A 282793-nucleotide genomic window follows, 5' to 3' on the forward strand; every position below is an offset into this window, starting at 1 on the left:
GACTGTGTCATGTACCTATGAGTGTGCTGAGAAAAATTCCTTTCTTTCATAATTTTGGTAGTAAATTTGCTTTGCATAACTGTGAGGTCTACCCTCTTGCTAGGCAAACAAGATTATCTTTCCCACATAGCACTAGTCATTCTACATGTATCTTTCAATTAATTCATATGGATGTTTGTGGGCCTTATAAAGTGGAAACTTCTGATAGCATGAGATATTTCTTAACCATTGTGGATGACTATTCCAGATGGACTTGGACTTTCTTAATGAGGCTTAAGTCTGATGTTATTAACTTGTTAACATGTTTTGTTGCTGAAGTTAAAACTCAGTTTGGGACACAGATCCAAAGAGTAAGGTCTGACAATGGATCTGAATTTTTCAATACCAACTATAATGTTTTTTTTCAACTTAATAGTGTTATCCATGAGAGTTCTTGTCCATACACACCTCAATAGAATGGTGTGGTGGAAAGAAGGCATAGACATATTCTGGAGACTGCTAGAGCTATCAAATTTCAATCTAGTTTTCCTGATAAGTTTTGCGGATTATGCATTCAAGCTACTACTTATATCTTGAACAGGATTCCTTCCACTATTCTAGATAATGTTTCTCTTTTTAAGAAGTTATATGGTCGACCTCCATCTATTGCTCACCTCAGAGTAATAGGATGCCTATGTTTTGCCACTAACCTCACTACTCATGACAAGTTCAAGCCTAGAGCGGTAAGGGATGTCTTAGTAGGATATGGGGTCACTCAGAAAGGATATAGGTTGTATGATTTGGAAAATAAGCACTTCTTTATCAGTAGGGATGTGATGTTCATGGAGAAACCTTTCCTTATCAAAATGATGTCTCTTTACTACAAAGACAACCTACATGTCCAGATCTTTTTGCTTTTGATGATTTACTTCCACCTACTGGGCATTATCCTTCAGCTCCGGATGTGTCTGACTCAGCTCACACTACTGCATTACCTACATTACCTCATGTTCTTGAATCAACTCACACTATTGCAGTCCATGTTCACACTGAAGCACCTACTATCATAAGGAGATCAACCAGAGAGTCTAGACCTCCTATTTGGCATTGAGACTTTGTCACTACAGCTAGATCAAGTAGTTGCCATTATTCTATTGCCTCGGTATTAGACTACCAACACTTGTCCCCAAAGTACCAAAGTTTTGTGTCTAAATTCTCCACTGAAACTGAACCTACTACTTACACAGAAGCTGCCAAGGATACTAGATGGGTGGATGCCATGATGACTGAGATTAAAGCCCTAAAAGACAATAAGACTTGGTGTCTAGTGGACTTACCAAGAGGGAAGAAAGCTATAGGTTGTAGATAGCTTTACAAGATTAAGTACAATGCAAATGGCTCAGTTGAAAGATTCAAAGCTAGATTGGTAGCCAAGGGTTAGAATCAAAACGAAGGTTTTGATTATCAAGAGACATTTTCCCCTGTAGTTAAAATGGCCACTGTTAGGACTGTGATTTCCATTGCAGTTGTTAATCATTGGACAATTCATTAGATGGATGTCTACAATGCCCTTTTGCAGGGGGACCTATATGAGGAAGTATATATGACTCTACCTGATGGTTTTGGTAGAAGAGCTGGAAATACTCAGGTCTGTAAGCTATTGAAGTCTATTTATGGGCTGAAACAAGCTTCAAGGCAGTGGAATATTAAGCTTACAACTACATTTATTGAGTCAGGTTTCCAACAAAGTACTAGAGACTACTCCTTACTTACCAAGAGGAAGGGTGACAAGTTAGTCATAGTCCCGATTTATGTGGATGATTTATTGATAACAGGAAATGATTCCATTATGATCTTTGACACTAAGGCAGCATTACAACATGTTTTTAAGATCAAAGATCTGGGAGAGCTCAGATATTTCCTTAGATTGGAATTTGCTAGGAGTGAGGCCGGGATTCTTATTCATCAAAAAAAGTATGCCTGTCTCTACACTAATGGAACTAAACTTAAAGCTTACCACCACTGGATTTGATACCCACATACCACCTTCTCATACTGATCCACCCCTGGAGGACATTACTAGCTATCAAAAGTTAATTGGTAGACTACTATATTTGACAACTACAAGACCTCACATTTCATTTGTTGTTCAGTGTTTAAGTCAGTTCATGAATCTACCTAAGAAATCTCATATGGATGCCACATTTAGGTTGGTTAGATACCTTAAGTCAGCACCATGTTTAGGTATATTGATGCCATCCACCGGTGGAAATGATCTAAAAGTGTATTGTGATGTTGATTGGGGGGCATGTGTCAACAGCAGAAGATCAATTACTGGTTACTTGATTCAATATGGTGGTGTATCTATTTCCTGGAGATCAAAAGAGAAGATTACTATATCTAGGAGTTCAGCTGAGGCTGAATATTGAGCTATGGCTTCGACTGTGGCAAAAGTGGTCTGGCTTGTTGGATTATTTCAGGAACTTGGAATTCAAATTTCACTTCCTGTGCATCTTTACTCAGACAGTACTTCAGCCATTCAGATTGCTGCTAATCTCGTCTTTCACGAAAGGACCAAGCACATTAACATAAATTGTCACTTTATTAGGGAGAAGATACAAGACGGATTACTTGTTACTGATTATTTGCCTTCATCAGACCAGCCTGCTGATGTCCTTACTAAAGCACTTGGGAAAATTCCTCATTCTCATCTTTTATCCAAGCAAGGAATGAAGAACATCTTCATACCCCCTAGCTTGAAATGGGGTGTAAAGGAGTTAAACAAATGTGTAAATGTGAACTGATGAATTAGAGTTACAATTGTATAATTGTATATTATGCAGTGTAGTTAGTTATATGATAAAGTCCAATTAGTTAGTTAGTAGGGGCAAATCAGTAAATTGGTTAGAGAGTTAGTTGGTATGTTGAGTCGGTTAGCATTGTATATATAGCAATGCATATCACACATTTTGTACTCAATTGAATTCATTCTGAAGTAAATGTTCTCCATGATAAGATTCAGTTACATTGTTAGTTCTTACATATTCTCTCATCTTTCCTCTCTAGATCTGGAAACTTAACAGAAAGCCATAACGACAAAGCCACAGGAGTGCGACCAGAAAATCAAACCCTTACATGCGGCAACAATTGTCAACAAAAAATAAAGGAAATAACCCAAATTTGAAGATCCAATCATCAAGTGAAATACTTTTTGACTGTTTAAAGGTGGGAAGATGTAGGAATTTCAAAATTTTATTTTAAGGAATAAATATAAATTTTATTGTTTTACTTTTTATTAAATAATTTTAGTTAATAAAGATAATTATGACATGTCATTGATATAGGTCATATGAATTTGACATGTCATCAATTTAAAGGAGAGTGAACTACACACATGATGAGAGGGGTTTGGATTGAGTTTAAGGATTCAGTTGATAAAGAGTTAAGTAAAAAAATTCATAATACAAATGTGTACAAGTACGAGGGTCTATTAACCATTTATAATTAGTACAAGGATCTAAGACAAAGCACTTTTATAATTAGTAGTGCTACTTTAGGAGTCTTTTTTGCTAAAGTGTCTTTTAAATATCTTAATTAACAACGAATGTACTGCAACCCCATGTTCCTTTATAGGATTAGAAATAAATCAACTAAGAGTACCAACGACATGTACAGTATTCTCAAACATCCCATTGCAGAAGTAAAGTGATACTCCTTCTGTCCCAATATACTTATTTTTCTTTATAGTCAGTTCCAAAAAGAATAACATATATCTATATTAAGTAACAATTTAACTTTAAAATATTTATTTTGCCCTTAATGAAATGATTTATAGTCACACAAATTTCTATCATTAATTTTAAACCACAAGTATTTTTTTAAAAGTCGTCCTTTTTTTAAAAAATTTCGTGCCGAGTCAAACTACTTCAAATAAAATGATACGAAGGGAGTATTAAGTATCCTTCTCCTTTTTGGAATCTAATTATTAATTCTCAATCTGAAGTGCTTAGCAAGAAGATTACTAACCAGCTTGCTTTTCTCATGTGAACCTCTTGAGTACCTTCTTAATACAAGGCCTTGGGATAAAAAGAAGAACTTCCTTTACTTTAATTTATGTTGGTGAATTTTCGTGCCCAAAATTTTCTTTGTTGACCTCAATTTCTAGAGACTATAAAGCTAGATTTATGCAAACGATAAATAATTCATGTCCCTAATTATTTGTCCACTTTTAAATTGACACATTTATTAAGAATTAATAATTGACATAGTGAGTTTATCATTTTACCCCTATTAATTAAGATGTGGATGAATTAAAAACTTAAGATTTTCAAGAAGTTCTATCTTTTTCAATTAATTAATTGAGGATATAACAGGTAAATTTTTTTTTATTCTCTCTTGATTTGTCAAAATGGACAAGTAATTAGGGATAACTAATAAAAAATATGGACAAGTAATTAAAAACAGAGGAAGTATATATCATCCACATAAATCAAGAAAATAATAAAATCACCACTGAAAAAAGATAATAAAAAAGTGTTATTCCAGTTTGACTTGTGTATAATTTTTTTTCCTTATTTTATTCTTGAAACCATTGTGGATGAATCTCGTCTAAAGAAGTTTTTCGGTTGCCTTATTTTGGTACGATGGATTTAAACTTCAAATATCATTTTCTTTTTTTTGCAATTTACAAACATAATTATTTTCCCATAATTAATTACAAAATCCTCAATTTGATCTATATGAATCCCCTCATTCAAATCTCAATTTTCTTATTTAATTAAGTATAACTTTTTTTTCATTTTCTTATTAATTATATAATTTATAGTTTCATCAAAATTATGATATATATTTTTAAATGACTTTAACTTGAAAAAATTGTTCAGAGATTAAAATAACAAATTTATATCATATCGGCCGACGACTTACACTCTATAGCCTTAGGGGCAAAACATATCTTAGGGGCTTTACAAAAGCTAACGTATGCCCGATGGATAATAATTGAAACTATTTCACTAATTAACTTATGATTACTTTTAAACTTTTATTTTAGAGGCAAACTATAGCTCACGGGTTTTCAGAAAATAACTTATGTCTCACGGCCAATAGTTTACATATGGCTTCATTAAGTCCTGGTTATGGAGTACTATATAACCTACGTTTTATGAGTAAAAATTAGAACTTATCTATTATAGATAACATATTTAAATTTGGGAAAAAGGACAAATATACCTCCGAAGTATCATAAATGGTATGCGTATACCCTTCGTTATACTTTTAGGATACCAGTGTCTTTACCGTCCAAAATTTTGGAACATATATACCCTTTACACTAACGGTGATTGTTGCGTCCAATAGCACACGGAAGTGTACGTGGTCGCTCAAGTATTAAAGTGTGGCTCTTATTAAGAGTCAGGTATCGTACCCACAGGGACTCAAGATTAAAACAATTTGATTTTTCCAATACTCTCAATTAGGAACAAGTGTTATAAGATTAAAGAAGTGATTGGTTTTATAATAAAAAATTTAATAAGAACTTAACTAAAGCGATTCAATTTCAAAAGGGTTTGAACAATGATTGGGTAAAGTCCATGGCTGCAACTCACTTTAGGATTCATGCATACTATCTAGTTAAATGGATATCAATTAACTATCGAATCAATGATCACATGGTTAAATATATGACTTTGGTCTCCCGACCTCTAATCGCCTACGATCAATGGCAGCCTAACTACATCGTTGAGCGGTGATAGGCTGGACCAATTACCGAGCATTATAATTTTTTCTTGTCTAATAACCAAGCACGGTCTCTAGGTATATCTCTATCCTAGAAATAAATTAACTATAATTCTTAAGAGAAAATCACGCTCCTCATGCCCCACGTTCTATCCTCTTATCCCTCTCCCGAGTTCAATTTAGACAAGATGTTTATTTCAGTGGTGATCAAGCATGAAATACAAAAAACAAGAACATAAGAATGATTCATATGATAATTAAATTTCAATCTATAAAACTTCAATAGAATACAATCATTCAGTAGCCACAAATTGTTCGGAGAGTAAAATAACAAATTTATATCTTATGGGCCGACAACTTACACTCTATAGCCTTAAGAGGGAAAATATAGTTTACGGGCTTTACAAAAACTAACTTACGCTTGATGGATAATAATTGAAACTATTTCACTAATTAATTTATGGTTACTTTATAACTTTTATCTTAGAGACAAAATATAGCTCACAGGTTTTAAGAAAATAACTTCTGCCTCATGGGCAATATATAGCTTACATATCGCTTCATTAAGTCTAAGTTATGGAGTACTATATAACTTACGTTTTATGAAGTTAGAACTTATCTATTATGAATAACATATCTAAATTTTAACTTTTGGCTATAAACAGAACTTTTAGTCAATTGTGTTGGTTCACCATGTTGAAATGTTTTGAACGTCTGCCTGCCTTAAGAGAATAAGCAGGACCAAAAATCAAGACCATTCTATTGAAACTAAATCATTTTTATAAGATTCTTCTTTTGAATATAAAATATCAAAGATCAATCCATTTTAGGGTCATTTTGAACTTGACCAACCCACCTCACAAATCATAATCAACTAGTATGGTAAACTCTGGCCCACTAGACACCCTTAATATAGGGATAGGAAAAATTACCTAAATACACGACTTATTTTACTATATTCTTTAAAATTTTCTACCATTTGAAAAAATTCTACTCTCCCCAATTCTCGGATACATCACTTTACACGATGTATCGATCGGATACATCACTTTATGCTATGTATCGAGATGCATGCGATGTATCGGGACATTAAGTGATGTATTGGGACATTTTACTATATTCTCTAAAATTTTCTACCATTTGAAAAAATTCTACTCTCCCCAATTCTCGGATACATCACATTACGCGATGTATCGGTCGGATACATCACTTTATGCTATGTATCGAGATGTATGTGATGTATTGGGACATTGAGTGATGTATCGGGACATTGAGTGATGTATTGGGACATTTTACTATATTCTCTAAAATTTTCTACCATTTGAAAAAATTCTACCCTCCCCAATTCTCGGATACATCACTTTACGCGATGTATTGGTCGGATACATCACTTTATGCTATGTATCGAGATGTATGCGATGTATTGGGACATTGAGTGATGTATCAGGACGTTGAGTGATGTATCCATAACCAAACACAATGTATCTAAAACTGGAACGCGATGTATCGAGATATTTTGGAAAGTATTCGAATTCCACCAAATTTAAGAGATTTTTGTAATTTCAAAAGGAGTAGTGATATGATGTACTTAGCTATTAACCCTATGGAATTTGTGTAAAATTTTCAAAGGGATACTTACTAGAAAATTGGCACAACATGACAATCTATATAGACTAAATAGGCAACAAATAGCCCTCTTTTATTGTTTTTTTTTGGGTAATTTTTTTAAAAATTTATTTTGTCACTTGATGACCACATTTTGTTCCTTAAAAAGTGAAACTTTTCAACTGATTTTTTCAACGTATTTTTTCAACTCCCCAACATTCTTCCCTTTTTTCGCCCTCTTTCAAGTTTTAATATTTTTATCTTCTTTCCTTAAATATCTTTATTAGAGATCAATTACAACAATAACTCTTCACATTAAGTAACTCCTCATCAAATCACCCTCAAAATAAATTTATATTGATTATTTGTGATTTTTTTTTTTAAGGTTACTACGTTTCTTATCTTGTCATTGAATACAAGGACTCTTACAAATTTATACTTTCTAGTACATTGTATTTCAAAGAGAAAAACATGTATAAAGTGACAAAAATTTCATTCTAAAAAGAGAAAATATGTATAGAGTGGTGGAGATTGCAACGACAATATCAAATCTTTTGAGGAAATGATGAACTGAAAAACGATGTTGAGTTTAAAAATCGACATTTATGAGTATGAATAATAATTTTGATTTGAAATATTTTCACCTACAACATCGATTTCAACACATGTAAACTTACTTTAGTATTCAAGTCAAAGAAATATTTGAATCTTATTTAATGTTAAACATGAATTCGTATACATTGAGACAAAATTCTATAAAATTTAATGTATACATCTTTAAATTGAATGCATACATTGTAAGTGTTATGTAGATGTAGATGACAGTATGCATACTAATCTGATTATATGTATCAATATATTTTAGCAGGAGGTAATATATCTATACACATTAATAGCTGCCAAATATACTTATGTCACACACACGCACACGTACACGTGCGTGCGCACGCACACACGTACACGTGCATGCGCACGCACGCACACAATGTGATTGAGGGCCTAAAGCGATATTTCAATTCGAGTCCTAAAATATAAACAAACTTCGTATACGTATTTATTCAAAAATTATTTTTATTACACTACTTAGATGAAAACTATTAGTATTTAACATTGTTTTTTCAGTTATTAGTTTTAGGTAAGATTTTATCAACTCAACATTGAGAAACATCCTTTCAGTGAGACAATATATGATTTGTTAACACAATTCTATAAGTAATAAGTTGACAAATTTTTAAAAAAGATAAGAATTAGAACCATAGAATCCGATTTAAAAAATTGATGACTTGGTATACCCCACTTTAATATGTTTGTTATAATGCTTGAAATTAAAATTTAAAAGAAGTAAAAAAATTGAATTTACTTTGTTCAACACTTTTTACTATTGATTCATATTTTCAAGGAAAAATTATAGAAATCCACTTTTTAGTTTACTTATTACCATTATCTCCTATAAGTTTTACAAATCTCCAAAATCCCTCATTATCGCGCATCAGATTAGTGTATCTCGCGCATCAGATTAATGTATCAACGCTTATATTATTGTATCTCGCGCATCAGATTAGTGTATCATGTATAAAATGTACATCAGATTAGTGTATCATGTATAAAATGTAATGTATCTTACTTAACGATTAATGTATCTCGCGCATCAGATTAATGTATCAACGCTTATATTATTGTATCCGTTTGAGGGATTTCTGTAATTATAAACTTTTAAGGGATAGATTGTAATTTTGCCTTAAAAGTATGTGATTTCTGTAATTTGCCCTTTTTTTAAAGTACAAAATGCGTTAAAGTGGATAAAATAAAATATTAAATTTTTTTATACTTTTTATCATAATAATCATTTTTTTCGTATAAAAAATATAATACTCAATTTATTCTTGATAAAAATTTGGGGGCATAAGCTCTGATTATGTATAAACCAAACAGATGTATATTATAGTCTACATTTAATATAAATATGGATTGAGTTTCTTATCATAACTTCTAACAAACAATTGAAAAAAATAATTTATAGATGGTAGATTCGTAAATCGTAATAATATGATTTAAAAGAATAATAGTCATAATTAAATATTTTTGCTAATTTTACGGAGCGAGATGATTCTAAATAAAAAAAATTCTTGTTCTAAGAAGAAATAATTGAAAGTTAGAAAAGAGAGATGATACTAAATTTTTTATATTTTAAAGAAAAATAATTTAAAAAAGAGAGATAAGTGTGAATAGGAATTTCATTCCCTATTTTTATGCAGAAAAACACATATATGATATAACTACTAAATGCCAATTTTTTAAGAACTTCTATTTACTAATAATATTTCCTTAACTAAAATATCAATTAAATTTAAGAGTTTTATATATATATATATATATATATATATATATGTCAATTTCTCCTTTTGCTATTCTTAGTACTTCATCACCTTGTTTATCGGTGTAGATTATATATATTTCACGAAAATGATATATCTTTAAATTACGTGAAATTAAACAAAAAATTACCAATTAATAATTGATCTAAATATACTTTTATCATTAATAATTTATCTAAAAATGCCCTTATAATTAATACTTCCTCTATTTATTTTTATTTGTCACGATTTTTGACACACCTGTTAAGAAAATAAATAATGATATAGGTATTTTACCAAAATGTCTCCTATTAAATAAGGTCTTGAAAAATAAGTATTTAATGTTGAGAATAAAATATGAAAAATAAATTATTATATTTTTTTAATAAATCAAAAGTAATAAGTAAAAATGAAAAAATATTTTTTTTTAAGAATAAGTGACATTAAAATCGAGAAATATCCTTGTCCATAAAATCAGATTTCACAATCAAAATTATGATGGGCTAAATAAAGGTACCCTCCGCCCAACACTGACTTTATCCGCTTTTTCTTGTTTTGATAGGAGAACCTACGAAGCAGCGGTACAACTTTTCCCCCATTTGTGAACAGATTAATGACCAAAATACCCTTTTATTGAATTTCTGTAAAACAAACCAAATAGTTCCAAAGAGTTGCGTCTTCCTAGAGTTGTAACACTCTTTTGAATATTCTTGAAAAATATAAATTCTTCTCACACTCAGCCCTTTTCTTGAAAACCCCACAAACCCATTTGGAAGAAAATAAGAATTGACAGTTTTTTTTTCTTTTCTGAAGAAAAAATGTATGAATTTGGGGATGAACTGATAATTGAAAGCTTTAAAATTCCATGGTTGATGTGGATTCAGTTTGTGGTGATGATTCTTCTTGTGTTGCTTCTTTTCTTTGGGTTTAGTGTTTTGGATCTTTCAAACAACTCTACTTCTCAAGGTTCTGTTGGTTCTTCTTCGCATGTCAACTTGCCCTCTAATTCTATTAGAATCCTTCAGGTTTGAAAAAGTTCATTTTTTTTCTCTAATTTTTGTGATTTCTCTTTTTGTTTGTGATTAAAGTGGAAATGAGAACTTTTGTTTGATTTGTTTCTTAGTTGATTTTGGGGTAAACATTGGATTTTTTAATTTATTTTTGCATAGAAGTCTGAAATTCTATGTTCTAATCGCCAGATGAAACCGCCTACTTAGTACATAGTATTTTTACCCTTTTAATTAACTGTTCTTTGATGCCCAATTTCAATTGCAGAGATGAAAAATATACTATTGTTAATTGTGCATTGGAAAATGCTTGTTATTTTGAGTGTGGGCCAATTGACAAGGAAAAAGGTCAAATGAGATAATAATTATTATAATAATAGAAATGATACATTCTTATAATAGTATAATAAATACTTTTGAATAATTGTGAGAAGTAACAGCTTGTTTTTTCTTGAGTCAATCCAGACGTGTACATCTTCAAATTCTTTTTTCCTTAATTATTTGATAATGGAAAAAAAATATTCATGCTCCATTAATCTTTCAGAAAAAAAATGAATTATTTTTGAGTGGTGGCTGGTGGGGTTGGTTGTTGTCAAAGAAAAGAACAAGTCTTTGTCAAGTTAGGAGAAGTGGATTGCTTATGCCGCCGGCCAAAGCATTGAATTCTCAACTTTCACTTTTCACTTTGCAAAGGTTGATAGTAGTATTAATATTTTCTACCAAAACCAAAGGTTGTAGATGTAAGCAATTTAACTGAAAGCAAAATTAAATAGAATAGTGTTGAAAACATGAGGTCTCAGCTATCCCAGAGATGAAAACACTAAGGGGTCGTTTGGTAGAAAAATAAATAATGTTGGGGATTCGTAACGCAAGGATTAATAGTGCTGGGATTAATAATGTAGGGTATATTTTTTATCAAGTGTTTGGTTCATTGCTTCTAACCTCATATTATACCCTTGCATTATTATGAGATTTTCTATTTTATGTAATCAGTCAAGGTAGATAATTTTCGGACAATATTATTTTTTATGGCCTTCTAACTAGCTAGGAGAACAACAATTTTGTTGTCATGTTTGCTATTTCTTCACTTGAATTATTTGAGGGTAAACAATTGTTATCTTAATAAATTAATCACTTAAAAATCGTTAATTTTCAATTTAGAATAGATAGACCATCTACTTTAAAACCGAAAATACGGTAAACAATAGTAAAATAGAATAAATCATGTCCATTTACACATAAAATTGTAAGTTGTAGTTTTAATATGTATGCAATTTATAAATTGTTCAAAATACAAATAATTAGAAATCACATATAAATCAACAAATAATATATTCAATTAAGATCACAAACGTCATGTGGTGATATATTTGCCTTTTCGATTAGTAAATGTTAAACATCTCACATTTTAAATATTGCATGGATATGTATTGCATTTATTTATTGACAAACAACTCTCTCTAAATAATAAAATTTGTAAGCTAATTTATTTAAATAAATTTACTAGTACAAATATAAAACATAAAATCAAGAAAATAAATAAAATGATTTGAGGGATATTTTTGTCTTTACATAGATAATTTCATGGTATTAAATCCAATGTATTACTAATACCACCAAATGGAAGGTATTAGTAATACTTCCTATAATACCATGTAGGGTGTATAACTGATCCATGGATTAGATATACTTAGGCCCAAAAATTCTACCAAACATAGTACTAAATAATACCATACATAATACATAGACTATTTCTCCTAATACCTCCCACCAAACGACCCCTAAGTGATTTTTTTCAGCTATCCTAGCCTTGATGGACAAAGTTACTTGGTATTTATTGTTGGTGGGAGGTACCATGTATTTCGTGGAATTAGTCAATGTGCGCGGAAGCTGGGCCTGAACACCATCAAAAAAGATGAAATGAAGTAGATAGTTGTAGTTTTGTTGGAAGTCATTTCATTTCCCTTGAGTATGGCATAAAATACTTTCTAAGTTTGAACCTTCATTCTTTATTTAGATAGATTGGGCAATTGTTTTCCACTTTTACCTATAATAAACTTACTTTTGCTGACTATTTTGATTTTGTGATACAATTTGTGTTCGAAGTTTAAATTAAACTGCAACAGAGGCAACTAGCATAAGTCTTAAAATTACCATTTTGCCAAATATTCTTTGTGCTTAATGTAGTTAGAAGAATGATAATGGAAAGTCTTTGGTTTAATTAAGATCGACCCATTATATCATTGAATATTACCTCGTTGTGATTCTTATTATTGAAATGTTACATTGGTGTGATTCTTCATTTTGGTGTATCCAACCAGCTAAATGACTGGTCTTAATTCATGCCAGCTTCCGAGGTTGTTTAAAAAATGAGAGCGCATAGATTGATTGAGAAAGAGAGTAACAAGATGGATATACTATTAAGACATATGTTCTTATCACCTAGACTGAATTTTGCTTGCATTAGCTGGCTACCAAATGTACAGACATATTCTATGAGGTGCTTGTTAGCATGTCCATTTTTGTTTTTTTTATATTTGATGAAATATTTTATTTGCTAAGCACCCTTTGTACTATATTTTTTTTTTCTTCGTTCTGAGACCTTTTCTTTCATAAAACTTCTTTGTTTTGACTTTTGAGATATTGTCTGTAACACGGCCAAAAATAACTGTGTATGGAAAGGGCACTTTCTTGTTTTTTACAATAGGTTGTTAGGACCAACAAAGATTTATCCTATATTAGACATATTAAAGAGAATGGTACAAGAAATAAACAAAAAAATGTTAAAGATATTTTACTAAGCAGTTGTATTCTATTCACCCTTTTTCTTTACTTGATAAGTTTCACTCCATATTTGTTTTCTATGAGCTAGTTAATACATTTACTTAATAAATGTGTTCATTTGTTTGTGATTTGAGCTACTTGCAATTTAAGTACCAAAATTATGGTTTCTGTTTTCTGTGAATAAATTGTCCTCTGATTGACTGTTGTTCAACTAGAAACAGAAAGATTCATGGTCAATTTATTTCTCAGTAGTTATTGCTGTTTTTTCCAAGATTATATATTTCTATGCTTTGCTTACAATGAGAGCCAATATGGTTTTGGGTGGGTAGGAGGATCTGGAGGTTGAGGATTAGGGTAAAATGTTAGTATGTAGTCAAGCGCTATTTAGTTTTTCCTTATCAGTATTATTATGTTATTATTACTCTCCTACTATCGTATTCTTCAATTTTATTATTGCATGTTTCCTTTGCTTCAGTTATCGTATTATTTGTTGTTGCTAGTGTTCTTTACTCCATTATTTTCAACATGGCTTTGCCACTATTGTATATCCTTTTCATGCCCAATTTTTATTCTTTTCTTGACTCGAGGGTCTTTCGGAAACAACCTCTCTTAAGGTTTGTGTTCATATCACCCTCTCCTGAACTCACTTATGGGATTATACTGGTATGTTGTTGTTGTTGCTTACAATGAGAGGCAAAGCAGATGGTATTTTGGCTGAAAAATCTTAGTTTTTAGCTGGAATAATGCTGTAACTAACTAATTGTATTTACTCTAGTTACTTAAATGTATCTGCAACTTAGTGTTTCACAGTACATATAATCTGTGGAAGTTGTTAACTTGATGTAACATGCAATTGCGATTATTTCCTTTTGTTAAATTCGAAGAGCTTTTTTTCTGAACATTTAGTATTTTCAGCATCGGAACCTAAACCAACATACTAAAGGGGAAAATGAAGCTAGCACTAGCCGTGAAATCAGGGCAGCAGATGAATCTCAAGTAAGAGAAGGATCTGCAGAAAAGGACGCAACCATTTTTAAGTTTTGTGTACGTACAGAGCACCCTTGCAATTACTTTGGACTAGCCAAACAAGCATTTCTCAAGTGCTTGGGCTTTGATTCCGATCACGACAATTGTAACACCAGAAGACATGCTAAAGAAGAGTAATGTATGCTCTTCTTCACAACTTCTCTCCCTCTCCCCCTACCCCACTACACCTCATCTTTTCATAGTAAAGATGAAAAACTAAGAATTCTCGGTGGTTCGTAGAATAGTCGAGGTGTGCATGCTTGCCCAGACACCACCACTCTAAGAAAAAATGATAATGCTTTTCCAAGTGCTTCATATTACTTGTTTTCCAACTTTTGTACCTACTTTGTTGTTAAAATGTAATATGTGGTTTTGCAGGGGAAGATGCTATATTAATTTTAGGTTCTTGAGATGCACAAAGGTTCAGGTCTTGGAAAGAGTAGATGCTGCTAGCAACAACAACAGGTAACTCTACCCACCAAGGCTAGGGCTGACGGAAATAATTACCGAGTGCAATTTAATTCTAACCCTCAAATATTGTTTCTTAGCATGTAGTAGCTCTTTCATTTGAACAAAGATTAACCTTTCATTGATTTGTCTTCTATTGCAATTGTATATCTACCGTGGATGTATATAGATATCAGCTTTCTATTGAGCACTATACCTTGCTAATTGACATTATATGAGCTTGTAATATCTACTTTTATAGTCACATGTTTCATGTATAACCAGGAGGCTTCAATTTTTAAGATATTTGGCATTGTTAACCTCATTACGTTTTTAAAGTTATGGGTTCATATATATATATATATATATATATATGTATATTATGGTAATTTTATGAATTTTACAAATAAATTTATGCTCCACATCGAAAATAGTGGGTTCAGATGAGCCTGGTAGGCTGGTACCCTGAGATTTGATTTGCCTGTGTATAAATTGGCTAATGTACCATACTTGTAAGAATATTTTTTTTCCTTTTTGATATATCTTTAATATTAACTTTCCACATTGCATGTTTAAGATTACAAAATTAACCGTGGGGCTAGGGGTAAATACAATTGAGTAGCACATAAATTGTGAACAAGATTGCATATATTTAGGGTTTTGTTTTATATTTAAGCTAAATATAAAAGGAAGTTTTATGTTTGATCTAAATAAAGAGGAAGTTTTGTTTTTAAATTAAATAAGGTGAAAGTTTTATTTTTGAGCTAAATAAGATGGAAGTTTTAGTTTTAAGTTAGGGATAAGACACAAGTACCCCTAGACTATGACCGAAGTTTCAAAGACACTTTATCTAAACTAAAGTCCTATTACCTCTGAACTCATTTTTTTGTAATTTTATACACTTTTAGGCTTACGTGGCACACTCCGTGACTTCACGCAGTTGAGACACGTGAGAGATATTTGGATGTCATGTAAGCCAAAAAGGTGTACAAAATTACAAAAAAATGGGTTAAGGGATAATAGGATCTTAGTTTAGTTAAAATGTCTCTAAGATTTTGGTCATAGTCTACGGGGGTACTTGTACCTTATCCCTTTAAGTTAAATAAGATGAAAGTTTACTTTTAAAAACACACGACACAATCATGGAAATGCACATAAAAAAATATTTAAGCTAAATAAGATGAAAATTTTATTTTTAAGAATGATCAACTAAAGCTTGCAAAGAATATGTCAAAAAAAAAAAGAACTAAATAAGGTGGATGGTATTTTTGTAAACAAACAATTTATTCTTAAAAATTATGCAATGAATGTAAGTAGGGGTGTATAAAACCGAACCAAATCGTAAATCAAGTCAAACCGGAAAAAAAAACCCGACTAGTGATTTGGTTTGACTTGGTTTGGTATTGGAAAAGAAAACCCGACTATATTTGGGTTGATTTGGTTAACTTAAAAAAACCAACCCGAGACCAAACCAACCCGACATTATATATGTAATTTTAAAATTTTATTTTATACATAAAATTATTTACTTTGATATATATATATATGTTGACACCTAATTTTGACCCTCGCCGATGATAATTAGTTTTTGAGCTTCTTTTTTTTCAAACGATTTAGAATAGTTAGCTTTATAAAATTCAAAGTTTGTTTTAAATGATTTTAGTGGATTTTTATGATTTTTAAATAGTAACTATATTTCATATAGTTATATATGTAATTAGTATATTTTATAAATATTTGAAAATCATATCAAAAGATTTCCACATTGCTAGGGTATGTATTTTATTTATTTAGTTTTAGTTTGAATTATAGTTTTAATTTTGAATTAGTTAGTTTGTATTTAAAATAATTATCTTATAATTAAGTTAATTATTTTATTTCGCTAAGGCTAAGAAGCTCATTAGTTGATATCAATTCGTCTTATTTGTTGTTAGCCAAATTTGCCAATTTAATTCACTATGGCTAAAATTTCAACTTAAATTGGTTACAATTGTAATTTGATAGTTATCTTGTAATTGCAAATATAGTCATTAGGCTACCTTGGACTTTATTTTTAGACCAAGAAATTGGGCCATTTATTTGCCACATTCCAGCAGCCCATTTTCAATTTTCCTTTCTCTCCAATTAAGGAAAAATCACCCCATATACACATTTAAGAGTCAATATTACAGGTTTTAAATCTACTTTTAAATTTTTTTTGCTTATAACAGTTTAATTACGGGTTATAACATATCACTAATTATTTATAAATTAATTAAATTTTACTTTATTAAATAAGTAATTTTTTTATTATTTTATATTATTATTAAATTATTTAAATAAAGAATACCCCATAATTATCTCTTACACAATTATAGGGATTTACATTGATTACTGTTCCTTTTTTACAGTTACAAGTCACACCTCCACACCCCACCTAAATCCCTCACCCCACAACAATTTCACGTTTTAAAAAAAAATTAAAAAATTCATCTTTCATCTCTTTCATCCATACTCCATTGAAGCCGGTTTTTCAACATCTAAAAACGGATTAGGAGAAATATATTCTCCATACAATCAAAATAAAAGGGCATATCTCTACTTGTGAGACATAGACTTTCAATGGGATTTAAAGGATTTTTGGTGTTTTTGTTGTGTTTACAGGAAGACTTGTTTTGGAGTTGAGTGCTTTGAGGCTTTTCATGTGAAAAGGTTCTGTTTTTCTGATTTGGCTGTAGAATTTCTGGGGTTTTCTTGGGACTGACGATTTTACCATAAATTTAATTATGTGAAGGTGAAGGTGAAAGGGTTTAGGGTTTATCTATTTTTGCCCCAAAATTGTTAAAGATATGAAGTTGGAAAAGGATGTTAAAAGGGAGAGGGTGATGGATTTTATCAGTTTTACAAATCTAATTTTTTATTTTTATTTTTTGAAAACAAAGAACATTTTTCATGAGGAGTTAATAGTTGACAGAAAGGAATTATATGTCGTTTGTGATCACAGGTGTAACTGATTTGGCTTAGACCAAAAAGGTATGATCTTGATCTTTCAATTTGTATTATATAACATATATCTATGCATGTGATGTATGATGTTTGTACAAATTCTTGTTTTTGTATGATTTACATGATTTTGTTTGTACATTTTTCAAAAGGAAAAGATTTACATGATTTGTTTCTTGTATTAGTCCTCCAAAAGTTAATTGGGTTTTTATTACATGAGATATGGTTAAATCAATTTAGTAGATTTTTTTGTTAAAATTGTTATATTATGCATATTATTGGTATGAAAGCTGATTTAATAAACGATTTATGAATATGGTATGAATTTTGTTTAATGTTGGCATGAATTGGTGTAAAATTTGGTATAAAAATGGTATTGATGTATTACTTATATTTGGTGTGAAACTAGTTTAAATCTGGTATAAATTGGTACACAGTTTAGAGGAAATCTATTTTTTTTTTCAAATTATTCTCATTATGTCTACTAATCTGACATGAAACATGAATTATATTGGTATGAAAGCTGACTTAATATACGATTTATGAATATGGTATGAAATGTGTTTTAACATTGGTATGAAATTGATTTATTGCTGGTATGAAAGCTGACTTAAGTTGTGTATTATTTTTATCAAAAAATGGTATGATATCAGTGGTCCAATTATGTGAATTGATTGTAGTTTGTTAAATCACCCATTTTTTTTTTGTATAAATTATGACTAATGTTGGTAGGAAATTGGTATTTTCTTATAATACCTAATTTTTTTTATAATAAGAAGGTTTCTTTTTCAATTTCTCCAACTAGGTTGATGGCAATGCGGAAAAACAAAGAACGATGATGGTGCGCGATCACTGAGAGTGAAATAACTGGGATTGTTGCTAGCAAATTTGATGGATCCCGCATAGCAAAAGAACATGCTCCAAATACCAGCAATTATCCTACACCAAGACTACGGAGATCAAATTTGAGATAGTTGATTGCAGCTTAAACTCTTTTGTATTTCATGTTTTTTTTAACTTTTGAACGATATATATTTGTTTTTGATACAGTTTTAAGTATTGAATGATATAGAATATGCATTGTTTTCTTCAAGTCAGTTTTCAACTACATATGAATTACAGATTGACTCTCATAATTTCAGGATACTAGTTATATACAAACTGCATATCAATTGGATATAAATTTCTGGATATCAGTTATATACAAACTACATAGCAATTGGATACATACACAGTTTAGTTTTGATATTTAATTGGAGATCAAAATGAACACCATATAATTGGTATCCAAACTGTATATAGTTGACATCCATCAGATTTTTGAATTAATTTTAACAAATTATAGTGAATTAAGGAAACTGAATATTCTTAATTAGTTTGAGATTCCTTAATTCATGCTAATTAATAATTATCTTAAATTAATTCAAATTTAATTGACACCCCTATTTCCGTTTTATTTTTATTTTTTCCTTATTAATTACATATTATTAATTAATAATAAAAAACCATAAATAGATTAATCATTTATTAAATAAATGGAAATTGATTTTTAAAATCAGATTTTTGAATTAATTTTAACAAATTAGAGTGAATTAAGGAAACTGAATATTCTTAATTAGTTTGGATCCCTTATTTCATGCTAATCATTCATTATCTACAATAAATTCAAATTAAATTACAGCCCATAATTTCAATTTTTTACTTTATTATTTCTAATTCCATTTTTTTTTAAATTTTTGTTTATCTTTTTATTTATTTTTTAAGTTTTTTCCAATTAATAAAGATATTTCTTTTTTTTTAACTTGTTATAACCTGAAATTTTTAATGCTATAGCTTGAAAGTCTAAATCTACAGTTATAGCTTGAGAATAGTACTATAATATATGTCATATATGAAATTTACACTCCAATTAATCCTAGCCCATTCCTAAACCAAACCCAATCCCCGACCCGGCCCAAATCCTTTTTAATCAGCAAAAGAAGACCCAGAAACGTCTTCAACAGCAGCTCAAAACAGCAGCAATACATCGTCTCTTCACGGCGTCAATTCTAGTGATTCCAATCCAACTGCTGCGTCATCTTCCTCCCGTCCCTTTCCAATATATACCTACAGCAGCTAGCACGCGCCCTGCCCCCCTTTCCCCTTTCGGAATGAGTCAAAACCTCAAGGAAAAGGTGCTTGTCCAAATCGGTGAAAGAATTCAAATTTTGAATTCGGGATTGACCCCAAATTTCTACCCGAATTCCCCCCAAAACCTACCCTAATTTTCCCCTATATAACGTCTTTTATGTTCATCTGCATATGGGGGATTTTCTGATTTTTTTTCTTTGAAGAGAAAATTCTTTCGAAAGAGGACAGAGTGAGAACAGAAGAGTTGATACAGGGAGTTGGTTTTCTTTGCAAAAGTTATATGCTTTAAGAATTTTTGAACTTTTATTTTTTGTCGGAAGAAAAGAAAATTCTCTCGTTCGAAGTTGGTTCGAATTTCTGGGTTGTTTGAGTCAAGGTTGAATTTAAGGTTGTGTGGAAGGAGCTGTTGATCCCCCGCTCGTTGTTCTCAGTTCAGCTGCTCGAAAAAGGTAATATCCGCTCCTTTGTTTACTTTCCGTTTCGATTTCGAGTATTACCTTTCATTTGAAGCACTGATCCATTTTGTTTTCTCTAAAAGTTGGTGATCCCATGTCTCTCTTACCGAAATAATTTAGTTGTTCGTCCATTTTAGACTTGGAATGTGTTGATTGTGTTATTTCGTCCTCCTCACTGCTTTATGGGGCTCTTGTTCATCATCTTCTTGTTACCTCTATCTGCTATCGTAGGTCTCCAACATGATTAGCCGAATCTCGTATTTTGCCCCCGCCCTTCTTTAGTCATTTAAGTGGAGTTTCCGTGAGTAGTTTGAGTGATGTCTACATCTCTTTTACTTCCATTCATGACGTTATGTGCACATCTCATCTATTGCAATGCATCGACTTACCTAAAGTTTACCTTTACTTTCCAAAAATAACCTTCTTGGTTCTTGTCTAATATGAAAGCCTGCCATGAGCTCATTTGACACTTAGCCTTAATATTGGTTATCTCTCGTCTATGAGCTTAAATGTGATGGCCTTTGCCAACTTTAATCAACACGTCATGAAATTCCTTGTTGAATTTTTAGATTTGGTAGATATTATTTAGTAAATTGTGCTTTTACTTATTTTAGCATTTCTTGTTATTCCTTTTTATATCTAAGTTTCGATAGATTGAGAGTGTACGTGCTTTTCACTCAACTTCAGTAGGTGCTTACAGTTGCTAAGAATGAAATATGGTTTCTTTATTTGCTTTGGGTGATCACTGATTCCTTTCCCTCCCTTTTACGTGCTTGAGTCAATGCAATACTGATGGAGGTCTAATAAGTTTTCTTTGTTTAGGATATTGGATGCATTTTTGTTATGCTTATATTTTTATTTTGTAGTCTGCTTGGACCAGCAGTATGTGGTGTCTAAAATAATGAAAAATGTGATTTTCTAATTGATTTAGATTAATCCTTGGTGTGGAGTTGTCATTCCTTTAAAATACCTTTTCCTTAAATCATTAACTTGTCGGGTTTAATTTTTTATCGGCTTGTTAGCATCCAATTTTTCTGGAAATTATGTTTTTTTTTAGGGGAAGCTTGACCCATTAATTTTCAATCTGAAAGCATGATTATGGGTCATATGCAATTAAGTCACTGTTGGGAATGTTATTGGAATTATGTCATCTGTGTGTTTGTCTTCCTTATGAATTAATTATTGGGACCATGTGTGTGCTGAGGTTTATGTATTTCCCTTTCTAACTCTTTCATCTATTGTTGCATGTGAAATCCCCCGAATCCTCATGAACCACATCTCCTCTATCTTGCATTTCGGATGGGCCATAAAGGCCCAATGCTCTTGCCCATCGAGTCAGCCAGCAAAAGCTGAAATACAGGTTCCCGAAGGTTTAAAAGGGAGCTGGAAATTGAACTTTCAGGTCCCAAAAAAACCAAAAGAAGGCAGTATACATGACCTATACAGCTGTATACACAAGTATACACGGAAAAAAAAACAGCGATATACAGGTCCAAAAATTGAAATAGGTGTTCTGGAAGTTGAATTAGGTTGTATACATTCGGTATACAACCTTATATACAAGAAAAATGGGCTGGATTCATACGATATACACTGATATACAACCAGTGTATACAAAAACGGGATTGAGCCTAAGCCCCAAATTTCAGCGAATTTGGCCCAAAAGGAGGCCCAAATTCAATTTCTCCCTACTCTTTAATTATTTAATTATGATTATTTATTGTTTATTGCGTGTTGACTCTAACTTTTAAATTGTTAACTAACCTAATTAAATTCCCCAAACGATAAGTTAATTTCTTTACATTGGCTTACCTTTAATACATTCTTATATTTGTTTTTGTTTTATCTTACTAATCAAATATATTGGCCATGTTTCATTTTTATTAAATCTTTTGTTTTTAAAAGGACATGTTTTGAATGCCTCTTCCTTTAATCATTTTGCTTATTTAAATGGTTTTAAGTTAACACTTTTCTCAAATGAACTAAAATAAAATAAAATTGTGTGTGTTCTCTTTTTATCAATTGATTTAAAATGGTCTCATGCTTTAATTGGTTCAAATTATTATCTTAAAAAATGAATTGAATAAATTTTAATTAATCTAGTTTTATTGAAACTCTAATTACTCGTATCACAAGTCCAATGTGTCATTTTGAATTCTTTTCTCTAAAAAAGAAAAAGGTGTCGTTTATCTAATTATTTTCTCAAAATTAATTAAATATTGTAATTTATTTAAATATTCTTATGTTAAATTTTTCAAAATTAGTCAAAGTCATTTTAGTCAAATCGCCGGTCAACCGCAAGTTAGCGGGCATTCCGAGGGCCTAACACCTTCTCGGAATGTATATTGAACTTCGAACCCATTTTCAATTGATTTTATCTGTTTAAATCTTTTGAAAATCGTAAGTATTTTTTCTTGATTTTTTTTACTAAAAATTAAGTGGCGACTCTGTCCTTTCAGAAATTTGATTTTGTTTAAATCATAGGTTTAATCGATTTTTCGAAAACTCAGTCATTTTCCTTTTACACATATATTTTTAAATAAAACAATATATATAAAGTTGGATAACAAAGGTCTGACGTAGCACCTCTCTTTAGCTAGGATTACCATTTATCTTTTTTTGTCAATTTTTTGAAATTTTTTTTATTCTTTTGATCTCTAATATCTGCCAAAAGAAGAAAAAGAAATATTTAAAATATCTTATTTATCTCTCCTCATTATTACTACAATTTATTATGTTTATCTCTCTTCACCATTACTATAATTAATTACTTATCCTTAAATTCCTCTTTTTACCTTATGTTTTTATATTTTTCTACAAATCCTGATTTATTTATCCTTTTTTTTATTATTATAATTTAATATTATACTTTTTATTTCTACAATTTTCTAAAAATAAAATATCTTATTTATCTCTCTTTTACTTATTACCATAAACGTTTTATTTACTATAATAATTACTTTTCCTTAAATTCCTTTTTTTACCTTTTTTTAAAATATAATTTTCTAAAAAATCTAATTTATTTATCCTTTTATTATCATATTTTAATATTATACTTTTTATGTCTACAACTTTCTAAAAATAAAATATCTTATTTATCTCTCTTTTACTTATTACCATAAACGTTTTTTTTCCCATTAATTTTTGTCTCAATCAATTTCATTTAATTTGTTGCCATAAAAATTAGCAGAAAATTAAAATATTTTTTTATTTCATCCCTAATACTATTAATTAATTAATTTACCTAAGACCCTTCCTCTTCCTTCTCTCATATCTCTTCCGTTTTATTAAAAAAAATACCTTTTAAATTGAAATAAATTTCAATCACATTTATTTCCTATTAATTGAGTTTTACTAATTAATCATTATAATTTCAAATCGGTTACAAACCCTTTTACCTTCCATTCTTCTTTATATTTTCATAAAATTCCCATAAGTTTGTAGCTTCTCATTTTTACCACTCATTTACAAGCTTATTCTTTTTAATTTTACACTTTTTCTTTGGAGTTGCAGAAGCTTAGATTTTCTTGTGACAAGAATGGAGGAAAATGATGTGCTAATTTTTTCGAGGAAGCCATGATTTAAAGGTGTATTTGTAACTTCTTTTATTTTGTTATCATATTGATTATGCTCTCTTATTTTTTCTTTTTCTTGATTTATTGTGATTTTAACCTTTTAAAGACTTCAGGTATTCTATTAGAATATTTCAATATGAATCAAGAATCAAGAATTTAGAATACTTGAAAAAAATCATGAGATATTCAATTTTATTTTTCAAAATGAAGCGTATATGGTGATGGACCTTCACTATTCGAAAAATAAGAATAGCATGATGTATTTCTAATTTAGATTCATATAATTGCTATTCTTTCTAATGTCATGTTCTAATGACATAATGTAAGTTCTGTAATGACAATTATGTTAAGTAGGTGCAATTAGTCTAGGGCCTAGGTGACCTCTTGGAGGATATTGTTGCTCACAATGGAAAGAGAAGTGTGTTGTTTGTAGAGAAATAATGATATAGCATACCGTCGTCATATATGTGAGTATGATTCAACATGTGCAATATTTTTTTATGTTTTCATAATGGAAATCACAAGGTTCTTATTTTTCTTTTTGTACAGGTGATCATGGCTATTGCGATTGTGGAGAAAAAGGATCTTTGAGCAAAGTCCAACACTAAATTATATTATTATTTAAGTCTTTGTAAGATTTTATTTTAATTTTTGAAATTTTAGTTCTTATTCTTTTGGAGTTGTTCCCTAATTTAATTAGATGAATAAGTTTATTATTTCTATCTCTAAAGCTATATATAATAATTAAAGTTAGGCATAGACAATGAGATGTGCACTTTTCTATAGCCAATAAATCTATTTATCTTTTTTCTTCATTATTTGTTTTTTTTCTTTTCATATTTTAATTTATTGTTGCAATTTTTTTTAAAAAGGCAATGTAAAAGTAAGAAGGCAATGAAGAGGTGTAAAGGAAAAGAACATAAGGAAAATAAACATTCACATTTGTTCAATTTGTTAATCAATAGTCACAATTCACAATATTAAATACTTCATTTTATCTTTCCTATAATTGATTCTCAATTTTAAGAACTTAAATTAATTTGATATTACTTCTAATTTAATAAATTAGTCTACTATGTTGTTATGAGTTTATCAATTTTTTTGGCAAACCTTTTCATATTACATTAATGAAATGACACACCCTTTCATATTGTGTTTTAATGGAGGATAAATAAATTTCTACATACTCCATCATTCATCGTATTTTTTTTATTCAAATACTACAACAAAGTGAACTTGCATTATGTTCAAGTGCAATCATGGCTATCATTACTACTCATAGCAACGCAAACTTAGAAGGGTCGGACATGTGCTTAATTTGTTTGGGTTAATATAGTTAGAGGGTCGGACATGGGTTAAGGCAGTTAGAGGATCGGACATGGATTAAAATTGGATAAAGAAAAACAGGTAATTTTACTTGATTTGAAGTTTTTCATACAATTGAAGGATACGAATAATAAATTTGTAGATGGCAGAGTTATGGATGGTTGCATAGTATAACATAGGATAAAGTTAACTATTAAACAAAAGTTGATAAGTATTTTTTACCCTTCTCCCTACAATTAAACCAAAAGATAATGATAAGATTGGACAATATAATATAGTAGAATATATAATTAATCGGAAAGAAAATTGATTCTAACACATATATCTTAACGCGCGCGCGAAGCGCGGCTACGTTCCCTAGTTTTAAAATATTTCTTATACTATTTCATAGTTTTTATCTTTTAATCTATTATTTCAAGTTTAAAACTTAGAATTCGGAATGGTCTAATAAAGATTATAGTTCATAGATGTTGATAATTATAATAAACTTAAATCAAAATCAAATTAATACTAATGTAAAAAGAAAATCAATTCAACACTAAGAATGACAATAAATGAATATTTGTTCTGTAGTTTTACATTGGTTTAGACAATTAAAATACATAATCTAATTTTAAGTTTCCTTAAATATTTAGTAATGTAACTACTACTTATTAAACTTATTTTAGCATGATTTAGTACTTTTAAATTATGATTATTTTCATTATAACTTTGCAATATTTATTTTATATGATGATTTCATTATTATTTTTTCTTGAATATTTTAGTGTCATCAGTACTCATCTCATACTTTGTGTTATTTTCTTAAGAAACACCTTAGATAATTGTATTTTGGTTGGACTAAAGAAATATTTGGAGCACAAGTTAATTAGTATATGTTTGTATGCAAACTTTACTGAAAAAATCCAAAAATCTGAAAAAATCCGAGGTTTATTAGTTTGGTTTGATTTATAAATTTAAAAACTCGACACAATTGTTTGGTTTGGTATTTGAAAAACCCGAACCAACCCGAGGTTGAAAGACCCAAAACAAATTGAATTTTATTAGTTTGGTTTGGTTTATAAATTAAATTATTTTACACAAATGGTTTGGTTTGATATTTGAAAAACTCGAACCAATCCGGTCATGTACACCCTTAAATGTAAGTTTGGATATGACAAATCAAACAAACAATAAAAACTAATTCCAACATAACTAATCTCAGCATAAGTTGTATTCAAACAAAACAACCCCTTATAGTTAGTATTTGGTTGGTGGTGATATCTCTTAATAACAAAATTGTCACTCCCTTTGTTTATTTTTATTTGTCTATTATTTCAAAAATATATTTATTCTTACTTGTAATTTTTTTTTTTATATATATTTTGCCCTTTTAACATTGATTACTTACTAGGTTATGACGAGAGGTATCACTCATTAACACTTGTTGAGTTTCAAAGTTGTCGAAGTAGTGCTGAAATTTTAAATTATAAACAACTCTATCCGGCTTGGATTTTCTTCCTGGAGTAGCATATCTCCAAATGTATAATTCGAATTAGTATAATCTACATATATAGCCATGTTTCTCCGAGTGTATAAAATATTTTTTCGCGATATGAAGAGCCAATGGTTCTATCTTGATAAAAGCATAGATTATAATCTTCCATCATAAGTCATGCTTTGTTATTGTTCAATGATAAGAAATTTATATCTAGTTCATGAGTTGGGTGTTCATAGACCCCATAAAAGTCGAAAGAGATAGTTGCATTATTTACTAGAGAAAATTTTACATGTATATATAAATTATCACCCGATTTCTATGTCCTATTAGATATAAATGTAAGGTAACTATTGTTCCACTGTAATATATAATATTTTTCGATATAATAAGCTTATCCCCTATATTGGGTCAAGTTTGTGCCGTCTTAAAATATATTTTCCGATATAATAAGTCTATATTGACTTTAGTTTGTGCACTCTTGAAGTATAACTCTGAGACAGTTTCTTGTCCACCACAGTTGTAATATTTTGTTTTTATTTTTAATCTTGTTATTTTGAAATTTATATAGTAAATGATATTTTAAAAAGTTATATTCTAAATGTTATTTCTAATTCAGTATTATTTTACAAGAACTTGACTTTTTTTTGTTAATAAGTCATCGCCTCGGACTGTGGTTCTCTTGGTGTGGTAGGTTAGGCTTGACCTCCTACTATGTCGATTAATCCAAAAAGTTATAATTGTTGGGGGACATGTGAAAGTAAGGAGGGGTGAATTTAAAAATCCTTCAGTCGACTCACCTGCAAGTTAGTAACACAGATATACGGAAATAACAAATGTAGTAAGTAAATAACACAGAGAAATTTATACTGGTTCGAAACACCGATGTGGTGCCTACTTCCAGTCCCCTTGGGTTTCAAGGGTTTCCTTAAGAGCTTGAATGGAACTTGGATGGTACAAAGTATTTCAACTGTAAATCCTGCATGATGTGCAAATCAGAACTTCTACTTTGACACAGCCTCAACTCGTATAACCTATCCTCAGTTTCTTCTCTCTTTTCTTTTTCAGTTGTATGCTCACAAGAATACAATGATTTTATGAAAGACAATAGAAGAAGACAATACAACTTCAAGTGAAGTGCGTACTTCACACCTAGGTCTGAGGGAGGTATATATAGGTACAAACTAGTGCTCTTTGTAAGGAAAACCCAAGGGCGTTCATTCCCAATCAGGGATTTTGAGGGATCCCTTAATAGAGGCTATTTGCTGATCCATGTCCATATTATATATGTGCAAGGTAAATCACTTTTCTTCCTTCTTAGCTTGATTTTATTCTTTGCTGGATAGTTGATCTCGAATCTTTGGCATGATTTTGAATTTCTTTCTTCTTTTGGTAGCTTGAGTTTATTCTTGGCTTGACTACTGATCTTTTGATCTCATCACATCAATCTTGGCTTGATTGTTGATCTATTGATCTCATCCTGCTGCTTGATTTTGGGCCATCTAGTATGGATCTTGAATCCCTTCGGCAAATTTTCTTCCTTGAATACTGGAGAAGATTTTCGCCTTCCTTTCTTTATGTAATTGACTCGTCTCTTTTTGAATTCATTTTCCTGCAACAAGTCGTATGTCGGTTAGGTGTTTCATTATTAAATTTTTTTGATCATGTAGAATTAACACTCTCTTCCTTTTTGATAATGACAACTAATTCACAATTTGATAAGCTTAAAGAAGTAATGAGACTTCCCTGACGTATTGATCGTTGTGAGTGACTCCCCCTGACTTTAAGATTTATAGCTTCTCATGACTTGATCGCTTCCTGTTAGTACCATTCTCCCCCTTTGGCATAATCAAAAAGAGCAAAAGAGAACACACAAAAAAACAGAACAGGCAGTAGTACAAAAGAGATAAGCAGAGTAGGAAGGCAGAGAGCCTTCAATATACAGTCCAAACAAAACATAGGGACAAACCCTTTTTAAAGAACTGTTCAGGAGTCACAAAATAAGGGAGCAGAAATCTAATGATTGTTACCCCAGAAGTACTTTAGGGTGTTAATGACCTTCCCACTGAAGGAATTGTACGAGCGTTCCAAATTCTTGGAGTGACTAGAGTAGGAGTTCTGAACAGAGATGGAAAGATCGTTGTTGAAAGAGTTGACTACGCTCTTGAGGAGTCGACTTGCTTGATTAGCATGTTGACGGAGAAGATCCCTTCCTATTTTATCCTTGTCATTGCAATTCGTAGCTTACCTATATCTGTGCTAGTATCCTTCTGAAGTCAGAATACCTTCTCAATAGCATCATGTAGAGTTTCCAGTTCGCGTTCCACAACAAGGATTCGAGTTTTGAGTTTATCAGAGTCCGAAAGCAGAAGAGCAGCTGACTCTATAGAGATTTTAGTTAGCTTACCTGTATCAACCCTTGCTTTTATAGAGTCCTTTTTAACCCATTTGTTTCCAACCTCCACATACCCCATGTTGGAAAAAGTACAAGAATCATAAGTAGCATTGATCTCAATAGGTTTGAACATAGAGAGATCTATTAGTCGGACCACCAGGATTCTCAAGATGAGCAATCTGTAAGGTAAACTGGCTGATGGATTTGACTCCTCAGCACTTTCCAGGATGTACTCCTTAAACCACGATGCCCAGTTAATACGATATTTCTTGAGCAAACAGTAAAGTACAAACACATCCCAATTTGAGATACTGCTCAGAAATCCTTTCCTCGGTAAGAAAGTAGTAGCAACAATATGTGCTAAAATACGATGGTAAAAAAAGAGAAATAGGGGGCCAAAATCAGACAAGTCAGCACTAGGTTCAGCCACGACTCCTTTAGCACCTTCCAGAGACACCTCAAAATCATCAGGCCAAGTGTCATTCATGTACGGAATCACACCGAAAAATTTAGTACCAACAACATCATCAAATTCATTAACAATAATACGACTACCCATGACAAGGGTTTCCAACTCGCCATTGTCGTTAGACACATTGAGATTTGCATAAAATAAACGAGCAGCTTCTTCAAATAACTCAGGACCTTAGAGGCTAAATAACAGAGACAATTTTTGAGCTTTAAGAAATGAGCTTACCGGACAGTGAGAATCTCTTAACTAACTGAGGTTGATCACCCTGCCAGGAACAATTGGACGAGCCTTAAAATCATCATACTTGTTCTTTTGTTCCACACCTCAGAAGTGATGTACGTCCTCGGGAGAGAGAGTCCCAGAGATACTAGGTCGAGATTTTTACTGACTCTTCTTCTTCGTTGCAGGAGCCTTACGCTTGGCAGCCGAAGAAGGAGAACCTAAAGAGTCATCCGACGAATCGAATGATAAAGAGAAAGCATCTCGAGAACTCGGGAAAAAAGGATTGGAGCTTTCGAGAGAAGCCATTGAACGATTTTTAGGCATGTTTAAAATGAGGAGAGAGGGGAAGGAAAATGAACAATATAAGTAGAGAAGAGAAAAGAAGGGTTTTTGGAGAAGAGGAGAAGATAGAAGGAAAATAGTTGAAAAGATGGAAAGAAGAGTCTTACGGGGAAGCGGAAAGGGCGGAGAGTACTAATTAACACTAGAAACAAGAAAAGAAAATAATTAGCACATGAAACAAGAAAATAAAGCAGCACAAAAACAAAACAAAACAGACAGATTATAGAGCAAATACGATAATACCCAGACAATTACGAAGGAAACATAATCTTTCTTCAAGTAGGGGTTTTGTAAAAATATCGGCTAACTGATTTTCAGAATCAATAAATTCTAATGAAAAATCACCATTTTCAACATGATCTCGAATAAAATGATGCTTAATGTCAATATGCTTAGCCCTGGAATGATGCACAATATATTTAGAAAGGCTAATAGCACTGGTATTATAGCAAAAATAGGAACAACTTCATAAGATAAATCATAATCAAGTAATTGATGCATTATCCATAATAACTGGGTACCACAGCTTCCCACAGCTAGATATTATGATTGCGTTGTAGACAGGGCGATTGAAGTTTGTTCTTTGGTATGCCAGGAAATTAAGGATTGACCCAAAATTTGGCATGTTCCACTTGTACTTTTTCGATTACTTTTATCACCTGGAAAATTAGAATCTGAATAGCCAATTAAATCAAAATGAGATGAGTGAGGGTACCATATCCCTAATTCAGTATTTCCAATCAGATAGTGAATGATTCGCTTTACTACAGTGAGATATGATTATTTTGGAGCAGCTTGAAATCGTGCACATTTGCATACACTGAACATGATGTCTGGTCGGCTGGCAGTGAGATAAAGTAGTGATCTAACCATTCTTCGATACATTTTTTCATCCACATCTTTGCCTGGTGCGTCTGTTTTGATACACGTGAAAGGACTCATAGGAGTTCCAAAGGTTTTTCCCTTTTCAAGTCCAAATTTTTTAATAAGCTCTTTGGTGTACTTGGTTTGACTGATAAATGTTTCATTAATTGACTGCTTGATTTGTAATCTAAGGAAGAATGTGAGTTCTCCCATTAGGCTCATTTCAAATTCACCTTTCATAAGATTTGCAAAATTCTCACACAAAGAAGGGTAGAGATTCCAAAATAATATCATCCACATAAATTTGAACTATAAGAATATATAAACCAAATTCTTGAATGAAAAGAGTTGTGTCTATTTTCACCCTTTGAAAATTATTTTGAAGTAAAAAGGTACTCAATCTCTCATACCAGGCTGTTGGAGCCTGTTTGAATCCATAAAACACTTCGGAAAGTTTATATATAAAATCGGGGCAAGAAGGATTTTCAAACCCGGGGGGGGGGGGGGGGGGGGGGGGCTGTTTGACAAATACTTCTTCTTTTATGAAGCCGTTTAAAAAAATATTTTTTACATCCATTTGAAAAAGTTTAAAGCGATTAAATGATGCATATGCAAGTAAAGTGCGAATGGATTCTAACCTTGCTATAGGAGCGAAAGTTTCATCGAAATCAATACCTTCATGTTGGGAGTAACCTTGAGCAACTAATCTTGCTTTGTTACGAATGACTTTTCCATTTTCATCCAACCTATTATGAAACACCCATTTGATTTCTATTACCGAGCAATTCTTTGGTCTTTCGATAAAGTCCATACTTGATTTCTTTCAAATTGATCAAGTTCTTCTTTCATTGCCTATGTCCATGACTCATCTTCCATAGCATCATTTATTTGTTTGGGTTCCATTTGAGATACTAGAGCCATAAAAGCTTATTTTTTTAGGGAAGACCTTGTCTGGATTTTGTCATCAGATTTATCGAGGATAAAATTTTCAGGGTAGCTGGAATTATGTCTCCATTCTCTAGAAATGTTGGCTTTGTCGGCTTGGGTAGTCGACTCCACCTCTGCAATAGTTGACTCGTCAGTGTTAGGTTCAAGAGTAACTTTTGAGATTTCATTAGTTGGTTTGAGAGAAGTAATTTAATCGTCACCAACTTCAATTTTCTGTACTCTTGAATTAGTGTCATCAAATACTACATGAACAAACTCTTCGACACTTAAAGTTCTTTTGTTAAAAACTCGAAAAGCTCTGCTAAGGGGTGCTTACCCAAAGAAAATACCTTCATCACTTCTTGGATTGAACTTAAAAAGATTGTTCTTACCATTATTATGGATGAAGCATTTACAGCCAAAAGGGTGAAAGTGGCTAATGTTTGGTTTCTTTTCTCTCCAGAGTTCATATGGAGTCTTCTTTAGTATGGGCCTGATAAGACACCTGTTAAGATTATGACAAACAGTACTTACAGCTTCTACCCAAAAATGATCAGGAAGATTTCAATCTAGCAGCATAGTTCTGGCAGTATCCTGTAATGACCAATTTTTCCTTTCTATCACTCTGTTTTGTTGAGGTGATCTGGGTGAAGAGAAGTTTTGAGTGAACCTATTTTGAGCACAAAAATCTTCAAAGGCTTTATTTTTCAAATTCACCACCATGATCACTGTGAATAACTGTGATGAAATAACCTGCTTCTCTTTGAACTTTTCTACAAAACACTTCAAAATTAATAAAGGCCTCATTTCTGTGAGAGAGAGATTACCCATGTAAACCTTGAGAAATCATCAACAATTACGAAAGCATATCTTTTACCTCCAATGCTAGCAATTCGAGTTGGACCAAAAAGGTCCATATGAAAAAGCTGAAGGGGTTTAGACGTACTTACGATATCTTTTCCCTTAAAGGATGAACGAATTTGCTTACCCAATTGACATGCATCACAGATGTAATTTTTCTCGAAATTTAATTTTGGTAAACTAATGACTATTTCAAGTTTAGATAGTTTTTCAAGAGCATGCATGCTTGTGTATCCAAGTTTTTGATGCTATAGCCAAGGATCACTTGTAACTGTAGTAAGATAAGTAAGAGAAGGGAAATCAACATTATTTAAAACATATATATTGTTTACTCGATCTCTGATGAGAGTGAGCTTTTTCTCAGGATGTTTGATGATGCAGCTTGATGTGTTAAAGGTGCCTTGAAATCCGGCATCACATAGTTGAATAATGTTTAGAAGGTTGTGTTTTAGTTCTTCAACCAAATACACTTCAACTACATCACATGAAGAACTGAGAGTAATGGTTCCTACTCATGTTACTTCTCCTTTAGCATTATCCCCCAATCTTACAATGCCTCCATCAATCCTTTTTATAGTTTTGAAGTTTTATTTCTTTCTGCACATGTGTCTGGAGGATCCACTGTCAAATACCCATATTCTCTTTTTGTAGGTTTTCTTAGACTGCTCCTACAAACCAAAAAGATTAGTTTCTTTTAGGTACCCAAGTATTTTTGGGTCCTTGATGAATAGTAACTTTTGGTCTCCAAATCCACTTTCCAGAAGAATATTTTCTATAGTTAAAAGATTTGTGACCGAGATCACCACAAGTATAGCAAGTAATTCTAACAAAGTTTTTAGGAGAGTGAAAGTTAGGTGTAGATCTATTTGATCTGCTGGAACTATGACAAGGAGATCTTCTCATGTTGAAAGTAGTTATGTTAGATCTAACAGAACTATGACCGGGAGATTTCCTGATACTGTTCAACTGCATTTTTACTTCCTCCAATTCTTCTGTTAGTAAGTCGACTTCAATCTGACTTGTTTCTAGAAGAATCTGTCAGTCGCTCTTTTCTTGAGCAATCTTATTGTACTCGTCAATAACTTTCTATAATTCATCAGCAATCATGTCCAAAGAATTTTGTAAGACATTATAATTAGGACAGTTGAAAGGTCTTACCTCACTAGTTTTGCCAAGTACCATGAAGCATATGTTGACAGTTTCATCATGATCATCGTCGGTTGTTTCTCCTTGATCCTAGGCTCCGAGACTTTTTGGATCTTTATTTCGTTGATTGTTTCTCTTTCTCCATTCTGGGCAATTTTGTTTGATATGATCTAGTTTTCCACAGTAGTAGCAACGATTATCATTTATTTTGAATTTATTTATTTTGAATTCATGTTGGGTCTCTATTTTTTTTGTCTAAGCATTTGCTGAGGGTCATTCCTTCGTCTTGATAATCATCAACTTCTTCTCTGACTTCAGATGTCTCGACTGTAAAAGCCACAATTTACTGGTGAGACCTGCTCTGATACGAATTGCAAGTAAAGAGAGGGTGAATTTAAAAATTCTTCAGTCGACTTTCTGGATTGGTCAGTCGACTCACCTGCAAGTTAGTAACACAAATATACGAAGATAACAAATACAGTAAGTAAATAACACAGAGAGATTTATACTGGTTCGGAACACCGATATAGATATCTACTTCCAGACTCCCTTAGGTTTCAAGGGTTTCCTTAAGAACTTGAATGGAACTTAGATGGTACAAAGTATTTCAACCGTAAATCATGTATGATGTGCAAATCAGAACTTCTACTTTGACACAACCTCAACTCGTATAACCTACACTCAGTTTCTTCTCTCTTTTCCTTTTCAGTTGTATGCTCACAAGAGTACAATGATTTTATGAAAGACAATAGAAGAAGACAGTACAACTTCACCTGAAGTGTGTACTTCACACCTAGGTCTGAGGGAGGTATATATAGGTATATATAGGTACAGACTAGTGCTCTTTTTAAGGAAAACCCAAGGGTGTTTATTCCCAATCGGGGATGTTGAGGGATCCCTTGATTGAGGCAATTTGCTGATCCATGTCCATATTAGATATATGCATGTTAAATCATTTTTCTTCCTTCTTGGCTTGATTCTATTCTTGGTTGGATAGTTGATCTCGAATCTTTGGCTTGATTTGAGTTTCTTTCTTCTTTTGGTAGCTTGAGTTTATTCTTGGGTTGATTGTTGCTCTCTTGATCTCATCACATCAATCTTGGCTTGATTTTTGATCTATTGATCTCATCCTATCAATCAAGATATGCTTGATTGAACTGCTGCTTGATTTGGGGCCATCTGGTATGGATCTTGAATTCCTTAGGCAGATTTTCTTCCTTGAATACTGGAAAGGATTTTCACCTTCATTTCTTTGTGTGATTGACTCATCTCTTTTTGAATTCCTTTTCCTGCAATAAGTCGTAAGTCGGTTTGGTGTTTCATTATTAAAAAATGTTGATCCTATAGAGTTAACAACATGGACCATACCACTAACCAACAGATTACATTATAAAATGTTCACACAATAGAGGGGGAAAGAGTAGCCTATCCAATCTTCTTCTCTATCAAAAAAATATATATACTTAGCTTACAAAAAAGTTACATTTTTCATATATTTTCCTCATGAAAGGTACTTGCCACCTATCTAGTTGAATTAAACCTTTAACCTCTTGCTGAAAACATTGCCAAGAGGAGAAATGTGTTTCATTTCCACTAGTAGACGCCATCTTGGCAAAGTAGTCAGCCACCATATTAGCTTCTCGATAACAATGAATGAAGTTGACATTGGCTGCTAACATTTCTGCTAGTATCATAAATGATATTTTTTTAGCTTTAGATTAGTAGTGCTCATTTGAGAAGATGGATTTTTGAGCCTTAGTTTGGTTCAAGAATCCATCTTCTCAACTCCAATTCATGGGGAAAGCTTCAGTCAAGGTATGGGGGTCTTGATTCATGGAAAACTTTCTTCCATGAATCCCTAAAACTCTCTATTTCAAATTACTAGATTCTTCCAAATCTAGGGTTTTTCAATCTAGTCATAGTTTCTTCCTAAAAAATGATTTCAAAATTGACTATTATTATGATTGAATTGCTGTTTATTGGTAAGTTTATGATAAAATTCCCCATGAACCCATGAATTTTTCCATGACCCCAATTTCATGAATTGTGATGGGTGTATTGATGCAAGATGAATACTATGAATTGTGTCTATTGTATTTTAGTTATTGAATCTTGTTTTATTCATGCCTAATGTAGTATTCTAGGTGTGATTGTGAGACATAGTTCATGACCCTTGAAGGGTGAATTATGAAGGTTTGTACATGTTGATGAAAGTTGTGTATGAACTTATGATTCACTTAGAAAGTGAAGATCCTATGACTATTGTGTAAATTGTGGTATTGTTGATAGATCATTCTCCCCTTTACCCTTACACATTACTATGTATGAATTGTCTAGGATGATGACAACGTTGTTTTGTTGATTGAAAGGCAATTCTCATGAAACACTATGAACATAATGTGAAAGGTTTACTCACATGTTAATGATGGTTCTAAGGTTGAAAGTCAATTCTCACCTAATTGAATCTATGAGATATTTTATGAGTTGTATAGAATGAAGGGCAAGATATTCCTTCACACATGTAAATGCAATTCAAGACTAATTATGTATAATTTGGGAAATAATGCTTAGCACCAAGTGGATAAGGAAAATGAGGTAGAGGCCCTCCCGTCAATACAATAGGCTGGGTCATCTAAATTATTCTCATGAGATGGAAGCTCCTCCGCCAATACAATAGGTTGGGTTTATAGAAGCAATCTCTCTATTCCATAACTATGTGCCCACATAGGTCTTTACCTAGTGGATCCACCTAAAATTTAATACTTTTAGATCTACCTTAGGCAAGTAGGACACCTTCTTTCGGTGTGGGGTTACACGACACCGGATTCCATGTAGCTCACATAGTCTATGTCGGTTAAGGCTATTTTCCCTACATGACAAGATAATGAATATAACATGAACTATACTTATGACTTCTTGATGAGTTTTGCTTAGTAGGAGTGGGGGTATGGGACTTCACTTTTACATTGCACAAGTAGACTTTGAAAGGGGTTATGGGATGGTTTCTTATGCTATGATAAGATATGAATGTATGCATGTATGTTGAATGGATTGTTGCTATGGATGACTTTCCTTATGTTCAAGCTAATGTACATTACTTTTGATTATGATGAGGTCTAAGGATGATGTGTATGACTAAGGTGGCCTCAAAGGAGTACTTAGTATGGTTGGTATTATGAGATGCCAACCATACATTGCACAAGTATACCTTGGGGTTGCTAAGGTAATGGTTCTACTATGTTGTGAGGACTTATGTGATGAATATGCTATGACTTGTGTTTTACATTAAAATGCATAAGTGATTCTCAAACTTGACAAATGCATGTTTTTCAAATAAATTGTCATTTTTATCATACTTCAAGGATTTTTATGCATGCTTCCATACTTGGTACATTTTGTGCTAACCCCTATTTCTTCTACATTTTTGATAAGTGTAGGTTCCGGCTAGGTGAAGTGTACTTCCTTTCTTGACAAAGGCTTGGATTGCTTATCTCCAAGACTTGTGGTGAGTCCTCATGGTTCGAGGACAAGATGTCATTCGCTTCTATTTACTTTCTTATATTCTACTTTCGAGACTTTTCGATTGTAAAGGGTTGTGATCCTATTGACATTCTATTGTAGTAGATGGATTATGAGACAATGTCTAGATTCTTTTCGATTTTATGAAAAATACTTCGATTGTAAAATTTTAAATTATGCGTCATTTCTACTCTCATATGTTTATGTATGCTAAGGGATTGTATGAGACCCCTTCGGGGTCAAGTACGCCGTGTTGCATCTAGGGGTGCCCCTGAATCGTGACAAACTATGTTTTTTAACATGTTAGTGATTATCAAAGAAAGTCTCCTTTTTATCAAGTTCTCACGTGACTATTTGTCTAGTGGAGTAATGATTTTGATCCAATATCCTCTTTTTTTCTTTGGGAGAGGCGAACTTTTTCAAGAAATATTTTGAGTTTTTTTATTCTTGACCAGATTTTACTCTATATATGGGACAATTTTCTCAACTTTTTTTCGTGCATAAATTTGATGTAGTTTCTTGTCAATCGTGTTTGTAATGTGAAATATTTTAATATAAATAATTGTCTTTTTCTTGATACGTTAAAAATAGTAAATAAAAGTGAAAATTTATTTTTAAAATCATAGAAAATTAAAAGTAACATAGAAATATTAATAGAGTATATATAGAAAGTTTAACATACACAATTTTTCATTCTTATGTAGTATTTGTCACATTAGATCGAATTTGATAAATTTACTTACAAAATAATGATTTGATATGAAATATGTTGTGGGTTATACATATTTAATATTTATGTTAAAATACTTCATATTATATCGATTTTCCTTATTTCTATTTATAAATATATTTTCATATGAAATATTTTATGACTTGTATGATAGTAAATATTTAGCAACATTCTCTAAAGAGTTGTCTATAGTTTTATGTTGATATACAACTATATTTTGACAATAAATATGTTATTCGATTTACCTTGTAAAATCTCTAACTAATAAAACACCATTCTGCATTACTTTCTTCTGAAAGCTCTGAGTATAACTGAGTTTGATATTTTGTTATCTTTGTTTGGGTTGTTATTCATGTTGTTGGTACTTAATTTTTGGCCCTTAATAATTCAATTAATTTTTGAGTTTCTTCAATATTAAATAATTTAAAATAATTATTTATAAACATTAAAATCTTTTTTAAATCATGTTTAAGATAATTTTGTCATTTTTTCAATAATAAATATATATCCGTATTTACAATCGTATATAGATTTATATAATTTTTACTTTTAATAAATACTATAATATATATACCCACAGTGGTGTAGCCACATGGTGGTTAGGGTGTCCAATTGGACACCCTTCGTCGAAAAAAATATTGTATATACAAGTAAAATGATACACGAAATGATTAAATAACATATTTTGGACACGCTTAACATAACAAGTTGTTATGGCCCAATGATTTCATCTCCTTAGAATGAAGAAGTGTTATTTCTGAAAACCCTTTATGAAATTTTTGGTTCCGCCACTGTATACCCGTACAATGCACGGTCAATACTCAATCATCATTAAAAACTGATCACAACAAATTTTATATATTAAAGTATCAAATATGTAAGATTATTATCGAGTTTTCAAACTCTTCTATTCATTTTATCCAGGTCTTTAAATATATTTAAAAATTTATCAAAGTTATAGCTAAGTATTTCCACTTATATTTGAGAAAACAGATATACTGCGGTAATATACATTTTATTAATTTAAGGTTTTTAAACCAATGTTACTAATTGGATTTAACTTCTATATTGTTCGGTAAATTTAATAGATTTTTTCTCGATATTAATTTATTTCTTGAATAATTTTATATATATATATATATATATAAAATTCATAATAATTAATAGTTTAAATATTTGAAAACATATAAAAAGTTTTTGTTAACTTTCAAAATTTCATCTATACACATAAATTGAGAGAAATATAGATTGATATATAGATAGATAGATATTTTAAGTTGCTAATTATTGTGATTATAGTACTTTTTATGTAATTTTCATATAATATATATTACTCGCTTTGTCCTTATTTATGTGATACAAATGAAATTTCAAAAATCAATCAACTTTTTATAAGTTATTTTTGACATTGAACTTGTTAAGTATTGTGACTTATAGTATATTTAAGTAAAACATATATCATATGAAAATTATATAAAACATACTATAAATTATAATAATTAATAACTTAAAATATTTAAAAACATACAAAAAATGGATTGACTTCAAATTTCATATATATCACATAAATTGAAATAGAAAGGGTAATATATATGGAAAAATTGTATGAAAAAGTAAACTATTAATTGAAATTAAATGTTATAGCCATAGTTTATTTTAATTGTAATTCGCAGTAAACATCCCTTTTTTTTGCGATCTGATTCGGTATACAATTAGCCATTTTTGGTATACAATTAGTCATTTTATACATTTCGGTATAAATTAAATCCGTTTGTGTTTGTATAAAGCGAAAGAAAAGTGTATATACAAATACAAATACATATATTTTCGTCTATACACTTATAATTATACAAATATAGATCTTATTCTACAAATTACAATGTATAAATGAATTTATACTAAACTGAACAATTTGTATAAAATTGGATGTTTGTAGCGAATTATACAAATCAAAAGCTCCATAGCAAATTTAAAATTTGATATGAAGCGCAATTATACAAACTATAATTATAACATACAAATATAATTTTTATGTTTACTATATGTGAAAGTTATCTAATATATATTGGGTCCATGCTGGCTCGGATCCGCATCCGGTAGTAATAGAAGAGTATGTCCTGTTTAAATTATCCAGTTGTTTCTTGGCATATCTCATATGATTTTTTTATATAGTCTGTTTTCAATTTTAATGGTCAATAGTCATTTAACTGAAATACCACCTAAACCACGGTCAAGGTCATTAATTGTACATAAATATTCTTTCCTTAATGGTGATATATATTAAAATATTTAAAAATATTTTTAAAAACTATAATTAAAGACCAATTTGTTTAAATTTTGAAATTCAAAAAAATATATTTTACATAAATTAAAACGAGAGAGCACTAAATATTCATTAAAAAAAGTGAATATTAATTAATCAATTAAGAGAGAAGTATTAAAAACATCTTTAAATTTGGCACGAATTATTAGTTTCATCTTTGAACTATTGACAGTCTTAAAAACACTCATTTACTTAACTAACTGAACTTAAATACATCTCGATGTATCCGCGATCTTCCACATGACATAGCAAGTGGTCTCAAACTCTTGTAGAATAATAGGAGCATGATATATACTCTTAATAAAAAATCAAAAGAAAGGTAAAAAATACCTCTGAATTTGATGAGAATTTAAAGGTATATTTCACTCATATTACAAGATCAGGAATGTATTTAAATTAAGTTAGTCAAGTAAATAGTTATTTTTAAAGTTGACAATAATTTAAAAATAAATCTAATAATTTACATCAAATATAGGAGTGTTTTCCACACTTCTCTTATTCATTAAAATAAAGCGGCTCATGAAATTTAGTGTAAATTGGAGTATGTCATGAGTCAGAGACACGTGTCATAAATCTAACAAATATTTCCAATTTTTGTAGCATTACATATATTAAAACATTAAAATATAAGCACCCACCCACCCCAACCAACAAAATAAAACATCACCCAACACCATATAAAGACATTGTGTAGAAAGAAGAAGAAGATAGACTAGCTATCATCACCCCAAAAAAAAAAATGGGAGAAAATCCTTGCAATATCTTTGAGAAATTGATCAAATCCACACTAAACTTTTTTGGATATGGTAATAACCATATCTCCAACTTTGTTGTCTCCTCATACTCTCACCAACAACAACAAGAGGAAGATATAACATCCATGGTATTTAATCTTGATCAGGCGAATTCAAGATTTAAACTTCGTATATTTAAGATTAAACATAAATATTTTCGTACTAAAATATTGAATTTAGTTGAACGTGTCCCTCATATAATATTAAATTATTGATGCAGGAAAATATAGAGTACATGACAACAAGGTCTATAAGTGTGAGAAACTCAAGTAGAGGAAGAAGCCCTCCAAGGCCACCAGTGCAATCTGGAGGAGGTGCTCAAACAAATTCTTCTTCTTACTAATTATTTAGTTTTTTTTTTTTTTTTAAGTCTTCTGAATATATATATATATACTCTTTGTTATTTTAGCAAACAATAATAGATCTGAGACATTTCTGTTAAATATTTCTAGTCTAGAAGGGATGTTCTTATCTATCCTCTAATTTTATTTGGAGTTAAATATTAACTTGATTACATTTTAATGGATTTTCTATCACCTCCCTTTCTCCTCTTGTTTTTCAATTTTTTTGTATGATAAAAGAAGGCAGCAAAAGCTAGGGTTCCTTCTAGGTCAAGATGAAGGTCTAGCTCGTCGCATCGGAATTATTATTATTTAGTGTAGATTAAATTTTTGTGTGATTTACGAATTATTATATAAAATCAAAAATCAAAACGAATTTTTCTTGTCATAAAAAAAAATCAAAATAACAATGTGTGTGTTTTGGGACATTGTAAAAAAAAAAAAAAAGGTGTGTTAGTGTCACAAGGATGGTGACAGTTGAGTAATTAAAAAGAAAAATATGTCATTTAAGACTTTGTCCAAGTGTGTATGATTCTATTTTTTTATAATATTGTGATGATTTATAACAGGTTATATATAGGTCAGCCACTAGACGGCAGAAGATTTCCTTAACACTTTGTTCATTACGTATTGTTTTATACGATGTTTATAATGTATAGTATGGTATTGTATTGTATCTTATTATATTATTTTAATGAGTATAGTCAGAGGCGTATTCAGGATTTTGAGATGATGAGTGCGCTGTTATAAAAATGTTGATCTATAATATAAATTGATCGGTTCGATATTTAGATTTTTACTACTGAAAACCATTAAATTTTTAAAATTATAGGTCTAAAATTAATTCTTATATATATATACCAATTATCACTTAGAGAAGTGTTATCTAATTTTAGAAAGAAAAATAAAACAAGATAAATATAAATTTCAAATTTCTAACCTCGCGGAGAGAGGTGAACCCAGTCATAATCGCATTATGTGATACTTCAAGTGTGGGTTCACACATCTATATTTCAATATTTTTTCAAAAATATAATACTACAATATATGATCTCGGGAGGGGACCATGGGTTCACGTGAACCCGGTGACCCCCCCTTAGATACGCCTCTGAGTATAGTGTTTAAATAGATTGTATTGTTCTCTGTCATTATATTATGTCGCATATTCCTAATTTGAATGATAAACATATAAGAAAAGTAAGCTTATGAAAAGGGTAGGTAAAAAGATGAAATAGATTTATTAAATAAAATATAAAATGAGAAAGAAAAATTAAAGTAATGAAAGCAATTACATTAATTCAGTCGTTACATAAAATGAATTTTTTTGTTATTATTTAACAATGAATTTAAATGATACGATGCAACAAAATTTAAGTAGCAATCAAAACAAATATTGCATTTGAATTTACATATATACAATTGTAACAACCATCCAAACATGATGCAAAAAGGATCAGTATGGAACATATAATGTTATATATAAAATTTAGTTTAATAAACTTACATCCAGGATCCGTGGCGCAATGGTAGCGCGTCTGACTCCAGATCAGAAGGTTGCGTGTTCGATTCACGTCGGGTTCAAAACTCCCGAAATACTGGATCCATCCTTTTTTTTTAATAAAAGTAAATTCATTTGTAAAAGCTCTCCTACATCAACTTAATAACCATTTATTAATAGTTTACTTTGTATGTGAAAAAATAATAATTTTTATTTTTGTACATAAGATCTGAAAATAAAATGCTATCCTTCGGGTGCGCACGCGGGAGAGATAAGCTACTTCGTGCGACGAGCTCGAGCGAAAAAATATGTTGATAGGTTCAAATATGAGACTCATTTGAGAGATCTACCGCTCAATCAACTCGACCACTCATGCGAGTTGAATATCTATGTTTATAGATTTTGTCACTTCAAATAGTCCTTTGTTATACGTCAAAATCATAGCGACATTATCTTCTTTATCCTGGTTTTTACATATGTTATTCCAACAACAATAATAGCATACCTAGTGGAATCTCATAATTAGGTTTGGTGAGGGTAGAGTGAGTATACACAAACCTTACCACTACCTTGTAAAGGTAAAGAAACTATTTTCTAAAACCTTAAGATAAAGTGCAACAAATCTAAGTACGAAGAAGAAAATAACAATGGAGAAAATACAACTACTAAAGGAAGCAGTGGAAAGGCTATAAAAAAGGAACAAGAACAACCACAAATACTAACAAGTTTTAACCCTCAAAAAGCAAGACAACACTTCACTACCTACTAACCTTCTTCCCTAATATGTGTTTTACACACCTTCCTATATAAGGTCATGTCTATGATAATTTGAAGTTGCCACGTGTATATCCTATCTAATCACCTCTCTCCAATACTTCTTCAGCCTACCTCTACTTCTCCTTGTACCTACTATATCCAACCTCTTCACATTTCTTATTCCGAAAAGCATAAATTTTTGTCTAAAAAGAAAACACACCACTCAAAAATTTCCATGTTGAAGTAAAAGTCTAGGTGGGAGGGGGAAGAATTTCCATGGTTACGTTTTGTTCTGCAGATTATCCACAAGGTTTCACATTCCAGTTTGATTGTTCAACTTATTCTGATACCTTTGCTGCTAAAACAGGTATTACAAAGAAGCATAGGTAGATTAAAATTACTAACAAAACTATGTCTCTTTTAACTTCTCTACGCTTGGTAGCTCTCCCTACTTTTGCTCTCATAAAATGCACATCATTTCACAGCTTGAGAAAACAAGCACAAGCCAAAGTTAAGCGACGCGTAAAAACAAAAGAAGATTGAGCAGAAGAACAAGTCTTTCTTCAAATTGACACCTCATATATTCACAAAATAATGCCCTTGCCCCCACTACAAAAACTTTTTAGCCAGAGAGATGCTGCCTTCCCATCCCATCTACTCTGGTAATTTAAACAAAGCTTATGCCTTCTATTCTAGTTGTAATCCCTAATAATAACTTAACTGAAAGTATTCGCCTTTTATAACGATCTTTCTTGCATCTCTATGGGACTTGTCGAGAACTAAATTCATAGCTCAGAGCCCTCAGCTGACAACCGAGTACTAGCCTATGTCTAACCACTGTTTTCATTCACCAATCACCAGGAAAAAAGAGAAAGGCGACCCCCAGTCCAACTTTACTCTTCCAAGTTTGAGAAATGTCCTTGATCTGCATTTGCATCAGTCTTGAGAACTTCTAAAACGGTTGCATTGCAAAAGAAGCATCTCTCACAGTTCAGAAGGTGTCTTGAAATGCAGCCAAAGCAAGAAACGTGCGAACAAGGGACAAATTGAGCATTTGCTTGACTCGTATAACAGATGCAGCAGATGCTGTCATCATAATCTGTTTCACCCCCATATGCTATTCTCTCAACTTCCACTACCTCTGACTGACAGATAAGCAGACCTGAAAATATCTCCAGTTGCCTGATTTTTTCCAGATAATCATCTCCCCTGAATAAACTAGCCTGAAATTCATGAAAAGATAGTTAGAATACAGATGAAGCAACCAAAGAGCAATTAACTATTGGAACCCTTTCCAAAAACATCAGCACATATAGGCAGACGTCAAAAACAGCAACTGAACCCAAACCAGTCAACCAGCGTTCAGCTTTCTAATTGCCAAGTCTAAAAAATCACAGTACCCATAACAATTTTCTTGGCTGTATACCAATTTTCCATGCCATTCTAAAATAGGAAGTAGCCTAGGGGTACAACCAAATCAATTAAGTGAAGTAAAAACTAACCCAATTGTACTCCAAAAGATACTGAAGCCCAGAGACTACAGTATCAGGGCAGTCCATGCTGGCAAAAATCCCAACCATGTCATTATCTCCAGTATCCGACTCCCTGCTAGCATCCAGCAAATTAAGAATGATTCCAGCAAGGGGTGCCAAAATCATGCCTCTGTTTAGTTTCTCTGGGGGCTGACCTGGACGCCTTACGAAACTGCAAGAATGACAACTGAAGACCCCAAATAAGGAGGAACCAAGACTCACACAAACACACATACACAAAGGGACTCAAAACGTCCTAGTTACAAGGAAATATCAAGCTATGGTGAAAAGAAAAGCAAGAACCAACTATATTCTGATAATGCATGGAACGAGTGTGTTGCACACACATAGATAAAAAGGGCTAGATGAATGCAAGCTCGGAATTTTTCGGTGAATGCAAGTCTGTCGATTAAAAGTTTATTTACTTTTCAGAAATATCAGGTTTCGGTCTTCTTTCTCCTAATATCGATCTCCTTACGTGGCAGATAGGGCTTTGATTCAACACTAAAGAAATAACAGTGTGGGGAGTGATAAACCACAACAAAAAAATTTAACCATCAAAACATAGAGGTTTCACTGTTAACGGAATAAAAGCATCAGTATCATCACCTAAGATAGTGGATGCCAGTTTACAGTTGAACGTGAGGCATGTTCAAAATAAAATAGGACCTCATAAAGGATCAGCTCAACTCGACTGGAGAACAGATCTTTTATCAATTGGAATAAGATTGGTCTTTGGTTGTGTTGGACACAGAAGAAATAAGCAGATTTGACTTGACACTCTCTCACTCTAAAAGTACACAATAAACCAAAAAAAAAAAAATGGAAACGCAAAAAGCTGTTCCACATAAATATCACTTACAGGTCAAACAGTTCCTGATCAGCTGCAGAAATTAAGTGGTTTAGTATAAAGACGATCACTTCAGTCAGCCTTCGCAAATTTGTGTCTACCCCAGAGATAAACGCTTGAGGTATCTCATGGGTACAAAATTCTAAAATTCTTGCAAGATTGCATGATAGGTCAAATATGACGCTGCATTTCCTTTGTTGAAACTCCAACACCTAGAAAGACACTTAAGCATTTCAATACACATCAGAAAAGAAAACAACAACAAAAGATTCCTTCAATCCCATAAACTACTATTTCACCTTTGCAAGACAGTATGCAAAGTCACCTTCAGTTAAGATATTCAACACCCACACCCCACAAAACCAAGATACTACAAATAACTAGTACAACATAGGTAGAAACTCCAAGCTGGATGTAAAGAAAATTAAGTTTATTTTTTTATTTTCACGAGGATATGCTTTGTTTTTTAGAGATCAATATTCTACTCGAGGACTTGACAAAAGAAAACATTAACAGAATATCATCACAGGCAATTCACTAGAATGTATACATAAAAAAAGTATTTCTGGAGGTAAACAAAATATGCAGGGTGTAAAACATTTTATTTTGCCACTCTATTCTGTAATATAGAGCACAATCTCTCAAACATATTATCAGCAAATCCGTAACAGAAGTTATTACCATTGGGAAATTAGAAACGACGTACAACAAAATGATATTGTAAGTCAGAGACATAAATGTCCTGTGTGGTCAGTTGAAAAGAGAATAATGGGGAAAGGGGGAAGTAAATGTAGAAGGCAAACATAATTCCCTTTGTTTGGTTAAAAGAGTATGCATATTAACTTTTCTAAACTCCCTGAAATTGGACAATAAAAAAAGAACCTCTTTTAGGTGTACATAGAACTTAGCAGTATCACAAAACAACCATTAGATAAAAGATTAATCAATTAGCTGTAACCTTTTTTGGCTTCCTTCTCCCTCATTGATCCAAACATAGAAGGATAATAGACGTTTATGGGAACAATACCTTGTAACTTTCCTGCATCTCGCGAACTGAAACTGAAAATTCTGTCATTGCCCAACTCAGAGTGTTGAACAAATGATTCAGAAAGGTAGAAAATAGTTCTTCATCATGCAAGCAAACCTCTCGCAATAATTTCTTCACATTAACAAGGACAAAAGAATTAGATCTACAAGTTACTCTCAATGGCTAAGCAGGACAGAATAATAACTGTGTAGACAAAGATGAACTATCATCAAATCACCTGATATATAACTGATGAAGAGGAAGATGATTCTCCACGTTTTGATGAACCAAAGCCTGAACCTTTGCACAAACGGAGAAGTATATTTGTTACAGGAATCCACGATCTATTATCAAAAGCAGACAGTAGTGCTTTAGGCATTCTCTGCATTGCGGCTTCATTACATTCTAATTCAGACAAGAACTCCTTGTACTGCACCAAGATATAAATAGACTGCAGAAGAAGATCTCGCAACTCCACACTTGATATCCTTGGATCATTGAAGTGGGTGACAACAAAAGTAACCTGAACAAGGAAATTTACCAGTAAATACACATAACAGAATGAAGCCCAATGATCTAATACATCACAGAAACAAGTATGAGAAGGAATCTAGCACTGTGGATCATTCCAGAACCAATCTTGCTGTATTAAGAAAATCTTCTTGTGCTAATTTTTTTCTTGCAAGTATTTCTCTTATATTACATTAGCTTTAGAGGGTGTTGATGAATTCTATTTCAGCATATCCAAAAAGTCAACCACGACATATACAACAGGCATTATAGGCTTGGTCCTGAAAGTATCATAGAAAGAAAGGCACGTGATTTGAGAGAGAGTTACGACATACGAAGGATGTGAGTCCTTGCTTGAGAAATATTGTAGCAGGCACAAAAGGAGGGTCACTTTTACGAAGTACGTGGAAGCAGTCCACCTGTCATTGAACAACAGAAAGGAAGATTACTTTCATTGTTTCAAAAAATGTGGCAACTAACAAACCAACCAATTAAATGACATGAAAATAGCCGGAAAGAAAAAAACATTTGCCAATTGTCAGCACTCGTAAGGACAAAGCATTTTACATATTTTTATGCCCAAACATACATAGAGACAACAGTTTCAACCATTTTGTCCAAGATCAGTTGAGGGGATATGAAGTAAAACTCAATGTGCATGAAAATGAACGGAAGCAGGGAAAAATGCAATGTACATAATATAAGACGAGTCAGGTTTGCTTGATATATTCAGGCCCATTCCCCTAAAAGCTATCCAAACACAGCATACTAGTAGTGCAAGGTGCAGAGATGGAAAGGCAAATTGAAGCAAGGCATGGAAAGAGAAGAGTAGGCAAGCGAAAGTTTTGGGTCACTTGACTATTAATAACTGCAGAGATCCAAATTCCACATAGGATATCACACCATCTATCGAGGGAAGTCATAGATTCTTCTTGGCTTCACTATCTACGCCTAAAGAAAGTTAAGTGGCACTAGCAAAGAGGTAGAAAAGATTCATGCTCAAAAGTAAACAGAAGAGTAGAGCCTTAATACAAATGATAAGTCACTCTTTGATTTACAAGAAAATACAAACTAGGCTAGAGTTATAAATAGTATCCAGAGCCAGAAAGTTTATTACCAAAGTTTCCAAATAGTACTCAGGAATATAAAGGAAGACTGAGTCCTCTTTGCTAACAATTAAAAGCAACTGAACAATCCACATGCACGCTGCATACATCCCCCTCTGCTTCCACCGAGAAAACAGAGAAATACGATACCTGTTAGACGATAGAGAGAAAAGAACTAAGCTAGGCATCCTTGAAAGCATACAGCAGCTACTCATTAATATGGAAGACATAGTAATGTATAATAGCCATAACATAATTTGGAAATAAAACAAAGATGTACAATGATTGTATTACCAAGCACAATGTCTGACACAATCCATTACTTCTTCTCTATATACACCACGAACCTCCTTTAGGCGCTTTACATGATCCCTGCAAACGTTTTCTCTGATCTGCTTATCAGTTTCTTCCAGAAGAGAGATTGACTGTGATTGCCGATTCATATACAATGATGCCTACAATTGATCAGTGATACTGTTAAGTGATGCGAATCCATGAAACTTGATAAGGAAGATACTTAACACTTCTCTAGCAATGAGTTCAGGTGCTGCAAGACTGGGAAGAGAAGAAAGAAAAGATAATCTGGCAGGACAGTAAGATGCTCCCCAAAAGTGAAATACAATATCAGGAGCCATGTCCCACATGAGAGAAGCAGATAGAACTAGTCTCAGACGTAGTATATATCAATGAACTATGCATCGATCCCATATTTGTGGGAATCTATCATATGAATCCTCTGTGTCCACTCCACTAGGTCCATTTTATTCTTTATCAGACAAAACATCTTAGTTAGATTATTTTTACACTGACCACCAACCTTCCCCACTCCTACCCCCGCTATTTGCTTGGGCCGTCATCCTTGCCACTATTTTCAAAACCTACTATACCATAAAATAAATCAATCACGAAGAGAGAAAACATGAAATTCGACTTCTAGACTCCTCCCCCTGGAGGTACAATTACCAAATCACATACAACACCTTAACCAATGGGACAATAAAGAAAGATGAGACTGTGGTGATTGGGAACAGAGGAAGGCATACTTCAAATTTGAGAACTGGTGGCTTAATGTAGAAGGTTTCAAAGATCTAGTCCAGAACTGGTGGAATGGTTTTGTTGTGGACGGATGCCCAAATTTCAAATTCAGTATGAAGCTAAAGATGCTAAAACAGAAACTTAAAGATTGGAGCAGTGTAACTTTCGGGGAACTTAACAACAAGAAGAACAGCTTGTTAAGTGAGCTAGCTGAGATGGATCTGATCCAGAATGATAGGGTGCTGACAGAGGATGAGATGATGATTAGAGCAACAGTTCTAGTCGAGTTAGAAGAATTAGCGAAGAATGAAGAATCCAGGTGGAGACAGAAGTCCAGAGTGTTGTGGCTGAAACAAGGTGATAATAATACCAAGTTCTTTCAAAGAGTAGCAACAGCTCATAGGAGGTGCAACACCATCGACAGGCTGATTATCAATGGGGAGGAGAATAAAGATCCAAAAGAAATCAAAGATCATATAACAGAGTTCTACAAGCAGCTATACACTGAATCAGAAAGTTGGAGGCCATCATTTGTGATGACAAATTGCCCAAGAATAAGCCAGGATGAGCAGGAATGGATGCAGAGACCATTTTCAGAAGAGGAAGTGGTACACATTCTCAAATTGTGCGATGGAGACAAAGCCCCTGGTCCAGATGGTTTTACTATGCTTTTTTTCAAGGAGTGTTGGGGGATCATAAAGAGCGATGCGATGCAAACAATCCACAATTTCCATCAGAATGAAGTGTTTGAAAGATCCTTGAATGCCACTTTTGTGGTATTAATCCCCAAGAAGCTCGGAGCTGCGGAACTCAAGGATTTTAGGCCAATAAGTTTGATTGGTGGAATGTACAAAATCATCGCTAAGCTGATCACCGAGAGAATGAAAACAGTGATGGGGAGACTGATTGATGAGCACCAAATGGCTTTTTTGAAGGACAGACAAATAATGGATGCCTCTTTGTTGGCAAATGAGTTGGTGGACTCCAGGGAAAAACAAAAGATACCAGGTATCCTATGCAAATTGGATATAGAGAAGGCATATGATCATGTCAACTGGAACTACCTCTGGAAAGTTCTGAGTGAAATGGGGTTTGGGAGGAAATGGGTGAATTGGATCAAGTTTTGCGTGTCAACAGTGAAGTTCTCAATCATTATAAATGGGAGTCCTGAAGGTTTTTTTCAATCACAAAGGGGATTGAGACAAGGAGATCCCATGTCTCCTTTCTTATTTCTCCTAGCAATGGAGGGACTCAACTACATGGTCAGAAAGGCTAATGAAATGGGGTGGATAAGAGGTTTTGGTGCACACAAAAACAGAGCCAATAATATGGAGGTCACACACCTCCTCTATGCGGACGACTCTTTAGTGTTTTGCGGTGCAGAAGTGTCACAAATTAGACATTTGAGGGCAATACTAACCATTTTTGAAGGCATATCAGGACTACATGTAAACTGGCAGAAGAGTTGTTTGTTCCCGGTTAATCAAGTAAATGACATGCAAGGCCTTGCCGACAACCTGGGCTGCCAAGTAGCTTCTCTCCCCACCAAATACCTGGGGATGCCCTTGGGCGCCAAGAACAAAAAATTGGAAGTATGGAGTGAAGTTTTGGAGAGAAGTGAAAGGAAGCTGACAAGGTGGAAGAGTCAATATATATCCCTGGGAGGTAGATTGACTCTCATAAAATCAGTTCTGGATGCACTTCCGACTTATATGCTAAGTTTTTTCCCACTACCAAAAAGTATTGGAAAGAAACTCAACAAGCTGAGAAGGGTCTTCCTCTGGCAAGGAAATAAAGAGAAGCAAGGATACAACCTGGTTAAATGGGAAGAGGTGACAATGAGCAAAGCACAAGGAGGTCTAGGCATTAAGAAATTGAGTACTCAGAACACTAGCCTGCTGCAAAAATGGTTGTGGAGATTCTGTTGTGAAGATATGGCATTATGGAGGAGGTTTATTGCAGAGAAATATGACCTACAAAGCAACTGGATAACTGAAGAGGTGAATGGCACTTTTGGGTGCTCTGTATGGAAAACCATCAGGAGGATGTGGCCTGATTTCAGTGCAAAGGTGACCTTCAGAGTGGGGAATGGTTTGAAGACCAGTTTCTGGAACGAGACCTGGTTAGGTGACGTAAATCTGAGGATACTTTTTCCCGATCTGTACATTATCAGTCTACAGCAGAATGACACTATAGCGCAAATGTGGACCCCTCAAGGTTGGGACCTTATGTTCAGAAGGGCTCTAAATGATTGGGAGGTTGGAAGAGTAGCAGACCTACTGCATGCTTTAAACTTGTTTCCAGGCACTGTCACAGAGCCGGACAAACCAGTTTGGAGACTGCATAGCAGAGGGGTTTTTACAGTTAAATCATGCTATTGGGAGAGGAATACCAATCATCTCCTGACAACAGTTTGGCCTTGGAAATTAATTTGGAAAATTAAGGTTCCTTTAAAAGTTGCATGTTTCACTTGGTTGGTAATTAGAAGAGCTTGTCTCACCCATGAAGTGCTACAAAGAAGAGGTATACAGATCTGCTCAAAGTGCTACATGTGCGGACAGAAGGCTGAAGTAAATGGTCATTTGTTTCTGCATTGCAAGATAGCTACAGATCTGTGGAACATGTTCGTTTGTATACTCAGGGTTAACTGGACAATGCCCAGAACCACTTTTGAGGTCCTAACACACTGGCAAGGAATCGGAAAGAGAGGATCAAAAGAAGACTGGTGGAAAAATATCCTGCTTGCATATGGTGGACACTATGGAAGGAAAGGAATGGGAGATGTTTTGAAGGAAAGGTTAGCAGCCCAGAGGAGATCAAGATGAAATGCCTTAGTCTTTTGTATTTTTGGTGTAAGCAAAATTTAGTGGGGGAAGTAGATAGCCTTGTGGAGTTTAAAAGCCAATTGTAAAGTTAGTTTTGTCTTTTTGGATTTGAGTATGATGGCACCCCCTGGGGGTTTGTAAATCCCACCTCATCGATTTTGATGAGGTCTTTTGTGTGAATACAAAGTTACCTATTTCAAAAAAATAAAGAAAGATGAGACTGTTAAAATTGCCCAGGACATTAATCTCAAACTAACAGGACACTGAACATTCCATCAGTACTAATATATATAGGACATAATTTTGCAAGGCCAAATGCCGAGAAAGTGGTTGCATTTGAAACTTTAGCTCCAGTTAAAAAAAGGTGCAATGTCCATTAAAGGGACACTACCTTAGCATATGGTTCTGCAAAGCAGCTTTAATAAAACACCACCATATAAATCCCTTCATTTGATGTTGTGTTCAATGGGGAACATCCGAAAAATCAGACAAATGGTGTCTTTACCTCATTTGCACCACTTTAGACATTTCAAATAATAAGGCAGCCTAATTACTATCTTTTAGTAAGGGGAAAATCTAGTCACCTGCTTGAAATTGGGTGCAAGACCTAAATGGTACAGCAAAAGCATGGTGTCCAGTAGCTCCTCTTCTTTTAGTGTTGCTGAAGAAACATTGTTCTCTCTGGGAACATATCTCATTTGCTGTATAGGAAGGAAGCCAAACTCTGATTCCGACTGGTCACTCGTGCTTGGTTTATCTGCAATATCATCATTCAAACTACTGGTGCTGCATTCTGCAGCAACATGAGCAGACCTTTCACGAATAGAGCTGCAATGTCCCCGTGAACCTTTTCCCATGTGTCTGATAGAATCTTTGGATATTCTTGTAAAATCGGCATCATAAGTAGAACAACAACACGGCTTCTGCTTACTTAGATGTGTAACCCTATCTTCTACATTGTCCATACACCCTTCTTCCCACCGAATCACTTCCTCATGCTGCTCAATACTAATAGGATGGGATTTTGCTAGGTGATTATATGAACCACCAAGTCTGGGAATATCAACTCGATGAGGATCATTCTTGAGAAACAAGCCTACAGGAAAAGCTTGCTGGCCTCCTCTGTGTAGGAAACCAACATCAGATGTTCCAGAGTCCTTCATCCAATCACAAATGTCCCCGAACCCCTCAGAGAGGAAATGGAGTACGATACCAAACAAAGAAACAAGTACAGAATTGCTTGAAACACCAGGCGGTGGAGAATCTCGATCTGCACCCCTGTTTTTAAGTAGAATGTTTTGTAAGAATGTCTTGAATACAGAGCCAGGTAGCTGAGGTGGTGATGTGGGTGGCATGAACTGCATTACCAAGCGGCAGAGGTCCCTCTGCTTCTCTTCAACCTGCAGAAGGAATGTGTTAATCTGCTTGTGGATGGAGAAACATATAAGGAAATTGCAAACCCTTTAAACTTGTTAGTAGAAGGGATGGGTATGTGTGATAGATCAAAAACATCACATGTAATGATTCTTAAGTGAAACATGAACAGAGAAAACTGATAGATGCACTCATTACTGGAACCAAGGCAGTTGCAAAGACCAGATAAACTGGAAAGCTGGGCAAAGAGAAGATCTATATGATGCAGTAAAATCCATCATATCACCGTCTAAATGTAAGATTTAACAAGAGCAGCCAAGCTACTATAGAATTTTGAATAAGACAAGACACTAGGTACTGCAGTAATGTATACGTACACATCTACTATGCATCTTATTCCAACTTTCTACTATTTTACTAAAAAGACCAAGCAAAAAAGAATCGCCAGAACTTCAAAAGGTTAGAGTTGTTGTTCGTTTTTATGTGCATTATAGTATTTTTACTTGATGTCCAAAGCCAGCATTACGGATGAAGATTCATGTTACAATTTCCTGGGCAAGTCGACCAAAACGTTCTCTTTATTCTAACAGATGCAGCTCAGTGTAAAACTTGATCAAGTAGGAGAGCAATTCAAGTCAAAGGTCCGGGCCATATGACTGCGAGTATTGCGTTAAGTTTCAAATAGCTAAGATTGCTGGATGTTCCTATTAAACTTGATCGAGTGAGAATGTATCAGTTAAATGGAAAAGACATACTTTTCGCTGATAGGTGGTCTTAGTTTTTAATATGCTACATACAAAATCTACGATGCTATTTCTCCTCTGAAAGCAGTTCAAAGTTAATGTTGAAATTGAAGACATCAAGTGCTCATTACATCACTGACTACCATATTAAGAGATTTGAGCTTTCATTTCATCGACAATACTCCAGTCACTTATACTTTAAGGACATATAACAATTGATTCACGTCTAACTTGTTCCAGGACTTTCAAGGAACACCATCAAATGCACTTAATCTTATTCAAGTATAAGGTAGCAATATTAGACTAAGAACTAACATGAGCATGGACCAATGTTGAAGGGACAAACAAGGACATAAAATACCAATATAAGTTCCGTTCCACCCACAAATAGAATACCTTGTTAATTATTTCTGACAAAGCACCTGTGGTCAGTAACAGGCTAGCCTCATTTGACACATCCTCACACGAACCAGACCACCATATAGAAGGCATCAGACCTTGAAGATCCTGCTTGTTAGGACTCTTCCGCGACAAAAACCCTTCAAATAAGAGGTCAAAATCTGAAGATCTCCACCACAGTGTCATCACTTCTTCCCGCCTTAAGATGTGGCATGCCAAGGCCAGATATATATATGAACCTGAGTAAGGACAGTTTTCTGCAAGGCTCAACGGCGCTGTTTTGCAAAAGGTCGAGAGCGAACTTATGATATGTTCAAACAAAATTCGTGACTCTGGGAACTCTAGAAGAGAATCAAGTATGCTGTCCAAACTCATATAGTCATGTGGAGGATGCATCCTAAAGACCTCCATTATCAGTGATAGAAGTGGACCACAAGATATATACTTTGTGCTTCCGTCTTCAGCAGCAAGTGTAGAGAATAATTCCTCACATATCCCATGAGAGACAGGGTGTGAAAGTTTTTCAAATGATACAAACCTTTTCAATCTTCGCAATTTCTCAACAGAACTGAACTCTGCCCTTCCCACACGCTGCATTTCAATTAGCCTTCTAAAACAATTAAGCAAATCAGTAGCAATTGAACTTCTGGTTGGTGGAGGCTGAATGGGAAGGAAACCTTTTACTGGGTACCTGAAAGGAATTTCCCCAAAGTTTAACTCACAACGTTCACCTTGAGAAAGAGAAATTGCTGGATAATATCCCAATCCAGGTACCATCTTACGAATACCAATAAATGCTACACCAAGTGAAACTCCATTTCGATAAAATGATATCTCATCACCATCCAAATCAATACAACATCCAATCACATCACCAACAACCCATGGCTGACCATAATCCTGAGCTTCCTTATTCCATTTACGGACCCTTTTTCCATCGTATGCATACGAATCATCAGCATCACCCACACCCTTGTGATCAGTGAATGGGCAGGAAAGAGTCGCCCAGCCTAGCTGTTGTATACCAGAAGTTTCAAGAGTTACTTCATACATCCATTTCCCTTTCCAGACACAAGCATTGGCCCTTGCACTGCTGAATAGAGAATGACTCTCCATGATCAAAGGCTGTTTGACTATTCGAATATCACCACAGATGCTTGATTCCTCTAATTGAATAACCTGATGTTTACAACCATCACCACCAGCAGTCAAAACCCCTTCTCGTTTTCTGTCAGTACCAGTCTTCTGATTTGCGTGGTACTTCAGAAATTCGTTCTTTATAACTGAGCGAACCACTTCAGCATCTATTGAACAAGAGAGTGGCTTAATACACTTGTATGGAAGATCAAAGATGTGCTCAAGGGTTCTTTCCACAGATTGATCGCCAAAACCATCACAATATGAAACAAGATGAGTTTTCTGAGAACTCTCCTTCCTATCTTCACCATTCAATACCACAGCCAACCCAGAAGAAAGGCCACCTATCCCGATACGTAGGCCGTCTTCTGCCATTAGCAACAATAGCACTCCAAGAACAATCAATCTTCACTCACCCAAATCTCAAAACAGCATCCAACATCTCCCGTCAAAACCAAGAAGCAAAGACATCAATCATTCAACTGCCTACACAACAGAAAAGAACACTAATTCATCACTATTTCCTTAGTTAACAATGAACTTGCAGCTCCTTTATCCTACAAAATCAAAACAAACAAACTCAGAAAATCAACAAAAACTAAAACAAAACGAATAGATTTTTTCTCCACCATAAGATTAGCAAAAATGAAGTGAAGTATCAAAAACTCAAATTAAAGTGAAAACTCAAACTCAAATACAAATTTCAGCTTTGACCTGCACTTAATCCCAACTAAAACCTGTAATGATCGTTCAACTAGACTAAACACCCAATTTCCAGAATTTAATTCTCATTCCACCACTTAAACTCGCAGAAATCAAAACTAAATCACCTAAAATTCAAATTCATTTCACAATAAAACACAACTAAATAAAATAAAATAAAAAAGCTACCTACAAACAACTGAAAGTTCAAAATTCAACGCAGATAAATAGAGTTTAAAACAAATACTTAAGAGGTAAAGAAGAAGAAAACATACCTGTAGAACAAGATACAAAAAGCTTTAAGGTGAGGTTTATTCGAAGAAAAATTAGAAGCGGCGGCTAAGGAATAGTGAGGTACGCCATTGATGAAGGAAGAGAGAGAAAGTAGAAGAGTTAATTTACTAAGGAAATGAAGAGTTTGGATTTGATTTTTTTTTCTTTTTTTCCAATTTTTTTCATTTGGGGATTTTGTGTGTAAAATTTGCCAGAAAGTTTGGAAGTAAAGAAGAAAATAAGAAACAGAGTCGAACCATACGCCAATTATACACCTGGCGGCTAAGAGCTTGTTGCCCGACTCGTCATTTCGTAAAGGCTAGTGTTGGTTATTGATTTTTTTTCTCTAGTGTATTAAACTTTTTGATCCGATTAATTTTTTAATGGTGTGTTTTCCGAAAGGCTAGGTGTTGGTTGTTGGTTTTTTTTATCTAATTATTATAAATATTAACAATTAATAACTTACAAATGCATACATTAAGAGAGATACGATTATTAAAAAAAACATTCTAATGATCTAATAGCATATAATTAGTATAACTAATTTGTGAACAATAGAATAAAATAATAAAATTTAAAACATGCCTCAAATAGAAGAATTACGCAAAAGAAGATAAATTTGATAGATGAAGAAAGTTGATCTTTGAAGTATTGAAAGAGGAATAAAAAATTGTTGGGGAAATTTTAAATAATTGAAAGGTTGTATAAATAGGATATTACATATTAGCGTGCAATAGAAATATATTAAAAGGCATGCAACAATCAATAATTTGAAAACATAATTGTGGGAATGACTGATAAGTTGCGTGACGTTGTCGGTGATTTGTAAATAGAGTGAGTATTTGTGACTTGTCGTGTAGTGAGTAGCTTGTCACACACGAATTTTCACTAAACATTTGTTTTCAAATAAAACTTTTATGAAAATCTATAGAAAAAATATATTTTAAAAAACTAATACTATAATATAGTATGATAACAATTAGTAACTAATTTGTGAAGAGTAAAGTAAACTATTCAAATTTAAAATTTAAATCATACCTCAAATAGAAGAATCACACAAAAGAAGATGAATTTGATAGATGAAGAAAGTTGATCTTTTTGAAGTACTGAAAGAGGAATAAAAATTTGTTAGAGTAATTTTAAACAATTGAGAGGTTGTATAAATAGGGTACGATATATAATTAGCGTGCAGTAGAAACTATATTGAAAGACGTGCAATAGTCCATAACTTGGAAATCGTAATTGTGGCAGTGACTGATAAGTCGTGTGACAGTATCAGTAATTTGTAAATAGAGTGATTGTTAATGACTTGTCGTGTAGCGAGTAGCTTGTCACACGTGAATTTTCACAAGACACTTGTTTTCAAATAGAACTTTCACGAAAAACTATTAAAAAGAAAAATACAATTATTTAAATAAAAAAAACTAATAATATAAATAGTATAATAACAATTAGTAACTAATTTGTGAATAGTAAAGTAAAATAAGTAAATTTTAAATTTAAACCATACCTTAAATAGAAAAATCACACAAAAGAAGATGAATTTGATAGATGAAGAAAGTTGATCTTTGAAGTACTAAAAAATTGTTGGGGTAATTTTATACAATAAAGAGGTTGTATAATTAGGGTATGATATATTAGCGTGCAATAGAAAATATATTGAAAAGCGTGCAACAGTCAATAACTTGAAAATTGTAACTGTGATAGTGATTGATAAGTCACGTGACAGTGTCGGTGATTTGTAAATAGCGTGATTGTTAGCTTGTCACACGTGAATTTACATCAGACACTTGTTTTTAAATAAAACTTTTACGAAAATCTATGAAAAAAAAGGTACAATTATTTTATTTTTAAAAAAAACTAATAATATAATATAGTATAATATTAATTAGTAACTAATTTGAGAATAGTAAAGTAATATAATTAAATTTAAAATTTAAATCATACCTCAAATGGAAGAATCACAGAGAAATGAATTTGATAGATGAAGAAAGTTGATATTTAATCTGAAAGAGGAACAAAAATTTGTTGGGGTAATTTTAAACAACTAAGAGATTATATAAACAGGGTATGATATATTAGCGTGCAGTAGAAAAGGAATTGAAAGACGTGCAGTTAATAACTTAGAAATCGTAATTATGGCAATGAATGATAAGTTACGTGACATTGTCAGTGATTTGTAAGTAGTGTGATTGTTAGTGACTTGTCGTTTAGAGAGTAGCTTGCCACACGTGAATTTTAACGAGACACTTGTTTTCAAATAAAACTTTCACGAAAATCTATGAAAAAATACAATTGTTTTTTTTAAAAAAAAAAACTAATAAAATGATATAGTATAATAACAATTCGTAACTAATATAGTAAAGTAAAATAATTAAATTTAAAATCTTAATCATGCCTCAAATAGAAGAATCACACAAAAGAAGATGAATTTGATAGATGAAGAAAGTTGATCTTTGAAGTACCGAAAGAGGAACAAAAATTTGTTAGGATAATTTTAAACGATTGAGAGGTTGTATAAATAGGGTAATGATATATTAGCGTGCAGTAGAAAATGTATTGAAAGGAGTGCAACAATCAATAACTTGAAAATTGTAATTATGGTAGTAACTGATAAGTTGCGTGACGGTGTCGGTAATTTGTAAATTGTGTGATTATTAGTGACTTATCATGTAGTGAATAGCTTGTCACACGTGCCACTTGTTTTCAAATAAAACTTTCACAAAACTCTATGAAAAAAGAAAAATGCAATTACTTTTAAAAAAACATTTTAATATTAGTATATAGTATAATAATAATTAGTAACTATTTTGTGAATAGTAAAGTAAAATAATTAAATTTAAAAGTTAAACCATACCTCAAATAGAAGAATCACATAAAAGAAGATGAATTTGATAAATGAAGAAAGTTGATCTTTGAAGTACTGAAGGAGGAATAAAAAATTGTTATGGTAGTTTTAAACACTTGAGAGGTTGTATAAATAAGGTATGTTATATTGGCGTGCAGTAGAAAATGTGTTGAAAAATGTGCAACAGTCAATAACTTGGAAATAATAATTATGGTGGTGACTGATAAGTCGCGTGACCGTGTCAGTGATTTATAAATAGCGTGATTGTTAGTGACTTGTCGTGTAGTCAGTAGCTTGTCACACGTGAATTTTCACCAGACGTCTTCAAATATAATTTTCACAAAAATCTATTAAAAATTAACCTACATTTACTTCAAAAAAACATTCTAATAATTTTATAGAGTGTAATAACAATTAGTAACTAATATGTGAATAATAAAGTAAAATAATTAAATTTAAAATTTATACCATACCTCAAATAGAAGAATTACGCAAAAACAAAAAATGAATTTCAGAGTTGAAGAAAGTTAATTTTTGAAGTATTGAAAGAAGAATGAAAATTTGTTGGAGGTAATTTAAACAATCGAAAGGTTGTGTAAGTAGGATTTCGATAAATTATTGTGCGATAAAAAATGTATTGAAAGACATACAACAATCAATAACTTGGAAATTGTGATTGTGGCAATGATTGATAAGAGGTGTGACGATGTCAGTGATTTGTGAATTGTGTGATTATTAGTGACTTGTCGTGTAGTGAGCAGCTTGTTACATGTGAATTTTCCCATTGTTTTCAAATAAAACTTTCACAAAAATCTATGAAATACAATTATTTTTTAAAAAAAACATTCTAATAATATAATATAATAACAATTAGCAACTAATTTGTGAACAATAAATTAAAATAATAAAATTTAAAATATACCAAAAATAGAAGAATCACGCAATTTTTTTTATGAATTTAGAAAAATGGAGAAAGTTGATTTTTGACGTATTGAAAGAAGAATAAAATTTGTTTGGGGTAATTTTAAACAACTAAGAAGTTGTATAAATAGGGTACGATATATTAACGTGCGGTAGAAAATGTATTAAAAATTGTACAACAGTCTATAACCTGAAAATTGTGATTGTAGCAGTGACCGATAAGTCGTGTGACAGTGTCAGTAATTTGTAAAATGTGTGATTGTTAGTGACTTCTAGTGCAGTGAGCACTTGTCACGCGTGAATTTTCACTAGACGCTTGTTTTCCGGTAAATCTTTCACGAAAATCTATTTTTTAAAAAGTACAATTATTTTTAAAAACATTTTAATAATATGATATAGTATAATAACAATTATTAACTAATTTATGGACAGTAGAATAAAATATTAAAATATAAATTTTAAACATACCTCAAATAGAAGGTTCATGCAAAAAAGATGAATTTGATAGATGAAGAAAGTTGATTTTTGAAGTATTGAAAATAGGAACAATTTTTTGTTGGAGTAATTTTAAACTTTTTGAGAGGTTGTATAAATTGAATTACGACATATTGGTGTGGGGTAGAAAATGTATTGAAAGGTGTGTAATTGTCAATAACTTGAAATTCGTGATTGTAGCAGCAAACAACTGATAAGTCACGTGACGATGTCAGTGACTTGTAAATTATGTAATTGTAGTGACTTGTCGCGCAATGAACAACTTATCATATGTAAATTTTCACCAAATACTTGTTTTTCAATAAAATTTTCACGAACATCTATGGAAATTTGTTAGCTTTTCTAGAAAATCCTAAATTCTTTTTTTAAAAAATATCTAGTACTAAAAGGTTTTCATGTGAACCTTAAAATTTGTTACCTTTTCATAAGTTTTTGATTCTTTTTCTATTTCAAAATTACTCAAAAGGGAAAAATCACGTGATATTCTTGAGTCTTTAGTCTTTACCTATTCGGAAGACCTCTCATGTGGTTTTGAATTTAAAGGCAAGTATTTTAAATAACAGCCAAATATAAACATAAAAATAGACCATGTCTCAATGACATGCTTCAAATAAATAAATAAAATTAAGGTAAGTCTCTCAAGGTCCAGCGACTTACTAAAACAAATTAAATGGATAAATGATTGTTCGACTATCGATTAATAAATTTGCAATTCCTTCTTTATTTATTTTTCTAAAATATAATCTCTTTTATAGGGCAATATATTGAATCTTATTCTCTACGCGACACTCTAGCGTATGTTTTAATCAAAATTAATTTTCTGCAAGACCATACCACTAAGAAAATATAGATAATTACTTATTTAAAAATTTATGAATTTAAGATCGTAAAAATGAATGATTGTGGGGAAAACAATTGAAGAGTTTTTCAGAAATCTCTTGTGTGATATATTTCAATGCAAATGAATAAAATAAGACTGACAATTGATCGCATAATTTTTCATTGTAATTTTCAAACATTCTTCATTTAGCTTTTTATAAGAAAATAAATTTTCATAATCCATTGCTTATCTAATGACAAATAATTTAAGAATTGATTGTTTTTTAAGCATTATGATTTATGTGTATATCAATTTACTTTAAAAAGTAAGTTATAAGTTATTGCGCATCTAATGACAAATAAAAAGATAGCAATTCTTTAACCAAACAAAAAAGTCAATTATTGAAAAAAGTCAATTTACTAATCACTAAAATCAAATATGTGCAAAACATGTGCACAAATATAAGTATGAACTTATATGAAAGTTTTGTTAATAGTGTGGGACACGTGCAAAACACATGCACAAATTTATATTAATATTCGATTTATGCTAAATAAATTCATGCAAATACTCTATATTTAAATATAGTCCATTAGAATTATATTTACCAAATTGTCATTATTGTCGAATTAACAAAAATCTCTTTAAGTCGATTATCTTGCCTCTTCAACATGACAGAAAAATAATAATTATAAACAAGACAACTTCATTTACATGACCACCAAGACTATCCAGAGAAGATCAACATAAAATTGATTAGCAATTAACTAAATATTATGATATATTCACATATCAAACATCCACAAATTATTTGATACAAGTCTATTCCATTTAGAAGTACCATTATATATCTACTCTATATATGTATAAATCAACATACTATTACTATTAAAGTTAAGTTGTTATTTTCGATCTCTAATAGCAGTCTTGTTATAATAACTTGCATATAAAATAAGGTACAATATGCCTAAACGGAGGCCTACATCAATTAAAATTTGCAATAAATTATTATAAATACGTAATTGATCCAGATCAAAGAAAAGGTCTTAATAGATTTTTCTATTGATTGAAGTTAAAATTAAGACGCAAAAGAGAGATAATACACTTACTTCTATGTAGAAATCCCTACTAAGGATGACAAAGGTAAACCATGAACCACAAAATAGAGCTACAAAGAATGAGAGCCAAAACGGTATCTACTCCATACTCTTTGTTCTGATTACTTTATTCTATAGGTATATGTAGCGACTCTCTTAATTGTTCTATGAACTTTATTTATTTATTTATTTTAGTTTAACCCTTTTTTATAGCTTTTATGTGTGTTTTATGACTTGCGGAAATAAGTGATATACTTTTTAAATTAAAATAAGAGTTATTTTGTCCTTTAAAAGTAATCTAACTGTATGACTAAAAATCTTTCAGAACTCTCAAATAAAAAAATGAATGTGAAAATTACTTATTAATAAGATGATTATAATTTTTACAATTTTTGTGAAATATTAATAAGGGATAGGTACGTTATGGTTAAGGGTGCGTGAGAAAAACAATTATGTTTTTGTGTTATTTAGTATTTTGGTCTTCTATTAAAAAATGCAAACATATTCAATAGACAATAAAATGATAACTTTTCCATCTGTTTTAATTATTTGTCTTCTGTTAATTTGACACATAATTTTAAAAAGAAAAAAAAATTGTGGCATAAACTTAAGATATATCAAATGTATCAAAAATGTTCTTTATTCTTGTAGTCTTAAACTCTTAATTATATTACGTGAAAAATTGAAATTAACTAAATATTATGATATATTCACACATCAAACATCCACAAATTATTTTGATATAAGTCTATTCCATTTAGAAGTACCATTATATATCTACTCTATATATGTATAAATGAACATACTATTACTATTAAAGTTAAGTTGTTATTTTCGATCTCTATGTCACGCCCCAAGCCTACATCCTGAGAGGGACTGACACTCGAGAACCATTGTTGGTCTCAAGCGAACCCTTGGCCTGGCTTACTTAACTCAGCGGAAGACTCTAAGCATGATTACAATGATCAAAAGAACTTTCTCAAATAGCTTAATAATATATATCTTAGAATGTTAAAAGAATTAAACATTCAACTTGGCCAAAATGGCAACCCAAGTCTTAACATAAGATAAAATGAGAAGACTAAAGAACTAATAATTGACTGTCTATGAAGCCTCTAAACAACTGAGATGGATGTTGGGACAATCCCCACAACATCCTAATGAACTAAACTAGAAAGCAAATAAAGGAGTCCTCCGAATGCAAGGAGGCTCACCACAGACTCTGAGTGCTCAAACTGGATCAACGAGGCGCTGGATGTTGATCCTGGTTACTTGCGTCTGCATCATAAGACGATGCAGGCCAACTGACATCAGTACATTGAATATACGAGTATGCGAGTTGGAATGCTAAACAATACAAAGGCTTGAAAAGATTCTGAAAGAAACACTTACCTTGGCTCTTCTCAACTCATGAATAACTTAACTCAAAATAAAGCAATGAACACATGCAATATTTGAAAAGTGTTATAAACAGTAAAAGCAACTTAGTTCGTTAAAGGAATGCAGTGACAAACTCAATTTTACACATATAATAAAATAATATAGTTTCTGTGGGAGATTGTCTAACCGACAACCACCACTATGAGTCTAAGTGGTGATACAACGTCTTTTGACACGCTGCCAGAACGGTCCTATACTTTGCCTTCATATAGAACCTACTTAACTTAGTGGATCCACTAGCTTAACTTCTGTGATCATCTAAAAAGTATGACCCATTAATACCCATGATGGCTACATGGTTTATGGAGACTTGAGTTATTATGAACTCGCATCCCCATATCAGTGCTCAATACTACTCCCAAAAATATACTTAGCTCATATGTTTTAAAAACAAACTTCTTTCTTTGGTTTAAGATAATTACTCAAAACTTAGCTTAAAAGCTCTCTTGGAATCGATGTTCCCTTTTCTTGCTCAAATGTGAAAACATTTATAACTCTTCTTTGGGAATACTTAGTTCCCTAATAGCTTTTTGAGAAATGAATTCAACTCTTTACTCCTTGCTTAACTTGAAAACTTGAGTCTTAAAATGAATTTAAAACATTGTTAAAGACTCTTGAAAACTTTAGGAAACTTTGTTTTGACTTGCTTCTTAACTTCTAGACTTGACTCTTAACTTCTTAGACTTTGATCTTAACTTTCTATGAATTGGATTATGGATTCAAGGTTCATGATCTCGTGTATTGGATGATTTCATGATGTTTAGATGTATCTTAGAGTGTTGGAATCAACTAGAAAACATAGATACATTGCTAAGGAACAAGAACGAAAAGGTGGGGAGCGAATGGGGAGAACTGGCGTCCCTGGCGCTCTGAGAGGTGCGGGGCGCCAGCCCTCAACATTCAGGGACTGGTCTGAGGAGCGCTGGCTGGGGCGGCGCCCCAAGGGTGAACATTCAGGGACCCTTTTGGGGCGCACTGGCTGGCGTGAAGCCCCACCCCTATATCCAGGTGTTTGACGAGTTTTCTTCTCCGTTTTTCACCTCTGAACCCTCTAAACTCTAATGGTTCTTTCCCCAAACACTTAGAATCATTGATACCCTCAATATATGATAGATTCAAACCGAAATTATACCCCGGAAACACAAATCAAATCAACACTAGGCATTCAACAATCAACCAAAAAGAATTCAACAATGTTCTTCAAGAACTTCACTTTCTTAACATTCACACTACTCCAATTTTGCTGAATTGAAGCAAGTTTGGCGTGTGGGTGAACTAACCCAACACTATGTGATCTCACATACCTTGTAGGGATCACCCCCGACGAATTCCACTCGCAAAGCTTGAACGTTCTTAGCGATTTCTTGATTTCTCTCTTCTTTTCTCTTCTTTCTTCTCCTCTCCAAGCCCTAGCATAAAAATCTAATTTTCTAAACTGAATAAAGTCTTGTTATACCCCAAATAAATTCCTAAAAACAAAATAGGCAAATTAGGTAAGGAAAAGACTAGTTTACCCTTCCAAAACCCGGATTAGACTTAATCTAACAGCTCAACTTCCAAAGGGCATAACTTATTCATACAAACTCGGAATCGCGCAAACTCAGCGGCGTTCGAAAGATCATCCCAATATCTTTCCAACCATATCTGGAACTACACCTAACTCATCCTGAGCTAGGAGTTATGGTCATTTGAAGTTGACCAAAAACTCACTTTAACTTGCTTAAAATTTTCCAGATTTCCTTACACTTTCCAAAAATGACTATTTCCAGATTTTAAACTTCTTTCTAGTTCTTTCTAGTTGCGAGATGTTACACTGTAATACCCATCTTGTTATAATAACTTGCATATAAAATAAGGTACAATATGCCTAAACGGAGGCCTACCTCAATTAAAATTTGCAATAAATTATTAGATATACTTAATTGATCCACTTCATCTGATAAAAAAAAAGGTCTTAATAGATTTTTCTATCGATTGAAGTCAAATTAAGACGCAAAAGAGATATAATACACTTATACTTTTCTATGTAGAAATCCCTACTAAGGATGACAAAGGTAAACCATGAACCACAAAATATAGCTATAAAGAATGAGAGCCAAAACGGTATCTACTCCATACTCTTTGTTCTGATGACTTTATTCTATAGGTATATGTAGCGACTTTCTTAATTGTTCTATGAATTTTATTCATTTTTTTAGTTTAATACTTTCTATAGCTTTTATATGTGATTTATGACTTGCGGATATGAGTGATACAATTTTTAAATTAAAATAAAAGTTATTTTGTCCTTTAAAAGTAATCTAATTGTATGACTAAAAATCTTTCAAAACTCTCAAATAAAAAAATGAATGTGAAAATTACTTATTAATAAGATGATTATAATTTTTACAGTTTTTGTGAAAAATTAATAAGGGGTAGGTACGTTATGGTTAAGGGTGCGTGAGAAAAACTATTCTGTTTTTGTGTTATTTAGTATTTTGGTCTTCTATTAAAAAATGCAAACATATTCAATAGACAATAAAATGATAACTTCTCCATCTGTTTTAATTATTTGTCTTATGTTAATTTGACACATAATTTAAAATAAAAATAAAAATTTGTGGCATAAACTTAAGATATATCAAAAGTATCAAAAATGTTATTTATTCTTGTAGTCTTAAACTCTTAATCATATTATGTACTACCAAAAAACAAATATCATATTATGTGGAAAATTAAAATTAAAGAATTGTCAGAAACGAAAAAGGCATTTGTTTTGAAACGAATATAAAAAAAAAAAAAAAAACAAACAAATTAAACTAAGGGAGTATTAAATTATAATTAACACATGCAAACATATTTAATAGAGAATAAATAAGTTGTGAAAATTTTAAATGCCCTACTTTGAGAAATGAAATCTTGGAAACAAATAATACAGAGAAATAAAAGGTATTTTACTAACAAAAGTTCAGTAATAAAAAGTGAAAAATTTGTACTGAATCTCCAATTGAATGCATTCTTCTACTAATACTTCACTTAAACAACATTAAAACATATTAAGGGCATGTTTGGAAGGACACCCTGATAATTGGATTTGGTGTAATTGCGTGTAATTACATTGTATGTCTTATTTGGTTGGACAGGTAATTACTTGGTCAGCAGGTAATTGGTGTAATTGGCAGGGGTAATAACACACTCCAATTCACAGCCAAAAACTGTTAATTGCTGGAAATTACATGGTGTAATTACCAGCTGAAAACTTTTTATTTTTTATTTATTTCTATATTTTATTTTTTTGTTTTGATTTTTTTACTTCTATTATTTTAAGTTCTTTTTTTATTTTTATTATTCTAAAAATTTCTAAAAGTTTATTTTTTATTTTTTATTATTATATTTTATTTTCTTCTCGTTCTCAACCTTACTTCATGTGATTCTATGCAATTTTTTCGTATTATCTATTTTTTTTATGCCATGCTTATTTTCTCATTAGCATAATTTTATTAGTATTCTAATTTTAAATTAAAATAGAATTTATTGTTAAGTAGTTCAAAAAAAAATCAGATTTATGTGTGCTACGTTGAAATTTGTGATAAGAGTATTATGTTAAATTTTGGGAAAATGCATAAGTACCCCCCAGCCTATGCCCGAAATCTTTGAGACACACCTAACCTTTACTAAGGTTCTATTACCCCCCTGAACTTATTTTATATATAATTTTCTACCCCTTTTCGGCCTACGTGGCACTATCCTTGAAAAAATAGTCAACACGCACTGGGCCCACAAGATAGTGCCACGTAGGCCGAAAAGGGGTAGAAAATTATATATAAAATAAGTTTGGGGGGTAATAGGACCTTAGTAAAGGTTAGGTGTGTCTCTGGGGTTTTGGACATAGGCTGGGGGGGTACTTATGCATTTTCCCTTAAATTTTTTGTTTTGAATTTATAACTTATGTTATATTTTCAGTTTCATTTGTTTTAGTAATATTGAATTCACATTGCAAGTCATTTTTTAATTAGACCTGATAAATTATCTTTTTGTCAAACATTTTAATAATTTATGACATTTTATTTATATATTAATCTTTTTATCAAACATGCATTTCACGATGTTAGTAGAAAATTCATACTTTTAGTTTTTATGATCAATTCAATTGAAATATATTAATTTGAAAAAATATAAATCAATTATTTTTTCATAATATTAGTTAAGAACATATTTTTATTAATTAATATATTTTCAAAAAATAATATATATCTTAAATATTTAATTTAATATCATTTATATAGTTTCTTATTTGTTTAGTATAAATTTTAAATAATTAATTTTTATTTTAAAATTTAATATAATATTGTGATTGCTATTGTGCATCCAAACAGAACATGTGTAATTACACTGTGACATCTAAACAAGACATGTGTAATTACAGTGTAATTACACTATGGCAACCAAACAGGTCAATGTAATTACTAGACTGTGTAATTACTAGGTTGGTAATAGCTACCCTAGTAATTACACCAATTTCAATTACCAGGTGGCTTTCCCAACAGACCCTAAATGCAGTTTAAAAAAATCTAATTGTATTGTATTTCATAAAATAATATCTTACAAGAATATTGTAACAAATAACCAAAATCTTATCCAATCAAATTAATTGCCACCACTACAAATAAAACAATAAAAAACTATACAATCCTAGTGAAAATCAGTTTATAAATACCCCTTTCATTCACTAATATCTATATCACGATCACAATATTCAACAACGTAAATTAACGTAAATCATTTCAAGAGTCCGGAGCCTAAAGGGCAAAAAAATTGTCAAAAATTCCAAAAGGGCAAAAATCGCTGCGTCAGCAGCGATTTTCCTCTGACAAAATGACGAAATCGCTGCTCTAGCAACGATTTCGTCTAAAAAAATTTTTTATCTTTTTTAATTAAAAATCGCTGCCACAGCAGCGATTTTGTAAAGAAAAAAAATAAATTATTTTTTATTAAAGATCGCTGCCACAGCAGCGATTTTGTAAAAAAAATTATTTTTTTAATTAAAAATCGCTGCGATTTTGTAATTTTTTTTAATTAAAAATCGCTGCTTTTTCTTTAAAAAAACTTAAACGGCACATCAAAAAAAAAAAAATTAACCAAAAGGGCTTCTGACAAAACAAAAATAAAAATCGCTGCATATTTTCTCAAAATAAAAAAACTTTTTTTCTTCAGCAACGAATTTTGAATTTAATATTCTTTTATTATTATTTATGATATATAATTTAATTTTCCTCATGCTTCAACAATTTTATTGAGTATATTGTTGTCTTGTTTATCATTTTTATATTATTAATAAGTAATAATAGGCATGAAAATAATAGCACTCGGCATGAAAAACGCTGCCCCTGCAGCGATGTGTAAGGAAAAAAAATTCTGATTTAAAATCGCTGCCACAACAAAAAAAGAAAAATTTTTTTTTACAATGGCAGTGATTTTTAATAATAATAATAAAAAAAAATTAATAAAATCGCAGCGATTTTTAATAAAAAATAATTTATTTATTTTTTTACAAAATCGCTGCTGTGACAGCGATTTTTAATAAAAAAAAAGAAAAAATTTTTTTAGATGAAATCGCTGCTAGGGCAGCGATTTTGTCAGAGGAAAATCGCTGCTGACGCAGTGATTTTGCCCTTTTGGTTAGAAGAAAAAGTGATGTACCCTTTTGGAATTTTTAACAAATTTTTTTGCCCTTTAGGCTCCGGACTCATCATTTCAACGTATGTTTTATTTTATTCAAATATAAATTAACGTGCATCACGAAGAACGATAGCCAAAACAGCATAAAACCACACTCCTCATTGTTATTATAACCAGTCTCTACAAGCAACACTATTAACTAGATCATGGAACAAAGCACAAGTACATTTTTTAATCAGACTTTAAAAAAGTATTTTTGATATTTTTTTCCTCTCTTGCCTAGTGCATAATATATAATAATTATAATGTAAATTAAAGCGATTATCAGTCTGATTTCATTGATGGTAAAAATGAGTATGTTATTACTCGTTACAATAGGCAAGCCATACTTGCAAGCTATATTCACAATATTTCACATATATAATACCAATTTGATTTTTAATAAAACTTCAAGAAAGAAGAAAAAGAATTGTTTCTTCCGGACAATAATCACGTACCACTCAGAAGAAAGATAACTTAGAGTCCGTTTGACATTGTTGTTGGGAGGTTTAAAGTATTTTTTTTTTTGTTTTTTGAGAAAAATGCACTTTTTTTTGAAAAATCAAGTGTTTGACAAATCTTTAAAAACAGTAGAGAAAGACTCGGCATTCAGTTGAGCCACCCGGTGATGTGGTACGTAGTGGGTTTAGTATGCCCGCCCAAACAAACGGCTCTGAAACAAACAAAAAGGTGTGTGCCGCACTCACGAAGGACTATCAGTGATATACTGGAGGAAGGTGGGGATGATGTCAAGTCCACATGGCGAGCAGCTAGTTCTTATTGCATTCATCAAGATAGTCTTGCTCGCTCCTTTCCTTATAGTCAAGTGGTTTTCCGCTCTTGATTGCCTCGCTGACCTTTTCTAAAAGCACCTTGGGTCGTAGGCTGGTTGTAAAGTAAAGAATGGTGGTGCGCACTGCTTTTAAATGGAAGCAGAAATAATTTTTTTTACGGTTGGAAAGAATCTAAAAATTTCAAATTAATTTGTATAGAAAATTAATTTTTCAAAAGCACTTTTATGAAAAGGTATTTTAAAAACAAAATACTTCTAAAAATAAGCAGTTTTTAATACCAATATATCAAACGAGCTCTAAATATTGTCATTACATATGAGTTCCCTGAAAATTCTTCCATAATTTTTTTTCAACCACTCTTCTAATTGTGATCCTATTAACTTTATGAAAAATAAACTATGTGTTGAATGATGGAAACCATTTCAAGCTGATTGTATGAAGGGTAATTTAGTCTTTAGTCAAGAAAGATATTTTGTGTAAAGTTTGTTACAAAGTGGTTAGAAACGGTTAAGAGATCAAGTCATCAGTTAGTTAGCAGAGTAACTATAAAATAGTTATTGTAATGTATGATTGATTTTTATCAGAAATACAAATTAGATTTCCAGATTATTCTCTCTTCTTTCTTCTAGAATTCTCCATATCTGATTGTACCTCTGAGCTTGGTAAGGTCATCCATGGCTGCTAACATGGTATCAAAGCCTTCACAGTCGATCTGAAGTGCTAGAAAAGCAGTCTATATAGGTAGATCTCTAAGCTCTCTCAAGGTACAACAAAGAAGAAATGGCAATTGACAATCAAATCAACACTGGCACAACAGATGCACCACTAGTGATTCACGGAGCTCCTCTGCTAGACCACAATCATCCATTCTTCTTGCAACCAACAGATACTCCAGGTAGTTCTCTCATCTCGATTCAACTCACATGATCTGATAACTATGCCTTATGGAGTAGATCTATGAGAATTGATCTTATAGGCAAGAGTAAGTTGGGATTTGTTGATGGTCGTTTCCCTAAATCTCAGTTTGCACCAATGCTTCATGATCAAATGTCGTAGTATTATCATGGATCATGAATGCAGTCAGACTAGAGCTTCTGAGCAGTGTAGTTTATGCTTCAAATGCCAGTAAAGTTTGGGAGGACCTGAAGGAGAGGTTCAACAAAGTGAATGGAGCTAGAGTCATGTTCCTGCATAGGGAGATTCATACTCTCACTCAAGTAACTATATCAGTAGCTGATTATTTCTCGAAATTACGCGACCTCTGGGATGAATTTGATGTTATAATGTCGTGTCCAGGTTGTGCTTGTCCTGAATCTCAAAGCAATCTTCAACACTTTGAATATCATAGACTATTGCAATTCCTAATGGGGCTAAATGAATCTTATTCTCAATCTAGATGTCAGATTATGATGATGAGCCCAACTCCTAGTGTCAATAGAGCTTGCTCAATGCTAGTTGATCAGGAAAGTCAAAGAACTTTGGTGAGTCTAACCCAGGGAATCCATATCAATGATACTAGTGACAGTGTTGCTATGAGGAGTCACACTAGAGCGCACACACTCAAGTAGTAGTACTGCAATGCTCAGTAACACTAGACCATATCATTCTGATGTTAATGGGAGCTCCAAGGGGAAGAAACCTCAGGTCCTTTGTGAAGTTTGTGGTATAAAGACCATACTAAGGAGTCCTGCTATAGAATTGTTGGGTATCCACCTGACTGGAAGGGTAAAAAGAAGGGTGTGCCATCCCAGTTCAATCCCAGCTATGCAGGTAACACTAACTCCTATGCACATCTTGCTAATGTGATACCTACAGGCACAGGAAAAAGGTCCTTTGGCTACTGGCCTCAACAGATAGGACATCAAACCCCTATACAACACTATGCATCACATGGCTCCTCACCTGCATTCCAGATGCAAGCTCAGCATCCAATACAAGCTCAGCACCAAAGAGTAGTCCATCAGATACAGCAGTGTGGCCTGTATCAGATTCTAGGAGATTCTCAAAATCAAGCCAGACCTTACTTCACTCCTGATCAATATCAACAAGTGGTTAACATGCTTGATCAGGGAACCCCTGATGGATCATCCTCTAGTAAGACTACAACAGGTACTGTGATCTCCTTAGTATCTAGGTACATGAATCAAAATTAGATAATAGATACTGGTGCTTCTAATCACTTCACTTCCAATAAGAGTATTTTGAAAATAGTCAAGTAGTTCCACAGCAGGCCAACAATCAAGTACAATTACCTACAGGTGATGTAGTTTCAATCACTCACACTGGGACATCAAGTATATTTAAAGATCAGGAAATCAATAATGTGTTGTATCTTCTTGACTTTAGATATAACCTTCTCTCAGTATCTCGACTAACCAAGGAACTTCAGTGTTTAGCAGTGTTCTTTCTTGACTTTTGTCTCTTTCAGGACCTCTCCACTGGACAGGTGAAGGGGATTGATAGGGAACAATATGGTCTCTATGTGTTACAAGGAGGATCCTGTCCCACCACCATCTCACACACTGCTCTAAACACTGCTAGTCAAGTCCCTGATTGTTCCCACTTGTGGCATATGAGATTGGGCCATGCTCAATTGGAAGTGCTCAATAAACTTGTCACTCTCCCTCATCTTTCTAAACCTACTAAATCTCATTATTGTATTGTATGTCCCTTAGCTAAACAGAGTAAACTTTCTTTTCCAAGTAGTGTTACTAGTTCCCAATCTGTTTTTCAATTGGTACACTGTGATGTATGGGGACCATATAGAGTCTCTACTTATGATGCTAAGAGATACTTTGTTACTCTAGTTGATGATTACTCTAGATTTACCTGGTTGTTTCTGATAAATTCTAAGTCAGATACTATTGTCATTCTAAAAGATTTTATCAATAAAGTGCAAAATGTGTTCTCTTCTACTATTAAAACTTTTCGAACTGACAATGGTTGTGAATTTATTAACCATCCCTTTCAAAGTATGTTGTCTGAGTTTGGCATTCAACATCAAACATCTTGTGTGTACACTTCTCAGCAAAATGGAGTTGTTGAAAGAAGACATAGGATTATCCTTGAGATGGCAAGGTCTATTAGATTTCAATCAGCAATGCCTTTGAAATTTTGGGGAGACTGTGTCAGTACTTCTGTGTACTTACTGAACAGACTTTCATCCAAGGTGATTGAGTATAAAACTCCTTATGAAATGTTATATATGCATCCTCCAAATGTGAATCGTCTGAAGATATTTGGGTGTTTGGGCTATGCTAGCACTCTTAGGGCACTTGACAAGTTTGCCTTTAGAGCTATACCTGTTGTTTTCATAGGATACTCACGGTCACAAAAATGGTATAAACTATATGATATTGCCACCCACTCTTTCTTTGTCAGCAGAAGTGTGGTGTTCAAGGAAGATGTTCTTCCCTTCAAACACATGTAAGGTGCAGTTTCTCATGTGTTTCCAGTCCTAGACCTTTTCTCTCCCGCAAGTCACCTAAGTGGTTCCAACTCTCAGCAAGGATCTCTCATCTCCAATCCTCCTACAAAGGTTGTGGCTGATAATACACCTCCTGTTCTAGTTCCTGGTGCACAATCACCAGTGATCCCTATTATCAGAAAATCCACAAGAACTCACAAACCTCCAGGTTGGCTGCAGGACTATGTTTCTGCCCCAAAGGCCTCTTCCTGCCTATATCCTATGTCTTCCTATGTTTCATATTCCATTGTAAGTCCAGGTCATATGCAAGCCTTATCCTACTATACTTGTCAACATAAACCTCAGTCATTTAGAGAGGCTTCTCTTGACCCTAGATGGATTGAAGCTATGCAGTTGGAGATTGCTGCTCTTGAAGACAACAACACCTGGACAATTGTGGACTTACCTCCCCATAAGTCTCCCATTGGATGCAAGTGGATCTATAAGATCAAGTACAAAGCCTCCGGGGAAGTAGAAAGATTTAAGGCTAGGCTGGTTGCTAAGGGGTTCAGCCAAAAAGAGGGCATAGATTACACAGAAACATTTTCCCCTGTGGCCAAGATGGTCACTGTCCGGACTGTGATTGCTCTGGCTGCCTTCAAATAGTGGTATCTCTATCAGATGGATGTCCATAATGCTTTCTTAAATGGTGATCTCCTAGAAGAAGTCTATATAAAGCTTCCTGATGGGTTTGCTAGACAGGGGGGCTCTTCCAAAGTCTGCAAACTTCAGAAATCTCTTTATGGCCTCAAGCAGGCTCCAATACAGTGGAACAGAAAATTGACTGAAGCACTGGAAGCATTGGGATTCAAACAGAGCCACTTTGATTACTCACTCTTCACTAAGAAAAATGGAGTTGATATAACAGTAGTGCTTGTGTATGTTGATGATCTCATAGTCACAGGTGATACAAACAGACAAGGACTGAATTACAAAGTAAGTTCAAAATGAAAGATCTTGGTGAATTAAAGTTCTTTCTGGGCATAGAGGTTGCTAGATCAAAGGAAGGGATAGTTTTGTCACAAAGGAAATATGCTCTGGAGCTGATTGAAGAAGCTGGACTCAGTGGATCTAAACTAGTTGGAACTCTTCTAGAAATAAATGTGAAGCTTACTTCTGAAGAATATGATCAGTACATCAGGAGGAAAGACAGACTTATTACTCAAGGATCCTGATCCCTATCAAAGATTAGTAGGAAGATTATTATATCTAACTATGACAAGACCTGACCTAGCATTCACAGTTCAAGTACTAAGCCAATTTATGCACAGTCCAAAAAACTCACACATGGAGGCAGCCTTGAGAGTTATGAGGTACATTAAAGGAGCACCTGGACTTGGACTGTATATGCCAGCAGAATCTACAAACAATCTAACCACCTATTGTGACTCAGACTGTGGTGCATGTCTATAGACCAGGAGGTCAGTTACAGGTTACCTAGTGAAGTTTGGGGAAGCTCTAATATCCTGGAAGTCAACGAAACAAGACACAGTCTCCAGAAACTGAATTAAGAAGCATGGCTTCAGCTACTGCAGAGATCATCTGGCTGACTGGTCTACTAAAGGAACTAGATGTTGAAGTACAAGTGCTTACTCAGCTAATGTGTGATAGCAAAGCAGCAATACAAATTGTTGTAAATCCAATATTTCATGATAGAACTAAACACATAGATGTAGACTGCCACTTTGTAAGGGAAAGAATTTTGCAGGGAATGATCAGAACAAATCATGTGCCTACCAAAGAGCAACTAGCTGATATTCTGACCAAAAGTCTGGGAAGAGCACAACATGAGTATTTACTCAGTTTACTTGGTGTGAAAGACCTGTTTAGTCCATCAGCTTGAGAAGGGGTGTTGAATGATGGAAATCATTTCAAGCTAATTGAATTAAGGGTAATTTAGTCTTTAGTCAAGAAAGATATTTTGTGTAAAGTTTGTTACAAAGTGGTTAGAAACGGTTAAGAGATCAAGTCATCAGTTAGTTAGCAGAGTAACTATAAATAGTATATTGTAATGTATGATTGATTTTTATCAGAAATACAAATTAGATTTCCAGATTATTCTATCTTCTTCCTTCTAGAATTCTCCATATCTGATTGTACCTATGAGCTTGGTAAGGTCATCCATGGCTGCTAACACCATGTATGTGTGATGATCTAATAACACATGTTACTTCTTTGTCATTATTTTTTAAACACAATAATGCGAATTTTTAATTATATATTATTCTATGTCTCAAAATAAGTGTAATTTTAGTAAAAAAATACAGTTATTAAAAAAATTAAAAAATACAATATATATTTTACTGAATTATTTTTATTTAATAAATATCTCTTGAAATTTGAATACTATTAAGTAGATGGAGTATACATATAAGGGAATTGTTGAAAAAACGTGGCAATTTTTCTTATTTAAGATAGCACTTATTTTGAAACAATTTATTTTTTCGCCAAGACAACATTTATTTTGGGACGAAGAGAATATTTAATTTGACGTATTGACTAATTAAAGTTGGGTAATTAAGCTTAGGGGAACCATTCATGCTAGTTGACTTGTGAACTTAAGATTGTGAGGGGGCAATAGTTGTAAAATGGTAAACGGATTTGAAAGCAACACATATTATTGATGATTTATGACAAAATGCTAATTGATTAATCACCAATAATTCAATTTTAAAATAGAAACACGTAAAAAATATTGTGATCTTTTGAGTGTGAAAATAACACTTGTTAAAAGAAAAGGGATGTGAAGAATTAATATTATTTTATTTGATTAATCTGTGTTTGCATCTTTAATTATAATTAAATCCTTATGTTTGGTCGTTACCTTTTTAAGCATGTGAAGGAACTCAACTTTCCAAGAAAACAAAAAACAAAAAAGGTATGTGAAAAACAATATTAATTAAATTTGATGATTAACCCTTCAACAATATTAATTAAATTCATATTGTTAAATAACTATAAGACTCTTTCGTATCATTAAATTATTTATTACATGTAGTCTAAAGTAGGATAGTTGAAGAAACTATCAATAATTTTATAAGATTCTAACGAAGTCCGAATTTTTATAAAGAAATGTCAAAATATAAAGAAGTAAATTCATTAAGATGTTAAAGAATATATCTTTATATATAATGCATATTTTTTCTAACTGCACAATATAATTTTCCGATAAAAAAGTTATTGTTGGTTGACTCCCTCAAGTACATGTAGCTCCGCCCTGCTATTGCATATATAATATTTTGCCTCACCACAAATTAAATATGGAATGTGAATAATTCAATTAACTTGTATGGGGGAAAACATATACATGATCAATTTGACTTAATAATAAAAGGAAGCAGTACAAGTTGCAAAGTAGTAGGAATTTCATGAGTCACATACATAGTGTTCATTAAACATATATACATTGTTATGTTAATTAAGATTATGGAGTACTATGTCCAAAAGCGACTACTGTGATATTTTTAAGTCATTAAAATTCTGATTTGCTAATTGATAATCTAATTATTGAATAGCGTTGGAGGGTGTGACAAAGGGAGAGTAGCTAGTAGAGACAAATCAAACATTTATAATTAATTAATGGAAAAAAAGACAAATATATCCCGAACCATCGTAAATGGTATGCATATACCCTCCGTCATGCTTTTGGGACATTGGTCTCCTTCAACTTAAAATTACATTTTTTTTTGTTGAAAAATTAATTTATTTTGTCCCTACCCTCAAACCACTCCAACCACCACCACCCCCGCCCTCAAAAAAAAATATTAAAAGTTGTTTTTTAAAGATATTTCTAATTTCAATTTTTTATTTTTTTTACCACCCTCCCCCCCCTTCCATCAGCCCCCAACCAGCCCCCCACATCCTTCAAAAAATAATAATTTAAGTTTGTTTTTTAAAAAATATTTTCTACTTCAAATTTTTATTTTTTCAACGCGATCCTCGACCTCCCACCCCTCTTGCCAACCCCCCACCCCCCTCCCCTAAAAAAAATTGAGTTTGTTTTTTAAAAATATTTTCAACTTCAAAATTTCATTTTTTTTCACCCCTACCCTTGATCCCCACCCACCCCCAACCAGCCCCCACACCTCAAAAAAAAAAATTAAGTTTGTTTTTAAAAAATATTTTCAACTTCAAAATTTCATTTTTTTCACCCCACCTCCCAAAAAACAATTTATGTTTGTTTTTAAAAAATATTTTTAACTTTAAAATTTCATTTTTTTATCCCTACCCTCTGTTAGGATATCTACTAATCCTAGATAAGGATGGACATATTTTAAATATTTGTATATAGTTATTGTAGATAGAGTTAAGTACTCTTTTAATTCTATTAGGACTCTAAGTCATTCTCATATCTTAGTATTTAAATATTGGATGTATCATTGATAAAATTATCAATTCAATCAAAACTCTTTCATGGTATCAGAGCAGGCAGAGGTCCTGAGATCGAATCTCACCGCCACCCAAATTTAAAAAAAAAATTCCACGTGCTTGGCCCATGAAAAAAAAATCAGGCCCGCAACGTGAGGTGGTGAGTTGAGAATATAATTAGATAATAAAAATGTGCTTTCTCTAACATCTTAAGCTTTTAGATGAGATGGTCACACACTATGTTAAATTAGGTCTTAGGCCTAGCTCACACCCCAAAAACTAGCTCAAAGGGAGGAGAATTGTCCAAGCCTTATAAGAAGTCCACTTATCTCATTAACCACCGATGTGAGACTTTTGTCATTCTTTAACACTCCACCTCACCCCCAGTGCTTAGCATCTGGTGCGTGGGCAATTTTTGTTTTTGGGGGCCCCAACATCGGGTGAGACGGGCCCTGCTCTGATACAATGTAAAGATATGGCACCTTGGCCTAACTCAACTCCAAAAGCTAGCTCATGAGGGGAGGTTTGTCCAAGTCTATATAAGGAGACCAAATTTCCATCCCTTTATCGACATAGGACATCTTAACACTCCCCCACACGCCCAGACCTCAACTGGAGCATGAACACTTCTAAATGAGGGCCCATCATCTTTGACCATGGCCAACTCATCAATTAGTAGTTCATTTTCTACCAATTTTCCACATACAAATTTGATTAAGTTAGATAGAAATAATTATGTATTGTGGAAGTCACAAATTTTACCTGCGATAAGAGGTCATGACCTGGAAGGGTACGTTGATGGATCACATAAGTGCCCTGGAAAATCCATCCCCGACAATTCAACCAACGAAAATTCACATGAATCGATTGTGAATCATGTGTACTTAGCATGGAGAAAACAGGTACAATTACTCCTTAGTTGGCTTATTTCGACTCTCACTGAGAGTGTTTTGGCACAAATTGTGGGGTGTGCCTCATCCATGGAAGTCTGACAAACATTAGAAAATATGTTTGCATCTCAATCGAAGGCGCGACTTATGCAACTTCGTCTTCAGTTGCAGACCACAAAGAAAGGCTCATTGTCCATGACAGATTACCTTCAAAAAATGAAGTCTATTGCAGATAACCTTGCTGCAGCAGCACAACCAGTCAAAGATGACGATCTCATTCTCTACATTATTAGTGGCCTAGGCCCGGATTACTATGCTTTGGTTGTTTCAGTTACCTCTAGGGCAGAAGCTATCTCCATCGCTGATCTCTATGGACTGTTCTAAAGTCATGAAACTAGGCTTGAGAGTTTGAATCTTATAGAACAAGGTCTTGGTCAAGTTAATTTGACAGTAAGAAATTCTAATACTAGTCAAAAGAATGAGAACGGTTTCCACAAGAACAATATATCAAATAATAACAATGGCAGATTTGGACGAGATCGAGGTCGTGGTCGTGATGGTCGATATAATATGGGTCATGGTCAATCTCATAATCCCACGGGATCTTCTCAATGTCAAGTGTGTAACAAATATGGACACACTGGATTAACATGTTATCATCGTTTTAATCATGCTTATCAAACAAATTCTAATACTCAAATGGTAGCCTTTATAGCCCAACCAAATACGGTCTCTGACCCAGCATGGTATCCTAATTCTGGGGCTACAAATTATCTCACCAATGATCTCAATAATGTCACTATCTGTGGAGACTACAGTGGTAATGAGCAAATTGTGGTTGGTAATGGATCAGGTATGCCTATCTCTCATATTGGTGATTCTAAGTTGCTTTCTTCGTCTCGCTCACTACATTTGAAGAATATTTTATTTGTGCTTGAAATTACTAAAAGCTTATTAAGTGTAGCACAATTCACTGTTGACAACAATGTGTTTTCTGAATTTCATCCTTATTTTTGTCTTGTGAAGGATCTGGCAATGGGAAAGTCCTATTGGAAGGGAGACTTGAAGATGGCCTCTATAGGCTTCTCTCCATTGACAAATCTGATTTACGCTCATTCAATAAACCTCAAGTTTTTCTAGTGACGAAGCCATCTCTCGATGTATGGCATAGTCGGTTAGGTCACCCTTTAATAAAAATTGTTCAAAGTGTTGGTAAAGCTCTCAATCTAGCAGTTCCTATGAATAAAATTTTAGGTGTTTGCGCTTCCTGCCAACAAGGCAAAAGTCATAAACAACCTTTTCCTATTTCAACTTCATTGTCGCTCCATCATTTAGACCTGATTCACTCTGATGTGTGGGGTCCTGCTCCTTTGTTAGCAAGCAATAAATTTCGTTATTATGTTGTGTTTATTGATGATTGCACCAAATATATTTGGTTTTATCCTAAGCCATCTAAAAGTGAGGTATATACTGTGTATTTACGTTTTAAATCACAAGTTGAAAACTACTTTGAACATAAAATAAAGGTAGTCCAGTCTGATTGGGGAGGAGAATATCAAAAATGCTCTAAATATTTTGAACAAGTTGGCATACTTCATCAGGTGTCTTGTCCTCACACTCATGAACAAAATGGCTCACCGAAAGAAAACATAGTCACATAGTTGAAACGGGCTTAGCTTTTCTAGCCCATGCCTCTCTTCCTCTTCAATTTTGGGACTATGCATTCTCTGTTGTAGCCTATTTCATAAATCGTATGCCAACTCCTATCTTAAATAATATCTCACCTTTTGAGAAATTACATGGAAAGCTCCCAGATCATTTTTTGAAAGTATTTGGTTGTGCTTGCTATCCTTATTTACGACCTTATACTTCTCACAAGCTTGTTTTTCGATCTTCTCAATGTATTTTTTTAGGATATAGTTCAAATCATAAAGGTTATAAATGTCTTCATGTTCCAAGTGGTTGTTTCTATATTACTCATCATGTTGTCTTTGAAGAGTCTCTTTTTCCATACGTCACTTCAAATCATGTCATCACTGCAGGTCCTTCACCTTCTGTGTCCTCACCAATGTTAACAGTAATTGCTTCATGCAATACTTCTACATCCAGCAACACATTTTCCCTGCCAACTCCCCTTACACAACCTTGTACTCATCTTCCTCCAAATTCCTTAACTAATATAAACCTTCCAGTTGAGTTACCTTCTCCACTCTTGCACAATCAACCCTCTCAACAGATTCCTAAGTCCAACACTTCCACTAGAACTAAGTCCACTACCACAAATAATGCTCATCATCACATGATTACAAGAAACAAAGGTAAAGTGACTAAACCTCAAGCCAACCTCTCCACCAAATATCCACTTCCAGATTCATCTTTTCCCATCGAGCCGACTTGTTTTACCCAGGAAAATATGGATCCAAAATTGAGGGAAGCTATGCAAGAGAAATACAATGCTCTCATTCAAAAAGGAACTTAGACCCTCATACCCGCATCTAATATAAAGAACATTGTTGGTAGCAAATGGATTTTTAAACTCAAACTTCATCCAGATGGGTCCATTGAACGTTATAAGGCTCGTCTAGTAGCAAAGGGGTATAATCAAGAAACTGGCATCGACTATCATGATACATTTAGTCCTGTTGTGAAACCTACCAAAATTAGAGTTATTTTGACTTTAGCCTTGTCAAATGGATGGTCTCTTCGCCAACTTGACGTTAAGAATGCATTTTTACATGGCGAGTTACAAAAAGAGGTATATATGTCTCAACCTACTAGATTTATTGATCCGCAATTTCGTTATCATGTGTGTCGTTTACATAAGGCGTTGTATGGTCTCAAACAAGCCCCTAGGGCTTGGTTTGAGAAGCTCAGTTCAACATTACTTTGCTTTGGCTTCAGTAGCTCTAAGTTGGATAGTTCTCTGTTTATTCATTCATGTGGTTCCAACATTACTATTGTGTTGGTTTACGTAGATGACCTTATAGTCACAGGAAGTTCTACTGATTTCATAAATGCTCTCATTCATAAGTTGTCCTTTGACTTTGTTGTAAAAGATCTAGGAGACTTGCATTATTTTTTAGGTGTGAAGGTTACTGCTTCTCCTACTGGTCTGGTATTATCTCAAACCAAATATGTTAGAGACCTTTTACAGAGAGCTCATATGGATGGTGCATGACCGATTTCAACTCCAATGGTCAGTGGGTTGCAATTATCCAAGCATGGAAGCACTCCCTTTGAAGATCCAGCGCTATATTGAAGCCTAGTTGGAGCTCTTTAGTATATCAACATTACTAGGTCAGATGTATCCTATTATGTCAACAAATTATGTCAATTTATGCATTCTCCTACTGTTGCTCATTTTCAAGCGCTGAAGCGAGTGCTGCGTTATTTAAAAGGGACTATACATCTTGGTTTACAACTTCGACAATCTCCGACATTAGTTGTCAATTACTCCTCTGATGTGGACTGGGCAGGGAGTCCTGATGATCGGCGATCCACTCATGGTTATTGTATTTTCCTAGGGTCTAATCTGGTATCGTGGTGTTCCAAGAAGCAAAGAGTTGTTTCACAATCTAGTACTGAATCTGAATACCGAGGCTTAGTTGTTGCTACGGTTGAGATTACATGGTTACAACATCTTTTACAAGAATTACATGTTCTTTTGCCTAAACCTCTTAAGCTCTGGTGTGACAGCTTATCTGCTACTTATCTTACTGCTAATCCAATCTTTCATGCTCGTACGAAGCATATTGAGTTGGTTTTCCATTTTGTTAAAGAGAAAGTTTCCTTTAAAGATCTGGACGTCTGTTACATAAGCTCAAGAGATCAAGTAGCTGATACCTTAACTAAAAGTCTACCAGCCCGACGGTTTTTGTTCCTTCGAGACAATCTCACTGTTACAACATCATAGTTTCGCTTGCGGGGGGATGTTAGGATATCTACTAATCCTAGATAAGGATGGACAAATTTTAAATATTTGTATATAGTTATTGTAGATAGAGTTAAGTACTCTTTTAATTCTATTAGGACTCTAAGTCCTTCTCCTATCTTAGTATTTAAATATTGGATGTATCATTGATAAAATTATCAATTCAATCAAAACTCTTTCACCCTCGACCCCCCAACCCCCCTACCAACCCCCACCCCCAAAAAAAATTTATGTTTGTTTTTAAAAATTATTTTCAACTTCAAAACTTCAATTTTTTTCACCCTACCCTCGACCCCCACCAACCCCCCTCCCCAACGCACCTACCCACCCTACCAGCCCCCACACTCCCCCAAAAAAAAATATATGTTTGTTTTAAAAAAATATTTTCAACTTCAAATTTTTATTTTTTTCACCTCTACCCTTAACCTCCCCCCCCCCTCCACCTCCAACCCCCCACTCCCAAAAAAAAAAATTAAGTTTGTTTTTAAAAAATATTTTCAATTTCAAAAATTATTTTCTACTTTAGTAAAAATGAAAGATATTTCTCAAAAATATTTTTCATTCATAAATCAAACACTAAAATTCTTTTCCAGAAAATATTTTCTACTCACCAACCAAACTTGAGAAAATAAATCAAAAATCTACTTATTTTCCAGGAAAACATTTTCCTTCATACCAAACACACCCTTAGTCAAATTAATACTTATTATATTAAAGAGTACTTGCACATTTTTTCTTTTTTTTTTTTTGGTTTTAGCTTGGCAAGTGTTTAACAAATACTTCATGACTTGCATAAATTATTACAAATTTTAAAAAAAGGGTTAAGCACAACCTTAACTTAATACATATAAAGTTATATGCCATAAATAAATTTGGTATTTTGATTAAATACTGAGATTTCAAAAACAAATATCGAACTGAATATCAAAATTGTTCACTATTATACTATTTCTAAATTTTTCTTAATTAATCTACTGTAGTCTATCCAATTCTGACTCAAGTAATCAAGTTGAAGCAGAAGGATAAGGAATGGGCAGTGGCAGTACAAAATAGTTGTACTAGAGTGGAAGTGTGTGACTTAATGCTCTATCCTAAAGCCTTTTTTTATTCTTCATTGAAAGTGGGCAGCTTGGATGGTCAATTCCCAAGGCTCTAACATTAGGTTCTCCTTCTACACTTTTCTTTTGTCTTTCTTATTATTACTTTTTGTTTCCCGCCCGATCTCTGGAGCTCACATTAGAGTTTTGATTAAATTCGAATCATGTACCGAGCTTATTCAGGGGTGACGCTCCCAACAGGATTTTCTCCATACCTAGAACTCAAACTCGAGACCTCTGATTAAGGATAAAACAGTCACATCACTGCACCACTTACTATGTTAGTTTTGTCTTTCTTATTAGTTATACTATTTATATCTTCAACATTCCTACCTATATATTCACCCTCCACTCCCCCACCCCCACATCAACATAGGGCGTATTTGTTTTTGGTTATATTTTTTGTATCGAATGCATTTGTATATATTCGCTACTGATTATACATTTGCATCAAGTGTAGATGTTTCTTGTTATTCGTTATGTATCAATATTGTACTCAAATGTGTCCGTAACTTATTATGAATTTATGTCAATATATTAAGTGTTCTAGCTAGTTCCTTTATTATATGCTTATATTATGTATTTGGATGTACTTTTATCGTTTTATATAGTTTCATAATAAAAATATACTTATATTAATAATTATATTTTAAGAGATGTACAAAATTAAAATGAACAAGTAAAAATAAATATAGAAAATGTCTATTTTTAATTCAACATGTGATGCATCGTGCACTTTAAGGATTGTTGAAAAGCAGTAACTTATAGATTATGTATCTGAATTCGATAATTTTGACTCGAATTTCATGTGTATAAAAACCCGTTAAAAGAAGTATAGAATACTAAGTAATAGATTTGAAATCTAATAAATCAAATGTATTGTGATAAATTATTTCCAAAATCAAACTTGTAATGTCTAAAGAATATTGAATCCACTCATAAACTTGTTGATTAGTTAGAAATCTGTTTTACAAAAATAAAAAAAGGTACAATCAAGATTATCAAGGTTAAAAGCTTGAAGTAGAAGATGTGCATGAAGCTAAATTACATAGTATTAACTATTATGGATGAACCCTAATTTAATGGTAGAAGGCTAGAAGCTAATCAACCACATTATGCTTGGTGCACCCTTCACTATCTAATGATCGAAATCTTTTTATTTTATAATCGTAGATTCACGTCAATTTGTGTACACCTGGATTAAAATTTCACAAAATATTTGTCATCCTCCACCAACAAGAAGTATACTTGTAACTCTGTCTACCAAACATAGAACAAATGGAAAGAGATCACGTCGAAATCCCTTTGCTTATACCTAAATCACTTAGAATACATCTTTATCCTCTCTTGGATACATCCCTATCCCCTCTCGGATACATCTCTATCCCCTTTCGAATACATCCCTTCCATTAAGTAATGTATCATTCACAATCCGTGAGCTATGTATCCACATGTTTTCTGATATATCCGAGATCCTATAAATTTAAGGGATTTTTGTAATTTGAAAAAGAATAGAAATATGATGTAATTAACTTTTAACACTATGAGATTTATGTAAGTTTTACTTTTTTATAAAAAATAAAATTGAAGCCCATAATTTCCTTCTGATTATTGACGATGATGGGCCAACTTGCTCTCAAGCCCATGTTTTATAATAAGAACTAAGAAGGATCTTTTGAAATAGGACTGGCCCATTCTCAGTCTAAACACCCAATGATCTTGGTGGGGATCAGGGACGTTGAGTCGATGGGGAGGAAATAAATATAATGAACTTGCATTGTTACGTATGAAACTTATTTTTTCTACTTTTGTTAGAGAAATCACTTTTCTCATTTTTAAAGAACTTATGCTGTTTCAAAAAATATTTTGATCAATCAAACATTTTTTTGAAAATATTTTCCTCCTTATCAAATACTCACCCTATGTATTACAATATCTTAAAAGATCTTATAGGATAATTATTCCGATTTATCTACACTCCATAAATGGAAATAAAGGGAGTAACATATATTATGTGAAAAATATTTTTAAACTATTATAAATCGAAATAATTAATTTAAATATCTAAAAATCATATAAAAATCTGGTTACTTTCGAAACTTCATGTGTACCACATACATTGAACAAAGAGAGTAACATATTATGTAAAAAAAATATTTGGCCAACTCTCAAAATTTATTTGTACGAAATAAATTGGAACAAATAGAGCAATAACTTAAAGCATATACAAATTTGATTGACTCCATATTTTATTTGTGTTTCATAAATTAAAACAAAATAAATAATATATATTGAACTCGTACTGGTACGAATGATACTTGATCACACCCCAAAGAAAGAAAAAAATACGTAGAAAAAATTGAGAGTGGCCGGCAACCATATGCCACTTTCAAATACCAAGACAACGTTGAGAAATGGTAGCCCACCTAGCACTAAACAAGAAATATTAAATTAATATCACAATAAAAAGTAATTTTTGTCATTTGACATTATAAAATATTGATTACACACCATATGAGTATAAAAAAAAAACATTTTATAGTATGTCAGCCAACGTATCAAAGAGAAAATAAAGAAAGTAAATTATATATGGTCAACTAAACTAACACTGGTATCGGATTTGACCTCTTGAACTATTAATAAGAAATTTTGTGGAACTTTATTACCAAAAATCGAATATTCTTAAGTGATGTATTAATTTAATGATAAAAATTACATAAATTTTATCATTAAAATGAAAATCCTTTAAAATTAATAGAATCACGGATACATCAGAAACCTACGAATATATAGTTCACGGATTGCAAATAATACATTATTTAATGGGAATGATATATATATCTAAGCGGGGATAGAGATACATTCGAGAGGAATGGATGTATTTAAGAGGGGGATACAAATGTATCCGAGATGGGAGGAATGTATCTGAGAGAGGATAGGGATGTATCCGAGAGGAGATTTTAGTAATTTTTTTAACTAATATTTTTTTAGAGATTATATTAAAATAAGAGGTATATTTAATTAATTTGTAATAAAGGGAAAATGATTCAGCATTAGCATTTCCATTTACTACTAGAGCAATACAAGACTGCAAGAGTGTATAATTAAAAAACTTAAAATATAAAGACAAGCATTATAATTTGAAGTTTTAATTAATTAATCTAATTCTTTTTACCACTTTTGGTATGCACTAAATTAAAGTATGCGACAATGTCGATTGTCCAATTTTTTGTGACAAATTTTGAGATGATTTATTTTAAGTGTGATTTATTAATAAAATAGTTGAAATAAAATAATTAGACGCATGATGCAATAATTCATGTAAATACTAAATCATTGTTTTATTTTCCATTCTTCTTTCTTCACTTTGTCTTGAGCTGGAAAATTATAAAGTCTCGTAGCCCATCGCAGGGGCGGAGCTATATGGTGGTGTCAGCAGGATATTTACGGGATATTTTTCGTCGAAAAATTACACTATATATAAATTTAATTTTATTTTATATTGATATATATAATATTTTAAACATAAGGGTATACTCAAAACTTACATGGCGTCCTGTTTGAATCCATTATAATATGATAATAGTATATGATTAGTAAGAAATTCCGCGCAATAATCTATATATCCATCTTCAATCCTAACATGTGTTAGAAAAATTAATCAAAACGTCATAAGCTCTTCGTTTTCCAGTTTGTAAAATCAAAACAAAAATTTTCAAAATTTATTTTTAAGAATATTGGTTTTGATGAAACAAATTCCAACTTTATCAAGGTCAAAATATAGGTCATTCTCTAAAAGTCGTACTTGTTTTTAAGTGATCAGATGCTTTTGTTTGGATCCTTTCCCTTTATCCTGTTCCACCTTGTTAATTTTCTACCCCTTTTTTTCTACTTCATTAGTTTATTTAATTTGTAATGTTTATTTTTCATCCATAAATAAATCATATAAGTCGAATCTAATTTTGATGAGATTGTTTTCGGTAGATCATCGGTTTAAGTAATGTATATAAAAATCAAATATGAAAAAGAAATACAATAGTAAAGAAGTCATGCTAAAGTAAAGAAGAAAGAGAACAATAACAACAAAAATGCTATGGTAATCGAAGAAAAAAAAAAGCAATAAATAATAATGAAATCGAATAATAAGATAGTAGAGGTAATAAAAAAAATACTCATAAAGGACACTAGACAACGCTCGACTATCTATTAATCTTCTACCCTAATCCTCAACCTCCATCTCTGCTAGGGTCATGTTCCTGGATATGATGCAGAAGTATCATGTCCTATCTAATCACATGCCCCAAATACTTTTTTGGTTTACCTCTACCTCCCATCATACTCACCATAGTCAACCTCATCACTGGAGCATCGGCTATGCATCTCATGTCCGAACTATTTCAGTCTCACCTTCCTCATTTTATTCACCACATTATTATTTTTCGCACATTATCCTAAATAGGCGAACATATATGTTACTAATATTATCTCTCCTAGTATGTCTATATATCTATCTCAATATTCTTATTTTCACTACTTTCATGATCTTTTTTTTTAACGTGTAAATTCTTAATTAATCAACACTCCACCTATACAACATAGCTAACCTAGCCACTACTTTATAAATAATAATAGTAGGAGTTCTTATATTTTGCGCAACATTATTTAAACATTTAGCTGGATTGATTAAAGAGACAACTAATAGGGGATAGTATAATGAATGTACTTCACTATTTTTAGCAAATTGACATTTGGCACATTTTTGTAACAAGAGTTAAGCTGAGCTGGTAATAATAATTAATTAAATTTACACTAAATTAGTATATGACCGTTTCGAAACTGAACGTGCAAGTTTTTAATTGTTGAACTACAAGAGTTAGCTCATCAAATCCCTAGCCAAGTGTGGTAAAGAGTATTATAATAATAGGGATCACGAAAAAATTTGATAAAGTAACAAGTATTTTTTTTATTTTTAATCAAAAGTTGTATGTCAAACCTGAGGAATACGATTGTATTTAACATAAAAAGTTTTTCATTGAAAGTGACATTTTTGAATATGAGTTTTAATTAATCGAGCTCAAAGTGATTATATGATATTGAATGAAAAACATAATAGTAGTTGACTAGAAGTACGCGGAGCATTAGAAGTAGCTAGAAGCAAGCCAGCTTAATTATTTGATGACTCATCATGCAACTCCCTCCTAGAGAAACATAATTTTTAAAATGCTAATTGGAAATTTATTTATTTAAAATCGTCGAATTATAAGTGATCATATAGAAAAAGGAACCATGAGTGTTTGGTACGAGGGAAATACTTTTCGAAAATAATTCTCTTAGAAAATTATTTTTTATTGAAAATTCGAAAAATACCTGTCACGTTTTCTCTAGTTGCCATTCATAATGATTTTTTCTTTTACTTTTTTAAAGCTTTTGAGTTGGTGATAGCTAATTCGTGTTTTTTCGAAAAAAGAGGACCATTGATTACTTTTCATAGCGTGGTGGCTAAACTCGAATAGATTACTTACTTTTTAGAAAGGGTGATAGAGGTCGTTGTAAGGACTGTAAGATTATTCCGAACGAGAATCTTACTATCCACCATAAGTTTTTGATGATGAACTTGAAGATTAAGCAACAGGGGAGGAAGAAGGCTTTATATGAGCGATCGAGGATTAAATAGGGTGGCTTGAACCCTGTCCTCTCTCGGGAGATGAGAGAGAAGTTGATGGCAATGGGGACCTAGAGAAGTAGTAGGAATGCAAATAATGCAACATGTGCGATAAGATAACTAGTTGCATTAGGAAAGTAGCTAGATAACGAGTTGTGGTGGTGGTCGTGGAAGGTGAGGCAGTGTCCATGAAAGAGTGGACTGCCCTAGTCCTCTTCCTTGGCTCTAACCCTCAAACTTAGCCCTCGCTTAGTCTACTAGTTTTCGGACGTCATGGTTGTTTCGTGACGTTTGACCTCTAAAATCACCAAACTAGCTTCAATAGCCATTTTTCATCATTTAAACAAGTTTTCAACTATAAACTAACATGCGAGTCTCTAGTTCAACCTACTAGTTTTAGTCGAGCCTTAGCTAGGTCTTACTAGTTCGTACGGGGCATTACAATATCCCCTCCTTGGGAACATTCGTCCCCGAATGACACTTAAACATCTAAAGGAATCAAAACTCAAACTAGCAGCCCAACAAGCATGTAATCATCAAAGTGATGTACAACTCTAAAAAAAGTACACCACACACAACGAGCATCATTCAAAGGAGGAACTTAAACTCCAATTTTAACATAGTCAATGCAAATATAAAGAAATAGGAACTATATCTATCAATCTATATGCATGACATTATCATGTTTAGTTATGTTCAAGGAGGAACTACCTTCTCCTATTCATAACACACCAACATCAACATTTCTCATGTTCAAAAGAAGAACTACCTTCTCCTAGTCATTACATGGTCCATACATCATTAAGCACATATGCAAGTTTCCATGTTCAATAGCACTCTTACAAGGAGGAACTTTTCAACTCCTTACTAAGACATGCTCATATCTTATTTTCATGAAGTACAATAAATCACTTATAACCAATGCACTACAACATAAGGGAAACAACTCATACAACTCATCTTTATTCAAAAACACAAGTTTTTATGGAAATGCACAAACCTCATTAATTCACATTAACATGGGATGAACTACCTCCTCCACTCTTTAGGCAAGTTTCCACCACTACTTAAGGATCTAACATGCAATTTCATAAGGACACATTCCAGCATGTTCATTAATTCACATCATGAAGTCAAGTATGCCATATTACACACAACGCACAACAATATGTAAGCATCTTAGACATATTTCATTTCATTGGAGGAATTTCCTTCTCCAACTCACATCATGCTTATCATATCATCTTAGGCCAACTATGCCATTACTTCTCAAAAGCATATTTAAACCATTCACCTCATGAATCACATAGGTTTCTTACTCTAATTGCCTATCAACATAAGGAACATGAGACATGAAAACTCATTTTACCTTAAAATATGACTTCACAAGAACATATTTATCATAAGGAAATCATGAGAACACCTAAGTCACACATGACTCCTAAAACATAACATAAGCCCATCAAGGAACTCTTGGTCTCAAGCTAGAATAGGAATGGAAGAAAGAGATGAGGATGTTGGGATTTCAACAAGTCATGCTTTCCAAGCACACCATCCCCTCCTTAGGAGGAAGCCCTCACTACCACCCTCATGAAAACTTCTTTCAAGCACTCCTAAAGACATAACCAAACTCACATTTTGCCATCTTTGCAAAAGTCTATGGTCCTCAACACCTAGCCATACCACCCTTATATGACATAATCAAACACCAAATCCATAATAGGAAGAAATTGTACCCAAATGTCATCCTACTCAACAAGGTGATAACTAATACACACTCAAGAGCCCCATATTCTTCTAACCATCCGGGCCCTATCATCAATAAAAACACACCGAGTATGCAACCCATTCATACTAAGAGGCACATCAAGGCTTAACATGTCAAGTTTCACTAAGTCAACAAGAGTATTCCTAGGGGAACAAGGTAAGGGATATCCTTCACAAACCCTTTTTTTTCTAACTTTAAACCATTAACTGGGGTAAAATTCGAAAAAGGTTCTATTAACTCATTCGGAGAACTCTAAGTCTCATAGCCTCATAAGGCATCATTCTAGTTAAGGTAATACCGGAATACAACATAGCACTTACTCTCACATGAAATTACCACATACCGGTACCTTCATCTCAAAAATTCTTCCAAGTCAACCCTAGTAGCATCCTTTTCTAAGGCCTTCACTAGGATATCACTCAAGGTCTCATATGAATCTACCACTCCGGGTCTAGATTGCTCAAATCCACTAAACCACATAAGGTGAGAATTCAAGCAAACCTATCTCATAAACATCAAGGACACTCAATGACCTTACCATCTAAGCACATTATCCCTCCTTGGGGTAAGCCTAAACTATCTCATTACACAACATGATTCTTAAACTAATGAGGATCTCACTCCTACCCTCTTTTAAATGAGCTTAATCACTCAACATCTCTAGGTACCACTAAAGAATCACTATTCGTCAAAATTCAACACATCATAAAACTTATAAGGACTAAGTTGGGTTCTACTAATCAACCACATATGGTCATAACTAAACCCATGAATACTAAGGGTAACCCAAAACTTCACCATATCCTATTTATAATGTCATAAAAGACAAGTAGTTCCGGATAAGTCCTACAAGGTTCATCACCTTAGGTACCTCATCTATAGTCTCTAGAGGATCTCCCTCCCTTAGGTCCATAGAAATTCCGGATTCTAATAAAGCATAAAACACATATTGGGACCCTTAAGATCCTCTACCACTTACTCTAGACCATTTTAATCCTTTATCATCACTTTTGGTGGAATCTACCAACCAACCTTGCCTAGGTATTATCTAAGCACCCTACTTAAATGACCATACTTAAGATCAATCTTAAAGGACAACTAACTCTTTTGAAGTTGGTCAACACCTACACTCTTCTCTCTTACTTCAACTAGGTAGTACATGCAACCCTCAAGGTCTACTTTAAAGCACAACATAATCAAAACATGACCTCACAATTACCTTGCTAGGTAGGAACACTATCTCCCCTCCTTAGGAGTAAGCCTACACAAGTTCTTCTAACCAACATGAAGGCAACTATGAAGCATTATTCACACAAAAGGCAACATCACAATCTTTTACCTCAAATCTCACAAGTCACATAGCCATAATTAGTATCACAACCAACCTTTCTCCCTCACTCCTTGTAACAAAAGCCCTTCAAGTGGTCACAACCTAAAGACCATCGGATAAGGGATAAGAGAGAGAGAGCTTATAGATCTATGGCACGACTTAGAGAATGAAGAAGTGAGGTTTCCTAACGTCCTATAGCCTCTCGCTCATAAATGTGTCGCGACTCACACCGATGAACAAGACTCTACTAGACACGGTTTGAGACATCCTAAGACCATTCCATAACCTTATGCTCTAATACCAAGTTTATCACGACCCGAGAGCACCCCCTAGTCGTAACACGGCGTACTCGACCTCTCGGAGGTCTTATATAAGCCCTTAGCATATCATGAACATTAAAGCATATGAAAATAGCGGAAAATTTAAAACTTTTCTTTACAATCGAAGTCTTCATAAAATAAGAGAGAGTCTATGACACTATGTCTCAAATCATCTATAACATTTAGAATAACAACTTAGGGACACGGCCCTTACACAAGTCTAAAGACATAAAACATAAAGACATAATGACATAAGTGTACGAGGTAGGTTCATCTTTGGAACTATGAGGACTCCCCAAGTCTTCATTCCCAAGCTCCTTAGAAACCTAACTTCCATGCATAAGACATCACATCACCAAACCCTACACTTTGTAAAAAGGTATAAGAAATATGGGTTAGTACAACACACGTACTAAGTATGGAAGCCATGCATAAAAACCATTAAAAACATGCTCAAAAGGGGCATTTAGTTGAAACCATGTTTTATGCATATTTTGAACATCATCTTGAAATAATTGGAGAATCACAAGTCACAAGCAACTCACATATAGTTCATCAAAGCACAAAGGATAATATCATCACTATAAGCATAGTCTCTAAACATAGTCTTAATACATTTTCCTCATTACAAGACATATTAGTCATGCATGTTAAATCATTAAGACCATTACATCATAATAGCATAACAAAATAAGTAACCCTAGGTTTCATTTGTGCCCTGTGTAGATAAAGCCCCATAACCCTATCTACACTAAGTATTACCTTTGGTTCACCATGCTTATATTTAACATACATTAGTCTTATGCATAACTAATACATATAATCATGAGGCATTCATAATCACTTAATTCATGTCAAGAATGTAGGTCACAACATATACCCAAATAGGACATGCAACAACTCATAAATCATCAACATGTAGTGAAACTATACCATGATTACTCTCGAAGGTTACTCATCATCTATGAGTGGCATCCCATACTACCCCTCACTCAAAGTAGGTCCTCTTAAGAAGTCATTAGTCATAGTTCATGCATCATACTCGTAGTTTATACATCTTAGTCATATTTCATATACTTCATATCATAAGTAAACCACCCTCATAACCCCTTCACAAGTTCACTTGTGCAATGTATATATGAAGTCTCATACCCCCACATATACTAAGCAAACCAATCAAGAAGTCATAAGTGTAGTTCACATGCATAGTTCATATTAAGTGAAGTCATTCTTAACATTCTTATATGCCATACGAATATAAGTTGTCATATATATAGGACTCACACAAGAACTCCTCTTAAGACCCACTTGTGCAATGTATAGGTAAAGTCCCATACCCTTACCTATACTAAGTAGTATCTCTCAAGAAACCCTAGTTAGAGCCCATGTCCTCATTCATAAGTCATTTTCATATCTTAGTTCATTCTTACAACATTGGGAGATTTTGCCATAACCGACATAGACCATGTGAGCTACATGGAATCCGGCGTCTTCCTACCACACCGAAAAGAAAGTGTTCAACTTGCCAAAGTAGAACATACATACATTATAGCATCTAGGTGGATCCACCAGATGACAATCCTATGTTGGCACATAGTTAAGGGATAAAGAGATTGCTTCTAGAAACCCTCTTTATACTTATTAGTATTATAGTTTCCATCTCATGAGACCTCTTTAGTGGAAACCTCCTGCCTTTGTGAAGGAATCCTATCTCATATACATATCATCTCGGTGCTAACCACAAACTCCCCTTTTTAAAGTAACATTTAATCTTTACTTAAGTCATATTTATGGAAGAATGCACTAGGCACTCAAACCAACATATATCATAATAGCTCATAGATTCTTTAGGTGAGAATGTCCTTTCAACCTTAGAATCAACATATGTCATATTATGAGAAAACCTTTCATATTATATGCATAGTATGTTCATGAGAAAAGCCTTTCATGCAACACATAATACTATCATAATATCAACCTATCATGTGTAGTCATAGCATAACGTACTTAGTCATATCATCATGGTCATGTACATTTCATGCATAATAGTATGTAAAGGTGCATATGAGAATTAGCCTTTCAATTTACACCATAGACACATTATATTCATGTTTATGCATGGAGTGTGTGTACATAATTGTCCTCACAATGGCACACCAACAACAACATTAACATCATAGACACCTCATTTCTCAAGGGGGTCATAACATGTACATAATATCCCAACTCATGCACAATTCACCTATATTGCATTTAAGGATCTTAGACCATGTAAATCACATATCTAACATTCATACAATGGACATGGATACATTCATCATTCAAGTAGGTCATTCATGGCATGTATAGAATCATATATTCATATAGGGGAAATATATGGGTGGGGTTCTTCCACAATAACACCTAATACAATTCAACATGCATAGCACCACAATGATCATAACATATCATTTGTATCAATAACATAGCATACTTTAGTCATGTCTAGGGTTGTAGGGAAGAGGGGCTTTGTCTCAACACTACAATTCATACTAGCAAGCACCTCCACCATAAGTGGATCAATCCATTCATACAAGGAATACATTGTAAGTTAACACCTCCACCATAAGTGGATCAACAATTCAATAGAAGATTACTTATCAAATATTGAAAACTTACATCCATAGCCATCAAGGCTTTCATCAAGATTCAACCCTATTTTCTTGACATTCATACATCAAATAGAATACCATCATAATACAATAATGAATTACATAATAACATACTAGATTCTCATCCTTCATTCATCATTCAAAGTATACTAGGGTTAGAATTTGAGAAAGAAGGAGAAACATGGGTCTTATGGGGGATTCTTCAAAAATCACCAACACTACATGAATTCATCCATAATTGTTCATATAACATCAATAAAAATCAGTTTATAACAACAATTCAACATTTAGAAAGAAGACCCACGTTTTTGGATTGAAATCTACAATTTGGGGGACTTTGAAAACCGTCTTTGGAAGGACCTCTTGGGGAAAGAGATCCCAAGAGTGAAGAGAAACCATACCTTAGTTAAACCCTATGAATTTTGTGTGAAATCTCCCATCTACCAGCCCTTGCTAAGCTCCTTCCAAGTTCTTCAATGGAGTCTTGAGTTGAGAGAGTTTTGAGAGAGGAAGGGTTTTGAATTTAAGAGAATGACTTTAAAAATAGACTTAAAACCTTATATATTTATCATATAAACCATTTAAAATCAACCCCACATAATAAACAATTAAAACGAAATTACTTAAAAACCCCTCACTTGGGCAGGCCCGCCAGGGACCAAGGAAGACCTTACGGACCGTGAAGGGGGACCACGGCCCGTGAAGGTGCCCGTGGTCCCTAGGCAGTAGTTCCCCTAAGGCTTGCCAACCTCCAAACAGCCAAGGAAACTTCAAGGCCATCTCTACGGACCGTCATCATCACCACGTCCCGTCAAACGGGTCGTGAAGAATTTCCAGCCTGACAGTGCTTCACTATATCGAGAATAAATTTTTACTCCAAGATTAGAATTGGGCAAACTCGGTGGAGTTGGAAAGGAGACTCAGAGACCTTTAATTTTATAGGTTATGGCACACATAATTCGTTTTGAGCTAAGATATATGACCATTTGAAGTTGACCCTATACTCTAAGTCTAATGGAAAGCCCTTCACATGAGGCTTCACGATCTGTGGTGCCCCTCATGGTCATGATACAGTATCTAGGAAACCTTCCATTTAACCATCAAAAATCTAAGGCACCACCACGAGCCTTCCCACGAGACGTAGTCATCACCACGAGCCGTGAAGTGGCTCGTGTGGAGGGGCTGTTTGTGGGCAGCCTTTGTTTAGCCATTGCCTAGCCTACCACGAGCCACACCACGAGCCGTGGTCCTTACCACGAGTCACGGTGGTGGTCGTGAAAGGTGAGGCAGTGTCCATGAAAGAGTGAACTGCCCTAGTCCTCTTCCTTGGCTCTAACCCTCAAACTTAGCCCTCGCTTAGTCTACTAGATTCCAGACGTCATGGTCGTTTCTTGACGTTTGACCTCTAAAATCACCAAACTAGCTTCAATAGCCATTTTTCATCATTTAAACAAGTTTTCAACTATAAACTAACATGCGAGTCTCTAGTTCAACCTATTGATTTAGTCAAGCCTTAGCTAGGTCTTACTAGTTCGTACGGGGCATTACATTAAGCGTGCTGTTAGTAGAATGAACAGAGGAAGAACGACCAGACCAAATAAAATATCAAGGAGTTTTGAAAGAGCATATACATGATAGGTATAGAGCGATTAACAAAGGATTCGTGTGGTTTTGGGTGATCCAACTACAAAAGAACCAAGAATGGAGGGCTCTCCCTACCCTTCTGCCTAACTCTTTGTTCTTTAGAACATTATTTTAAGAATTTATGAGCCATTGTCCTTCTCCAACCCTGATTGCCCAATTTGATAGTTTACAATAAATGTGATTCATTTATTAAACATTGTTCTATGGTCGGTTTGTGACCCCCTAGATATCGAAGGCCTCTTTGGGTGATCTCGTAATTCCTACAGGGTGAAGATAATGGATTGGTCCATGAATTTTCATTCATTTTCTTTTGCCGCATTTCGCTCAAAGGGTTGATGAAATATAGGGTATCAAATTGTTCACAGATCTTCCAAACGTAGAGCGCGCGTTGTTTGATGTCATTTTTAAGATCGATGACCAAAATGTTTAAAGAATGAAGGTGGAGTATGATGTTTGTGTAATCAAGACATAACTTCCAATGCAAGTGTCTACGATCGTACAATAGTAAAGTAACTTAACCAAAGGTTGGGATCAAGTCCCAATGGAGTGGGCTTGAGAATTAATAGAAAAATAAAATTAAGTTCTAATTAGTCATAGCTAAAAACATTATCGAATATAAACATGTTAAATCTAAGGGGTGACGCAAGCGTCAATTATCAATGGGGGTTTGTGACAAGTAAGCAAAAGCAGCAAAAATGCAAAAAGTACTAATCAAGGAAAGAGAATTCTTGGGATGTGATAGAAATACGGGTTAGAGTAGACTATTGGGTACATGCTTTTGATAGTAAATCCGCTGAGTATTTGTGACTAGGATAGACTATAGTGGGGGTAAATTTTCTCTCGAGCAACTTACCCTGAATCAAATGGGTTCCTCTCGGACACCCACTTGCCGCATTTGAAGAACAACCTCCGTCTTAGCCCACTCACTCTCTCGAGCTGAGTGTGTGGGAGAAGGACTAGGGTTCACTCTCTTGAGCGAAACCTCATGTCGACCCACTCCCACCCGCCATCAATTTAGTAGTCTTAGTTTTATGACCTCTCTCTTGAGCAAGCCGAAAACACAAAGGTGAAATCGTATTTGCATCTACAATTTCATTAAGTTCCACCACAACTACTAAACGAAATCACATTTACACAACAAATAAACCAATAACAAGCAAGACCCAACAGATAATCTAACCATTATTCACAAAATCACACCCCAAGAATTGGGGTTTTAGCTACACATGTAAAAGAGACAGAAATTTATACCAATATGAGTTTGCATTCAAATGGGTATGAAGATTTAAGTCTCAAAACAAGCAAAGAGTGAACAATCTACAAGACCCAAGTCCAAATTCTTGGAGTTGAAACCCTTTGAATCTTCAAGTTCTTCAAAACCCTCTCCAAACTTAGAACTCAAAATTCTATGTTAAAAATTATATATTTAAAATCCGATATTAAGCTACAACTCTCAACGAGTATTTATAGTTTTCAAAAATCTATACTGCAGCGGATCATTCGGCGTCGTTAATCGAGATTGCCGATCAACTTAGTGATCCGTCCTTTGGTAGGTTTCATCGTCGTCTTGCTCTATCCTTCAACATCGTCATGTTTTGGATAATTGAGCGACATAGTACTGCTTCGTGGAACTGTTCGGCGATACGCTGACTGCTCTTTTTCACTACCGATTTGATCCTTTCTTTCAGGGCTCAGCACACTAGAACAAAAGGCGAGGATAAGACCTTTTGGCGACTCACCGAATGGATTCGGCGATTCTCAGATCTTCATTTCTTTGTTCTTTCAGCTACCTTTGTTCCTTTTTTGCTAAGTAGTGTCCATGATTTCCCTCAAAACTCCAAATACCTGAAACTTAAGAGTTTTCATCAGATATTGAGATAAAATATGCATTTGAGGACACTAATTCTATCAAAATATAGCCCTAAATGAGTCCAATTTGTTGACTCATCAGAGTACAGTAGTATATTGTTGTACGAGAACACAAATGATATTCAAAACTGTAATAATAATAGGGGCCGATATCAAGTTACATTATTCTATGACAGTTTGAGAGAGAATGATGAGGGTGAAAAGGGGTGTGTCTATTTTAAAGAATCAATTTCACAATGGAGCGATTGACTACAGAAGTCATCCATCTTGTGAGCAGATCAGTGAATAAGTATAAGGAAACAGATATGGACTTAAATATAAAGAAAGAAAGATGAACTTACATATGATGTTAATTGACCTTTTAAAAACCTATGATAATGTCTCGAGGAAAGTCCTCTGGAGATGCCGGGAGGCTAGAGGTGTACCGTTGACCTACATTAGGGAACATGTATGATGGAACGTAGACTCAGTTAGAACGATGAGAGGAGAAATATTGAAGCACTTCCTAGTTGATATGAGATTGCATTAGGGATCAATTCTTAGCATGTTCCTATTTATCTTGGTGATGAATGAATTGATGCAATATATTCAAGATGAGATGTCATGGTGTATATATTTGTAGATGATATAGTACTGATCGAAGAGACACTCAATAGAGTTATGTTAGATTGGAGGTATGGAGACAAACTCTAGATTAATCTAATGGGTTCATATTGAGCAAGACTTAAATAAATATTTGGAGTGAAAATTTAGTGATATTGCAATGCATGAGGCAAGTGTGCAAATGAGGTTTGATGCACAGACAATCCTAAGAGAGATAGTTTTAAGTAGCTTGGGTTTGTCATCGATGAAAGAGGGGACATCAATGGGGATGTCACACATCATATTGACATGGCTTGGATGAAGCGGAAACTTGCATTTGGAGTCTTGTGTAATAAAAAAATACCACATGAACTTAAAGGTAACTTTTATAAAGTGGTAGTGGACATACTAAAAGTGATAATATTAGGAACAAGGATATCATGGATAAAATGAGGAAAGCAAGATTATGATGATTTGAAATACGGAAGAGGAGTTAGTATTACAAACACTACAAAAAAAATACCTTTTAGCGGCAATAAATATACACATTAACAAAAAGTGTTAAAGTCTTTACTGGCATTAGTTAATTGTCATAGGATTCAATGTCGCTAAAGGCTTTAGGGACATATACAAAGAGTGTCAATTGCCGCTAAAAGTATATATTTAGTGGCAATTAAGCTATTGTCGTTAATTAATTGCCGCTAAAAATCATTTTTGAGGTAATGAAACTTTAATACTAACATGTATTGCTATGTTCAGTTTTGAGTTTACTCACAATTCAAGAGGCTCAACTCGTTATAACCTTTTAACATGTTTATGTCATCTTTTAGTTTTCATAATTCAAGAGGCTCATATCAATTGATGATTTTGCAATCCCATTCAACTATTTGAAGCTCAAGAAATGAAGTTAATTTTCGAGTCAGAACAAAAAAGGGTCAAATATAATTTAAATCTATCAACAAAACAAGCTTTCTTCAACAAACTTTATATCTTAAAGCCAAAAATGCCTCAAGATAAGGAACAACTATTAATGTGGAGCATGATCCAGAAATCCTTGTCATACAATATCTTTCAAAACTCTTTTTTAAACATGATCTTATAAGATGAAATAAAGTAAAGAAAATAAGCATCTTTTTTGTTTCTGCACCTTTTAACTTCTTCATATAAACTTATATATGAAGATTTATTTTTTGTGTCAAATCATAGCCTTAAGTGATTGATTTAATACATGGAATCCATGGGGGACACCAACAAATACAAGTGAGGAAAAGAAAAGAATTTATGCACTTCCTTCTCTCTTTTGTTTTCTACTTTTCTTTCTTTAGCATTGCAAATGTACATTGTCACGCGCTCAAAGGTGTGACCTAGTAATTAAATAAACTACGTACAAATCTTGTAGATTAGGGTTTAGTTCCTAACTAAGGCAAAACAAAAAATGAAGAAGGTGATTTCTTCCCATTTAGACCGAAGTCGTGGTAGATAGAATCACCTAATTATTACGTTGATAATATAACAAGTATCTGATGAAATATAATTAATCAAGGTGAAAGAAATATGATCCGAACACCACTATAAAAAAAGAAGAAGATACCTTTGCTATCTTATTGTGCATTTTAATGTAAACACCATCCAAGAATTTGAACCCTATGATGTTTACAAATCTTGAAAAGATATTAATTTGCATGTGAAGTGAAGGATTGATGAAATCTTTTATCGAACATAAACGTCTCCTCCAATGTCAAATAATAAGAAAGAATATGAGAAACTTATAATTGGATACCTTTTGTTTGGGAACTTGTTGAGCTAGAAATGGAGATACATACAATTAATGTATTTTTATATATCAAATATCTTTATTGCCATATGCATTTTACAATTTTGAGGAATATTTTACGGCATAATACATAAATATGTCATTTAATTTTGATTCAGCTTGTATTTATGCCTTCTAATTTTGGATTTGTATAAGTATGCACTTAAACTTGTATAAAATTGAACAAATAAACACATTCATCCTACGTGGCATTGTACATATATTATGCCAAGTAGGATGCGTGTGTCTACTTGTTTAATTTTATACAAATTTAAGTGTCTACTTGTTTAATTTTATACAAATTTAAGTGTCTACTTCTGCATACTAAAAGTTGAAGAGCATAGATGTCAACTGAAACTAAGTTAAAGGCATAACTATGTATTATACCAATGAATTATTGTACATTATGAATGCTGATATTTATTTGGATTTGATTTATATACGCCGTCTAAGTTTTATTTTTATTTTTTACATTATCAATATATTTGAACATGTTTTGATACAAAAAAAAACTTGCCTTATTTTCAGGTTATTTATAAACGTTTTTATGTTATGTTATCCATGTATATAGAAGTTAAACTTTATTTATAAAATAGGTATCGAAACATGAATAACTCATAATATAGAAAAAAAATCATCATCATAAATAATATTATATGAATTGGAGAATTATAATTTTTAAGAATTAAAATACTCAAATTTTCACAATAATTAAAAGATGAAAAAGAGGAGATGAACTCTATTTTATAATCAAGAATTTCTAGAAAGATATGATTCCAAGAACAATACAAGAACTCTTGGTCCTACCCTCTTTGGAAAGCAAAAATATACCAAAAGCTAAGATAAGTTGAGGTACTTTTGCCAATTATCCGACCCCGACGATCCAATAATAATTTTAAATAACTTTTACGTTAGAAATTAAACCTACAAATTTGCGAATTCAAAAGCACTTTTTATAGAAAAATAAATTTGTCTTTATTGGTAAATAATAATAATAATAATAATAATAATAATAATATAATAATGTTTACACATAAGTTGTATGTATAAGTCAAAACTCAATTAGAAATTAGTACTAATTACTGTCAATATTTGGTTAAACAAAAGGAGCTAATTTTTTTGGTAATTTTGTCAACTCAAACAAAAGGTCTCCACCAAGCCGCCCACTCACACTCACCTTATAGTGGAGTTTGTGGCAAAGTTTTCCATGTCCAAAACAAGAAGAAAAAGCTCATAAAAAAAATTTATTATTTTTTTAAATAAAAAAGGTATATATTATTATATGATGGAGATCCTCTCTGTTATCTTTTTTTTGTCCGTTTTCTCTTCTTCATTAACATCCGGAGATAATTACGACAACAACATATTCAATATAATTACATAAATATAACTTGATGTAACCTTCTTCAATACTTTTGTGTGATAAAGAAATTGTTTCTAATAAATTTTCGACTTAAAAGAGAAGTTATCAAAGTAGAAATTAAATGCAAGAAACTATGATAACCATATAATTAAATATAATGCAAATAATGTACCAACGTAACCAACGTAACACATATCGAAGAATAAGAAACAATCCAACTATGAAATCCTACTACTACTAAAGAGAAGAGGGGATGTGATAAGTCCCTCTGCCTTTTTCATCTAAAATGCGATAACACTCGATTGCATGTTAACCTTCTATCTTTTATTACTTCTATTTAAAATCACGTCTTTATAACATTGACCTTTATTACTTCTATTTAAAATTACGTCTTTATAACATTGACCTACGTACCTTTCTAAATTTTCGCTCAAATATTTATTTCATCATATTTTTTCCCTTAAGATAGACGATGAGTCAAATGTATTCAAATTTGATATTTATACAAACCTTTTTTTAATCTTAATATTTATACTAACCAACGAATACAATACATGTATTTTTCATTTACCTATAATTAAGTAATATTTATTTTTCACTTTAATTTTTAATTGTTAAGCTTAAATTGCTTGATATATAGAGTGTATATATAAATGCAATACCCAACACCTATTGACATGGCTAATTTGAATTTGCGTTGAGTAAACCTAGCAAAAGATAAATTTCAGCATCATGAGCCATGGTTGAATGGTTGAGATCATCTCACCCTTAATTAGAGGTCGCATGTTCTAATCCTAAATACGAAAAAGATCTTATTGGGAGTGTCGCCCTCATAAATGGACCCTGCAATGCATCGATCGAATCTGAATAAGCTGGATTTCAATATGATATCGAATACAAAATAAACATATATTAAAAAAAAATCCACAACATCCTTTTGAAAATCAACTCATAATTTAATATATATCATTTTTACGTCCCAATCAAACCGTCTGTCCACTCTTTTTTCTATTGTTTATTTTTCCTTCTATTGTTAAGCTTAAAAGCCCCCCTTCTCTCCCTTTCAATATTCCAAAACCAACATACACTAAAATCCCAAAACAAAACAAAAAACTCCCAACACATCTCCTCTTTTAATTTCTTTCGACTTCATCATCATTATCATTATCATCATGACCGGAAAAAAAACCCTAAATAGCCCGGTTGAAAGCCCGTTATCGGGCAACACATCCGATAACTTCTCTAAAGAACTAGACAAGTTCCTCCCTATAGCTAATGTTAGTAGAATCATGAAAAAATCTCTCCCAGCCAACGCGAAAATCTCCAAAGAAGCCAAAGAAACCGTTCAAGAATGTGTGTCTGAGTTCATTAGCTTCATCACGGGCGAAGCATCGGATAAATGTCAAAGAGAGAAGAGGAAGACCATCAATGGAGATGACCTTTTATGGGCTATGACAACATTAGGGTTTGAAAATTATGTTGGACCCTTAAAAGGTTATCTAAATAAGTATAGAGAAAGTGAAGGGGAAAAAAATATCATGGCTAGAAATGATGAAACTTCACATGAACCAATTATAACTAGTACAAATAATATTATTGGTACTAGTTATAATGATAATAATAATAATAATGTTACAAAATTCTCATTAGCAAGGCCTGAATTTATTCAGAGCTATAATAATGGGAATTTTTCACAAAATTATGGTGAGAATTTGACATCTAAAGCTAATCTTCATGGGGTTGAATGGTAGTTTATTTTTATTTATTTTTGAAAAAAATATTATGTACTTTGTTTTCTCAACATATTGCATACACCTTATTTTTAGGTTATGTTTGTTTTTCTTTTCTTTTTTTGTTTTTAAATTAACATATTTTATTGCTTTTATAAATTAGTATATGTGTTAAGTATTGTAGTTGGATTTATAGGTTTGCTGATTATGTATCTTTCTGATGTAATGAATGAGCTGATTCATCAATGTCATGTTATTATTATTATTATCTAGTCAAATTGTTGTTGGGTTTAATTATTTGATTAATTAAGAATCAAATGCTGAGTTGTATTTTGAGAAAATGCTTTTAAAGTATTGAAAGTTGTTTACGGATTAATTAATATTAAGTTGGCCGTGCTGTCTACATAGTATGAGCTTGAATATAGAGTAATTACCTATTAATTGACTTAATGATGTGGTACAGTGAAAGGAGTTGTTCCTTTCTTAATTAGAAGTTTTGGATTTGAACTCAGGATATAAAAAAAATGTTTGGTAGCACTCCACTAAATGGGGTCCTAGGCGGCGCGAATTCAAAATAGTTGGACTCCACTACGAATAGCGAACACCGATGAAAAAAAAAAGTGATATGATAAATTTCAGTCCTTCGAGGAAACTTCATATGGAATTATTCTTATATATTACTCCCTTCGTCCATTTTTAGTTGTTTTGTCATGTTACGTTTTTCGAAAGTCAATTTGACTAATTTTGAAAGTTAAATTAGAATACATTAATTCGATATTTAAAACAAAAAAATTAGATATTCAAAAACTACCCAAAAAGTACAATAACTTGCTATTTTTTGAATATTAATATAATGAAAAAATACATCGTAAAATGTTAATCAAAATTTTTATTATTTGATTTTAAAAGAAATGCCATGATAGCTAAAAGTAGACGAAGGGAATAGAACATAGGAGTAATAAGTAACTATTTCAATTATATGTGCAAAAAAGGAAAAAAGTTATTTGACAATTCTAGTAATTGGCATTTTATAGGCCCAAGAAAAGAAGCTGACCATTCAGTGTTATTCATGTTGGTCTGGCCCAGAGAGTGAGATGACTCCTCAATTATAACTATATTGCTCCACCAACAATTATTAAAACTTATTGTGATACATCATTTTCGTAATATCAATTTTTTTATTATTATTGATGAGAAAATTTAAAGTTATTATCTATCAAATTTACACACAGCACAAAGTAAATCTCGTTTTATTGTAGTAGTCCACAAATTATACAGAAGAAATAAATAATACTAAGCAATTATTGTACGACGAGCTTAATAAAAAAACAAATATTAGAATTGTTAATTATAATTAGATGGTGAAGATTTGAGCACTCATTTGTTTTCTACTTTTCTTTGTTCCTTTTCTATATAAAGGACTTTTACAATGATTAGTGTGAAGAAAATGATCACTATGTACCCATTTATAAAATTTGCCCCTTCAATATTACAAGGCAAGAGTTTTGGAAATATATACAACTTAAATAATTATATATCCAGAAGGTATATAATAGCAAAAATAGTTAATTACATTGTTGTATATTATTTTATTGTATATTATTAAGGTATACAACATCTGAATTGTATATCATGAAGGTATATATAAGGTACAAGGTACATATTTAATGGATATTTATAAAGTACATAAGAACCCTATTGTATTATGTAACAAAAGTATTTACACAAATCAACACGACCACGGTTAGCTTATAGAAGGTATACTAAGGATATTTTTCGATGCCTAATTGATTACATGTTTTATTATAAAGTCATTCAAATATTCCAAAAGGGGAATCATCTGTTGTTCCTTCTTTAATTAGAAGTCTCGAATTTGAGTTTTGAATATACAAAAATTCTTGATAGGGAGCGTTTTTCCTCAAATGGGGCATTCCCTAAGCAGCACGAATTCGAAATAGTCAAGCTCCCATATGGATATTGAACATCAGATAGAAAACCAAACAAAAAAACTCCAAAAGGAGAGTCATACCATCTCTAGTATTAGTAGTCCTTTTGTGATCATTAAAAGTTTTGTATGACTAGAATCAACATATTTTGAAAAGTGTTTATAAAAAAAAAATAGAAAAAAAAAGAGAAAAACAGTTTATATTTGACTATTTAATTTGAAAAGTACTTTTGAGCAATAATTAGTATTTGATCAAGCTTATAAAAATTATTTCTAGTGTTATTTTTTTTAAAAATTGTTCGGAAAAAACCACTATTTATTTTAGCTTTTGAAAAACTAACAAGCCTTGCTATTCTTCAAGATCACTTACTTTCTCCTAAAAACTTAATCAAATAGCTCTCTTGTTAAAGATAAACACTTAAACAAATACATTTTTGACTTTTAATATTTTAGGCAAACTAATTGTTAATATTTTGAGCAAAAAATAAAAGCCTTGAACGGAGTCGAAAAACTTGTCTTAAAAAGTAGTTTTATATCTTTTTTCCTTATCTCTTCTCGAATTTGTCATGGACATTAATATTCTTTTTTGATGATATTTAATAATAGTTCAGAATTTGTAAACTAATAGAGTTGGGTCATTTCAATCGTACAATTATCTAGTTTTTTATTTGCTATTGGCACTATTAGTGCCTATGTAATTTTAGGAATGAAATTATAATTTTAAATTATTTTTTAAAACAAATTATTGGGTGTTCGATAAATTACCAACATGCTACTAATGGTAGAATTTGACTGATAGTGGGAGAATGAATTATAGGTAACAAAAAAGAGTTGAAATGTAAAAACTCAAGTTTTAATTATTAAGTCTAGGTGATAAACTTGTAATCAACTTTTAAAAATAATTGACTTTTTTTAATAGACCCTCAAGTTTTTATTTTAACACTTCACCCAAGTTTTAACTAAAACCTAATTTCTAAAAGAGGAAAGCCCCCAAATCAGTCTTTTTTTTGTCCTCTTAACGTCCCGCTCTCATATTTTCACATTTTTTTGTTCTAATCTTCGTCTCTAGCGTTTCTTTGTTGGTGTTGCAACTTATTGTAGATTTCTTATTTGAAGAATTTGAGAAGGGAAAATCTCAAATTTTAAATTAACATGTGATTTGAAAAGGTCTAAGCTTTAGAAATTACTTAACATGTAATTTTCAATCATTTTAATAAGTTAATAGTATTGTTTTGTGTGTATATTCATTTAAAAAATTTGATTTTTGTATTATTGTTCTTGCCACTTATGTATAATAATTTTCAGCAAGTGATATGACTATTCCTGTAATTTACAACATTTGCTGAATAATTTGTTGAAATAGATATTGTTGTTGAATATTTGTAGCAACTTCTATATCTATTTCAGCAGCTACTGAATAACTTACAACAATTATGATATTTTGATATAATTTTTTTATGTTCAATTAGTTCTAAGTTATAATATTTCCAGGTATCTTCAACAGCATTAATGGGAGATAGAATAGTAGTAGCAGTTGATTGTAATTGTGAATGGGTTGAGTCCAACAATTGTTATATTTGGCGTTGGAAGAGTAAAACTGGCCACGATAATTGCGATGATTGTTACTATTTGTGAACACATTTGATCTTATCTGTTTTGGTACTAATTGTTGTTATTCTGATTTGAGCACATAGTTGATTTTATTGTTATTCTTATTATTACTTTATTACTTGTTGTAGAGAATTTCAGCAATTAATTGCTATGAAAATTACAATAATTTTCGTACTTGTTGTAGAAATTTTAGCAATTGTTGTAAAAAAATATAACAACTCGTTTAATTGTTGTAGAGAATTTCAGCAGTTGTTGTAAAAAATACAACAATTCATTTACTTGTTGTAGGGAATTGTAGCAATTGCTATGAAAAGTACAATAATTTGCTTATTTGTTGTAGCAAATTCAAATAAAATTACTAGTTATTCTAGATTTTCTTTTAAAATTTGCCAAAACCATCCTATTTATCATTGAATATGATTAATATAACCAATTAACAATCAATTTATCAATTTAGGTTGATTACATGTGAATTACTTAATTGATCATTTGATATCTCAAATTACTATTTTTTTGTGTAAGATTACTATCAAATCTACCTTTTATTTGTAAGTTGGACGAAGATCACTCTATTTACCATTATATATAAGTGTTATAACCAATAAACAATCATTTACTCATTATAAATTGATTACATGTGAAGTTGTAATGGAATTGATCGTCTGGTATTTCAAATAACTATCTCACTATACAAGATCACTAGCTAATGTAAATTTTATTTTTAAATTAAATCAACACTACTCTATTTATCATTAAATATGAAATGAGTGTTACAACCAATAAACAATCAATTAATCAATTAACTTGCTTACTTGTTAAAGAAATTTCAACAACTGCTATAAAAAGTACAACAATTTTCTTACATGCTATAGACAATTTCAGCAATTGCTATAAAAAAAAAATACAACAATTCGTTCAATTGTTGTAGAGAATTGTAGCAATTGCTATGAAAAATACAACAATTTGCTTATTTATTGTAGCAAATTCAAATAAAATTGATATCCATTCTAGATTTTCTTTTTAAATTAGCTAAAATCATCCTATTTATCATTGAATATGATTAATATAACTAATTAACAATCAATTTATCAATTTAGGTTGATTACATATGAAATTACTTAATTGATCATTTGATATCTCAAATTACTATCTTTTTTGTGTAAGATTACTATCAAATCTACCTTTTATTTGTAAGTTGGACAAAGATCACTCTATTTATCATTACATATGAGAGTTATAACCAATAAACGATCATTTACTCATTATAAATTGATTACATGTGCAATTGTAATGAAATTGATCGTCTGGTATCTCAAATAACTATCTCATTATACAAGATCACTATCTAATGTAAATTTTATTTTTAAATTAAATCAACACTACTCTATTTATCATTAAATATGAATATGAGTGTTACAACCAATAAACAATCAATTAATCAATTAACTTGTTTACTTGTTAAAGAAATTTCAGCAAGTGCTATAAAAAGTACAACAATCTTCTTACATGCTATAGACAATTTCAGCAATTGCTATAAAAAAAAAATACAACAATTCGTTTAATTGTTGTAGAGAATTATAGCAATTTCTATGAAAAATACAACAATTTGCTTATTCGTTGTAGCTAATTCAAATAAAATTGCTATCCGTTCTAGATTTTCTTTTTAAATTAGTCAAAACCATCATATTTATTATTAGTCAAAATCAAATTGCTATCTGTTCTAGAGAATTTCAGCAATTGTTGTAGAAAATACAGCAACTTGTTTAATTGCTGTAGAAAATTTTAGCAATTGCTGTAAAAAAATACAACAATTTTCTGGGAATTCCTCATCTTCAACTAGTTCACTAACAACATCATATTTTTTTCTCGATAATCTCAACATCACAATTAATTCAACTACTATTCATGACCATGAATATCAATTAAAAGAAAGCAAAAATAGATCAAATCAATTCTTTTTCGATAAAAGAAAGCAAAAGTATCAATTCGTCAAATTCAAAATACCATATTCACTAATGTACAACAAAAGTGAATTAAAAGTGTAGCGAAATAGTGGTAAAAGTGCATATTCACAAGCCGCCCTTCTTCATCATTCTTTCAACTCCTTTTTGAATTCGAATCAACCCCTTTATCCGCATTATCAACCCCTTCATCTGCAATATTAAAAAAAATGAATTTCACATGTAAAAATGAAATATATATAACATAAAACAAATCTTAGAAAGATGATAAGAATATATTTTTACCTTTACTATCTCCGAACACTAATTCTCCTCCTTCTTCTTCTTCTTCTTCTTCTTCTTCTTCTTCTTCTTCTTCTTCTATAAAACTTTTCAAACTTGTGTTTCTAGTTCTTCTTCTTCTCTTTGTCTTTGTGTTCTGATTCGCCTTTTATACTTTTTAGTAGGAATTGCTTGTTTTTTCCTTGGAGTCATGGATGCACAATCTACATATAAAAACAATAAAATCAAAATGTAATAATAATAAAAATAATTCATTATCCATTTAGATAATTTTGAAAGTTAGTTTCAAAACCACATAAAGAAATAGGGTAAACAATTATAAATGTATCATCAAAATTTGGCTGGATGCATGTTATTTGAAGTATATATGCAAATCATCTATATGCCATCTTGTTTGGGATTGAGGTGTAGTAATTATTGTTGTTGTCTACAAAGCATACTATAAAATAAGGTAAAAGCAACATCAGGAAGTGACTAAAAATCATACTACACTTTTCCTCTTAAATCATGAACAAAACCATAGGCGTGAAAAAAATGAATATGTTACTATAATACATTCTGTGAAACACACACACCAAAAGTTAACGAACATCATAATATTGGAAGATAACAATTAATAGCAATGTTCAACTACCAAGGATCAAACTAACTTAAGACTAAGAAAAATAAATGATCTCTAAGAACAACATTTTCCATAAGATGAGCAACAATGAAAGGTCCAAGAAAGACACCTCTAATGTCTCAAACATTTACCTCAAAAATAACCAAATTCTTGTAGGAAGAACCTAAAACAGGGCAAAACATTAAAATGCAGACATTAAAGAGCGATAAATCACTACATAGAAGAAGATAAGAACAACCCCACATAGATAACAAAAAAAAAAACAGAAGCAGGATCAATGAAAGCACACAAATCTTGTGTAAAAGACCCACCTTTTTTTTCCCAAGAAAATCCGACCAAGCAAAATCGTTAAACCCACAAACTTTCATATGCTAAAAACAAAGAAGGCCTAACAAAACCCAATGGATTTTCAACCTTTACAATCTCAAAACCCTAACAATGAAAGAAAAGAAAAGAGTGTTACCTTGAGGTAGATGGCGGCTATGACGAAGAAGACCAAGACGAAGGTATTGAAAGTCGCCAACAATCTGTTCACAACAATGTCTCCCCCGATACCACTACAAGTTGTTCGCAAGGAAGAAAAAGAAAGACAATTGGGAATGGGTTTATTTGAATATTTTTAAAAGTTTAGAAATTTTAAATATTATATTTTAACCCCCAATTATCTTAATCACTAATTAAAAAAAAATTGACTTTGATCAGTTTTTTTTTGTCACCTTCTCCTCGTTAATACTCATTTTTTAAAAATTTGACTTAATTAACCCCACACTCTAATGATAAACCAAACCTCTTCGTTTTATTCCAAAGTCAAGATTCCATGGATCACCCGCCTCTATCTCAACCCGTCGATCCGCTGCCGGAGACCACCGGCGACGCCATGGCTTCAGAAATTCTACCGGAATCTTCAAATTCCGGCGTTATGAAGAAGAAGAAGAAGACGAAGAAAAAAAAGAAGAATAAAGCATGCGTCACGGACCCTTTTGACCCTCATTCTTCCGCTGCCTCTTATTCATCATCATCTTGTTCTGCGACGTCGTTTCCACCTTCTACTCAAAGGGGCATTAGGGTTTCTACCGGTCGTCGGAACCCTAGAGTCATCATTAGCTCCGGTAAACAGAAAAGCGACAATGTTGAAGCCCTTGCACTTCCTCTCGGCATGTCTATTGCTGCTGTTCTTGCTCAGGTTTAATTTTTTTAAAGTTTGCGTATGGAAATGTTTTCTTGAGTATTGCAAATGGTAATTCTTTTATTGTGATATATTTCTCCTGTGGGAAGGGTGGACGAAGGGGTGGGGTGGGGAAGATAAAATTCTGAGCCTTTTGAGGATGCAAGATTAGTCCTTTAGGTCATTGTTGAGCTTGGGTATTGGATATTAGCTGGTTGTATTTGTTAATGGGGTTCTTTTGTTTACTAATACCGTAATTTGGAATTGTGGCTGGAAATTATTTGATACCGTCTCTTTTACATTGTTTGGTTAAGCGGAAATGCTTCGGTCTTTTTGGGAAAATTGTGCTATTTGTGTTGAAAGAAGTGATTTTGATATTAATTCTTATTAGAAAGAAGTGATCTTGATATTGTTATTGGTATTAAGCTGGAAAAGAGGCTGTATGGTTATTGGTTTTTCTTGTTGGCCTCTCTTTTTGGTGATGATGATTTGGAATCCCGGGTGGAAATGTTTGAATTTTCAAAAGTTATTAGAAGTAGTGCTGAGAGTGAGAGGAGGTGTGTATGGTGCTACTAAGTTGCAGTGGCGTATTGTTGAGTGTTTGGTTTGGGATAAAGACAGTAGTATACTAGCAACCATAAAATTGTTCTGGCCTAAAATGTGATTTAATGTTGTCTTATCGAAAAAGAAAGTTCATTGTTTTTGAATTGAAGGGAATCACAAAGGTGTTGTACTATTGAGTAGCTCTGAGTTTCTCACTGGTATTAGTTTCCTGAAATGGTAATTCTTTTTTCACAGATGTTTCATGAAAAGTTTCTTTCAATCCATATAGTCCAAGAAATGCACAAAGGAATACACATCCAAATCTTCTTATGAAATTTGTCGGTGTAATATGTCTTACAACATCATAACAAACTTATAATGTTGTGAGGTGCTGCCCAATAAACTCCAAAAATTGTCAACAACATAGTCCAGAGCTGCCTAGTAAAACTCCATTGTAGGAAAAGATGATCAGCAGATTCAATGGAATTTTCACCTAAATAACACCTGTTGCAAAGCTTATACCCTCTTTTTTGCAAATTCTTGCGGGTTGGACAAGCCCCATGAGTTACCAACTGAAACAAGCCACTTTAAGAGGGGACAATGTCTTCCAAATCATCATCCATGTCCAGGAAGCAACATTTTCAGCAGAACTTTCCTGAAGCAATCTGTAGAAGGAGTTCACAGAGTATTCTCCATTTTTGCTTGCCTTCGAAAACATATCAGCATCTTTGTGCATGTCTAACACTACTAATTGCATTCTACACAGAAAAAACCCCAACATCTTCCAACACAGAATCGTTGAAATCCCTCCTGAACTGGAAATTCCATCCTGCTATACTAAAACAGTCAGCCAGCAGTATACCAAAAAGTCTCACCAGCCTGTATAAGACTGGAACTTGATACGTAAGCAGCCCTTCTCCAACCCAATTGTCTTTTCATAACCTTTTTTTTTGTAGTAGTAAAATATCAAAAGAAGATATAGACTAGGGTTCACAACACTTTTTTGAATCAAAATTCCCTTGTTATTGAACTTCTGGTATTTTCTTGGTTAATAAAAAGGCAACAAAACTATTAATAATTGGGTAAAATGATTAGTTTCCAAGATACTTGAATATTGCTTAGGACAACATAGTTTCTATTCAATTGGGAGCTTAATACTTCATTCTTATGATAGCGAGTCTTGTTCTTTTTATCTAGTAGTATGTTGTTTTTTTCAGTTCTAACTTCTAAGATGGTATCATTGAGGTCTACCAAAGCTATGATGAGAAGAACTGAAAAGTCGCTTATCGAGTGTATGTGCATTCTGCAAGATGTCTTTAACATCTGAATCAATTTAGATCTTTAAAAAAGTAGCTTCCCAAACAGAGTGAACTTCAGTTTATTACTAAGGTGGATGTTGGTAGTTCTACTCTACTGACTTGCATGTCGTATTTATTTGGGTAAGATAAGTATATTAAGTTTCATCTTTTATGAAGTGGCTCTTGATTTCTGCTTCATTCTATGTTTTCCCTTGTGTATGATAGTTCCATAATCTTTTACTGTAGATATAGTGATTATGACAAAACTAAGATCGATATAGTCATTATGACCAAAAAAACTAAGTAAAGATTTAAATTATAAGTTTCATACTTGTTTCATATTTGGTAACACTGCTTTGCAGTATCTGTCCTAGCACTGAAGAAAAGAAGAGCTTGATCCGCTCGAAGAGTTTCCCACCCGGACTGTGACTTCTTTCTGATTCCCCAATCCCAGCTTGGACTTCCCCGTGTAAGGAGTTTTATCCCAGATTGGATTCATTCTGTTTTAGCCCGAGACTTCTAAACTATAGGCGTAAAGCAGGTCATGAACCCACAGTTTTGTCACAGCTTTGGAATTGAAATAGTGTCGCTAGGTTGATTATTACTCGTTTTGCTCAAAAGTATCAGTTTTATCTGATTCTTGGATGGGAATGCTCTCATGATGCACGATGAAGGTAACATCTCTGATGGTCGCATCTTTTTTTTTTTTTTGCTCTGCACTTTTCTGTATCGTGAGCAATGCCATACCCATTGTGCATGCCTAGCTTTTATCTTTTATCCTGTTCCTATAATATCCATTTATTTATTTGGCACCTTTCTCCAAAAATATTATCCATTTGTTTCTTTTAAAATTACCTCAAAGAATTTCTTTCCCGTTGTGCCACCATTCCTTCTGCAGTTCTGTTACCATGTGGCTCCATCTGACTTGCCCCATTGTAATGATGTGACATCTGTGCGTAGGATGTCTAATCAATTGTGTTAGGTCTAGGAACTGTTTAATAATTCAGTGGAATGATGTTTGAATTTTATGGGTAATTCATGTTCAGCGTCATTTTAAATCCATTCACTCATCTTTAGAAACATCTCTCTTTCGTCAGTGGTTGTTTATATTACTATTTCTCTTGATTTGTCAACAATGTTTCGGCTCCTTCCGATTTGCTTGTGATCATGACATCATCGACTGTCTTGCTAAGCTTCATGGTATGTGCTTTACAGAAATAATAATAATAATAATAATAACAATAATAATGATTATAATGGCAAACAACAGAACTCAGAACAGAGGCGCCGCACAGTGGGAGAGAGAGAGAGAGAGTTGCCGGAGTAGCAAAACCAGAGTGACGAACGACAAAAAATGGCAGACAAGACAGTGATTATTAGAACTAGGAAGTTCATGACCAATAGGCTACTTGCAAGGAAATAATTCATTATTGATGTCCCAATGTTTCCAACACTGAGTTGAAAGAAAAATTGGCAAGGATGTATGAAGTGAAAGATTTAAATGCCATCTATGTGTTTAAGTTCAGAACCCACTTTGGAGGAGGCTAATCTTTTGGCTTTGATTTGATCTATGACTCTTGAGAATGCAAAGAAGTATGAGACGAAGTACAGGCTGATCAGGAATGGATTGGACACTAAGGTGGAGAAGTCCAGGAAGCAAATGAAGGAGAGGAAGAACAGAGCCAAGAAAGTTCATGGTGTTAAGAAGACAAAGGCAGGAGATGCCAAGAAGAAATGATTTATTAGTAATTGTAGACAAAGCGGGAGATGCATTTTGCCTAGACAATGCAGTATCATTTATGTTTTATAGGAACTTTTTGTAACACTTCTCAATTTTGCTCGGGTTACTCCAATATATTTTGCATGTTCAAGTACTATTAGATCGTCATCAAAATTGAGTGGAAGGCTAGAATATTATTCTCTCTTCAAAAATAAAATGACAACACCACGAGTATGTGATGCTCTCCTTTTTTTTTTTTTTTTGATGAAGCAAGAAAACTTCCATCCAAGGCATCAAGAAGATGCTCTTTGTTGATAGCTATGTTGCTCTGACTCTTCAAATGTCAACGGGTGCTTGTCGGATTCTCTAAAAGTAGTGTATTTTTGGAGAATCTGGCACGGTGTTGCATCGGAAGTGAAGAGTTCGTGCAACTTAGGTTGATAGCACATATTGGCATTTAACTTGGCAGAGATATAAGCTGTCTTTTACTACTAAATCCCTATAAACCTTGCTTATTCTGATCATTGCTTGATTCAAACATGAGGGGTGGTTCACATTCTAAAGATGAGTGTTGGCTTACCCCTGGGGTTCAATTCAAGTGGCAAAGGTTTAGGGACTTGTGAGTTGTGACTTAGGTCACATGTTTGAGCCCTCTGCCATGCGAACTAAGCCTGGTAATTAAATGGAGATGGATAGACTATAGAGGGGGACCCATTATCTCCAACTTTCGAAGGTTGCGGTTGGTCATAAGAGATGGCCCCAATCGGATTTCTCGGTCTAAAAGAAGGATGAGTTTTGTCTTGTTTGATACTGCATCTTTTCTTTTGCTACAAAGTTGTCACCCACCTTATCACGGGAACTTAATATGTTGATAGTCGCTCATGAGTTGTTACCATGATTTTTATGTATTTAATTAAGGATATACGAAGTGTAGGCTGTTAATATAGCTTATGTTGCTTTGTTTAGGTTTTGGAAAGAAAAGATGCAGCCGGAGAAAAGATATCTGTGGATCACCTCTCAGAGGTACGAGATACTTTTTTTGAACATGAATTTTCTTTTTGAACAGGAGAGGTATGAGATTCTTTATTGGACAAACAATTTCCCGTGAAGTGATTAAGGACTTAATACTTCATCTAATAAAAGTGATCAAGGACTTAATAATGATCTGCACTTTGCAGAACCATATTGCTATATATGAAAATAGACTTTTAAGGGTGTTTAATCCCCTCTATCCAAGCATACATCCTTACATGATTGAATTTTAGATTACAACTATAACCTGCCTTCATGGACATGTTCGAAACATTTTGTAATTTCTTGCGGAATCAGATGTGCAGATCTCATGGTTTTATTGTCATTTTTCACACAGATTTGTACTTTGGCTGTTCGAGAGTCTTTAGCCAATGTAAGCATAATCCATCTTCTTTCTGTTAAGTTGTGGTTTGTCACTAATACAGTCAGTTTATTAAATAGTGACAATGTTAAAGCAGTGGACTTTCTACTCTACTTTTGTCTTGTTCTGGAAACAGGTATTCGGTGACCAGTTTGAGCCTTTCGTGAGGAACTTTGAGAAATCGTTTCATAGTACCTTGATGACTCTCAGATTAATCAGTGAATCCTCAATGAACAGTGGAGTACAGCAACATAATTGTGCAGCAAGGACTTCTGTCTCTGAAAGATCTGTGCCTTTTTTTCCTAACAGAGCAGAAAATGTTACATGTGATCCTGACTTCGGTGAGTTTCAATTGGAGTCATTTCAGCAGAATAGCTCAGATAATGAACTGAGCAATCAAGAAGAGAGAAGTGACGGCACATGTCGTGAATCAATAGGTCGGCAGCTTACCCTCTATGATAGGCAAGTAAGGCAGCAGTTGGCTTCTGCTTCTTCAAGCATGATTTCATCCAATTCAGAGATTAGCCAATCTGTGCATAGGACTTTGGAAAGATCTCTCACAGAACAAGCTAGGTCGAATGACCTCAAGACATTTGAGATTGGTCTTACAATGAGGAAGTTGCAACTTAAAGAAAGGCAGCTGGCTCTCAGTTCTGATGCGAACCTTTTGGAGAGGGTCAAACTATCATTTGGTTTCTCTAAGACGTCCTTCAAAACTGAAAAGTTCAAAAATCAAGTAGAAGACTCAAAACATGCTGAGCTACTTAAAACATGTATAGACTGCCTTGTTGCTGGTTTATTTATCATGCTGGCGTGTCTTGGATATGGAACTTATGTTTTCTCTCACAAAAGAATTACCGAAGCTACAGCATCTTGCACACCTTCCATGGTAAGGAATGTCCAATTCTTAATTTTGTTGATTTTGTTTAAATCTTTTTTCAAGAGCTCTAGTATAGTTTGACTCAAGGCAGTTGCCTCATCTCCCTTTGCATCTGGTTTCTTTGGAGTCAATAGTGGCAGAAAATCAGCAACAAGAAAGAATATCAACTCTTTTCCCCTTGCTACATAAACTCTGTTTACTCTTATGGCTTGGCTGGAACAAACGCTCCATGCATTATTTTCGTTTATGTAACAAGCTCATTTGAGTTCCTCGTTTATAGTGGTATGCAAGTCCAAGTAAAAGTGGAAGTGTTGGGTACATTCATGCAGAAAATTCTTGAATGAAGAAGCCCAATTTCAAGTTGGTGGAAGGGTGGAAAAGAGGGATGATGGTTATAGTAATGCTAACTCTATAAATATTAATAAGAGATTTATTTGGTGGATTTATTGCACAATAATTATATATGGCAGCTATATGATTTGCCAAGGGGCATACATTGCTGAACGAAAAATGGTTGCTTTTGATCCAAATGCTGGGTAATGATTTGTATTCTCTTTCTTTCACTTTGTTTTTGTTTTAGCAAATTCACCTATTAAGCGATGCAACAAAAGAGAAGGAACTGTATCAGAAGACTTGTCGTCCAAAGAAGTTAATGTTAGTTGTTGTAGATGCTGCTTTCCGTGTTCTTTCTTAAAGCATGGACCCCAGGGATGATAGTTTAGTTAGTTGGCCATCTCTGTTTGTTCATATGTTTCCCCAGTGTACAGCATTTATTAGCCATGGTAATGAAATGGACATATTTTATGTTCCAGGAACACAAGTCCTGGTGGATGCCCCAATCAATGTCATCCATCAATTCAGGACTGCAACTCTTACGGTGTCAGGTTCAAGTTCTCAGTCGCATGCTATTTGGTGCTTTGCTGATATTGGCTATAGCCTATTTACTTCTCCAGCGCTCTGCAACTTCAAATCAGACTATGCCAGTTACTTTCATTCTGTTGCTGTTGGGAGTTGGCTGCGGTTTAGCAGGGAAGTTTTGTATTGACACCTTGGGGGGCAGCGGATATCGTTGGTTAATTTATTGGGAGACTTTGTGCTTGCTACATTTCTTTTCGAATGTCTGTATCTCGACTTTGTTCCTGATCCTTAATGGGCCTGTCACAGTGTCAGAAAAGAGCATGAGGGATAGAACCTTTCCATACTGGGTGAGGAGATCTGTGTTTTATACAACAGTACTTCTTATTCTCCCCTTGCTATGTGGTCTGATGCCTTTTGCTGGCCCCGGTGAATGGAAAGATCACTTCTCTTCACTTGTCCTGGATGCTTTTATTACTCCAGTTGAAGTCTGAGGAGTAGAGTGCAAGCTTATAGCATTATCGGATGGAACACTGTTTTGATCAAGACCTGTCAAGGAATTTTGACTAGTAGAAGACAAGTCTGAAGTATCGGGCATAAGGATGATTATGTTTCTGTTTACATGTAAATTATGATGTATCATTAGGGGCTAGATGAAGATTTCCGGGTTACGGATGAAACACTGTTTTGATCTGTGCCTGTAGCGCTGTATCATTAATTAGTACTCCAGGATTAGCCTAAATTATGTGTATCATTAGAGCAAAATGAGGCTTTGTGTTTCCTTTCTTTTTGGTTAATATAATTGAGGGAAGGCAGGTTTCGAGTCTTGTAACATCATCATATGAAAATTGCAGGAGGATACGAGTATCTTGTATTGAGCTAGGAGTACTTTTTATTCAATTGATTTGAGTTATAAGCTGTAGATTGTGTTGATCAACTGATACCAGTTCTCTATGATTTATTTATCTGCTTCTTCAGGATTTGTTTTATATTTATAATATGTACTGTTCTGATTTAAGAAAATTTAACCTGAATGGTAGAAAATACCTCATTGCACTGATCTTCTAGTCTTACCTACATCATATAGCTTCGTTCATGTGCACCTATGACCCGCTCAATCCTCATATTTACTAGTATTACTTCTATTTCCATTTTAGTTGGGAAAGAAAAATACAGTTTGTATGTTGGAGATATCTATTAATAGGCTTTTTATCACAGTGATAATTTATTTATTTTTTCCTTTCCAGTTCACCTGTGGTTCAACTATTTCATTGTTATTCCTATTTCACAGCCTTGATATAAACTTGTTATCTTGATCACTAATGTATTGATCCCATATAAAGATGTAAATATTAATCCCAAAACGAAGCAAGCAGTTATATGCTTGCAGAATTCATCCCTGCTCATTATTTAAAATTACATCAGAAGAAAAACAACTCCATGAATGGGGATACAAGATTATACTCTTCTTCCATATGAAGCAAAAATATTCATAGTTCATCTGATCAAGTCGAACTAAGAACAAACTGCTAATTGCAGCTCATGATGTCTGTAGGGGTAAACATGATAATTAACGATAGAAAAGGATTACATTTGCATCCAAGATAAAACGAGAATTTCACAGGTAATGAAGACAAGAATCCATTGCCAAAATTTTGACTGAACACTCTAGCTATAGGATTGAAGAAAAAATACATTTCACCTCTATGGATCTTTCTACATCCTCAAATAGTCCTATAACTAATGGTTGCGGCAAAACACATGCTAAGCTGAACAATATGGTTTCATCATTCAGCTCTGAAGTAGGCTACCAGAAGTACATGGTTTCAGATCACAGTTATTTTCCCATTCTGAATATGCACTCTGATGCATCATCATTCAGAAAACTTTGTGAGCCTTTCCATAGTATCTGTTTATGAATGGGGACTGCAAAGAAAAAGGAAAAGGTGAGAACCATGAATTTTAATAGTAGTATATATTAAGTCTTGACATATCAACTAAACATGAGATCTCAAGCATAGACCTAACTTTATAAGATACATAAGAATACAAACAGAATACTCACCTTGACCTGAGATACATCAGGAGCATCAGGTGAGGTCACAGGATAATATTTGTAAAACTTCATACTCTGAAATGCAGCCTTCGCTTCTTCACTCATCTCCTGTATAGCTTTTTTCCTGGCTTCTCTCGCCTAAACCATAGAAAATTTACAGTCATGGGCATAGGCAAATCAAGTATAACATGAAAAAAGATAAAAGGACTGCAAACCATCAGCTTTGCCATGCAGAAGGAAAATAGGATTGCAACAAATTTCTCAAAATATACCTCTCGGTTGCTCCTCTTTCCTTCTTTAACCTTCTCCTTTACAAATTCCTAAAATTACAAAGATGAATATACACGAGTTTTATAAATGTTTTAATAAGGTAAATAGTTTATTGATGAAAATGAGACTTGTCATTTGATATCACAATGAAACATTACCACAAATTCATCTTTTTTATCTGCCGGTAACTCCTCTGACTCGATTAATTTGTCTGCCATTTCCTACAAATTTCATCACTCAAGTTAATAGATGGTAGAATGATTTGAAAATACAGAAGCATATACAAGATTGGCATCGACTTCAAACTGGCAAAAAACTTGCATGACTTGAACAAGAGGAAATGCCAATCCACCTCTTTGCTTCATACTGGAAAATTTACCTTTCTAGTAAAATGAAAATTGTATCTCACTAAATCAATTCAACTTGGTATAAACTAAAACTGATTTGTAGACAGTGTTGCCTCTCTCCTCCTTAAATGGAACTCACACCAACAACTTTTAAAATAATTTTACAATTCATTTATTTCAAACTTGATGCAGTGTAGTCCTTTACTTTAAACTAATTGTTCTTCTTTTTCACACGTCAAAGTTTATAATATTCAACACTCCTAAACTTGTCACATATTTGCTCTGCAATCTCAAACACCTTTGGTAAGAAAAAAAGGCAACCCAAAGGATGGCTCTCAAGCTGCTAAAAGAATACTCCCTCCGTCCCTATTTAGTTGTCCACTTTAGAAATGGCACACAGATTAAGGCAACAATGATTAGCATAGTGAAGTTACAATTTTACCCTTATAGTACAATTTACAATTCCAAAATAAATTCACTCAAGATAACTAATCAATGCTGGGAAGTTCATAAGTTTATTTACTTTATTTATGACAACTTTATTTAAATAAGGGTATAATAGGAAAAAATTTGTTGTCCTTTCTTGACTTGTCAAAATGGACAACTAAATAGGGACAACTAAAAGAGGAAATATGGACAACTAAATAGGGACGGAGGGAGTAATAAATAATCCTTTCTCAAATTTGTCTTAAAACAAGAAATTATCACAAATAGCAACCGAGTATGGTTGAGTGGTCCAGGAAAGGGAAACAATATTCTAATATGGGTTGCGATGAGAATTTTCTCCTATTTTTATTCAAGATTACAACGAAAAGAGACAAAGTTGTGTTTTGGTTGAAAAGAATCTTTGTGATAGTTCAACAAAACGGGAGTTTATTTCAAGAAATTGCTGGATGGTGCTTTCTGTGTCTAGTCACCTAAACCATAGAATGGAGCAACAGAGATAACATATTTAATGGAGAAAATGTTCCAGTCTCATGTTAAGATTTGTGTCTATCGTTGGAGCTTATCAGCTACTTAATATATTAAATGGAAACGGGTTAAAAATGCCCTTAACGTATCATAAATGGTTCAAAGATGCCTCCTTCCACCTATAAGACAAAATGGCATCAACCTTTTTTTTAGGTCTAAAAATGCCTTTTATAGAGAAGTTATAAAAAACTGGTGATCGATTTTCTTTAACTGCTTCAACATATGACGACACACATAGGAACCAGTTTACAGGGTATCCCAACAGCCTATTAATTTTCATTTGGTAAGACGGCGGCACCCAAAAGTACAGAGATGGCAGGGAAGAAAAGGAGAAGGGTTAAGTATACCTCTGGCTCATCAAATTCCCAATCAAACTCGCAAAACACCTGAAACCAAAAGAAGTCAAAACTTTCATAAAATTGTGAAGATCATGCACATATACCTGTATTTCTTTTCATACAACCACTTAAGGATCTAGTATACACAAAATTGCTCATGCTAGACCCATTTAACATCTATTTCATACCAAGAAATCATCCCCAAGCAATCCTTCCTATGGCAATACCATAGTGGAGTAGCCACTGTATTATTCTACTAGTATTTGAAAGCTTACAGGCGGTTCTGATGGGAACAAGATCTGCACAATGGTGCTCTGTTCAAATTCATCTTCTGCAAATGGCTGATAGAAATCTGCCAAGAAAATAACTGTCATGGAGATTTCTACTAGAAATGAAACCCATCAAAGACACCTATAACAATCAAAAGATGTACACCGAAGATGACAGGCTATCCTCAAAGTTTATAAGTGCAAAACAACAAAAGAAACAGCAGAGAGAAATGTATGAGACTGAAACATCAAAGCTAAATTCAACTAACTTACAAAAAATATGAGATATCACATTCTTAAACTTAGTTAAAACCCATATATAAAGTCTAACATGATTGATCTTCAATTAAATATTTTTTGACAATTATAAGAAACATATTCTTAATAATTAATAATTGTGTTAGATAACTGATCAATTATACATATAAATGCATATATAACTGAAAAAACTATCAGCAAATCAGACAGAAAAATGTTAATAACCAAATATTTAGTTTCCTATCTGTTTAGGAAAGAGAGAAAATTACATTCAGTGCTAGCATACAGATGATTTAACTTTAAAATTTCAATTTTTCCAAATTTCAGATAGTAACTTCTCAAAACAGCTAGAAATCTATCTTAATCCATTCCAAAGAGGACACCAAACAAGTACAAGCACAGCAGTGTTCCAAACTTTTATTCTGAAAGAAAGATATACCCCATCAGTTAGCATGATACAAGAACAGAATCAACTAACTTAAGAAACTAAAGTAGCATAAAAGGAAAACTAAACCCAAGTTTATGATGGACACGAGGGAATAAATTAAGGGTTAAATCTCCACAGTTATTGGAGTTTTCTTACTTACAAGGTAAGCAATACTCAAACTTCTTAACTCGCTCCAACTTCAAGTGTTTTAAACCAGCCCTGAAATAAGCATATCGAAAGATATTAATAACAGAAGGTGTTCATCTCCCTGGCTCCTCCTATCGCCTCTTTAATACACAAACATCAAGTTATGACATTGGAAAATTCTCCTCAGATACCACACAAAGAAAAATCAGTGCCTTAACAAAACGATTTTTCTGTATGGTATCTGACACACCAAATAAAACCAGCTAACTCATAAAAACAGAATGCAGGAGGTAAGGAAGCAAACCTTCTCTGAGTGCACCTCAGAATAAAAATTTGGGATTTGAGTCTTTCAACTTGAGATTCCCTGTTGGAATGATCAGACCAAAATATAAACCACTGACATAAGATATACAAGAGGCAAAACAAGGAAAAGAAGGCCCATCGTAGGGGCAAGAATACTATTGTTCTAAAGGAATGCATTCACTGTTAGAAGCCAAGATAGACATGCATATAATAAGACCTACAAGAGACAATGAGAATGAAAAAGTCAAACCAGGGATGAGGGAGCAGCAACAATACCGTTTTTCCAAAGGAATGTACGGAACCCAGTCCATTTTCATCTGTTTCATTGGCAGTATCTCTTCAGCTTCCCTTTGTACAGAGTTTATTCCAATCTTATCAGAAGGTGGAAAAGGAGATACAACCTGTTAAAAAGGAAGAAAAAAATTAACAAAGAAAGAGGAGATTATATAATGTATTTTTAATGAACAAGTAATTGGCCTGTATATGAGGTAAAAGAAAGTCAAGTTCTGAAATTACTGTACTTCTCCAAAAAGCATAAAAACTAAAACCATAATGACACCTTAATACATTAGAAACCACTATAAGTTTACTTAAGTCATTGGCATGTTCTCTACTCCTTACTGTCCCCCCCCCCCAACCAACCCTCTCTCGCGGGGGGGGGGGGGTCCATTTTGTTACTCTTTCATATGGATCAGTCTGAGAAATTTCCTTAATCTCGGGTATACAACACTGTTCACATTTGCAAACCTCTTAAGGACACTAACAGCAATCAAATGGACTCAAAAGTAAGCTCTACATTCAGATGGTGGGACACATTAAAGCTCTGCCAACAAACTAGAGGTCAAAAAGACAAACTGAAAAAATGCAGCCTTTTTTATGAGCAGTGAAGAGTGAATAAATAGAAGTGAAAGGAATAAGGTTAACAGTTGTAAATACTTCTATATAGGATCTTAGAGACAGAGACTTACAGCAACCACAACAGGTATACACGTGACTTTTGATTGTCCCTGGAAAAAAACCAATTGTGCTGCAAAAACAAGAGAACAGTTCTACATGAAGCAAATCATTTGAAGGATATAATGGGATATTGGTCATACAAAAAACAGATTAAGTTGAAAAAATATGATCACCTATTCAAAGAAAAAAATTGTTCCAAGGTACATGAAACAGAAAGAATTATGAATGCTATCAAATATCTCAACACAAAATTGACAGGAAAAAGGTCATCGGATCAAATGAAGGGGTCAATGACATACAAGAAATTGTTCAGCAAGATTAGAGCAAATAGAAAATTGAACAGTAAAAAAGTTCAGAACATAATTATTCAAAAGAAATCGACATGAAAAAGAAAGGAATGAATCAGCTTAAGGGGGGTCAATGATCCCCAGGTGAAATTGCATAGCAAGAATAGAATAAAGAGAAATTTGAACATGAGAAGTGGTGAAATGTGACTATTCACTACAACATTGATGGAAAAAGAAGAGAATAGATCAACTCAAGGGGTCAATGATCTCGATATAAAATTGTATGGAAAGATCAAACACTAAATTGAAATCTGAACCACAGTGTAGAAGCAATGCAGTTTCAAAGATCAGCCACAAGTCAAGCTACTTGGAGCATAGAGCATGAATATGTCTGTACAATAAGACAACAAGCTCCGGCTACCACTTACGTTCTGTACAACCAAAAAGGTAGACTTTCTGTCCATGCAATTCTCCACCTTCTTCAAATGCATCCTATGAGACGTCCAACAAGACCTGTGAGTTATCTTGTCTTTTTGTTTTCAGAATACTTTATTTACTAAAACAGAATGCAAATAATCAACTCACTTCAAGATTTGAGAAATTCCATTTGTATTGATAAACCATGTCAATCTGATCCCACTGCCACCAAGAAAAAGAATACATTCAAATTTCAGAAATTATATGCAATGAAATAACAAGCATAAACCAGAATGCTATGCCAATGAATAAACAGAAAGCCACCATATCAAAAAATAAATAAACAGAAAGTGAACAAATTCTAACCTCTGTGCCAACAGGAAAAACCTCTTGCCACAGATCTTCCTGCAAAACATACCAATTGAAAGAGTGAGGGAGAAGAGCAAAAGGATTATTGTCTAAAAGAGCAAGTAGGAAATTGCAAATTTCTACAATAAAAGTTCAATCAGGTAAAACTACAACTATGATGATAAACACAATGTAGTGTCTTTTGATGTTTCTGGGCTCATCCTCCATGACTAGACTCCAAGATATAGCAGCTTGAATAATTTCTCGACTTTTAAATTATTTCATAGGACTGGAGAAATGAAAACAGTACAAACTAAAATGTTGGATGTCATTTTTATAAATTTAGGAAACTAAAAAATAGATGTGCCACCCAATGGTTTGTCTTAAGTTTAAAGAAATCAAACATATAAAGTACAAATCACATCCCTATGCCAACCCCTACACCAAGTAACTTTCAAATATATCAAGACAAAAAGCACAAAAAAGCTCTAAGGTCCATTGGGGCTATAAGTGCAAAGCACAAATAAAGCATGGACTTTAATGAAAAAAGGTCCAAATGGAGAAAAAAAACAAATATGCATGTGTAATTCAAGACTAACAATTATAAGCATGAATAACAAATACATGAAAGTATCAATTGTTTTAAGTTGCATTTTTAGGATTAAGCTTATTGGCAAGGAAATATATGCCGTAGAGCTTTGATGACATAATTGAAGCGCTCATGAAGCAAGACGAAGCACTCAGTTTGTTTTATGCCTCGCTTCAGGGCTTAAGCATGCCATTGACAACATTGATCAAAATATGAGATAGAACACTCAAAAACAATCCAAACATTGACTTCAACTCAATGCTAACAACTGCATATGAAAATCCAAAGCAATGGTCATAAGCTAGCTAATCACATCATCCACCATTGCCAGGAACCAGCAAAACCCCAAAACAAAGAAATAGCTCTAATAACTGAAGCATATACTTTTTGAGAAAATAACAAAAACACATACTTGAGCAAAAACCCCAAGTTAGCATTAACAATCATCAAAATATCAAATCATAATACTCAAGCTTAAACAAAACCACTTAGTAGTTGAAAGAATCAAACTTACCCTACATTATTAAAGGGCACATCAAGATTTCACAAACAACAACATACCCGGCGAAATCCCACAAGTGAGGTCTGAGGAACATCAAAATTTCACAAAATACCCCAAAATTACTTAAGCCCAAAACCTAGCTAGCAATAACAACTATCAGAGTAGCAAACCATAAACAGAGTAATTAACACTTCAAAGAACCCAACGTAACCTGCATTATCGAATAACAAAGCAAACCAAAAACAGAGCAAATCAAATACTTGAGCAGAACCCCACATCAATAACAATCAATCAAGTACAAATCAAATCAACCACCCTAATCTCAAACTAGAATAGGGTTCAGCTATATAAATCCCCACTTAGCATTTTCAAGATTCGATTTAGTACTTACTCGAACATTATCAATAATGAAAACAACCAAAAGCTAAAAACAAAACCAATGAAAAAAGGCAGCAGCTTGCATTACCAAATTACGCCTATCAGGGAAGTACTCAGTCTCGGTCTCAGGCTTAACAATCTTAGCTCGTTTAGCTTGTCGCTTAACAACAACTTTGCCATTGTTCTTGGCTAGTTCTTCGGTGGTTGGCGTTTCCTCCTCCACTTTCGCCTTGCCTTTTCCTACTACTTCCTTAGCCTTTCGCTTTGTTCCTTTCCTCATTGTTACTAGTAAAAAATACGAAAAGATGGGAATGGGTGTTAAGGGTTTGTTGCGGTGAGGAATTTGAATGGAGGTGGAAGAGCGGCGATGGCGGAAAATAGAAGAACCCAGACAATTTTTGAGGTAATAAGGCCGCAATTTTGAGGGGGGCTGGGGTAAGGAAAGAGCGTAAATCGGACGCGAGTATAGTAAGGAGGGAGATTGGAAATTTTGGCTTTGTTTTTCCCCCCTTTACAATGTTCAATAATTAATTCTCAAGGAAAATAATTCAATAAAAATATTTCTTTAAGGGATTGTTTTGTAGAGTGTATTAGCATATTTGTACTTTGTTTGGCACTCTTTTATAAGTTGTGTATTATTAATATCATGAATCTTTAGGTATTAGTATTGCAATGGTTTATTGTGTGCATTAGCATGGTTAAAGGTCTAATTCTCCCTCAAAACCTTTTTTTACATCTTTTCCGTCATAATTGTGGATGGTATCTTTATAAATTAATTTTTAATGCAATGCATGTTATTTTTAATGCACCAAACCTGACAATGCATAAAAATAACATATGTATAATTAATGTAAGCATAATTAACACAAACATTACTAGTGCAAGCATTACTAATAATGCGTATCCAGAATTTCGAGATGATGGGTGCACTATTGTGAAAAAGTGGATATAATTGGTTTGACATTTAGGTTCTTATCACTAAAAACAGTTAAAATTTTAAAATTATAGGTCCCAAAATTGAAATGCTTAATTAATTAAAACACCAAAAGTGCTATCAATAATCTCTTAGAGAGGTGTTATCTAATTTTAGAAGAAGAAAAAAACAAGATAGATATAAAATTCAAATTTCTAACTTCACTAACACTCTGTTTGAATCATTGTTACCCGTTGTGTTGTATTGTATTGTTACCAGCATACATTGTTTGTTTTGATTGTTACTTAAAATGTATTGTGTTGTATAATTAAATTTTGTTGTTCAGTTCAATGAAAACCCTTATTTTATAGAACAATCGATTTGGTGTGCTCTCATTGTTACTTAATTTATTTTTCCAATTATTACCTTATTTAATATTTCATAATACTATTTTACACTTTACCCTATATTATTTAATCTCAGTCAAATCTCCTACCCAGTAATTACTGCAGTGTTTTGTTCCTTCTAGGTTTTGGTGTTTGTCCTTTTTTTATTATTTATTTAAGCATATACTTCTTCCTTTTTTTTCTTTTTCTTTTTTTTGTCTCTTTCAACATATTGCTTTATATGTTATTGTTTTTTACAGATTTCTACGTTATACAAATACAAAAGTAAAAATTAAAATTTATAGTTAACGATTTAGAGTTAACAATTAGTGAATTAATAAATATATTAATTAGCTAGTTCATACAGAGCAGTATCTTCTTACCTTTTCATCATTTTTCAAAGTTTTTTAATACATGCGGTACGTAATAATTTTTAGAATTGAATATATAAAATTTTGATTTATCAATTTTTAATTAAATTAATCTAGATACAAACTTGATAATTATAGTTGATGATATAATTTTATGTTATTTTCATATGACATAAAAAAGTATGCATGATAGTATTGTTATTTTATTAGTAATTATTGATAAATTCAATATTTAAAATAATTAAGTACATTTTAGTAAATTTATGAATTACAATACATTATGATATAGTCAAACCAAACAATAAAAATGTTACAACAACAAATAATATAGTCTAGCCAAACATTGTATCTACCATACAATACAACACAATACAGTACAATACAATGCAATACATTATGAAACAATGGGTAACAATGATCTAAACAGAGTGTAAGAGGTGACCCAATCATCAACATTTTATATTATACTTCGTGTGTAGGTTCACACATCTATATTTAATGAATTTTTTTAAAAGTATAACACTACTATATATGATTTTGGGAGGGGAGCCTGGGTTCATGTGAACCCGATGACCCACATACGTCTATTCTAATAAACTATATTTAACATTACTTTTACACTCTATCATTCGATTCCAGAGTTTGTGTCACGACCCAATTTCTCAAGTCATGATGGCACCTACTATAACCCACCAGTACGTAAGTCAACCCGTAACCCGGAACAACAAGTAATGGGTCTGAGGGTAGAAACTAAACAAGAGTAGGCAAATAACAATATAAACAGGCGGAAGCAAACCAAAAACATATATACAAATAAAGATCTCTCCCAGAACCTGGAAGTCACTAGTACAGAGCTACTAACAAAATGAGTACAAGTCCCAAAAGTGGACAACAGAGACTGGACTGTCTCGAAAGGTAAAAGACAAGTCTATATACAGATGGAGACTGAAATAGTACAAAACGTCGTGTGCTCACTCCTGTCTCCGGATCAGACTGCTCCAAGCTCGATCAACGCTGGCTACTAGTGCCCGGATCTGCATAACGAAATAGATGCAGAGCGTAGCATGAGTACCAAAACAACAGGTACCCAGTAGGCATCATAGGCCGACTGAACTTGAAAAGTAAAGGCAATATGAAAAGAAGGAATAACACAAACCGAAGTCAAGAACTAAAATCTAACTAACAAGGAAATGCACACGAGTGTACAAAGAACTAACTAAAGTAATTTATAAGCTAACTACACCTAACTGGGCCCCCATGAGCCCAGAAGGTACACTCGTGCGCAAGTTAAATAAAAACCCGAACGGACCCCCATTAGCCCGACAAGTACACAGAATAACTATAACTAAAGGGAATTGCATAAAAGAACCCAAGAACGAAGAACACAAATCAGAACCTCAACCCTAATTAGTAAAATCTAATAGTACGGAGGCCGGACCTCGAACCGAATGCTCACCAGAAGTACCCAAGTAACAAATCACAAGTATCAAGTATAAGAGGCTGGAACTCTAACCGGATGCTCTATATAGGTATCTGAGCAATAGAGGCCAAACCTTAAACCGGATGCTCTATATAGGTATCTGAGCAATAGAGGCCAGACCTTAAACCGGATGCTCTATATAAGTATCTGGGCAATAGAGGTCGGACCTTAAACCGAATGCTCTATATAAGTATCTGGGCAATAGAGGTCGGAACTCTAACCGGATGCTCTATAAAAGTATATGGGCAATAGAGGCCGGAACTCTAACCGGATGCTCTATAAAGGTGCCAATGTAGCTGCTGAAAGAGTCCTAATCGATCCACACTCATAAATATCTGTGGAACGCCGTCCATACTTAGCCAATCAATGTAAGTCCTTGGAACCAAATCGAAAATCAAATTCAAATCGCGAAGTAGAATTAGTGTCGCCGACGTAACTCGTGAAGCCGTAACATCGGGGAAAATAAGGATAACTAAAGTCGGAGCAAGCGTATCGCCTAGCTAAGGCCCAATCTATCAGACTCAAGTCAGCTACACCAGTCTACAGGGATCTAAGTCGGCCAAGCGACGTCGGGGCAAAACTAAGGCCTATCAGATCCGAATCATGTATTTCTAAGGCAAACCCTAGTCAAACCTAAACTAAGGCCCAAATGCTTCAAATAAACAATAATTAAGCATGCAAGCACTCCACATAGCGAGTAGGGTCCGTTAATAATACAAAGCATGCTCACAGTTACCCGATAATTCCCGAAATAGGCCGAAAACATGATTTCTTAATACCTATGCAAGATTCAATGACTACCCAACCCAAATCCCAACTAATCAACATGCATTCACATTCTCAAGCTCAATCTAAGAGAGGAAAACCGTAGCCTACCTGTAGGCCAATCACACGCGCTTCAAAATCACTTCTCCGGAGCTTTCCCTTTCCAAACGTCCTCGAAACGCTGCCCCGCTATCAAAAATAGAATAACAATGTTATTACAGTCGTTTAGACACCAAAATCACAACAAACGGAGACGGGTCAATTTTGGAGTCAAAACGGGAATCGTGGGACCCGCGCAGGAAATTCCGAAATTAACCCCAAAAGTGGGTCCTAACCAGTTCCCCCAGCTCATGTCCCAAAATGGGACACAATTCGGGGCTCAGGAACAACACAATATCAACATGCAACTAAAACCCAATTTTTCTCAAAAATTAGAAATGGGACAGCAGTGAATTTACCAAAACGAGCGGTCTACAGTAAAATCTGACAACACCACAATGTTCTCCTCGAAAAACCACTCAAGATAGCCTCAAAAATCACCAAAATCGGATCTAAAATGGCTAAGAAAACAAGTCTCAAAAATTTCCAAAATTAAGCTCACAAAAAAGGTGAGGCAGCAGGTGTTTTACGAAAATTACCTCAAACGGAGACTCCAATCACTATCCGAGCTCACCAACGCGTTGTCCTCAAAAAATCTCACAACTTTGCCTTTTGAATCGCCCAAATCGGTTGAGAGATGAGAGAGTTATGAGGGTTTGAAGTTTGGGAAAGTTGGCTGATTTTCTGCAATTTCCCAAAAACTAAAAACTCCGACGGGGTGCTCCGAACTCGTTCGGAACCCCGTGCACGCAAACGAGATATGCAACCATACCAAATTCGATATTCCAGACTCAACGGTGCAGTCAAAATTTCCATCAGAGGTCATTTCGATAAAAAGTGGGTCCCACTTCCAAAAGCCATTTTAAGTCAAAACCCACAAAAGGGATCGGATAGATATCGAAAACCTCCAGACACAAAAGAAGGGTCAATCTAGACCAAACTCGACATTCCGGAGCTAACCACGCTGACGGAATTCTCATCCGAGCGCGTTTACTCAAAATGTTGACCAAAGTCAAACTTAGGCTTAAAATTAAAGTTAAAACGCCTAATCGCACCGACTCACACTGAAAACTTCGGGAGTCATGTCGACCATGCTATTAGCCTAAAATGACCCTTCCGGAGTTGATGGAATCGTCAGAATTGGATTCCGATGTCATCTTCTTGAACTTTTGATCGAAAATGATCGTTCAAGGTTCATAAGTTCCAAAACACAAAAACTCGCACCAAGACCAAACGAACGACCAGGTGACCGAACTGTCAGTCCCAGCAAGTCATAAATGACTTGGGGTCACTATAGGAACGCTCTAAACGACACACTGAAGACAAGACACAGAAATGACCAAGAGGGTCATTACAGTTTGATGCCTGGATAATAGAGAAAAAATCCAAATGTATTGGATTAAAATGTAAAAATTGACCTTTACACTATATTATATGGGATGGATGTAACTCCTTTGATTTTTAGCCCCTCAAAGTATTCAATCACCTTCTCTTTAACGAATTGAGGTTCATTATGATAAATTATTTTCTTTGACATTCTGAAGCGACGTATGATGTAGTCCTAAATGATATTTGATGACTTATTTTTTTCTTATTTTCTGTAAGTTGAAATGCTTATCCTCATAAACATAATACCAAAAAATTTAAGCCTACACGAACTTCTCACGCAATGATTAAACGTAAGGATATTGTTGATGCTGTTGAAGCTAATAAACAACATAAGGAAAAAAAGGACAAATTTCTTGAACAATATACGATTGCACTGGTAGATGTAATGGAATTTTAGAGAAGGATCTGGTGTTACGATTCAAAATCAGACGTGATGACACTCGTCTTATCTCACCAAGAAAAACCAGTCTTAAACCCAAATAAACAAGATAAATGCAGAAATAAAGTAGAAATGAAATGTCAATTTAACAATAATGCGGATAACTTATACTTCGTTTGGATGGTTGTTACATATTATTTTATAATGTATCGTATTGTATTTGAAACGACCCCAAAAATGCCCGAAAATGTGCTTCAGAAACACCTATAATTGTAATTTCCGTATATCTCAAAATCCGTGCATGATTTCGGAAAATCGACTTCATATTCTTATTCAGGGGGTAAAATTGAGTGGGAAATGGGTCTAACCTGAATTTTAGAGCAACCGTATCAAAATTCGAAAATCGCAAAAAATGCGATTTTCAGGGTCAACTTTAAAGGGGCATATCTCTTAGCACACAAGGAACTGGAAGGGCCGCTACCTATTAAATTAAAGCCCTTCGAGTTAGCTTTCCAATGCAATTGGTTTCACCTCATTCCGAGTTAGGATGAAGGAGTTATAATCATTTTCGTAAAACCTGTCGGAGCAGAATTTCAATTTCCAGTAGCTAAAGTTACTGTAGTGGCTGGACGTTTTTCTTTTATAAAAAGAGGATTGTCCCATACTTAGTTATATTTCTTTCTAGTTTCAAAACACTCTCTAAACCTTCTCCAAAATTCCACCAAGATCTTCAACCAAATTCAAACATCTCAAGTTTTAATTCCGGATTCAAGACTCAATCTCAAGCATCAATTCTCCATTCCAATCCTCATCAAGGATTCTCCAAAGTTGAGGTATGTGGGTTGATTGTGGAAACCTTTCTTTCCACAAGTCCAACCATTTATCCTCTATTTTTACTTCAAGTTTATGGATCCTTATGATCATTTATGAACTCTTGAATTATGGAATTACTACTACACATCCTATTATGGTCTATTTTTGCATATTATCATGAAATGGAATTATTATGTGATGTTTATGGTTTTCATGCTTCCATGATCAAATTATGAAGGTTGATATATATACATGTATGTTGTTGGTGGGCTGATTTATATGAATGTTGGAATTGGTTGGACTTAGTACTCTTGAAAGACATGATTTTATCTACATGAACAATAGCCCACCATGTGTTTGATAAAATGTCATTTATAGAATTCTTAGGAAATGGAAGGTCCAATGTACATCCTATGAGTCGGATGATTATATAATTATTGAAATGATGATGAAAGGGATACATGTATATGATTTTCTCTATAAAAGTGTTGTGAGTCGACCAAGCCTAGTACGGGGGGTAGTAGGCCCGTATAACCGTATCAAGGGGTTGGTACCTTGGTTGCCTAGTACGGGGGGTAGTAGGCTCGTATAACCATATCGAGGGGTTTGTACCTTGGTCCCTAGCTCGGGGGGTGGTAGGCCCGGGTAACCACATTGAGGGGTTTGTACCTCTTTCGCCTCTCCAAGGGGGTGGTAGGCCTTGGAAATACTATATTGATAGTCACTCACCACACATGTACTACGTCCCACTAAATATGATTCTTATGTAAGCGTCATTATATGTATCATTTCTTTAATATGCTATCTATCGGGTATGATTATGCATTTTTCCTATGATGTCCATCTATTGTAGCATTGCATTGCATCCCATATACTTAGTACATTCAAACGTACTAACGCATACTCTATGCCTACATGATGTCACCATGTAGGGACCGGAGCACCGCTTGACCCTCCTCCTCCGCGTGGCTAATACGATTTCCTATCAAGGTTATTGGTGAGTCCTCCATTCCGGGGACGTTGCTCATGATCTTTTGCTATGTATAAGACTTTTCTTTTTAGTTATGTTTTGACTATGAGGGTGAGCCCGGTAGTTTGTCTTGGCCCCCGCTAAGTACTCATGTTTAGAGGTGGTGTTGGACAAGTTGTGTATTATGCTTGAGTTTGACTCATCTATGATATTTATGTATCATTTCTTCTTTTTTTCTCTTGCTCCCTTAGTCCCGATTTCCCCCTTGATTATGCTTATCGCTTATGGTCATTTTAATTGCTTCCGCGACCAAGGATGTGTAATGATATGCTATAAGGCTTGTTTGGGGTTTCTTCGGGTTCCCCATTCGCCGGTCACGTCTAGGCCCTAGGCTTGGGTCGTGACAGTATTGTACTGTGTTGTATTGTGTCGTACTTGGAGCTGTCAAAATAGACTTTTCCCGTTCGACCGTCCCAACCAAACCCTTGAATTAAGTGGGGTTGGACTTAATTTTTTCAGTCCATTTAAGAAAGAGGCTTTTTAGCCTAGCCTCATTTGGCCCACTAGCCTCATAGGCCCAATCCGCAAGCATTAGAGGCTAGCCTGTGGGCTGTGAATTTTTAAAATATTTATTATATATATAGATTTTTTCCAATAAATATTTTAACAAATATAAAATCAAGAAAGTATTCATTCTTCTTTAAACCCCATAATCATTACTAATGCATTCTCATCATTTAACTAACTATACGTAAAAAGCATTTAAAACCCTTCATCAATTTCTATTACTCCCAATCAAACAAAGGCATACAAGGTTTAATAATGCTTAACAGTTGGTTAAGAAGTCATTTTGCCTCAATTAATCAAATAATCACTCTGGAACTTGAGATTTCCCTCATTGTTGGGACTTAAAACCATCACAAGCTAATCACAATAAGAATTTGAAACCAATAATAATCATATCAATTATTTTAGAAAACGGGGTAAAATTGACCCAAAAATCTAATTGTGAAAACAAAGGGTATATTTGAAAATTTGTACAATAATGCGTTATTCAAAGAATTTGGAAATTAACGATGAAAACCATTTCGAAAATGAAGTTGAATCGAACCCACAATCACTATTTCTAATTAAAACTCAAGTTCTTGAAAATCTTCTTAAATTTGAATCCAAAATAGCAATTTAGATGTCAAAATCCTGCAATAATTAATGAACCCAATCGAAGTTTCTTGAAAAAGTCTTTCAAAATCACATTTATTGAGCTTTTAGGGTTCAAAAATTGAAGAAGATGGAAAGAAACTCGATTTTGAAAAATAAGACAAGGCCAGGGGTCCTTGGTGAATGTGGACTCTCGCCAATTAACTCTCTGTGAACGCGGAGATCTGACATCCCGACCCTCTGCGCATGCACGGATCATCAAACACCAGCTATCAGCAAAATCAACAAATATCAAAATCTTTGAATGTACTAACCAAATGTATTACCCAACTAAATTTGACATTTTGGACTCAATGGAACCGTCGAAACACAAATTCAGAATCTCCTCAATCTAAAACCCATGAAAGTTGCAATAAACTAACTTAAGACTAAAAAATATCAAAGTGCCCTCAGAATCTCCGAAAAAATCAACCAAGACCTCAACTAGGCCTAAAGTCATCCCTGATCCAAGTGAAACCGTCAAGCATCCAACTGAGCGTCCGAACTTTGGATGTTGACCAAAGTCAACCCAAAGACTAAAATCACTTAAACTTTCAACTTATGACCTTAAATCCACGAAATATGTTCGAATCAGAAAACAACAACACTCATACCAAATTTTACATTCTGAAGCTGATGGGACTGACGGAATCTCATTGAGACTCAAAACGCAGATTGTTACCAAAAAACACTATTTAGACTTTAACTCATGCAAAAACTCAAAACTTTCAAAAATCACCACTTTTATTCAAATTTCAAAACCAATCTCACAAACTAATCCGAAAAGACTCTAGGCAACTATCGGAAGGGATAAAATGATAATTTTAAATTTCAAAAATAACCTTCAAAGTCATTACACGTGATTCCTCAATCTATAAAATCATTGTCATGAAGATAAAAAAATCCTTAGAACAGTTTGAACCATATCTATCGTGTGTTAAGATAAAAAAATTTATTGCAAAATTTCTTGATATAGTAAAACTTAGATACTTTGGGGCATAAAAAATACTTAAAAAACACGTTGTTGATCACTTAGTAGTTGATGTCCCAGACATGACTGATTTAATTGACAAAATAAATTTCAAGGATGATCACATTTATTTTTGAACTACTTTTTAGCCATGCATATGAATGATGTTGTTGAGTTTTACACAAATCTTAAGGTCTTTAATAGTGCAATTATTGTAAGTACATCTATGAAAGGGTATCTATTGTATTTGACAGTGTTAGGTTAGCATAAATCATGTATGAGAATTATTATCTCACTAAGAATTTACACAGGAACGAGTTAAAAAAAAAAGAGACGAGATGTGTGCCGAAGGATGAAATGAAGTCATTTCACAAACTTCTATTTGAGTTTGTGAATAAGTGCATCCTGCCTCGCTCTAAGAGGTGCCATAAAGTTATTTATCGTGATCTGGGAATGTCTTGGACTTAGATTAGTACATAACCTTCCAACTCTCATGATCAAACACACGATGAGGGTTATAGATCCTAAACATGATCCTTGTGGCTTGACTATCTTTAGCCACCTAGCTCCTCATTAAAAAAAGTAGTCTATGTATATCTTCGTTTTCTAAGAAATGGTGCATATATCCTTTTTCCGTTAACATATCTATATTTACATTATTTTTAATTTCATAAAGTACCAAGTGATTTTAAAAGACTACCTTGCCCATTTTTTTTGGCCCATTATGAAACCTCCAAACTATAAACGAGCCATACATAGGTTGGACGGAACAATAATAGAACTTGGTTTCTTACATTACTACACATATATTACTTCATAACAACAATGTATTCCATACTCAGATGGATTATTAGTCTTTCTTCGACTACTAAATCCATAAACAAGCAATACACAGGTTGAACTGATCAATAATAAAACTTGTTTTCTTACATTACCCAACACAAATAAAAAGCGCCCAACCCCTCTTCTACTCAATCATAAAATAAGGTATGATCGGATATAAAATAAAAGAAGAAATGAGTTTTTTTTTTAGTTGGGTAGGGTGTGAATAAAGTCAATCCTCTAGAGGGATAAAAAGAACATGTGAGATAATTTTCAAAAAACAAGTGATATTTTTGAAATTAAAGAAATAAGTTTAAATTTTGTTTAAATATAATTTACTAACAAAAAAATAAGATTATATATTATATATGTACCACTATTAAATGATAAGCACATATACATTATATATATCCAACATTATTTTTAACAAAGATATATGCCTCTAAATAAAGCTGAAGGTATCAATATGGGTTGTGGTACACTAGTATGAGTTGTGGTGTTCTTTGGCTACTAAATCCATAAACAAGTAATACACAGGTTGAACGGATCAATAATAAAACTTGTTTTCTTAAATTACCCAACACAAATAAAAAACACCCAACCCCTCTTCTACTCAATCATAAAATAAGTTATGATCGGATATAAAATAAAAGAAGATATGAGTTTTTTTTAGTTGGATAGGGTGTGAATAAAGTCAATCCTCTAGAGGGGTAAAAAGAACATGTGAGATAATTTTCAAAAAACATGTGATATTTTTGAAATTAAAGAAATAAGTTTAAGTTTTGTTTAAATATAATTTACTAACAAAAAAATAAAATTATATATTATATATGTACCACCTATTAAATGATAAGCACATATACATTATACATATATATATATATATATATTATATATATGTACCACCTATTAAATGATAAGCACATATACATTATATATATATATATATATATCCAACATTATTTTTAACAAAGATATATGCCTCTAAATAAAGCTGAAGGCATCAATATGGGTTGTGGCACACTAGTATGAGTTGTGCTGTACTGGTGGGAGCGCTTCATCCTTAATCAAAGGTCTCGAGCTCCGAACACCGAACAACGAATGGAAAACAAAAAAAATGCTGATCATTTTTCCTAAAATAAACGACAAAAGAGACCAACATTATCAAGGGTGTTCAAGAGTTTTTTTTTTCTTTCTAATAAGTGAGTTGAATATTATTTGTTTAACCTAGAAATTCTACGATGAACGATCCCAACATTTGTCGATATCAAAAACAAACAATCGTGTTTTTTTATTTTTGATGCATTGATTTTATATGATAAAAATATAGGATTATTGTATATAAAGTGAAATATTGATTAAACAAATGCGCCTAGCTTTACGAAACATAAATCATACTCTAGCAGAGATTTTTTTTTTCTTAAAAAAAGAAGAAGATAAAACGCATGTATCGATTTTAACTTTGGGTTTAAAGTTGTTAACATATATAAACACAAATTTTAATGTAAAATGTTGGATTTTTTTGTTTTCACCCTTTGAAAGTGCATTATATCCTAGATAAAATTAGAAATACATGATATCTAAATATATAAATTTCAAAATAATTAAAATAATTTATTCATATATGTTACTCTATATTATTAAAATTGTAATATTAATAATTAAGAAACTTGAGGAACATTTAAGAATTTCAGGTAAATTAAAATTAATAAATGTATGATGCAAGAATAATGGTGTTTTAAGGTTGTGTTCTGCTCTCCAAATAAAATAAAATAAAAAGTTGTGCACTCTGTGGGTTCGAAGCCGCGAAGTCTGGGCAAAAAAGAGTAAGCTCAACCACTGCACCAAAGGAAGATTTTACATCAAGGATGTTCAACATCAATTATTTATCCCTTAAACTCAAAATCTGGCCTTTGTGTATGATGCAATTTTCCGGTGAAGGGTGTTCGGCTGACCACCCTTGGTAGACTGTAGCTCCTCCTCTGGTTGTGGTGCATTGGTGAAAGGGCTTTATCGAGCATGATTCAAATTTAGTTAGAGCTCTAATGTGGATATCAAACACCGTTTGTAAAACCAAAAAGAAAGGACAAAAGATACTGTGATCATTCCATCCGTAAGGCTAATACTTAACGAGACCCAATTAACCAATCAAATTTCTCTCCACACCTATCTCTCTTGTGACGTGGCATCTCTTCTACCATATAATATAATTTCTTTCTACTTCTTATATTCATAGGATATAAATAACATAAATATATATATAATAATTCCTATTTTTCTCCGCCATTAACTTCCCCTTCTCCTTCACAAGCTCCATAAATTCTCTCTTAGCTATGGCAACTCAGTTCTAGAATCTTCTATAACTCAGTCTCTATATCTGCTACTACGACGAAAATGGCGAGTATTTCAGCTACACTTTCTACTGCAACTTTACCGGAACTCAAATTTCTATCTCCAATTTCGACTTCCAGAAGTTTCCATTTCCGTATACCTCAGCGGAGTAGAATTAAGACGGCGGCGGGGAAGAGAGAAGAGAAAGTGGTGTTGGAGGAGAGAGATGCAGAATTGTTGAGGAAAGTGAATGGGAGTGTGAATGGGAATGGGAGTGTGAAGAGGAGTGTTGATTTGAATGGTGCGTTGTTGGTGGATAAGTATAGTAATGGAAGTGTAGGTGTGATTGAGAGTGAAAATGAGAGTTTGATGAAGTATGTGAATGGGAATGGGAATGGTGTAGCGGGGAAGAGTGCTGAGAAGGTTGTGGAGGTGAAGGCGGAAGAAGTGGTTGAGAAGAGGAATAAGAAGAGTATTGATGAGATTGGACAAGAGGAGGCTTGGTTTAAGAAGAATAAGGAAGTTAAGGTATATGTGTTAACTTTGTATTTGTTGTTGTTTTAGCTTTTCGTTTTCGTTTTTTACATATTTAAATGTGTTGTTTTAGTTGTGTTTATGTGAATGATGTTGATAGCTGCAAATGAATTTGCTACTCGAGTACGAACCACAACATTTTGAGGTTAAGGCATCTTACATTTGGAAAAAAGAAGAAGACATTTTGAGGTTGATTGATACTGATTGGTTGCGAATGATCAAGTGTGGAGGGGTGTTTGTGCCCATATATATATATATATATATATATCACTAAATGGGATTATTCTATAAAGTTTCTACTTTTAGAATCTACTGTTTATTTTAAGTGCATTGTTATATTAATTCCAAATTGATTTTTGGGTGACTAGACTTGATATTTACTCTAACAAGGATGAGTAGTATGTTTAGTGAATATTTTTTGTTCGAAAGGAGTCAATGAAAGTTAGCTAAATCTAGTATTCCATAAACTCTAGTGGACCCTCATTCCTTTCTTTTACAGTATGAGGTTCAGTTAAATTGGTGTCATATTTGATGATTACAGCAGCAACTGCAGATCAATCTCAAATTTGTTCCTTTTCTTGATGAAGTTCAAGCCTGATGAACTTTATGTTCTCTCTTTGTCTAATTTTCTTAAGATGAGAATTATCAACACATGACCTAAGATGTTTATTACTGGCCTTTATGATGAAAAAAATGAAGTTCTCTTATTAGAGGTGCAAGACGAAGACCATCCTGGCCGAATGAGTTTGTGAGTTGACAATTTATTGGATTAGTTATATTAAAACTAAGACTAACCAGGTCACTATATCAACCTCACATCTACTCAATTGCTGTAGTGGGAAATGTAACAAAACTCGATGCATGAGGGGGGGTTCATAATTGGACCAGAAGGGGTTTGGAGACTCCGGTTTACGCAATGACTGTCAGAACCGTTTGTTGCAGTTGGCAAAGAAACTAAATGATAAAGAAGGATTTCAAATGCTTATATAAAATATTGCAGTTTTGCCTCTGTGCTTTAAGGGTTCTCGTGATCTCTGGTTCATTTCTGGATGGAAGCCAGATTATGACGTTACTGAATGGTTTTTGCAGGTCTCTGTAACACCTGGAGGCCGTTGGAACAGATTCAAAACATATTCAACAATTCAAAGGACTTTAGAGATATGGGGATCTGTCTTCACTTTCTTATTCAAGGCTTGGTTGAATAATCAAAAGTTCTCCTATCAAGGTTGGTCAATGACATAACCCAATTTTTTAATAAGAATTGAGAAGAAAATTACCGTAATGTGTCGTTCCTAGCAAAATGCTGGTCTTCTCTTTTTTTAACATGTCACAATGGCTCAAAACAGGGTGATAAATCCCCATGATTTTGTTATATTGACCCCCCCAAAAGGTCTGCTTTTTGGCACCTGTTTCAATTAGAAACATTAAGGAATGAGGCCTAATTCTACTTTAAAAAAATAAAAGCCTATTCAAAATTCACTTAAACTGATCTACATGAATAGCTTTTTAGCTATTCACTTTTTTAGTTTCTTCTCTGAATTTTCCCTGCATTGAAGATATTGGGATCCACAAACTGATTTTAAAAAAATATTTTACTCTTCTAAAAGGATAAGCTATTTATGCCGTTCTCGTTGGTTGTTGCTAGTCCAACGGACATTTCAGGACACCAACTTCCTATCAAGTCCGAACTATTCTTTTTCATTTAGTGATATTTCTTCTTTATATTGATGACACTGAACTATGCAATAGTCAAAATGATTACCATGAATCCTAAAGAATCTATTTTCCATCATTTCCCCCCTTTATACTTTGTTTTGACCTATTTTCCCCAGATTTTACAACAATAACCTATCTATAAATGTTGATAACAAATCAGCGACCAATACACCGGCAACTCCCATCATATGAAACGGGTATTGAGGAGGCTAGGTTAGCCAAAAGATTGTTAATTCTTGTTGCACTTCAGAAAATCATCATTTGCCACCCCAATCTGTTATGCTCAGTGATAATACAAAAAAAATACTCCTTACTGTAACTAATATGAGGAGCTGCTTCATGCAGGTGGAATGACAGAAGCAAAAAAAACTGAGCGGAGAAAGGTCCTTGCTAAGTGGTTAAAAGAAACTATTTTGAGATTGGGTCCAACTTTTATCAAGATTGGCCAGCAATTCTCAACAAGAGTGGATATTCTTGCTCAGGAGTACGTTGATCAGTTGTCTGAGCTTCAGGTTGGTGATGTCCTGATTAAGTTACTGTATGTTTGATCTTCTATTACACGCATTTCATCAAAATTTGGTACCTTTTCAGCATCCTTTAAATTTGAAGATTGAGGCATAGTTGTCGTTGTTATTTAAGCTTGAAGACATCTTTTGTTCAGTTTAAGTAGCTAGGGATCTTGGCTCATCATCTGAAATTGGTATCAAAGTGAACACTCCGGTCATATATATAGCTTACTATTAAATTTTGCCAATCCAACTATTGTTTATCTTTCTGTTGTTTAGTATTTTCTTGAGACGATGTGTAATTTCTCAAGCTGGCACTATTCATATCTGTTTTTCCTCTGAGATTTCCGATATCTCGAGTAACAGACACTAGCGATGCGTAGAGCTTGAAAGATTATTTTAGCAACAAAGATTATCTGTGTACAAGAAACCTGACTCACATATACATGACATTAGCTTACAGAATGCAATGAAGAGGACGACTGAGCATGTTGTTGGAGTAGATGATTCTTACACAATCGATGACTATGTAATACTTGAGATGATATCAACATATAAGTAAATGAATTATGCAGTTGAGATCCATAGTCCCAGAGATGGGATATACTAACTTTGAAACATTTTATATTCTGAAAGCATACTAAAGTAACTTCTAAAGTTAGCCTATATAATTGGCAACACATGCTATGCAGTAAATTGATTTTCACCTAGGATGAAGCATGCCTGGCTGCTTTTGTATTCTTTTGCGGTGTACTTTCCCTTCATACCTTCTCGTGATTTCCGTTATGGGTTTTCTGTCATTTCCTGGTGCTATGCAGTATGATTTTTTTTTTCTTCTTTTTCTTAGAAATTATTAATTTTACAGGGCATTGTTTATTTACAAGACTAATTTTTCTCTGCTTAGGACCAAGTTCCTCCTTTCCCATCCGAAACTGCTGTATCAATAGTTGAAGAAGAACTTGGCAGCTCATTGGATAATATATTTGAAAGATTTGACCGTGAACCAATAGCTGCTGCAAGTCTTGGTAATATTCACTTAATTCTGATTGTCACATAGGTCCATCCTTCATTCAGCAAATAAATTCTGCAGCTACCAGTTATTGTTCTATGTACTCAACAAGCTTTACCAGAATGAAATATAAGAACACTGATATATTATAATGCAGGTCAGGTGCATCGTGCAAGACTGAATGGGCAGGAAGTAGTTGTCAAAGTACAAAGGCCCGGTCTTAAGGATCTTTTTGATATCGATCTTAAAAACCTGAGGGTCAGTTTTAGATAAAGTATCTTTTACATGTAACTCTTGAGTTCTTTTGTGTTATTGTTTGGATATGATATAAAGTAAAATCAGATCTTCATTGACTGCATAGAGAAAGCCCCTCTTTGCTGTTTTTTCTTCTTAGATCTTCCGATCTAACTTCCAGACGTTTGCCTGAATAATTCTCACTTCAAGTAATTTATCCGTATGCTTGGGTGCTATGACCTAGTTTTCATGATGAATGACACTCCTACAGGATATTGTGCACTAATCATTCGTACGAGAAGTGAATTTATAGCACTGATATGATCATTTCTACTTCTAATTTTCAAAAGATAGGTTGTTTATTATCATATATATCTTTTTCATGTGACATATTTCTTGCAGGTGATAGCTGAATATCTGCAGAAAATAGATCCTAAATCTGATGGTGCGAAAAGAGATTGGGTTGCAATCTATGATGAATGTGCAAATGTCTTGTATCAGGTATTTTGTTAGTAAATCATTTATTTTAATATTGCCAATTTAGCATCATCATTTCATCAAAAAAAATTTAAAAGGACTTCAGGATTCTTTCCTCAATCTGACTTATTTTTGTTTTCTTTTTGCATTAAGTTTATTGTTAATGTACTTTTCCCTGTTTGAGGTGGACTTGGTGTCTAATTGACTTGCCCAGTTTGCTTGTACAAGTTTCATTCCAAAGACATATATCTAGTGGTGAGGTCTGAACCATATAGGTTTTCATGGAAGAAATTTTTCTGGTTGACAGACAATCGTAGAAACATGAGCTTGTGATATAGCTACACCTAATTCCAGACCGGTTAATGCAAGAACTAAAAATAAAGGACAAGGATTCAGAGTTTTAATTAGTTATGAATCAGCATCTTCAGTGTTCAAGGAATTCAAATATATTGGTCTTTAACAAGAACGGTATTGAACTGTTAAGAAAATGTAATGGAATCTCATGTGAGAAGGAGAAGAGATTCATTCAAAAGTTCTCATCGTATTATGGTTTGATATGAAATAAAAATACACTATCTTATCTTGTTAGTAGGTTCTCTTTGCACTTATTTATAATACTTTAAAATACAATTACCAGTTTTAGAAAAAATAAAATAATAGAATACTTCCATTTACTATTTACTCAAGAGTTCAGGACTTGGAGCCTGTTTGGATTGACTTATTTTAAGTGCTTTTAAGCCAAAATAGCTTCCAAGCACTTTTGTAGTGTTTGGATAAAATAAAAAAGGTGTTTCTAAACACTTGTTTATAAGCCAAAAAACCCAAAAATAAGCCAAAAATCATAAGTTTGAATTTCTAACTTACGGCTTTTGACTAATGAGCCAAAAGCTATATACCCATCCAAACATGCTCTTCAACAATGACAACTGGTCACCTGGGGACTGTGTTTTTGATGGCTTTGTATTAACTAGCAATCATGAATTGAAAGTAGTTTATAAGTTACTCTAGTGCTTGCCTGACCTGCATTCTGGTCCTATTATTTTATTTTGTATCTAATTCAATAGTCAAATGCTGCTGAATCTTTTTAGGATCAGTGTGTTGCTACCCTCCTTGATTTGCATCTTTCAAGCTGTAAGTTTGTCTAATTAGAGATGTTATTTTATGAGTTTTGCAGGAGATTGATTACACTAAGGAAGCTGCCAATGCGGAACTGTTTGCAAGTAACTTCAAAAACTTGGATTATGTGAAAGTCCCATCGATATACTGGGAATATACCACACCACAGGTTCAACATAATCAGTGATAATGATGGCTTAACTGATTAACATTGAATTCTCTCCACAATTCATTTTACTTGAATGATATTTTTCACTCCTTTCAGGTTTTGACAATGGAGTATGTCCCAGGCATTAAAATAAATAGGATAGAAGCCTTAGATCAATTGGGAGTTGATAGGAAAAGGTGAGCTGAAAGTTATGCCATTCAATTTGTTGAACTATGAAATTTACCTAGATCCTTCATTTTCATTCATGTACTGGTGTTGTAATCATGTCCGAGAGACATGTTGCTTCACAGGAATCCTTAATAAGTACTCAGACGGCCTGCTAAAATTGGATGTGTTCTGTCAATTCATTCTCATGTCTGATAGTAACTCAGGTACTGAGTAATAATAACAGGACCGGAAATGATATGCCTTTGGACTTCTCTTAATTGTTTATCAGATTAGGGAGGTATGCGGTTGAATCCTATCTGGAGCAAATTCTGTCTCATGGTTTCTTCCATGCTGATCCAGTAAGATTTCTCACCGACATTCACAGTTCTTCTGTTCTACTTTGATTCACAGTGCACTTTGTAACCAAATGGCAACATATAATAGATCTGTCAGTTTGAGGTTTAACATATTTAATAAACGAGTATAAGAACTTTCCACTTCCTTTGTTTCCCTTTTTTGCATCCTCATAGTTTACCCGGCTGCATCACCATGTTTGCTTTCCTTCTAACCATTCAACTCCCAAGCAATATAAGCTGCAACAGAATCTTGCGTTGATTGTTCAAGGAAAATTATTTTGTTATAGATTGGTAATCGTACCTCATTCACTTGGATAGGACCAAGTAATTACTTCAGAGATACATTTGGAGAGCTTCACCTTCCATACTAACCAATTCTAAGCTGTTGATATCTTTTACTCTTTTCAAAGTTAAAACATTGTTTCCATCTTACTACTTAGCTTTAGCCTTATCTCATATCTGTGAAGTGTGAAAGTGATGGTTTCCAAAGAAAGTTGGTGTTGATTTAATATCTTGCAGCATCCTGGAAATATAGCTGTGGATGATGTTAATGGTGGAAGGTTGATCTTTTATGATTTTGGAATGATGGGAAGGTAAGTTAAACATTTCCATCTAAGTAATATAAATGACTCTGAAGTTCTCCAACCTAAATCAGTTCTCACTTACTCTATCGCATTGCAGCATAAGTCCTAATATCAGAGAAGGCTTGCTGGAAACATTCTATGGAGTTTATGAGAAAGATCCAGATAAGGTGATCAAACTTGAAGTTCCCAGGCTTGTTTATTTCCTTTTTTTTTATGGGTTCTGTCACTGTTCTACTTAACCACATAAATGCTGGGCTAAATTTCTCGTTGAATGCAGGTCCTGCAAGCAAGTATTCAAATGGGTATTCTGGTGCCTACTGGCGACATGACTGCTGTCAGACGAACTGCACAGTTTTTCCTTAATAGGTACTCGCCCACATCATATCTTTCATTTTTTATGTTGTTTAAAGTGAAACTGAATGTTATAGACTTGAGACTGGCAAAATTAAGCCCATTGTCGACATTACTAAATTACTAATCACCTAAGATTGTGGGCTGATGTAGATTTTGTGGTTTGGTATATTTTTCTGTGCTCTCATATACATAAATGAAGCAAAAAATTTGTTCGCAAACTGTTTGCATTAGAATCTGGGAGAGGTGTCTGTTTCGACAAGGGTTTTTTACCTTTTTTCCTCTATTTGCCTTTATCTCTTTTTCTCAACCAGGTATTAGCTCAGATTATGCCTGTTGTACATCAACTTGTCAGCCCCTAAATATTTGTGTTCTACATATGATCTTTCCATGTTCAAGTAAAAATTTGGTCCATCTTGTATAACATTTCCAACTGGTAGGTTTCTAATGATGGGTGTCTTTTTATTATTGACAAGTAATCAGATTTGATCAACAGAAAGTTGGGTGAAGCCTGTATACAAGAGGTAAACATCGAGCAGCTATAGAGCAAGCATTTCTTCCTACAAAGTCCAACCGGTATTTATACAAATAGAAACCCCTCATATGCTCCAACAAAGTGCAAAAAGAAGCCAGATTGAATGAAAAGGCCTTCCCAATCTTTCAAAAGCCGTTTGGTTTTTTTCGCCCCATATAGTCCACATCGTGGCTTGTGGTGGTATATTCTATATTCATCTTCTCAAATCCCTTCGACCTCTCAATTTGTTTCATCTTGAGAAGCTCCTTAACAGTTGTGGGCATTGCGTACCTACTTTTGAACAACCTGTCTGAAGCGATTCACCTATCTCATATCATTTTGCAGCGGATGAGCAGGTGGCTAACATCCACTCCTGCTCCTTTAAACAAGATACACCAGCTAATATGAATCTCTCTTTTCCGCATCTTTATTGACGTCTTCGGAGTTGGCTATTTACACGATTTACAACATTGGACAAAATTTGTCATGTAGTAAATGCGTTTCCTTTGTTTTCCCATTGCTTCTATTATCTATTCTGTTTCCTTTCAATCAGTTTAAGTGCATCAAATTTCAGGTCCTTTACTGCAAAAAAGAGAAGAGTCAATTCGACTCTCATTTTGTGGTTACCTGTGACCAGAACCTAAGCTGCATTGACTCTGAGCTATTTTAAAAAGACCTTTGATTCACAAGGTGCTTTGTATTGTGCATCGTCATTTGCATTGTTAATGGACAAGAACTCATCCGATAAGTGTTTAAATTGATTGAAGCTTGACAGTTGAAAGTTTGCAGCTTTGAAGAGCGCCTTGCAGCACAAAGAAAGGAGAGAGAAATGGCACAAGCAGAACTTGGGTTCAAAAAGCCATTGACCAAAGAGGAACAAAAAGAGAAAAAGAAGCAACGTTTGGCCGCAATTGGTAATTCACTTGTCTTATCTTCTTTTTCTGGTCTAGGTAATACACTTCTTTGTGATAGCTTGTTCTATTCCTTTGCCCTCTTTATTTCGGCTAATCCTGGGGGGCTGTTCAGGGGAATGGAGAAAAGCAACATGTTTTTATTGCTTGGTCCCCACTCCTCCCCCTCCCCCCCTTTTGCATAAGAGGTAAAAAGCAAAAAAAGAAGGGACTAGTTAATTGTTCACTTTACTTGTAGTCTCAAACTCAGATTTTCTTCTCACTAACAGGTGAAGATCTACTAGCCATTGCAGCAGATCAGCCATTCCGATTTCCTGCAACATTCACTTTTGTGGTTAGAGCATTTTCAGGTACTTGAGTGCCATCTTATGTAATTGCTTACAATTGTGCTACTTGCTTTGGCGTTCAACTTCTTATAGTGGAAACTATTATTATTGTTATCAGTTTTGGATGGCATTGGGAAGGGTCTTGATCCACGATTTGATATCACTGAGATAGCCAAACCGTGAGTGCACCACGATATATGATTTCTTTTCTTTTTGTAATTTCCTCCCCTTTTTTCGACATAAACTTTTATGCTGCTCTATAGCTGTGCCATCTTTTTTGACATAATTTTTATGCTGCTCTATAGCTATGCCCTAGAGTTGCTTAGGTTTCGTGAAGCTGGTGTTGAAGTTGTGGTAAAGGTAAACCTAGTAAAAGTTTGAAAGTATACGCAGGTTTTGTTTTTCATATGTGCTTAAGTTTTAACAATTAATCTTTCTGACTTGCAGGACTTCAGGAAGAGATGGGATAGACAGTCTCAGGCATTCTACAACTTGTTCAGGCAGGCTGATAGAGTTGAGAAACTTGCTGCAATTATCCAGCGACTGGTAGATAACATGCCATATCATAGCTTTAAATTAAAATTTGATCTCAGATCCATAATTTTTCAGTCTTATGCTTATTCATTTCTATCTATTCTGATTTGCTCACAGGAGCAAGGCGACCTTAAGCTTCGGGTTAGAGCTTTAGAATCTGAAAGGGCTTTCCAACGTGTTGCTGCTGTTCAGAAGACAATTGGAAGTGTAAGTTGTCATACATTCTGGTAATGTATACATATCACTTTCATGTGAAATTTGGTGTACTTTTTTAATCAAGAAAGGTACAACATGTTTGTTGTGTCATTCTTCTATATCAATAAAAAGTTATGCTGTGAGATGGAGCTATCACTGCGTTTACTATGGGCTGCCCCTGTTAGACCCTCTCTTTTGGGCCCTTTGGGGGTGGGGGGAAGAAAGAGGATTCACTCTTAGTGTAGATAATATCTATACTTACATAAGCTTGCTGCTCTTTTTGCCTGCTCATTGTTTCACTTCTTAATGACTTAAGGTCTTCATCTCATCTGTTTGGGAACTTATCTGAATAGGGAGTAGCCGCTGGAAGCTTGGTTAACCTAGCTACACTTTTGTATCTCAACTCCGTCCGTGTAAGTACATCTTCACTTGTATATTCAAGTTTGTCATCTTTGCATACTAATGTTTAACTTGCACGCATCTTCATTTTACAGACCCCCTCTATTATAGCATACACTGCCTGTGCATTCTTTGGCTTCCAAGTCCTGTTTGGCCTTCTGAAGGTTAAAAAATTAGATGAACGAGAAAGATTGATTACTGGAACAGCTTGAACAAATGGTGAGCAACTCTTCTCTAATTTAGAACTGACAGAAGCGAAAACTCTAAATTTTTATGAAGTCTTTCAAAGTTTGATAGGTAAATATTAGAGGTATGGTTCCAAATTTCAGATTTGCTTTAGGTTATAAGTCAAACTTTGGGTCATCTCAAAAAATATAATAAAAAGGAATTAGAGGTAGAAATGCCATCTTGAAACTTTTCATGTACAGTAAGCCATTAGAGTTGAGTCTTTAATGGCTTACTGTTCATGAAAAGTTTCCTGGTGGCATTTCTACCTCTATATCACATGCAAAAAAATGAAAATGGGTACGTTCCAGGCTATTGACATTTTTGTATTAGAGTTGATATTGGTTACTAATTATATCAAAGAAAATTAGAGTTAAACTTCAGAGGCTTTACACTGGTAGAGTCGGCGAGTCATTTTGGTATAGGGAGACATTCATCCATGTTAAAAGTTTGATAGACGACTTGCTCCTCCAGGTGGAAAAAAAGTTGACTCGGAAGGAAGAAACAAATTACTGGAAATTCAAAGTTGAAAAAAGATTCTTTATAATGGATTTTCATCTAAACATGTGTATAGTTTTTCATTAAACCTAAAAAGGCTTCTATTATATATCGCTTTAGGGTTAAGCACATGTACAAGTGTGCAAACAAAAGTAGGTTTCAAATATCAAAATTCCCAGAAAGAGAATTTAATAAGAGGAAAGTTTGAGCAAGACAGATTCTCGAAAAACTCTTTACTTCATATAAAAAAAAAAAGATTCTCGAAAATCTTCAAGTCCACTATGAAGGATAACTGGATAAGCTGGTGTTCAGCCTTTGACTGGAAGGAGCTAGGCTTGTTAAGCACTGTTGGTATGACATACTGCAAGGTCTCTAGATAAAACCTCAAGTTAAGACTTCCTTTTGGATCAAGCTTTCCGCAAGAAGTTTTATCTACCAGATAGAGCAAAAGTTGTACCAATATTGGCTAAAAACTTGGAATCTTTACTCTGGTTGATCATGGTTGCCTTCTGAACTACTGTAATGTTGAAACCATGGATTCTTGGATCTATATTGGCCCATATCATGGAGATGGCCTAACTCATGGGAAAATGGCTTCCAAACCTAAGCGGAGAGTGATTGTTTCATTAAGAAGAAGCTAGAAAAACATATATAAAATCTTCCTAAAAAACAATATAAATTGTCCTAGAACAATGAGGCTTCTGAAGGACCATTATAAAGAACTATTGGAAATTCAATATCATTGAAATAAGAAAGAAGGGAAATATGTGAATTAATCACATGATCCTCGGACACCTTTATGATAAAACACACAAGAGGGAGTGAATAGGTGTTCTGTGTGTTCCAAAAACTTCTGCAGATATTAAGTGGAGTACTAAAGGTTATATCAGACTAATAGTTAAGTTCTTTTTGAAAATTCTCTTTCAATGGGAATTCTTAGTTTTGATATAATGGAACTATTTTATAGAAATTAATTTTCTATTAATAGACAAGTGAACAAATTAAGAATGTTTAAATAAAGCTGTTAAGAAATAATTAACTGAATAAATGTGTGCTCTCTAACAACTTAAACTTTTAGATGAGATGTTCATATGCTTCAGATGTCCAGTCCTGGGCGCATGGGTGTTAAGAGTCCCACATCAGCTGTGGATGGGGTGTTTGGTCTACTTATACAGTCTTGTGCAATCCCTCACCTTATGAACTAGCTTTTGGGGTTGAGTAAGGCCTAAGGTCTATTTCTTATCAAAAGCAAATTGATAATGCAAACTCAAATTTATACTGGTTCAGCTATGCGTACATTCGATTCCCTTGTTCAGGGGTTCCACCAGATCAACTTATTTTTCTCTAACACAAAGTGATGAGTAACTTGCACGTGCACACATGTGTGGTTTTGTCTTTGTATCATCACGAAAGAGTTACATGTAGTGGTTTCAACTTTGCTAACCACCAACAAAGGCTGCCTAAACTTTTTCTCAGTTAGTGATTTAGAAAGCTAGGTCTTTGTCTAGACTTTAGAAATGAAGATGATTTTCATCCTTTTCGGTGTAGGGCTTCTTTTCAGTACAATGATGGACTCTCCTATGATAGATTGTAAACTATAAGTACCAATTTCCAAGTACAAGAAGCTGTGCTGCTTTGCTCTTTTCTTTTTGAGTGCTTGTCTGTCTTCTTGTCCTCAAGTTCTTGGTCAATTTCTACTAGATGTCCAGACTTTAGGAATTCTTTGTTGAAAGTATTCCTTATGTAGCACCAATAGCCGTTGGAGATCAAGTCTTCAAATTTCATAAACTTCAGCCAAAGTTGACTTGTTCAATCTTCAGTTGCCTCAAGTTATTTCCATATCCAGTTCTCCTAGCTGCCGAAACTTTTCATTCTTCAGTTCTTACATAACTCGTGCTTGTGTATCTGTGGATATTTTTAAGAGTAGCTTCCGCACAAGTTCAGTCTTTGAATTTGGTTCCTCCTTTCTTCAAGATCTTTTCCTTAATCTGGTACTTCTTTCCTTATTTATATCCTCATCAATTTCATTATTATGCTAAGTACCCAAAATCTATCACTTTCATTAGCAGTATGGATCTTCCTTTAATTGCTCAATTTATCAATCAGCATCCTTTGATCAATCAATCCTGCAAAACAAGAATCGCCACAGATCAGGATGAATTATTTGATTAAAATTCCAAATACCAAAATAACAACAATGCCTTAGTCTATATGAATCTTCACTGACTATGCTACTCCATTTAAACTCATCTCATGCCAATATTAAAATTCCAAATAAGTTTGTTTTTTAGACCATAATATAGAGATGTTAAATCCTTGGGTCAACACTTCATAGATTTTTCCTAGATCATAATATGGATGAATCTAATGATTGTCAGACTCTTTCCCGATAGAAGGAGCTTCATCCTCTTCAGTATGCCTTCCATAAGTTTATATAGTAACACATGATTGATTTCTCTTTTGAATCTTCAAATTCTTCCTTTTTTGTAGAACATTATCTGTTTCGCACCGTGCCTTGTTCCTTTCTTTTGCTTTATATAATAGAAGAACTTCTTTTCAATCCTTGGTTATTGAATGTTTCAGCTTGTATATTGCTATATTTACGAGGACCAAGTAGGGTCTGTACTTATAGCAGGATTAGCAAAAACTAGAAGACCACCTGAGGTTTTCAAGGGTGTAGGAACCAATTAAATTTTTTTCAGTGTGCATTTGTCAAGTTGGTTTTGTAGTTTCCATATAAATATTTGGTAGATATGATCTCTCTTCACAAACTTTTTGTTGGATTTCTTGGCCTAAGAGGGTTGAGGATGGGAGAAAAAATAGGTAGTCCTGTGAACAGATCATTCTGTGATCATCGCTGCAGTTTTAAGCGAAGCAGCAACAGGAAATACAAACTAAAAGACATTTTCGCTCTATATGTAAAATGCAAATAATGTTTTATGCTTACTCAAACTTCATTAAATTGGAATCATTTAATCTTACAGTTGGCCATTGTCCAGTACAGGTTACATCGCGAGATAATATATGGGAACTGCTATTCCAAGTTGTAACCCTGGAAAAACAGAAATAACGTGGATAGGACTTAACGGATCATTGAGTGTTCATAGCACTCCCATGGCCAAGAGTTACCAGTTTTGTCATTCAGCTTTAAGATGCATCATGTGGTAAGACTTCCAATATGGAGGTTAACTTCTAATTATGTTGGCCAAAACAGATTGTTGTATTTGCCAATCTCCACTATAGAGCACTCCTGTGAAGTAGTCCAAATAAGAAATCTTTCATGTAGTATGACACCCATTTTGACCTTCTGTAGCCTTAGTGTATAGGTATACAAAATCTAGGAGATAAATGTAACTAATTTTAGCCCTATCTATCTTCAACCTTATTTGTGGAGTTCGATTCTCTTGAATTTGTGTATATTATACAATGTGTACTTATATTTATTGTAAAATCAGTGTCATACGAGTATCCTAGGGATCAAATATGTCATTGAGCTAACCCTACTTTGTATTAGTCCTTTGTATGTGTATTAGTATATCAAGTCTTCTTAGACTATGTATATAATTTCAACTTGTTTAAAGCAGTCGGTCTACTGAACTGTCCTATGCACTTTGTATGTTGAATTATTATAAAGCTGAGGATTTTGCTGCGTTGCTTCATTTTAATCTTGTGAAGTATCTTGTGTCATGTGTCTCTAGAATCCAATTCTTTCTTGTTTCCATTTTCACCCACCAACATGGTGGATCCTCTAAATTTTTGTCCTTTAAACCCATTTATATACTATTATTTATCATTGTGGGACAACATACTTTGGATGAAGTGCTTGAGCTGTACCATGTGCTAGATAACATAAAAAACAAAACATCTACATTTTAAAGTTTGCACATCTGAAAAAGTGAGAAGACATTTGTGTATTGGCTAGTTAGTGTACGCGTGTATAGTTTTGTTGTGTTGGAAATTGGATTTACATTATATTAATTAGCTGTAGCTTGAAAAAGGATAATGCCTTAGCCTAATTGGTGGATAAAGTAGAAGGTCCGATTAATACCTTTTTATTATATGTGTGTGCATAAGCAAAGACTAAATAACTATTGATCTAAGACATTTTGTATCAAATTTCAAGTTAGACACACCATCCCTTCAAATTTTCCCTTCGTTCTTCTCTATGCATGGATACACTTATGAATGTATTAATGCATTTTTTGATACTACATGCATGTATCTTTGATTTTATATACATTTTTTATACCAACTACATTATGAAATATAGATACATAGGGAGAGAGGTGAGCGAGAGAGTCATATACATGCATATCACGCTTGAATATAGTGGTATGTGGAACAAATTATACCAAATTTGACTCCCATGTATCAAAGCAAATACATGTTCTGGCAAAGAAAAAGTGATATGGAGCGTAATTTCCTAAATTGATGTGAGCACATATAATTAGGACCTAAACGAATGTAATTTGTGTTTTTTGCTCATGAGAAAAAGTCTTAGGGTATTTGGTGTCCGGTTTAATCACCGAAAACGTTGTTGTATCAATGGAGATAAACCGTATGTTTAACTTAATCAAACTCAAAATCATGTTTACATATATACCTGTATATTGCGTCTTTTATCTACTATGGTTATATTATATATAAATTTCTTGCATGTTCACCATCTTTTGTGATCTCATCACCAGTTTTTTGAAGTCGAAAATATTTTTTAAAAATAAACTTAAATTTTTTTTTGGGGAGTGCGGGGGCTGGTAGGGGGTGGGTGGGGGAATGGGTAGGGGGGTCGAGAGTAAGGGTAAAAATATGAAATAATATTTTTTAAAAACAAACTTAAATTTTTTTCTTTTTGAAGGGGGTGGGGGCTGATAGGGGCTGGGGGGGGGGGCGAGGGTAGGGGTGGGGGGTAAAAAATTAAAGATTGAAATTAGAAATATCTTTTAAAAACAACTTTTAATATATTTTTGGGAGGGGGTGGTGGTAGGGGTTGGGAGTAGGGTGAGGGTGGGGTAAAAATATTGAATTTAAAAACAATCTTTTAAATTTTTTTTTTGGGGGGGTGGTTGAGGGGTTGGTTTGAGTGTAGGGACAAAATAAATTGATTTTTTCAACAATTTTTTTTTTAATTGGAAGTTGGAAGAGAGTTTGGAAAATGTTTTCCTTAAGTTTTGAAGGGAAGTCATTTTCCTTAAATTTGAGGAAAATGAGTTGATTTGGAAAACATTTTCCAAAACATTTAACCCAACCAAACATGAGAAAATTGGAAAACATTTTCCGGAAAATATTTTCCTTCATACCAAACACACCCTTAATCTAACTCAAAATCATGTTTACATATATACCTGTATATTGCGTCTTTTATCTACTATGGTTATATTCTATATAAATTTCTTGCATGCTCACCATCTTTTGTGATCTCATCACCAGTTTTTTGCGTGTGAAAGAGTGCAAATTTTAATCTGTATATTGCTGTTGGTTCCATTAACAATTATTGAACTATGTTTTGTTTGATGTTTTACTTCCGGCGCAAACGTGATTAATTAAAATTGGTGTATTTGGTAGGAAGGAAAATATTTTCTAGGAAAATAAGTAGATTTTTTACTTATTTTTCTTGTTTTCGCTATGTAAGTAAAAAAAATATTACCTTAAAAGCATTTGTATACAATCTAGATAAATATTATGGAGGCAGGAGGCGCGAGGTGGTGGGAATAAGGGCTATGAGGGTAGGGATGAAGGTGGATTGTGTCGTAGGATGAAAAAGACACAATCAATGTGAAATACCACTTGTGGAACTTATTTTCCATACTTCCATTTGTTTTGACATATTATAATTCGACTCTAATTTTGCCAACTTTACACCCCTTCTAAGTTCTAACTAATTTGTGATCCAAAATAATAGTAACAACTTTCCATCCTACCTTCAAAACATGTTAAATAATATATAAATGCTCTTGAAATAATATTTTTTTTGCTTACTTATCAAACATTAAAAAAAAAGTAATAAAAAACCCATTTGTTTTCGAAATTCTTTTGAAGAAAAACATTTTCCTTTGTATCAAACACAACCTAATTAGAGCATGAAAGTTGAATTTTTTTCATTGACCAACAAATTATCATACATGCTAAATCAAAAGTTACAAAATCCTACTCAATTCATTTGATGAACAGAGAAAAATCTATGTTACAAAGTAAAAGCCAAAAAAACAAAAACAAAAATAAATAAATCATAGAAGCTTTCACCTATGGAAGAGATTGTGTATAGATATAATCTTCATTCTCAAACAATTTCTCTTCTGCTCCACCTTTACCATTTCCTTGTTTGCAATCACCTTTCTCTTGTCCACATCCACCTTTTTCACCCTTCAACATACCAAAAAAACATAAACGAATTCAGAATTTAAATTTAACATGTTCAAGAATATAAGTTAACGTTTATACTACTTTTCATAAAATTTCACATATACAAACATTTTTATACCAATACAAGGATTTAGTTGAATCGACCTAATTCTGACACTCAAGGTTCGCTCCGAAAAAAGGAAAGAGAGAGAGTTACCTTTTTCATTAAATCCTTAGAGGAATCAACAATGAGATCATTATTAGTGACAACTTGTCTACCATAAGCTAGAAACAACAAATGGAAGATCAAAATTACTAGGATAATAGCAAAGGAGTAGAAGCTAGATAAAGGTTTCATATTGATAATAATAATATATGAACTATATAATAAAAATATGTATATCTTTGCTCCAAGAAATTAATAAGCTAAAAAATTAGTGTTTTTTTGCTACTCTATCAACTTATAAAGAGAAGGGAAATCTTAATGAGAGTCAAAAATCTTTCTTCAACTATTTGAACTATGTCTCTTTTTTTTTACAAGAAATTTTTTATTTAAAGTAAAATGTTTTTTAACCTTTCTTTTTGACCTGTCTCCTGATTCCACAACATGTAGCTCGATCATCAAGATTATGGGTTGGCTTCTCTGATGTTTTGTCACTTAATTAAATAATCTTTATACCTATAATAATAATAATAATAATAATAATAATAATAATAATAATAATATTGCTGCTTATTTTAGTTTTATTTTGTTTTCTGCTTTATATTCTTACTTTTTGTACAAGGTGGGTGGGTGGAAACCGAGAAGAGCTTAAAAATAATAAACTCGTTTGGTGTGAAGGATTAAAAATAATAGTGATGGGATAAATTTTTTTAATCTTGTTTGGTTGTCATGTTTGGGATAACTTATCCCACTATTTATATCATAGTGATTGGATAAGTTATCCCATATACATGGTGGGATAAGTTATCCCAGGATAGCTAACCCCAGGATAACTTATCCTGGGATAACTTGTTTCCAACCAAACGATCGGGTTCCGCTAATAATATTATTTGCTTTGGGTCTATATTCATACGACTTTAAAATACGTAAAGGTTTAACCCACTTGTAATATTATTTGCTTTGGGTTTAGATTCGTACGACTTAAAAACATGTCATTAATGCAGCCAAAGCAAATAGCCAAGATGACTTGCATGTAATATAGATAACATATAATTGTAGATTTTAATCTAGTATAAAATCAATACTTGTTTCTTAAAGCGTAAGCATGATTCCGATTGAATTGAACACAAAAATTATCTACTCAATCATTCTTCAGTTCCAAGTCATCTTATTTAAATTCTTAATAAAAACAAGTAATTTATCTATTGTGATAGGTATGAGTATTTGTGAATTGAAATGGTTGAAAGGTATTTAAAGACTTTCGACGTGAATTATGAGTCTCTAATCAATATATATTATGATAATCAAGCGACAATATATATATTTCTTAAAATTTGATTTTTCATGAATCAAGCACGCGCTGAAATAGATTATTGTCATTATGTTTGGGATGAGTTGCAGTCCAATAGGACATAGGTAGCAAGTACCGGCTAGAAACTGGTTTAAAATGAGGCAATATTATTGTGAATACAAAGATAGAGAAATTCTCCTAAACATTTTTTTTTAATTCTTTACATTTTTTGGTCTTGAATATTTCATACACACATGTACAAACACAATGAAAATACACAAGAAATACAGAAAATTATAATTTCACCATCTCTCACATAGTCCAAACTGAAATTATCCCAACCACTAGGCAGTAGGCACTAACACTGCAGCAAATTAAAATAACTTTTAGCGGCAATAAATATACACATTAACAAAAAACATTAAAGTTTTTATTGTCATTAGATCTAATGTCGCTATAGGCTTTAGGAAAATTTACCAAGAATGCTAATTGCCACTAAAAATACATATTTAGCGATAATTAAGCTATTTTCGTTAATTAATTGTCACTAAAAATCATTTTTGAACGTGGTGTAATATAAGAAGAGAAATTTATCTCCAGGGCATTTGGCTTACAGCTTGTTCTGGATAAATTTAGCAAAGACTTTCTAGCTGAAGTGTGCACGAATATTTCACTATATATATATATCATGTGGTTACAAAACATTTTAGGAAAAAATAATTTCCTCAAAAATATTTTCTGCCGTACAAACAAATGTCTTACGCAGAATAAGTGAGAGGTGAACATGTGGAGTAATTTTTTATTTGGAATCCATTAATTCAACTAATCTAAATATGTATCACGTCGTAGGGCTCACAGAGTAGAAATTACTTCTTATCAATCATTTTTTATCTAAATATGTATCACGTCGTAGGGCTCACAGAGTAGAAATTACTTCTTATCAATCATTTTTATTTTTATATTTCAATTTTAAAATATTTGATTAAAAACAAAAGAATATGTGTATATACTTATATGGTGGTCTAACTTCTAAGACTTGCATGGGCCATGTAATCTCCTAAATATTGTATATTAACATATGCTAACCATTTTTTTTCTCAGATGATTTACTCTGTAACTTCATTTTCTTATTATTTAATCACTTGTAACAACTCAATCTTAACTAGCTATATCTCAACATCTACATAATACAGTGTTGCTTCATAGGCCACTTTATATTTTATGAGCGTGACATTGGTTGAATATTTCCCATATATCAAGTCAAATCGTAAAACTATTACTTTCTCCGTTTCAATTTGATGGTCTGATTTAATTTTAATTTGACATATATAGAGGTAGAGTCAGAATTTTAATTAAAAGGATTAAAATTTATAGAAGTAAGCACATAAATTACAAAGAGGCGTTCAATATTTAATATATATAAAATAAAATTTAATCATGTATAAATAATATAATTTTCCACCAAAGAGGGTTTAGATGAACCCCTGCCCATAAATTGGCTCCGCTCATGGACATGGAGTAAGAAAATAAATAAAAAACGTTGAATCTTGTGCTTTTAATCTAAAGATATGTAGATTAATGTATCAAAATATTATTTAATCTTGTGATTTTAAATAAGTCATTTGAAGATTCAATTTTTTTTTAAATATCAAAAAAGGATAGTTTATTAAAGCGCACTAAAAAAAGTAAAACAAACAAATTGACATGAGTGAGAAAGTGATAGTATTAAATTTAGGGGGAAAAGGATTTTCTACGTATGAATGCTTTTTTGTTTGATAATACTTGATAGACTGCGCATTCAACGCTAATAGTAAATTATTGGCAGTCTGCATCTCACTAGCTAAAGACAGGGTGTGTTTGTATCGAAATATTAATCCAATTGAATCTAATGACAATTAACTAATGTTATTTTGATAAAAAAATTAATATTTTTTTATTAATGCGTATATTTATTGTGACTAAAAGTTGTTTTTTTTACAGTAATAAAGAAATATGAAGTTGCTATAGGTTTGTCATCATTAAAAAAAATGTTGTAATTAGCCCATAAATTGAACACATAAAATTAGCTTGGAATTTGAAGAAATTAGTCATATACACGTGAAAATGAAATCCAAGTCGGACAAAGATTTATTTCTTGAAAAGTCTTGAACCAAGTTTTGGTTGAATTTGGAGAATCATAAGCCACTGCTTAACTCAAATAAATATATTATAGAAAATGTTTTTCACTTTTTTATGTTTTTATTTTGAAAAATATTATCTTTAAGAAAACCAAATTTCTTAAATAAGGAAATGACTTTCCTAAGGGGAAGTAGGAAAAATAATTTCCACAAATAATATTGCACATTAATTATACCGGCCTTACCAACATGGGTTGTGGTGCACTGGTGGGAGTGCTTCACCCTTAATCAGAGGTCTCGAGTTTGAGCCCTGGGTATGGAGAAAATCTTGTTGGGAGCGCCACCCTCGAATGGGCCCTGCAGAGCGCGATCCAGATTTAGTCGGAGCTCCAATGTGGGCTCCGGACACCGAGTGGGAAACCAAAAAAAATTTGTACCGGCCTTTCCACCATAAAAGCAAAATAATTACAAACATATACCCCTTTACATTCATACCTGATAATTTCGCTTAATTGATACTAAATCTATGTATATATATACACACACATACACTCTTATAGTATCATTAACTAATGAGTAATTTATGAACAATAAACCTTAATGATACCATAACAATATACATATACTCTTATAGTATCATTGACTAATGAGTAATTTCTGAACAAAACCTTGTTCATTTCACAACAATGAGTAAATTCTGAACAAGAAACCTTAGTGGTACCAATACAATATATATATACTAATTTAGTATCAGTTAAGCGAAATTATCAGCGTTAATGATATCAATACAGTATATGATACTGATTTAGTATTAGTTAAGCGAAAATTCTCAACCTTAATGAATGGGGGGTATGGGCTGTAATTTTTTTTTTGTTGAAAAAATGGGTATTTTTTTGAATTACTTTGAATTGTGGTATAAACATTTAATTATTTTGAGTTTTATGACTCATTTATGTAGTTTTTCTTGAAAGAATCTTCAATTGATCCCAAGTGAATCTCTAATTTCAACCCGTTTTAAGACTCCTTATTTACATTGATGTAATGCATGTTCCTATATTGAAGATACACATTACTATCTATTTTATATCTTTTACGATTTATCTAGAGTGAATTTCACTTAATCCTTCTAACTTTTCATAATTGAAAAAAATATTATTTCCACAGTATTTTGAATGAGAATATCATTTTCCAATGAACTTGACTGATGATGCAAACTTGAAAGTATAGTGCAAAGATAATTAAGTTCAATTTTTTTCTATGTGCAAATATATGATAAATTTGTTGTTTAGTTCTTATAGTTATCTTTACTTTCTAGTTGAGGTACAAATATGCAGAAAAGAGAAAAAAACTTACTGTAAGAAAATTAGTATCAACTGCCAAGGTGGAAGAACACCACATTGGCATTAATTAATTTTTGACAACTTGGTAGGATCCAAGGAAAACACTAGTGACAAAAAATGTATCTAATTAATAATATATATTTGTTTTATTACTATTACATTTTGCAACCTTTTCATTTTACATAATAGGTAAACGTATCTTTTAACTTGATTTTAGTTGATATTTATATCTTTTAATTTTGGATATGTACAAGTATATACTTAAATTTGTATAAAGTTGAACAAAGAGATATAAACGTTCTATTAATTAGTTTGAGTGTATCTCACATGAATTGCCACACATAGAACATCACATAAAGTGTATATATTTACTTATCTAATTTTATACAAGTTTAAATATATATATTCGTACACAGTCAAAATTAAAAAAACATATATAGATGTCCATCAAAAGCCAAAACCACATTAAAAAATTTATTTATGTGTTATTCCTTTTCATTTACATACAAAAATCAAAAGGGAACAAATGCACAAGAAGTTAATTTTTTATTTTTTTAATTTAATTTAATTTACTGATCTTTATCCTCTATTGTAGTAAGCTAAATAATTATTTTGTCTCACAATTAAAATAATTGAACTTTACTTATTATGACATCAAAGTTGTTAGCTTTACCCAACATGAAATTAGTTAATCTAATGGGTAAACATTTGTGATAATTGATAAAGTTTAATTACTTTAATATCATAAGAAATATTTTATACCTCACTATAATATGAGTAAATGTCAATTACTTTAAAGTAGCAAAAATAAATATATTAACTCTTTGATTAACTATTATAGCGGATTAAAGTTCACTAATCATTAATACTACATTTACTGTAGAACGAAGGAAACAACCAACTTTCTCTCTTTTCTTTTTTGTTTCGGAGCTTGATTACATTCAAATTTGCATTGAAAGTTTTCACATTAAAGATAAATCCATCTCTAATAAAAATGATTTTATATTCAAAAGATTCATACCCGAGACTTATAATAAAAGATGAAGAAATACTTGAACATGAAACAGCCAACTTACTTGAACAGGAAGCAGGCAACTTTCTCTCATACACAAATGTATATTACACGTTACAACTTAACAACTAATATCCATGTGTATTAAAATCCCATTTCATACCCTCTTGTCTTTATGAAAATATTATATATAGTAGTTTATCACTTAGACAAGTGTTGAGTTGTCACATATCCATATTAAAAGTATAAAAATTTCGTATTCAAACTTTGAATATGAAATTATTTTTCATTTTAGGACGATACGTATCATTCAGCAATGAATAAAAATAAAAAAAATAAATATGTATATTAAAAATTGATATTAGTTAATTGCTTGTCTCTCATGATTCACGTTTAATCACGAAAGAGAAAAACGAATAGCTCCAAATACAAGGGTGAAGATTTTATGGAATGAAAAATTGAGGCATTTTAATCTTTTGAAATTTCTAAAAGAGGACTAACACAAATCATTTTGTCCTAGTCAAAGGCGGAGCCAAGATTAGAAGTTTGAGGGTTCTAAATCAATTTGTTTGGGGGTTCACAAGTTAATATACATCATTTAAAAAAAAAATCTAATACAAATATAGGGTCTACGAAAAAGCTAGTGGATTTGTCCGAACCCATGAACCCCCACCTAACTCCACCTCTGGTCCTAGTACGTACACCTTGGTAATAATTCATTGTACACTACTATGTTTTTTTTTAATAAAAAAACTTATATACAGTTTCCATTCGTTTGTCCTATATACTTTTGTTTTTTGTTTGCTTAAAAAGGATATATTTTTCTATTTTTGATAATTTGTTAATTCCAACTTTTCACGTGACATATTTAAAACCTTATGTTTTAAAAATTTTCTGTACTTTTTAATTTTTTATGGCAAATACAAAAAGGACAAATCATACAGTAAAGCAACGAGGAGATACATGTTTCATCATGTCTTATTTTTGAGATTGTACACATGTTTTTGCACGAATATTACTTTGAAAACCAAGAATTCATTTATGTTAAGTGTTAACCTACAATTTTAGAAACATAAAGAGTACAAATAAGGAAAAAAAGATTTGAATAGTTAATGTGTCAAAATTACACCAAGTTCAAATGGAAATAATAATAATAATAATAAAAGTAAGTATTACTCTCTTTACTTTATGTATAAAAGTATTTGATTTGTCACAAAATAAATTGAACACTTTAAAGTTATATAATTCCCTTTTCAAGAATTTTGAAGTAAGGAAGGAGCAATAAAATAACACCAAAATTCTGTCTGAAACACATACACAAACATGGAGTTTACTAAAACCATAAATCTTTTCTGTCATTATTATTAGAAAAATCAATTCTTACACTACAAAACAATTTAGTGTTCTTTGTTCGCTTTTATTTGTCATGTTTCATTTCACGATAATTGAATTGTATGAATTTTGAATAACAGTTTAATAAGTATTTTTTTCATCATATTAATATGAAAAAGTTACAAATTATAATATTTTTCGAATATGAAAAATTTAAATCTAAAAGAGTGAATTAATCTAGTTCTATTCAGCTCTGAAAATTAATCAAATTGACTCTCATAAATTAAAACGTAATAAGAAAAAAGTGAACACAAGGAATATAAGGCGATAATCTCTTACTTTTGATGCTCACCAGTCACCACACCCCAACCCTTTTAAATAATGAATCAATCTAATTTAATTCAGTATCGAAAATTAGTCAAATTTATATTTTTATAAATCAAATCGCGATAAATAAAAATGAACCGAAGGAGAAATAGTATAATAATAATCCTACTTTTGATGCTCTCCACCCCCACCCACCTTACCCCACTCCATTTACAATAATGAATCAATCCAATTCTATTCAATTTCAAAAATTAGTTAAATTCACTTTCGTAAATTAAAACGTGATAAATAAAAGTAAACATTGAGAGTATAATAAAAATCCTACTTTTGATGCTCACCACACCCCAATCCTTTAAGTAGTGAATAAATCTGATTCAATTTAACTCCAAATATTAGTTAAACGATTCGTGAATTAAAATGTGATAAATAAAATGAATGTAAGAAGAAGTATAATAAAAATCTTACTTTTGATGCTCCCCACTCCATTTTAAATAATGAATCAATCAAGTTCAATTCAATTTCGAAAATTAGTCAAACTGACTCTCATAAAATGAAACGTGATAAATAAAAGTAAATTGAGAGATGATAATAAAAATCTTACTTCTGATGCTCTCCACCCCCACCCCCACCCCCACCCCCACCCCCATTTTAAATAATGAATCAATCCACTTTAATTCAATTTTAAAAATCAGTCAAACTGACTCACCTGAATTGAAACGTGATAAGTAAAAGTGATTGGAGAGAGGATGATAAAAATACTACTTCTCATGCTCTCCGCCCCATCCCCATTTAAAAAAATGAATCAATCCAGTTCAATTCAGCTTAAAAATTTAGTCAAATTGACTTTCGTGAATTGAAATGTGATAAATAAAAGTAAACGGAGAGAGTATAGAAAAAATCCTACTTCTGATGCTCTCCACCCCACCCCACCCCATTTAAAATAATGAATCAATCCCATTCAATTCATATTCGAAAATTAATCAAATTGACTCTCGTGAATCAAAGCGTGATAAATAAAAGTAAACAAAGAGAGTATAATAAAAATTCTACTTTTGATGCTCACCACATCTCAACCTTTAAATAGTGAATCAATCTGATTCAATTTAGCTTCGAAAAATTAGTCAACCGACTTTCATAAATCAAAATGTGATAAATAAAAATGAACGAAAGAAGAAGTATAATAAAAATCCTACTTTTATGCTTTCCACGCCCACCCCCCCCCATTACTCCTCCACCCCTCCCCTCTCATGAAAATACCACCCCATTCCAACAGAGATATACAGAGAGAAAGAGCAAAATACAAAAGAGACACCAACTCATTTGCCACTCTACCCCAAATATAAAAACCCTAATTTCCCTCTTTTTTTCTCCTTTCCCAATTCTTTCCCCACACCCCATCCCCTCTCTTACCACCCCACCTACCCTAATCTCTCTCTCTGTCTGAACTCTTTCTTGAATTTCCATGGTGCTCTCTCCATAGTCATCCTTAAGCTTTTCTTCCTTTTACCCTTTTTCAGACTTTCCTTCTTTGTCTCAATGCCTCATTTTTAGCACTTAACTCACATTCTCAACCCAATGACTCTCTCTCAATCTCTCTCTTTACTCCTCCTTGTACTTGTGTTTCGGCTCAATGGGTCTTCTGCTGCAGAAGATGAAGTTCGATCACTTTTGGAGTTCAAAAAGGGTATTAAAAATGACCCATTAGGTAAAATCTTCAGTTCATGGAGTCAAACGGGTCTTTCAAATCCATCAGCGTGTCCAAAGTCGTTTCATGGTGTCGTTTGTGATGAAAACTCCGATTCTGTTTTCTCCATTTCTCTTGATGGGCTTGGGCTTGTAGGTGACTTGAAGTTCTCAACTCTTAGTGGGTTGAAGCAGCTCAAAATTCTTAGTCTTTCTGGTAACTCTTTTACGGGTAGGGTTGTTCCTGCTTTGGGTTCTATGTTAACTCTTCAGCATTTGGATCTCTCTGGAAATCAGTTTTATGGACCAATTCCAGCACAAATTAATGAGCTTTGGGGTTTGAATTACCTCAATTTGTCCAATAATAATTTTACATTTGGTTACCCAAGTGGAATTAGTAATCTTCAGCAGTTGAGAGTACTGGATTTGCATAACAATGGGCTTTGGGGTAATATCGGGGAGTTGTTTTTGGAGTTGAAGCGTATTGAGCATCTTGATTTGAGTAACAACTCGTTTTTCGGGTCTCTTCCTACGAGCCCGGAAAATGTATCACTCTCTTCGACAATTCAGGTCATGAATTTGAGTCACAACAACTTGGGTGGTGGTTTTTTTCCTGGAAAATTGTTGGAGGCATTTGAGAATTTGATGGTTTTGGATTTGGGGAATAATGCTATAATGGGGCAGCTTCCTTCTACCGGGTTTATGCATAATTTGAGGGTTTTGAGGCTTGGGAATAATCAGCTTTATGGATTGATTCCCGATGAGCTCTTGCAGGGAACAGGTCCATTGGAAGAACTAGATCTTAGTGGCAATGGATTTTCAGGTTGGGAAATGGATATCAGTTTTTTAGAATATTTGCATTTCTTAGATCAGTATATATTGTTGTTGTTGAATGATCATAATCAAATACACCTTTTATTTGTATAGTGTTTTTGTGGATGCCTTTAACTTCAAGCCTCTTAATTTTTGGAGGTGGACTAAAATTAGAAACTTTCTTCTGTTTTAGGCATTGAAACTTTTATAGTTATGCAAAGTTGCGCGGACTCTTCACTTTCGATGCCGCACCGTGTCGGATTTTCCAAATATACACTACTTTGTAGAATCCGACACGCACCCGTTGACATTTTTGAAGAGTCCGAGCAACATAACAGTTGTGAATGTAAAATCTCGTTCTTTTTGTTTTCTTGTCAGGTTATAATTAGTTTTCTTGTGTGAGTAGTGGTTGACAATCTATATAACAGAGAATAGAAATCTTCAAGGTCTTTCAGCTTATGCGAAAGTTTGCTTTTTTGTGTAAGTAGGTTTTTTAAAAAATGTTTTAACAAAACCAGATTTTGAACAAACTTTTACTGCCAGTTTTTTTTGTTTGCCTCAACAGAACGTGAGCAGCGTGGACTGCATAGGCTAGTTTGAATTGCAAAGCATGTTCAATAGAACTTGCCCATAATAAGTAGTCAACAAAGTATTTCCTAATTGTAGTAAATTTAATAAAAGCCCCTAATGGAATAGTTGCATGAATGATTGCATCATTAGTAGCCATAAATAATCCTTTTTGCAATGGTATAACTGTATACTCAAAGTTCATGGCAAGCTAGCTGGAGCAATAGTTAGCCCAGTGTCATCAAAGGCGCTTAAGCCCTGAAGCAAGGCTCAAATCGTGTTGAGCGCTTCGCTTCGCTTAATGTGCGCTATAGTGTCGTCATCAAGCTTCTAAGGCATACTTTTCCTTATGTTTATATATTTGTCATTCATGCTTAGGACTAAACATAAATATATTTATTTTTTCTCCCTTTTCGCCTTTTTCCATTAAAGCCCATACTTGTGCTTAAAGCCCAATCAAACCTTAGAGCTTTTTTACTCTTTTTGCTTTCGATAAGACTGATTTAGCCTTTATCTTGAAAAGTTGAAAATGTTGAATTTTTTCTTCTGCTTCCAATAGCCAATGTTATAGCACAATATTTGTACCTACAGTAAAATGAGTTTTATTTCATTAATGAGCTATTTGCTCTTAATATGCTCATCTTTCTATTTTGTTATCATTGCATTACACCGTCCAGGGCTCCCCCCTTCCCTCCAGTATAGGCCGCTCATGATGACGTTGGGCCTTAGAATTAGAAAATAATTGATGACAACATTTCTTTTTTGATAAGGAATTGATGACAACATTCCTGTCTTCATTATTATCAAATCAGTACTCAGATTAGAGAAAAGAATGGAGTCGGTGAGACTTGATTATTAAAGAAAAGCAGAGCAAATTTACAAGGGTGATAATTTGGGTCTCTGAGCTTAAAACTCCTCGGTGACCCTCTGATAGGGAAGTTTGTTCTGTTTCATGAGCTACAGAGAGGGTTCACAATTTCATATTTCTTTAGTTACACTTGGATATCTTTCATCATAGGACCAGAGCGTGGTTCCATTTAGAGCCTAATGTGGAGATCCTCTGTTCAGAAGTTGAATGGTGCCGTTGACTGATGACCGATATTTCATTCTTCTCATCTTGCATTTATTCTTTGAGGAAATGACTCTCAGATCAGCTAGATAGTTTAGTATACTTGTCTCACTAATATACTTTTTGCCTTCTAATTTTTTTAGGCTATATAGTATTTCTACCATATTCTTTAGCTAGAAATAGTTGCACTTGGACCTGAAAGTTAAATTGGATGTTTAATAACAATGCACATTTTTTTTTTAATAATATGAGCTCTTTTTCTGTTAGACTTGTAAACTTATTCTAAAGAGATATTTAAAGTTTAATATTTCGTTTCTACGCATGCAGGTTCAATTCCGATTGTGAATTCAACAAAGTTGAGAGTTCTAAATATTTCATCGAACCACCTATTAGGTTCACTGCCATCCTCCATAGGAAATTGTGTAGTTGTGTATTTGAGCAGAAATATGCTTGTGGATGGTATATCAGCTATTGAAAGCTGGGAAGCCAATTTGGAAATTATTGATTTGAGTTCAAATAGGTTAACTGGAAATATTCCCAATATAACCTCTCAGTTTCAATTATTGATTTCACTTAATTTCGGAAACAATTCTCTTGAGGGAACCTTACCTTCAGCACTGGGCACCTTGCCATGACTGGTTAAACTTGATCTCAGCACCAATAAACTTGGTGGACCGATTCCATCTACATTTTTTACTTCGACGACATTGATGAACCTAAATATATCTGGAAATCAATTGTCAGGATCAATTCCTCTTGAAGGCTCTCATGCTAGCGAATTACTTGTTCAATCACCATACCCTGCACTGGAGTCTCTTGATCTTTCAGAAAACACTTTCACAGGTAATTTGTCTTCTGCCATTGGTAATCTGCGGAGGCTTCAAGTGCTAAATCTTGCTAAGAATCAGTTATCAGGCATGCTGCCTACTGAATTGGGTGACCTTAGAAGTTTGGAATTCCTTGATATATCTAACAACAATTTTAGTGGTATGATCCCCGAAAATCTTTCATCAAATTTGAGGGTGTTTAATGTGTCTAACAATGAATTAAGTGGTGCTATCCCTGATATCTTGAGAAACTTTAATGAAAGTTCATTTCGTCCTGGAAACTCAAATTTGGCAATCCCAAGCAACTGGTTACATGATAATCATGGCGATCCTGATCAAAATAGTCAGCACCATCATAACTCGAAATCCAGTATCAGGGTGGCTATTATTCTTGCCTCAGTTGGAGCTGCTTTAATGATTGGTGTTGTTCTCCTGGCTTACCATCTACAACGGTTCCAAGATTTCCACTTACCAAGTGGATTTAACAGCCAATCTGCTGGAAGGGATGTTAAACTCGGGAGGTTCAGTCGGCCTGGAATTTTCAAGTTCCATGGCTCCTCAGAACCACCACCAATTTCCTTGAGTTTCTCTAATGATCACTTGCTCACAGCGAACTCGAGATCTCTGTCTGGGCAAATTGAGTCTGGTACAGAAATTGTTGAGCAAGTTTTTCCAGAAGGAGTAACTGCAGTTTCAGCATCTACGCATCTTGGCACTGTGGGTAATAATCCTGCAACATCTGGCCGGAGATCCTCTCCAGGCTCTCCAATAGCTTCCTCCCCTCGTTTCGTCGACACAGTTGAACAACCAGAGACATTGGATGTGTATTCACCGGATCGATTGGCTGGGGAATTGTTCTTCCTGGATGGTTCACTGTCATTTACTGCTTAGGAGTTATCTCGTGCCCCTGCTGAAGTTCTGGGTAGAAGTAGCCATGGCACATTGTATAAAGCTACTCTGAATAGTGGGCATGTTCTTACTGTCAAGTGGTTGCGGGTTGGGTTGGTAAAAAACAAGAAAGAGTTTGCAAAGGAAGTTAAAAAGATTGGATCTATTAGGCACCCAAATGCTGTTCCTTTACGAGCATATTACTGGGGACCTCGGGAACAAGAAATACTTATTTTAGCAGACTACATACCAGGAGATAGTTTGGCGTTGCATCTCTATGGTAAGATTTTCTTACGAATAACTTCAACAATGATTTTCCATGTCTTCCATTGTTGTTTGGTTACTGTTATTAGAAAGTTCCCTTTTGCTGGTCTGGTGGGTGATTATCTTGTGTTAGGACCAATATTGATATCCTTCGCATAAATAGTTTCTATAGCAGCATAGCTTATTTCTAGTGGTGGTTTTCTTATTGCTGAGATCTCTTGTGTTTTGTGGGATTGTTTGATAAAAATTATGGAGGATAAAGTTGACTTGGCCCTATTATTTATTTTTGGTTGGCCTCTCTTGCAAATGTCCCTCTTTTACATGTCTTACAATATGCAGATAGTGTGAGATCTTATTTGGATCTGTCGTCTCTTATGAATCCAGTGGTAAAGTTGTTGATCAAGCGGAAAAGGAAAAAAATAGGACTGCAATTGTAGAGTCTGAATGTTTTTTTACAAAATTATGTTTGTTAGAATGTATGTGCAGATCTTTATGTGTCATCTGGTAACCTTCAAAGGAACTCCAAAAAGGTACAAAAGATCTCTGGTTCACTAATTGCCGTACGCCAACAGCCACACATCAATAGCCCATTAAAATTATGGAGTAGACCTATTCTACGATCTCGTTAACATGACCTAGAATGTAGTGATAATTGCTCAACAATCCGCTTTAAATAGCATTTCCATTGTTTCTGAATCATTCATGATGGTAAAACTTGATAAATATGGAGAGTTGGCTTTGTCATAGTATCCCCGGTGCAGTGAGGACTGATTACTTGTAGACATGTTGGGGGTTGTTGGAAACTTTTTACTTTTTGTAATTTTTTGCAGTTTTAAGTTTTTAATGAATGTCTACTTTTTACAGAGACAACCCCTCGGAGGTACTCCCCATTATCCTTCAACCAAAGGTTAAAAGTTGCCATTGAAGTTGCTCGGGGTTTTGGTATATCTGCATGAGAGAGGGCTGCCTCATGGAGACTTGAAACCTACAAATATAATCTTGGTTGGTGCTGATTACAGTGTCCGCCTCACTGATTATGGTCTCCACCGCCTGATGACTCCAGTGGGGATTGCAGAGCAGATACTGAACCTAGGGGCTCTAGGATACCGTGCTCCTGAACTTGCTACTGCGACCAAACCTATCCCATCATTTAAGGCTGATGTATATGCTCTTGGTGTGATTCTAATGGAATTGCTGACAAGAAGAAGTGCTGGAGACTTAATCTCAGCACACTCTGCTGCAGTTGATTTAACAGATTGGGTTCGGTTGTGTGATCAAGAAGGTAGGGGAATGGACTGTATTGATAGGGACATCGCAGGAGGAGAAGAACACTGCAAAGCGATGGATGATCTGCTAGCTGTGTTGTTAAGGTGTATTCTTTCGATAGACGAAAGGCCAAACATCAGACAAGTTGTTGAAAATCTGGGTTCCATATCTGTGTGAAATTTTTGTACATGTTGTCTTGGAATTACAATTCTTTTTTCTTTTCCTTCACATTTTTTATTATGTCCTATTGGTTGCCTTCTAATGTTGGTCAATCCTTACATATTCCCCATTTTCTTTCCCCTCCCCCCTTCAATTTTTGTGTAAAGGGATGATCAGTCCATTGATTGATTGGTTGACATTTTTCTCTAATTAGAAAAGATTGCAATTATTTATGTGTAATTTATTTTTTGCCAACAGAAATTGGCTCCTGATTGCTACTGTATGTTCATTTACATTTCTTCTTTTCCATTTTGCAGTTTTGCTTCCCATTTTTTCTCCTGCTGTTCAAAATCGAAACCGAAACCAATAATTTGAATCAAATTTTTTTTATTGGCTTATCGGTAATTGGTTATTGGTTTAGGTGATTTTGATAATGATTTTGCTTATCGGTTTTTTAGGGTTTGAGGTTAATTGATAATTCAATGGTTAATTAATAAATTACATTCATTTCATTAGATATATAAAGTTCTTTTGACTTGGTGTTTAATTTCATTATTCTACAGTGTTAGTATTTGCTTTTGATCAAAAGATGCTTTTAACTCATTTTATTAGATTTGTCACCTTATTTTTGAATGCTTTTTTTGGTAAAAATTTTTACTAGTTAAATTGATAATCGAACTGATAATAATCAATAATGATTCTATAAAAGTTTAGTAGCAAGATAACTGATAAGTCAAAAAGAGACTTAAATCACAATAAACTCTTTTATTACTTTAATTGACAAATATTATAGGAGAGGTAGGAGGATGCAAAACCGAAGTCGTTTGGTTGGGAACTAGTTATCCCAGGATTAACTATCTTGGGGTTAGTTATCATGGGATAGCTTATCCCACCATGTATATGTGATAACTTATCCCATTACTATGCTATAAATGGTGGGATAAGTTATCCAAACATGTCAACGAAACAAGACATCTAAATTTTATCCCAAGACTATTTTTTTATCCAGGATTATTTATGCTTATCCCTCATACTAAAAGACCAAATAGATGATGAAATACATGAGACAATGTGCCATTATGATGCTTTGAGCACATGAAGTAAAAATCATTTCTTGCTATACCTAGTGTTTTGAGAAGCAAGAAGCAGGACAAAATGACGTAAGGTCGCTTCAACACATTTTTATTAAATAAAACACTATTTATTACAAAAATAAAATATTCTTTGCGTTTTATTTTATGTGATACTTTTTGGATTTCGAGATTCAACCAAGTCTAAATTTGATCGTAAATTTTTCATAGATCTTTTAAACATTTTAAATTATCAATTGTTGTGACTTATACTACTTTTTACCTAGTTTATAAATATATACATTTCATTTCAAAAATTTGAAGATTTCATGCACAAATTCCCGGTCAAATTTAAACTGTTTGACTCTCAAAAAACGAAAAGTGCCACATAAATTAGGACAAAAAAAATATTAAATATGCGTAAGATAAATAACCAAGAACTCAATAAAGTAACATATTAAGCATATCTTTCAATTTTTAAATTAAAAAAAATAACAAATACTAGAAATAGGTAATCAATAGTCCTCATATGTATCATACAATATTGCAGCGCATTACCAGAGTAGATGATATTGCAAATAAAAAAAATCAGAGCATAAAAAAAGATATACAAATAAGAAAAACAGAGCAAAATGCAGCGCAATAGCCAATAGTAGAGAAGCTTAAATAATAATAAAAAAAATTCCATCAGAATCGTAATAGAAAAACAGAAAAAGAAGAAGAAGCAAAACTTACCTTGAGTTGCAGCATTCACACAAGTCGCAGCAACAATCCTACAGTGGAGGAAAATGTTTAGAAAAACTTACGGTAAGTATTCTTACATTTTTTTTAAAAACCTAGTTATTTATTTTCTCGCTAAAACGAGCTTTTTCTTGCTTTAAATAAAAACATGTTTCTTGCTTCGGTTTCAGAAGTGCACACTTATTAACCATCGCATTTTCAAGGTGTTGGAATGTATGCGTCCACCTATGTAGATGGGACCAGGTCCTCAACACAGTTACAGTAATAAACAGTAAAGAAGAAACACTGAAAGTAAAATTTGACAATCAACTTTACGTGGAAACCTCCTTGCTCAAGGGAGTAAAACCACGACCTGTTCTCAACAGTACTTTTCAAACTGCTATCACTAATCTTCTTCAAGCAAAAGTAAAAGCCAGTTTACAAAATGAGATTAGCTTGCTAATCTCCACACTAAGCAATACCTCCTATTACTTAGATGAGCCAGAGCAGATACAACACTGCCCACTATACGAATCCTAACTGATTAATATAGACTTTAATGTAAGACACTAAGTTACCCTTAACCTAGTTCTTACAATGATTCACACAAACTTGAAACGTTTCTATTACAAGCGAAACGATTCCTACAATATAAACATGATTACAAGCAAACAAAGTAACAACTGGTACAGGAAGCACTTGAAGCAATCGATCAGGTCCCTGCTATTTTTTGAAGCTTGAAATGTCTCTCTTTGAATGAATAATCTTTTTGTTGTTTTGTAAGTTGAATATATTGGACAAGAATAATTATTATCCAATGTACAAACATCCTCGTCGCTTCTGATTGGTGAAGTACTCTGCAACTCCACCAACTTCCTGACGCAGACAGCTTTTACAGCTGTACAACATATTGACACTGGACGAGCATACTCTGCAGAGGACCAGGTCCCTACACTTGTGAGGAGATCATCAAAACATCTAGGAGCGCTATCACTTATCACAAGGCATTAAAGCGACAGACTATCGCTTTGCTTCATGCTTAAAACTAGCTCTTCGTTGCTTTTAATAACACTGGCTCTTCCAATAACCCGAGAGCTCTTTAGTGAAGAACTTTGCATAAAACATGAATTATCAATGAAACTGACTATATGTCACGATCCAAGTCTACACTCTGAATGTGATCGGTACTCCAGAATCATTGCTGGTCCCCAAGCGAACTTTCATCCCGACTGACTACAAGTGGAAGACTAACTCAAGCATACATAAACTTAAAACTGAATTAAATTCATTGAACTCCAATAGTTAACTTTAAGAAAGTTTGAACAATACTCAAAAGAAAGTAAATACAAAAAACTCTTCAACTCTGTCTATCTATGAAGCCTCTACTATTACAGAAAAATATCGGGACAAGACCCACGACATCTCAAAACTACTAATTGTAAGGTAAAGGTAAAGTCCTCCAAAATATAAAAAGGCTCACCACAGCTGACTGAAATATCACATGACCTCAACGAAACACCTGTTGATGATCCTGAATACCTGTATCTGCATCATGAAATGATACATGACAAATGGCTCAGTACGTGGAATGTACGAGCATGTAAGGGAAATTCTAAAGCATAAACATATGCTTGATAAAAAGGAAACATACTTACCTCTTCTCAAATCAACTCAACTCAAGAATAATATACTCAACTCAAGATACTAAAGGATAAAACAACAATAAAAGATGCAATATATGGAAAACTTTTAAAACAGTAGATAATAACTCAATTGTATTGAAGAATACAATAATAGCTCAATTTGTATATAAAAATACAATATAACTCTGTGGGAGATTCTCTAACCGACAACCATCACTATGAGCTATGTGATAATACAACGTTTCGCTCACACTGCCAGAACTGTTCTATACTTTGCTGGGGTATAGAACCTACTACTAAGTGGATCCACTAGTCTATGCTAAAAAACATTAATGAATCATCTAAAACTATGACCCTTTCTACCCACGTTGGCTATATGGTTTATGGAGACCTGAGTTATCTGAACTCGTCCCCATATCGGTGCTCAATACTACTCCCAAAATGTAACTAGCTCATATGTTTAAAAACATAACTCTTTCTGTGGTTTGAGATTATTACTCAAAATCTTTCTCTTAAAAGAGATGGTACTAAAACTGCTCATGAAAACTTATTTAGAAATCGGTGTTTCCTCTCATCTTAAATACGAAAACATTACTCTTGAGAATACTTAGTTCCCATATATCATTTTTAAGAAAATGAACTCAGCTCTACTCTTCCTCAAATTCATATGCTCAAGTCTTAAAACAAGTTTTCAAACAATTTGTAAAAAGACTTCTTAAGATAGGGTTTATGCCGAATTATGGACGTGAATTAATGACTCAATTCAAGGTTTTCAATAACCATGCATAAAACTCAATACTTGTAACTCAACAACTCCAGAACTTAAGGAGTCAATGATACTACTTATCTCCAGAATGCTCGACTTGGAGGGTTCATGTGGAATTATGGGCATGAACTACCCAACTCAAGGACTCAATGATACTTCTCATCTCAAGAATGCTTGACTCATAGGGTTCATGCGGAATTAAGGGCATGAACTACTCAACTCAAGGACTCAATGATACCTCTCTTCTCAAGACTGCTCGACTCATAGGGTTCATGCGGAATTATGGGCATGCACTACTCAACTCAAGGACCTTTATGGGTAACATGTAGTAGCCCCATGATTAGGAATATAATCCCAAAATGATTAGAAACTCAATACTCAAGACTTAGAACTTAAAGATACTACCCCTCTCAAAGATACTCAACTGATGGAGTTCATGCAGAATTTATGGGCATGAACGACTCGACTCGACTCAAGGGTCAAAATAACAATATGGAACTCATGTATACGACTCTTATCATTCTCATACTTACTTCCTTAAAATTTAGTTTAAAACTCAAGCGTTGGCTTTGAAAAACTTCTCAAGATTTATAACTCAAAATAGGATTCATGCTGAATTATAGACATAAACAAATCAACTCAAATGATCTCAATAAAAATATAAAAACTCAATAATTAGGAATAGAATTTTTAAAAGAACCATAAACTCAAGAACTCAAATCAACTTATCTTAAGAATACTCAAATCTAGGGGTAAAATTCTAGATTTCTCTTTTACTGATTTGAAAGAAGATGTAGGGTGTGACGACAAACTAGTCCAACACTATGATAGCCTACATACCTGGAAGAACAAGGTTCTTGAAGAATCTCGAAGAAGAACTTGATTAGAAGCCTTGAAACCCTAGCTTGAAGGTAAACGATCAAGAAAACCTTTCTTGAGATTCTTGAATTAGTTTTTGAAATCTCTATTGTATGGAGGAATTTGAGTTGAAAAAAATGGAATTCTTGGAGAAAGATTTACCTTGAAGAAGAATCTTGAAAAATATTGAAAGAATCTTGAATGGAGTCTTCTACTTTTATTTTTCCTTAGGGTTTTGCCCTAGGGTTTGAAAGAGAAGAGAATGATAGATTAAAATATGAAAATCTGATTTTTTTGAGCCTTTTATTAGTCAAGAAATTCATTTAGTGTTTTCTTGGAGGTAGAAGCACAAAAATGACGCTTTTTAGCTAATTCGTAACAACACTGTATCAGGTTACTAAAATAGTCATAACTTTTTACTCAAAAATTGGATTGGCGCAAAATTGGTGGCGTTGGAAAGTAGATTCAAATACCTTTAATTTGATAGGTTACGGACCACGTAACTCTTTATATTCTAAAAGATATGGTCGTTTAAAGTTGACCCAGGTAGAATTTTACATCAAAACTTAATCGATAAGGAAACTTCAAGAACACTTATCAAGAACTCATCAAGAAATTAAATTGCTCAATATTTATGGATAGATTCGCAAAAGAAACTCATGATTGGCGTGAGGGTGAGCGAACCCAACACTATGGAAGCTTACATACCTCAAAGAACTAGGTTCTTGGCGAAATCTTGAATTTCTTGAACGAATGCTTGAAACTTTGAACTTTTCTCCTCTTGAGTCTTCTCTCTAAACCCTAAACGCTTTTGGTAATGAATGAAACTGATTCTAATCAGTTTAGACCCTTAATTGGGTGTAATTCACATTTAGAATAAGTGGGAAGAAAAAGACTAAAATACCCCTCCTATTTTCGGGTAACTTTCCTTAAATGGACAGCCCAACTTCAAACGGGCATATCTCCCTCATACAAACTCAAAAATTAGCAAACTTAGCGGCGTTGGAAAGAGGATTCTAAGACCTTTCATTTGGTATATTATGGGTCTCCTAACTCATCCTGTGCTAAAATTTATGGTCATTTGAAGTTGACCCAAAACTTAAAAGAACAAAGGAATGACTTGAATGAATTCTCTTTAATTCTTTTTGGAACTCAAGGTGCTATATCTAGTGGCCTTAACACTTCAGAAAAAATTTAAATTTCTTGGTAAAAATTTACTCATTACAAAGGATGGTTTAAATCTTAGCTCAAAAAGTTTTCCGGGGTGTTACACTATACCTTTGATGTATTAATCTAAGCAATGTACTAAAATTAAGTTGAATTTTAAGCTAGGTACAAACAACACTTTGTATAACGACAATGTTTATTTAAATATGCACCTTCAATTTTTGACATTTTTACTCTAAAACCATTTGGTAATGTAACTAGGAAAGGTAAGGTAGATTATGATATTTGTGAGTAAAATCTTATTGAAAGTGATATGATTTGAGGCTTCAGAGTCTATAATCGAGATATTAACAATTAATTTGAAGCAATCACAATAAAGATCACCAATTTCAGTAGCAGTAGAGTGACTAACCAAGATACTTGCAAAGTTCATAGGGTCTACTCGTGATGTTATCCACAAGTCTCCTTGATATTATCATTACACCTTACATTCTTCAATAATCTCATCAAATGATGATATTGGTCTTTGATAAAACTACGAGCTCTATGATCAAGATTGTGCATGCATATGGTTTCCATAACTCATGTGTTGTCCATCAGTTCCTCAAAGATACTGTGAACATTTGTTGTTGATCCTGAGTTTCTTTCTATGGTGAACTTGAAATTTGATAAAAATAATTTGTAGCACTTATCTTCTGTGTATTTACAACAACAGATTTTCTTTGTTGACGTCGGAAGTAGGATAAGTATTCTTGTTGACATTCTATATATATATATGTGCCTATTGTGGGAGTAATTTGTTTTGAAATTGCTACTCCCATAGCTAGTTACTAAGAGAAGTAGAGCTCAAATTCTTGTGAATATATATGAGGTTTGACTTTTTTTCTCTTCTTCTTCTATTGGATTATTAGGATAATAAAGGTTTGTGCCATAATTGACAATGAATTTATCATTAAAATATTTCACAATGTAGACCTCATTTAATTTTGATAGGAATTGAATGAATTTCCTATCATATGAGTGTTGAGCTCTTTCTAAAGTCTCCTAATTTTGGTATAGTCCATATATATTCCCTTACGTGAGGTCATTAATTTCCTGTTAGAGCTGGTAAAATTTTGCACAATTGATTTGGTCTTATCTATCTTCCACAATTCCTGTGTCTTTGACTCTGATACCATATAAAAAATATGAATGAACAATTGAAACTCCATTGAAGGAGCTACTAAATAAATCGAGAATAAGAGGATGAAGAAGACGAGTGAAAACATAATTTGGACAAATGAAAAATTGAACTTCCATTTTACCTTTTTCCTATACATATATACAAGAATTGATATGACAACTAAGCTATATTGACAGCTAAGATACAACCAATTAGCTACTAAATCTAACTTGCCGATATAACATATACATATAATTAATTGAAAGAATTAATCTAACTAAACACATTAAGGGGAAGCAAAAAATAACAATTTCATAAAATGTACTAAATGATGAGATATCTAATCCCATAAGATTTCCTCATCTATTTCTTACATTACCAAACATGTCGTAAAGTTTTAATAAAGTATAAATGTCACGATCCAAAGTGTACCCTAGGTGTAACATGACGTATAGAACCCCAAAAGGCAATACACAAGCCACTTAGCATACATTATACAAGAAAATAGAAATAAAGATTTCAAAAGTAGCATTCCATATTCCAAAAGAGTTTGACAAAGCGGAAGTCTACCATAAGTCTCAACAAGCCATCTAAACATCAAAGGAGTGGTTGAGACGTAACATAAAATACATACATCATCCGAAAACTAGAAAATCATAAAACAAGTAAAAATGTCTCTGTCCTCGGAACATGAGGATTCACCAATATCTTGAAATTCGAAAGAATCCACTAGACACGAGAGTGAGGAGTAGGAGCATCGAATCCTACATTAATGAGACAATGCAGACACAAGTATGCTTTAGCACATGAAATGTACTAAGTATGAAGCAATATGCATAAAATAGATATAGTAGTATGAATGACTTAAAAACATGTAAGCATGATCAATATTTAAATAATTAAAATCTTAAAGGAGCAATTATGACATGTGACTAATGAAATATGGTCAATACATTAAATAAGAGACATACGAAAAGCTTTGAAGAAATATAGTCATTTTTGAGGAGTATTAGCTTTAACAGACAATAAGACCATGAGATATATATCATAGAATCCGGTATATCTCTCGTACCGAAAGAAGGGGATTCTACTTGCCAAAGTAGAACCCATACATATCATCTTTTGCTAAAGTGGATCCACTAGCACGTAGTTTGGGGCTAGGATTGCTACTAGAGACTACCCTGTTTGAGCCTCCATCTCAATGCCCTCTTGGTGCTAAGTCTAAATCCCAAAGGAATAGATAAAAGTCAACTAACAGTATAATCTAGGAACGACAATGATCAATACCAATTCACATCTTAAATATCAAAACATAGAATAGATTCTTAAATTGCAATTCAAACATAGGTGAGAAAACCTTTCACTAGTGTGAATCTGTATGTGAGAAATGTCTTTCACAAATCATGATCATATTCATATGTGAGCAAACCTTTCACAAATCACAACAACATCGATACTTTCATTTAAAATCACACTCTCATCATAAACATCAATTTAATACGACATACATAATTCTTCAAAATTCATAGTTCGTGGGTTCATATGATGAGGTTCATAGTTGAAAATCATAAATTAGGCATGTATCAATATAATTTCAACTAAATATTATGTATTACTATTTAATCATGCATTAAAAGACTTAATAAACAATAATAAATCATAATTGAATGAAACCCATAGAGATTAAATTGAAACCCTAACTTGATCAATTGAAGTTGAATTGAGAAACTGGAAACCTTGAGGACCCCATGGAAACCTTGGGGACCCCATGATGGAATGGACTCCATGGGTGAATACCCACATACCTTGCTACTCAAAGACCAAGATGAATGGTGAATTGGAGACTTGGATTGAACCCTTCCTCCTCCTCCACCTCTCTAGGTTGAGAGGAAATTGGGGAGTGAGTTTGGTTAGGTTATGGGGAATTAGGAGAATGGGTTTGAAGTGTGTAGTTTTAGGACTTAAAAGCTTTATATAGGGCTTAGGATATGAGACAAAGCGACATAGAATTGGTTTAAAACAATTACGAAAAGATCCAAAAGTCCTTGAAAATAACTGTGTGACTCGATCTACGATTCCGACCCACGAACTGTAAAACTTTCTAAGGTTCGTACTGGTCAACCGAAGACCAAGTACTGGGACCATGAATCTTACCCAACTTTGACGGATTTCTTGTACGACTCGTATGTCTACCTATGGTTCGTAGATACCAACCGTAAAAATCAACTCGACCCCTTAAAATTTCACGAAGTCTGAAACCCACCTATGATACCTATCTATGACCGTACAAATATTGATGGACCATCCCGATGAATCGTAGAAGAGGTATTAGAACTTGATTTTAAAAAAATATTTTCTCCCTTTCTACGGGACTGATTTAAGACCCGTAGAAAATCCTACGAACTATAGATTGATCTCGTAGACATGAACTTGATGCCGCAATTTAATGCAATCCTATTTTTTTTGAAATTCGAAATGTTACAACAAAAGATGACAAGTTGAGATACATATTAAGTATCTTCACTATTTGAAAATTAAAATGTGACCGGACACAAACATATTGGATCCATTAGAAGGAAAGGACAAGGCCACATATATAGTAATTTCAAATTTTTGTTATGCAACAAGGCTAGAGTTATTATTAGTAGTGTGCAAAAAAATTTGACTTGCATTGTATTCGATGACAGATCCATAATTTTCATCAAGAAGTTTAGAAAAGATTTAAATCATTGGAAGATCGATAAGCATAAATATAGTGCCTAGAATTTTAATTCGGAACTTCACAATGAATTTTGAATTTCTTAAATCACTAATTAATCTAACCTCTAGTCTTTTGTTCAATCTACACATACACACTAATTTTTTTCTTAAAAATACCTCATATATACAATGTCGTCGTTGCCTCCTAAATCCGCCCCTATTGTATTGTGGTTACATCTAAATTAAAGTACTAACATAATAATAATAATAATGCTTAGTTAAATGGATAATCTAGAATAACAACCTGTTATTCAATAATTTTCCTTAGAATTAAAGAAATATATAATGGTATGCAAGTAAGATACAATGCATAGGCAACAATTTAAAAAAAAACTATTCCAGTGCAATTGCTTTCTCCACTAGATAGACTTAAATCCCAAAACATATAGAACATTCCAATAAATATAAATTACTAATTTCATAATTAGGATTCATTAAACCTACATGTAGAAATTCTCACAGATTTAGATTGCAAGACAAGCAATTTTAATACAAATCTTAAACATGACTTTAAGACCGTGGAAATATATGATTTTTACATTACGTAAAATAATATTTATTTAATTAAGATAACGTAGTTGAGTTCATATGAAGTTTTAATATCGTACAACCCGCAGGTTCTAGTACTACATGCCCTCCAAGAAATTATAAATAAAAAGTATCTTTTACTAATTTATTTTTAACTTTTTCAACATAGTCAACAATAATTTAATTTTAAGGGTAAAATAAATAAAAAAGTGAATTAATTTTACAAATTGACAAATATTTTAGGAATTTTCCTAAATAATATGGGAGGGAGTAGTATAATTCTAATTGAATGGAGGAGTAATCTGTTTTAAGGTAGCATAGTGGTGAAAACTTAGTAAATAATCTAAAACTTAATTAGATTACCAGTATGAGCATCATGTCCCGTAGCTCAGTTGGTTAGAGCGTTGGTCTTATGAGCCGAAGGTCGCGGGTTCGAGCCCCGCCGGGACAAAATTGGTAACAAATTTTATATGTGTGAGCATTTTGTTTCAATGCACTATACAGTACATTTTACCCAATTCTCGATCAAAGCACAAATTGAGACAAATGGAGTATTTATTGTACTTGCTTTTACATATTTGATTTTTGTGATGCTTTACCTAAGTCAGAGCCTATCCGAAACAATTATTTTTTAAAATTTTTGTGATGCTTTGCTTTAGTCAGAGCCTATTAGAAACAATCATTTTACCTTTTAAGGTAGGGTAAAGGGTTGTGTTGTCACGATCCAAAATCACATTAAGCCGTGAGGGTACCCGTCATTCTCCATAGGCGAACCCGTAAATGTACAAATCATTTAAAATGAGTAGAAAGCGAAAATAAGCAAAAATAAGTATCATTTACTGTATTGGTATCATTAAGGCTGATAATTTTGCTTAACTGATACTAAATCAGTATCATATATTGTATTGGTATTATTAAGGCTGATAATTTCGCTTAACTGATACTAAATCAGTATCTTCTACTATATTGGTATCATTAAGACTGATAATTTCGCTTAATTGATACTAAATCAGAATATATATACTGTATTGATATCATTAAGATTCTTGTTCAGAAATTACTGATTAGTCAATGATACCATAAAAGTATAGAATATATATATATATATATATACTCTTATAGTATCATTGACTAATGAGTAATTTCTGATCAAGAAACCTTAATGATACCACAACAATATACATATACTCTTATAGTATCATTGACTAATGAGTAATTTCTGATCAAGAAACCTTAATGATACCACAACAATATACATATATTCTTATATTATCATTGACTAATGAGTAATTTCTGATAAAAAAACCTTAATGATACCACAACAATATACATATACTCATATAGTATCATTGACTAATGAGTAATTTTTGATGAAGAAACCTTAATGATATCACAACAATATACATATACTCTGATTGTATCATTGACTAATGAATAATTTTTGAACAAGAAACCTTAATGATACCAATATAGTATATATATATATATACTGATTTAGTATCAGTTAAACAAAATTATCAGCCTTAATAATACCAATATATGATACTGACTTGGTATTAGTTAAACGAAAATTATCAGCCTTAATGAATTGGGGTATGAGCTGTAATTATTTATGAAAGAATGGGTATTTCAGGAATTAATTTGAGTATGAGTATGGACTTGTAATTATTTTGAATTTTATGGCCCATTTATGTAGTTTATATATATATATATATATTTATTTATTTATTTATTTACAAAGCACCAAATAATTATTACTAAACAAAGAAGGTCAAAGAAAAAAACACATAAAAAATGAGGCTGTAGAGGTCTGTAACCGAAACCTTCACTATGGTTCTTGAGCACAAAATCATCTAGGTTACATGCATTCTTTGTTTAAAATGTGTCACTTATAATATATAACCGTTATATCCGCTTTTATTTCTTATTGTATACCTATTTAGCAAATTTTTCCGATGAAGCTACGTGACACCAGCCCCTTCCACCTTCCTAAATCCGCCCCTGCACTCAACAACATTGTTGATCGACCCTTACATGAAGCGATGTCGAGGGTTGGTCCTATGCTACCCTTGTCAACACTTGATTAATCACAAATATCATATACAAGATCTCAATTCAAAGACAATCTAGCAACTACAAATAACAATAATCAAGATGGAATAAGCAATATCCAAAACCAACTAATTATATTAGAGAATTTCTCGATAAGTATCAAGCATAATAGGGAGGAATACATGTCACTTTCATAATCATGTTGCCATTTCACCGATCAGAATTAATCATGTCAAATAACTTTATGAACTGCACTAGAGTTATTTACTAATGATGAAGATGGATTAATTTGGCTCGAAAATGGCGATTCCAAGTAATTGACCATAATAACATGGTAAAACAGCTTGTATAGAAGAATATATGTTCCATATGAAAATGCACCTAAAAAAACTTAGTTTGACATTTGCATTTACTTAGTATAAATTATATATGTAAACGATACTTGGGAATCAACCTAAGATGTTGAACTCTAGTTGTTACTAAACCAAATTTCTCAGTCATGTCAATATCCTTCGGGGTCATGCCATTTGGCAATTCCCAATCAAAGCAATGAACCAATTGTGCAAGCACCAAACGAACGGTGGTGAGCCCTAGCTGCAAACCCGGGCAACTTCTTCTGCCCGAACCAAATGGTAAAAGCTCAAAATGTCTTCCACGGAGATCAATGTTACTTCCTTGAAACCTCTCAGGTTTAAATTTTTCTGGCTCAACCCAAATGTCTGGATCTCTTCCAATTGTCCACACATTGATTAAAAGTCGGGATCCTTTAGGTATGTGAAAACCATCAACCTCACAATCTTCAATCGACTCATGAGGAATCAACAAGGGTGCAACAGGATGTAGCCTACTACTTTCTTTTATGACCATTTCTAAATACTCCAAATTTTCTAAGTCTGATTCTTCCACCATTCTATTTTTGCCAACTACTTGTTCCAACTCATTTTGAAGCTTTTTCATTACATTTGGGTGCCTTAGAATTTCTGCTAGAATCCAATCTATTGTTGTTGCTGAAGTATCCATAGATGCTACAAGTAAGTCCTGCATATATATAAATCAAGTAAATTATTTAGTTAGCTATTAATTAAGCTCATAACATATATTTAAGATTGTTGTAAGACATAATTAAATAAATAAAAATGTGTTCTCTCGATAATATTTATGTTTATAGATGGGATGATGATCATATACTTCAATATGATATCATAGTAGACGAAGTTTCTGGGTTTGAGTAATTGAGTCACTCGTTAGGGCGTGTTGAGGCACTATTAAATAAATTAGGGTGCATTCGACAAAAAAGAAATTATTTGTATAGGAAAAGAAGTAGGTTTCTTACTTATTTTTTAGTGTTTGATATGTACAAAAAAAATATCATCCTAAAAATATTTTTATATAATCTATACAAATATTATAAGATGTAGGGAGTGTAGGGTGGTGGGGATGGGGCTACGTCATACGTGGGTGTAGTTGAGGTGTGTTTGGAGGATGCAAATAATGCAATCAATCAATATAGAATATCACTTTGTGAAACTTGTTTTCCTATTTCTACTAGAAAAGTCATTCTAATCATTTTAAAGAAATTTCTTTTCCTAGACAAAATATTTTAAAAAATTTTGATCAACGAAATATGATGAAATTAAAAAACATTTTCCAATCATACGGAACATACTCTAAAAATATGTTCTTTCTAATATAATTTAAATTTTTAGATGAAATGCCACACTTCAACAAAAAAAATTACAAAAATCCCAAGTTTGCTTTCTGTATACAATCAAAAATATGGAGCAAGAACATTTACTGGTCAGTCAAGTAAAAATATTAAGCAAAGTTTAATATCATTCCCTAAATTCGAATTGTAATTAAGAAAAATGTGAGTTACCCAAAGAGAATCAATATATGTGTTTTTTTTTGTTTTTCCCCTATTCTCAATGCCACAATGGGCATCATTTACAAAGGTTTAAAACTAGTGCAAAATTCTTCAAAGTACATTTTTGTCCTACTTATTAATAATTCGTTGAAAAAAGTTTTTTTTTTTGTTTTTTTTTATAGTTCTTTAATTTATTTTCCACGCAATATATTTAAGTCCACAAAATCAAAAGATATTTTGATACATTTTACGTATTTTAAATTTAAATCACAAGATTCAAAAGTTTTTCTTATCTTTTTAAACTTTATATCGAACTAAAATCAGATAAACAAATTGATACAATAAGAGTATTCATATAAAATCAGTTGAAAGAAAGTGAAAATTGATTACATTTTGCAATTGGGTTTTTACATTGGGGTCATTTGGTACCTGGTTAGGAGAAATATTTCACATATATTACATCATGTATATGTAATATTGTGTTTGATAATTAGTTAAGAATATGTGTAAAATTAATATAATATTTGATTTGACTAATATCTATATAACTTTATCCCTACATAAATACACTAACTTTTTTCATATAATATTTGATTTGAGTAAATATCTAATACTTCCCTATTGAGCTACCAAATGACCCTCAAATAGTAATGATATATATGTGGTCACTAAGAAAAAAGTATAATAATAACTATCTCTTGGAAGGAACTAGCTAGAGACTGATATTTATTAGGCATTCACTTGATCAATCATATGATGGAGACAATCAACAATAATTTCACCAATCCAAAACACTGCATTAACTCTTATTTTATAGAATATCTAATAATACTTGTTTAATTTATTAAAGTAATGATTAATTTATCTATATTATGTCTATTTTATCCTTGTTATTAAATAGTACTAATAATATATTTAAATAACTTATATTTAATCTTTATGCCAAATCAGTAATAAACATAAAAATATTTCAAATTTTATGTGAAAGAACAAAACGTGAAAGAGAATTTAAATTCAATAAAAAATATTACCAGTAGAATAGCTTTGACATGCCTACGATCAAACTCGAATTCACCTTCTCCAGATTGCATAATCTCCATCAACGTATCCACCATATCCTTCTGTTCATGACTAAATTTATTACAAACATGTTCATTAATCACTCTCTCTAAAAACTCATCAAACAACTTTGCTAATTCCTTGGAACGACGAGTAAATCCCTGAAGATCAAGAACTCGAAGAAAAGGAAAAAATTCAGCAAAATTTGGCAATCCAGCAATACACAAAATATCTTGTATTAGAGCATTAAACCCCTTTTCGCCAAGATCCTCATCCATATACTTCTTCCCAAATATCATCAAACACGACATGTTAGCACTAAGAGACGCAATTTTTGCACTAACATCAATCACATTACGTTCCTGTTTCATCAAATCCACCAGAATTTGAACTTGTTTTTTCCTCATAGGTTGAAAAGATTGAATCTTTGCATTACTTAGCAAATGCAGAGTGCATAATTTACGCATGTTTCTCCAGTAAGGTCCGTAATTAGACGAGACAAGATTTCTACGATTGTAGAAAACGGTCTCTGCATCTTCATTAGAAGGTCTACTAGCAAATATTAAATCATGAATTTTCAAGAATTGCTCTGCAGCATGAGGTGATGAAGCAACAATTACAGGAACAAGACCAAAGTGGATTGACATTATGGGACCATATTTTTTCGATATTTTTCCAAGATCTTGATGAAGATTTTCACCAAACATATGGAGATTTCCAATAAGAGGGAGACCTCTTGGACCTGGAGGAAGTTTCTTGTTAGTGAACTTTTTTTGAAGTTGTTGAATAAGAAGAAATAACAGGGGAATTAGTGCAAAAGTTATTACCCATAGAAAAGCCATGGAGTTTGAAGCACTTTTTTTTGGTACTAATTGAATGTTGAAATTGTAGTTTTACTTATAGGGTGTAGCACTATCTGATAAAAGAGAAATTGTGGTGGAAATGGAAGGCAAAATGATAAGACTACAAGACAAAAATGCAAAATATCTTAGAGTCTGTTTGGATTCGCTTAAAAAAAAGTAGTTTTTAAATTAAAATAAAAAGTCAAACTTAGGTGTATATGTGAGTGCTTCTAATTACTTCTTTATATTTGATCGAGTCATGTTAAGTAAATCAAGGATATGTTGGATCTATTTTGAATTCAAAGCAAGGTCTATAGATGAAACTAATTCAAAAATAGTATATTGTTATAATAATGAGAATAAAACATTATACAACAATTGTCAATCTCATGTAAAATACAACCGTGCATAATAAACTTGTCAATTAATTTTTTGAATTTCACTTTTTTCATATGATTTTCATAATAATTTTACTTGCCAATTAATTGTTTGATATTTTCATAATAAATCTCATGTTTGTTTTTTATTTTATTTATTTGTTTCATGTTTGAATCCTCTTTTATCTATTATTACTTTTCTTTCATTTTTATTCAACAAATTTTAGTCATAGGATCAGAGACAACAACTTTGTTTGCTTTGCAATTAATATGCAAGAATGCGGTGTCAAATGGTATAGGGATCATAAGTCTAAGAAGCTTTGACACAGTAGTTTAATATAAATTTCAATTATTAAAAGAGTCAGTAATGTGTTATTGATTCATATAATTGTTCTAATCTCTGACGTTATTTTTATGTTGTATGAATTCTTAAATATTTATATTTTCTACACAGGTTCAGACGTTTTCTTATTCAGATTCATGGATAGATTAAGCCATTTAGATAATAATCATGTTCATTTCTTCATCATACACTTGAGTAAATTAACAATAAACTCAAATAAACATTTTACATGGGTGAAATCAGTATAGAAGTTAACTTTGCTTAACAATATATATCAGTAGATATGATATGATATAATATATTGATGAAGTTCAATTGTGCAAACATAATTTCAAGAATGATATTACATTTTTTTTTTATAGATAAGTTATTTCATATTTGTATGGAATTTTTTTTGAAGTGTGCTACAGGAAAAAGTTTTTCTTTTGGCTAATCTTTATTTACGAGAACCAAGTATTTAAGCTGCATTTAAATTGCTAATCAGTGATATTAAGTGTTTTTCTCATAAAATATAAAATGCTTTAAATTAGAGTTCAGGTGGCAATAATAATAGCAAAAAAAAAATGAATTGCTAATCAGTTAGTTTCCAGAAAATATAGCCAACCATTTTAATATCTATTTTTCGTTTTCTATTGTTAAATTAATCTGTGTTTATGTTTATTTCTATATACAAAATTTTAATAAATGAAATTTAACATTTTATATACCATTTAAAACCTAAATTCTACACAAATTCACGTAATCTTTTATCAATATTTAATAGGAGAGGTAAAAATCATCATGTTTTAGCACCACACAAAAAAATATATTTATTATTAAAATAAAAATAATAACGAAAAAAATAAAATTAAAATATTCCTAACTGCATATTAACTCTCCAAGTTGGAGTCCTAAAAATGTGCAAGCTTAAATTATTACTCTCCATGGTGGAGTCTAAACACGTGCAACCTTAAATTAATGCGCGCTTAGAACTCTTCTTCTTCTTCTTTCTGTTGGAAGTTTACATATTTAATATTAACTATTCAAATTAAAAATATTTTTTAATTGCAATTACTTTTTAAATTTTAAGTTACGAAAATTGCAACGATGGCCTCAAATTTAGGTAACTGATCAAGAATTTAATTCTTGAAAAAAACATTTATTTATATTAAAAATAACTATTAAAATTCTTAACTGTAATCTAGATTACATGATTATCTTATTTATAATTCCAAATCACGATTCTAACTTATATTAACCACAAACGGCATACTACCTGAAAATGCAACAATTTATGAATTTTTTTTGAATTGGACACCTTCTCAATCAAATGCTTTGATCTTAGCATGTAAACTCCAAGACGTTATGACTTTTTTGCAGCCACAAATAATGAAGCATTCAAGAGTGTTTGTCTAAATACACATAAGGAAAGGCTATAGATACATCATTTTATGAGTTACTCGGATACTATCACACCAATTTTTGGTATATAAAAAGGTAGGAAATTAAAGGCTTGGATGACATGAAACTTTTTCCGTCTCTTCTATGCTATTAAAACCATCCGTATCCACTTTTCAAATTCGGGATCCACATATTCTTCATTTCTTATTTGATAATTGAAATAATTTATGAGGATGCAACTAAAATCAAGTTTTTAATTTACATTGTTTAATTTATTTAGCTGTTTAATTATTGTTAATTATTATTTTATTATTGTTAACTTTTGTGATTTGAAAGAATAACCAATTTAAGAAATGCATATTAATTTAATATGCACAAATAAATAAGTTAATAATTTGTATCATTATTTTTAAAATATACATTACTAAATGCATGATAAATTTTATTACTCTCTCCGTCCCATTTTATGTGGCATGTGGCACTTTTCAGATTTCGAGATTCAAACAAGCTTATCTTTGACTGTAAATTTTTCATAGACCTTTTAAATATTTTGAATCATCAATTATTGTGACTTATAGTACTTTTTACGTAGTTTACAAATATATAAATTTCATTTCAAGAAAATTGATGATTCCATGCGCAAATTCCCAAACAAACTTAAACTGTTTGACTCTCGAAAAATGAAAAGTGCCACATAAATTGGGACATAGGAAGTAGTTATTTTTAATTTAAAATATTATAATATTTTAAAATATCCGTGTAATGCGCCGGCACTTATACTAGTTCTAATAATAGTTTGATGCTTTAGGGTGGTGAGTTTTTATTTTTTAATTTTTTAATTTTTCATGAGATTAGATGTCAATCTAGTGACGGGAACCACATAATTACTATCAACAAAAAAATAAAAAATTAGGAGAGGTAAAATTAAATCCAGTCCATCCAATCCGTTTAGGTTTCTTATTTATTAGTTCTACTCATTTCAATCCATTATAAATTTGGTTGATATGTAATGCATATTAATTCATGAAAAATCTTGTCATAATAATTTTTAAAAACTATTTTGAGTCTTGTTGTTTTATGACCAACATGATCCGTTTTGAGTCTTTTGACCCCAAACAAATTTGAGTTGGGTTGGATATTGACCTATTATGACCCAGCCCCATTGTCATCCATACGTTGAACATATAACAATATCATTTAATCTTGTAATCTTAAACTTATCAGGTGAAAAATTAAATTAAAAAGTTGTCATAAAGAAATATTCTTTTTAAAATAAACTAAAAGGAAAATAAGATAAATAAATTAAAATGAATAAAATATTTACTAGGAGTTCTCTTCTTCTATAATAATTAATTAGTAAATTAATTTACAATTACTTTGTATGTTCACTTAGAATAATATTCTATTTAATCATTGAATTCTACCTAGTTTAAATTAAAATTCAAAAGAAAATGATAGTTATGGATATTTAAAGGTGTCTAACATCTCATTTTCAAGATAAATTGAAAAAAAAAAGGTTAGGCACACTAGTAAAAATAGAGTTAACTTGCAATTAGTCATAGACCCATAGTAAATAAATGATCAGAGTTGATTTTCGCAAAGCTGATGCAGGTTTTGAGAAATCTCATTTAATGAAATTAGGGATGTTAAATAGGCGGGTTGAGTTGAAATTGGAGATATTAGAATGAGTTGAAATAGAAATTGGGTCGGGTCTTGACCCGTCCAAGTTTGCTTTGGGCTCAAATGGGTTGGGTTTAAATGGGCTAAAAATCGAGTTGGGTCATGACCCACCCAACCCATAATTTTAACATATAGTTATTTAACTTTTATAACCACAATTTGAATTTTAACTCAATAAAATTTTAAAAAAGAAGTTACAAATGGATAGATAAATTCTAAAAGATATAAAATAGATAGTGATTCATACCTTAAATATAGGAACATACATTACATCAATCTAAATAAAGAGTCTTAAAACGGATTGAAAATTGAAGATTAAATTAGACTCAATTAAAGATTTTCTTAAAATGAGTTAAGGCTTGAATGAATTGAGATTAAATCCAATTCAAATTATCTTGAGCCCAACCCTTAAAATTTTGGGTGGGTTGGATGGGTCACTTATAGTTGGGCTAATTTTTGATACCTCTAAATGGAATATTGATATTTTGCAAGGTCCAAAGTTGCTTTAAAAAGGAAAAAGAAGATATTTTCCAAGGAAGATATGATACTTGTGCCTAACTCAATCCCAAAAATTAGTTTATTAGGGAGATTTTCCAATTTAATATAAACAGACTATCGGTCTATTTTCTAATCAATGTGAGACCTATTATCCGCTTTAACACCTCCTTCAAGCCTAGGCCCAACTGAAGGCTAGATTGGGAGCCAAAAATGGGGATGAACCTGACTCTGATACTATGTGCAAGGAAATATATGACATCTGAGCCTAACTTTACCCCAAAAATTAAGAAAAACGTACATAAATGGGCAATAACACTCTGTCACTCCCCAAGCCTATACCCTGGGCGGGACTGACACATGTGAACCATTGATGGCCCCAAGCGAACCTTTGGCCTGGCTTACTCAGCGGAAGACTTAAACATAAAAAACATAACTCATGCAATAACTTAAGAAATAATAACTTAGCCAAGATGGCAACTCAAGTCTTAAACGTATACAACTGAAATGAATAAGACTAAAGAACTATAACTATATGTCTATGAAGCCTCTAAAACAAAGAGGGATGTCGGGACAACACCCCTGATCATTCTAACAACTGAAAACTAGAAAGCAATGTAAAAAGGAGCCCTCCGGAAAGCAAGGAGGCTCACCAACTGAATCTGAGTGCTCAACCTGATCAACGAGGCGCTGGATGCTGATCTTGGTTACCTGGGTCTACATCATAAGACGATGCAGGCCAACTGGCATCAGTACATTGAATATACGAGTATGCGAGTTGGAATGCTAAACATAGCATAGGCTTGAAAAGAATCTGAAAGGAACACTTACCTTGGCTTTACTCAACTCCTGAATAACTTAACTCAATATAAAGCAATAAAACTATGCAGTATATAGAAAGCTTGTAAAAATATTGGAAAACAACTTAGTTCGTTAAAGAAAATGCAATAACAAACTCAACTTTACTCATATAATAAAGTAATATAGTTTTTGTGGGAGTTTCTCTAACTGACAACCACCACTATGAGCCTAATTGGTGATACAACGTCTTGTCCATGCTGCTAGAACTGTCATATACTTTGTCATCATATAGAACGCCTTAACTAAGTGGATCCACTAGTCTATGCTAAAAAGAAACTTAAGGAGTCATCTAAAAAGTATGATCATTTACTACCGATGATGGCTACATGGTTTATGGAGACTTGTGTTAATATAAACTCGCATCCCCATATCGATTCTCAATACTACTCCCAAAATATACTTAGCTCATATGTTTTTAAAACAAACTTCTTTCTTTGGTTTGAGATAATTACTCAAAATATAGCTTAAAAGCTCTCTTGGAACGATGTTCTCTTTCTTTCTCAAATGTGAAAACATTTTAAACTCTTTGGGAATACATAGTCCCCATATATTTCTTTGAAGAAATGAACTTCAATCTTTACTCTTTACTCTTTACTTAACTTGAACTTTAAGTCTTAAAACAAAGTTAAAACGTTTGCGAAAGACTTTTGAAAACTTTATGAACTTCTCTTGACTTGCTTCTTAACTTCTAGACTTGATTCTTAACTTTACTTGAATTGAATTATGGATTCAAGGTTCATTCATGTTTATGGATGATTTCATGATGTTTAGACGTACCTTAGAGTGTCGGAATCAACTAGAAAACATAGGTACATTGCTAAGGAACTAGTACGAAAAGAAGGGGGAAAAAGTAGAAGACCTGGCGTCCCTGGCGCTCTGAGCGGCGCAGGGCACCAGACCCAAACTTCAGAACTGAAGTTGGTGCGCGCTGGTAGGCGCGGCGCCCCAGGGATGAAACTTCAGAAAACATTTTGGGGCGCGCTGGCTGGCGCGGCGCCCCACCCCTTTCCCCAGGTTTGATAATTTTTCTTGTTCGTTTTTTAACTCTAAACCCCTAAAACTCCAATGGTTCTTTCCCCAAACACTAAGAATCGATTAAACCCTCAAAATACATCAGATTCTACTCGAAATCACACCTAAAATCATGAATCAAACTCAAGGAACTTCAACAACAAGAACCCACAAGATTTCAAACGAATTTCATCAAGAACTCATAGGATTTACTTTCAAATCAATATAATTGTGTTGAATTGAATCATGACTGGCACGTGGGTGAACTAACCAAACGCTATGTGATCTCACATACCTCGTAGGATTGAATCCTTGGCGAAATCCACAACCAAACTCGAACATTCTTGACGATTCTTGATTTCTCTTCTCCTTTCTCCTTTCTTCTCTTTTCTCCAAGCCCTAGCGTGAACTTCAACTTTTTTCTAAACTGACGAAAATCTGATTTTACCCCAATTAAAATCCTAAAAACGAATTAAAACAGTTGGGTAAGGAAAAGACTAAAATACCCTTCCAAAATCCGATTTTGGACTTTCCTTACTTGAACAACCCAACTTCCAATGGACATAACTCACCCATACGAACTTGGAATCATGCAAACTCAGCGGTGTTGGAAAGATTATTCCAAGATCTTTCCTACGATACATGGAACCACACCTAAATTATCTTGAACTAGGAGTTATGGTCATTTGAAGTTGACCCAAAACTCATTTTTAACTTAAGCAAAATTCCAGATTTTCATTATTTCCAAAAATCACTATTTCCTATTCTTAACTTATTCCTAGTTATTTCAATTTGCGCGATGTTACAATATCTCCCCCTTGGGAACATTCGTCCTCGAATGAGATTACTCTTACTAGGCTAAGGGTGTAATATCAAAATTTCAGATCAAACACCCACAAGAGATGCAAAAACAGCATGCCAACTCATAAATTAAAGAGTACTAAGAAAAGAATTAGTACCTTGATCTGGAATTTCTCCGGATTCGAAGAGAGGTGGATATCTCTTATTCATATCCTCCTCAGCTTCTCAAGTAGCTTCCTCGACAAATTGGTTCCTTCAGAGAACCTTGACTGATGCTACCTCTTTTTTTCCTCAACTTGCAAACTTGGGGATCTAGAATCTGAACAGGAATCTCCTCATAAGACAAGCTATCCTTGATACTAATATCTTCGATTGGTATGATCAATGAAGGATCGCCCATACACTTCTTCAACATGGAGATGTGAAACACCGGATGAATCGCTGTTAACTCTTGTGGTAGCTCCAACTCATAAGCTACATTACCTACCCTTTACTATATTCTGTAAGGGCCAATATACCGGGGACTAAGCTTCCCCTTCTTACCAAATCTCATAACACCTTTCATGGGTGAAACTTTCAAATACACTCAATCATCTACTTCAAATTCTAACTCCCTTCTCCTAACATCAGTGTAGGATTTCTGACGACTCTGGACCGTTTTCAACCTCTCTTCATTCACTTTCACCTTTTCTATAGCTAGATGAACTAAATCTGGTCCTATAAACCCTGCTTCACCAAATTCAAACCATCCAATAGGAGATCTATATCTTCTCCCCTAAAGAACTTCATAAGGAGTCATTTGGATGCTAGAGTGACAACTATTGTTGTAAGCAAACTCAATGAGAGGTAGGTGATCATCCCAATTACCCTTGAAATCAATCACGCAAGCCCTCAACATATCCTCTAAAGTCTGAATAGTGCACCCTGCTTTCCTATCTGTCTGAGGGTGAAAAGTAGTACTTAAGTTCACCTTTGAACCCAAGCCTTTTTTAAATGACTTCCAAAACTGTGCAGTAAATTACGCATCTCTGTCTGAAATAATGGAGACGGGAACCCCATGAAGTCTTACCACCTCTTGAATGTACAACTTAGCATAATCTTCTACTAAATGGGCAGTCTTTACCGGCAAAAAGTGGACTGATTTGGTCATTTTATTGACAATCACCCAAATAGAATCATGCTGCCTGTGAGACCTTGGTAAACTTGTGATGAAATCCATATTAATCATCTCTCATTTCCATTCCGGAAGTTTTATATTCTAATCCATACCACCAGGCCTTTGATGCTCTACTTTAACTTGTTGGCAATTCGGGCACTTAACAACAAATTCTACAATGCCCTTCTTTATACTACTCCACCAATAAACTTCTCTCAAATCGCAATACATCTTTGTGGAACCCGGATGAATGGAATAACTGGAGCTATGAGCTTCCTCCATGATCCTCTTTTGTAGTTCATCCACCCTTGGCACACACAATATGCCTTGATACCTCAACACACTATCTCCCCCTTGTTCAAAATCCAATACTTTTTGCTTATGAACATTTGCCTTTATTCAAGTAAAATAGGATCTTGGTCTTGCTTTTCTTTTACTTCTGACACTAATGATGATTCTGCCCCATTCATCACCACTACTCCTCCTTCCATGGAATCCATTAGTCGGACCCCTAAGCATGCAAGTCTATGCACATCTTTCACTAACTCTATCTTTTCTTCCTCAACATGGGTGGTACTACCTATAGACAACCTGCTTAAAGCATCGGCAACAACATTAGCTTTACTTGGGTGATAAAGAATACTCATATCATATTCCTTGAGTAATTCTAACCACCTCATTTGTCTGAGGTTAATCTTTTTCTGAGTAAACACATACTCAAGACTCTTGTGATCAGTAAATACATCAACATTAACACCATACAAATAATGATGTCATATCTTCAAAGCAAATACTACAACAACCTACTCTAAGTCATGGGTTGGGTAGTTCTTCTCATGAACTTTCAACTGTCTGGAGGCATAAGCTATAACTTTGTCATTCTGCATTAACACGCAACCCAAACCAACTCTAGATGCATCATAATACACAACAAAACCTTGAGTACCTTATGGTAAGGTCAATAATGGGCCGTAGTCAACCTCTTTTTCTATTCCAGAAAGCTTTTCTCACAAGCTTCAGACCATTGAAACTTCACTGTCTTTTGAGTTAATTTGATCAAAGGGGATGAAATAGATGAAAACCCCTCCACGAACCTTCTATAATAGCCAACCAAACCCAAGAAACTCCTAATATCAATTGGAGATGTGGATCTAGGCCAATTCTGCACTGCCTCTATATTTTGGGTATTAACTCTAATTCTATTACCAGAAACTATGTGGCCCAAGAATGCCACAGACTCAAACCAAACCTCATATTTAGAGAACTTAGCATATAAGTCCTTATCTTTCAAAGTCTGAAGAACTATTCTGAGATGGCTAGCATGATCTTCCTCATTCCTTGAGTAGATTAGAATGTCATCAATGAATACGATAACAAACATATCTAAATAAGGATTGAATACTCTATTCATAAGGTCCATGAACGCTGCACGTGCAGTGGTTAAACCGAACGACATGACCTGAAACTCATAATGACCATAACGGGTCCTGATGATGTCTTGGGAATATCACACTCCCTTACTTTCAACTGATGGTAGCCAGATCTGAGGTCAATCTTAGAAAAACAAGAAGCACCTTGAAGTTGATCAAAAAGATCATCAATTCTCAGAAGTGGATACTTGTTCTTGATGGTAACCTTGTTCAATTGGAGGTAATCTATACACATCCTAAGGGAACTATCTTTCTTTCTCACAAATAAGACCGGAGCGCCCCAAGGTGAGACACTTGGTCGAATAAAATCCTTATCAAGGAAATCTTTCAACTGTTATTTAAGCTCTTTCAACTCTGTTGGTGCCATTATATATGGAAGAATAGAGATAGGATGAGTATCGGGAAGAATGTCTATGCCGAAGTCTATTTCTCTCTCAGGAGGAACTCCAGGTAGATCATCTGAAAAGACTTCTAGAAACTCTTTTACTATAGGAGCTGACTGAATGTGAGGTATCTCAACACTAGAGTCATTAATTCGGACTAAGTGATAGACACAACCCTTAGAAACTAACTTTCTCGCCTTAAGGTACGAAAGTAAACGACCCTTAGGCACTATTGAACTACTTTTCCACTCTAAGACTGGCTCATTAGGAAATTGGAATTTAACAACTCGAGTTCTACAATCAATGGAGGCATAACAGGCATGAAGCCAATCCATACTTAGAATGCCATCAAAAGCTACCATGTCTAACTCAATTAAATCAGCTATGGTCTCTTTGTGATTGATGGAAACTACATAATCAGGATAAACTCGCTCAGCTAGAATAGACTCCTCAACAGGTATACAAACACAAAAGGGTTCACAAAGTTTCTTAGGAAGAACATCAAACTTATTTGCAACATAAGGGGTTACAAAATATAAACTTTCTCCTAGGTCTAGCAAAGCATAAACATCAAAATTAAAGACTTTAATCATACCAGTGACAACATTTGGAGAGTCGTCTTGCTCTTGGAGACTAGTGATCGCGTAGAGATGGATTGCTCTTTCGCCAGTACCGAAAGTAGCTCCTATAGGTGAAGCCCTGTCTGGTGGAGCAATTGATGAAGATTAGGCCCTATTGACCTGATTTTCATTACTTTGCCGGTTCTTAAGGCACTCTTTCATGAAGTGACCCTCTTGTCCACACTTGAAACAACCTTTGGAGCCATCGCGACACTTACCCGGGTGGGTTGTACCACACTTAGCACATGAAGGAGCCCAGTTACCTCCTTGTGCCACACTACCCTGAGACTGTGCAGGTCTAGCTCTGAAATGCTGAGAATTCTGGCTATTATACTCACCTTTGTTTCTGGGTGCAGGTGCACTAGCAGACGATGAAGCAGACCCTTTTTGCTTTTGCTGAATCCTGGACTCATTCCCTGTCTTAGCCTTCTTGTTTCTAAACTCCTCCCTATCCCTTAACTTCTCTTTCTCAACCTGCTGCACATATACCAATAACCTCGATAAATCCATGTCCCCAATTAGCATCGCTGCCCTGCCCTCTTTTCTTGATAGATGGGACAACCCAGCCACAAACAAACTCATTCTACCCATCATATCTGCAACCACCTCTGGAGCATAAAGGGATAGCTGGGTGAACTTCAACCCATACTCATGAACACTTAGGGAATCTTGCTTAAGTGTGAGAAACTCTTGTACCTTAGCCTCTTTCAGTTCTCGGGGAAATAAATGCCCCAAGAAAGCCTTCTCAAAATATGCCCAACTCACAGGTGGTGCATCCCAGCTAGGTTCTTCTTCCATTGATCGAACCAAATAATAGAGACCCTTCATTTAGTATGCAGCTAGGTCCACCCTCTCAGTATCAGCAACATGCATGACATCAAATACCCTTTGCAACTCCTCAATAAAGTTCTCTGGATCCTTAGTAGTGTTTGAACCAGTGAAACTTGGAGGGTTCATCCTCAAGAACTCACGAATCCTCGAAGTGTCAGCCTCTTCTTGTAGAGCTCCTCTTTGTTGCCCAACCTGGTTAGTCACAACTTGACTTAGCATCCTTATTGCTTCTCTGAGCTCAACATTAGTAGCTTTTCCTTGGGGTTGCACTTCAGGTGCATTGGGTACCCCTTGCTCCTCAACATTACGTCTAGCAAGACGACCTCTTACAGCTCTTCGTGGAGCATAATTATCTAAAAACACGTGCAAGCATTAATTAGAAGAAACTTTTTAAAGATCAAATTCTAACGCATGAAATGAGTATGAAAGAAGTGAGAAATTTTCCTAAGTGTTGCAGCCTCCTAATTATAGATGTGGCGCGCTTCACACCGATAACCAGGACTCTACAGACACAACTTCATAGACTCCCTAGGACTCTTGAACTCTGTGCTCTAATACCAAGTTTGTCACACCCCGAGCCTACATTCTGGGCGGGACTGGGACTCGAGAACCAATGTTTGCCCTAATCGAACCCTTGGCCTGACTTACTTACTCAGCGGAAGACTTAAACATAAGAAACATAACTTATGCAATAACTTAGCCAAGATGACAACTCAAGTCTAAAATGTATACAACTAAAATGAATAAAACTAAAGAACTATAAATATCTGTCTATGAAGCCTCTAAAACAAAAAGGGATGTCGGGACAAGACCCCCAATCATCCTAACAACTGAAAACTAGAAAGCAATGTAAAAAGGAGCCCTCCAAAAAGCAAGGAGGCTCACCAACTGACTCTAAGTGCTCAACCTGATCAACGAGGCGCTGAATGCTGATCCTCCACCTGCGTCTGCATCATAAGACGATGCAGGCCAACTGGCATAGTACATTGAATGTACGAGTATGCGAGTTGGAATGCTAAACATAGCATAGGCTTGAAAAGAATCTGAAAGGAACACTTACCTTGGCTTTACTCAACTCTTGAATAACTTAACTCAATATAAAGCAATAAAACACATGCAATATATAGAAAACTTGTAAAAAAATAGTGGAAAACAACTTAGTTCGTTAAAGAAAATGTAATAAAAAACTCAAGTTTACTCATATAATAAAGTAATATAGTTTCTATGGGAGTTTCTCTAACCGACAACCACCACTATGAGCCTAAGTGGTGATACAACGTCTTGTCCATGCTGCTAGAACTGTCATATACTTTGTCGTCATATAGAACGCCTTAACTAAGTGGATCCACTAGTCTATGCTAGAAAGCAACTTAAGGAGTCATCTAAAAAGTATGATCATTTACTACTCATGATGGCTACATGGTTTATGGAAACTTGAGTTAATATGAACGCGCATCCCCATATCGGTGCTCAATACTACTCTCAAAATATACTTAGCTCATATGTTTTTAAAACAAACTTCTTTCTTTGGTTTGAGATAATTACTCAAAACTTAGCTTAAAAGCTCTCTTGGAATCGATGTTCCCTTTCTTTCTCAAATGTGAAAACATTTTAAACTCTTCGGGAATACATAGTCCCCATATATTTCTTTGAAGAAATGAACTTCAATCTTTACTCTTTACTCTTTACTTAACTTGAACTTTAAGTCTTAAAACAAAGTTAAAACGTTTGCGTAAGTATTTTGAAAACTTTATGAACTTCTCTTGACTTGCTTCTTAACTTCTAGACTTGACTCTTAACTTTCCTTGAATTGAGTTATGGATTCAAGGTTCATGATTTCATGTTTATGGATGATTCATGATGTTTAGACGTACCTTAGAGTGTTGGAATCAACTAGAAAGCATAGGTACATTGCTAAGGAACTAGTACGGAAAATAGGGGGAAAAAGTAGAAGACCTGGCTTTCCTGGCGCTCTGAGCAACACGGGGCACCAGACCCAAAACTTCAGAACTGAAGTTGGAGTGCGTTGGTAGGCGCAGCTCCCCAGGGGTGAAACTTCAGAAAACATTTTGGGGCGCACTGGCTGGCGCGGAGCCCTACCCCTTTCCCCAGGTTTTGACGATTTTTCTTGCTCGTTTTTCAACTCTAAACCCTTTAAACTCCAATGGTTCTTTCCCCAAACACTTAGAATCGATTAAACCCTCAAAATACATTAGATTCTACTCGAAATCACACCTAAAATCATGAATCAAACAGAAGGAACTTCAACAACAATAACCCACAAGATTTCAAACGAATTTCATCAAGAACTCATAGAATTTACTTTCAAATCAAAATAACTTTGCTGAATTGAATCATGATTGGCGCGTGAGTGAACTAACCCAATGCTATGTGATCTCACATATCTCGTAGGATTGAATCCTTGGTGAAATCCACAACCAAACTCAAACATTCTTGATCGATTCTTGATTTCTCTTCTCCTTTTTCGTCTTTTCTCTTTTCTCCAAGCCCTAGCGTGAACTTCAACTTTTCTAAACTGACTAAAATCTGATTTTACCCCAATTAAAATCCCAAAAGCAATTGGGTAAGGAAAAGACTAAAATACCCTTCCAAAATCCGGTTTTAGACTTTCCTTACTTGAACGGCCCAACTTCCAATGGGCATAACTCACTCATACGAACTCGAAATCGTGCAAACTCGGCGGTGTTGGAAAGATTATTCCAAGATATTTCCTACGATACCTGGAACCATACCTAAATCATACTGAGCTAGGAGTTATGATTGTTTAAAGTTGACTCAAAACTCATTCTTAACCTAACTTAAGCAAATTTCCAAATTTTCATTTTTTCCAAAAATCACTATTTCCAATTCTTAACTTATTCCTAGTTATTTCAATTTGTGAGATGTTACACACTCAAAACAATTACATGTTCATTCCCTGATCCAAAGTAATTCAAGAAATACCCATTCTCTAAAAAAAAAAAAAAACTCTACAAGAAAACTGCTTATTAAAGACCAACATTTAGAGACGGGGTTATAATATGGTCCCTAATACTATACTTATAGGGACGATATTTTTTTCTAGTCTTTAATTTTAACTATTATTTTTGAAGTTAGCGAACACTCTAAATCTGGTTCATAAAAGAATAAACATCTCGTCCCTAATGATATATTTTTAAAGGAAATAAGTGACAATGTAAAAAGAAACAAAAAATGTATTTATTAACACCTCCTCGTTCACATAATAAAACCCTATCATTTCTATTTTAAAGCTTAGAAAGGGCATGGGCTCTCTAAATTCCTCTCTCAAAGTCGGCAGTCTCATTTGGTTCTGTCTAAAGTGGCTGAAAATTCGCAAATCGGATGACAAGATATGTCTATTTGAAAAGGTTTGTCTATTTTCTTCGTCTTTTCATTTTTGGGTTTAAATCAATATTTTTGTTTCTCGCTGAACAGTTCTTGTTGAGAATGATAGTCTTTGAAATTGGTTCTATTTAATACTGATTGTTTTGGCGTGAGGTCTATAACTTCGAGTATTGGGCTTGCTATGAAGAATTGTGGCTAGGGTTTGATAGTAATTGATCCCTTTCATTGTTAGGTTCAGATGAGCAAATAATTTTAGGAAACAAAAGTATTTCCTTTTGAAATGTCCTTTAAGACGCAAGTATGAACACTTGTGTTTTAAGGATGACGAGAAAGTATGTCTGAGAAAATAAAATATTCTGGTGTTTGAGCTTCCCACTATGTCTGGACAAATGTGGATCCAATATTAAAATTTAATGGGTTCAACTTTTAAGATTTTCCGCATTGAACTCATTGTACTGTTAAAATTATGAGTTCAAATCTAATATTTGTTGAGATTTTAGTAGGTTTACACATATATATCTATACTCAGTTATGGATCAGCTAAATCCACTGCAAAAAAAACTACCGCCCCTGTGTCTGGATCTTTAGTTTAATTCTGTGGAATAGTTTTGTTTGCATGTCAAAAAAATTCACTGCTTAGAACACCTTTATTTGCTAGGCTTGCTAGTTTGAGAGTGAAATCACAACTTTTAAGGACTGCCCGTGTGAGATATGCTTTTCACTAAGCATGTGGTATATGTTCTTAATATCTAGTTAACCTTGCCATATATAAAAATGTGAACTAAAGAAACCTTTCTGATTAAGAAATATATGTAAGTGTTTGGCTATGTTTTATAACAATGATAAGCACAGGGTTGCTCAAGGTTTAAAATGTTTCACACTTTTGACATAGACTAACTTTTAAGTTTCCCCTGCATCAAACAAACATACACATATGTAACGTTGTGGATCAACAAAGTTTGAGATACACCATAAAGGTCTATTATCGTTAGAATTTTATCTTTTAGGCGTGTTTATACTTAAATTCATTTTGTTACTATTTTTTATACATCATATGGTTTGACACTTTAATCGTTTTTCTGAAAGTCCACAAAGTTATGTGATTTGGGGTTGTCAAAATTTTTGTCAATGGCTGATAGAGCCCATGATCCAGCCATCAAGACAATAACTGGGAAAATTGTCCAAGAGCCGATGACCTTCTCTGTCATCCCTTTTCTAGTCGATCTTCACCATTTGAAATTTCTAAGATGACCCTATGCATATGTGAATCTCTACAAAATTTTGCTTACAATGAAATATGTCATTAGTTTCAGATGTGCACTATCTGCTAGTGAACTAGAATCAAAATCTTGCGGGTCCTAAAATTCACTGGAATAATTGTCTAGGCAGAAGAGTTGTGGACAATCTATATCCTTTCTATATATATATGCATCCTCTTTATACATTGGTCGATTCTTGTTATTTCACTCATATGCATGATTTTTCTTTATATTTCACTCCTGCTGATCATCTAATAAATACCATCAATATTGCAAAGCTTCATCTTGATATAGTGTATGTAACAGATAAGCAAATGTCGAGGAAATTGCTTCACACGTACAACCTTTTACAATTTGAATGGAAGAAAATTATCCTGCAAAGATCTCTTATGTGTAAAAATAAAAAATTATAGGGAGATTTGACATAAAACTGAATTGTAATGAGCCACAAAACCAATCGACCGATAAATGTTGTAGTTTTTTTCTAGGTTAATATAACATGCTCAAGTTTGTAAAACATTTTTTATACGGTCAATTTTAAGCCTTGTTATCTCTTAAACTTTTGATTAGATTATAGAGGACAAGGACAAGATATCTTGACAATTTTCCTTATTAGACTTTTTTATATTTACAATGGCAGGTAGGTATTGGTGCTCGGTCAGAAAATATTCATACATACAAGGTAATTAAGCCATAATGACTTGAACTGAAAAGTTTGTTATTTCCTAAAAGGGACTTCTGGCATCCAATTACTGATTATGATGGTATAATAACCTACCATAATCTCGAATTGCAATTTTGGTTCATAGAAACAAGTACTTTCACTGAATATGGAAAACTATAAATGTTGTGTATTTCCTGATTGTTATTTAAGAAGTGATGTTACAAATGAAGCATACTCGTGTTTCTGGTTCCTAAAAGTTTTCTTTTAGATTACCCACCCCTGTGCCCCCATCTTCTCATCATTCTGATCTCTCTTCTCTGATGTTCACCAGACAATAGGGTCACTGGTCATCGGCTTATGTCGTTTCTTGAGGGTGACATCCAGACGACTGTTAAGGTATATGTTACTTTTGCAATGTTCTATTTGCAACCTCTTGAAGAAGGGGATGGTAGGAATTAATCCTATTAAGACTGGCATGCTAATTTTGTCTTGGAGCAGTCTTCTTGTACTTTGGAGAAACAAGAGTTACTGCATTAACTTGCTTAATCTGCCAGTGCACCTGCTTAAAAATTTGAGACCTTTGTTTTCTAAGAAGTTCTACTCTCTTCGTGGAACACTTATCGCACAATTTTTGGTAAGTCCTTGGATCAACATTGTTTAAATGGACCATTAGGATATCATTCTTGTTAGAATTGTTGTCAATCTAGGATTAGTACGAAGGAATGAGGAAATCTAGTGCACCAGGAGCTCTCTCGGATTAAATTTTGGAACTTAGCTTCAAAATGTTACAGAACACTTCAACAAGAATTTTCTCATTGAAAATCAATGTATTCTTCTACATATTTCCTTGTTCAGTCTCCGCCATTGCAGGTGTTCATTAAATTGCTGGTTTCAACAACACATTGTTGACCTTGCAATGAAGATAAGTGTATACACTGCGCCTTCATGATCTGGTTGGACTTTTGCAATTGCTACACTTACAGTAGGCATATATGGGTTTCACTCCACAACTAGAAGGTTGGAATCTGCGTGACGTTCATCTCTCCTCTATGGCTTTACAAAAACTAGACCTGGAGTTGCTCAAAATAGATGCTGGACCTGACACTTTTTAGATAAGGGAACTGCTAGTTCTGGAACTCAAAAAAGCATAGGAAGTTTGATAGGCCAATAGGACTTTTACATTTATATATTTGCTAGTAGGATATTTGTTTGTTTTTTATGAAGTTTTTGTGTAAACAATGACGTGTTTCATAAGATGTAGTGTGTATTTATATTCATATATGTATAAAACCAGATTATGATAATGTTATATATATGCATTTGATTATTGCTATTAAAATATGTATTACTATAATTTCAAATATAGAAAATCAAATTTTATATATAAGGACCACAACTTACTGGTCCTAAAAAGCCCACTAAACTGGTGGTTAAAAAACAATGAAGCACAAGTTGATCTTATATAATAGGACCAGTAGATATAGTCCCTGAAAATATTAAGGACCAGGTTTTTTCTAGTAAGGACCATGAATCCGGTCCCTAAAACAATTTTTTGGGACCAGTTTTATACCAGCCGTAGAAAATTTTAAGGACCAGGTGGATCATCCCGTCCTTAATTAACATTAGCGACGGAGCCTATAGCGACGGGTGGAGACCAGGTTTTCAGGTCGCCATTTCCCTTTAGGGACTAGATTTTTACTTTTAGGGACCAGTTTTCCCTTCGTTATTAACCCTTTTTCAACCCATACCCTCATTCATTAAAGCTGATATTTTTCGCTTAACTAAAATAAATCAGTATCATATACTATATTGATATCATTAAGGCTGATAATTTTTCTTAACTGATATGAAATCAGTATATATATATTGTATTGGTATCATTAAAGTTTATCGTTCAGAAATTACTCATTAATCAATTATACTATAAGAGTATATGCATATTGTTGTGGTATCATTAAAGCTTCTTATTCAGAAATTGCTCATTAGTCAATTATACTATAAGGGACCGTTTGGTACAAAAATTAATAAAACACAAATTAGTAATGCAGAGATTCTTTCGTAGAATCAAGCAAGGTATTTGGTCTCCTCTTTCTTACCAAATGCCAAGCAAATGAGACCATGGAGGAGCCATCTTTTGAAGAGTGATCGGTCCTATGCACACTTTTGTACTAATATTACATGATGTACATATATTATATATTACTTAGTTACTATGAACATATATTCAATTTTGTGCACTCTTAATACAATGTAACTGGGAATTATTATTTTTTTCGCTAAATTTCTAACTCTGCTGCTCAATGAGAAAGTAAACATGCCTTTCTGCTCTATACTCTATACATACCAATTCTATTTATATTTTCAAATAATTACATATTGTACCATTAATTAAGAATTTTCTATTATATATATTGAGGAAAATACACTCAGATACATGTATATTTACTATCAGATATATACTACAAGAAAAACCCTTATTTAAGACCAATATTTAGGGACGGGCTAATAATCTTCTCTCTAAAAGTATATCTATTGGGACGAGATTATATTCTAGTCCTTATTTGTATAGTCTATTGCGAAGGTATTAAATTTGGTCCCGAAAAATTTTATAACTAGTCCCAAATGGTAATTGATGGTCTTTGAGCGGGAGATATTCCCCCCAAACTTGATACTAAATTAATAAAACACAAAAGTTATTTTAACAAAAACATAGGCGCCAAAGTTTTTATGTTGAAAGTGAAAAATAAAGAAAATGAGCGTTCTGTCTTCTCAAAAATATATAGCGCAAGCTGGTCACAAAGTTGCCCTAGCTAGTTCTCTCTCCAGTCGAAATTCTCTACCCTAATCTCAATGTTGAAACTTTATTTTTGTCGCAGCTCTGCCCTAAAATCGAAGCAAGTACCATCGTTTTTATGTTGAAGGTAAAATTTCATCTCAAGCAGCAGACTTATAGGTTGGTTGCTCTGTTTTTTCCAGAAGTTTTTTTGATAACGTTTTTACTTGTTGTATTGAAGTTGCTCTTCTTGATTCTCATCTTTTCAAGGTTACTGATTTCTTTATTTTTGTCGCAGCTCTGCCCTAAAATCGAAGCAAGTACCATTGTTTCTCTGTTGAAGGTAAAATTTCATCGCAAGCAGCAGACTTACGGGTTGGTTGCTCTATTTTTTTTTCAGAAGTTTGTTTGATAACGTTTTTACTTGTTGTATTGAAGTTGCTCTTCTTGTTTCTCATCTTTTCAAGGTTACTGATTTCTTAATCTTGTCTTTTTTTTGTACAATCAGTGAAAACATTATTGGGTTGAGATTTCTAATAGATAATCTGATTTTCTGATTTCATAATTTAGTTTTATATAATCAGTGTTTTGATGTTTTGCGAGCCAAATAAGGACTTGTTCTGTTATTCCTATTGAAACTGTTATTTACATCTGAAAAGGTTTCGACTAAATTGTTATTCCTATTTTTTTTATGAGGAACAAAAGATGTTATAACGTGAAACGAAAGTGACAATACGGATGTTGATAATTCTGATAGAAAGTTAGGTAGAGTGAAAGCTCCGAGACAGGAAAAAAAACTTGCTTCAAAGTACTGACATATAAAATAAAAAAGACTATGAATATGAGTTACCAATTGTCTTTAACAATTTTGCATAGCTCGAGTACGATTTTCCCTTCCTTGTACTTCTGTGATGGCTCAACAACTTGTTCATACTTCTAGCGCAATACCTCGTTGCAATCCACATAGTATAAGTCAGCAATTTTGCATAGCTCGAGTACGAATTTTCCCTTCCTTGTACTTTTGCGATGGCTCAACAACTTGTTCATACTTCCAGCGCAATACCTCGTTGCAATCCACATAGTATATGTCAGCAATTTTGCATAGCTCGAGTACAAAATTTCCCCTTCCTTGTAGTTCTGCGATGGCTCAACAGTTTGTTCATACTTCCAGCCGAATACCTCGTTGCAATCCACACAGTATATGTCAGCAATTGTTCAAAGTTATCTTTCAATTCATGAATTTTGCTTTTTGCCTCTAACCGAGCAGTACGCTCCTCTCCAACTGTTTTCAAGACTATGCATGGTATTGTTCATCTTAGATTCAACTATTTCAGTTATTCGCTTGTGTTTCTCCTTGAAAGAGAACATCTGCAGTTGTTCCTTCAACTCATCAGCTACCCCTTGCTTTAAATCTCCAAGCAAAGAACTAACCTCCGATGAGTCATTACGAAGCTTCATCTTGTTTACTTCCTCAAATAATTCAGTCGTATATGGTTTTCCACCAGTTGTTGAAAAGAAGTTCCCTCAATTGTTCAGCTTACTTCGCTGGATCTTATGTTTTATTGTCGAAAAGCACTTGTCTATACCCACACATCTTTAAGAGCTTCCTTTAAATCCTCAGGGCGGGAACAATCTAAGTGATCATTCAAAGAGTCATTATCTTCGAGCTTATCCCCTCCAGTGTAGACCACAATCATTTAATCACTAATTTTGGTCCCAAAGAGCTTCTTAAAGTACTGGATAACAGCACGTTCTTCTTTTGAAAAGCTAGTTCGTACAGACAAACCAAAAAGAACAGCATGGACACCATCATCGGCCAAATCAATGCATTTACCAATTTCATTTACAACTAATCCAGATTCAGCATTAAAATCAAATCCAGGGGTATCGATCACATCAAGAATCTGCCATCTTCTAATCGAGTCCTCTGAATCTCACAAGTTCTTGTAACACCACCAGAGCTAGACCTCAATTGGAATGCATTTCTACCAAAAATGCTATTGTTTGTGGCACTTTTTCCTTCACCTTTACACCCAATCATAAGTACTGTCTGAGCTTCATTTGCAATAAACTCCCAATCATCACTGACTGAACTTCCTCCCATCTTATCTTATCGGATCAAATTACCTTAAGCAACATGTCACCTAGAGAGAGTGGGGGTCTTGTTATTCCTGTAATCCATGTTCAAATTTATATAAATGTACTGTTTCTTTTGTCAGTTTAAGATTAGCGATTTCTAATTTTGTTATCGAATCAAATTACCTTCAGATTAGCGATTTCTAATTTTGTTAGTTCTTTCTGTATGCATTACTTTGAGACTGCGAGTTACTCATTTCGAAATATAAAATGATGCTAGTAAATTGTCATGAACTATTGAACAAAACCACAACGATCGCCTAGTGATATTCTTAAATATAGTAATTGCCTGTAGTTTCCAGAAACCTCCCTGAAGTGATCATCTGTTAGATTATTGGTATCCAAGTTTCCAACAAATTAGTCATATTAGGCTTGTGCTCATTTCGAGTTCCAGTACATTGATATGAAGCTTGCATCTATCCACCAACATTCTTCTTGTTAGCTTCAGGACAAATGCACATGAGCCTAGTGGAGAAAATCTTTTCATTCATCTTAGTTATAGCATGTAACTGCTCGCTCTCATCCCATAATCTAATAAATGTGTAGCTCTTTCTGTTTCCTGATGTGCTATCTGTTACAACTTTAGCACTTTGAGAAATCAGAGTGTTTGTATATAAGGAAATATATAGCAGGGCACATGAATCCTGATACGTGTTAAGAACATACGAAAAGTTATGATCTTAAACCAACTACCAACAAGATTTTTTTAATCAGAAGTGACTATTTCGTGTAAGTACTTACTTTAATCTTTGGTAGGCTAAGGAATCATGTATACATGTTTCAAGAACTAGCATCCTAATTATAAGTTAGTATATAATCTTTTATTTTTCATTGTGCCATTTGATTGTATATTTTTTGATCAACTGATTGTGTTTCGTTCATCTTTGGAACCCAAAAAAGTTACAAGTGATTTGAGCGAGCTATATAATAAGCTTCCACATAAGGGAATTGATACTCCATATATCTTATCTAATGTTAAAACACGTTAAATGCAACATGAAGAATAATATCTAGATAAGTTACATATTCCTCCAACAATTTAAAATATTAGTATTGAGGATAAAAATTCAGCTTAGCAGGTCTTCTTCTTTGTGTTCTTACCGAGAAAACTTTCCATCTATTAATATTCAAAAGTCCCTTGATTTCTTTTGGGAGTATGTTGAAGTTAGTGTATATGTGAACTTGGTTTCAATTATGTTCTAAAGAAGACAATGTATCATCCACTTTGTTAGTTTCATGGTGAATCTGATTGTAACAAGTTTTGTAGATCTTATTATTTTTCTTATTCTTTATATTTTTTTAAAAATTTGTGTGTAATTTTCCAAGGTTATGGCTCCTAGTAAGCAATGGATACTCCGACTCTTGCATCTACTAATCAAGTTAAGAAATACACTCAAAAAGTTGAAAAAAATAAGTTTGTTTCAGCTACTTGTGTGTACTAGTGTTGCATCCTGTTCTTCAAAAAATAATTTACTCTAGGTGCTACAGGAAAGAGACTAGAGCAAAGACATGGATCATTGAGCTCCTCTTTAGGGGTTTCTGAATATGATGTGGGAGCATTGAACAAGACTACTCTATATGCTAATCAAAAAATGCAAACTCCTTCTAAAAGAACCAGTTTGAATTCTACCACGTCTTCTAGTCAAGAAATCCAAACAGTAGATAGATTGGTTCTTCAAAAAGAGGATATGCAAACCAATGAACATTGCCTCCATCTACTGATCAAGTTATGAAACACTCTCAATCAGCTGAAAAAGGTATGATATTTTGAACTCGCATGTTATTAACTTAAAAAACTAAATTTTTGTTGCTATAGTTTTACCAAATTATGCAATTATAGGTTCATCTAATCCTAGAAAGGAAAAAAGAGTACGAGGGAGAAACAAATGCAAAGAAGTTGCTTCACTTGAAAATGGACAAAAGCTGAAAGTAACCTTTTACAATAATCAAACGGTTGGAACAAACATCAATCTGTTTTTGAGGCATTTGGGAAAAATTGTTCGTGATCGTAATATTTTCCCATTGGGGGTATCATCTTAGAATGATAATAAGCAAGAAAAATTGAATCACATGTGGGCTGCCGTTGAGGTAATAAATGTACATCTTATTCAAATCTTTTATTTACTGAATACATGGTCTTGTATTTCCACAGAATTTGTGACTTATTTTCAAAGGACAGTAGATCTTATTAAAGAACACTGAATCAAAGAGAACTCTCTGTTATTTAAACAATTCTTCTATTTAAGTCAAGTTCAAAATATGTTATTTCAATTGGATTCTATGTTGTTTCATGGAACTACTGTCCCTTTTGACCAAATCTGTATCACATGATCCTGCACTATAGATTGTCACATGATAGATGATGAACATGAATCATGAAGGAGAAAAGAGGACTGTTTTTTCTTAAAACTTAAATGAGAATTCTTCACCCTTCTCTACATAACCCACCAGTTGATCTTAGCTAAAAAGGAGAGGAAAGTACTTCGTAACCTTACAGAGTCCACATCTTAATAGACTTAGGATTGTAGAAGAACTACAGTTCACTAGACTTCCCTATCTTTTTATCTTGTTTAATATAGAAGCTCTGCTTATTCTACTAGAAGCAGAGCTTTTTTTCATCTTGTTGTCCTTTGTTGTTACTTCTCTTTTTGTAATAACTCAATTCATGTTTCGATTATTATAGAATAAATTTGAAGGTGTTGACATGAATGATCATCGTGATCATGTCTTGGGATAGATGAATGAGCTATGGAACAAATGGAGAGGATACCTTCATGCTAAATATGTGACAGATAAGCCAATTCAACAATCACATGTCCCACCTGCGACATCGCCCATTTCAACTGAATGACCAATATTTTCTGTTGACCAAGTAAGTAAAATTATACTTTTCTGTTGGAGATTGTTGAACTGGATGTAGTGAGATCTATGTCCTTTTTACAGTTGAAAATATCTTTCGAATTGTTGTCTAGAGGCCCAGGGATTGATCAACTACATGCTCACTGTTCAACTCCATCGCTAACTGTAGAAGTTTTTTATTTTTAATCTTAATAACTAAGCTAGTAGACTTGCTTATATGATTGATCCTCGGCTGCACGTTTTCGATAAGTTCTTCATTTGGGTAGGTATTTTCCATTTTTTCCTCAGAGATGTTAGAAACAAAGCTATTTTCAGCTTGGTATCACTGTAATTTAGCTGATTATTGTTTCTTTCTGCCTCAGTATGTCCATTAGGTTGCCACTCGCTTCTGACTCAGGAGTTTGTTGTTTTTCTGTTTCCTCTTTCTTGTCGTGATCATGTTTATTTTGTCTATGTTTCTTTTTTTTTTTTTTTATGCTAGAGATAGCCGGTTTGAACATGACGTTGGTTTTCTTTGTGCAAGTGTTACTGAGAGTAATCTGTTAGCTTAATTCCCTGTGCAAGTGTTACTGAGAGTAATATGTTATTCCCCTGATCTGGTTATCATGAACCGTGTCATTCCCCTGTTGGCATAAACTTCCCCCTCAATTTTTTTTTATGTTTCCCACGTCAACTTCATCAGAAAACTAAAACATCTTAACATTGTTGGATTATAGTCTACATCTTCATATTTCCAGGCAAGTTTAGCATGTTCCAACAAACTGTAAAAGGTAAATGAATAAGACATCTATTTTGTCAACAAATTTAAGAACTTGAGGCTTCATTCAAACAGCACACAAAAAAATTGTATGAGCATGATCCACTCACATGCTCATGTTCTAAGATAATACTACAATGTAAGATCATGAATTAAGGAGAGAATATGGTAGGGACTTTCAACAGTAAGTAACAAGACATCTATCAGCTTAGAGAATACACTGCAATCAAACATTCTTCCTCCCGATCTTTCCCTTGCCATGATTCTTCTTCTTAGCTATTTTCAGCTTCTTTTTCATCTTCTTTCGAAGAGGTTTTAAAGATTTTGAACTTTGATTACCATCAGCTTAGGAGCAGCAAGGGCAGCTTCTTGGGCAGCCAATTTAGCAGCTTATTTCTTAAGAACAGTGAGTTCTGTAGCAACTATATCCCTCCTCATAGCTTTCAGCCTCTTTTTCCTCTTTGATCTCATTGACTTTGCCATTTTCTTCGCAAGTAGATATCTCTGTGAACTCTGTTTTTTCTAGCTCTGGTTGCTTTGTTCAGCTTCCCCCTCAATTATATTGACAGATTTGTTTTTTTATCCTCCTCCTCTTTAGCCTCATTGATCCCCCAATCTGGCCGAACCTGGCAGAACTCTCATTTGAGAAGTAGCACGAGCTGATGGTTCCCTGTACGGTTGCTCCATAGGGCGGAGCGTGTAGTTAACTCTCTAAGAAATGATTGTTGTAGATTAACATATGGAATATGTACGGAGAGAAAAGTGTAGGAGGGAGAATTTTCTAAACCATAGCTACTATTAGTAAAAAACTAATGAGAATTAATCAGTTCATTAGTTTCTATTGTCTACCATATTCCATTTAGTTGTAGTTCTTGAAAATAGATTTTTGATCTTGGTTAATGCATCTCAAAGTTTTTCTAATTGATTTTCTTATATTCTTGCAGCTTTTGTTGATGTTTCTGGACAACACTCCATGAATTGAAGATTGAAACTTTTAACTTTTTGCCAAGCTTTTGTTGATGTGCAAGCTCCTTATTAGTTTAGTACGAATTTGTGTTTTGCAAAACTTGATATTATAGTATAGCTCGGATGCTCGGATATTAGCTATGTTTTTTTGTTAAGCAAATATTGAAACTAAAATCAAGGGATGTTAGCCAATTTATTGTAATTAATCGTACACTCTTGATCTCTATCTTCTTGTCACTTTTATATATATTATATCATCTTTTTGTATAGAAATATTTAGTAGCAAAATAATATTTGTGGATGATTTTTTATTATAGTGATATCAATTGCTCTAGGACCATTGGTGGTCAGTTAGAGACCAATATTATTGCTTGTCCCTGAAGGTCAATCTAAGACGAGAAATGTTGCTCGTCTCTAATGATTTATCTAGAACTAGAATAACTTGATCGTCAATAAATCTATTTTAGGACCAGGTCATTGAACGTCGCTAAATCTATTCAAGGACCGGTCGTTGATCGTCGCCAACTCTATTCTAGGACAAAGTTGTTACTCGTCTCTAAATTGTTTCTAGGATTGGGTCATTGCTCGTCGCGAAAGGTATTCTAGGACTAGTTGTTGATCGTCCCTAAAGAGGTTTAACGACCTGAAATAAGCTTTTTCTAAGGTATTTAAAAAGTATTTGAGACCAGAATTGTGGTCTCTAAAACGGCAGAGGCGACCGGATTTCTTTCCCGTCCCAACACCATTTCACGACCGAATTTTGAAACTCGTCGTTGTTGACCAATAGCGATGGAAGCTACTAGGACGAGTGACAACCAGCTTTTTCAGGTCCCAAATGCTTATTAGGGACCAGATTTGGACTTTTAAGGATGAGATTTCCCTTCCTTAGAGACTGTTTTTCTTGTAGTATACATTAAAATAGAAAAAGATGCAAGCGAGATGGGTAGAGAAGCGAGTGAGTAGAGAAGCGAGTGAGATAGTCATGTATTCTAAATACATGAGAATCACACTAGATACATGGTGTGATCCACATGTATCTGGGATACCAGATATATTGGAGAGTGGCAAATGTGATTTGTTATGTATTCAAATATATATGAATTCACTTGAATACAATGTATTTAGAATAAATTACACCTAATTTTAACTTCATGTATCTTGAGATAAGATACATGTATGTGGATGTCTCTGGACGCACCAAAATCTTGTATCTAAATATTTATCTCCTTAACTAGTGAGATTTTTGTAAGTTTCCTAAAAATAACCTTATTTTAGATGTTTAAATATTAAATATATATATTTTTTAGATATTCATTTAACAAATGATCTCTTTTAGACTTCCCAAAGTGAGGATCTAAACGTGGCCTAACAATTTGCATATTTTTTATAGGGAAATTTAAGAACTTCCACGACAGTGTGAGAGAGCAATCATGTTCTAACAAGTCCCCATTCTATTCAGCTAGGTTTCTTAGAAGCTCACTGCTTTAATTTGGACATTTAATTTTGTCGATCGACAAAAATACTCTTGATCGATCGTTTCAATTTTGGCTCTTCTATATATACCAGATATGGGACTCCGTGCCAGCACGGGGCCCAATATATGTTACTGTTTCTGTTTTAATTTATGTGGTACATATGAAATTTGAAGTTAATCAATTTTTTAGTATGTTTTTATATATTTTAAGTTGCTAATTATTTTTATTTAGAGTATGTTTTACGTAAATATATTATAAATCACAATAATTAACAAGTTAATATAAAAAAAACTTATAACTAATAATTAGCAACTTAAAATATCTTTATATCTATATTTCTCCCAATTTATGCGGTATAGAAGAAATTTTGAAAGTTAACAAAAACTTTTTATATGTTTTCAAATATTTTAAGCTATTAATTATTATGATTTATAATACTTTTCACATAAACAATTTGTTTATCTAAAGTATAAAAGAAAAAAATAAAAAAAAGGAAACATAAATGTCAACAGGAGTCCAATCTATGTTAATTTCTATGTTTTAATTATTGTAATACCGATTGAATTTGGAGAGCCAACTAAATTTTTTTAAAGGATTTTTTTTATAAATTTTAAGTTGTTAATTATTATAATTTATAATATTTTTATTAATTTTAAACCAATATATGTTTTTCTCTGTCTCAATTACATGAGACATATGGAATTTGGAGAGTCAACTAAAATTTTAAAATATGTTAAGTTGTTAATTATTATACCTTATAGTACTATTACGTGATTTTCAAATAAAATATGTAATTTTTTTATTTCAATTTATATGTCATTGATATAATTACATATATTAAGTAATGAAGAATTAATGTCTAAATTATGTGACACCTATGAATTTTGGAGTGTAAATCAAATTAGTTATATGATTTAAAAAAAATAAAGCGGTTAATTATTACTTTTTATATATTTTTTAAATGATATATATATATATTGATATTAGTATTATAATAAATTAAATTTTATTATTTTTAAATTTATGATCTCAATTGTCAGCCTATGCCACATTATAAAATGTTCCAAAGTAGATATCAGATTTACAAAAATGTCGATGCTAGCTAAAGTAATAAAATAACATCTAAGGGCATGAACCTATATATGTATATATAAAACTGAATATAGACAATTTGATGTGGCATCTCTCTATGACCAGTATTTCTATTCATCTTTTTTCTCTTTTTTTTGACATTTTATCTTTGTTTTGTATTTTTTATTTGTATTTTTTAAAAAAAGTATTTATGTCATACCCGATTAATTATTCCCTTTATAACATCCATTACACTAATATAGATTCAAGTAAATGAAAATGGAAGATGAAAAGATAAAAACTATTCATTTTTTATAACTGTTTATAATTATTTAACCTATAAAATAAAATAAAATAGTTGAGCATTTGTAACAAATAAGAACAAATTTCTTCACTTTGGCTCTTCTGCTTCTGACGATGATGATCAATATATGGTATCAACTTCTGTCGCTAAGATGTCCATCAAATTTCTAGGTCATGTGACTTTTTTAACAAAAGAGAAAGAGAGAATATCTCATGATTCTTGTGAAGACATTGATGTAAAGAAAGAGATTATGTAACAAAAATTTCTTTTCAAAATAAAAGACTTTTTGAAAAAATGTTTATTCCTCCTACAAGGAGAGAAAATTCATTGTGGTTGGGAAATTTATAAGAAGGCTGATTAGTGTTTCAAAGGGTAAGAAAAATTATTTGGAGAAAAAATCATTCTATTTATGGAATTCGTATCAAATTAGGAGGAGAACAAGCAAAAATTTATTTTGTGATTTGAAAAGAGAGAAAATTAGATATTATTTCTTTCAACCTCATTATTCTTCTAATTTCTTTCTTCTTTTATTTTGTCTTGATTTTTTGTATCTTTAATTAAAGTTTTTTTTTTCTTATTTATCTTTAATTAAAGTTTATATATATTTTCTTAAAAAAGAATTTAAAAAGATGATCATATTTAGTTCCTTTCCTCATCAATGCTATTAATCTCATAATTAGTGTTATTTATATTATTTTCTTAATTAATTTTTTTTCTTTCATTTAATTATTTATTTGAAGAAATTAGTTATTATAACTTTATAAGAATTACATATGTATTTTTACATAATTGATTTGTTATTTTTAAATTTTTTGGATCATTCTTCATCTTAAAGTTTCTATCTATATGTAATAATAAAGCTAAAATAGAAAATGTGGGGTGACACCTTCTTAGCAATAGATACTTATTTATTCTTATCAATGTTTCTGACATTTTTTGTTATTTTTTCCTTAAAATAATTGTTGCCTCGATTTTTAGTTTTAGTTTTATTTTTTTAGCATTTTCTAAATTTAAAAGACTGAAAAATTTATATTGAAAATTTACAAAATATAAAAAATGATTTATTTAACTCCTATCATCATCAATATTATTATTAATTTGTTTTACTTCTTTTCTTAATCTTCATTTCATCATTAATGTAATTTATATCATTTTCTTAGATATATATATATATATATATATATATATATATATATATATATATTTGTGACATTTCTTAGAAGTTAGGATTACTATTTATTTAATTTTAAAAAAATTTGAATTCTTTTGTCATACTAAATACAACATGTTTTATTATAATTACATTTAATATATTAATCAATATGTTGTACGAATGAAAAGAAAATTATCATTTCACAAAAATAAAGGTTAAAATATAATTTATTATGATTAAGGAAATATAAAATTATTATTCCAATATCCATAACCATATATAATACATTAAAAATTAATTGAAAAGTTGTAAATGGAAAACGAATCACCATTTAAGGAATCATTATTTTTAAATTTTTGGATCATTTCTTCTTCTAAAAGTTTCTATCCATATGTAACAATAAAGTTAAAATAGAAAATGTAGTGACACCATTCTTAGTAATAGATATTTATTTATTTTTATCAATTTTTTCTGACAATTTTGGTTATATTTTTCTTTAAAATAATTATTGCCTCGATTTTATTTTATTTTAACATTTATTTTTAATTTTAAAAGATTGGAAATTTTATGTTAAAAATTTTAATAATAGAAAAAATGATTTATTTAACTTTTATCATCATCAATACTACTAATTTATTTGACGTGTTTTCTTAATCTTCATCTCATCATTAATGTTATTTATATAATTTTCTTAAATCACTTATTTTTTCTTTTTTAACTCTTTTATATATATAAAGTTGGATATGTAAATGATGATGTGACATTTCTTAGAAGCTAAGACTACTATTTATCTAATTTCTCCAAATTTTTGAGTTCTTTTGTCATACTAAATACAATATGTTTTATTATAATTACATTCAATATAGTAAACAATATGTTCTAGGAATTAAAAAAAAATTATCATTTCAGAAAAATAAATGTTAGATTATAATTTTATTATGATTAAGGAAAGATAAAGATATTATTTCAATATCCCATAACCACATTCAATACATTAGAAATTAATTGGATATAACTGTAAATGGAAATTGAATCACCATTTAAGGAAAATAAATGTTTGCAATACCATAATAATTAAGGAGAGAGTAAGATATTATTTTAATATCCTAATTCGGACCATTTAATCTACTACTCAATTAAAAAGAAAATGCATTTAATAACATTAAAAAGTTATTAGTTTAATATTTTTTCTCATTGTACTAATTCATTTCAATCAAACTTAATTTTAAAGATAAAATAACAGCTTCATTTTAATTGTTATCAATATATTTCAAAAAATTATCGTGAAAAGGCTTTTCTTGCACCTTATTTTAATTTTCATATACTATTATTATTTTTTCTGTCATTTTTCAATGATTTTTTATTTCGATTTAAAATTTAATGTTTATTCTTAAAACTCTGATAGTACAAATTAAGGTGGAGTAGAATATAATAAATGATGATTCTTCTACTAAATAAGAAGATATAATGAAATTGAAAGGGTGAAGCTTTTTCTTTTTAAATGGATAGGAAATTCTATCAAGGTATCATTACGTCATTATTCAATATATTTTTAATATAAATTTCATTTGCTGATGCATTTGTTTAGTACTCCCTTTGTCCCTAATTACTTGTTCACTTTTCCTTTTATAGTTGTCTCTAACTACTTGTCCATTTTGACAAATCAAGAAAGAACATTTTTTTTGCCTATTATACCCTCAATTAAATGACTAATTACTTTGAAAATTGCAGAACTTTTCATCTACTTCATAATTAATAGGGGTAAAATGATAAACTCACTATGTCATTAATTGATTTCTTAATAAATGTTCAATTTAAAAGTGGACAAGTAATTAGGGATAGAGGGAGTATTACAGTGTTATTTGACATTATGAGATATTTCTTAGACATTTAAGGAGAATGGTACACCGAAATATATATTATATATTAAAGGATCAACTTCATGCAATGGAAGAATTTGTTATTAGCAAATATATTTTAACTTATTTGATAAAAAATATATTCTTCCTCATTTAATAGATGTAAAATTTGTGAAGCTTTATTTTTTTCACAATCTTCATATTATTAAAACAAATAATAATATTACGATTAAACAACAGAGTAAATATAAAATTAATCAAAAATATTTAATTTAAATGATCGCGCGAAGTGCAGCCAAGTTCTCTAATTTAAAACAAAAAAGTAAAATTTAAATGGGTCTACTATAGAATTCCTAGAAATCCAACTTGAAAAATTATGTTAAAAATGGAAAATAAAAAGTGAAACAAATTTAATTGAGAGTTATCCTTCGTCTGTCCCATTTTATGTGACACTTTTTATTTCTCGAGAATCAAATAGTTTAAGTTTGACCATACATTTACGTATGATATCTTCAATTTTTTAAAAAAAATTGGAGAAATTAGATAAATAGTAATCTTAGCTTCTAAGAAATGTCACATCATCATTTACATATCCAACTTTTTATATATATAAAAGAGTTAAAAAAGAAAAAATAAGTGATTTAAGAAAATTATATAAATAACATTAATGATGAGATGAAGATTAAGAAAAAACGTCAAATAAATTAGTAGTATTGATGATGATAAAAGTTAAATAAATCATTTTTTCTATTATTTAAATTTTTAACATAAAATTTCCAATCTTTTAAAATTAAAAATAAATGTTAAAAATAAAAATAAAAATCGAGGCAATAATTATTTTAAAGAAAAATATAACCAAAATTGTCAGAAATACACGTGTACAGAAAGCTGTACACATTCCAATGTGCAGAAAAAGTAGAAGTAGATGAAGTTACTTTAGCTCATCTTTTTGGTGGGACTCAATGTACGATTTCTATAGCTTTTAGTCCAGCTCTTTAGTGCAGTGTTGGTCCTCCCAAACTCCCATTTCTAAATAGGAGTAATATATATATATATAGTTGTGTGTAGTCTATTAATAGGTGGACCACTTGTGTCAATTGTTAGTAATAGTAGTTGCTTACGTTTCTAATTTCTTTGGGCTATGGCCCTGCACAAATTTTGTTGCATCTCTCCGTTGTCCAATGCACCATTTTTACGCAAATCTAATTACAAGAGGTGTGTATAACATATTAAAAATGTGTTAATATTTCAAGTTCAAATTATACATACCAAAAATTTGTAACACTATCAAAGCTTTCTACTGTTGTAATATGCATATGTAATACAAAGCTTAACTTCACAGGTAGATAAATAAGTTATCGTATGTCTTTTGCATATTTGTTTTAGTCAATGTAATTGAAAGATCTCCAAGTCCTTTCAAATTTGAGAAAACATTTTTTCCTTTTTGTTGGGTTTTATTTGCCCTGAGTTTCTTACCATAAATAGGTTTTCTTTTTAGGAAAAAGTTTAAGATTTGACTAGTGTTTTTCTTGTTGGAAAAGGTTTAGGACTATATAAATATATATATATATATATACTTGTTTCTTCTAACTTAATCAACATTCATAATGTAGTCCTAGGGGCTTTGAGAGTTTTTGTTGGAGGGGGGGGGGGGGGGGGGATTTTTGGGACACATGTATCCCGAGTGAATTGGTTGAAGCTGTTTCTCCCTATATTTTGTACTCTCATATTTATATAATGAATTGATCATCTCTTTTGTGGATGTAGGTCGATTGACCAAACTACGTTAAATCTTTGTATCTTTTGGTATATTTCTCATTTGTCTTATTACTTATGGTCTTTCGAGGTTTGCTTTGCTAGCTTCCACATAACACATGCTTATTTTGGTCCTAACACTTTCCTCAAATAATGAATATAATTGTCAAGATCAAAACTAAGTTCTTCAAGGGTGGAGATATTAAGTTCATCTGAAAAATACGTAAAATGTTCTGCGATCTTATTTTATCATAATTTATAAAAGAATTCTCGTGACTCAAACTAGTCATACCAAAAAGTAGGTCAATATTCACTTCATTATAGCAATTGTTAAGCTCTGAAAGTTATAAATCAGAAACAACAAAAAACACTTTCAGACACAAATGGTGAGAATATATATGTTAAGCAATTGTTAAGCTCTTACGCTTCGACTTTTCAAGATCATATTTCTCATTCATTTTAGGGATCATATTACCCTTTTTTCGTCAAAAAAATAGAGGAATGTCTTCTATCAAAGATTTTTATATATTTTGATTCCCTCATTAACTATAAAAAATAATAATTGTGAAATCAATAAATTTTGTAGCACTAACAATATCTTATTTTTTTCGTGCAGAGCCATATTCAAATCATATGTAATTATAAAAAAATTCAATATCAAATGCAACATGTAGATAAATACTTGATTTAATGTATTTCACTAGACTTTTTGTCGTTGATTGCTCATGATAATTTGCCCCCTTATTTTCAAGAACTTCAAGTACAAAAATAATTGTTGAGAATAACAAAATAAAGTTATGTACCTTTGAAGTTCAAGTTTCTGATTTAATTCATTCCCCTAGTAATTCCTCTAATTTTCAGCTTGATTGTTTCACAATATCTCCCTGCGCTTAAAAAAACCCTCCGACGATATGTAAAGCATTGAAAAAATGTCAAAAAATTATTCACGTCATGATGGTTCTTCACAACAACTACAAATCAATTGGATTTGATGAGCAAAACAATGTATGCAATGTATCAGATAATGATATTTCTGAATTGAAATTGACTCAAAAAATGATCTAAAAGCAAAGAATGGATTGCTTCTTTCAATGAATTTGCAGATGTATATTTGATATGAACAAGATAAAAAAATCTCTTGATAAATTTATCTTACTTGTTTGTATATACTTACGAAAACCATTGTTAGAACTCATAAGCATTCAAGCGAGCTCGATGATCACCTTGAATATTTTCGATTGTGCTTGTCAAATAAATTTCGAATATATTGTTCTTGATCACTTAAATCTTGCATTATCTTAAAACACAAATGTAATGATCCGGTCAGTCATTTTTGGAAAGTTGTGTGAACTTACCGTTTTCCCTCCTGATATTGACCGCGAGTTGTTTTTGTTGAGTTTTGAAAATTGATTTCAAACTTTGAGTTTAAAGTTGAGAATTTGGTAAGATTTGAGTTTGAAAGGTTAATATTGTTAGAAAGAGGTTTTCAGTGTCTTTTGGAGTTTCAAGTTTTGGAATATGGAATTCCGTAGATTCCATCAGTCCCAAATTGTGGAATCTAATTAGTGAGAGTTGTCGATTTCAAATTCGGAGCCTTTTTGAGGATTTGAGATCCTAAGTTAGAAATTGTTGAAAAATTAGCCTTTGGGTTGACTTTGATTAACATTCGGGGTTCGGTTGCTCAGATTAGAATTTCAAGAGTTTCGTTAGATTTGGGGGATGATTTTAAGTCTAGGTGAGGTCTTGGTTGATTTTTGATAGGTCCCAAACCTGTTTTAGCCGTTTTAGACATTGTGTTAGTTTTCTGTGGTTTTCACAGATATCGGGTCAAGGAGTCCTCAGATTTGTGTTTCGACAATTCCATTGAGTTTGAAACATTGAGTATAATTGATTTGCTTATGTGGTTCATGTGTATGGGTATCTAAACGAATCTTGAGGGTTCTTTCGATATTTTGAGAGCTGATTTTTCTAATGTTGGTGTGCTTCGCTTTCATGAAGGGTGCCTTGCGATCGCAATGTTCGCGAAAGAGAGACCCTAGTCGCGAAAGTGAAGGGCCTCAGTTAGGCAGGGTTCGCTTAAGCGAACCATGGGCTGCGATCGCGATGTTTGCGAAAGCAAGGTCCCCACTTTCACGGGGTTCACATTTAGCGAATCCAAGGTCGTTTTTGTGACATCATAGAGTGGTTTTGACCTGCAAATTTCAGGTTTTGAGCATCATTTTTTCATTTTTGAGCTTGGTAAACCCTTGGAGGCGATTTTCGAAAGGATTTCTTGTGCTAAATCGTTTGGGTAAAATTTTGTGATCCTAAAACTTCATTTCCCTTTGATTATTTATGGATTATAACATCAAAATTTGAGAATTTATTGGCAAATGACAAGATTTTTCAAGAACTCAAGTTCTAAACTAAAATGAGCATTGTGAACTTATTTTGAGTCATTTTTTGAAATGATTTTGAGCAATGAGTTCCTAATTAAGGCCTTAAGTAACATTTTCAAGCGTTGATTTTCAGAATTGGGTTTTGTGATTGACCCATTTTAAAAAGTATATAAGTTGTGTATTGTTGTTTCTGGAAATTTATTATGAATACTTGATTGATTTGATTGTATGGCTTTGGACATTGATCGAAAGGGGGAGACTCAAGTCTTGGAGTGACTAGTTGATCGATTTAAGGTAAGTGATCTCCAAGACCCTGTAATATACTATAATTCGTGTATTCCCTTCATTGTGTGTATGTTGAGAGTAATGAGAATGAGGTGAATGGTTAATTATTCACTTAATAAATCTTAATGAATAAAAAGGGGTTGAAATGAAAAGGCTATGTGTTGATCATAATGCTTGCTATCAGCTGTTTTAAAAGCTTTCTTTATAATGCATCTCTATTGTTGCTTTTATGTTGAACTGAGTTGAGTATTTCCGAGTTTGAGTACCTTTGAGCTGAGATGAGGTGAGTATGTTTCTTCAGTTCCAGTTCAAGCTTATGTCATGTTTTAGATTTCCCCTTGTATGCTCGTACATTTCATGTACTGACGCTATTTGGTTTGCATATTTCATGATGCGCAGAAATAGGTAACCAGGGTCATCAACAGGCGCTTCGTTGATACCACTTGTAGTCCCAGAGTTGTTTGGTGGCCTCCTTGCTTCTGGAGGATCCCTCATTTATTTCTGTTATTTCAGTTTGTTAGGATGATCTGGGGTCTTGTCCCGACACCCCTCATAGTATTAGGGGCTTCATAGATAGACAATTGTAGTTCATGAGTCTTTTTCATTTCCATTGTTGATGTTTGAGACTCGAGTTGCCTTCTTTTGGCTAGTTGAATGTTCTTATACATTTCTGAGTCTATTATTTTGAGACATTGAGTTTAAAGGTTTTACTTTTAAAGTTCTCTTATTGTTGAGTAAGTCTTCCGCTGAATATTGAATCAGACCAAGGGTTCGCTTGGGGCCAACAATGGTTCTCGAGTGCCAATCACATTCAGGGAATAGGCTCGGGGCGTGACAAAAATGGTTCCGGCTAATGAAATGATATGAAGTCGATAGGAAATGGTTCTGGCTAGTGATTTAAGCCGATGAGAAATGGTTTCGGTTAGTGAAACAAAACCAATGAGAAATCTTCCATGCACATTTACTTTATTTTTTATTTTTTATTTCATAAAAGCATAAAAACATCTCTTGCTATATATATATATAAAAGAGAAACACTATTATGTTTATGAAAAAATCAAACCAAATCGAATACAACCAAATCTAGTAATATGAATTATATTTGATTTTGATTCGTTTTCATAATTAAAAAGCCAAATAAATTAAGTTGATTGTAATTTTAGCCAAAAATCGATCCAAATCAAGTCATGAACAGCTCAACGCATGATATAAGACTTTATCTCTGTGAGTTCCAATTTGTCTTTCTAAAACATCACCTATTAGAGAAACATTAATCATATTTTACGTCTGATGTTTAGTATAAAAAGAGATTATTAATAACAATATTTTTAGCTAGATGTGTTTTAATATATTTAAGGAAATCATTATTGAACGACAATCATATCCCTTAGAAGAGGAAGAATACTGTCATTATTTTCTTAGCAAGAGATTATTGAATTTCAAAACTAAAATGAAACTAACAAGTTGTACAATATAATAATGTTTCCACACATACACTTAAACTGAAAATACGAAAAATAGATACTTCATTTTACTCGATAAATAGGAATAGCCATTAGAGATAGTGTGACTATTTGACTTATTTTCACATGTGCATTTACTTATTATGCAATCGATAAATAGGAATAGCCATTAGAGATAGAGCTCTAGCTGTTACCAAACCAAATTTCTCAGTCATGTTAATATCATTTGACATCATACCATTTGGAAACTCCCAATCGAAGGAGTGAACTAATTGAGCTACCACCAAACGAACAATGGTAAGCCCTAACTGTAAACCAGGACAACTTCTTCTGCCAGAACCAAATGGTAAAAGTTGAAAACTTTGTCCTCGAACATCAATAGTACTTTCAACAAACCTCTCTGGTATGAACTTTTCAGGCTCATGCCAAACATCTGGATCTCTTCCGATTGCCCAAACATTAACCAAAACTTGAGATCCTTTAGGTATGTGAAATCCATCAAGTGTGCAATCTTCAATTGACTCATGTGGAAGTAATAAGGGTGCAACTGGATGGAGCCTAAATCCTTCTTTTATGACCATGTTTAAGTAATGTAGGTTTTCTAGGTCTTTTTCTTCTACAATCCCCTTTTGGCCAACTACATAATCCAACTCACTTTGAAGTTTCTTCATTACATTAGGATGTCTGAAAAGTTCTGATAAAATCCATTCAATTGATGTTGATGAAGTATCCATTGAAGCTACCAACAAGTCCTGTATATTGAAAATATATATTTAGTGATTGTGAAAAGACATAATACATAAATAACCCCTTTAACTTGACTTCATTTCACATTTATACCCTCCAACTTTGGGTATGCACAAATAGAAACTTAAACTTGTATAAAGTTGAACAATTAGACACATAAGTCCTACACGATAATTGATTTTGTTTATCAATACGCACAGAAAAGTTTACACGATAATTGATTTTGTTTTTAAATGGTACAATGAAAAACTTAGGTTACTTTTAGACCATATATTTTATAACTCTTCCCTTTATTTTTATACTTTTGCCAAGTCAAATACCTTCTTAAAAAGTAAGATGAGTAAAATATTATTTAATTAGTCAAATACCTTATTCATTTTAGGATGAATAAATTAACAAGCCAAGTCCCAAACCATGTGACATCTCATTTTTTTAGTCTATTTTTTAAAAAATAGTGTCATACTTCGGTATAGTTAAAAATAATTTATTTTTAAAACTCTTCTTCTATCCTTAATAAAGTAATTTACAGTTATACAATTAATTAAGAATTATTTTTTACAATAAATTTTAAAAGTTGATTTTTGAAAAATATGAGAAAGAAGTATACAAGATGGACATGATTGGGGTGAACAATAAAGCTTTTGTCTTCGCCTAAAAATTTGTACGATAATATTTGCGCCACGCATGAGTCGTGGGTTATCTTTAATATCTTTTCAATTTTGCTACTTGTATATCTTTAATGTCGGTCCAAAAAAGATGAATTTCACGTCCAAAATTGTGATGTGGGCCACTTGGTAAGTGTTGATGATAGTTGATTATTAAATAAGTTACTTGTATATTAATTTTTGTATAATTTATATGATACTTCACAGGTAGAGAGAAAATAAGTTAATTGGGTATAAAATTAATAATATGACGTTTAATTGGCAATTTTAAAATTCGCACAACTAATACATGAAATGTAGTTATCATATTTGAGACTAAATCTATCTGAAATAAATCATCAAAGATTTGGCATATATTAAGCCGATATTTAACAATCACCTATAAATGATGCATGTGAAATAAGCTAATATTCAATTAGCAAAATTTGTAAAATATCGTACTAAATCAAATAATGTCAAATAAAATAAAAAGAAAAAAGTATATATAACATGTTTGGAGGCATGAACGGGACCACATTGAGCAAAAGGGTGTCAAGCAACACACCTCAATCTAAGCATATTTTTTACAAAATATAATATATTCATGCTTAAAATTGTGGTTAAGTGGATTGTAATCAATGAGTCAAAGATATAATTTATAAGTATGATAATTAAATTTTTATCTTTTCCTTTATAAATATCAATACTATTTTCTAAAATTTTTATGTACGTCATTGACCAGAGAAAATAGTAAAGTTTTGTCTTGGTCCAAAATTGTACTAAGTGAGTTAATATAACGTCCACTCATGATTTATCTTTAATGTCTTTTTTTGCTACTTGTAGAAGTTAATTGTCTATCCGAAAAAGATGAATTTGACGTCCAAATTTGTGACCGTGAGCCACTTAGTAGGGGTAGTTTGATAGTTGGATAAGAAATTAATTATTTATTTTATGTATAAATTTTTATAATTTATATGATGTTTTATAGATAGATAAAAAATAAAATAATCACGTATAAAATTAATACCATGCTTGATTGATAATTTAAAAACTGGCATAAATAATACATATATAAATTATAAAAATATTTATAAGTTATTTTATGCATAATAAAGTATAAAATAAGTAATAGTACTTAAATAATTTATAATACATAAATAACTAATATCTATATAAAATAATACATAACCGAATTAGTACTTTCTCTTCTCTTTTTTTCCACACATGATAATAGTCATAGATATTTTCCGTCCATACATAGCATATAATAGATATAGATATGTATAAGTGGGCGTTTTCAATGAAATAAGATATTTATGAGCAATCATTTATTACTCATAAGGCTGCCTGACAGGCATGCGCTATAATAGTACTGGACGGCTAAAACATATTAGTGATCTAAAATTAAATTTGATTAAAAAAATTTTAAAAAAATATTTTACTTTTAATGAAATTTATATAGTTAATTTTTAATTTTTTCAGACATAATATTTTAAAATTTGTTAAATTTCTAATAATCTTTTTTATAAATAAAATTTTATATTTTCTATAAATAATACTTAATATATTTTTTGAGAAATATACCTATAATTTATTATTGAAAAAAAAAACTTGAGGCTACTATTTTTTAGGCTTGTGGAGCTACCTTTGATATTGTATCACAATAATTCCAGCAACATGACAGAAAACTTTCACGTGGGGAAATGTCATATATATTTGAAACATAAATCTATCGAAAATAAATCATCAAAGATTTGCATATATAAGTCGATGTGTTGGATATATAAGTTGATGATGCATGTGAAATAAGCTAATATTCAATTGGCTGTTATAAAATATAAGTAATATAAAATAATGAATACATATCAGTCAGAGATATAGAGATTAGAATGTAGAAATTATTTTATTAAGATATTTTTAAAAATTATAGTTATCTTCGATTCTTCTTTATGTGAGAATATTACCTATTTATAATTTACAAAGTGTCTTTTCAAAACAAAAATTAAAGACTTTAATTTATTTGATTGGTATATGAATTATCAAGAATTGGTACATATATAAGATAATATCATCGTTGGGAAAAGACTAATGCTATGAATACAATGCATTCATTATGTTTGAGAAAAGGTTCATTCATGCAATTATTTGTTAAATTAAATGATATAAATAAATTAAACTTTTAACGAGTGACATAAATAAATCTTTTTTTTCAAAGTTTAATGATATATTTGAGGCATTTTCCCTTCATTGTATGGACATTCACCCATGTTGAATTAATGAATTATATTAGCACTTCCCTTGAAAAAAAAATTATTCGAGTTTTTTTTTACTGAATTGATTTTATTACTTATGTTCTGAAAATTAAAATTTAATTACTAATACTTTTATATAGTTATTTGATATATAATTACTACTTAATAGAAGAGTCTACAAGTAGTCATGTCTTCGTCAACATGCCTGCTTGTATGATAAAAGGATATTTTTGAAACTTTCTACTTTTTCCTTCTTCAACTCTTTGTAATCTCTTGCTTTAAGGGTGTACTTTTTCTTTATTAGACCAAAAAAACCAATCAACATTTACCTAATGACTCATATATCCAATCAAAAAGTTATTCTTTTGTTGAACTGTGTGGGCCCAACTCATGGGCTCACAATACTATGTCGGCTCCTCATTCCGTTTTTCCTTTAATAGTAATAGTAATATTTCTATGGAAAAATCACCCCATATACATATTTAAGAGTAAATATTACGGGTTTTAAATTTATTTTTAAAAATTCTTTCTTATAACAGATTATTTACGGGTTATGACATATCAATTAAATTTTATTTTATTTAAAAATCAAATTTTATTTATTTAATAAATTATTAATCTATTTAAAGGTTTTTATTATCAATTAATAATAGGTAATTAATTTGATTTCACTTCCTTTTTTTAGAACTAAAATTTTCAGTTACCCAATTTTAGGGATTTTCTCCATACACATTTTCTTTCCTTGTTTACCGTTATCATCCCCATTCGTCAATCCCGCCCCCCTTCCCCACGCTAATTCACTCCTAGATGCCACAACCCACTATCCCACTTTCACCATTGTTTCTCATCAAGTCTAACTTCAAAATAGTCCACCCCCCTCCCCCACGATTATTCATCATCATGTTTAAGACACCCATTGAAACTCCTCGAAAGAGTCCCAAATTTGATGGAATTTCAATCGATGATGTTCATGCTCCATCGTTCAATATATTATCCCAAACACCCCGCCTAAAACTGTTGAAATTCTGGCGACCGGTGGTTCCTCTCGATCGAAGAATCAAAAAGATAAAAATAATGAAGCAAAGGAAAGTGTGATTCCGGCAAATCAAAAGGGGAATATAAGAGGAAGGGGAAAACACTTGTTGAAACCCCTCGTGATTCTGATTTCGATTCCGATTCCGATTTGGATTTTGTTAGTCAAACAAAAAAAGAAAAAAATAAAAAAATCAACAAATGTTGAAGTTGATCAAACATCAAAACCATCTACAAGAAGAAAAACAAAGAAGAAGGAATCGGAATTACCAAAATACAAAAACCCCAAAACAATTATAAGGGTAAGTACTTTATTTAATTTACTTTCACATTACTCAAAATAGTTATTTTTATTATATCACATTATTCTTATTATTGTTTTCAAAACAGTTGTTTGTGTGAAATTTGTTCCAAATCTGAAAAAAATGTTTATGGATTTGACTATAAAATTTGGGTGATGTATTTTGTATGAATTATTAAAAAAATGTTTATGGATTTGACTATAAAATTGTATGAATTATGTATTAACATTAATGCTATTGTATCTTAATTGTGTATAAGATTACAAATTTAATACCAACTTAAAACACTTGTCATATATTTCGTCAAACTTCCAAATAACTTTTTTTACAGATTACTGAACACACTTTCATACAAATTTCAATTCATTTATTCTATCAAATTCATTATCAACTTAAATCACTTTTCATACAATTCGTCAAAATTTTAAATAACTTTTTAAATAGATTACTGAACACACTTTCATACAAATTTCTTTCCATTTATTCTATCAAATTCATTCAAAAATATACATTTAATTTATACTTTAAGAAAAAAAAAAACAGTATTCAAAACAACCACAAAAACAAAAAATCACTAATACTATATATTTCACAACAATTAACAAAAAGTGATATCACCTTAAATATATTGACGATTTATAGTTTTATCATTTTTTTTTTCATTTCACTGTAATTTAAAAACAAACAATAAACAATAATAAATACTAACCTGAAGGATCCCATCTTCCACCATGTTTAATTAATATTGATATGTTGTTGTACATCACAACAAAATCAATTTTTTTCAAATATAAAAAAAAAAACTTCAATTACTCGATACTGGAAAAATTTTCTGGCAGAACAATGAAGAAACAATGAAGAGAGAGAAAAGTTGAAAAAAGAGAGAGATAAGATCTGATTTTTATTTGATTTTAACTAATTTGAGTGAATTAAGGATACTAAATAATCTTAATTAGTTTGGATCCCTTATTTCGTGCCAATTATTAATTATCTATACTAAATTCAAATTAAATTAACACCACAATTTCAATTTTTTTTTTACCTTTTACCATCAATTCCATTTTTTTTTTTAAAATCTTTAAACAACTTTTTTCAATTATTAAAAACATTTTTTTAATAATTTGTTAGAACCTGAAATTTTTAATGTTATAACTTGAAAGTCTAAATCTACTGCTATAACTCGAAAATTTTAATATAATATATATCATATATGACATATATTATATTGACGTAAAAAGTACAATAAATCACAATAATTAACCAATTTAGAAAAAATTAAAATACATATAAGAAAATCACTTGACTCCAAAAAAATCTATCAATGCCAAATAAATTGGGACATGGAAGTAACATATACTATTTGAAAATTAAAAAGATGCTATAAATTATAATAATTAGCAATTTAATATATTTAAAGGACATAAAAAATGGTTAATTTTTGAAATCCTTTATATGCCACATAAATTGAAACAAACAAAGTATTATAACTTACAATAATTATCAACTCATAATATTTTTAAAAATCATAGGAGTATAAATTTTTTAATAACTTCTCAAGTTCGATGATATCACATAAATTGAGACAAAAAATATTAACAATTAGTCCCCGTGCTGGCACGGAGTCCTGTGCAGGCATGTCTTCGTCAAAATGCCTGCTTGTATGACAAGGGTATTTTCAGAACTTTTTATTTTTTCCTTTTTTAAATCTTTGTAATATCTTGCTTTAAAGGTGTACTTTTTCTTTATTGGACCAAAAAACCAATCAACAATTTACCTAATGACTCATATGTCCAATCAAAAAGTTATTCTTTTGTTGATGAACTGTGTGGGCCCAACTCGTGGTATGTCGGCTCTTCATTCCATTTTTTCATTTAATAATGGGAAAATACATTAAAATCCCCCTGAACTTGGCACGAAAACTTACTTTAGTACTTAAACTACATGGGTGTTTATATACCCCCTTAACATATTTGATGTGAATTATTTTCAACCCTCCGAACACCAGCCCAGTTGAAGGTTGGACATTGTTACACACGCGCGTTTTCATTGGTCCATGTCACTAAGGGTTTAAAAAATATCTTACCCGTTTTATATAATCCCCCGTTCCCAAAATACAACCCGACCCATTTCTAAACAAATATTCCTAAATCTCTAAGCCCGATTCTCATTCTCTCAAATCTACAAGACCTAATCTCAAGATTTTTCTTTCATTAGCGTGAAGTAATTGATCGCATTGTGTGCTACAATTTTGTTCAAGAAGTAACGACAATCTTGAAAAACTGATAAACAATCTGGAAAAACTGAAAAGTGAAACAAAAATCAAAATAATAGATGAAGAAGAATAAGTTTGAATCTTACATTTTGAAGAACAATAATTCCTTCAAAGATTCAACTTTTAAGTTTGAAGAGCTAATATTTGAGAAAAATCAAGAAAAATATAATAAATTAGGTCACCATTTTTGGATGATTAGGTTGGTGAGGGAGAAGAGGTAATTAGGGTTCTTAAAAAGTGAAGATTGTTCTTCAAATGGGTAGTGGGTCGGATATTATCGTTGGAGGGGCAAATTTAATTTTTAAAAAATGTTAAAAGATGACTAACACGCCGTTCTAAGCTGTAACAACACGCGCACAAGCTGGTGTTCGGAGGGTTGAAAATAATTCACATAAAAGATGTTAAGGGGTATATAAACACCCGTGTAGCTTAAGTACTAAAGTAAGTTATCGTGCCAAGTTCAGGAGGGTTTTTATGTATTTTCCCTTTAATAATAGTAATAGTAATAATTTTTCATTACTATTTAGTATTTTCACTATGTTAAATTTATTTCTCTTATTCTTTTTTGTTAGTTATAGATTTAAAAATTATATAAATAATACTATAATCACAGTAATTAACAATATAAATATAGGCATGAGTAAATATAATACACAAAGAGAATAGCATTGTTGAGCAATAACATCAAATAAATAACTAAGCTAACTAACAAATTATACTCATGATAGATATTGCAGATTAGACGAAAACAAAAGGGGTGATTTTTTGGAAAAAGTAAGAGAAACCTTGGTCAAATCAATACATTACAAGAGCGGAGCTATACTATCACGAGTAAAACCCAAAGAGAAATAAATACCAGTTCGACTAAGCAGAGATAAAGATTAGATACACTTATAATGCAAGTTTAAACTAGCGTTAACAAGAATCTTTCACAATAAGAAGAACACCAAAACAGATTGCCAAGAATACAATCACATTCATACAGATGAAAGCTAACCAAATAGCAAATAATCCAAATAACACAAATGATACACTCACAGTTGAAACCAAATGAACAAGGTAAAACAGAGGTTTAACTAGTCTCATGGATACAAAATAAGCCGAAGAATCTGACGAAAGAAAAATAAAAATAAAAATGCAATGATCAATTAAGAGTCCACACAGCGAAGAAACTAAGTCGAAAAGCTCATATTCAAGCCTAACAAACTTCCAGCCAAGAGTATTGAAGTCAAAAAATAAAAAAGAGAACAAGACAGAGGCCGAGAAACCCAACAAAAGCAAGTTTATCACATAATGCTTGGAATCAAAATAGAACATAAGTGAAGAAGTAGATATTACCTTTTTTCGGGCAGCGAACGGGAACCACGAGCTTGAAAGCGCTTCCACCACTATGAGCCAATTTTGATGAGCTTCGAAAAGCAAATGAGTCGTCCAATCTGAGAAGAAAAACTAAATCCTCTCTCGTCTCTATACTCGACACCTATACTAAATACTCGTATGTCGTAGTAAATACTCGTAGTAATTTAGGGTGTTTTCTTCTTTAGTGCTACCTCCTTCCCAATATTATCTCCAACTCCCAATACTGGAAAAAAAAAGAGTTTTTTTTATAGAGGGAGAGCTAAGGCAGATTTTGGGAGGGGGGAAATTGAGAGGGAGAAAGGGATCAATTTTTAAATTCAAAATTTAAAAACTCCTCCTGTGGATAAGGTCGAACCAGCTGTCCATTTATTGATTGTACAATCTTCAATGAAAAAATGAAGGGAGTTGTTCGATTCGAGGAGCAAGTACAAACCATCATCGAGATTGCAACACCTGTCTTCTGTACGAGAGATAAGGGAGAGAAGAGAGTCACGCGACTTGAATTCACGTCTGCACTGCTGGAGGTCGAATTTCACTGGGTTTCAATTTTTTCTGGAGTTTGGAGTATACGCGTTCTTTGCTACAAAGAAGAAAATGCTACAGGGGTCTGCTGGTTCTATTATTGTGTCGTCTGATATGCGTGAAAAAAGAAGAAGAAACCATGTGGGGTCGTTTTTGGTATATTGTACGCTACTGTTGTATTGTATTGTTGGGTTCTTTTTGGTTAATAATTGGTGGGCTACTGGGTTAATATGTTGGAATTGGGTTGATTTGGGGCTGGAAATTGAGGTATTGCTTCATGGGGTATTGCTGTTTGTATTGTATGGTTGAGAATCAAGAGAAAATCTGGCTGGATCGGTGTAATGTGTTGCTGGAAATTGTATTGGGCTGCTGAAAAGTGGCCCAAACTTTGGTCTAGTAATGGGTTTGAATAAAAGATTAGATTTTGGCTAAAATGATAATAGGAACTAATTAACAATTTAGCCAAGTTGATTAAAAAGGTAGCCGAATGATTTAATTTTAGGAGATTCGGCTCGAATTCAAATAGGACAAATTAACGTAATTAATTGATGAGCTTTTTAAACTTAACGAGATAAAATAATTAACTTAATTATAAACTAATCGATTTTCAAGAAACTAATTAATTCAAAATTAAAACTATAATTCAAACTAAAACTAAATTAATAAAATATTTATTTTAACGAAGCAACAAACTTTTGATATGATTTTCAAACATTTATAAAATATACTATTTAGCTATATAATTATGTGAAATATATTTATTATTCAAATACTATAACAATCGATTGAAATTATTTAAACTAACCTTGAAACTATTTGAATTTGATACAACTAATTATTTTAAATCGTTTGAATAATAAGAAGCTCGAAAATTAACTATTATCGAGCAGGGTCAAAATTGGGTATCATAAACTGTCCCTCGTTTTAGTTAGATTGATGAAAGAAATCAGAGGAAAATGAAATTGACGAATCCAATTTTGACCGATCACATCTCCTTCTTTTGGGAAAAGGATGTTGGTACGGGCTTTGGGAATTGTGGTCGAACCCCGGAAAATAGTTTCCTACATATCTCAGGCTATATGAGAATTCACGTCACTTGTAGTTCGATAAGCTTGATTTGACGCACGATTTGAAAGAATTCAAAAGTCATCCTGATATCAGGTTAGGAAGAGCGAATAATGGAATACAGCCGAGTTTCAACATTGATTCCTCCTACATATCCCTTGACTTAGGGAATCAGACTGCTTGTAGTTCGACTCAATCGGTTGAAAATGAAATCTCTTATGCTAAGATATCATTTGGTTCAGGAGGAGTGACAAAGTAAGTCCAGTATGAAAAAGAGGCTTGCAACCTCTCAGTCATGAATGTGGCGCGCTTCACACCCATAATTAAGAATTTAAACGGACATAATTTTCAAAGCTTTTGGTGCATTGTCACTTAGATTGGAAAGTTGCTTCCGGTGAAAATCAAAATTTTCCGAATGCGAGACTGAAACCGATAGACCTAAGGAAAACCCTCATGCCTTCTGATAGGGGTGTGGTTTGATTGTGGTGGAAGTCACTCCTCAGCTCGCGTCCTAAGAATTTTGCACTCCTCTTTGGACTATGTCCCAGTTCGCTGCTAAGAAAAAGTTCTACGTTATGCTGCATCCTTGTTGAAGTCGTCCGCACCTGTGGTTTGATTTGAGAATTCATCTTTTTGGATGCTCTCGACAATGACTGAAATAAACTTATTAGTAGAAACTGTAATTGGAAAAATTGGTAGCATCTCTTACGATGCTTTTTCAGTTACTCTTGCTGTGAAAAATGTCACATAAGTATGTTCAGTATATGTCTGCACACTCAAAGTAAATAATTAGTAGACATAGTGCTGCTCTAGCTAGTAGTTTGAATAAAAAATAAAGAAAGATCCTGCATATAACAAATGAGCATAAACATCTATTTCAACTAGATGAGAAAATAAAAAAGTATTGAAAGTAGAAGATAATGGATACCGCTTTCGGACACAGTATGTCCATTACAACTCGTGATTTACTGAGGATTTGGAAATGTCATTGCTTGTACGAAAAACTTCGGTGATCTCTACAATGAGCTAGATGGCTCAATGGTTATCCAACTGTAACGAGGTGGATGACTAGATAATATGCCAACTGTAACGAGGTGGATGACTCGATAATTATCCAACTATAAGGACGTGGATGGCTCGATGATTATCCAAATGTAACGAGATGGATGGCTCAATGAATATTTGCTCCTCAGCTTGTGCTAAGAAAAGTTCCACGTTGTGCTGCATCTTTTTTTATGTCATCTGCACCTGTGGTTTGATTTGAGAATTCATCCTTTTGGATGCTCTCGACAAGGAATGAAATAAACTTGTTAGCAGAAACTGTAATTTAAATAGAGAAGTGATACCTTTTATTGTATTCAACAAATGTTCTTTTCTATAAATGTTCTGACGACAGCCTCCATTGGTTTTGACGCAGTAGATGACTTGATATGATGTGGATGACGATGCTTCATTGATAGGATGATGATGATAGATTGGTAGGATAACGCTGCTACATGATAGGATAATGACGTCGATGCTCCATTGATAGGATAATGATTGATGATGTATCAGCGGGATGATGTTAATGCTCCATTGATAGGATGATGATGCTTCGTTGATGATCCATTGGTAGGGTGATGTTGATCCACTGGTAGGATAATGTTGATCCATTGATAGGATGATGATTCTTCGTTAATGATTCGTTGGTAGGATGATGTTGATCCATTGACAAGATGATAATGCTTCGTTTATGATCCATTGGTAGGATGATGTTGATCCACTGGTAGGATAATATTGCTTCGTTGATAATTCATTGGTAGGATGATGTTGATGCATTGACAGGATGATGATGCTTCGTTGATGATCCATTGGTAGAATGATGTTGATCTATTGACAAGATGATGTTGCTTTGTTGATGATCCATTGGTAGGATGATGTTGATCCATAGACATGATGCTGATATCTCATCGATAAAATGACGATGATGTCCTTCTCGGTGGTGGTACTATCTCATTTGATAATACTACAGATATGTTCCTCTTGGTAGTGGTATTATCTCATCTGATAATATTGTAGAAATGTCCCTCTGGGGTTTCACATTGCCGCGTCTTATATCGACACAATTTGTGAATATTCTTCATATGTTCTTGATGATTTGTACTCATTGTGACTCATGCTTTGCTGGGAATTTGACCGAGGTGTTGTTTCTTGTATTCTAAAATATTTCTTTTTTCTTCTAAAAAAAACTTTAATGACTTTTCTGCATCTACAAAAAAGTTGTCAATTTTGGAGAGCTACTCGCCCTTTTAACTTCTCCAAATTCATTGAATGGAGGAATATGATGATCTTGAGGCAAACTTATAAACCTGGATCCACAGAAAAATTAGTAGTTTTTAAAACAAATTGATCTGTGTTGAGTTCTTCAATATCTTGCTCCTTGTCTTTCTATATTCGGTTGATCACTCCGATCTCTTGCTCCTCGATAGACATAAAATGAAATTATACAAAATATTTAACATATCAAAAGCCTAAAAAGGGATTTTAAAAAATCACTGACAAATGTCATGTCATGCGTAGCTTAAATGAAAGTCCGTGGTTTGAAACTTTGGTTTATCCGATAGCTTGTTCTGGAGAATTCAAAAATCCTTAAATCTTAGGAAATTTCTGAAACGGTCCTCCCAAAATCTGCTATTATTGAAAGGTTTTGCAGTTGACTCTAAAATTCAAAGATGTCGGAGATTGCTGCATTTGACTATGAACTTTAACCACGCCAGAGATCATTCAAAGTTAGCTTTAAACTTCTAATATGCTTGAAATATTTGAAATTTACTACAAACTTCTAATGATGCTTGAAGGAATTTTGAGGTCATCCTCAAAAATTTTGTCCCAGTTAGATGTCTTGGAGTATCTCTAATTGTTGATATATGACTTGTAGAATTTTTGAGACCCTCTCAAAAATTCTGTCCCAGTTGCGATTCTCGATATATCTCCAGTCTTGACTTGTTGTAGAATTCTTCTTTTTTGAGAATTTTTGAATTCCTCTCAAAAATTCTGTCCCAGTTTCTATTGTAAAAAACACAGAAATCTTACGGGAGATATGACCGAACCCTTGTGGCGCCTACGTATCCCATTGAGGCAGGAATCAGGTCAAGCATAGTTCCCCCTCTCAAAGATTAACAAAAATAGGAAATTTTGATAAGGAAATGATCGAGGCCGACACAAGCTGCTTGCGTATCTCATTCTTGAGAATTCAGGTCAAACGTAGTTCATTACAAAGAAATATTAAAAGGGGATAACAAAATGACCGAAGCCGACATAGGCCGCCAACGTATCTCATTCTTCACAATTCAGGTCAGACGTAGTTCATTACAAAGAAATATTAAAAGGGGATAAAAAAGTGACCGAAGCCGACATAGGCCGCCTACGTATCTCATTCTTGAAAATTCAGGTCAGACGTAGTTCATTACTAAGAAATATTAAAAAGGGATAAAAAAGTGACCGAAGACGACATAGGCCGCCTACGTATCTCATTCTGGAGAATTCAGGTCAGACGTAGTTCACTACAAAGAATAATTTTCTAACTACAGAACATAAGACAATTACAAATAAAAGATGCTACTAGTGAATCCCCCACGATTCAACAATGAATTACCATTGGTATTGGAAGTGACCGTTGGAAGGGTGACAATTCCTTGATCAATCAAGTCCTGAATTTTGTGTTTTAAGTTGATGCAATCCTCATTGGTATGTCCAGCACCTCCTGAATAGTAAGCACAATGAAGATCAGACCTGTAAACTCTGGAATTGACATTGACATTTTTTGGATCAATTGTTCTTATCAGACCAACCGATTTCAATTGCTCAAAGAGTTGGGTTTGACTTTCAACCAAAAGAGTAAAGAGTCGAGAAGGTTTCTTCAAATACTCATGACAAGAAAGATTGTAATTATTTCGCGACGGTAGATATACTTGACGATAACTTGGAGGATTTTGGCGAGTAGGTGCTGGTGTTTGAAAATTTTGGTATTGTGGAGCTTGGTAGCTATGACGGGCATTTGGATAATTTGGCAATGGAGCTTGGTAATTTGGATGATTTGGTGGTGGATTTTGGTAATTTGGTTTGATGAGGTAAGGATTTTATAGAGCTAAAGGGTAGGTTTTGGATGGTAAGGACTTTCGAACATTGAGACCAGCATGGCTCTTTGATTTTTTGCTTGATTCAAATGAGATAGAGGAAACATCTTACCTCTTCCTCCTCAATAGTCCCAAGGATTCATCTTGGTGAGTCATTCAGATGATTATTCCGGTCTTGAGACCGTTTTCAATTGCTTCACCAACTTTAACTATCTCACTGAACTTCTCTCCTAAAATGAGCAACATCCTATTGTAGTACTCCGGCTCTTGAAAGCGCACGAAGACTTCAATAATCTCTTTCTCGGTCATGAGAGGCCTAACCCTTGCAGCCTTTCTTCTCCAACGGTAGGCATACTTTCGATAGCTTTCAGTAGAATTCTATTTGATTCTCTCCCAAGAGTATCGATCAGGAATAAATTCTACATTGTAGCCAAACCTTTCAATGAAGTTTTTAGCCAAAGCGTTCAAACTTGGCCATTGCTTGGATTCTTTGGAAATAAACCATTACAATGCTTCTCCTTTTAGATTTTGACTAAAGAGTCGCATCAACAAAGCCTCATATTTCCCAACTCCAATGAGTTGATCATAATAAGCCCTCAAATGAGTCAAAGGATTCTCAACTCCACTAAATGCTTCAAATTTTGGTACTTTAAAACCTTTTGGAAGCTCCAAATGTGGATGAATGTACAAATCTTCATAATTCAACCCTGCAATGTATGTGGTGTATCGAAAGTCCTTCATTGCATTCATAACTTCCTCTCTAATGCTCTTGCACTCCTTCTTCTTCTTCTTCTCATAATGACCGGATTCAATATGTGGGGTAATGAGAGGGTACAATTCAGGCGATATTGAAAGATGAGTTGAGTGGTAGGTGGGTTTTGGACAATTTGAGTAGTGATTTGATGGATCGGAGGAGAATTTTGGAAAATATTGGTATTTGGATTTTGAGTAGTAGATAACTTTTGGTGTGATGAGCTAGCATGGTGTGGATTAAAGGTGGTTAAGTCGATGATGAGAGGTTTTGAATTCGTAGCAGTGGATGAATTTTTTGGATAAGGGCCAGATGTTGGGTCCGAAGTAGGAAAATGGAGTGGATGCCTTCCGTTGTCTGGAATAGAAGTGTTGGCAACAATAGCTAGATTCGTCAAATCTCGAGTCTTATCCATTTCAGCCCTCATTTCAGCAATCTGCTGGAACAATTGTGCAATCAACTTGTTCTGTTCAGCAATGATGTGGTATTCACAATAATTTCGGTCAAATCAGTGTTCTCAGCATTTTCAACCACTTTTTCTTTGCCTTTTGACAAACATCGATCAGAGAAGGAATCTTTGGGGTCTTTAGACCTTGTGAAGTATGGATGTTCAGCCATTTTCTCAACACAGACTAGTTTTGAGTACCTGACAAAGAAAATAACTCAAAGACAAATATGTTAGTCTGTGTCGATGATAAATAATACAAAATATCACACATATTACTGTAAATACATAAGGGTTGCTTCATTTGAAGATAAACTAGCCCACGTATATAGAGAAACGACTAAATAGACAGGAATTTGACTATTTGATTTTGAGCTTAGTGGACCAGAATGTTGACTTGAGTTGAGACAAAGTTGATTGTATATTGTCGTATTTCTGATTTTTTGATTGAGATGTAACTCTAATTTCTTTGTGAGAGTTGGAAAATATAGAATTTATCACAAAAGTGGGGATCGAGCCTTAAAAGGCTGCCTACGTATCTTACGAAGGAGAATTCAGTACCTACGTGTTCGACCCTTGAATCTTTTTCGATTTGATACGGTGGATCTTTTGCTAATATGAGAGAGTAAGATTTGAAAAATGAAGTTCGAATTTTGTTGGAAAACTAAAGACTCAAAGTGTATTTCGACGCACTTTTGATAGTGACTTGATATTTGTGCTTAGGGGTTTCTAGAAAGTTTTCAAGAAGGGTGGTGAGCTAGAACATCTTCAAATAAAGCAGCATATTCACATAAGCAGTTATAACACATAAACAGTTATTGCGCGTTCTAAACATATATGTGACCATTTTATGCAAGGGTAGGCCTAACGATTTGAGGGATGTATACGTCGGTTGAAGCACTTCATTGTTTCCTAAACCCAAATTTATACAAGTATTATGAATAAACTGAATGGGGATACATAATGGGGGAAAGGGATACAAAAAATTAGTCCACGCAGGGTACAATCCTAAACTAGGCTTCTATGGAAGATCCTTCATCCTTGATTTCTTGTTGTCTCCGGATGTCCCACTTTGGATGTAATAGTAGCTTGTACAACTCCTTCTTTGACTAGAACAAACTATTAAATCCCAACCCCCAAGGAACAATGATTTTTCCAACAATGTATACATCCTTCAAATTTAAACACATAAGTATGATCGTCCGTTTAGGTCGTGTGCCGTTTTGGACTCAAGGTGGTCTCTCTAATAGGCCCAACACGCCTTGGGTGTTGGGTCATCTTAGTTTAATGCGCTAAAAAGGATTTGGTTTCGCTCTACGCTAGTTGACTAAGAGTTGGTTTTGAAAGATTGGGAACTCGAGTTGGACAAATACGAGGTGAAATATAATAAACGACATTGGATGACCACAAACCAACTATTTGTTTATCACTTCAAAATAATTCAGAGGTGTTTTTCTGAAGGACAGCCGTGAAAAGCCACTTAACCGCCTTTTTTCCTAATTAATATTTTTGCCGTTTGGCGAAATCAGATGCCATGAAATGCAAAAATTTATAATATACAAGAATTGAAATAATTAAGCAATTTAAACAAATAGCCAAATAAGTTAATTTTAAGGTTAGAACTCACTCAACTCTCCCAGCAGAGTCGTCATTCTGTTTTATTTAAGAAAATATAATTGGCTGGTTTTAAGAGTCACCACTTAATTTTTAAGATAAAATTAAAAAACTTATTTTCAATAGATTAAAACAACAAATCAATTGAAAATATTTAAAGGGGTTGGGTTCTTATTAGCATTTCAGAAAGGATTTGAAAGCACCCGAAATGCCCGCTAATACGCGATTATCTGGTAATTAATTATTTGGCTAAATCTGTTTGACTAGTTACCAAATGAACAAATTTTATGACTTAAAATCATTTAAAGAGGAAAGGGAATATATTATCTAAAATGTCCAAGTAGAGAAAAGCTTCTAAATTTTTTAGAAATTAATTTGGAACGACAAGTATACTTAGTTATTTTAAGATAAAGTACTATAAGTTAACTAACTCAAAATGGGTGTCCTTTGGGGAATTATGAATTAAGAACCTTAAAATTAATTAGCAAATAAGCATGTACTAATAATAAAATTAACACAAAATATATAATAAGGAGAGAGAGAGATTTGGGCCCAAGTCTGGTTTCTGTTAGCCTGGGCCAGTATTTGGGCCCATTTTTGTTTTGGGCCTTTGGCCTATTTGAGTCCCCCTGCACCTATCCTAAACTAACATAAAAGAAAAATATTCTTTTGGACTTTAGGCCCAATTTTTTCACTTGTCCTAATAACTAACACAATAATAATAAATAATGACGAGGGACTTAGACCCAAATGACAAAACACAACTCAGAATAAATAGAGGTGGACTTTTGGCCCAATCTTTTTCAACTCCCGATCTGCTTTGCTTTACTTTCAACTTCGAGACTGTTCGCCGATGTGATAGCTGACTGACTCGATAAAGAAATTAGAGCCTTTACGGCTCTCTCGACATGCAAAAGAAGGAGTGAATTCTTGGCGAACTAGGACAGATTTTACATGCAACAAAAAATGATAATAAGGATTAGTACACAATAATAGCATCTCCAAAGTCGTAGATCGATGATGATTGACAATCTCAAAAAATGATAAAAAAGAAACATCAAAGGAAATTACAATTTAACACCCTTAAACTAAAAAGAAATAAAATAAGTGGATAATTATAACCACACTACTGACAGGTTAAAGAGAGGAGAAAAGCAATTTATTAAACCATTATGTCTACCCACATGCTCTGTGAAGCCTCACTTATACAATAATTAAGACTAACTAGACCATAAAAATTGAAAATCACTCTTTCATCTCTGTAAACTAATCCAAAGAGCAAATAACATACGACCAAACCACTAGGAATTAATCTTAAAAGAAAAATCAACACGCTACACACATCAAGAAATCAATGCCAATAACTAAAACCAAGTCTATCTATAGAAACCTAGAGATGCCAGCTTATCATACTAAAAAAAATAGAAATTTAGAGGTAGTGATTCGGCAAAATTATCTCAAGTATAGGTAACAACAAATGGCCATAAATAATTAAACAAGGTAGTCCTCTTCTCAAACTAGCATGCCAGACAGAAGCAAAAATAGGCATGAGTAAATATAATACACAAAGAGAATAGCATTGTTGAGCAATAACATCAAATAAATGACTAAGCTAACTAACAAATTATACTCATGATAGATATTGCATATTAGACGAAAACAAAATGGGTGATTTTCTGGAAAAAGTAAGAGAAACCTTGGTCAAATCAATACATTATAAGAGCGGAGCTATACTATCACGAGTAAAAACCAAAGAGAAATAAATATCAGTCCGACTAAGGAGGGATAAAGATTAGATACACTTATTATGCAAGTTTAAGCTAGTGTTAACAAGAATCTTTCACAATAAGAAGAACACCAAAACAGACTGCCAATAATACAGTCCCATTCATACAGATGAAAGCTAACCAAATAGCAAATAATCCAAATAACACAAACGATACACTTACAGTTGAGACCAAATGAACTTTAAACCATTTTGAACAAGGTATAACAGAGGTTTAACTAGTCTCATGGATACAAAATAAGCCGAAGAATTTGACAAAAGAAAAATAAAAATAAAAATGCGATGATCAATTAAGAGTCCACACAGCGAAGAAACTAAGTCGAAAAGCTCATATTCAAGCCGAACAAACTTCCATCCAAGAGTAGTGAAGTCAAAAAATAGAAAAGAGAACAAGACAGAGGCCGAGAAACCCAACAAAAGCAAGTTTATCACATAATGCTTGTAATTGAAACAGAACGTAAGTGAAGAAGTAGATATTACCTTTTTCGAGCAGCGAACTGGAACCACGAGCTTGAAAGTGCTTCCACCACTATGAATCGATTTTGATGTGCTTCGGAAAGCAAAAGAGTCTTCCAAACCGAGAAGAAAAACTAAATCCTCTCTCGTCTCTATACTCGACACCTATACTAAATACTCGTATGTAACTCGTAGTAATTTAGGGTGTTTTCCTCTTTAGTGCTAACTCCTTACCAATATTTTCTCCTACTCCCAATACTGGAAAAGAAAAGAGTTTTTTATAGAGAGGGAGCTAAGGCAGATTTTGGGTGGGGGGAAAATCGAGAGGGAGAAAGGGATCAATTTTTAAATTCAAAATCTCCTCCTGAGGATAAGGTCGAACCACCTGTCCATTGTACAGATTGTACAATCTTCAACGGAAAAATGAAGGGAGTCGTTCGATTCGAGGAGCAAGGACAAACCATCATCGATATTGCAACACCTGGCTTCTGTACGAGATAATAAGGGAGAAAGAGGGTCAGGTGACTTGAATTCGCGTCTGGACTGCTGGAGGTCGCGATTTCACTGAGTTTTGATTTTTTCTGGAGTTTGGAGTATACACGTTCTTTGTGCAAAGAAGAAAACGCTACAGGGGTCTGCTGGTTCTGTTGCTGTGTCATCTGGTATGCATGAAAAAAAAAAGAAACTATGTGGGGTCGTTTTTGGTATATTGTACGCTACTGTTGTATTGTATTGTTGGGTTCTTTTTGGGTAATAATTGGTGGGCTGCTGGTTAATATGTTAGAATTGGGTGGATTTGGGGCTGGAAATTAAGGTATTGCTTCATGGGGTATTGCTGTTTGTATTGTATGGTTGAGAATCAAGAGAAAATCTGGCTGGATCGGTGTAATGTGTTGCTGGAAATTGTATTGGGCTGCTGAAAAGTGGCCCAAACTTTGGTCTAGTGATGGATTTGAATAAAAGATTAGATTTTGGCTAAAATATAATAGGAACTAATTAACAATTTAACCAAGCAGATTAAAAAGGTAGCCAAATGAATTAATTTTAAAAGATTCGGCTCAATTCAAATAGGACAAATTAACGTAATTAATTGATGAGCTTTTTAAACTTAACGAGATAAAATAATTAACTTAATTATAAACTAATCGATTTTCAATAAACTAATTAATTCAAAATTAAAACTATAATTCAAACTAAAACTAAATTAATAAAATATTTATTTTAACGAAGCAACAAACTTTTGATATGATTTTCAAACATTTATAAAATATACTATTTACTTATATAATTATATGAAATATATTTATTATTCAAATACTATAAAAATCGATTGAAATTATTTAAACTAACCTTGAAACTATTTGAATTTGATACAGCTAATTATTTTAAATCGTTTGAATATTAAGAAGCTCGGAAATTAACTATTATCGAGGAGGGTCAAAATTGGGTATCAACAATTATAATTGTCACTAATCATGATAATTTATAGTGACAATATATGTTGTCAGTAAAAACAATACTTTTACTGACAAAATGAATAGATTTAACCACAAAATTATTACCCTTTTTAGAATAATAAATTTGTCCCTAATTTATACATTTAAGGACAAATTTATTTTTGTATATAAAAAGTAGTCATTAGTGATGAAATTACATTTGTTCAACTACGAAATACATATAACTTTAGAGACAATTGATGTCGTCACTGTTTGAACTAATTAATTAGCAACAATACAATTTTGTCGGTAATAATAACCTTTTTAGTGACAAAAGATACTATTAACCACAAACAACTTATACTTTTTATGACAAATAAATTTGTTACAAATAATTATTCATTTGGCGACGATTCTTCTTTTTATAGTTAATATAATACTTTTAGCGACGAAGCACTAAACCATATTTGAATAATTTTAGAGACGCACATTTAGGGACACTGGGTAACGAATTTTTTTCGTCACACATTTTTTTAGTGAAGAAATATGATTTATTAATGACAATTATTTGTCCTTGATAATCACATTTGTTGTAGTGCAGAAACAGGTAACCAGGGTCATCAACAGGCGCTTCGTTGATACCACTTGTAGTCCCAGAGTTGTTTGGTGGCCTCCTTCTTCTAGAGGATCCCTCATTTATTTCTGTTATTTCAGTTTGTTAGGATGATCTGGGGTCTTGTCAGACACCCCTCATAGTATTAGGGGCTTCATAGATAGACAGTAGTAGTTCATGAGTCTTTTTCATTTCCATTGTTGATGTTTGAGACTAGAGTTGCCTTCTTTTGGCTAGTTGAATGTTCTTATACATTTCTGAGTCTATTATTTTGAGACATTGAGTTTAAAGGTTTTACTTTTAAAGTTCTCTTATTGTTGAGTAAGTCTTCCGCTGAGTATTGAACAGACCAAGGGTTCGCTTGGGGCCAACAATGGTTCTCGAGTGCCGATCACGTTCAGGGAATAGGCTCGGGGCGTGACAAAAATGGTTTCGGCTAATGAAATGATATGAAGTCGATAGGAAATGGTTCCGGCTAGTGATTTAAGCCGATGAGAAATGGTTTCGGTTAGTGAAACAAAACCAATGAGAAATCTTCCATGCACATTTACTTTATTTTTTATTTCATAAAAGCATAAAAACATCTCTTGCTATATATATATAAAAGAGAAACACTATTATGTTTATGAAAAAATCAAACCAAATCGAATACAACCAAATCTATTAATATGAATTATATTTGATTTTGATTCGTTTCATAATTAAAAAGCCAAATAAATTAAGTTGATTGTAATTTTAGCCAAAAATCGATCCAAATCAAGTCATGAACAGCTCAACACATGATATAAGACTTTATCTCTGTGAGTTCCAATTTGTCTTTCTAAAACATCACCTATTAGAGAAACATTAATCATATTTTACGTCTGATGTTTAGTATAAAAAGAGATTATTAATACAATATTTTTAGCTAGATGTGTTTTAATATATTTAAGGAAATCATTATTGAACGACAATCATATCCCTTAGAAGTGGAAGCATACTGTCATTATTTTCTTAGCAAGAGATTATTGAATTTCAAAACTAAAATGAAACTAACAAGTTGTACAATATAATAATGTTTCCACACATACACTCAAACTGAAAATACGAAAAATAGATACTTCATTTTACTCGATAAATAGGAATAGCCATTAGAGATAGTGTGACTATTTGACTTATTTTCACATGTGCATTTACTTATTATGCAATCGATAAATAGGAATAGCCATTAGAGATAGAACTCTAGCTGTTACCAAACCAAATTTCTCAGTCATGTTAATATCATTTGACATCATACCATTTGGAAACTCCCAATCGAAGGAGTGAACTAATTGAGCTACCACCAAACGAACAATGGTAAGCCCTAACTGTAAACCAGGACAACTTCTTCTGCCAGAACCAAATGGTAAAAGTTGAAAATTTTGTCCTCGAACATCAATAGTACTTTCAACAAACCTCTCTGGTATGAACTTTTCAGGCTCATGCCAAACATCTGGATCTCTTCCGATTGCCCAAACATTAACCAAAACTCGAGATCCTTTAGGTATGTGAAATCCATCAAGTGTGCAATCTTCAATTGACTCATGTGGAAGTAATAAGGGTGCAACTGGATGGAGCCTAAATCCTTCTTTTATGACCATGTTTAAGTAATCTAGGTTTTCTAGGTCTTTTTCTTCTACAATCCCCTTTTGGCCAACTACATAATCCAACTCACTTTGAAGTTTCTTCATTACATTAGGATGTCTGAAAAGTTCTGATAAAATCCATTCAATTGATGTTGATGAAGTATCCATTGAAGCTACCAACAAGTCCTGTATATTGAAAAAATATATTTAGTGATTGTGAAAAGACATAATACATAAATAAGCCCTTTAACTTGCTTCATTTCACATTTATACCCTCCAACTTTGGGTATGTACAAATAGACACTTAAACTTGTATAAAGTTGAACAATTAGACACTAAGTCCTACGTGACAAAATACACTAGGATACCACGTAGAACAAAAAATTACATGTAGGATGCCATGTAGAACAAAAAAGTGATATAAAATAAACACTTTGGACTCTCAAGAAGTTTGATATGACATTACCAACAAAATAGCTTTGACATGCCTGCGATCAAACTCGAATTCAGCTTCTCCAGATTGCATAATTTCCATCAATGTATCAACCATATCCGTACTAGTTTTCGACTGGTCACTCGAATATTGTCGAGCATGTTCATCAATAACATTCTCCAAGAATTCATCACAACTCTTAGCTATTTGTTTCATACGATGAATCGATCCCTGGAAATCAATAAAACGAAGAAAGGGAAATAATTCAGCAAGATTTGGCGTTGCTGCCATACGCGACGTCTCTTGACCATATCTTTGAAATCCCCATCTACATTGTTATATTTCTTTCCAATTACCATAAGACAAGCCATGTTAGCGCTAAGAGATGCAAGTTTAGCGCTAAGATCAACCACATCGCGATTTGAAGCTGCTTTTTCGAGGAAATTCACAAGAATTTGAAGCTCTTGTTTCCTCATAGATTGAAATGAATTGATCTTGACATTGCTTAACAATTGTTGAGTGCATAATTTACGCATATGTCTCCATAAGGTCCGTACTTTCCCATGATCAAATTTCTTTGTTTATAAAAAATGTAATAACATGCTGCATGGTATGGTCTACTAGCAAAAATTTGGTCATGGTTTTTTAAGAATTGTTGTGCTGCATGAGGAGAGGAAGAAATAATAGTAGGAACAAGACCAAAATATATGGTCATTATTGGACCATATTTCTTGGCTATTTTATAAAGATCTTGGTGAAGATTTTCACCAAACATATGAAGATTTCCAAGAAGTGGAAGCCTTATTGGACCAGGAGGAAGTTTTTTTCTCTTCATGAATTCTTTCACAAGGAATATTATTGCAACTAATGCAAGAGCTACTAGCCAAATTGAAGTCATGATGGAGGAAATATTAATGAGAAAAAGAAAAATGATGGTAGTATTAATAAGTTTGATACAAAATAAATAAGGGAGGAGGCTCAAGGACCATGCTAGTCTTAAAAAGGTCAAATATATAGGCAATTCATTTAAATCCACATTTTTCATGAAGGTATGCTTTATTTCAAATAGTGTTCAAGTTTGATTCTTAATTCTTTTTTTTTTTATGTACCATGTAAATACAAAATACAATAATTATAGGCTTTTATTATTTTTATTTATATTCTTAAACGGTAGGTTGCACTTTAAAAATCGATGGGTATTTGTTAATTTTTGAACAAAATAAAAAACGAAGGGCACAGAATACAATTTTTATGCTTTTAGTATTTTCATTTGTATTCTAAAACTGTAGTTTTACATTTTAAAAATAGATGGGCGCCCGGTCAATTTTCGTACAAAATAAAAATGACGGACACACAAAATACAATTTTTTATGCTTTTATTATTTTTGTTTGTATTCTTCAATTGTTTTTTTACATTTTAAAAATAGATGGATATCCTTCCCTTTTTGTACAAAATAAAAAATGATGGACGTCCTTCGTTTTTTCTTAAAAAAAATATTTCCTTTTTATAGTTTTGTGCAAAAAATAACTGATGACAGTGTGGGATATATATATATATTTTTATTTTTTTTGAAGTCGTCCTTTGCAGCAATAGGCCAATAACATTACTCTTCAATTACTGCAAATTGATGAAATTATTGGTCCACTTTTGTTGCATGACTTTTGTAATTTTGTCAAAATTATATCACTTTGCAGATAAGTGGTAGAAGAAATATTCTACCTAAGTTTAATTTTCTTATGGTCATTGACTGTACATCATCATGAATGATTCTACTCTATAAAAAGGGACATCAACTTCAAAACACATTAAAATAGAGAAGCAATAGATAGTAGTGAGAGTAATCCAGAAACTATTTTATAGTTTGTGAGAAAATAGTGTAGAAGTAATATTATTATGAATTGTAAGAAATAAAAGAGTGTTGAGCAGTAGTCTTTTGACACTATCAAGTTTTTCTTCAATATTATTGTATTACTTATTCGGATATCATATTTACCCAATTTTAATATTTGGTATCATTATTACTCTCTTCCTATTGCTATTTAGTTTGGACATTATCCTGAGTGATTATCATTTTGTCCAACAGAAGTTGATTTTCTAAAATCCGACAGTTTTCTTTTAAAAGAAATTATTGACAAACCGACGGAATTTACGAGATTTTAATAGTTTTTAGTAGTATTATTAACTATGAAATATTTTTTTTTAACTTTATTGAAGATGAACCCTTTTACCCGTATTGGAGCAGAGAAAATTAATTAAAACTAATTGGATGTAATTTTATATTGTTTTTTTTTTTTATGTTTATCAACACGCACTGAAAAGTTGACACAGGATAATTGTTTTTGTTTTTAAATGGTACAATGAAACACTTATGTTATTTTTAGAGCATATGTTTTTTTTTTGGAACCCCAGGATAACCCACAGCCCGCAACCGCTATAACTTCTGCCATAATCTCTGCCCTTTGGGTGAGCTCTCTGTGTGCACTGGGTAAATCCCCCACTGTGTAATGTAAATTGCACTAGGCAAGCCCTATGCGACAGGCTCGACTCAGAAGGCATTGAGGAGGGATCGATCTCGGGTCATCCGTGTGGATAACCACCCTCCAAACCAACTGAGCCATCCGAAGAACAAAGCATATATTTTAAAGAGTAAATTTTAGGAATAACAAATATTAAAATTATATCAGTGCTCTATAGCTATAGTTTTGCTATTTGCGCTCTATAGTCAAATTATGTTTGCTATGTAGGATCTAATTTGTATAAATCGTGGCGATTTGTATAAAATTTGCGCCGATTTGTATGAAAATTGTGTTTGTTTATGTATATGTACTCAGGCTAGAGTGGCGAGCGAGATTGGGAGAGGGAGAAAAGAGGCGAGCGAGAGAGGGTAAAGAGTGGATAGAGGTGAATTGTGTATGTATACCGGTTAGATAATTGTATGTATGTAACTTCTATGTATATGTATAAATGATTGTGTTTGTATATCTACATAAAATTTGAATTCGTATACAATTGAATCGAGTTAAAATATTTGTATTTGTATATCAAATCTCTCTCGCTTTATACCAATAAAATTATACATTGTATTTTATATAATTTGTGTTTGTATAAAGCGAGGGAGAGAGAAAGGCAAATTAAAAGAGAACTGGGGAGGGAAAGATTTGTATTTTTATACTTATAAGTGTATTGGACGGAGAGATATGTATTTGTATTTGTATATACAGTCTCTTGCTTTATACAAACACAAACACAAATGATACATTTGTGTTTGTATATGGTGTGAGAGGCAAGCGAGAGAGGGCTGAAAAAGAGGAGAGCGTCGAGGGAGATTTCAGAGAGGGGAGAGAGGCGAATGACAAGAAGTTTGCTGCGAATTGAAATTACGTTATATATTTAAGGTAAATTTAAAAAAATTTGTGTCTATTTATTGATTTTGAACCTCTTGAGTCTTGATTGTAAGATTAAAGGTTGGTTTAGTGGTTGAGGAGTTCAAAACACATCTAGAGGTTCCAAGATCAAATCTTAGGGCACTACTCTTTTTTTTCGAATCCTCTTAATGGAAATCTTCGCCACTGACTATAGCTATAACATTTATTTTGAATTAATAGTTTGTTATAATGCACAATTTCCCTATTTTAAAACTCTTGCCATTATTCTTAAACTTTTGACAAGTGAAATACCTTCTTAAAAAGTAAGATGAATAAAATATTTAATTAGTCAAATACCTTATTCTTTTTAGGATGAGTAAATTTACAAGCCACGTCCCAAACCATTTCATGTGACATCTCATTTTTTAGTCCATTTTAAAAAGACAGTGTCATACTTTGATGTAACTAACGTAATTTATCTTAAAATTTCTTCTTTTATCCTTAATAAAGTAATTTATGGCTATACAATTAATTAAGAATTATTTTTTATGATAAATTTCAAAAGGTTTTTTTTTAAAATAAAATAAAATATGAGAAAGAAGTATATAGGAAGGACATGATTGGGGTGAACAATAAAACTTTTGTGTGGGCCTAACTAATTGTACGATGATATTTGCTCGTGAGTCATGAGTTATCTTTAGTATCTTTTCAACTTTGCTACTTGTATGTCTTTAATGTCGGCACAAAAGTGGGCCACTTGGTAAGCATTCATTGATAACTGAATATGAAATAAATTATTTGTATTTTATTTTTTATATAGTTTATATGACATTTGATGGTAGAGAGAAAATAAGTTAATTATGTATAAAATTAATAATATGATATTTAATTGATAATTTAAAGATTCACACAATTAATATATATACAAGTTATGGGGATATCTATATATTATTTTACGCATGATAAAATGTGAAAAAATAAATACTTATATAATTTATACATAAATAACTAATCCGTATATGACTACTATTTTTACATAAAATAACACATAAATTCACGTTCCAAAGGGATATGATTTCTCTTCTTTCTCCCACACACAATATATAGACATTTTCCTGTCCATATATAGTCATAGATAAGCATATATTATGATATATATGATAAAAACCTTTCCATTTCAATCATTTCTTCACAAACATAAGCATGTGATAAATGTCATTTTTCCATCAAATGTAGTTATCATATTGGAGACTAAATCTATCTAAAATAATAATAAATCATCAAAGATTTGACATATATTTAACCGACATTTAACAGTCACCTATAAATTATGCATGTGAAATAATTAAGCTAATTTCCAATTAGCAAAATTTGTAAAACATCGTACTAAATCGAACAATATCACATAAAATAAAACGAAAGAAATATATATAACATGACCGGAGGCATTAACGGGCCAACATTGAGTAAAAGAGTGTCAAGCAACACCCCTTTCTCGATTCTTTTTACTCATATATACTAATATTATGCATAAAGATATACATTTAACAAAATGTCGCTATTTGACAAAAGTTACCTATTGGTATGCTAATTCATCAATTGACTTTTGCTATTGGAGGTGCAAACCTCAATCTAAGCATATTTTTACAAAATATAATATATTCATTCTTAAAATTGTGGTTTAGTAGTATTGAATTCAAGACCTCCTCTAACATAAAGCTAATTTAAATCAATTAGTCAAAGATATAACTTACTGTATGATAATTAAATTTTATCTTTCCTCTATAAATATCAATATCACTTTTTAAAATTTTTATGTACGACAATGACCAGATAAAATAGTAAAGCTTTTGTCTTGACCGAAAATTGTAAGAGAATTAATAATTCGCCCACTCATGAGTTATCTATAATGTCTTTTCTTGCTACTTGTAGAAGATGATTGTGTAATGATCCGATAGGTTATTTTTGGAAATTCTGAACTATTCGTCTTACTTTAGTTAATTAGTTGATGGGTAATTGTAGATAATTGACTTAATTGATAGTTAGTGGGATAAAGTGATAATTTATTTAAGACCCTATAGTATTTGACCTATATATATAAATTAGACCTAAATTATTTGAGGGAACCGCAAAATTCATGCGGTGTTAGATCTGACATTGTACCAAGAGGACACATCCGTGAGAAGATAAAGTGTGGTGCTTCAGGTGAGAACTTTATTCCTCGAATAAGTGATTATGTAATTAAATTATTAGGTGTAAGGAGTACTCGTATTATGTTCCCTTAGCTTGTGTTTAGAAGTTTACTTGCTGAGTACCGTGTGGTTTGGTACTCACACCTTACTTCTATAATTTTTATAGGTTACGAGCCTGGATTTTTATGATACTTTTCATTGTCTTCTTTTCCGAGGCTTCTTGGAGATTTGTGAGGTAGCTGCTTGTCATTTCAGCAGACCTTCTTTCTCCTTAATTATGATCTTGTTCTATTCTAGAAACAATGTCATTTGGGACTTGTATTTTCTTTCAATTTTTTTATAACACATTAGAGGCTTGTACACGTGACAATCAGGTTTTGGGTATTTTTAAGTTGATTATAAATTTCCGTATTTTATCGTAAAGGCTAAATTTTAGGCTGACTTGTCTTGATGGGATAAGACGAGTGTCATCACATCCATTTTTGGGTCGTAACAAAATGGTATCAGAGCCCCAGGTTCATAGGTCTCACGTGTATACAAGTCGAGTCTAAGTAGAGTCTCGAGGATCGGTACAGAGACGTCTGTCCTTATCTTCGAGAGGCTATAGTGACTTTTAAGAAAAATCTTCACGTCTTGAATCTCTATCGTGCGTCCTTGGTCCAATTTGATTCTTATTGCTTCACTCCATTCACTCTCACTTATAGTGATGACTCGTGCGTAGTTCCTCATGTGAGCATTTGGTGTGTCGTGTATGGCTAAGATGTTAGACCTAGTACTAAAGTTGAAGTGATACACTTTTGGAAATGATGTGTGGTCGGATTATGAATGTTCAGCAATTTGAAATGATTGAGTAAGGTGATGACTCGATGATGCATTTCGAGGGTATTCAAATGATGAGGTTGAATAATGGTTTTAGGGACTTCATGAATGTGTTTTTTTTTGTTAGTTACCCTAATAAAGGGAATACTACTTGTGCGGTATAGGCAATATCGGGAATGGTTTGACGATTGAGAGTGAAATTATTAAAGGGAATGCTAGATAATGAACATTATAACTTTGGAAGCTACAGTTAATAAAGTTGCTCATATGTATGAGTTGTTTCGTTTATGATGAGAATGATGTTGCGTTAATCGAGATAAGAATTTCTACTACGATTTTATAGATTGAGTGTATATCAAATAGGTCATGATACAATTACTACAACTGTATTGATGTTTACTGGTTCGAGTTATAAAGTGTGTTACTTCTGCCATCGACCCAATATATGAAAGAGTGCATATCGCTTTGGATGAGAGATCAAACAAATTTAGTAATGTATTGGAGTTACTAGATAGGCAGAAATGTGTGGGCTATTTGGGAACAATCTTCTCGGTAGGTATAATGTGTTCTAGTGGTGGATCTAACGAACTTTCACGATGTGGTACTAGTGGTATCTGGAAACAGATACGTCAATTGTTAAGTGTGAATACTAACTACTCAAGAAGTCATCAATTGTATCATATGCTTGTATAATGAGATTTGATGTCGCATTCATATTTGAGAAACCAAGTAGCTTATTACTACGGACGAATAGGTTAAGCATTGTTTATAAGGGGAATTTTAGTGGTGGATCATTGTTAAGGTATTGATGTGTTTAGGTTGTGAAGTGTATCTCGAGGATTTTAAATGAGTGGTGATTTCATCGTTAGCTTTATGGAAGTGGATCGATATTAGGATGACAAGCTTCTAGGTAAAGGAAGTCTCAACGAGTATACTTGTGTGAAGGTAATTGAGAATTTTAGTAAGAAAGTGCATATAAAATTAAGTTAGTCTTTTGAATTTGATTGATATAATTGAGTTTGAGGTGTCATCGATGACAAGATTGACTTCGTGGTGATGGAAAAGGCTAACTGAGCATGATAGTAATAAGAGTTCGTGATGAATTATGATTGGAATGCAACTATATGATAAGTTTTGTTGGTTAAAAGAATTTCGTATGGTAATGATGACTTTTGAATGTCTAAGGTATGGTTTACTACTATTTTGTGAGTAGCGTGGTTGTATGGTAATTTTTATGAGGAGTTGGGATGTCGCTCGAATAGAATTTAAAGCAACTAGAGTCATAATGAAAATAAATAAATAATGGGATGTAGTGTAGCCTTCGAAAAGAGGTGAGAGAAAGAATATTTTCTCTTATTGCAAGGGCTAAAGAGGTATCTTCAAAGGGATTGAGAATTGAGGTATAGAGACATGTGGTTCCTTCTATTTTACTATGGTTATGGTGATAGTTTTACGTGTCATTCATATCATTTAAAAGTTGTTGGATAAGATTTGAGAAAGAAGTCTACAGACGTTTGACTTGAGTGTGATGATAAGTCTTTATTGTTTTGAGTTTGGTAACTAGTACAATTGAATTTTTAACGAAGGATACAGTAAGATCAATGGAGAGGCGATCAATTATAGGCTAAGATACGTGAATTCATAAAGATCCTCAATGCATAAGCTAATATTGATAGATAATGGGATTAATGTGTTACACGGTTGGGATCAAAATTCAAGTTTTTCATTGTGAGTTTAGATTTGTGGCAGCGTGTTTTGTTAAGGTATGAATTGGTAAGGTAAGAAGTGATCGATCACATTGAGTATAAAACATTTGGAAGGACGTATGCATAATTTGAGTAGTGAATTTGGTTACTTTTGATTGTTATACCTATGGAGGGTTTCACGTAATGTTTCAGTTTAGATTGGGTTCATGGGTTAATCTGTGGCTTGATAATCACTCCTGATTTGTAGATCTTCCAAAGTTTGATTCAAAAGTTCAGTTCTTAGTAGTTGACCTCTTTAAAATAGTGTTAAGGAGGAGTTCATTCGGAGAGGTGCACACTGACTCTAAAAAAAAATCATACCCCAGGCTTTTGATAAAGCCGGTTATTCTTTCTTTTCCTTCTTTATGTTCGAGGACGAACATAGTTTTTAGTGGTGGATAATGTAATGACCCGATAGGTCATTTTTGGAAATTCTGAACTATTCGTTTAACTTTAGTTAATTAGTTGATGGGTAATTGTAGATAATTGACTTAATTGATAGCTAGTGGGCTAAAGTGATAATTTATTTAAGACCCTATAGTACTTGACCCATATATATAAATTAATTAGACCTAAATTATTTGAGGGAACCACAAAATTCATGCGGTGTTAGATCTGACATCGTAACAAGAGGACGCATCCGTGAGAAGATAAAGTGTGGTGCTTCAGATGAGAACTTTATTCCTCAAATAAGTGATTACGTAATTAAATTATTAGGTGTAAGGAGTACCCATATTATGTTCCCTTAGCTTGTGTTCATAAGTTTACTTGCTGAGTACCGTGTGGTTTGGTACTCATCCCTTGCCTCTATAATTTTTGTAGGTTACGAGCCTGGATTTTTGTGATACTTTCCATTCTCTTCTTTTCCGAGGCTTCTTGGAGATTTGTGAGGTAACTACTTGTCATTCAGCGGACCTTCTTTCTCCTTAATTATGATTTTGTTGTATTCTAGAAACAATGTCATTTGAGACTTGTATTTTCTTTCAATTTTTTTATAACACATTAGAGGCTTGTACACGTGACAACCAGGTTTTGGGGTATTTTTAAGTTGATTATAAATTTCCGTATTTTATCGTAAAGACTGAGTTTTAGGCTTACTTGTCTTAGTGGGATAAAACGATTGCTATCACGTCCATTTTTGGGTCGTGACAGATTGTCTATCCGGAAAAGATGAATTTGACGTCCAAATTTGTGATCGTGAGCCACTTAGTACGCGTAGTTTGATATTTGGATAAAAAAATAATTATTTATGTATGAGTTTTTGTATAATTTATATGATATTTGATAGGTAGATAAAAAATAAAATTATCACGTATAAAATTAATACCATGCTTGATTGATAATTTTAAAACTCGCATGAATAATATGTATAAATTATAAGAATATTTATAAATTATTTTATGTATGATAGAGTATAAAATAAACAATACTTAAATAATTTATAATACATAAACAATTAATATCTATATAAAATAATACATAACCGGATTAGTACTTTCTCTTCTTTTTTTTTCCCACACAAGATAATAATCATAGATATTTTCCGTCCATACATATATACTAATAGATATAGATATGTATAAATGGCGTTTTCAATGAAATAAGGATATTTATGTTATGAGCAATCATTTATTACTTATAAGGCTGCCTGACAGGCATGCACTATAATTGTACTACATTATAGGCGGCTAAAACATAGTTTTTGTGTCCACTTTTCTTTTTATAGTTGTCCCTAATTATTTGTCCATTTTGACAAATTAAGAAATGATAATTTTTTTTATCTATTATACCCTCAATTAAATGACTAATTACTTTTAAAAATGTAAAACTTTTCATCTACTTCATAATTAATAGAGGTAAAAATGGTAAATTCACTATATCATTAATTGATTTCTTAATAGGTGTGTCAATTCAAAAGTGGACAAGTAATTAGAGACAGAGGGAGTATTAGTGACCTAAAATTAAATTCGACTAAAAAGTTCAAAAAATATTTTATTTTTAGTGAAATTTATTATAGTTAATTTATAATTTTTTTGAGACATAATATTTTAAAATTTGTTAAATTTCTAATGATCTTTTTTTATTTATAAAAAAAATTATATTTTCTATAAATAATACTTAATATATTATTTGAGAAATATACCTATAATTTATTATTTGAAAAAAAAACTTTAAGGCTACTATTTTTTAGGCATGTGGAGCTACCTTTGATATTGTATCACAATAATTCCAGCAACATGACAGAAGACTTTTTTTTAAAAAAAAAAAAAAAATCACGCGGGGGAAATGTCATATATATATATACGCACATTTATTACCAATTTTATCTTTTGAGTTGGCCTTGTCGGCACTTTCATTATGTTATTCTTATTGTGGATGTAACCTCTTCGGTCAAGACATAGTATTTCAGTTGTTATATTAATGTTTGTTCTTGTCGGACCTCATTATCTCCTTTTAGTTATGCTTCAGTACCTAGCTCAATCGAATAAGGTATCGAGTGAAAGTTGTGCATCTCCTAGTTTGAAACATAAATCTATTGAAAATAAACCATCAAAGATTTGCATATATAAGTCGATGAATCGCATATATATAAGTAGATGATGCATGTGAAATAAGCTAATATTCAATTGGCTGTTATAAAATATAAGTAATATAAAAGAATGAATACATATCAGAGATACAGAGATTGAAATGTAGAGATTATTTTATTAAGATATCTTTAAAAATTGTAGTTATCTTCGATTCTTCTTTATGTGAGAATATTTCCTATTTATAATTTACAAAGTATCTTTTCAAAACATAAATTAAAGACTTTATTTGATTGGTATATGAATTATCAAGAATTGGTACATATATAAGATAATATCATCGTTGGGAAAAGACTAATGCTATGAATACAATGCATTCATTCTGTTTGAGAAAATGTTCATTCATGCAATTATTTGTTGACTTAAATGATATAAATAAGTTAAACTTTTAACGAGTGACATAAATAAATAAAAAATTCAAAGTTTAATGACATATTTGAGACATTTTTCCCTTCCTTGTATGGACATTCACCCATGTTGAGTTAATGAATTATATTAGCACTTCCCTTGAAAAATTATTTATTCGAGTTTTTTTTACTGAATTGATTTTATTACTTATGTTATGAAAATTTAAATTTAATTACTAGTACTTTTATATAGTTATTTGATAATAAGGATAGATTTCTCTTAATTTATTAAAATAAACAAGTAAAAAAGAGAAATTTATATTTAGTATAAGGGTCAACAAATGAAACCGAGGAAATAGGTATTTAATGATAAAAATAGTATTGAAAATAATAATAGATTTCTCTTGATTTATTGAAATAGACAAATAATAACTATTATTGTCACGCCTCGAGCCTACACCCTGAACGTAACTGACACTCGAAAACCATTGTTGGTTCCGAAGCAAACCCTTGGTTAATTTGGCTCACTACTCAGTGGAAGACATTACTCAATTAAAATGGAAACTCATGATGCAAAAATAACTTTAAAAAATTTAACTTAAATTCAACTCCAATAATCGTCTGAAAATATTTTAACAAGTATTAGTTAAATGCCTCATGAACTCAAAAACATTACAACAACAAAGGAAATAATGATAGATTCCTCGACCCTTAAACTATCTATGAAGCCTCTACTATTACAGAAGGATTGTCTGGACAAGACCCATGACATCCTAACAAACTGAAAGAAAAGTGAAACCCTCCGAAAGCAAAGAGGCTCACCATAATTGTCACGATCCAGGGGTACACCCTAGATGTAACATGGTGTATAGAACCCCAAAGGACTCCATACAAGCCACTTAGCTCTCATAACATAAGAATCAGAACAATAAGAGTAAAACAATAGTCCAAGTCCAAAACATTTTATAGAAAAGCGAAAGTCTAGACCCATGTCTCATCATAGCCATCTAATATAATAGAATGAAATTGGGCATATCCCATACATCATGTTCAAAAGAGTAATACATGAAAGGAACTGAAAATAGTAACTCCCTCCTCGAAGCGTGAGGACTCACCAAAACTCGAGAAAATATCCAAGTCAAACTCTAGCCACGAAACTCGGAAACCTGTCTGTCGGACCCTACATTTGGGAAAAATGTAGGCAAGAGAGTATGCGTTAGTAAAATAATGCACTAAGTATGATAGCCATGCATAAAAATATTTAAAAACATGCTAAAACAGACATTTCATTCCATGACATGCAATTGACCAAGCTAAAACATCATATGAAAGAGTTATAAAACATAAGTCATAAATCATGGTCAATGCAAGCTAAATCATCGTTAAATCTTTGAACACATATGAGATACTCCTTGAGTAACCTTAGTTTACTTTTAGTATAGAGACAATGTGAGCTATAACATGATCACCCGGTGTCTCCCACACCGAAAATGGTTGTTCTACTTGCCTAAGGTAAAACGAACTTCTAGCTTAAGTGGATCCATTAGGTAATCAACCTATGGGGTCACATAGTTATGGGATAAGAAGATTGTTACTAGAAACCCGACCTTTACTAGCGGGAGAGCTTCCATCTCATGAGACTTCTTCTAGAAACCTGGCCTCTACTAACGGGAGAGCTTCCATCTCAATGTCAATATTTACTCGGTGCTAAGCATAAATCCTATGGAACAATATTTTCTTACTTATTTTCATTATCCATGGAAAGGCATGTCATCTTGCCAATCCAAGCTAGTTCATTAGGATAGCTCTTATTCATTGATTCAATTAGGTGAGAAAAACTTTCAACTTAAGAATCATTTCTATATGAGAAAACCTTTCACATCATGCTAGTATGTGTTTATGAGAATGTCCTTTCACAACACAACACCATCATTGGTACTTTACTCTCAGAGGACCTTTAAAGCATTTACATAATCTTCATGAAAGCATGCATAATTCCTAAATCACATTTCAATTACCAAAAACCCTCTTTCAATCATCAACATTTAGAAAACAAGGGTTAGATTTGGATTTCATCATAAATACATACAATTCTCTCATTACATGCTTAATTTCATAAAACTCTTCTTTTTAAGATAAAAATCCCACAACATAAAATCCTAGCTAATTAGGGAATTATACCTTGTTGGAATAGAGGAATTTGGGGACTCTATGCATGAGAGGGATTCATGGATGAAAACTACCATACCTTGACTCCAGATGCTAGCCTTTAATGGAGAAATTGACACCTTAGCTTGAAACCTAGGTTGAATCTTCTTCTTCATGTTTCTAGAGAGAGAATATTTGATAGGAATTGGGTTTTATTTTGGCAATTGGAGGAATGAACTAAATGAGTTTAATTTGGGGGTAAACAGACTTATATAGGGGTTCTAGATGTAGGCAAAATGACATAGTATATGAATTAATTAATTAGGAAAAGACCCAACTAACCCTGAAAAATAACTGACAACAGTGACCTATGGACCCCTGACCGACAGACCGTCGATCGACCTACGGTACATCCTGGTCGATCGTCGGTAACTTCAGAGAGTTTTGGGCCAACGACGGACCCCTGAACCACGGACCGTGGTTTGATCTACAGTCCATAGGTCCAATCATCGTTCATGGCCTGGAAATTTTTCCATTGGCCAATCTACGGACCCCACCTACGGTCTGTGGTTTGACTTGGGGCCATTGTTGGCCACCATGGTTGGAACCTGGTATTGTTGAAATTTGGTAGACTTCCTCTTTTGGATCTGGGGTGTTACAATAACTAGAACTGCAAGTGGTCTCAACGGAGCATCTGTTGATGACCTTAAATACCTATATATGCATCATAAAAAGATGTAGGCCAAATGACGTCGGTACATGGAATGTACGAGCATGTAAGGAGAATTTTAAAGCATAAACATAAGCTTGAACTCATAGAAAAGAAATAGACTTACCTCTTGTCAACTCACCCCACTCAAGGATAGGATACTCAACTCAAGGTACTAAAGGATACTCAACTCAACTCAAGATACTCAAGGATAAAGCAACAATAAAAGATGCATTATACAGAAAGCTTTTAGAAGCAGTAGATAGCAACTCAATTGTATGTAAAAAATACAATAATAACTTAGTTGTATGTAAAAATACAAAAAATACTCTTATTTGTATGTAAAGATATAAAATAACTCTATTTGGGAGATTCTCTAACCGACAACCATCACTATGAGCTATTTGATGATACAACGTCTCACCCACGCTGCCAGAATTGTCCTATACCTTCCCGGGGTATAGAACTCCTCAACTAAGTGGATCCACTAAGCTATGCTAAAAGCAATAAGGAATCATCTAAAAAGTATGACCCTTTACCCACGCTAACATACATGGCTTATTGGGGCTGTGAGTTGTCTGAACTCTCCCCCATATCGGTGCTCAATACTACTCCCAATAATATAACTCATGCTCATATGTTTAAAATCATTTCCTCATCCTCAAACTTTGAGATTATTACTCAAAAGGTTTCTCTTAAAATAGATTATACTAAAAAATCCTCATGAACTCATTTGGAAATCGAAGTTTCCTCTAATCTTAAATGTAAAAACATTTACTCTGGGAACTTAGTTCCCATATATTCATTTTGAAAAATGAAACCCAACTCTCCTCATCCTCATACTCAAGTACTCAAGTACTCAAGTCTTAAAACAAATTATAATTAATTTTAAAAGACTTCTCAAAATAGGGTTCGTGACAAATTATGGACGTGAACGACTCAATTCAAGGTTTTCAATAACCATATATAGAACTCAATACTTGGAACTCAACAAATCCAGAACTCAAGGACTCAATATACTACTTATCTCAAGAATGGTCAACTCATTGGGTTCATGTGGAATTATGGGCATGACCGACTTAACTCAAGGAACTGCATGTATAACATATGGTAATCCCATAATTATGAAATATAGTTTCAAAAAGGTTAGGAAATCAATACTCAGGAACTTAGAACTTGAAGATACTCCTCCTCTCAAGAACACTCCATTCATGGAGTTCATGAGGAATTATGGACATGAACGACTCGACTCAAGGGTCTAAATGATAATATAGAACTCACGTGTACAACTCTTCTCATTCTCATACTTACTTCCTCAAAACTTAGCTCAAATCGATAGTTGATATCAAAAGAGTTCACAATTTGACTCAAAGACTCTCTTGAACATTACTCTCAACTCAATCTTGAATTTGAAATGTGAATTCAAGAATTATGATTAGGTTGTAGGGTCTCTCAATAATTAGATGAGGTTTAGATAGTTGATAAAAAGAAACGAGCAAAGACACAAACTTGGGAGCAAGAGTGCGACGCAGAGAAGCATTAAAATATTTGGTCACAAAATAAATTTTGGGACAGTAGAGTCCGCGTCTTCTCCGCGACGCGGACCTGGGTGCCAAATTTTGCCCAACTTTTCTTCCTCTTCCAAACCTGATTCCACTCTGATGGAATGTACGCGTCCACTAACGATCACAGGACCATGTCCTTTAGTACAATTAAAATGCTTAAAGTAAATACTGGAAGTAAAGAGATCATACGAGATTTTATGTGGAAACCTCCTTGCTCAAAGGAGTAAAACCACGACCTGTCACACAGGATCTTCAAATGTTTTCACCAATCTCCAAGCAAAAGTGAATACAGATTTCAACTACAACAATGAGACTAAACTCTTAATCTCGCACTAAGTAATACATCTATTACTTATTGAGCCAAAGTAATGTATTCATTGCCCACTATATTAACTATCTCTAAGACTTTAACAGTAAAACACTAGGTTAACTCTAACAATGCTCTTACATGACTCAAACAAAGATTTGAAACGTTTCTTATAAGAGTGAAACAAATCCTACAAATTTAGCATAATACAAGCATTCAATAACAATAGCCTACACAGAAAGCACTTCTTATGTTGATAAGGTCCCTTGTTGTATATTTGTAATTGAAGTTTGGTTTCTCTCTCTTTGAATGAAATGAATCTTTAAGTTGTTTGTTACTTAGATTATATCAATCAAGAAAAATTAACTGACCAATGGACAAAAAACCTAGTCCATTTCTATTGGTGAAGTACGCTGACAACTTCACCAACTTACTGACTAGACAACTTTCCAGTTGTATACCATTTTGTACCTGGATGAGAACACTCTGATGGGGACTGGGTCTCTACATTTGTGAGGGTCATCAAAACAACTGAATTACATCACACTCCTACCCACTTCGGTTCTAAGATCAAATTTCACAAATTTTTAATACTCGAAACAATATTAGCGAAACCCACAAAAGGAACTATCAATTATATCATCTTATTCGAATATCCTCACCTCAAGAACTCAACAAGACTTCATTAACAAGGAATGAAGCTAAAACCTCAAGAACTCTTCAAAACTCAGATCATTCAACCTCAAGAATGAAATTATGGATAAAAATCACATGATTGGCGTGTGAGTGAACGAACCCAACACTATGAGAACTTACATACCTTAATTTGGCGAAACAAAAACCTCGATTTGGAAGTAAACTTGGTGAACACTTAAACTCCTCCTAGTTTCCTCCTCTTGAACTCCTCTCAAAACCATAAGCGTGATTTTGATTTATGAAAACTGATCTAAGTCAATTTAGATCCTTAAAATATTACCAGAAACATTTAAAGCTGATGGGGTAAGAAAAAGACCAAAATACCCCTCACTAATTCAGGCAAATTTCCTTAACTGGACAAACTGAACTTAAACGGGCATATCTCCCTCAAAACTTGAAAGAACTTAGAAAAGACTTGAATGAATTATCTTTAGTTCTTTTTGGAACTCAAGGTGCTACATCTAGTGACTTTAACACTTAGAAAAAAATAAAATTCCTTGGTAAAATCTTACTCACAACGAAGAATGGTTTAAGTATTAGCTCAAAAATTTTCCAAGGGGGAGGGGGGGGGGGTTACAATTATTATTTGTAATACAAAAATCAAATTAAATAAAAAAATAATAATTCAATTACCATATCAAATATCAACCCTTAATACTTTTCCTTGAGTAAACAAAAAAAGAGTCTAAGGCCTCATTTATTTTCATTAAGATTAAGGTATTTGAATCTGAATGATATCTGAATATTAGGATGTGCATTAAGATTTAGAGGTGTGATTTGTATATATATCTAAATATTGTTGTATTAAAATTTAGATGTTTGGATCTAAATACACATCTTCATATTATGATGTTGCATCAAGATGTGAATACTAAATAGTTAAGATGGTTTGTTTCTCACTATATAAATGTAAAAAACATGTTTTTGTTTAAAAACTAATAAATATAAAAGTTAAAGAAAATACTAAATTGATCTAACATTATATCAATAAAGTAATTTAATATTTTTATATTGCAATTGGTGGTATTGATGACTAACGATTGTGATTGTGTGTCGATTTGAGATGGTCTTGATTGATTATGATAGTCGTGGGTGGTATCTTATGGTGTAGTACAATACTGATTAATCGTATTTGTTTTTTGGTGATGAATGATAATTTGTAATGAATGATGTTGATAGCTACTGGAGATGATGAATAACAATGTCAATGAAGCGATTTGTAATATAAGTTGACTAATGTAATAATTATTGATAGTTTAGTGGATGTAGCAATGATAGGCAAGGGCGAATTTAAGTATAACAATGGGTCACCAAAACTCGTGGTCATCCGACAAAACTCGATATATTACTTATATAATTCTTAAAATAAATCAAATAGCAACTGAAGGAACCCATGATTACAAACGATTGGATGGTTCACTAGTTTGAGTGTTTGTTTTCCACTTTGAGGTTGAGGGATCGATTAAAAAACAAAAGAATCTAAAAGTAGGTTCCATTGCAAGCATTTTATTTCACAAAAAACATGAAGTAGCGCTCGAACTTACCAGCTAAAAAAACCCACATTCTTTCCTTCCGTCCTTCTTGTAGTGTATGGAATGCTCTGCCGGCCTGTAGGGGCTACTCCTTGACGGTCAACCTGAGTTATCATAACCTGAACCAACATATGTATGGCATTGCAAAACTCAACATTAGTGACGTTGGGATGAGAGGGCTGAACAAAAAGAGTGTCAGGACCCCTTGGTCCAACTGACCCTTGTGACTCTTGAGGATTTTCATTCTAGCTTGCGTCGCACGATCAATAGCTCTTCGTGGAGGCATGATCTGAAATACGTAAAAGAATGAAATAGAAAAGGTGAATAGAGTTAAACTCTATTACACGATTGAGAGCATAAAAGAAATTAAATATTTCCTAAACATCTTGTAGCCTCCCCTTTATAAATGTGGAATGCTTCCATAAAAAACTCTATTAGATGCACCTTTTCAGACATTTTGGGACACTTGAACCTAGTGCTTTGATACCATGTTTATCACGATCTGGATCTACACCTCAGCCGACACGACACTCGAAACCATGAATTGCCCCAAGATAACCCTTAGCATAACATATCAAAGCATATCATATGAAACTAATGCGGAATCTGAAACATATGCTTAATAAGTCTTAATAAGGATATCAACAATTCCATGATAACTGAACAACTAATGTCTAAATATAAGCCTCAACTACCTGGAATGCAGAAAAGTGTTTACCAGGATATGGCCCCTAGCTACCTTAAAATAAATATTATCTCTAATGAAATGTCTAACTAATAGATACTCCATAAAGTTCCCGAATAAGGAGGACTCCAACAGCTAACCGGAGTGTTGTAACCTATCTAGCCACGAGGTTGAGAGTGAATGCCCGAATCTACATCATAAAATGATGCAGTCAGAGAAAAATATGCGATCAGTACGTGGAATGTACTAAATATGTAAGATGAAACTAGACACAACCGTAAAGTAACATAGTATAAATGAAAGGTATCTCAAAACTAGTGTATGAATGTCATATCTTATAAAATCTTAATGATGATACAAGTGCATAATATTAATAGTAGCTTTATTGGGGAGTTTCTTACAACCGACAAACACCATGTGAGCTGATGATGTACAACGATACTAGTTGGGTGGGCTTCCCTATACTTTGCCAGAGTATAAAACCTGTCTCTCTAATGTGGATCCACTAACTAAGCCTCAAAGGGTTACATGAGTTGACCGTCAAAGCGGCATATTCAATTTCTACGGTGGCACGTAGTTATTAGACTTGAATTTTCTAAACTTGCGTCCTCTTGGTACTAAATAATCCTCACAAAATAATATACTTATATGATATGCTCATAATTTGATAAACTGTCTTTCTGAGTAAAGGATGAGTCTGAGCTCAAACTTTCTAAAATATATCTTTCAAAATCATGCTTATAGCTTAAATCATGAGAAAGTCTCCTAGAACTTGTATAGCTCATAGATATTCAAAAATAGTTTTCAAAATAACATAAAAACTTTAAAATCATGTGTTGAAATATAAGCTTCATGAAATCATAACAATATCATGCCAATAACTCATAAGAATGACAATGAAAAATCTTACCAAGTATAAGAAAAATACAATAATCAAGAATTTATAATCATAAATAACTAATCCAAGAATTCATGCATTTTGGTCATAAATGTGATGAATTCGCTAGTGAGTTTGATAACCCTAATTATAAAATTAAGTTCATGAAGTTTGAGAAAAATATTGGAGATGAGGATGGAAATAATTCCGGAAGCTTGATGGAGAATCTTGAATGGTGAACCCTAGCCTTGGTGTTCTTGATGTTCTTGAGCGTAAATTTAGGAGTGGATGAGAGAGTTTTGATTATGAAAAAAATAATTTTCTACATGTTTAGGGCCATTTAGATGACTCCCTGAAGGTTTTTAGGACAAAAATACCCTTAAAAAATAACAAGAGCTGGAGGATGGAATTTAATTCGAGGGGACAATGAAGTCTGTTTTCTCTCCGTATCGCGGAGCCATCGCGGAGTATTTTCCAGGTTAGAGTGTCTCTCGTAAAACAGTCATAACTTTATACTCAAAACTCAAATTAATGTAAACTTGACGGTGTTGGAAAGAAGACTCATAGATCTTTAATTTGATAGGCTATGTGCCAACCAACTCATCATATTATAAGAGATATGCTAGTTTGAATTCGACCCTTATATAAACTCACGTGAAAACTTAGCCGATAGAAATGCTTTGAACATGGCTTTGTTTTTGAGGTACCTTACGACTTTAAACTACACCCGATATACTTAGTACACTCAGTGGCAGATCTAGGATTTTAGGGTTGTGGGTGATCTGAAAGTCGGAGTCAAAAATACATTAAAAAATGTTAACAACGAGATTCTAACTCAGGCTCAACAACACGAAAAGAGCCTTAAGCACCCACTCAAGAGCCAATGGACCAGTCAAATAATTTGTTCATTAGGTGGTCTATGTTAATTTTATACAAATACCTCTAAATTTCTACATAGTTTTATATATATATATTCCGAGACAAGGTTAATAGGTGCTCTAGCACCCGGCGGACTCCATGTGGGTCCGCCCCTGAGTACACTAATTAAGGGACTTGACATACATTTACAACTTAGAAATCACCGGGTTCAGACTTATATGAATCGAATGATGGTTTAAATCTTTGCTTAGGAGTTGAGGCGTTACAAATTCTACTTTTCGTTTCTTGAGTTCCACTAGAAATTATCCTTTAATTGGGAAAATTAGCTAACTAGTCAAAATTACTAACATATTTATTAAAAACATCTACACTTTAAAATAATTATTAAAAATGTCAATATTTTAACAAATAAAGTGTATCCTAATATAATTCATTTATCTTCCTTTTATTTCTCAAATTGGGTCCCTTTTTTTACTCTTTTACGGGTGAGAAAAAATAAAAGATTCCATTACCCTCTTTTCACTCTCTAAATTTTTTACCCAAATTCTATCCTTTCTCTTTCTCTCTCTCAAGATTTCTTTCATTATTCTATATCCTCAAGTAACTTAAACCTTGTTTTTTTAAAAATCAAAATCCTCCATTTTTCTAAGAAATCTTAGAAATCATTCAAAAGATTTTCAACCTTTGTCGAAGTATTGAGATACAAAAGTATTTTGTATGTTTTGTATGTTAGATCTGGATCTGGAAGAATTACCAGGTGAAAAAGTGTCATTTTTGACAATATTAGGATAAATTGTTCAAAAGTATTGAATTGGATCTGGAAGAAGTGTCAGGTGAAGAAGTGTCATTTTCGAATGTCAATATTTGGGAAGTTGATGAAATTGTTGAAGATCAAAGTGATGAAAAACAACTTTATGGCATGTTGCATTTTGTATCTAAAGTATCAAATTGTATTCTTTACTGCTTTTATTGTCTGTTGCATTTAGTATTCATTACAAAATTCATGTGGTAACTTGCTAAAATTTGAGTTTTTTACGTCTAACTTGTATTTATTTTGTAGGTGGTATTCATTTCAAATTATGTATATGTTTAATTTTGTATTATATTATAGGACAATGGATAAATAGTTTTACAGAATTTTGTATGCTATTCTAAATTAGGCTTCATACAATTTAGTATTTTTTTAATTTTGTATTCATTCAAATTATATGCCAACAAGTTTTGTATTTTTTGTGCTCACTTTGTATTTCAATACCATTTTATATTTCAATCTCACTTTGTATGCCAACAAATTTTGTATTTCTTTTTTATCTTGTATTAATTCTAAATGTATGCCAACAAGTTTTAGATTTTTTGTGCTCAGTTGTATTTCAATATCATTTTGTATTTCAATCTCACTTTGTATGCCAACCAGTTTTGTATTTCTTTTTTATTTTGTATTAATTCTAAATGTATGCTAATAAGTTTTAGATTTGTTGTGCTCAGTTGTATTTCAATATCATTTTGTATTTCAATCTCACTTTGTATGACAACCAGTTTTGTATTTCTTTTTTATTTTTGTATTAATTCTAAATGCATGCTAACAAGTTTTAGATTTTTTGTGCTCACTTTGTATTTCAAACTCCCTTTTATGCCAACAAATTTTGTATTTTTTTTTTTTTTTTTGTATTCATTCTAAAATCTTCTTCACTGCTAGCAAAAATCTTAAATCAATCGACTTCAATTCGACATGAATTGAGTATTTTTAATGGAGTGTTAAAAAATAATATTGAGAATTTGAGGAATAAGGGAGAGAGAAGCCATGTTGATTGTGGAACCAAACACGTATAATAGAAAAGGGATTTTGCAAAATTTAATCCCAAAAGTAAAAGATGAAAAGAGTAAGAGTAGTGGGAAAAAAACTAGGCATACTTAAAGTTATACCAAAATTATGATTAGTAATTATGGTAACTTTGTTAGTTTAAATTTAAAAATTACCTTATTTGAAATCCTTTTAATATCTTTCATCCTAAATAGAACTAGTATTTGTTTAAGGTTTGGCCGAGTTTGGAACGACCAATGGCATATACATAATTAAGTTATTGTAGAACAGTAAATTCCCTATAAAGGATAAATTCCTTTTTAAAAATACTCTCCCCTAAGTTTCTCTTACCTCTGTTTTTAGACAATTGTGTTCTTTTAATAAAAATAAATAATAAAAACTTAAATCAGATACATAACAAACTAAAATTTTAACATTTTTAATAAATATTAAAAGTGTGACTAAAGGATCCTTTTAAATGCTAAAATATTGACATTTTGAAAATTTTCCCTTATTAATTTACCGTCATGGATGGCCAGTCAACAGAGTAGTCAGCACAAAGTTAAAACATTTTGGAATGAGCAGCGTAGTGATTCATTCTTTGTAGCCCAGTCAGTGGACTAGCCCAATAAATTTGGACATTTAATCAAAGGATTAATTATTGAGCTTAATTATTTGGGTAGGTATATTTAATAAATTATTGCTTATAAATATACTTTTTAGTTGTCACCGTCTATAGTAATAAATACCAAAAGTATATATATATATATATATATATATATTACCCGTGCTTCGCACGTAATTGAACTATTTTATTAACCTTACATATGATCATTCGGTAATATTTGTAATTTCGATACATACACTACATTATCAATAACATTTTATCTTAAGGCACAACATTCCTCCGAAATCTTAAAGTGCTATATTTTTTTTAATTTTCACTTTTGTTATACAAAAATTATGAGTCATAAAGAGATTGAAGTATAAGAAAGAAGTCTAAGAAAATCTCCATGGAAATAGTTGGTCAAAAGTAAAAAAATTTATAAATTCCAAGAAGTTATAAAAAACAACATCAGACGTTAAAGTAGAGACAAAAAAGGCCCGGACAACAACATTCCCAAGTAAAGTGGAACATCACTTCCATACAAGAACATAATTAACTAAATTCAAATGGAGGACCTTCGGCTCCTTTCTTATGAGCCTTCATCAGTCTCTTTTTTATTATAGTATGTTGTATCATGTATATGTTAAAAATGACCCTAATCGTTAGTATCATAAAGGTTTTTCTTCATTGTCTCAAAGTAGTCATTACTATTGCTTAAGTTGCATATCACCTGCCCCAACTTATTTGGAATTGAGCCATAGTTATTGTTATGATTATAGTATGCAAATTCATAGAATTAATGCAATGATCAACCAATCAGTAGGTGTCATCTCAATCGAACTGTTCACAACTTGATATTCTAAACCAAAATATTGATACATAACATATTAAAATCTCACAATACAATTTTGTGAGAACTTGAACTCACAAATATCCACAAATAATAATAAAGACGACCTTACTTTCCTAACAATCAAGAAGAAAAAAAACATGTTGCTTAACATATTTTTCAAAAAGATAGTCTGTCGGGCTGTATCCAAGTTTACAGTTCACAAAATTAATTGAAAGTAGCCAAAATAAAGAGTTATCATTACAGCAAAAATGATCTTTACTGACAATTAATAGCTTAATGCCGCTAAATATATATTTTCAGAGGCAATTAGTACTCTCTGTAAATGTCCTTAAATTCTATAGCGACATTGAATCTAATGACAATTGATTAATGTCGGTAAGGGCTCTAGCACTCTTCGTTAATGTGCATATTTATTGCCGATAAATAATGTTTTTGTCATAGTGTATTTTGGGCATCTGTTAGTTTCAAGAAAATTTGATCTCTTATCTATCTATATATAAAAGGAGAAGAAAAAATGACACATGTCAGCACCACAAAATTCAACACTTTTAAAATTCAAAAAATAAAATAAAAAAATCTTTTAAATAAATATCTTAATTTAAACAAAAAGAAATTAATAATAGTGTGGATAAGAATGAATTTACATTGCTAAACAGTTTCCACGAAAACTGTTTCGTTATTTTAATTTTTAAATTTTCTATTTTGAGATAAGATCTAAAAATATAAGGCAAATTGTTTGATAATAAAAGTAATAATAATAATAATAATAATAATAATAATAATAATAATAATAATAATCTTCTATCTATATCTAATAGGAGAGACAAAAAGTGTCATGCACCACAAAATTCAACACTTTCAAAATTCAAAAAATAAATAAAAATTATTTTAAATATATATCTTAAATTAAACAAAATTAAACTAATAATGATGTGGATAAGAATGAATTTAAATTGCTATGAAGTTTCCACGAAAACTGTTTCTCTATAACTTAAAAAAGTAGAAAAGATTTTTTGAAATATTAAAAGTTGTGTACAACCATTTTAAATAAATAATTAAGAAAACTACCCACACATTAAAGAAAACCTGTTAAATGAAGATTTACTTTAGTTTTTAAAAAATAAATATGATTTTAAATGTGTTTTATTTTCAAATTAAGTAACTAACCACGTAATACTATTTTAGAAAAAAATGGTAAAGTAGCTATTACTTTTTGAATTTGAATTTAAAGTGGTTATCTAAAACTATTCTACCCATTATCTCTATTCTCTATATATATACAAAAAAAAAGTCAATTACAAAATTAATTGATCTACTTTTCTTCAAATGAGTAATGTTATTGGTTTAATTATTTACATTCTTCTTATCTTTATCTTTTTATGGAGTGAATAGAAACAATTATTTAAAATCTAGCCGAAGAAAAATTAAATATATTTACAAATAAAAAAGTGAAAATCCAAGAACAAGAAGAAGAAGAATATTTATCAAAGTGAGAATCCTCTGCAACAACTGTGATATTGTTGAATCTATAATGTTTTATTGTGATTTTTTAGTTCATTTCATTCAATTTGATTTGTCTCTATCATATTTTGTACTTAAATTCTTTAGGTCGAATGAGTTTCATTTAATTTTTTTAATTTACATTCGTAATTTTGATGATTTTTAATGTGATCAATAATTTTTTACGATTATGTAATTTTAGGAAGTTATTCTAATACCTTTTTATGTTATCATTTTCTGTTAATTTTTTTATTCAATCATTTATTAGAACATGTCTTTTAATATTTAATTATTAGTCATATCTTCACATTTATTAGAGTGTTAACTATATGCATTTATAAATCGTATTTTTTATGGAATCATTTGTTATCATAGTTTAAGCATGTTACCCCACTTTCTTATAGCTCTTTAATAATAAATTTGTGGGTGATAAAATATTAGAGAATGGACAAAAATATATTTAATTTTATTTGTAATTGTATGCTATTTTTAAAATTTAATTTTAGTGAAATTAATCTAATACTTTTTAATTTTATTATTTGCTGTTATTTTTTTATTCAATCATTTATGTGTAATGTTATTGTTGTCTTATTTTCATTCTTCTTCATATTTTTTTTTTATGGGGAGATTACTTAGATTATTTGATGGCTAGCCGAAAAATATTTGAATATATTTGCAAATATAAATGTGAAAGTTCAAGAAGAAGAATAGCAGTATTTATCAAAGTGAATTCTGTGCAAATGATGATATTATTAGATATATAATGTCTTATTGTGATTCTTTAATTTATTTTGTTCAACTTTATTTGTTTTTGTCATATTATGTACTTTTATTATTTAGATCCAATGAGTTTCCTATGTTTGTTTTTATATACCTTTAGAATATTTGCAATTTTAACCATCATTAATATTATTTAATTAAATCATTATTTTTAAATCACTTTAAAAAATGTATAGGTTGGGGTTGAAGTGATGGGATCATATTATAAGTTAAATTTTATTTAAAATGTAATTTTTAAAAATGGTTTACTATACATTTAATAAATGATTTGTCTTTGACATTTAGAATCTTTAAACCTATAGAATATATCGCTAAAGATTAAGGAGTCGTTTGGTTTGAATTCAAGTTATGACGGGATTAGTTATGATGGGATAAATTATGACAGGATAATTTATGTTGAGATTATTTTTTATTGCGTGTTTGGTTTGTTGTATTCAAAATAATAGGCTTTGCATAAATTTTAAGAACAATTTATTTGTTTACAAAAGTACTCTTCATGAATATGAGACTTCTTATATTACAAGATTTCAAAGGATTCAAAACTATTTTGTCAAAAGTGAAATAATTAATATGTCATTTAATTAATTAGAAATTACCATTTAATTAATTAGAATTTGCACAATTGTATATGAGATTGAGAAAAATATAAACGTTCTTCAAAATATCATATCGAAGAGAAATCAAAATTAAGATTATTTTTTTTAACAAGGAATTCATATATTTTTCTAAAATATAGAATTTTTAACTTTTTAATGTCGTTAATTAAGAATTATAAAATTGTATTAAAAAAAAAATCATAAAGTAGATATTTTAAAAATTATAAAATTATTTATAACTTTTTAAATAATTGAGAACGACTAATCGAAAGTTCAAAATTTTAAATTTAATACTTATAGTTTTTGAAGATAGTTACACTTTCCAAACTTTATCATAATTGTAGGATACTTATTATACTAGAAGGTACTCTCTAATAGTGCATAAAATCATTTTATTTGTTCAAAGATATTTTTATTTGTACGCAACCTTGATTTTTATCTCAATTATGTAGAAACAGTAATAATTATCCTAAATAATTTCAATCATTATTATTAATAGAACATTAGAAGAATTATTACTCAAAATCTTTACCTTAATAAAAATATAAATTGTTTTATATATGGTTGAAAAAAACATTGGGAACAAAATAATAAGTAAAAATTACACGTTGTATTAAATTATCTTTAAATTAATAAAAAAAGAAATTGTGTAAGTATTATTGTTTATATAATTAAACAAAAATAGCAATGGAAAAAAAAGTGTTAAAATAATAAGTACTAAATATTATGATAAACTTTATAATAGTCAAAAAGGAATTTACGCAGTAAGTACTATAATCATTATTTTCCTTGACATAATTGATAAGTTCCTTGACATCTAATCATTGATAAGAATTTAAATTATTATTTTCTTCTGCAAAAGTTTAAAAGATTAGATTTATGATTTAAAAAAATAATATAACAAATAACTGATTCACTATTTGTAATTAATTATTTTCTATGATTAATAAAAAATGTATATATAAGGTACATGTTTGTATTATTATTACATAATTTTCTATTCACTCTTTTAAATCATTTTTCTATTATAGTATGACATAAATTTAAGAATGTAAAGAATATTTTGATTTTTTTTGCTTAGAAAAAAAAATATTCCAAAATATACTAACATGTTATTTCATCTTATGATATTTAACATTTCATGTGAAAAAATTTAAATTTTTAAATTTTAATATGAAAAAATATTAATTTATTAATACGACATAAAAAAAATAAAGGACAAATATGTTTAAAAATTGAAGTATTTGATATTTTATGAAATTAAAATATTCATAAATTATAAAATTTATTTATAATTTTTTAAATAATTGAAAATGACTAATTGAAATTTTAAATTTTAAATTTAATAGTTATAATTTTTTAAGATTGTTACACTTTTCCAACTTTATCATAATTGTAGGATACTTATAAGACTAGAAGGTACTCTCTAATAGTGCATATAATTATTTTGTTTGTTCAAAGATGTTTTAATTTGTATGCAACCTCAATTTTTATCTCAATTATGTAGAAACTTTAATAGTGATCCTAAATAATTTCAATCATTATTATTAATAGAACATAAGAAGAATTATTACTCAAGATCTTTACGTCAATAAAAATATAAATTGTTGTAACTATTATTTATAGATGATTAAAAAAATAAAATTGGGAAGAAAATAGTAAGTAAAAATTACACGTTATATTAAATTATCTTTACATTAATAAAAAAATAAATTGTTGTTAGTATTATTTATAATATAATTAAACAAAAATAACAATGGGAAGAAAATAATAAGTAAAGATTACACGTTGTATTAAAATAATAAGTATTAAAAATTATGATAAACTTTATAATAGTCATAACGGGAATTTACACAATAATTACTATATTAAAATACTAGAAAAATTGTTAAGTTCCTCGACATCTAATCATTGATTAAAATTTAAATTATTATTTTCTTCTGCGAAAGTGTAAGAGATTACATTAATGTTTTAAAAAATAATATAACAAACTGATTAATTAATTATTTTCAATGATTAATAAGAAAATGTATATAGCAGGTACATGTATTATTATTACATTATTTATATCCACTCTATATTAAATTATTTTTCTATTATAGTTTGACGCAAATTTCAGAATGTAAAGAATGTTTTGGATTCGAAAACAATATATTCAAAATATACTAACATGTCATTTAATCTTATGATATTTTATATTTTATGTGGAAAAAAATTAAATAATAAATTTTTAATATGAAAAATATTAATTTATTAATACAACATAAAAGTAATAAAGGACAATATATAAAAATATTTGAAGTATTTGATATTTTATTAAATTAAAATAATTCTAAATTAATATATAGCCGCGCAATGCGCGGGTACATATACTAGTTATGCCCAAAAAGAAGAGAGGAAGAAACATGACAAATTAGTCAACTTGCGATAAAAGAAGTGGACTAATTGTCTCTATACTAATAATATTCTAGAAAGAGTACAATGACATACAAAATGTTTCCTAAAATAAAACAATCAAAATAATATACTAACTGTGGCAACCAAGAGAGCAGCAATCTGTTTGGTTCTTTTAACAAACTTCACCATTGTTTTCGTATTATTGATCACATACTTATTGTGTGCTACCAAATATAGAACAATCCACAATGAATTTTTCCAAAAATTATAAGAAGAAACTTGTAGAAAGGGACAAAAGAGAAGATCAATTTTCAATCATCCTTACTGGAATTCTTAACAGAGTTAAAAAAAAAAGTCACAAAAATAGCAAAAAGAAATTGCAATAGTTACATGAATTAATATGACTTATAGTAAAATATTAAGATTCATGAAATATGAGGAAGAAAACTTTAATGAATGAAACACACTTCATAAGAAGCTTAATTAATGTATATGAATTTGACTCCCATATAGCGGAAAATAACCTATAAATAATAGTGGCAGAAATAGAAGTTTTATTTACTAAAGAACCAAATGTGATGAATTCAACCATTCTAGCAGCGTTATGAGTTGTGGATTGAGAGGTGCAAGAGTAGTAATGTCGCATTGCAATTAGAATCAATTTTCTTTATTTATACGAAGAAACATGTAGAAAGGGACAAAACAGAAGATCAATTTTCAATCATCCTTGTTGAAATTTTTAACAGAGTTAAAAAAATTCACCAAAAATAGCAAAAAGAAATTGCAATAGTTACATGAATCACTATGACTTACAGTAAAGATTAAGCTTCATGAAATAGGAGGAAGAAAACTTTGAGGAATGAAACACACTTCATAAAAAGCTTAATAATGTCTTTGAATTCGACTCCCTTATAGCGGAAAAAAACTTACAAATAATAGTGGCAGAATTAGAAGTTTTGTTTACTAAAGAACCAAATATAATGAGTTCAACCATTCAAGCAGCGTTATGAGTTATAGATTTAGCGGTGCAAGAGTAGTAATGTCGCATTGCAATTGAAATCAATTTTCTTTGTTTATTCTTTCTTCTCTTGGTTCCTTGGAATTAAATGTTGGATTTTAAAAGGTGTGAATGAAAAATAAAGAGTTGTGACTTTTGTGAAAAGTTGCGACTTTTGTGAAAAGTTGTGACTTTTATGAAGAGTTGTGACTTTTCTAAAGAGTTGTGACTTTTCCGTAAGTTGTGACTTTTAAGAAGGGTTAAATAAGAATCATGATCTGTGAGGGCGCCGCATAGGCAGGTCGATTATTGTAAACAAGTGCAACGTTTATGAAGTACGGCAAGAGTGGTAAAACAATGAATGGGAGAAGCGGTTGTTGAAGGCCGCTTAGGGGAAGGGCAGTTTTTGAAAATAAATAAATAAAAAGAGAATCCTTGCTTCTGGTGGCGCCACATCACTGGGTTGAGGGTTCTCTTATATATATATATATATATTACTCGGTACTTGCCTCCCC

At 32.6% G+C, this 282793-nt stretch overlaps 10 protein-coding genes, 2 non-coding genes and 3 pseudogenes across 14 annotated transcripts; 8 read left to right on the forward strand and 7 right to left on the reverse strand.

Moving 5' to 3' along the window:
- Nucleotides 1–10432: 10432 nt before the first annotated feature.
- Nucleotides 10433–14941, forward strand: LOC125829566 (uncharacterized). The gene is made up of 3 exons (XM_049508781.1): nucleotides 10433–10696; nucleotides 14378–14627; nucleotides 14867–14941. Exons 1-2 carry the CDS (start codon nucleotides 10490–10492, stop codon nucleotides 14624–14626), a joined length of 456 nt encoding a protein of 151 aa, XP_049364738.1. The 5' UTR covers nucleotides 10433–10489; the 3' UTR covers nucleotide 14627; nucleotides 14867–14941.
- Nucleotides 14942–43325: 28384 nt separating this feature from the next.
- Nucleotides 43326–43397, forward strand: TRNAW-CCA (transfer RNA tryptophan (anticodon CCA)). Its single transcript has one exon. It is a non-coding gene; the product is annotated as a tRNA-Trp (tRNA).
- Nucleotides 43398–44609: 1212 nt separating this feature from the next.
- LOC125829616 (E3 ubiquitin-protein ligase RKP) lies at nucleotides 44610–57666 on the reverse strand. Of its 2 annotated transcripts, none has more exons than XM_049508820.1 (11): nucleotides 57586–57666; nucleotides 55469–57165; nucleotides 53540–54355; nucleotides 49390–49550; nucleotides 49107–49245; nucleotides 48325–48408; nucleotides 47718–48002; nucleotides 47480–47611; nucleotides 46465–46664; nucleotides 45573–45774; nucleotides 44610–45293 (listed from the first exon to the last, which is right to left on the reverse strand). In XM_049508820.1, the coding sequence occupies exons 2-11, from the start codon at nucleotides 56981–56983 to the stop codon at nucleotides 44964–44966; spliced, it is 3864 nt and encodes a 1287-aa protein (XP_049364777.1). In that variant the 5' UTR covers nucleotides 56984–57165; nucleotides 57586–57666; the 3' UTR covers nucleotides 44610–44963. The 2 variants fall into 2 exon arrangements, with proteins under 2 accessions (XP_049364777.1, XP_049364776.1); XM_049508819.1 differs by having other exon boundaries at nucleotides 45573–45789.
- Nucleotides 57667–105604: 47938 nt separating this feature from the next.
- On the forward strand, nucleotides 105605–106200 carry LOC125829614 (nuclear transcription factor Y subunit B-3-like). The gene has a single exon (XM_049508818.1). It carries the CDS (start codon nucleotides 105622–105624, stop codon nucleotides 106198–106200), a length of 579 nt encoding a protein of 192 aa, XP_049364775.1. The 5' UTR covers nucleotides 105605–105621.
- Nucleotides 106201–113366: 7166 nt separating this feature from the next.
- On the forward strand, nucleotides 113367–121225 carry LOC125829611 (protein CPR-5). The gene is made up of 5 exons (XM_049508816.1): nucleotides 113367–113783; nucleotides 118293–118349; nucleotides 118696–118731; nucleotides 118856–119608; nucleotides 120412–121225. The coding sequence occupies exons 1-5, from the start codon at nucleotides 113418–113420 to the stop codon at nucleotides 120946–120948; spliced, it is 1749 nt and encodes a 582-aa protein (XP_049364773.1). The 5' UTR covers nucleotides 113367–113417; the 3' UTR covers nucleotides 120949–121225.
- Nucleotides 116961–117368, forward strand: LOC125829615 (40S ribosomal protein S24-1-like; annotated as a pseudogene).
- Nucleotides 121226–122017: 792 nt separating the features above from the next.
- Nucleotides 122018–129744, reverse strand: LOC125829612 (protein HEAT INTOLERANT 4-like). The gene is made up of 14 exons (XM_049508817.1): nucleotides 129408–129744; nucleotides 127869–127907; nucleotides 127671–127724; nucleotides 127514–127577; nucleotides 126810–126868; nucleotides 126118–126242; nucleotides 125843–125902; nucleotides 125552–125610; nucleotides 124713–124789; nucleotides 124447–124485; nucleotides 122939–123001; nucleotides 122783–122830; nucleotides 122520–122648; nucleotides 122018–122380 (listed from the first exon to the last, which is right to left on the reverse strand). The coding sequence occupies exons 1-14, from the start codon at nucleotides 129597–129599 to the stop codon at nucleotides 122333–122335; spliced, it is 1056 nt and encodes a 351-aa protein (XP_049364774.1). The 5' UTR covers nucleotides 129600–129744; the 3' UTR covers nucleotides 122018–122332.
- A 12402-nt stretch (nucleotides 129745–142146) lies between these two features.
- LOC125829610 (protein ACTIVITY OF BC1 COMPLEX KINASE 8, chloroplastic) lies at nucleotides 142147–156412 on the forward strand. Of its 2 annotated transcripts, none has more exons than XM_049508815.1 (21): nucleotides 142147–142732; nucleotides 143828–143963; nucleotides 144800–144966; nucleotides 145865–145985; nucleotides 146127–146227; nucleotides 146606–146704; nucleotides 147855–147965; nucleotides 148062–148141; nucleotides 148402–148471; nucleotides 148988–149061; nucleotides 149150–149219; nucleotides 149330–149418; nucleotides 150707–150831; nucleotides 151098–151178; nucleotides 151273–151333; nucleotides 151460–151514; nucleotides 151602–151700; nucleotides 151806–151895; nucleotides 152237–152296; nucleotides 152378–152501; nucleotides 156005–156412. In XM_049508815.1, the coding sequence occupies exons 1-20, from the start codon at nucleotides 142268–142270 to the stop codon at nucleotides 152492–152494; spliced, it is 2271 nt and encodes a 756-aa protein (XP_049364772.1). In that variant the 5' UTR covers nucleotides 142147–142267; the 3' UTR covers nucleotides 152495–152501; nucleotides 156005–156412. The 2 variants fall into 2 exon arrangements, with proteins under 2 accessions (XP_049364772.1, XP_049364771.1); XM_049508814.1 differs by having other exon boundaries at nucleotides 156010–156412.
- An 11918-nt stretch (nucleotides 156413–168330) lies between these two features.
- On the forward strand, nucleotides 168331–174752 carry LOC125829538 (probable inactive receptor kinase At5g10020). Its single transcript, XM_049508753.1, is given in 4 exon segments — nucleotides 168331–169432; nucleotides 171386–173053; nucleotides 173902–173972; nucleotides 173974–174752. Coding segments are annotated over 4 exon segments (3177 nt in total). The 5' UTR covers nucleotides 168331–168501; the 3' UTR covers nucleotides 174481–174752.
- Nucleotides 174753–185513: 10761 nt separating this feature from the next.
- On the forward strand, nucleotides 185514–185587 carry TRNAI-UAU (transfer RNA isoleucine (anticodon UAU)). Its single transcript has one exon. It is a non-coding gene; the product is annotated as a tRNA-Ile (tRNA).
- Nucleotides 185588–187611: 2024 nt separating this feature from the next.
- Nucleotides 187612–190953, reverse strand: LOC125829485 (cytochrome P450 71AU50-like). Its single transcript, XM_049508699.1, has 2 exons — nucleotides 190084–190953; nucleotides 187612–188226 (listed from the first exon to the last, which is right to left on the reverse strand). The coding sequence occupies exons 1-2, from the start codon at nucleotides 190951–190953 to the stop codon at nucleotides 187612–187614; spliced, it is 1485 nt and encodes a 494-aa protein (XP_049364656.1).
- A 9507-nt stretch (nucleotides 190954–200460) lies between these two features.
- Nucleotides 200461–202081, reverse strand: LOC125829567 (uncharacterized). Its single transcript, XM_049508782.1, has 3 exons — nucleotides 201829–202081; nucleotides 201466–201573; nucleotides 200461–200516 (listed from the first exon to the last, which is right to left on the reverse strand). Exons 1-3 carry the CDS (start codon nucleotides 202079–202081, stop codon nucleotides 200461–200463), a joined length of 417 nt encoding a protein of 138 aa, XP_049364739.1.
- A 9390-nt stretch (nucleotides 202082–211471) lies between these two features.
- On the reverse strand, nucleotides 211472–212556 carry LOC125829568 (immune-associated nucleotide-binding protein 9-like; annotated as a pseudogene).
- Nucleotides 212557–228949: 16393 nt separating this feature from the next.
- On the reverse strand, nucleotides 228950–244523 carry LOC125829569 (cytochrome P450 71AU50-like). Its single transcript, XM_049508783.1, has 3 exons — nucleotides 244367–244523; nucleotides 242693–242781; nucleotides 228950–229596 (listed from the first exon to the last, which is right to left on the reverse strand). The coding sequence occupies exons 1-3, from the start codon at nucleotides 244521–244523 to the stop codon at nucleotides 228979–228981; spliced, it is 864 nt and encodes a 287-aa protein (XP_049364740.1). The 3' UTR covers nucleotides 228950–228978.
- Nucleotides 244524–251398: 6875 nt separating this feature from the next.
- LOC125829483 (cytochrome P450 71AU50-like) lies at nucleotides 251399–253231 on the reverse strand (annotated as a pseudogene).
- Between the last annotated feature and the right edge of the window lie 29562 nt (nucleotides 253232–282793).

The sequence above is a fragment of the Solanum verrucosum genome, unplaced genomic scaffold (assembly GCF_900185275.1).
Source record: "Solanum verrucosum unplaced genomic scaffold, falcon-dt-bn FXZP01000031.1, whole genome shotgun sequence".
Taxonomy (NCBI): domain Eukaryota; kingdom Viridiplantae; phylum Streptophyta; class Magnoliopsida; order Solanales; family Solanaceae; genus Solanum; species Solanum verrucosum.

Bases quoted from the DNA above. Each gene is read 5' to 3' on its own strand.
- LOC125829566 (XM_049508781.1), top strand. From the start codon at position 10,490: ATGTATGAATTTGGGGATGAACTGATAATTGAAAGCTTTAAAATTCCA. The intron at 10,697-14,377 runs GTTTGAAAAAGT...TAGTATTTTCAG, and splicing joins ATTCTATTAGAATCCTTCAG to CATCGGAACCTAAACCAACA.
- LOC125829616 (XM_049508819.1), bottom strand. From the start codon at position 56,983: ATGGCAGAAGACGGCCTACGTATCGGGATAGGTGGCCTTTCTTCTGGG. The intron at 48,409-49,106 runs GTAATAAACTTT...GTTCAATGACAG, and splicing joins AGTACTATTTGGAAACTTTG to GTGGACTGCTTCCACGTACT. The intron at 45,790-46,464 runs GTAAGTGATATT...TGGGGTCTTCAG, and splicing joins GATCAGGAACTGTTTGACCT to TTGTCATTCTTGCAGTTTCG.
- LOC125829614 (XM_049508818.1), top strand. From the start codon at position 105,622: ATGACCGGAAAAAAAACCCTAAATAGCCCGGTTGAAAGCCCGTTATCG.
- LOC125829611 (XM_049508816.1), top strand. From the start codon at position 113,418: ATGGATCACCCGCCTCTATCTCAACCCGTCGATCCGCTGCCGGAGACC. The intron at 118,732-118,855 runs GTAAGCATAATC...TTCTGGAAACAG, and splicing joins TTCGAGAGTCTTTAGCCAAT to GTATTCGGTGACCAGTTTGA. The intron at 119,609-120,411 runs GTAAGGAATGTC...TTTATGTTCCAG, and splicing joins CATCTTGCACACCTTCCATG to GAACACAAGTCCTGGTGGAT.
- LOC125829612 (XM_049508817.1), bottom strand. From the start codon at position 129,599: ATGAGGAAAGGAACAAAGCGAAAGGCTAAGGAAGTAGTAGGAAAAGGC. The intron at 127,578-127,670 runs GTGAGTTGATTA...GACGTCTCATAG, and splicing joins GGAATTTCTCAAATCTTGAA to GATGCATTTGAAGAAGGTGG. The intron at 126,243-126,809 runs GTAAGTCTCTGT...CCTTTTTAACAG, and splicing joins GTATACCTGTTGTGGTTGCT to GTTGTATCTCCTTTTCCACC.
- LOC125829610 (XM_049508815.1), top strand. From the start codon at position 142,268: ATGGCGAGTATTTCAGCTACACTTTCTACTGCAACTTTACCGGAACTC. The intron at 149,419-150,706 runs GTACTCGCCCAC...GAAAGTTTGCAG, and splicing joins GCACAGTTTTTCCTTAATAG to CTTTGAAGAGCGCCTTGCAG. The intron at 150,832-151,097 runs GTAATTCACTTG...TCTCACTAACAG, and splicing joins GCAACGTTTGGCCGCAATTG to GTGAAGATCTACTAGCCATT.
- LOC125829485 (XM_049508699.1), bottom strand. From the start codon at position 190,953: ATGGCTTTTCTATGGGTAATAACTTTTGCACTAATTCCCCTGTTATTT. The intron at 188,227-190,083 runs GTAATATTTTTT...ATATATATGCAG, and splicing joins ATGTCAAAGCTATTCTACTG to GACTTACTTGTAGCATCTAT.
- LOC125829567 (XM_049508782.1), bottom strand. From the start codon at position 202,081: ATGGGTAGAATGAGTTTGTTTGTGGCTGGGTTGTCCCATCTATCAAGA. The intron at 201,574-201,828 runs GTGAGTATAATA...TTGCTCCACCAG, and splicing joins ACCTGCACCCAGAAACAAAG to ACAGGGCTTCACCTATAGGA. The intron at 200,517-201,465 runs GTATGATTAAAG...TATGAGTTTCAG, and splicing joins CTCTCCAAATGTTGTCACTG to GTCATGTCGTTCGGTTTAAC.
- LOC125829569 (XM_049508783.1), bottom strand. From the start codon at position 244,523: ATGGCTGAACATCCATACTTCACAAGGTCTAAAGACCCCAAAGATTCC. The intron at 242,782-244,366 runs GTTGATTGCACA...CTTACTATTCAG, and splicing joins ATCATTGCTGAACAGAACAA to GAGGTGCTGGACATACCAAT. The intron at 229,597-242,692 runs GTCACTTCCAAT...TTCAATATACAG, and splicing joins GAATTGTCACCCTTCCAACG to GACTTGTTGGTAGCTTCAAT.